This window comes from Phyllostomus hastatus, unplaced genomic scaffold (assembly GCF_019186645.2).
Source record: "Phyllostomus hastatus isolate PE091 unplaced genomic scaffold, TTU_PhHast_1.1 phas_scaffold_585, whole genome shotgun sequence".
Lineage (NCBI taxonomy): Eukaryota > Metazoa > Chordata > Mammalia > Chiroptera > Phyllostomidae > Phyllostomus > Phyllostomus hastatus.
The window spans coordinates 5,609,160-5,897,517 of NW_025334037.1; the positions used below are offsets into that span (position 1 = coordinate 5,609,160).

Below are 288,358 nucleotides of genomic sequence, written 5' to 3' on the forward strand. Positions count from 1 at the left end.
AAGCGAACAGAAAGATCATTTAAAAGCTAATGCCAGATGATAATGATTTTGAGGCCTCTCAATCACAGGATTGTGCAAGAACATAATATTTGTCCTAATGAAGACTAGAAGTGTGTGTGTGTCCTGGTATAGTTTTTCATTTTCCTGTACCAGCTCTTACAATGACCTATTTCAGACATGGATGAAAACTGTGAATGTATGTGTTACTTTTTTAAAATATAGAAACAGACATTTAGGTAATGGAAAAGGTCATTTTTGTGAGATGTCTAGTGAGCACAAATGCATTTATTCATTTTATTTCAAGATCATCTTTCATTTTATTATTAGTGAGAAGCATTTGGCAAGATTTCAACTTCAAGATTTCATGAAATTATCTTAAATATAGAAACATTAGTAATGAATTGGCATATAGTAACCACCATTTTTTCCTATTAGGTTAAATGTCTGTTTCTATAAGCAATTATTTCTTCCCAACTTTACAGTCATTTTTCTTTTGTGTTTCCCTTGGAAACCTGACACCCTCAGAAAAAATATTCCAAGCACTTTCACTTTAAAGGGCAACTCCCAATCTCTCACATTTCATTTAAAACTCTGGTCAAGGAGTTAGCCTAATGTCACATCTGTCTATCATATCTGATGGTTATTTATGACCTGGAAAAATAAAATTAATGAAATGGGTGTTTTTTAGGGAGCCAGAAAATGTTGTAAACACTTTACATTTAGTACCTCATTTAGTCCTCACAATATCCCTATGAGTTAGGGTCAGTTCATCTGAATCAATCTAAATAGGCAATCTTCCTGAGTATACCTAATTTATTAATTCATATATTATATATAAATTCATATTTATATATATTATAAAATATATAAAGAATGTCTGTTAACTCCTGGGTTCTGTCCAAGGTGCTCTAGATATAAACATATATAAGGCTAGGGACTCACCTTTTAGGAGTTCAGGGTCAAGCGGTTAGTATCCCTAATTGCAGCTGATTTGGTGGACATTATGTAATTGATAGAGCATACTAACAAGGCTTCAGGCATGTAGTATATGGCAATCTATATGGAGAATGCATTCCTTTCTATTTAATTAGAAGAGAGAGTCAGAAATAGTTCACACTCCAGTGGGACAGAAAATAATCATTTAAGCTTTTGCCTCTAGGCTATATTAAGTCTTCTGTTCTCTGTCATAATAAACTCTGAAGGGATCTGGATGGCCTGGACATCCCATTGAATGGCATTTGGACATTGAGGGATCTGGATGGCCTGGATGCTGGGGGCATCATGCTGATTGTTGAGGATGAATAAGAAGTGGCTAGTATGCCCAAGGTCTTGATAAGATACAGTGTTCCAGAGGGTTGGAGATATATGCTATAAAGATCCAGGGATTTGACACTTCAGTGAAGTTTTTTAGGGGTCCAGTGGTCAGAAGCATGACAAAATATCCCCTTCAAAGTAAAGAAAATTACTGTATCTTGCATTTGCTGCCACAAAGGAGGAAACAGTGCCTGTCAAGCTTCTTTGTGTTCCGGATGCAACACATACCAAACCTACAGATACTATTCCATACACTGACATAGAAAGCTGCCAGCTTTAAGTGATGAAGTCCACACTACAGTGTAAATAGCCTCACCACTTGGGCAATATGATCCAGCAGATCTTATGGTGTTGGAGATGTCAGTGGTGGGGAGACATGCAGTATCTTATGGCAAACCCACTGGGAGAATAATGATGTAAGACCCTGGGATTCGGGGGCAAGACCATGCCATTTGCAGCCTTGAATCATTTGCCTTTGGAAAAATAGCTCTTGGTGAGTTATTGGGCCTGGTGGAGGCAAAATGCTTCATGGGACACTGACCAGGGTTCCAGAGCTGCCTATGAGCTAGGTTCTGTCAGATGTATCACATCATAGGTTGGCGAGGCCCACCAGCAGTCCATGGTAATATGGAAATGATACATCTGCCCAAGCATTACAGGGAACACAGCAAACTGCGTGAGCAGATAGCCCAGAGCTACTTGTCACTCTCAATAGCACTGGTCCTCAGCTTGCTCCTGTGGCCACATTGAGGGTCCTGTATGACCAACTGAAGGAGAAGAAAAAGCCTAAGCTTAATTTATGGATGGGTCTGTTCTATATGTGGGTAAAAGCTGAAAGTGTACCATGGTTGCACTATAGCTACATTCAAGGATAGCCTTGAAAGACAGTAGAGAGGGAAAATCATCCTGATGGGTGGAGCTGTGAACAGTGTACCTAGTCATTTATTTTTTGTGGAACAAGAAGTGGCCCAGTATACACAGATATGGGAAGTGGCCTGGAAAGAAAAGGGTTGAAAAATTGGAGACGAGAAGGCATACAGATGAATGTGAAGAGTTTTGTATCATATATTATAACCCAGAAGAAAGCGTCTCCATGGAAGAGGCACTGAAATTACCAAGTAGATACAATAACTACACCAGTGGACACAAACCAATCTTTGTCATTGGCTACCCTGGAACTGCCAATGATGGACACATGGATGAAGTTGCCATGATGACAGAGACAGGCTATAGCATGCTATAGCATGGGTCCCATGCTATAGCATGGGTCCAATAGCATGGTTTTTCATCACCACAGCTGATCTAGCTTCTGCTGCTTTTGAATATTCAATCTATTAGCAACAGAGACCAATGCTGATATATCATTATTTCTTGATGAGACCAACAGGCCACTTGGTAGTAAGTCAACTACAAGAGCTAGTGGTTTGTCTTCACAGGGATAAATGCCTATTCTGAATGCAGTCTTGTATTTCATGATCTCAGTGCCACAGCCACCACAGTCTGGGGCCTTTAAATATGCCTAATTCATGGGTATGGAATCCCACACACACAAAAAACATCTGAACAGATGATCCACTTCACTGTGAAGGAGTGAAGTGGGATTAGACTCATGGCCATGGAGATGAACTAACCATATCGTGTGCTGCAATATTTAGAAGCATCCAACTCCACAGAACACTGAAATAGCCTTCTAAAGGCACAGGTCAGAAACAACACACCTTGAAAAGGATGCAATGCCATCCTTTTCAGAGAAGAGCTCAGGCTTTTTCCTCCTCCTTCAGCTAGTGATATGGGAACTTCCAAACCCCCTATAGTCATAGGTATGTTTCAACTGTGGTGAATAACATGAGGATTCAGGCTAAATTAGAGACAAATGGTGCCATGTCTTCAGTAGGAAGAACACAGTGGACACCAGGGGGTGGGATCAGGAATGGCCCCACTTACCATCACTTCCAACAACCCACTGGGTTTTGTGTGTGTGTGCTTCCTACACTTGCAATTATGAGCACTTAGGGCTGGTGGCTGTGGTCCCCAGGAGTGTACTCTTGTCAGGGGACAGAACAAGTGTCTCACTGAACTATAAGCTATGGCTACTTCCAAGGCACTTTGGGCTACTTGTGTTCAGAGACCAGCAAATGAGAAGGGTCATCACCATTTGGCAGGTATTCAACCTTGATCATTAGGAAGAGGTAGTGCTACTTTTAATAGAATTAGGTATGGAACTTAGGTGATTTACTTGGAAGCCTCCTGTTACTCCCTTGGCCAACTGTAACTGTGAATGGACAAGGACAGTAACCCTGACTTGAAAAAGGCCACATTGCCAAGGACTAACACTCGTCAGGAATGAAGGTTTGGGATACACCATGAGGGAAGCTACTAAGACTTGCCAAGGTGATCGCTGAGAGTGATGGGATTTAGAATGAGCAATAGAGGAGGGAGAGGATGAGTACCAGGTGCAGCCCCAAGACCAACAGCAACAATGGAGGCTCTGGTTCATCTCACTAACTTTCTGCTTCTAAGTTTTCTTTCAGGAGGAAAGGCCCTCAGGGACCACGGAGGATCTGTTTCCTAAATCAGCATGGAGAAGCAGATTTGTCCACAGCATGTGGTGGACTGGACAATCATGAAAATATTCTACTCAGATCTGCTCTGGGGAGCATAATTGACTGTTGTATCCAACCCCTACCCTCTGAATCCACCAGTTTTTATACTAAGCCAACACTTCCCCTGGCTTCTCATAGCCAATGATAGCATGGCAGGGGTATTAATATCAGTTCATTCCTAGGAGACAGAGATTTATTTAACATTTGACTTTGTCTCAAGTATTCCCCATTGGCCTGGTTGAAACTTCCTTAGAATTGTGCTGTAGTGTAAGGCACTTTCTACCTAATTTTCTTTCCTTCCCCCTCTCTTTCACTGATGTCAGACTTGCATCACAGTCTGAGGGCTCGTCCTGTGTTCTCTTGCTTTCTCACCTTTATCCTTCACAGGAATTTCCCCAGTAAATATAACGCATGTCTAATCCCATCTTGGCACATGTTTCTCTGAGGACACAAACTAACATAATGTCACTGGGGAAATGGAACTTTAACTAACAAGAAAATAGTAGGATATGAAAAAGTAAGTCTTAGAATCTACCTTCCTGTTCTCAATCTCTAGCAATTGCTCAGACAATCGTCACATTATTGTCTGGAAATACCAATCTACAATTTCTTTATTATTTTTGCTACCCAGAAAAGGAGGAAGTACTAGCAAAAGAAAATGAAGGTAAGGGAATTACTTCCTCCATCTTTAATGGCTCTTTCACTTTCTCTTTACAGTGTTTATTATTATTTAAGCTGTAGTCCATTGTACAGTGTGGCATTCTGCAAATTTATATCACTTGACATCTGTGCAAACCTATACCTATTACAAGAAAACCACTCAAGTGTGTGCTCTAACCCAAAGCATAATTTTAATCTATGTAAATGGGAGAATTTTGTTATTGCCCAGTCAGCTGTTCCCAGATATTATGAATCTTGTATAGTATTCTGATTTTATCTTTGCTATTAACATTTGGGAACATCTTTTGATTTCCTGAACCATATCTTACTTAAATAGAAAATAGGGGTAAAGGTATTTAGCTCTCTAGAGGTAAAGAAATACAGTTGCTCAGATGGGACTTTTATATAATAACTATATTTCATGGTGTGTGTGTTGTAGGAAAAATAAGCTTATGACTTGGGGTCAAAAGACATGAATTCAACTCTCCAACTTGTCAGAAACCTGGGCAGGTTGTGTTACCTATTGAGTCTTGTTTACCTCAGAGGTTGTTGCAAAGTCCACATGCAACAGAACATGTGAAAAGGCTTTGTAAATTGTGTCATATAGATGTGAGCTTTCATAATAATGATGACAACTAGGGAATTTCTTTGGCACAGCTTTTGACATACGACAGATATATGTAGCTTAAAAGAATCAGGAAGTTAATTTAACTCATTGTATGAGTCTATTAAAGACAACATAACAAAATACTGCAGATTGGGTAGCTTAAACACGTTCTAGGGGCTGGAAGTCCAAGATCAACGTGGAGCAGGGTTGTTTTCTCCTGAGGCCACTATCTGTGGCTTGCAGATAGCTACCGTCTTGTCATATCCTCTCATGGCCTTTTCTCTGTATAGGCACATCCCAGGTGTCTCTTCCTCTTCTTATAAGGACACCAGTCTTTTCAGATTAGGATCCCACCTGTATGGCCTCATTTAACCCTAATTACCTCTTTAAAAACTCTATCTCCAAACACAGGCATATTGGGAGTTAGGACTTTGACATATGAATTTTGGGAGGGTATAATTTAGTCTATAACACTAATCTTTATGTATGATCAAGGTCTAGATACTACCCAGTACTACCCTGGTCTACCTCTGGATAATGTGGTTCCTGGATCTCCCACATCAGGGTCACTTGAGGTGCTTGGTAGAAGTGCAGATTCCTCAGTCCCACCAGGGGTTTACTAAATCAGAGTGGGACTGTGGTTCAGCAATTTGCATTTTTACCATTGGGTAAAAGTTATCTAGGTGATTTTTGTGCACTGAAGTTTAATAATTGCTAATATGATTTAAAGCACATAGAAGCTTTGGAGTCTACCTGGGTGATTCTTGGCTCCACCAATTACTAGATGTATATTTTTCACCAAATTACTTAATATCTTTGTGCCCCAGTTTTCCCATATGTAAAGTGAGTATTGTTTACTACTTTCAGGTTATTGTCAGGAATAGACATAAAGATTAGAGAACCTAGATGCTGTAGGTTTGTTGGGAACTGCCCTGCCTGGTTGCAGAAGCTGTAACCCCCACCAAGGTTAAGGCTGAGAGAGCGACCTTGGACCATAAGCCACCAAGGAGACAAAAGCTTATCTCCCTGGCAGGAGCGCCACTTCTGCTCCTTTTACTTCATCCATAACTGGCCCCCAATGCTCGGTCGATTAGCCAATGACGGACAAGATTCCCCAAGGGGGGAATGACCTAAGACAGGCACAATCATGTGGGAGGTCCCCAAGGAAGGACTTCGGGGCTACAGCAAAAGGGGGTGATGGACCTTTGCCCCTTGGCTTTGACAAAGCCTAAGTCCTCATTGTCTGCGAGAAATCTCCTAATCTCTTGGCTACCTTACTTCCCTTGCTCCACCTAAACCTGAAACAATGACAGAGGGTGGTGCAGCCCTGTGCTGGAAAAGGGTAGGTTCCCTGGGCAATCAGGCCTAAGAAAGAATATGTAAAATCCTGTGAAACCTGCTTGGTTTAGAATGCTCTCAATTAACTGATAAGGGTCTAAGCAAGAAGTAAGTTTGTTCCTCAAAGTTTTGCATCTGTTTAGCTATCTGACCCTGACTCAAAATAGGCCCTCAGACTTCTTTGTTATTTATTGTTTGATCCTTACTTCCTGGCAATGATTAATGAGCTTTACCTGAATTCTTGTGTAAACTGAACCCAGTAAAAGCCCATTGAGGAACAGGCTCCTGGCCCTTCTCCTTTGAGAGATCGGCCATCTTTCCTCCTCAAGCAGATCATGTCTTAGTAGACTTATTCTCATCTGTGGTGGCCAGGGGGCCCTGTGGGTGGAGCCCCCCCCACCACATAGGTTCTTCATAATTTAAAATTTTTTATCATTTTTCATGTTCTGATAAAATAGTGGTTCCATGAACACTTTCTTCATTTTTATGCTTTTTCCTTCCTTTCAATGCCCTTCTCTATCATCTTTAAATCCTACCCATTCTTTAAGATCTACTTTAAATTTTACCTACTTCATGTCACCTTTTCTGATCCCCATTGCAATCTGGCTATCTCTTATATTTGCATTATAGTTATTTGGGAATGCCTTGTTCTCCACTGGGCTTTGACAACTGATCCGACCCCAAACACATACACATATGCAACATACATATGTGCAACACACATTCCTTGGGGGTACCTAGAACAGAGCTTAAGTAAATATTTGTCAAATTAAATCAAAGGGGAGCTATATTTTCAAGCTGAAGATCTGGCTTAATTCTTTACAAAATTCACTCTCTGAATGCTCATGATATTGAATATACTGCAAGAAGTATAGCTTGTAATTTAGGAGTTAGTAGTGTACAGGAAAATTTGAAACAATTCTGATAAATGTAAATGTTTGCAGGAAATGAAGGTAATATTTTTCTTGACTCTCATATCCCAGTAATCAAACAGAAGTGGATTGTTTAGTTCTTATTATGAATATGTGGCTAGAGAAACTGCTTGTGATATAGCTCTGGAAGAGTAAAAATCTTGAGAAGGAGGTTGATGAAGGATGAAGGAATTTTGATTGTTGGAGAAACTTGGAGCCTACAGTTTATTTTGAAATTATTTTTAGTAAAGATTTAGTCAGGTTCATTCCTATGAAGGTTTAGAAATGTCTGGTCTATTTTATAGCACAATAAAACTTCATGGTTTCCTGGTTGGCTGGTATTTGTTTAGAGAGAGTGGGTTGCTGGTCCAGACAACATTTGAGAGGCTATAATGAGAGGAAATCTGATGTAAACCTTTTCACCTGTGAAAATGAAGGGTCGCTAAGTAAGGAATAAAATCAGCCATACCCACCAGGTTTACTGTTTTAAAAAACATAGTTTTGATTTGTTTAAAGTCTTGCCCATATTAGAGTAGATGTTAGTCATCCTTTTAAACATGATTACACAGCCCTAAAAGACAGTATTAAAACCTTGAATTTATATAAGGGTTCTTGTTATTTTTCACAGTTTGCACTTACATTTAATATAGTTACCAAAGCACCAAACCAGGCTACAGAGTTGTCACTGGGAATAGTCCAAGCATAATTCTAGTGAAGACTGATGTTAGGTTAACTGCTGCACTGCAATGAATCCTGGTTATTTAGCAGGAAAAGGATGTTAAATACATTTGCTTTTGTCTGAAATCTGACCAGATATTTAAAAAATTCTCTAAATATATAAATCTACACCTTACTTTTCATTAAAACTAGTGAATTGTTTACTGTTTCCAGAGCTGGTGAAAATATTGTGATATTAAACAAAGAATGTTTAACAAGATCATTTACATGATCTTATCATCCAAGTTTTTTCCAAAATGATTTCTCACCAACTTCAAAGGGATACAAGAAAAAAAAAAAGAATCAGACTAAGATTGTACTACTTATTGAAGATGGATAACAACTGCTTAGTTAAAAAATCTCAGTGCTATATCAGATATTTGTTTCTTTATTATACAGAATCTGTAATCTCACTGTCTTTTTTTTTATTCCTTTATTTATAGGACACTACTATGAATACAAAATAAGTGCTAGTTTATACTTCCTACTTATTAAAATGTAGGGGAAACTATAGGTCTTCCATGAAAGAAAATCAGTTATTGTTAGGCTGGAGTCGCTCAAGAAGCTGGAGGGACACAGAGAGCTAAGGAGAGTAGGGTTTATTGGGGGGTGTGGTGAGGGGGGGAAGAGGGAAAATAGAGCCAACCGAGGGAGGTTAAGAGGAAAGTGGAGCCAACTAAGAGAGTTTGGGACTCGTTCGGTTGTCCTATGGTTGGGGTATTAGAGGCTGATTGGCTAGAGCTGGTTCCTGTTATGCCGGATAAGCCAACCCCAGACCCTAATCTTCTTGGGCAGGGTCTGCAGGCAGCTTCCCATGGTGCCATTTTCTCGCCTGATGATTTTCATTCCTCCTAGGCCTGCCTAGATCTAAGTTATTATTATTTTTTATACAGGAAAAAATGTATGTTTGTGTGTGTGGTCTTTATATTGTTACAGTAACCTATTTAAATTATTATTATTTTTTACCTAAAACAAAGATAATGATGAAACTAAATGTTAAGCTTTTTCTTGACTAGACTTTTTAGAATGAAACTTTTCTTAACGTTAACATAAATATTCATTCCTCAATCCACTGTAATCTGGCTTCTGCTTTCACCGTGGCAACTGTTCCACCTAAGGTTGACAATGGTGTAGATACTCTCCTGTCCTATCTTTTTAGAATGTAGTATTTTACGGTTTTTGTCCCCCTTGTTAAAACTTCGATATTTTGGTACATGACACCACTCTTGCCTGATTCTCTTTCTAACTTTGCCACTTTCTTTTCAGTCATCCTTTTGAGCAACTCTTTGTTCCCTGTCCTTTATATGTTGGTATTCCTCAGAGTTCAGACATTGATCCTCTTCTCATACTACATACTCTTCTGGGGCATGTCTCGTTTTCCTCCCAGGGTTCCACCCTAGGCTTCTAAACTCTCTGGTCTAGACTGCTCTCTGGAACTTCAGACTCATATATCCAAATGCCAAGAAACATCTCAACTTGGATTCAACCTGTTCAAAATGAAACGTCATAATCTTTACTGTCAATGACTTCTCTAGTACTTCTTATCCTGGTTAATGATTACAAGATATTCTAGCCAACTAAGCTAGACCTAGGCAACTCCCTTTGCATTCCTCCCCTTTTTCCCTCTATGGAATTGATCAGAGTTCTGTAGTTGCTATATATTAATTAAATCCTTCCTTTCCATATATACTATGCTTGCCTTACAGAACTCTATCTTCATTTGGCCTATTATTATGGTTTCTTAAATGATTTTCCTGGCTTTGGTTTCATATTCTTCCAAACTACTCTTCATGCAGTACCATCACTGAAATTTGAAATACACAATTAAAATTAGGCATGCCAAAAAGAAATTGGTCATGCCTGTTCCCTGATTAAAAGCCTTTAACCGTTCCTCATCATTCACAGAATAAATTCCTGGCTGCTCAGGAAGGCCTATAGGGCTCCTCATGATTTAACTTCCACCCATCCATCCAGCCTCATTTCCCCATACCCTTCTTCCCTCCATCCCAAGTCATATCAACCTGATTACAGTTTCAGAAATGTCCATTCTATTTCATGGCTCTGTGTCTTTGCAAATAGTACCCTTTGTGTGAAATGCTCTACCTTCTTGTCTACCTGGGAAACCTCTATTTATTTTTTAATACCCAGGCTAATATCTTTCTTCTGTGAACTTCTCTTTGTCTCACCACTGTACTTGGTCAGAGCTATATTTGAGCATTTCATACCACACTGCACTTGTTTACATATTTTCTCCTCTACCAAACTGAGGGCAGGGACTATATCTTATTCATATTTGTACTTTTAGTATCTAAGACAATGGTTGGCACATGCTGAATGAATGAATAAATTTTTTGCAAGGACAGATATTTTCTTGTCTTCACTATGTTTAATGCTACTATGCACAAAATTGGTTGTTAAGGTTTGATTTTTTCCCTGTTACTCCATGTTACCACATATAGGCACAAAAATCAACACCTTTTCAGCAGAATGAGATATAAGATATGTAAGCCCACAAAATTATGATACTGATATGCAGCCATTCCTTTAAAAATTAATGTATTAATTTTTTTACACTCAGTACACATTAAAATCTCTGTAGCATTTGCCTTGTGATGAAAGACAGCTGCTAATTTACCTATTTGATTACATAGATAAGAAGACAAAAACTTAGTTGAACAAAATAGCTTTGAAAGCAAGCCTTGAAACCAAGGTGAACAGATGATATAACCTTAGGGGTCTCCTTGGAAAAACTCATAATTGATAGGATCCTGGAAAGTCCTGAAAGGATGGGGAAGGATAAGAAAGAGGATTAGGGTGTAAGAATAAACTAAATTTGCATTCACTAAGTACCTAATCATTGTTAGTCATTTTACATATTAATTTCATAACAATAACCCTATGAGGTAGACATTGTTATCCCCATTTTGTAGGTGAGGTAGGTAACATGAGACATCAGTAACCTCAAGGTCATGCAGCTACAAAGGGTAACTAGATCTGACTGCTGCTAAAGTTTCTTTACAGTGTGCTGCCTGCCTTTCAAATACAGCTCTCAGAGCTGCCATGCTGCTGTGTACAGCATAGAAACACACACAAAGACACATTATTTGCTCCTATTTGCAATGATCATATGCAGATGGCTCACTAGTAGTTAACAGTAATATAACTATAATTTTATTTCTAATCCCAATGCTTATTTTAAAAAATTTTCCAATGAATACTTTCATATTTATTGATGATGCTAGATGAATTGGATGAATATTTTTGAGTTTCTCTTGTAGAACAATGTGAAACATCCTAACTAGGTTTAGTGGAGAAAGCACACTTCTAAATTTTTCTTTGGTGTTCCTTGCTTCTGGCTCCATTTGGAATCTAGAAATGACTGCTGTCTAGGGTAAAAGGCAGTTTAACTCCTGTATATTGCTTGGTCTGGCAGTTTGTCGTTCTCCTGGGCAAGAATCCAGCTTGTGGTAGTGAGGTGGTTTTGTGGCAGAACTCCACAATTAACCACAAGTTCAGTGTCAACGGTAGGCTGCCACCGTAGTGGCTGTGATCCTTCAGATCTGCTGGGATAGTCAGAGCTGAAGAAACTACTGCTTGTCTAAGGAGGGAGCAGGAAAACTTGGAAAGAGTTTGCATTGCTGTTTATTGTTCAAGGTTCAGGTTTTAGGTTTAATACAAAAAATCCAGGATTTTTCAGATTAGCAGTTATAGATGTAATACTTTTATCTGCTTTTAAAAAAAATATAGTGGATTTATGGCATAGATGCAACTGTTGTTCAGAAAACTAGAGATATTAAAGGAAAAATTCTTAAAGTAGTAGAATATACTCTTTCATAGCAAAAGAAATCCAGGTACCATCACTTGAATTAAAAATAAGTTCACCCACACACTCTCTTAAACATTTATTTTATGTATAATGTTTTCTTTAAACTTAAGAGAAAGGGTTCTTTTACTGATTTTGTGCAAATGGATGTTAAGAAAAATATTTTTCAATAATCTGGAAAATTTTTTTATTACATTATATGTTAGGTGTTTTTATTAAAATTCATGGCCTAAAGCAAAAAAATCAAAGGACATACAACTAAAAATTCTGATTTATTAAAAATGTTTTGAGAAATACAAACACTTAAAATTTTTTTTTAGTATTAACTAAAGATAATCTGCTAAGCATGGCATGGTGATTGAGCTGAGACTGAATAAGAATTCTTGTGTTCAAAGCATATATTGAAAAGGTAGTCATGTAAATAAAGAAAAATTCTAACAACATACATCTTTATCTAACAAATAGTAACAATAAACTCCAGTTCCATATTATGACCATACCATGTCTCCGACCTCCTCCTACCTTATACTTTTTTTCTTTGCTACTTCATACTTTATGCTCCAGCCACAAGACACTTGAAATTATCCAAATGCACCATAATTGCATTCCTCCAGATTTTTGTGCTTGCTTACTTCTTGTGCCCAGGTTATCTTTTCTCCCTACTTTATTTAGGTAACTTCTACTCAACTTTTAATTCCAAGCCCAAAAATCTTTCTCAACAGCCCAACTCCGTACCAGATACTCCCTCCCTGGTCCGAGTTAGGGGTCCCTCATCTGAGCTTCCAGAGTATGCTGAGTTTACTTGCATCTACATTATAGCTTCTATCACACTGGGTTGTAGCAATCTTTTCACTTTTCTAGCTTTTACTATAAACTCTGAAGGGCAGGAACCACACCTTTCATCATTGTTTCCTTGTCAGCTAGTACAGTGCCCAGCACAATACCAGGCACCTAATAAATACTGAATGAATGAACACATTCATTAAGGGAGAGAGATTAAATGTTGGTGGAGAGGAGTGCATAGGACAATTGAGGAAAAGAAATGAGGGAATTAAACATAGAAATGAAAGAGAGAAGGCAGGGAGAGGAGAGAGAGACAAGAAGACAGCTGTCCAGATGGACACAGGGGAGAGAACTGGAATTGGGAGAGAAGGAGAAACAAACTGTTGAGACAGCTGGACAGTGGGGAGATGGGAAAAGAACGATTCTCTTCTTTACTAGTCCTGAAGCACTGTTCCCCACAGTTTTTATCAAATAGTCTCTTGTGTGCATTGCCCTATCTCCCACATAAAGTTGCCCTTGAGGAAGATAGTTCTAAAGAACTTTACAGTTTTTTAATGTTCTAAGTAGCATCTAGCTCAGTGCTCTGCAGATAGTGAGCACTCAATAAATATTACTGAGATGAACTAAACAATGAGTCAAAGTGAGGTTCAAATTCTGAGATGAGTGTTAGTTGGAAGGGAAATAGCTATTGTTAATGCACTTAGGCAACGGAGTTGCCACTGCACACAGAAAATAGAAGGATCCTTTCTATACCAGAGAAAAGAAAGCCAGTCTGTTTTTATTTTCAAATGAGAGATTGTAAATGTTAATTCTTTCATTCTTTCAAAAGCTTTTCAGGTTTTCACTTATCTTAAGGAAAGTCTCTAGTCTTAAGAATTTGTAATCTCAACAAAACTATTGAATTTACTGGCTGTTCCTAAAACTTTGATATTTAAAATTTGTCAGACTGCTCTAAATCACTATCCCTGAGAAATTAAGGCTGAATTTGTTGAATTCCGAAAAATTTCTTTAGAAAGAGTACTCAGTTCTAAGCATTTTCCCAAATCCAATTCAAGTCTACTTTTTATGCTCCATTTCAGAAGTTTGAAATCTTTCTTTCTTTTCTTCTTCTTTTTTTTTTTTGCCCAAGGGTTCCAAAAAGAGGCTTTGGGTCAGAGAAGGAGATGCCAGAGACCTGCCTACTTTTAGGCCTGGGCCCAGGCACCTCTACTTCAATAGGAACAGTAATTTTAAAAAAGCTCTTAAAGAGCTGGTAACTATTATTCTCGGGCTTTTCAACTGCTCTGAGCAAATCTTTAGATGCTGTTGCATAAACCGTCCTGAGGAGTCATGGGCCTGATCGTGGATGGGACAGTGATAGTGGCTGGGTAGAGTCCTGTCCCTCATCCTACCTTCACTACCACCCATTCCTACTTGTATTCTGCAATAACTATAATAGAGTCACAAAACATGCAGCTTCTGATCCATTTAAAAATATTTAATTTTGGAAGGGAATTTCTGGGAATACTGTTCTAGAAATGGATTTTCTTTATGTTTGGATTTTACATGTAAGAAATAATACTATCTTCCTCTTCTTTTTAAAAAAGATTTTACTTATATACTTTTAGACAGAGAGGAAGGGAGGGAGAGAAACGTGAATGTGTGGTTGCCTCTCATGCACCTCCTACCAGGGAATCTGGTCTGCAATCCAAGCATGTGCCCTGACTGGGAATCAAACCAGCAACCCTTTGGTTCACAGGCTGGAGCTCAACCCACTCAGCCACACCAGCCAGGGTGAAATAATCCTATCCTCTTTAAAACAAAAGTTTGGAAACACAACTATAAGGATGAGGAGTTACACTTACCAGAAGTTAGGGCTAGTAGGGAAGAAGATCTGAGACCTATTATGAGGTGCATTTGTTATTTTGGCTTCTCTGTGGATGAAGGTTCAAGAAGAAAACAAGGGAATTCACAGAGAGGGCAATTTCCAATTTAGCAATGTTGAGCACCAGAGGTCTCAGATGAGGAAGCGAGTGTTCTAACAGTTGGGTTGAGCCCAGTAACAGGACCTCTCAATTGGCACTTGTAAGGTCAGACACATGGGAAGGGAGTGACATCTAGAATGTTTGTCAATGGGGCCCTTAGACTAGTATTTAGGGGCAGAGCTTTTGGCTCTAAGACTGGAAGGACCTAGGCAGGGTGTTAGTCCTACTACAATTAATGAGGGGCATTGCCAGTTTATTGGTAGTTACCTAAAATGGAGAACAAAACAAAATTTTCATGCTATTAACTGGAGCACATGGGAAAATAGGTCTTTGGAGCTTGAGGGCAAGGACTTCATTATTAGAACACAGGACTATGCAGGGGTTATATTGCACCAGAATCCTCGGGATCTGGGTGGTAAATTCTAGGTTTCCATGTCATGGATAATCACATTGGGAGAATGATTCCAGTGCAGAGATCATGGGTTAAAATGTGGGGGAAGGAAAAATCAGGTAAAAGGCTGGGTAGAAAGTACTGAGGAAAGTCAAATCTATGCTATGACTTTAGGTCTTTTTTTTTTCACGACAGACATTGGTAATATATTCTCAGACCTAAAGGCAAGAGCTAAGTAATTCTATTAGTTGTTTAACTCTGGCAAAAGAATAATTAAATAATCTGAACACTAAGAAATGCAGTCTACTAATAATCTTTGACAAAGACTATAAACAGAGAAGGGAGTTGCTATAAACATAGCTAGCTCATTCTTTTTGTGCATATTTTTAGTTAAGTAAACTGATGGCCTTTGGTCACGTCCTTACATTTTATTTTAGAATCCTCTCAGGTGCTGAAGTTGGTGTTCGCAGGATGTACTCCAAATATAGGTAATTTAAAAAGCTGGGGTTTCGCCTTACAGAGACATGGGAAGACAGCTGAAACAAGGGTAAGGGAGAACTGGGAAGTATAAAGAGAGCTTTGCATTTTATTTTCCAGACAACAGTCCTTTGATATAAACCCTTTTATTTTTATTTGTCAATATTGAGAGTTTGCTTTAGCTTGGTGGTGCAAACAATACAAAGGTTGCTCCTGGCAATCTGAAACATGGATCCGAAGGATGCCTACACACAGTGGTGGGCAAAACTAGTATACAGTTGTGAGTACATGAGAGTTTATTCTTTATTAATAAATAATTCTGTAATTATTTATTAATTATTGTATATTTATTAATATACTTTGCTCACCCCTATATTTTGGATATACAGGAACTATAGATTTTTTTGACATTCAATATTATTTCATATTAGTTTTAGGTGTACAGCATAGTGGTTAGACAATTACATAATTTACAAAACGGTCTCCCCAATAATATAAATATCTACCTGACACCATACATAGCTATTACAATATTATTGAGTATATTCTCTATGCTGTGCTATACATCTCCATGACTATTTTGCAGCCACCAATTTGTACTTTTTAATGCCTTCACCTTTTTTCCTCAGTCCTGCAACTCTTCTCCCCTCTGGCAACCATCATTTTGTTTTCTGCATCTATGAGTCTATTTCTGTTTTGTTTGTTCATTTATTTTGTTCTTTAGATTCCACATATAAGTGAAATCAAAAGGTATTTGTCTCTCTCTGACTTATTATACTTAGCATAATACCTTCCAGGTTCACTCATATTGTAGCAAATGGTAAGATTTAATTTTTTTAAAAGATTTTATTTATTTTTAGAGAGAGGAAAGAAGGGAGAAAAGAGACAAACATCAGTTGCTTCTTGTATGTGGCTCAACCAGGGATCAAATCTGTGACCTAGGAATGTGCCCTGACCAGGGATTGAACCTATGACCCTTTACTGTGCAGGATGGTGCCCAACCAACTGAGCCACATCAGCCAGGGCAAGATTTCATGTGTTTTTTTTTTATGACTGAGTAATATTCCACTGTGTATATATGTACCACAACTGTTTTTTTCAAATCCTCACCTGAAGGTATGTTTGTTGATTTTAGAGAGGAAGGAAAAGAGAGAGAAACATCGATCAATTGCCTCCTGTATGTGCTCCAAATGGGGATCAAACCTGCAACCTAGGTTATGTGCCATGATTGGGGATGAAACCTGCAACCTTTTGGTGTACAGGAGGATGCTCCAACAAACTGAGCCACCTGGCCAGGGCTGTATCACAACTGTTTTATCCATTCATCTATTGATGGGTACTTCAGTTGCTTCCATATCTTGGCTATTGTAAATAACGCTGCAATGAACATAGAGACTACACCAAACTAAGGTTTTGCACAGCAAATGAAACCATCAATAAAATGAAAAAACAACCTATTGACTAGAAGATATTTGCCAATGATACATTTTATAAGGGTTTAATATCCAAAGTTTATAAAGAACTCAGACAACACCAAAAAACCATACAATCCAATTAAAAAATGGGCAGATACTTCTCCAAAGAGAACATACAGATGACCAACAGATACATGAAAAGATGCTTGGCATAACTAATCATTAGAGAAATGCAAATTAAAACCACAGTGAGATGTCTCACACCTTTCAGAGTGGCTATCATCAACAAAGGCACAAAAAACAAGTGTTGGTGAGGGTGTGGAGAAAAGGGAATTCTCCTGCATTATTGGTAGGAATGCAGATTGGTGCAGCCACTATGGAAAATTGTATGGTTACACCTCAAAAAATTAAAATGGAACAGTCTTATGAACCAGCAATTCTGCTTCTGAGTATATATATATATATATATATATATGCACATATATATATTTGAAGAAAACCAAAACATTAATTTGAAAGGATATATGCACTGCTATGTTCATAAACCATAACTTTTTAAGACTAGAAGTGACTTTAAAGGTCATCAAAACTAAATTGTTTCATTTTACATCTGAGAAGAGTGAGGCCTGTAAAAGTTATGTGACTTGCTTAAGCAAGGCATGAATGGGTAGCTGGGCCAGGACTAGAACCTGTGAAATGGATTTCTAGCCCACTGTTATTTCTATTACTATGCCTATCCTACCTCAGATGACAATCCAGTGTTTTAAAAAAACAGCTTTATTCTGGACTTGTTCTAATTTTTTAAAAACATTCTTAAACTGATTTTTTAAAAGATTTTATTAATTTATTTTTAGAGAGGGAAGGGAGGGAGAAAGAGAGAGAGAGAAACATCAATGTGCAGTTGCTGGGGGTCATGGCCTGCAACCCAGGCATGTACCCTGACTGGGAATCGAACCTGGGACACTTTGGTTCACAGTCCACGCTTAATCCACTGAGCTACACCAGCCAGGGCGACTTGTTCTAATTTTCAAGTCAATTTCTTATTTCCTATGAGAATTTATGAGCAAATTCAGTAATGTTCATACTACACTTGTCATGCCCTTTTGTATAAGCTCAAGATGTATCCATTAAGTTTCCTACTTTAATCTTTCATTGGTAATGATGAGTTCTGCACATGTTTTAAGAATGTATTTGCTGAGTTCTGTTAAAATGAGATTTAAAAAAATTTTTTTAATTGTCATGGTGGAAAAAAACCCTTAGGATTTTTACCTTTTATGACAAGCATTTGAGTAATCAATTTGAAAATGTTATTAGATATGTTTTCCTTTATCTATGAGACAGAAAAGGAAAGGGAATTCTGGTCTTTTTCCATCTTGGTCAAATTCTTGTGCTAATTTCTCAGTGATTTCAGCCATGTACGTGAACTATGACCACGTACGAAAAAGGTCTGTTTTAGGTCATGGCTGTGGGCAGAGATTAATTGGTGAAAAATGGGCCTGTTCGTGGGATTTACCACACAGTAAGGTTTCTCATGTCCCTGGAAAAATGTGGAATTAGCTCTTTGAGCAATGCAACCCTGTCATGAAGTTGAAGGAGAGTTTTGGTAGAGGGAAACACAGTTCGCTCTCTAAGGCAGTTATGATTGGTTAGATTCCAGAGCAGTCCCTTTGGTTCAGCAAAGTTCTCCCCTCTTTCAGGTCAGTGTTTTCTACACGTTGCTAATTTCACTAGTAATTCACAGATCACGCCTTATTGGGCTTCTTTCTTGGCACCGATCCAAATTGGGCAATGGTCTTGGACATGCCTCCTAATTCTCCCATGTCCCATCTCTAGAACATGCTGTTACAGTGAAAAAATCTTCGATGTGGACATAATTTCGCGACAGCATAACTTTCCCATGCTTACTGAGTGGGATACGGCTGTAAACTACTGCGTATACAGGGCAAGGGTACGAAGAGGAAGGATGTTAGTTCCTCGCCTGTGAAGGTGGTTCTTGAGAAAGACAAGCTCGATAATATCTACTTGGATGCTCCCAGAGACCACTCCCTCTACGTGCACGGTCCTCCCTAACAGACACTGCAAGGGTCCTGGGCCTGCTGTGTGGCCCACGTTGCTGTTAAGGACAGACTCAGCCCCAGCGATGAGGGTTTCTTCTCCATGCACGTAGTGGTGGCTGCTGGCCCTATTAGGTCACAGCTCTGCGGCGGATGTCCAAGGGCCCGTCCTGAACCTGCGACTGCATCCTCTCCCCTCAACTTGGTTTACCTTCTAGGCACTCCCCTTTGGGACCACAAACACTCTTTACCTGACTCCAGCAGTGACCTGAGGGAGCTAGGCAGGGTGTCTGTGACTTACCCTCAAAGGGAACTTGCGTGCCGGGGGTTCCAGCATGGTGGGCCTGCCCCCTTCTATGCGAAGAGGACCCCACCCGTCTCCCCTAGCCCTGGCCGCTTCCCTGTTCCGGCACACTGAGGCGTTGGGGTCCCGGTGAGCGTCTGTGGCTGGCGGCCCGGCTGGCAGGCAGCAGCGGGACAAGGCTCGGGCGCGCGCGGGCGGCGGGCGGGGCGCGTGCCCGGCCAGGGCAGCCGCGGGGGAGGAGCGCCCGCCAGCCGCTCGCGCGCCCAACGGACCGGGCTGGGGCCGCGAGGTAACTGTTGCAGCCCGCGGGAGTTGGGAGGCAGCTACGAGTCTCCGGTCCCGAGAGGTGCCTGAGGGAAAAGGAAAAGCCCCTTCGGCCCTTTTCCACAGCCAGTATGTCGCGGATCCCGCTGCTCCTCCGCCCGCGCGGTGGGGACCCCGGGCCGCGGCGGCGGGCGCAGCCCTGACGCGTTACGGAGCCGGGGGGCGCCCGCAGCGCAGGGGCAGGGGGTGAGGGAGCGCCAGTGGCCGCTGAAGTCCGAGCAGGGCGTACTAGCCCCGCGGCCACCCCCGGTCCCGGCCATGAGGAGGGACGAGCGAGACTCCAAAGCCATGCGGTACCCGCAGCCGCCGGACGGGGCCGGCTTACCCCCTGAGAGTATGAGGAACGGCTACGTGAAGAGCTGCGTGAGCCCCTTGCGGCAGGACCCACCGCGCGGCTTCTTCTTCCACCTCTGCCGCTTCTGCAACGTGGAGCTGCTGCTGCCGCCAGCCTCCCCCCAGCAGCCGCGGCGCTCCCCCTTCACCGGGGCGCGCCTCGCGCTGGGCGCCCTAGCTGCCTTTGTCCTCGCCCTACTGCTCGGCTCGTGGACCGAGAGCTGGGCTGCCAGGGCTGCCAGGCTGTGGACCCTGCTGCGTGTCTGCTCCCTCAGCCTCAGCCCCCTCTTCAGCATCGCCTGTGCCTTCTTCTTCCTCACCTGCTTCCTGACCCGGACCAAGCGGGGCCCCAACGCCGGCTGGAGCAGCGCCGGCGGCTCCTGGTGGTTGCTGGCGCTGCCCGCATGCTGTTACCTGGGGGACTTCTTGGTGTGGCAGTGGTGGTCTTGGACTTGCGGGGACGAAGACATAGGGGCTCTGGCCCCGCACACGCCCCCGGCGGCGACGGGCAGGTTGTTTTTGGTGCTGAGCTGTGTGGGCTTGCTGACGCTCGCGCACCGGGTGAGGCTGCAGCACAGCATCCTGGTGCTGCTCTTCTCCAGCTCGGTCTGGTGGGTCTCGGCCACTAGCCTCGGGTCGCTGCCCTCAGCCCTGCGGCCCCTGCTGGCTTGCCTGGTCGGGGGCGCTGGCTGCCTCTTGGCCCTGGGGTTGGATAACTTTTTTCAAATCAGGGAAGCTCCTCATCATCCTCGGTTGTCCAGTACCGCGGAAGAAAAAGTGCCTGTGATTAGACCCCGCAGGAGGTCCAGCTGTGTTTCATTCGGAGAAACTTCGGCCAGTTACTATGGAAGTTGCAAAATGTTCAGGAGACCTTCGTTGCCTTGCATTTCCAGAGAACAGGTATGTTAGCAGAAAGCAAGGTTTGCTAAGGAAGTGAGTGCAGTTTTACCGCTTCAGTTCCTTAGTTGAACTCGCTTATTTGAAACCATGCTAACTTCCAGGGTGGGGAAAAAAGAGTTTTATTCTGGAAAGAATTCCTAAAATACAGGAAGCTTTTTAGAAATACAGAAGTACTTTTTGTGAAATAGCAGACTATATTGCAGTTTTTAAAGACTGTGTAATAGGTGAGTTCTCAGAAGAATGAGTTATGTGCGGTTTCATAGATTGACTATTCCCACTTTGGCATATTCTGATGTACATCTTTTTTGTGCCGTTCATCTGTTGCAATGGTGATATCTTCTCAAAGATAACATACAGCCATTAAAATGAGTGAATTTTAAGCAGTGTGGTCTTATTATTCTTGGTATTTGAGAGGAAGAATTTGAGATCTTGTAAATATGGATGAGCTTTGGAACTGAGTCTTGTTTGTTTAGATGGAAAGACTGTTGGAAGTAATTTTAAAGAACTCTTTACCCCAAATTCTAGCAGTATAGGCTAATATCTTTTACAGACTAACACATGGTAGTGTATATTTGTTGCATAATGAGGACAATGTTGTAACAATTTAACCTTTAAACTTATGTCTGGAAAGATGCCAAAAGCATTTCCAGTTTTTTTTTTTCTGTAGTTTTACATGGTTTTGTTTTTTAAAAGGAATTGAAACCATCATTAGGGAAGGAGCCTCTATCTTTACGTAGTCTTGGGAAATCTTACCTGTTCTGTATCACCAGGAAACTCATCAAGTGTGGCTACAGTTAACTGAGCATTTACTAAGTGCAAAGTACTTTACATATGTTTCCTTAAATCCTCACAAGAACCCTGTATGATGGGTGACATTAACTTAATTTAGAGATGAGCAATATGAGTTTTTTAGCAGTTATCCAACTTCACACATCTAGTAAGTGGCAGTGCTGGGATCTTAAACTAGATTTTTCAGTTTTCAATATTATGTTTTAAGCAACTAAAAGGATGTTTTAAGCAACTAAAAGGATGAGTGTAGAGGTTTTGTGTAAGAGAGGAGGAGTTTATACCATTGGTTTTCAGACTTTAGTGATAGGTTTTACACTGGGATCCAGTATATGTAAAAACTGTCTTATTCTTACTACATTTGATGCTCTCTTCTCTTCAAAATAATTGACAAACCACTACATTGATTTCATGACATGTTTAACACTAACCCTTGTGGTGTTCCAGTGAGACTATACTTTGCTTCTTGAACAGTGTTTTCAGAAGCCGCTTTTGTGGTCTGTAGTTATTTGGCTAAATACTTGAAAAAAATTGTTCAAAAAATGCTATGTCTTTTGTTTTCTCTTTTAACTGCCAGTGATAATAGACAGTGCTTAGGAAAGTGCGTATCAGAAGGAAAATTGTTATGAGGTTAAGTGTAAAGTAATTGTCAGCTGTTTTCTTAGGATGGCATAGCTTTTAACAGTTGATTGTAAATGAAGAGACTGCATTTTTTTAACACTGGAAAAAATGTTTTAGCATAGTCTCATCACATTTGTAGGTAATTTTCCTAATTTCACACCATTACATTTTAACATGTTTTAAATGTAATCTGTTGCTGTAGTCAACTGTGGCTGTTCTGTTGTAAATTGAAGATTCCTGGTTTTCTTAATCCTAGTGTGGTGCTTTTTCCATTATAGCAACCTTTTTCAACCTTTACCTTAGTTCACTGTTATTCCATTTATTATTTGTATTAGAAGAAAATACAATTTGCGCTTTTAAAAATGGAATATCATCTCTTTGCAGAAAACTCTTATATTCCACTATGAAATAGGACCTTTTTGGGGGTCTTACATATATACTAATAGTGTAAGTGTTCATACGTTGTTACTTAATCTTAAGTGTTATAAAGTAATACTATTTTTGCATTACCAAAAACTAGTACATATTTTTAACTTAACAAAGATTGTACTGAGATTTTTTACTTATGCTTATTTCTGTTGTTTAACAGTGGGTCTCTGGTTCTGTTTGCATGTATATTATATTAAAGAAATGAAGATGAAACCAGTGCTTTTATGGAAGTGGATCAAGAGACTTTCTCATTTTCAAAGTGCTAAATTTTGTATATGACAAGTGTAAAATCACTTCACTGTTTCAGAAAGTAAGGGGAGACAGAAAGATGTTGAGTAAAACCTGATAGAGGGGGAAATGCCCTGGATTCATAGGCAGAGGATAGAGAGTAAGGTCTTGGTTCTGCTGTGTAAGCCTGGAAAAATCAGTGAATTTCTGAGTCTCAGTATCCTGTGAAATCAGAGGTCCCAATGGATGAATTCTGCAATACCTTCCAATTTTAAATTCATTTCTTTTGGTTAGTTTATACTTTCTGTAATATATAAGTAAAAGTATAAACAAAATATCACAAATTACTAGTTTTTGAAGTTTTACTTAACTGTTGAATGTTGATACTGCTAACCGATATTTTCCAAGGTGTAGTAATGGTTGGAAAAGATGAGCCAATATTTTGTATTTTTTGAATAGAGAATTTTAGAAGTTATTTGTGGGTTCATTTTTTGATTAGTAACAAAATTATACTTTTATTTCCTTAAAAATTTTATAAACATCTTTGAAAAACAATTAAAACTCATGTCTGTGTAAATATTTTAAATTGAGAGTAGACTTAAAATACTTCTTTAACTTTTGGGATGTTGTGTTAGGTACTGGGTTGAAAAGTAATGGCATATGTTTGTAAAACATTTGATTTTCATAATTAGATTTATAGTAATATAAATGCTATATATATATATATGTCAGTTCTTAACTAAGTTTTTTTTTATATATTGTTGGTAAAAGCATTTAGAGATTTAAAGTTTAAATCTAGTTATTATTGACTGTGTTCTGCCTTGGTGGGTTAATGGAAAGAAGCACTTAAGTTTGTAGTATATTTGCCAAGAGTCAGCTGAAACTAATAGGAAGTTTAAAAAAAAAATCAATTGTCTACATAGATGGCTTTGACCAGAATTTAACAAGTTATACTTCTACGCCATTTTATTTGTATGTTCTATAATGAAGTATTCAGCCAGATCATTTTGTTTGTGATAGCCTAGCTAAATGAGAGGTTTTGAAAGTCTTAAGTTAGTATGTGAGATATTTTTCTATACCTAAAATGCTAAGTACTTTCTAAATGGTTAGGTAAATATTTTAAAATTCTGTGGCCTTTAAGCCCATAAAGATTATGTAAAGTGTTAATTTTATTTGAAAAAGGTATACACATGTAGTATGAAGGTGTCTAAAAATGATTTTTAAGTTTAAGTGATTATTTAGCCCCTTAAGGAATTTGTAAGACATACCTCACTATGAATTTAAGAACACTGTATTATTTGTGAAATTTATTTTGTGGGTTCAATGAGTGTTTCATTCTAATTACATGTTAATATTATGGTAAAATATCAGCCTTCATAATATTTTTAATGATGTTTTTGTAAATATTGTACGTACTCTGCCATTAGAAATATTGTTCAAAAACATAGATTTGATTAAATCACTTGCTCTGTTTTTAAAACCTCTTATGGTTTTTCATTGTCCATAGGATAAAGTGGACAATGATCTTGAAACGTGCTTGCAAAGTCTTTTATAACGTGCTCTTAGTATTTTTGTTTGTTTTGTTTTTTTAATAAGCTGTTTTGGACTTTTGGAACACTCTCTCCCAGCATCCATCCGTGGCTCTAGCTATTTGTGGACTGCTTATTGTTACTGACTTGATTTTTTTCTTTTGCTTTTACCGTTCACACTGTTTGAAATCTCCTTTAAGGAACAAATTAGATTAAGAAGTCTTTAGACAGTATGATGATACTCATATTAATATATAAACTGAGAGCAAAACTCCAATATAGCAGGATTGACCATATTTGAGAGTAAGTTGACAGATCATGTGATGTGTGATAGAAGATTTTCATTATATCTCATGAAATAGTAACATCTCCATAGTTTATGTTTTCTCGCACTGAGTAGAAAGTTAATAGGGCCAGTCATGAATAAAACTATACAGTTTACTTCCATTGCCCTCAGACTTTTTATCCTCCTCAGTGGCAGGCCTTTATCTGATTCTCTTTTTTCTTTTCTCTTGCAATTACCAAGTCAGCCTGTTTCCCTAGCACATTCCCCTTTCTTCCTATACCCCAACCAAAACAAGAAGAATCTGTATTTGCTGAACACATTTATTTTAACCTATGTTTGTATAGATACTGAAGAGAGGGATTTGGAGTTCATCTAGTTGAAATCTGCTCATTTTATAGATGGGAAAGAAATTAACTCCAGAGAGATAAAAATATTGTTTTTAGGTTATTCTGTGAGATATTTGGGATACAGGAACTAAAACCAAGTTAGGTCCTGACTATTAGTCCACCTATACTTTCCATAAGAACATAAGTACCTACAGCCATGGTTTTCCAATGCTGTAAATTAATTTTGCCAGTTGCCTGATAAATGACATCTCTGGTTAAAGGAATTGGTGGGTAAAAGTGTAATGGAGAGGGGAAAGTGAGAGAGGTAGGAGGGACTCATGGAATCACAAGTTTATAAATGACCTTGAAGATAAACTTGCTCCCTGATGTAGTTATTTCAGAGTGACTTGTCAGGATGCAGCTGGTGTCAAGCTTAAGTGCCTTCAGAGGCAAGCCACATCACATATTTATGTCATATGCTGAGGAAGAAGGGGAGGGTAGGAAGAATGAAAGTCATCTGACTATTGCCTTCTTTGCCTAAAAACATTCAATTTAAACAAAACAAACTGAACAACTGTGTTAGCCAAGCAAAACTTTAGGAGACTTGTGTTCTGTCTGTGGGTAGTTTCTGACAGTTTATAATATTGGGTTGGTGTATACTTTATTATTTAAAAGCTGATCCATATTTATTTCATTATTAAAAGTCTTAGAACTTGGGGCAGAGGAGTATATTCTCCACTGTCTTTTTCTTTTATGACCTAGAACTTTTATTCCTATATTGATTTACTCTAAGAAGTTTCTCATCTTTGTAGGTTTTCCCTCCTTCATCCGCTACAATACATTGCTTGGCTACTTCTTCCTTATATTTCATATAGCATACATTCAGCATATTTTAGATTTATTCAGTTAGCATTTAAATTTTAAGTGAGAAATTTCAAACATAAAAGACTGTACATATGTTTATTTTATATGGTTCAAGGAAGAAAATAAAGGAAAAAAGAGTCATGTACTCACCACCCATTTCCTTTGAAGTTCCATGTGTAACCCTATTTTACATCCCTTTCTCTCTGCCTCAGAGGGAACACATCTGTTCTGATTTGTTTTTTTTTTTGCTATTCATTTCTGTGCTTGTGTTTTTTTATAAATATAACCCCCCACAAATGTATTCCTAAATAATCTAAATAATTTGTTGTTAGTATTGCCTGCTTTGAACTTTCATAGAATCATAGTATACGAATTCTGTAATTTTTTTCTTGACTTTTCTGAGATTTATCCATGTTGATGTGGATAATTGTAGTTCATTTTCCATGGCTGTATAGTGTTTGATTGTATGACCGTAGTAAAATTTATCTATTCCACGGTTCATGGACCCTTGGGTGATTTGCTATTTTGTGAAATGGTGCTATGAAAATTCTTGTAAATGTCTTCCGGTGCATGTGTGCATCCAAAAGTAGAATTGCTGAGTTGCAAGGTATGTTCATATTTAACTTTACACTGTATATTGTCATCAGAATAATGTCTCTCCAAAGATGTCCCCGTTCTAATCCCAGGAATCTGTGAATGTTACCTAACTTGGCAAAGGGGACTTTGCATGTGAGATTTTTAAGGACCTTGAGATGGGGAGATTATCCAGAATTATCTGACTGGACCTAAAGTAATCATAAGGGTCCTTCAACAGTGGAAGAGGGAGACAGAAGAGGTCAGAGATGGAGATGTGACAGTGGAAGTAGGGTTGAAGTAACACAGTGTGAGGAAGACTCAGTCTACCTTTGGCTGTGACAGTGGAAGAAGAAGGCCAGGAACCAGGAAAAGCAGGCAGCCTCTGGACTCTAGAAAAGGCAAGGAAACTGATTTTGCTCTAGAGCTCTCAGAAATAATAAAGCCCTGCTAGCACCTTGATTTTAGTCCAGTGAGACCTATGAAGTCAGACTTCTGACCCACAGAACTGTCAGATAATAAATTTGTGTTGTTTTATGCCTCTGAGTTTGTGGTAATTTGTAACTGGAAAGTATTAATTTGCATTAACTGCTGTAATAATTTGCATGGACTACTGTAATGAAGTACCACAAAGTGGGTACCTTAAAAAAAAAAATTTATTGTCTCAAATTTCTGGAGCCTAAAAGTCCAAGATCAAGGTGTCCCCGAGTATGGTTCTTTCCGAGGGTTGTGATGGAGAATGTGTTTTATGCCTGTCTCCTAGCTTCTGTGGTTTGCTGGCAATTTCTGGCTTTTTTTTTTGGCCTATAGATGTGTCACCCCTATCTTTGCCTTCATCTTCACATGGCATTCTTAGTATGTCTCTTCACAGTTCTTCCCTCTTTCTGCTGGTCTTTGTGTCCTTAATAACTGAATTTTCATTTAATTACTTCTGTAAAGACCCTGTTTCCAAATAAAGTCACATTTCCAGTACGTATCTTTTTGGAGGACATAGTTCAACCCATACATGTAACAATAAAAACCAGGACACTATAGAAAGTTGAGTTGGTTTTCAAGATTGTTGTACCATTTATATTTTTGCTAGCAGTGAATAAGAGCGCCCTCCTTGATTATTGTTAACTGACTTTAATTTTTGTTAGTCTGTTTGATATTTATTTGTGAACTTAATTGGAATTTCTTAATTACTAATAAGTCAGTATTTTTTTATGTTATCGACTACATTTATTATTCAGGGACTACCTGTTCATGTCTTTTGCCCTTTTAATAATAATTCATGTGTTCTTTATATATTCTGGGTGTTAATCTTTTATTGGGTATTTGGGTTGCAAATACCTTCCAGTTTTTATGGTATCTTTTGATAACTGAAGTTCTTCATTTTAATGTCATATTTACTTTTCTTTTCCTTTATTTTTCCTTAAGACTCCTTGTGTCTTGTTTATACAGCCCTTCCCTATTAGAAGTCATAAAATATACTCCTATATTGTCTTTTCAAAGTTTAAAAATTTTTCCTTTCAAATGTTTTTTATTGACTTAGAATTCATTTATAGGTATGATGTGATGTAGAGATCTAATCTTTTTTTATCTATATGGATATCTACTAATGTCAACATAATTTATTGAAGAGTTTATTCTCCATTTATCAGCATACATCTGTCATATATCAAGTTTCAATATATGTATGAGTCTATATCTGGGCTCTCATGTTTCATTGGTTAGTTTATGTATCCTATGTTAATACAACACTATCTTAATTGTAATAGCTTTATAATAAGACTTAATATTAAGTAAGTCCCCCTCATCTTGTTATTGTTCTTCAATAGTGTGTTGGTTATTTTTGGACCTTTGCTTTTCTATATATATTGGAGAATAAGTTTGTCAATTTCCACAAGAAATCTGTTGGGATTTTGATTGCAATTGCATTAAATCTTTTGAACAATTTAGAGATGAATTTGCTTGATTGAAAACTTGAAGTTGTATTTTTCTAGACATTTAATGTAACTTTTCAAGTTTATTTCCTTAGTACATAATATCTTTTTATTATCTGTTTAATTGGTTTGGCATCTACATTTATGTCTACTTTTTCATTCCTAATATCTTTATACCTTTTTTCTTTGTTTTTTGATCAGCCTCACTAAAAGTTTGTTTTCAATCTTTTCAGAAAATTGGCTGTTTATATTGGTATTTGTTTTCTATTTTATATTGGCTTTTACCTTTGTTTTTTTTTCTTTCTCTGAGTTCATTTTCTTATTCTTTTTCTAACTTAGTGATTGGGATGTTAATTTATTTTGAGCTCTTTCACTTTAGCATTTAAAATTATATACTTATTTCTAAATATGGCTTTAATTGAACATCAACTTTTTATGTGTAGTATTGTTATTTTTCAGTCTTCAGCATTTTCTAATTTTTGTTTTGATTTTTCTTTTGATAATGAGTTGTTTAGGAAAATTTTTAAAAATTTATAATTATTTGCAGGTTTTCTAGTTATGTTATTGTTGTTGATTTCTGATTTAATTGCTTTGTGAGCAAGGAAGATGGCCTGACATATCAGTTTTCATAAATGTTTTTATGTTCTTGAAAATAATGTGTATTTCTAATTGTTAGGTAGAATATTTATTAGCTGTCTGGTAGATAAAGGTTGTTCTTGTCAGAGCTTCTGTGTCCTCACCGACTTATTTATCTTCTTGAGCCATCAGTGACTGGAGAGAGTATTAAAAATCTCACTTTGCTGGTGAATTTGTCAGTCTCCCACCCCTGTAGTTTGCAGTTTGCTTCTCTTGTTTGGAGGTAAGTGTATGGAGAATAGAACTTTTCAAATTGGATGGAATTATTTATCAAAGGAACAACAAAAAGAATATGTGAGAGATAGCACATTCCAAATATCTAAAAAGTTATTGTAGGCAAGTGATAAAAATTAGTTTGTCCGAGTTAACATGTATTCACAAATTCCCTTTTATATATTCCAGGCCCTGGAGATACTAAGACAAGTTCAGGGTCTGTATTGCAAGGAGATCACACACTAATGGAGAGAGAAAATGTAAATAAAGAATTACAATTCAGTGTGGAAGGTGATGTATAGTAGAGGTAAAAATAAAGTACCATTGGAGCATTTTGGAAGGAACAACTAACCCTTTCCAGAATGAGAGTCAGGAAAGCCTTCAAAAAGTAACATTTGAGCTTTAACCTTCAATGAAAGTTTTTTACTGATATAAAACAAAACATGAATTAAAAAATTTTACTTCTGTGACTTTAAAAAGAAATTTTCAAAGTTATCCTGACATAATTTTCACCTTACCTTAAATATGTATGTAGGTAATACTTCTTATCAACCAGCATATTGAAAAGTCTTGAAAAACATGGAGCCAAATCAAGCAAACTGTTCACCTTCAGTCACCAATCAATACTAACAAAAAAGATGCTTAAATTCTCTATCAGAAGGTAGGAGAATGTAAAGGGGGGGATAAGTGGTAGTGGAAGGAGATGTGGGGCGATGAACACACAATGTATTATACAGATGATGTATTACAGAAGTGTACCCTTGAAACCTATATAATTTTATTAACCAGTGTCACTCCAATAAATTTAATAAATAAATTAATAAGAAATGTCAGTATCAGTGGTTAAAAAAAGGCAATAAAGAAATGTAACCCAGGATCAGAAAGGAGGTATTATTATTGTAAGATGTAATAATTACCAAGTTCTCACTATGTGCTAGTCTCAACATCCCTGTGAAGTAAGTAATAGGATCCTGTTTTGGAGCTGGGAACTAAGGCAGAGGGGTGAATTAACTAGCTCCAGATCACTTACCTAGTACACAGAAAATACCATAATACATTAAGTGCCACTTCCATTATGTAACGAGCCCCTAAGAATACTTCCAATTGAAACAATTGAAAGGAGTCATTGAGTAAGGAAACTCTCTGATACTCAAAAAAAAAAAAAAAGAAAGAAAAAGAAAAGAAAAGAAAAAGAAAAAAATAATATAGGGGAGGAACATTTTTCCTTTGTCCTTTTTAGGTTTTTTGGCTGATCTAGTAGTTAAATTATGTAAAACAGATTAACAAGAGAAAACCAAATTTAATTTGTAGATATAGGAGCACCATGGAAATATGAGACTCAGAGAAGTGACCATATAGGAATCTTTTATACCTATGAGACAAAGGAATAATAAAGAATAATTGACAAGATAAAGGGGTTTGGGCTTGGGTTAATAAATTAGTGAAGAAGTAATAAGGTTTGTTTATACAGCCTTCTTGGCTCTAAATTCCCTAACTCTGGTGATAAGGTTGCCTTTTGCCCTCCTGGTACAGGGAAAGGTACTTGTCACATAGGAGATTTATCTCCTGTTTTCAGCAGGGGATGAAAGAGGGTCAGAGTGTCCTTGCATTGGCTATTTCTCAAATACCTTTAATTCAAAATAGTATGCCAAAGTGGCATATTTTGGGGTGGCATATTCTGTTCCCTTTCAGTAGGAATTCTAAGAGGTAAGCAAGTAAAATAAAAACAGATTTCACTTGAATAGTTTCTAACTATCCTTAGCGATCTTGAACATTTGTTTCTGTGAGGTATGGCTAGACTCAAGAGTTAAAAACCTAGGGTCTGTCCAAAGTCAGGAATCTAATAGGAAACCTCTGCATAAAGCTGAAGCCACAAAATGCTACTCCCTCAGTGTAAGGGTAAATGAGAAATAAAGATGGCCATGGAGATGGGATGCCCATCTTGACCTTGGCACAAGGGTGCTGGGGGAGGGATAAAATAAATTTCCCCTGGGAATGAACAACCACAAGAAGGCCCTCATATTGTTTTCTTTTTTATTGTAGTAAAATATACATAACATAAAACTTAACATTTCAACCACTTTTAGGTTACAGTTTGGCGGTGTTAACTATATTGATATTGTGCAACCATCACCACCATCTGTCTCTAGAAATTTATCTTCTTAAACTGAAACTCCACACCCATTAATTAATAATTCTTAATTCTCCCTTCCTCAACCCCTGGTAACCATCATTCTACTGTTTTTATGAATTTGACTATAAATACCTCATATAAGTGGAATTGTGCAGTATTTATTAATATCTTCTTGCACCTGAATTATTTCACTTAGTATAATCATTGTTGGAATTTTGATGGGAATTGCATTGAATCCATAGATTGCTTTGAGTAGTATTGACATCTTAGCAATAGTAAGCCTTCCAGTCTATTAACGTGGGATGTCTTAAGTTGTGTTTTAATTTTTTCAGAAACATTTTGTAGTTTTTACTGCAAGTGCACAAGTCTTTCACCTCTTTTGTTAAATTTATTCTTAAGCATTTTTTTAGAAATTTTTAAAAGTATTTATGTTTAGAGAGAGGGGAAAGGAGGGAGAAAAAGAGAGAGAGAAATATCTATGTGACCTGGAGTTGAGCCAGTAACTTAGGTTTGCAGGCCTGTGCTCAATCCACTGAGCCATACCAGCCAGGGCCCTAAGTATGCTTTTAATGAAATTGTAAATGGAGTTGTTTCTTAATTTCATTTTAATTGTTCATTGTTAATATGTAGAAATGTTACTGGTTGATGCGTTGATTTTATATTCTGAAGCTTTCCGGAATTTGTTTATTCTAACTTTTTGTGTGGAATCTTTAGAGTACTTAGTTAAAGGAGTTTTCTTTTTCTTTTTTTTATTGTATTTTTTCCATTACCATTTATCCCCCTATACTTTCTTCCACCTCCACCCACCTCCCTCTCCTCTGCAATCACCACACTGTTGTCCATGTCCATGACTCCCTTTTTTCTTGGTCCTTCCACCCCCTAGCCTCCCACTCCCGTGTCCAGAACTGTCAGCCTGTTCTCTATGAGTCTGTCTCTGTTTTGCTTGTTAGTTTAGTTTATTCATTAGATTCCACATATGAGTGAAATCCTGTGGTATTTGCCTTTTTCTGACTGGCTTATTTCACTTAGCATACTATTCTCCAATTCTCCAGGTCCATCCATGCTGTCATGATGGGGTAAAGGTTTGTTCTTTTTTATGGCCGAGTAGTGTTCCACTGTGTAAATGTCCCATCGTTGTTTAATTGGGCTGCTTCTAAATCTTGACTATTGTAAAAATTGTTTAAAAAGGTTTTATTAAGACTTTTTTAAAAGAACAGTTTAAAATGAAATTGAGAGGAAGTTACAGAGGTCTCCTATATATACTTTACTCCTACACTGGCATAGCTTCATCCATTGTCAGTATCTCCCACCAGAGTGTTACATTTGTTAAAATTGATTAAACTACACTGACATGTCATAATCTACCCAAAATCATAGTTTACATATATTTTTTTACTATTGGCATTATACATTATCTGGGTTTGGACAAAAATATGATGACGTATATCCACTGTTATGGAAAATACAAAGTATTTTTACTTCCCTAAAAATCCTCCTGGTTTTCATCCCTTCCTCCATCCCTATCACTGGCAACCACTAACAATTTCACTGTCTTCATAGTTTTGACTTTTCCATAGTGTCATAGATTAGGAATCATAAGAATACTCATTTAGTTTTGTTTAACTCTAAATTGATGTAATATTCTACATATGTGGACTGAGAAATCTTGAAAATGCAGATTGTTCCCAAGTGACTGTGAGAAGTAAATTCAAATATTCTAAGGCTTCATGTAATTTCCACAGATAAATTCTCAAGGAAAGTGAGCAGTGCATTGTCAGAAATGCATAAAATATGCAGGGAAACAAGGCATTAAAAGTAAGAATGTGCAGAAAAAGTATATAGAGACTTCCAGCCAATACACAGGTGTAGGTAGATATACTTTGTCTCCTCCCATAAGCAAAAGAAGGACAATAAATTTAAAAACAAAAAGTAACCAGGATAGCCAGAAAATCAAACTGTATGGCCGTCCAACAACCAAGGAGTTAAAGGAACACTCGTCCAGACTAGTTGGAGGGGTGGAGATAGGCACCCAGGGTGGAGAGGACTCACTGCAAGATGGCAGCTGGAGGACTGGGGTGGGTGAGGTGGCTAGCAGATGGGCAGTCCCACATTTGTGTGTGGATAAACTGGGAGGAACAACTGGGGGGCAAGACAAACCATGCAACGCAGGGTTCTAGTGTGGGGAAATAAAGCCTCAAAACCTGTGACTGAAAAAAACCTGTGAGGGTTGAGGCTGCAGGAGAAACTCCCAGCCTCATAGGAGAGTTTGTTGGAGAGACCCACAGGGTCCTAAAATGTACACAAACCCACCCAGAGGGAAATCAGCACCAAAAAGGCCCAATTTGCTTGTGGGTAGCAGAGGAAGTGACTGAAAGCCAGCCGAGAGCTGAGTAAGTGGCATTGTTCCCTCTCAGACCCCTCCTCCACATACAATGCAACAACACAGTGATGTGGGTAGCACTGCCCTGGCAAATACCTAAGGCTCTGCCCCTTACTTCATAACAGCTGTGCCAAGACAAAACATGGGCCAAATGAAAGAACAGATCAAAGCTCAAGAAAAAAATAGTACTAAGCAATAAAAAGATAGCCAACCTATCAGATGCAGAGTTAAAAAACACTGGTAATCAGCCCAGAGAAATGGTTGAGTATGGTTGAAAAATAGAGAAAAAAGTGAAAGCTATGAAAAATGAAGTAAAGGAAAATGTACAGAGAATCAACCAACAGTGAAGGAAGAGAAACCAGAAATCAGATCAGTGGTTTGGAGCAGAAGGAAGAAATAAACATTCAACCAGAATAGAATGAAGAAACAAGAATTCAAAAAAAAAAGAGGAGAGGCTTAGGAACCTTCAGGACAACTTTAAATATTCCAACATCTGAATAATAGGGGTGCCAGAAAGAGAAGAGGAGTAGCAAGAAATTGAAAACTTATTTGAAAAAATAATGAAGGAAAACTTCCCCTAATGTATAGCAAAGGAAATAAGACTTCCAGGAATTCCAGGAAACTCAGAGAATCCCAAAGAAGTTGGACCCAAGGGAGGACATACCAAGGCACACTATAATTACATTACCCAAGAGTAAAGATGAGAAAATCCTAAAAGCAGCAAGAGAAAAAGAGACAGTTAGCTACAAAGGAATTCCCATAAGACTGTCAGCTGATTTCTCAAAAGAAACCTTACAGGCAACAATGGGCTGGAAATAAGTATTCAAAGTCAAAGACAAGGACCTACATCCAAGATTACCCTATCCAGGAAGTCTATCATTTAGAATGGAAGGGCAGATAAAGTGCTTCCCAGATAAGGTCAAGTTAAAGCTGTTCATAATCACCAAGCCCTTATTATATGGAATGTTAAAGGGACTTAGAAAAAGAAGATAAAAAAAAGTATGAACACTAAAATGACAGCAAACTTACAACTATTAACAACCTAAAAAGTAAATAAAAAACAAAAACAAACTAAGCAAACAAACTAGAACAGGAACAGAACCACAGAAATAGAGATCACAGGAGGGTTATCTGTAGGGAGGGGATGGGGAGAGAATGGGGGAAAAGGTATATAGAATAAGAAGCGTAAATGGTAGGTACAAAACAGATGGGGAAGTTAAGAATAGTATAGGAAATGGAGAAGCCAAAGAATGAAATTATATGTATGACCCATGGACATGAACTAAGATCAAGGAATAATGGTAGAAGGGCGGGTTACAGGCAGAGGGGAATAAAGGGGAGAAAAAATGGAACAACAGCAATAGCATAATCAACAAAATATATTAAAAAATTAAAATGAGTAAAAATATTCTTACATAGTAAAGACAAAGTATATAGAAAACAAAACAAAGGGTTTAGAGGTTGGAACTATCGTATACCAGATGTAAAAAATTGTTTACTATGATTAAAGAAATAAAATAGAAACTTGGGAAAATGATTGGGGAACAGAAGAATAAAAGAACAAGCATGCAGATTTGAAAAATAGAACTTCTAAAGATGAAAAATACGACCACAAATTAAAAACTATGCATAGCCCTGCCCACATAGCTGTTTGTTGGGCTTGTCCCCACTTGGGACACCTGTGAGAGTCAACTGATTGATGTCTTTCGCATCAGCGTTCTCTCTCTTTTCCTCCTGTCCCCACTCTCTAAATATATATAAATAAAATCCTTTAAAAAGTTGTGTACATATTAAATAGCAGTTGAGAGAACTTGTGAACTAGAAGATAGATTCAAGGAAATTGTCCACAGTGTTTTGCAGACGAAAAACAAAAGATGGAAATCAAGAAAGACTAAAAACTTAGAAAATAAGAAGATGGAATGTCAATTAAACACAGATTTAATTAAAGTTCCAAAAGGAGATAATAAAATGGAGAACAGGTAATATATGAGTCGATAATGGCTGAAAAATAAAATTTTATAGAATTGATAAAAAACAACTGATCAGAAAGTCCATTGAATCCCAAGCAGAATAAATAAAAAGAAATCTACTCCTATACACATCATTGCAAAATGCAGAACTTGCACAAAAGTGCTAAGAGAAGTCAGAGAGAAAAGAGAAATTACCTACAAAAAATTAATGACAATTATACTGGAAGGTGACTTATTAATAGTAATAGTGGATGCCACAAAACAGCAGAATGTCATCCTTTGTGTGCTGAGGGCACTAGAAATCAGTGCCCTGTAAAACTATCTTTCTAAAAAGAAAACAAAAGTATTTCAGACCAGCAAAAATTGATTTTTTTACTACCAAAAGTGCATACACTTCAGGAAGAAGGAAGAACTGAATTTAAAAAGGAACACTAATAGTAAATATATAGGTAAAATTTAGCAACCATGATGTTATAAAACATGACTCATGGTGTTTAATTTGTGAGGGGAAACAAGCTAGAACTAAAATACTAGAAAACAGCATTCATGGTGGAAGGAAAAGTGGAAAGAGAGGTATGGAGATTTTCATATGAAGAAAGGTATGAAGATATTTCAGCTGTGGGTGTCTGAAAATTTAGTGTTGTCATTGGCTAATAAGGACTATGGGGAAAGGATCAAGTTAGGGAGAAATGATAAAAAGTTTGCTTTCCTTGATTAATGCATGTTATTTTCTCATGTGTGTTTGCTCTCTAAATGGGATGTAAGCTTCCTCAGACCAAGGATCAAACACTTCTGTTTTGTACTTCTCATAGTACATATTTTAGAATTCACAATGTGTACCTATTATTGTTATTTACTTTTGGGTTGTTACTCATAACAGTTCCATGTTAACCTTGAAAGAACAATAGTTGGAGATGAGTCTTAATTTCCTATCTTTGGTATTCTCATTGACAATAAGCTGTGTTGCACAACAATGAAACCAGACTGCATGAGTTTAAGTGTCACTTCGGCCACTTGTAGGATATTGGGCAAGTTCTTTAACTTCTCGGCATCTCAGTTTCCCCACGTGTAAACTGGGAGTAATAAGAGCATCTTTCTCCCTGTTGTGAGATGTTGTGAGGATTAAATTAGTTAATAACCTGTGAAATTCTTGAAACAGAGTCTGGCATTGTTCTCAAGCTCTTAATAGGTTGTTGGTATTATTGTTAACAGTTAAAATTTTCATTTTCAGATTACTTGGTAGTACATATACCAAGTTACTCTAAAATCAATAATAAGGTTAAAGGAAATTTAGATGTTTTAAACAAGGCCTTTTTATTGTTCCAGTACTTCTCTTACAACCTGTATTAGATTAAAAAAACTTCGCATGTGGGATTATATGAGGGAAATTCAGCAGTTGTCAGTATTGGGACAACAAAGAAAAGCTACAAGTGATGATTTTAAAAGTGATTGAAAGGCATTATTGGAATTTCTTATGTATTAACATTTCAGAGTTGAAAGTTAAGAACCTTTGGTCTGCCAGACAAAAATTTGTCAGCTACTACAACCATAGCTTACTGTTCCTTAAACTTTTTGTTCCATTTTGTCACTTTGGAGTGGAGTGGAGTGTAAACTGGAGCTTCCAACAAATGCCTGTAACCATAATTCTTGCTTCTTAGTTCACTGCTAAGCATGTTGACAGCTATGTGGCCCCACCCCAGGATGGTAAGAGGGAGACAAGAGATAAGGGAAAAGAAGGCAGAGAAATTGTATATAAAAAAGTGACTCTTTCATCTTTTTTTCTCACTTCAGTCAGCATTAGGCACCATACTGACTGCTCCTTCAGTTAAGGCTTCAATCCACTTTTTAAAGTTTTTCTGAAGAACTTCTACTGCTTAAATGGTAATGGTTTAAAGCAGACAAAAAATAATAATGGCTATGAATTTTTACAAATGTGTGAGGAAATGTTTTTCTTTAGGGGAACAACACCTACATACACATTAGTAAATGCCAATATTTATCATTATATGAGTCTTTGGAGTGTTTGCTTTTGTTATAAAAGTAAGCACCATATAGAATTAACTTTAATATCTGAAAATTTAATTGCTCAGCAAACATTGCTAAGATGTTCTTGGAGCTATGAGGGCGATGAAGAAGAATCATGGAAGACATTGCCTTTCAACCTGAAAATAGAAAAAGCTGTTTTTAATCCCAACACCTTTTACACAACAAGTATTTTAAGGTTTGCATGTTCTACAGTTTTGCAACTGTAGTTTTCTTTTTATTTTTTGCCAAGCTAAGAATTTATTGGCTTCCAAAGCTTATTTCTTGGAACACCCCTCATAGGATTTGTATAAAGTATACTGTGTAAAAACTTATTTTATTTGCAAGAATAACTCAGAGTTTGCAGCAGACCTGGCTGTAGGCATACACTTACAACATAGTAATCATTCGTTTAGTGCCTACTAAGGGCAAGCAATTAATGATTTGGGAGATCAAAACATACCATGCCATCAAGAAACTTGGAATCTAGTACAAAAAAAAAAGTGCCATAAAAGAGGTGTAAACAAAATACAGAGAAGGGTTAAGGAAAGACTGGTGCTGTGTCAGTGGGCCCTGCAGAAAATAGATGATGCAGTCAAATGGGTAAACTTGGAGAGTTTAGTGAAGGGGGAACTTCTAAGAGAGTGGGAACAATTTAGGGAAACCAACATGGGATGATAAAGTATCTGGTGAGCAACAATAGGTAGCAGACATATAAGGGCAGAGAGGGGAAGTTATTGTCAATAACCTATGCATCCCAATGTTCATAGCAGCACAATTTACAATAACCAAGTGCTGGAAGCAACCTAGGTGCCCATCAGTAAATGAATGGATCAAAAAATGATGGTGCATTTACACAGTGGAATTTCGTGCAGCAGAAAGAAAGAAGGAACTGCTACCCTTTGCAACAGCATGGATCGAACTGGAAAGCATTATGCTAAGTGAAATAAGCCAGGCGGTGAAACACAAAAATACCATATGATCTCACCTTTAACAGGAATCTAATCAACAAAACAAACAAACAAGCAAAATATAACCAAAGACAGTGAAATCGAGAACAGGCTGACAGTGACCAGAGGGGAAAGGGGAGGGAATTTCATGGCAAAAGAGGGAGGGTTTGCAGGAACAAGTATAAAGGACACATGGACAATAACAAGGGGCGTGGAAACAGGAGGGAGGTGGGGAGGGCTCGGGGGTTGGCTGTGATGGGGGTAAAAGGCAGAAAACTGTACTTGAACAACAATTAAAAGACTCAGAGGGTAGCTGTATAGAGATTTATTTGACAGAAGCATTGGCCTCCGGTAGAGGGACGTTGCTAAGAAGAGGTAACTTTAGGTGTGAGCTGGGAGATTAAATATCCCAGGCTTGCTCACTCTTCCTATCTTTAAAAGTCTGTCAGTGTCTTCCATTGGCTGAATCCACCTAGAAGAGTGGAGAAAAGAGAGTGTTGATGATATAGTCTATTCAGGACAGTCTCCTGGTGGGGCACAGTATAGAGTAGAGAAGAGTGGAAAATGGATCTGGAGGGGCAAGTAAAATATACCCAGCACAATTGGCTTTTTAAGGACACAGAAGATAGCAATTTCTGCAGAAGCAGAGGAATGGCTGTTTAGGAAGGGAAAAATCAAGTAAACAGAGATAGAGAAGTATTGAAATAATGTGCTCAGAAATGGAAATTATTTCTGTTTGGAGTATGTGCTGAACAAAGAAAAATAATAGGCCATAAAAACGAAAAGCTAGATTGGCATTTGCAGAGATGTGTTCATCATTACACTGCTTATCCTCTTATTTATTGTCTTGTATTATATCATGGCTTTATAAATGCATGAACATCAATATTGCCTTCATTGTTAGGTATAAGATACTGGGTCAAGTTCTTTGTGTTACCATGGCTTTCTGAGTGTTTTGCACATACAGAAAGAGAAGGAGTAATTTAGAGAGGCTTACAGTTAAGAATATAGGCTCTGGAATTGGACTGTTTTGTGTTTGAACTCACTTCCTAGCTTGATGACCTTGGCAAATTACCTAATCTGGACCTCAGTTTTCTTATTTATAAAACAGGCAGTCAAATTAGCTTTATCATAGTTGTGAGGAGTAAATTCATTGATACATATAAACTACTTAGCCCAGAGCCCAGCAGGCATGTCAGTAATGTTACCTATTTTCATAAAAACTGCAGTTAGGAGGATATAGCTGTCTTCCAATCCTCATCTGACAGCCTGCCACATGAAATAGGTATTAAAGTTCCTATTTTTGTGAGAACTTTTGGGGTCAGAACTAAGACTAATATTCATAAATAATAGGTTTTGGGTTAAAATGAAAAAGTCTTTTGATCACTTAAATTTGCTTGAATCAGAACTGGTTAGTTTGTGGGTGGAAGAGGGTATGCAGGGTGGAGGGGAGTGAGGGCGGGGGAATGGGAAATGGGACAGCATAATCAATAAAATATATTAAAAAAAAAAAGAACTGGTTAGTTTGTTAGAATGATTTCCATACCAAGGGAAGTGTTCAAGAAAAGACTAGGGATGTTTAAAAGTATATTCATGTATCAGATTAATAAAAACTAGATAAAATCTTCAGGATACCTTCCAACTATAACTTTTATTCTCTAAATCTGTGAAAATCGAAGCTCTGGATAGAACTTGTTTGATTTCTTTTCTGTTTGTTCCTCATGGTAAGATCAATTCCTCCCTTTCCCCCAATAATCCAATTTAAATGTCATCCCTCTTTATTTAACAATATTTATTGATCACAATCAAGTCTTGTGTTCAGGTTTTGTTCTAGGTATTATGATTAGTACTGTGAATAAGACATGTAAGATTCTTGATCTAATGGAGCTTTAAAAAATTCTAGCACATGTAAGCAGAAAATAAAAACAGTGAAATAAGTTCAGGTAGTTCTAAGTACTCTGATGCATGAAGAAAGTAAAACAATATGGGATGAAGGGATATTAGGGCCTGGGTGATGGAAGTAGTGCTTTTAGGGTGGCCAAGGAAAGCTTGGAAGAGGGGACTTTTTAACTGACAGGTGAATGTTGTGAAGGAGCTGGTCATGTAAGACCTGGGGGAAGAACATTCTAGGCAGAAGTACTAGCAAAGGCTAGTAAAGTCCTGTGGTGGGAAAGAACTTGGCATGCTTGGGAGTCAGAAAGCAAGCTGGGTGGCTGGAGAGTGGTAGGAGTGGTAGGAGAGGTAAGAAGAGCATGGATCGCACAGGGCCTGGTGGACCATGTTAACACATTTCATTCTTATGCATTTTGATGGGAAGCCATGAGGCATTTTCTTCCATTTTTTCCCTATGTATAGATTTTTTCTTCCATCATTTGTTGTAAAAACTCTCCTTCATTGAATGGTGTGAGAACCTTTGTCAAAAATCAATTTGCTATATGTATGTGGATCCATTTCTGATTCTTCTGTCCCATTAATCAGTATACCTTTCCCTTTGCCAATACAACAGTACCTTGATTACTATAAAATTGTATAATATGAGTGTTCCAACTTTTTCTTTTTTTTTCAAAATAGTTTTGTTCCTTTATCTTTCCATATAGATTTTAGAATCACTTGTTTAAATTTATAAAAATAGCCCTGGCTGGTGTGGCTCAGTGGTTGAGTGTCAGCCTTCGAACCAAAGGGTCTCCAGTTCGATTCCCAGTCAGGGCACGTTCCTGGGTTGCAGGCTAGGTCCCAGTAGCGGGTGCATGAGAGGCAACCACACATTAATGTTTCTCTCCCTGTCTTTGTCCCTTTCTTCCCCTCTGTAAAAATAGATAAATAAAATACTAAAAAAAATAAATTTTGCAAAAATATTTGGCTGGTAGTTTGATTATAATTGCATTAAACCTGTAGAATCAGGACTGTAAATTGGTGCAGCTACTGTGGAAAGCAATATGGAGTAATCTCAAAATAAAAATGGAAACTGCCTTATGATCCAGTTGTTCCACTCTGGGAATATATCCAAAGAAGCCCAAACCACTAATTCTAAAGAATATATGCACCCCTCTGTTCATTACAGCCTTATTTATGATAGTTAGGATTTGGAAGCAGCCCAAGTGCCCATCAGTAGATGAGTAGATAAAAAAGCTGTGGTACATTTACACAATGGAATAATACTTGGTCATAAGAAAGAAGGAAATCTTACCTTTTGTGACAGTATGGATAGTCATGGAGAGTATTATGCTAAGTAAAATAAGTCAGACAGAAAGAAAATACCATATGATTTCACTTATATGTGGAATCTAATGAACAAAATAAACAGAACACCCTATTGAATCAGTTTTGGTGGAATTGACATTTTTTATTATGTTAGTCTTCCAGTCCATGAGCCTGCAATATTTCTTCATTTACTTAGGTCTTCTCTGATTTTCTTCATCAGTGTTTTGCAATTTTCAGCATACAAATCCTGTATACCTTTTGTTAGATTTACATATATTTAATATTTTAGAACTATTACAAATGATATATTTTTTTAGATTTTGGTTTCTAATTTATCATTGCTAGTACATAGAAATATGATTGTTTTATCTGTGTGACCTTGTTAAATTTACTTATTATTATTTTCTTTTGTATGAGAGGCTTGGACAATCTGTGTTTTTAAAAATTCCTTACCCTCTTATAGAAAATGGAAAAAAGTTATGAAAAGTAGAAAGAATAAAAAACTCTCTCATAATTTTACCATCTGAGACAAGCTACATTTGACATATATATATATATATATGCCAAACATATATATTTGTTTTTAAGTATATTTTATTGATTATACTATTATAGTTGTCCCAATTTTTTTCTCCCTTTTATCCCACCTCCGCCCTGTACCCCCCACCCTCCAGCATTCACCCCTCTTAGTTCATGTCCATGGGTTGTACATATAAGTTCCTTGGCTTCTGTATTTCCTATACTGTTCTTAACCTATTCCTGTCTATTTTATGCCTCCCAGTTATGCTTCTTCTTCCCTGTACTTCCTGCCCTGATCATCCCCCTCGCCATTGATAATCCTCCATGTGATCTCCATTTCTGTGATTCTGTTCCTGTTCTAGTTGTTTGCTTAGTTTTTGTTTTTTAGGTTCAGCTGTTGATAGTTATGAGTTTGTTGTCATTTTATTGCTCATAGTTTTTGATCTTTTTATGTTTCTTAGGTAAGTCCCTTTAACATTCCATATATTAAGGGCTTGGTGATGATGAACTGCTTTAACTTGACCTTATCTGGGAAGCACTTTATCTGCCCTTCCATTCTAAAAGAAAGCTTTGGCCCTGGATGGCGTAGCTCAGTGGATTGAGCGCGGGCTGCGAACCAAAGTGTCGCAGGTTCGATTCCCAGCCAGTGCACATGCCTGGGTTGCAGGCCACGGCCCCCAGCAACCACACATTGATGTTTCTCTCTCTCTCTCTATCTCCTTCCGTTCCCTCTCTAAAAATAAATAAATAAAATCTTTAAAAAAATAAAGCTTTGCTGGATAGAGCAATCTGGGATGTAGGTCCTTGTCTTTCATGATTTCAAATACTTCTCTCTAGCCCCTTCTTGCCTGCAGGGTTTCTTTTGAGAAATCAGCTGATAGTCTTACAGGAACTCCTTTGTAGGCAACTCTCTCCTTTTCTCTTTCTGCTTTTAAGATTCTCTCCTTTTCTTTAATCTTGGGTAATGTAATTATGATGTGCCTTGGTGTGTTCCTCCTTGGATCTAATTTATTTGCGACTCGCTGGGCTTCCTGGGCTTCCTGGAAGTCTATTTCCTTCGGCAGATTGGGGAAGTTTTCCTTCATTATTTGTTCAAATAAGTTTTCAATTTCTTGCTATTCCTCTTCTCCTTCTGGCACACCTATGATTCAGTTGTTGGAATGCTTAAGGTTATCGTGAAGGTACCTAAGCCTTTCCTCATTTTTTTGAATTCTTGTTTCTTCATTGTGTTCTGGTTGGATGTTTATTTCTTCCTTTTGTTCCAAATTGTTGATTTTAGTCCCAGGTTCCTTCCCTTCACTGTTGGTTCCCTATGTATTTTGCTTTATTTCACTGTATGTAGCTTTCATTTCTTCATTTTGCAACTGAGTGCTTATATTTGTTAAATTATTTACATAATTGAGGTCATGTGGAACTGAACAGATGAATACGTTTTTGCTTTTTGGCTTAATATCTGACATAAGCACTTCCCATATTACCAAAAACTCTTCATAAACATTTAAAATAAGTTAATGACATTTTCTTTTGAATGCACCATAATTTGCTTATCCAGTCTCCTATTCTGAAACATTTCAGTTGTTGCCGACTTTTTTGTTATTGTAAATAGTACTGCATTTAGCATCTCTGCATGGTTCTTTTTTTGCTGTTTTTAGGTCAGGAGGCTTGACTGACATGAATATTTTTTAGCATTTCACATGCATTTCCAAAACACTTTTCAAAAAAAATATACCACTCACAAGTCCACCAGCAATGAGTTTCCTTTTATTCTACCTCATCAGCACTGCGTAATTCTGTTTTTAAGAAAATGACTAACTTTAGATTATTACTTAAATTGTTGCCTATTTTTATTTGCTTGCCATTTTGTTCACCATTGCAGCAGCAACAACAACAACAACAACAACAACAACAACAAACAAACAAAATAAGGTACCTAGAAATAAAGTTAACCAAGGAGGTAAAAGACTTCTACTTGGAAAACTGTAAGTCATTGAAAAAAGAAATAGAAGACCCAAACAAGTGGAAGTATACATATATACCATGTTCATGGATTGGAAGAATTAACATCACTAAAATATCCATACTATCCAAAACAATCTATAGATTCAGTGCAATTCTTATTAAAATACCAATGGCAGATTTCACATATCTAGAACAAATACTCCAAAAATTTATATGGAACCCAAAAGACCCCAAATAGCCTCAGCAATCTTGAAAAAGAACAAAGTTGGAGGTATCACAATACCAGATATTAAACTATATGAATATTTTCTATAGATTCCTTGAGATTTTCCTAGGTAAACAGTACTGTTATATATGAAGAGGGACAATTTTATTTCTTCCTTTGTTAGTACTTTGGTACCATGCTGAGTAGGAGTGGTGAGAGTCAACATTTTTTCCTTGTTCCCAATCTAGCAGAAAACACTAAGTCTTTTCACCATTAAATATGATGGTGGTTGTAGCTTTCATGTAGATGTTCTTTATGAGGTTAGGAAAGTTCCTCTCTAAGTTTGCTGAGAGTTCATTGTTGTCTAATGCTTTGTATCAAGTGATATGATCACATGTGTCTTTTCTTTAAACTATTAATGTGGTGGATTACATTGATTTTTGAATATTGAATGAGCTTTGCAGTGCTGGGATAAGTTGAAATTGGTTGTAGAAAGTACTCTTCTTACATGTTGTTGGATTTGATTTCTTAATATTTTGTTGAGGATTTTTTGCTTGTGTGTTAATGAGGGACATAGGTCTGTAGTTGCTGTACTGTTTTGTCTGACTTTAGTATCAGGGTAATGGTGGCCTCCAAATGAATTGGAAAGTGTTTGTTGTACTTTCAGAAGAGAATATGCAAAATTGGTTTTACTTATTCTTTAAATGTTTGATAGAATTTGCTAGTGATACCATCTGGGACTAGAAACATTTCTTTGTGGAAACTTTAAAATGATGATTTCAATTGATTTTTATTTATTTTTTAAAAGATTTTATTTATTTTTAGAGAGAGATGAAAGGACAGAGAAAGAGGGAGAGAAACATCGATGTGAGAAACAGTGATCGGCCACCTCTTACACACCCTGAACTGGGGACCTGGCCGATGCCCTGACTGGGAATCCAATCTGCAACCCCTCAGTTTGCAGGACAATGACCAATTCACTGAGCCATGCCAGTCAGGGCAATTTATTCAATAATTATAGGATTATTCAGGATATCTGTTTAGTCAGTCATTGGTGAGCTTTGGTAATTTGTAATTTTCAAAGAATTGGTCTATTTCATCTGAGTTGTCTAAATGTATATGTAAAGTGTTGTTTGTAGTATTCTTTTGTTATACTTTCAATATCTGTGGGGTCTATAGTGATATCTGTCTTTCAATACTGTTATTGATAAATTGTCATCTTTTTTTTTTCCCTTCAGTCTTATTAGAGGTTTATCAATTTTTTTTTTAAATCTTGGTGGTTTTTTTTTTTTAAGATTTTATTTATTTATTTTTTAGAGAGGGAAGGGAGGGAGAAAGAGAGAGAGAAACATCAATGTGTGGTTGCTGGGGGTCATGGCCTGCAACCCAGGCATGTACCCTGACTGGGAATCGAACCTGCGACACTTTGGTTCGCAGCCCATGCTCAATCCACTGAGCTACACCAGCCAGGGAGGTTTATCAATTTTTAAAAAATATTATCAAAGAACCAGCTTTGGTTTCATTAATTTTCTCTACTGTTTTTCTGTTTTCACTTTCACTGATGTCTGATGTTATCATTATTACTTTTTCTGCTTGGTTTAAATTTATTTTGTTCTTTTTCAAGTTTCTTAAGGTGGAAGCTTACATGATTGATTTTAGATTTTTCTTCTTTTATAAAATAAGCATTTAGTGTTTTACCTTTCCCTCTAAGCATATCCTATCTGCATGTTGGAAATTTTGATACATTGTATTTTAATTTTTATTTCGTCCCAACGATTTTCTAATTTCCCTTTAAACTTTTCCTTTGAACCATAGCTTAGTTAGAAGTTGTATAATTTGTGTGGAGTTTTTCTGTTATCTTTTTGTTATTGATTTCTATCTAATTTCATTCTGGTCAGAAAACATACTTTATAGATATGTTTTCAATTCTCTACGTATCTTTGCTGCACATATGTGATACTTTCTCTGCTGTATTTATCCTGGAGGAACTTGGTAGGTTGAAGGGTATGTCCGTCTTTAATTTTGTTAGATGATACCAAGTTGTCTTTCAAAGTTTGAAAATAATTAATCCATTAATCCATTACCACCCCACCCCACCTGAAACTGGATGTGATTGTACTAAAACCTATCCACACCTACTATATATATGTTTGATTTACTTGTTATCTTTTTATTTAACTATATTGACTTTAAACTTTTCTAGTCTTAGAAGATAGCTAACCACCAAGGGAACGTTTTTCTCATCTTTCAAGAATTGAGGTTGTATATATAATGCCTGGTAATTTAGGGTTATCATATTAAGCAAACTGAGCCTGAAATCTCAAATAGGTTTTGGTTACCATCCTAAATGACTTGAAGTTTCTCATTGGTCATGGATTTTTGACTGTGAAATAGGGCTTAGGCCTGCATGTAGCCAGAGTGATTCTGTGCTACAGGTGGACATGGTAAGCCCTTTTATAGTGCTGAGATAAGTTAGTACCCTAGGTATGAGATTAAATTTTCACCTGGCTTTTCTTCTAGCCTATGTGATTTAAATGATAAAATATTTTGATTTGATGAAGGTAGGAGAAATTCTGTACCCATACTAAGTTTGTATCTAAGGTCTTCCACAAATCTTTTCATTGCTATTTCAAATTGTTTCTTTTTTAAACATTCTTTCTATATGACAGGGATATAAGTCTTCCATTTGAATTCTGTAGACCTCTCAAACCTTTGTCTGATTCTGTATTCTCAACACTTAAGTGCCAATGACATATTTAATTCCATTTTTAACTTAAAGAAAGGCTGATTATGGGCACCTACTATATTTTATAACCTCCCTGCTGTATGGTATATCACTTAGTGCTGAAGCTATAAAGAAAATAATGTCAGTGATCAGTAGAAGTTGTTTAGGCCTGGAGTTAATTTGAGGTTATTGAAACAGTGGTCAATTTTTAAGATATAGAAGGAAGATTATCTGTCTTGGGAATGATTTCTTTTAAATGGAGACATTATTCTCACTTTTTGAAAAAATTCTCTTCTGAGGACATGTTTATTTCCTTTAAAATGTTTTTTATCCTCATCTGAGGATGTGCTTATTGATCTTAGAGAGAAAGGAAAGGAGAACGAGAGAGAGAGAAATATTGATCAGTTGCCTCCTACACATGCTGGGACTGGGGAATCTAACCTGCAACCTAAGTATGCACCCTGACTAGGAATCCAACCTGCAATTGGTGTATAGGAGCAACACTCCAACCAACTGAGGTACCTGGCCTGTTCTCACCTGTTCCCACTTTTATTCTTCTTTTTAAGGATTTTATTTATTTATTTTTAGAGAAAGGGAAGGGAGGGAGGAAGAGAGGGAGAGGAACGTCCATGTGTGGTTGCATCTTGCACGCCCCAAGCTGGGAACCTGGCCTGCAACCCAGGCATGTGCTCTGACTGGGAATTGAACTGGTGACCCTTTGGTTTGCAGGCCAGCACTCAGTCCACTGAGCTATATCAGCCAGGGCCTGTTCTCACTTTTAAATGACAGGAAACTATCTAGCCGCTTTTTAGTGATCATGGGTTAAAACTTAACAAGGAAGATAAAGACTCAATTGCTCTTATTACTGTTTTAAATTGTAAAATACCTTAATATTTATTTTTCTTAAAAAATAAGCCAGTTTTATGAAAGCATCATTTTTTAATTAAGATAGTTTTATAAATAGAATTACCCAGAATGCAAGCTTATTATTTGAAGTAAATTTGCTTATATTTGTTCCCTTTGGTAATATTTTGTTAAATTTGAAAATAGCTCCCAAATATCCCTGTATACTTATAAATATGAGAATAAAGAAGCCAGACACTAAGGGAAAAAATTAAGATAATGGCCATTTAAAATGCTTTTTACTAAAATGAAACTGATTTGTGAAGAATATTAATTGTCAGGTACTGAAGAAAATAAAATTTACAGCTAGAAAAATAAATAATTTGTGACTTCCTAAATGTTTATTTAAATAACAAATTTATAGTAAATATGTTATGTTGAATTGTTTTGAAATATTTGAATCTTGAAATATAGTGTGAAAGTTGTAACCTAAAATTTATAAAAGTCGAAAAATACTTAATTGTTTGAAAGTCAGTAGGGAATGTGAAGTTGTAACTGGGCAGCATGGGGTCTGGCTGCTTGACACTATATATGAACATAATACAAAGATTTGTGTGGGAGGAATAGGTTTTTATTAACAGGGTTTCCAATTTTGGGGGGCTGAGGGCATTTCTGCTCTGAACCCTTCTTCTCAGCAAGACATAGAACCTCCCTTGCTCCCCAAAAGATCTGAAACCAAAGCCACGCTCAGAAGTTCCCCATTATTGCTTATCTGCTCTTTTGGAGCTTAAACCAGCCATGCAAACAGGTTTTCATCCTCTCTAAGGTATGTACTAGTGGGTTTCAGAGTTGCCATTGTTTTGCTGCAGTAGCTCGCTCTTGCGCGCGCGCTCGCTCTCTCACTCTTACTCTCTCAGGGTCTGGGGTACACTGCTGTATCACTCCAGAAGGTCAGGCGTGGAAGCTCTACCCAAGAGGAACTTCCCAGCCAGTACCTCCATGTGCTGCTCTTAGTCTCTGTGCGCTGCTCTCAGGGTGAAGGAAAGGAAGCAGTCCAGGACCCATGTGCCATGCTATACTGGGTTGTAGTATCCCAAAGGCTGGAGCCCAGTGAAGCAGCATTCCAGCGTGGGACCCTGCCTCTGGGGAGCTGGCTTCCAACCGTGTAGTGCCTAAGCCTCAGGTGGGCCTGGTATCTGCCAGTCCCACCAACACTCCTCCCATTCATGTGGTCCAAAGCAAGAGCCCAAGAAGCCAAGAGCACAAAAGCCAAGAGCCAACAGAGTGAGCTTCTGCCTGCCTTCTGTTTAAAAGTCCTGTCCCAGAATCCCATGGGCTCTGGAAGCCAGTGGGAATGCCCAGCTTTTCAACCAGTGAAGGCCAGTGTTGTTCATATTTGCCTTTGCTTCTCTTCGGTCTTGCTGTATTTAGCAAGGGTGTAAAGTCTCCAGTTACATATGCTCTACAAGCTCCGTTCTGCTGAGTCACAGGTTGCTCAGTTGCCTCAGTCAGTGGATGTTGGCTTGTTTACAGTTGATAGTTGTCTTTGTTTACAGTTTGCCTCTAGTGGTCTTTCTGCTCCTGTGGCTCTTCCCTTAGGAGAAGGCAAGCTGCTTCAGTCTGCAATATGGCCAACTCTCCTTGCCTGTGCTTTCTACGGGTGGGAGAGGGAGCAGACTCTTATGCCTGAATTGGGGTCTCCCCTATTCTCCAGCAATTTGTGGTCCAACCTGTTCCATTACAAAGTGACATTTGTAAATGGTGTGTTCACTTTATGTTAAACACTGGACTAATTAAGGTTTCCCTGAAAATTTGGTTTAGCTGCCAACCAGGGGTATTTCAAGCCCATTGATATCATCATACCTGGGTTCTACCAAAAGCAGATGGAAGTTTCCTGGGTAAACTTTCTTACTGACCCATAATTTGAGATAGGATGATAGTTTATGGAGCAATGAAAAATAATCCTGGGGTTGCCACTGTTTCTGTTTTACTTGCCTAACAGATTTCTTGTTGCCTTTTCTCTCACAGAACAATTCAGTTTATTTCTTAATGTCTTATTGATTAAAATAATTTTAAGATTATAATTCTAAAGGCAAAGTGGGCAGTAATTAGAACAACTTTAGGAATGTACTCAGGTTGTCAACTAATTTCTTTTTTTTAATAATGCAAAATATGTATTTTTTAATTATACAGATCTAAAATTTTCTGAAACAGTAGATTTTTTTTAAACTGCACTAAAATTTTTTATTTCTCTGGTAGTAACTTGCAAGCATGCAGGTTGCTTTTTCATTTCAGTTTATTGAAATTGAGTTTTGTTGTTTTTGGTAAAGAAATAAAAGATTTCACTTATATTTGTTTTTTACCATAGGGAAAAACGAATGTTTTCAAGAATTTAGAGAATTGAATTTAAAATATATATATCCAGCCATTTGTCAATCTTGTTTAACTATAGAATTTTCATAATATAAGAGTTACATGTTTTAAAGCTTGGAGAAAAATGGACACACTGTATCCTAGCAACTGAACGCAAATAGACAGATACGTCAGTACCACGCTTATGTCAGCAGTTTGTTCTGTTTGCTTGGGAACTCTTTTGTTTTATTAGTGTGTTTACAATGAGGTCTTTCAGTGGAGCAAGACTATAATGACTGAATATGTACTCTGTATTGCCTGAGTACATTCCGTATATAAACTTTAAGGTATATGTATATAGGCATATTTATTTTTATTTAGCTATTGTTAATATTTAATTTTATTTATTGTACTTATTTTCTTCCTCAGAAGGATTTTATTCTTGTTTTGTAACTAGCAGTAGACTTTGCATTTCTGATTATGGTGTCTTTGTATAAGACACTGAGTATGTTTCCAGATAAGTTATTAAAATTATGTCTGTATGGCTAATGAGCCATATGGTTTGTTTTTAAGAGAGATGTTTAAGCTATTAGAAGTGGAATAATCTGGATTTTTCTTGGCCAAGGCCTGTAATTTTATTGTGCTTTAAATTTCTTTAAGGTCACAATTATTTTCTAAGAGTTTAAAATGTATTATTGAGTGTTAAAATTAAGTTCAGAATTCTTCAGATGCTATGGGATTTTATGTGTGTTTTCTGCGATGGAGGGGAGAGGCAGAAATTAAGTGGAAAAGGTCAGTAGGCAATTGAAGATTGCAGGTTTGGAGCTTAGAAAGACAGAATGAGGCCAGATACAAACTTTAGAAGTCTCTCAATGTATTTCATTGAAGGCCTTTTATACATACCCAGGAATTGAGACCCTGGAGTTCACACAGACTGTAGGACTGGCAACTCCCTTGCTGCAGATTTGGTAGTGTCTAGACAGTAAATTCTAGAAGGAGGGTCATTTTGCTTAGAATGTCTTAGTTGAAGGTTGGGAATGGATGACATTGGAGGAAAAAGGAGTGTAGACAGAATTAAATTAAGGACAAAGTGACTTTGGGAAGTACCTATATTGTTCAGGTTTTTACAAGAACAAGTATTATTGGAAGTACCTAAGTTTAGTGGTTAGCATGATAAAGAGGAGTCAGTGAAGAAAGCGGAGTCAGAGTGGTAAAATGTGGGGGATTTACCATTGAAGCTAATTGAACTTAAGCTCTAGGGTGAAAATTTCTTCCAAGACTTTGGAAGGAAGGTGTTTACATGGCACCATGTTTCTGTGGGATTTCCAAAAGTCAGGTATTTTAAGTTAAGATTGCTGTCTCTTTCCATTCTTGACTTAACCTCAGGGCATACAGCATTGGAGTAGCTGCAGGCATTTTTGCAATGCAGCTAAGGGAAAGTTGAATTGAGATTACATTAGTTTGGGTGGCATATGTGTATTTTTTTTTGTCACTTTGAATTACATTTAAGTTTTTCCCAGATGTTCTGGTATAGGAGTGATGCCTAAGAATACTCATTAGCCATGGTGCTGACTTAGGGTTATGGTACAGAGATGCAAGGCCAGATATCATAGGTTATATGAACATGTCCTACAGTGCTTGACATTAAAAGTATGTGGTGGTGGGCAGGGTAATTTAAAATATACAGAGCTAGAACCTCATCTGGGGAAAATTCTTCTGAGTTTGATAGCCTGTAAAGGAAAGAAATAAATAAGATTCCTAAAATTTTACAATAGAAAAGTTTTATAAGACATGACTAGTAAGTTTGTGAACCTAAAAGAATATTTTTCTAAAATGAAAATAATAATTTAGTAGTAAGAAAGCTTTTAAAATTCATCTCTTTATAAAGTCTTACATGAAATTATCATATAAAGAGGTAATTACAAAAGATATGTAATCAAAATATAGAAAAAGTATTCTAGAAATGTGCCATTGAGTTTATTGAAAGAATTATTATGTTATTTTTTTCTGGATTTTTATGATGCTTGTGATGCTGTGATTTTGTTCCCTCATTCTAAATAACTATTCACCTTTGCACCTAATTTTATATTAGTAATTATATTTTCTTTTCCTTAAAGAAGGATCCCTGAATTTTTTAAAGCTCAGGCCCTTATAAAACCTGGGAGAGATGGAACTGTGGAAGTCAGACGGAGACAATTTAAAGATGGGGAGGATGTGTTTGGTGTTAAGTGATGCATTGATGTAGCTAAGGAAGTGATTTGATTTGGTGATGGAGATCATTATTAGTGATCTTTAGGAATGAGTATGAATTTGGGAGTGGGAAGTGGAAGTTGTATGCTTTTGAAGAAGCGGTACTGGAGTCAAAGAGTGGTATTTTGAGGGGAAAGCAAGGACCAGGAAAGGGCTGTGTGTTTGTGTTTGTGTGTGTGTGCATACTTCAAAGATAGGTGTACATATAAATATGTTAAAGAAAGGGGAAAAGATACATATTGCTAAAAGATAACACATGTGAAACTAAAGATAATCACTAGAGAGGTTAAAGCAGAGCAGGGATAGAACAGGGAGATAAAAGGAAATGGGATCAAGACATAGGAGTACCCTAAACAGTAGAATTCAGTGAAGGGGTAAACATCCATCCTTAAATGTTTTGGTAGTTCTTTAGCCATCACTGTAGAGCCCTGTATTAATACTTGAGTATAGTAATTGGTTTTCATAATGCTAGTCCCAAGCCATTCTTCATAAAACTATGATATACTGTATGTTTAATTTGCTAAAAAATAATACAATTTTTAAAGATTTACATTTGGATGGTTACCGTATTTTTAGGAATATAAGACACACCGTACCATAAGACGCACCTAGGTTTTAGAGGAGGAAAAGAGGAAAAAAAATTTTGAAGGAAAAAATGTAAAATATTTAATAACTTGTGACCTCCACTGCCACCCCTCCCAGCCACAGCAAGCCAGGTAAGCTACATTCTGACTATAAGATGCACCCCATTCCCCGCCCCCCCCCAATTTAGGGGGAGTGCATCTTATAGTCCAAAAAATAGGGTTTATCTTTTATGATACAAATGGAAGATAAATATCTGCATTAGTTTAACATGTTAGACTCGCTCTTCCAAATTCCTTTTTAACTGTGTGAAGTGGTTGTCCAACATCAGTTTAAAAATACTGCAATATGTATTAAGTTCTTTTGCAGGTAAGGTTATGTAGATTATTTTAAAATATGAAGTAAAGTTATGTTCTCTTAGTTTTATAGATGTTATGGAAAAGCATACAGAATTGAGTATCAGGTTCGATACTTATTATTACTTTCTCTATTTCATTCACCAATATTTGTTAGGTGTCCATTATATGCCAGGCATGGGTCTAGATTCTGGGGATAGAGCAATAAATAACATGGACGGTTTCTGCATCCATAGGTCTTATATATTCTAGTGAGGAAGGTGGAAAATAAGGAAATAAACACACAAATAATGAAACATATTATCAGATAGTAATGTGTGTCATGAAGAAAAATAATGGAGAGTAATGTGACAGAGTAAGATATCTAAACAGGATGGTAGGAAGGCCAGATGGGATATTTACATATCCTTTTTTATTAGTATATTTAAAAAACTATTTTATGCAAACCAAATATGTTTAAGGTTAAATAATTTAAAGTGTAACAGAAGTAATACCTACTCACCATAATTTTCTCATTTCTAAAACTATTAATTAAAAAAGTACTGACTCAGTGGGGTTCAATTAAGATTGTGTGTGCGTGCATGCATGTGTAGGTATAGTCTTGGCATAGTGCTTGAGGTATTATCAACTCTTAATAAGTGTTGACTATTATTTTTATATTACTTTCTTTTTTAATTGCATATGCATTTATGTGAACCAAGATAAATTGTAAGAAAACCAACTCCTCTAATAAGTACCTTCAAATTCCAGACTGAAACTTCTTTTTTTAAATTTAGAGATCCAAAAATTTTAATTGAGGTATAATGTACATACTGTGAAGTATACTAGCCTTAAATATACTACTCAATGAATATTTTCATAGGCATATGCTTGTGCAACCACTACCCAGATTCAAACATACAATTTTCCCATAATACAGAAGAAATCTTTGTTTATCCTTGGAGTCATTACTCCCTCCATATCTAACCACTATTCTAACTTGTCTCCATCAGTTTTTTGACTTGTTTTTAAGTTTCATACAAATTGAATTACATGGTATGTTAACTTTTGTATATGTTTTCATTTGCCAAAAATAATGCCTGTAAGATTCATTCATGTTGCTACATGTGTTACTACTTTGTTCTTTTATAGTTTTGTGTAGTATTCCATAGTTTAAGTGTACCAAAACTTGCTTATTCATTCTCTAGTTTATGGATATTTGAGTTTATTTCCTTTGGGAGGCAGTTATGAATAAAGCTGTTGTGAACATTCTTACATATCTTTTGATATATTAATTATTATTGACCATATACCTAAGAGTGGGTTTACAGAGTCATAGGGTAGGTATATGTTTAACTTCAATAGAAACTATCAAGCAATTTTCCAAACTTGTACCAATTTACAGGCCCAATAGGAGTTGATGACAATTGCTTGTTTGTAGATTCCTTTGCATTTGCTGTGTATATAATTATGTTATCTGTGGATAAAGACAATTTTACTTCCTTATAATCTTTGTACTTTCCTGCCCTTTTATTGCATTATAATGGCTAGAACCATCAAAACAATATTGAATAGAAGTGATAATATTAGAAATCTCATTTCTCCCAAAATTCAGGGGAAAGTAGTCAATATTTTGCCATTAAGATCAGTATTAGCTGTAGGTGGTATATGTGTATGTATGTATTGTAGTAGTTACCTTTTGTCATATTAAGGAATTTCCCTTTTATTCCCAGAATGCTGAGAGGTTTTTAAAAATGATGAATGAGTGTTAAATTTTATCAAATATTTTTTCTGCATCTTTTGAGATGATCCTAGGATTTCTCTATTTTGTCAGTGTGGTGAATTACTTTGATTTATTTCTGAATGTTAAACCAATACTGTATTCTTGGAATAAAGCCCACCTGGTTATATATACTATCTTTATTATATGTTGTTGGATTTACCTTGATACATTATTATTTTAAAAATTTTTCATCTATGTTCATGAGAAGTGTTGGTTTGTAATTTTATTTTCTCATAATGCCCATGTCAGGTGTTGGTTTTAGGGTTATGCTGGCCTCAAAAGATGACTTAGTGTATTCTTTCTTTACTATTTGCTGAAAAAATTGTGTAAGATTGACTTCTGCTACTTTTAATATGTATGATCATCTCTTTTTCTCTCCCTTAAAGTTTAGGAAGTAGTCATAAAAATAGGATATGGTTGTCTTTTTTTGTCTTTTTTTTTTACAGTTGATAAAACTGAAGCTTAGAGAAGTGAAGAAGGATTAGGCAGCTGATAGTTACTGATCTAGTATTAAAACCAATCTGCCTTACTTCAGAGCCCATTCTGCATGATGCACTCAAAATGAAAGACCAAGTGGTTTCTGTAGGGCTTAAAAAATACTAGAAGTTGTTTTTTAAAAAACTTACAAAATTTTCTTTCTGCTAGTCTAAGAATCACACTTTAAAATAAAAATTTGTTTATGTTTTAGAGAGAGGGGAGGGAGGAAGAAAGAAGGGAGAGAAACATTGTACATGCCTTGACTGGGGACTGAACCTGCAGTCTAAGCACAAGCCCTGACCAGGAGACCTTTCACTTTGGGACAGTGGCCAACCAACTGAGGTCAGGGCTAAGAATCACACTCGTGATGACTGCCCCTTTGCTGCTTGTGAGTGTTGTAGTTTACAGTAGCTAAGCTTTATAAATTCTCTGTGAGCTCTGTCAAATGAAAAGTCCATCTATTCCAAAATTGAACAATTCAGTTTTATTTTTATGTGGGAATAAATGCTTATGTGGAATTTACTAGAATTCCTTTTTTTCCAAATCCACAGTTCTGGCAAAAATTTTTTGGCTTTGTAGAAGTCAAGCTATTTCACATCTTGACTTTTTTCCAGCATATGATAGGTTAAGAGTCAGCTCATCCTATGTTGAAATGTCTGAGGATATGGGAAAAAACTTCATACTAGGGAAATAGAAGGTGATTTTCAGAACTTGTCTAGTACTTTATTTTTCCCCATATTTTCTGATGAGATGTTCAATTCTCATCAGAAAGCCTTTCTTATAAAAAGAAAATTTAACTTTTACGTGCAAGCGTCTTTTCCTTCTGTTAAGTGATAAAAAATATATGAAAAGATGTATTGTTTGTTTAGTAAAGAGTTCAGGTTTTCAAACAATTATTTACTAATGACATCTCATTTTGTAGCTGTTTACATTTTAGTTTTAGGTTTGTATTGGCACTGTCTGACTCTTTTATGAGTTTTGAGCAAGTTATAATGTTGTTTCATCACTAAAATTCATATTGTGCCAATAATATTATTTTATTTCCTTCATATTAAAGCCCCAATAAGTTCTGGCTCCTTTTGAAACAGCTTCTCGTTTTTAAAGCATAAAACATTATTTAGTAAAACCTACGAAAGAATATTAGAGAAAGTAAGTTCTTTTTATGGGCAAAAGGCCCTGTGTTAATAAAATATCAGGATTTTAGAGTGGAAACTTTTACAAGAGATCATTTAATCTTTCAAGTACTTGTGACATTGCTGTGTCATTGGATCATTTTCTTGACAATTATCGTATTTATTGCTTTATAAAATCCTTTATTAATTATTGATGCCTCCAAGGAATAGATATTATTTTTAGCCTTGGTCACCTTAAAGTTGGAATTAAAGTACTGTCCTGCTCATCTTTTTCTCTCTTTTTAGTTCTGCTAATAATAGATCTTTATTCTCTTCTTAATCTATAAGTCTCATTGATTAATATGTGGTCTCTAATATTTAGTAAGGTTAATTATTAGTATGAGAATTAAGGGTTTATAAAAAGTTAAATATGAATGGACTTGGAAGTTTATTATTTATGCTGAATAATAAAGTTTAAGTTTTGAAATTTCATTATATTAAGGGAATTGGAAACACTTGCTATATAAGTTATATTAAAATTCTGAGATAGAAAAAGAGGAAGTTGATTGAGTTTATCATATTTCTGTGAAAGAGGAAAAGTAATGATACAAAGGTAAACTGTCAAATATAAGAATATTTTAATGTTGAATTACTTATGAGTATAGTGCTATAAAAATTGTCCTAGAAAATGGCTTTCTAGTTTTTCCCATTTTTAGGGTATTATTTCTTAAAATATTTGTGAATAAAAGCAAATACTAAAATTCCAAATGAAGTTTTCCGTTTTTTCCTAAGTTCTCACTTCTGATGTTTAAATGTTACTGTTGGTAAAATCTAGTAAGAGTGAATTTATACTCCTATTGTAGATGTTCTAATGTCATTATTTCCTTTTCTGCATTTTACCATGGTTCAGTTATTTTATGAGAATCTGACACAGTGAAAGGGCAAAAGGTTAGCTGGAAGAGAAAAGAGATTAAATTGAAACTCAAAGTGGTTTAATATATACTAGTTAGTTATCAGTTACTACTTGCCTATTTTTATCCATAGTAAACTTTAAATTTGTATTAGCTTTTCCTTGTTTTTTAGAAGCCCTGCTTAGTCTACTCTGGTCATTTAGTTAACAGATCTGAGTGTCTATTATGCATATGACATTTCTGTTAGCATCCAGCTCATTGTGCTAAAGTGATAGTAACCAATATTAATAGTAATTTGATAAAACATATAGAGCTTAATCTTTTCCACATAAAGAACTTAGTCTTCCCCACAAATTTTATTTTGTGTATTTTAATGGCAAAAATAAATGGATTTACTCATATTCTACCTCTCTTCCATCTGCATGAATAAGTAGGCTTCACTATATTTCCCGTTAGTCTTTTCTTAAGTTTTATTGAATAAGATGGCTAAAATGAGTAGTACATATGGTCTGTATTGTGGTTATCTTTGGATTCCAATTACTTAGACTATTTCCTTACAAATGATAATCAAAAATAGTTTTAAAAGTTTGAGGAAATTTAGCATAATGAGTTTAATTTTTATAATATGTTTTTATTTCTTCAAAGATAATAAATACATGCACATGGTAAAATCAAGAAATACTAAAAGAATATGTATGAATGGCTCATGGACATGGATAATGGTGTGGGGATGGACTGTGGGAGCGGGAGGCAAGCTGGGTGGAGCAGGGCAATGGGTAAAAATTGGGATAACTGTAATAGAATAAATAAGAATAAAAAAACTATCAAATAGTACAAAAGACTTAAAATGAAAAATTGTAGTCCCCTTTTTTGTAGTCCCCTTTTTAATTCTTCCCCATCTTCCAGTCCTGCTCCCTAGATAGAATCACTCTTATTTTCATTGTTTCCTATGGTATTTATCTATATAAGTTAAAATAAGAAAAAAAAGAAAATTTTACCCTTTGCAACAGTATGGATGAACCTGGAGAACATTATGCCACGTGAAATAAGCCAGTCAAAGAAAGACAAGTACCATATGATTTCACTCATATGTGGAATCTAATGAACAAACTGAACTAACAAGCAAAATAGAGACAGCCTCATAGATAGAGAACAGATGAGAATGCAAGCGGGGAGGTAAAGTGGGGTCGGATCAAGCAAAAAGGAAAAAGGACTCATGGACAAGGACAACAGTGAGGTGATTGCTGGGGGGAAGGGAGGTGTAAGGGGACTAAGTGATAATGGAAAAATGTAATAAAGATTAAATAAAAAAATAAAATAATGTGACATTTCTTCCAGTTTCTTGGTTTAAGCAATTCTTGTATGGTAATTGAATTAAGGTCTCTTAGAATGGTTCCCTCATACTCTTCTTCTATTCTCTTACTAAATAGCTATGTCACAGTTTTAAAATGTATTTTTGGTATTTGCATTCTTTGATTATGGAAATACTGTTTACTGTTGAACTAAGTAGTCCCACCACCTTACAACCCCCTTCTTAAAAAAGCATCAATGTTACTACTAAAAAGTCCAAAGCTATTTTCTTTGGAAGCTTTCAGGATTTTTTTTTACCCTGGTGTTCACAAATTTTGTGATGTTCTGCCTTGGTATATGTCTGTCTTTTAATCACGTGTTGATATTTTATTTAGGAAATTCATATCTTTTAATTTAGGGAAATTTTCCTGTGGCTTTGGTAATTTCCTCTTTTACTTTCAGTTCTTTCTTTATAGATTTTTTCTAGTTGGACATTGTACAATATCTCTTAGATTAATTGCCTAATTAAATTTTTTTCCAAAGTCCATCTCTTAGGTTTTTTATTTTATTTTTCTAGTTGCTCACATCATCTTTCTGTCCTTCTACTGAATTGTAACATTTTTGTTAATTATAGTTTTAATTTCTCAGAGGGCTTTCTTGTGGTCTGTTTTTATTTTAATATTATGGTTTTGTTTTGTGGCCATTATAGCTACTTTTATCTCTTTGAAATGATCAGTAACAGTATATTGATGTTTACTGTTTCTTTTTCTCCAAATTTTAATTTCTTATGGCTCATTTTGGTATTTTCCTTTCCATTTCTTAGTTCTCTCAAAAGCAGACTCTAGATACTCTATCTTTGATTAATTTGGGAGATGATTATAGGAATTATAATGTGAGAATAGGGAAGTGAGACAGGAAGAGAAGAAAACTAATAGTCTATTAATTGAGTGGTTTACCACTGTGGGCAGTTGAGGTTCAATATACCAGAGACCCCCTGACAGACTCTATAGAACTGTGCTCTCCAGTACTAACCACCAGCCACATCTGGTTATTCAAATTTAAGTTTAAATTAATTAAATTAAATTTAAAGCCCCATTTTTAGTCATATTAGCCACATTTTAAGTATTCAGTACCCACTTGTGGCTAGTGGCCACTGCATTGGACGGTACAAATACGGAACTTTTCCACATTGGGTTAGACCATACGTCAGGATTTTCTGTCCCACTGAGGTGTGAGGGAAAGGTAAGCTCTTTATCTACAAACACAGTTGAAGATTTCTCCCAGAGTTGTTAACTTCCTTTTACTTCTGGCCTGCCTCTGGCAGGGGCTGTGTCAGCCTGCTATGCCACCTCTTTTCTACTGGGTACCTGCTAACACCAAATGCAGAGTTTCTCTAGTCATTTTCTCCAGAGACCAAAATTATGGCGTGTCAGTCTGATGGGAGTAGTCACCTGACTGAGTGTGATGGAGGTAGTCCCTTATCAGTATAAATATGGGGATTTTTCAACTGAACTCCACAGATTTTAATGGGAAATCTTTCCTTAATAGTCCATGGCAATTGGTATCTTTACATTCTGAGTCTTTGGAGGGTTCTGTGAAATAAGTTGACTTCATTCTAATCCCCTGCTCTAGGAATGATTGTTTGGAGATTTCAGCCTTCTTTGATCTGCCAATTACAACCCCATAGAGCTTAACAAAGATTGTAATATATAGTGTTTGAGGTATATGGAAAAGCCTAAAGAAAACGCTACTTGGCTGTTGTTGTAATGCTGGGATAAACCCACTAGGCCCTTGATATTAATGTCTTTTTAAAAAAATTTCAAGACTCTTATTTGATTGAATTTTGGGAGACATGCCATCACTCATTGTTACCAAGGCTGTATTGTGATTGTATTGTTTTTTATTTTCCATTTTGCTGCTATTTTGCTAATATTTTATTGAAAATTTTGTATCTGTTTGCATAAGAGATACTGAGTATAATGTTCTTATAACATACATTCTTATCTGGTTTTGATGTCAAGGTAATACTAGACTTATGAAAAAAGTAGGTGTTACTCCTTTTACTGTTATTTTAAATAGTTTGTACAAAATTGGGATTAGTTGTTCCATAAATGCTTGGCTGAATTACCCAGTTTGGGCCTAGTTACATTTGTGTGAGTATGTGAGACACTCCTTTTTTCTGTTATAATAGTTTTCTTTCTAAAATGCACTTAAAAAAATTGTTCTTTCAGCTATGATCTTTTAGCAGTAAGCTGTTTTTGTTTGTCCAGAAGTTTGTTTTTAAAACTCTTCTAAATAATAGTTTAGCTAAGTATTTAATTCTAGATTGACAATTTTTCTCTTGAGTTTTTTTTTTATTTTAATCTTCTCCTGAGGATATGCTTATTGATTTTGGAGAGAACGAAAGGGAGAAAGAAAGAGAGACAGAGACATCAGTGTGAGAGAGAAGCATCAATTGGTTGCCTCCTGTACAACCCCCTACCTGAGATTGAACCCACAACCTTTTGCAGTACAGGATGATGTTCTAAGCAACTGAGCCACCTGGCCATGGCACTCCTGGTGTTATTTTTTCCTCCTTCAAACATCTTTGAAAAATTTCCAAACTTCTTCTTTTTAAAGTTTGGCATGAAGAACTGGGTGGCTTGATATTTAGCCTGACTCATTCTTAAATATTAGGTTTATAAAGCTAACAAGTGGAAACATTTTAAAAATGGACATCCCAGTTTCCAATTAGATACCAGCAATATTTATGACAAAAAGTACTTTATAATTCATATCTTTAATTTTAATGACAAGAGTTTTTTCAAAAGTTTGAATGAGCATTTCTGATTCTTGACTTTGTATTAAAACCTATCAATTGAATTGGTTTGGGATGGGGATCCAAGCCTGAATTATCTTTTATTGTCACCCCAGATAATTCTGATGTTTATACAGAGATTAAGAAATGCTGAATTAAATTGATCTGTATGTTCAGTAAAATTCTAATACAAATGCCATCAACATTTTACATTCCTTTTTTAAAGAAATTGATAACATAATTCTAAAATGTATGTGGAAAGACAAATAGTCAAAACAATTAAATTAAAAATATAGTTAGATTTAGACTACCTGATTTCAAAATTTACTTAAGTTCACTATGATCAGATAGACATTATGGATCAGTGGAATAGATTGAGTGTCCAGAAATGTTTAATAGATTTGCACTTATAATAAGGTCAGTTGGTTTTTGGCATAGGTGCCAAAGTAATTCAAAGTAGGAAGTTATAGTCTTTTTAGTAAATGTACTGGAATAACTCTTACCTCGTACCATGCACAAAAAATAGGTTACAAACCAAAATTTAAAAATAAAAACATAAAACATCTAGAAGGAAACAGTGAACATAAAAAATATAAACCATAAAATAAAAAAATTAATAAACTAACTTTATAAAAATTTAAAACTTTTTTTGAAAGATAGCTGTAGGAAAATGAACATGTAGCTTCTAGCATGGGAAAAATATTCATAATAAATATATCTGACAAATAACATATCCAGAACATTTAAAGAACTCTTTTCAACTCAATAAAAAGACATCAAATAATCCGGTTATATAATTAGGCAAAAGACTTGAACACTACTGTTAGGTATGTAAAATTTCATATTTTCTCAGAAAGTATTTTGACAGTTTAGCATATGATCTTGGAATCCTCAGGTATTCACCAAAGAGAATGAAAACACATATCCACAGAAAAGTTTGTTCATGCATGTTTATAGCACTTTAATTCATAATTAGTCTTAAATTAGAAATAACCCACATGTTTATCATATGTGAATGCATAAACAAATTATGGTCTATCCATCCCTATGTGGAATACTACTCAGTAACAAAAGGGAATGAACTTGAATACACACAGTAGACATGGATGAATCTCAAACATTAACAAAAAACATTATGCTAAGTGGAAAAAGCCATGTACAAAAGCATAAATACTGTATAAATTAATTTATATTAAATTTTAGAAAATAAAAACAAATTTATAGTGTTATAAAGCAGATCCGTGATTGACTGGGGCTAGTGGTAAGGCCGATTGACTGCAGAGGAGCAAGAGGGAACTTTTGTTGGGGATTGAAATGCTTTCTATCATAATTGTGGTGGCAGTTACACAGTTGTCAAAAATTATCAAACTACACATTTTAAGTGGCTGTATGTAAACTTATTTCAATAAATCTGATTTTAGCCCTGGCTGGTGTGACTCAGTGAATTAGATGTCAATCTGCAAACCAAAAGGTTACTAGCTCGATTCCCAGTTAGAGTACATGCCTGGGTTGTGGGCCAGGTCCTCAGTTGGGGGCATTCGAGAAGCAACCAATTTATGTATCTTTGATACATTGATGTTTCTCTCCCTCTCTTTCTTCCTCCCTTCCCCTCTCTTTAAAAATAAATACAATTAAAAATTAAAAAAATAAATGAATAAATTGGATTTTAGAAAAGGAACATTGGATTGGACGATCTCATGTTCTTGTCCAATTAGTATATAATTGTTTTTATAAGTTTTTAATTATTATCTTAATCTTTTAAGTATATATCTATGGATATATACTGAGAATTTAGTTTGTGTCATAATAAAATACCATTCTAGAGCCAAAATTACATTTCAGGAAAAATTGTAACTGTTCTTTTAACTCTGTGTGTGTGTGTGTGAGTGTGTGTAGTCTTTACCATAGGACAGCCACCCAAAAAACAACTGAGTAATTGTACCTTTATTTTATTTAATGTTATTTATTTATTTATTTATTTATTTTAAACTTTATTGTTCAATTACAGTTGTCTGCATTTTTCCCCACCCCTGCCCCCCACCCCAGCCTAATGTACCTTTATTTTACGTAACACAGAATAAAGCAGGCAAAAACATTTTTTGTTTTTGTGACTTCAAATCCATGTTAGTGGTCAAACTACAGTGTTTATGGTTGAATGTGGAGTGTTTACTATGGAGAAAGTATATATATCTGATCTTTGCTCATTTATATATAAAATATTTTAACCTTAAATGTTGATACAGCCTTAAATGTGTATTACAATTACATATCATGTGTATTACAGGGATGTCTTTCATTACTTATATATTAAGAAGGTTAGAAATCTGCATACAGTTTTTAAAAATGTGGGTAATAGCTATTCCCAAATTTTTAATGTGAACCAATTAAAGTGCCCCCCCAAAAAGGTTAGACATTGTTTTGTATGTGCTGAACTAACTGCTGAACAAAATAGGATGCAATGACCATGTTAGAGTGCTGGAGTGATTACAAGCATATGAGGAACTGCTGAATCAGGCACTCTAGGGCTTTAGCTGCTGCCCTAGAAACAGTTTGCATCAAACTTGCTAATAATAATCAACCTCTCCTTTTCTTCCTCTCTCTCTTCCCTTCTTGCTCCTCCCTCCTTTCCTTTTCGTTTTTAAAATATATATTTTATTGATTATGCTATTACAGTTGTCCCATTTTCCCCCTTCACTCCCTTCCACCCTGCATACTCTCTCCCACCCACATTCCTCCCCTTTAGTTCATATCCATGTGTCATAAGTTCTTTAGCTTCTACATTTCCCATACTATTCTTACCCTCCCCCTGTCTATTTTCTACCTACCATCTATGCTACCTGTTCTCTGTACCTTTTCTCCCTCTCCCCTCCTCCCACTCCCTTATTGCTAACCCTCCATGTGATCTCCATTTCTGTGGTTCTGTTCCTGTTCTAGTTGTTTGCTTAGTTTCTTTTTGTTTTTGTTTTAGTTTTAGGTGTGGTTGTTAATAATTGTGAGTTTGCTGTCATTTTACTGTACATGTTTTTGATCTTCTTTTTCTTAGAAAAGTCCCTTTAAGATTTCATATAATAAGGGCTTGGTGATGATGACCTCCTTTCACTTGACCTTATCTGGGAAGCACTTTATCTGCCCTTCCATTCTAAATGAAAGCTTTGCTGGATAGAGCAATCTTGGATGTAGGTCCTTGTCTTTCATGACTTGGAATACTTCTTTCCAGCCCCTTCTTGCCTGCAGGGTCTCTTTTGAAAAATCAGCTGACAGTCTTATGGGAACTCCTTTGTAGATAACTGCCGCCTTTTCTCCTGGTGCTTTTAAGATTCCTTATCTTTCATCTTGGGTAATGTAATTATGATGTGCCTTGGTGTGTTCCTCCTTGGGTCTAATTTATTTGCGACTCGCTGGGCTTCCTGGACTTCCTGGAAGTCTATTTCCTTTGCCAGAATGGGGAAGTTCTCCTTTATTATTTGTTCAAATATCTTTTCCACTTGTTGCTCTTCTTCCTCTCTTTCTGGTATCCCTATAATTCAGATGTTGGAAAGTTTAAAGATGTCCTGGAGGTTCCTAAGGCTCTCCTCCTTTTTTTGAATTCTTGTTTATTCATTCTTTTCTGATTGGATGTTTCTTCCTTCTGGTCCACACCATTGATTTGAGTTCCAGTTTCCTTCCCATCACTATTGGTTCCCTGTACATTTTCTTCATTTCACTTAGTGTAGCCTTCATTTTTTCATCTAATTTGTGACTAAATTCAACCAGTTCTGTGAGCATCCTGATTACCAGTGTTTTGAACTGTTCATCTGATCGGTTGGTTATTTCTTCATTGCTTAGTTGTATTTGTTCTGGAGCTTTGACCTGTTCTTTCATTTGGGCCATTTTTTGGGGGGTGTTTCAGCGCACCTGTTACGTAGTAAGGGGCAGAGCCTTAGGTGTTCACTAGGGTGGGTCACAACTCACTAGGTGGGTTGTGACTCTGTATGTGGGGAGGGGTCCAAGAGGGAACAATGGCACTTGCTCTGCTCTCTGCCGGATTTCAGTCACTTCCCCTACTTCCCACAAGCAAATTGGGCCCTTCTGGTGCTGATTCCCATGTGGGTGGGTTTGTGTATGTTCTAGGACCCTGTGGGTCTTTCCAATGAACTCTCCTGTGAGGCTGGGAGTTTCTCCTGGCACCTCAACTCCCACAGGTCTTTTCAGGCTTTATTTCCCTGTGCCTGGAGCCCTGGATTGTGCAGTCTGTCTCACTCCCCAGTTTTGCCTGGTTTATGTGCGTGCAAATCTGCGACTTCCCAGTCTGCCAGCCGCCTTGTGTGCTGCGCCCCTCCACAGTCCACTGCCTTGCTGGGTCCGTCTGCTGCTGCCTTGAGTGCCTGGGGTCTGCCAGCCACTGTTTTGCAGCGACCACTCTCCACCTGGCTGCCCGACTCCATCCCTCCTACTGGTCTGGATGAACATGTCTACTTTTACTCCTTGATTGTCGGACTTCCATACAGTTTAATTTTCTGTTGGTACTGGTTGTTTTTTGTTTCTAAGTCGTTGTTGTCCTTATTTTGGTTGTGCGAGGAGGCACAGTGTCTCTACCTATGCCTCCATTTTGGCCAGAAGTTCCCTTTCTTCTTTCTGATGAGGCAGTGCAAGTTGAATTTGTATACAGAGCTAGGCTCACAAAAATAAATTTTTTAAAAATTGAGTTGAATAAAGGAAACTATAATTAATCAAATTAAAACTATAGTTTTAGTTAAACAATATCACACAATACATGAAATTAAAAAGCTAAACTGATTTATTTTTAAGGTAGTATATTTTTCTTAGCATTTATAATTTAGTTAACAAGGTAGACTGAAATTTGCAATTTAGTGGGTGACATTGGGTAAATTACTTCAGTTCTCTTCCTCATTTTCTCATTTGTAAAATTGCAATGCTAAATAGTACCACAACTTTTAGTGGTGGTGTAAGAATCAGATTAGCTAATTTATTTCCAGTGCTGGCACATAGAGCCACTCAGTAAATGTTTGCTTACCATCATCATGACAATATTCAAAGTAAAATTTCTTCCATACCTGAATATGACTATTATAATATGTGCTATACACAATGTAATGTATTTTAAACAAAAACACTGGTAATATGCCAATTCCAAATAAACAAAGACATACGTATATTGTAAATTTTAGACTGTATATGTGATTGAATTTTTAAAAATTGTATTTATTGCCAATAATTAGAGTCATGTACTGTATTTTTAGGACTATAAGATACACCGGGCCATAAGGCATACCTAGGTTTTAGAGGAGGAAAATAGGGAAAAAATTTTTGAAGCAAAAAATGTAAAATATTTAATAACTTGTGACTCTGCTCCACTGCTGTGCCCCACACAGTGAGCCAGGCAAGCTGCATTGGGACTGTAGGACACATCCCCTTTCCCCCTCAAATTTGGGGGGAGTGTGTCTTATAGTCCAAAAAATACGGTAGTAATCATTTAGATAGGAACAATTCAAAATGACTGAGCGAGTGGAGCAATGAGTCTGCATTATATTTTGCATTAAGCTTGAATATTCCTTGTGGAAACTGTTTGGATGATTCAGAAGGCTACAGCTATGGGCAACTGGTGATTGGCAGCTTTATCATGACAACGTGCCTGGTCATGCATCACGTCTAGTGAAGCGTTTTTTTGTGAAACATGCAATCACACCCGGGTGATTCATCCTCCCTACAGCCCAGATTTAGTGCCCTGTGACTTCTTGCTTTTCCCAAAACTAAAATCACCTTTGAGAGGGAAGAGACTTCAGACCATCGAAGAGATTTGGAAAATACGATGGGGCATCTGATGGGGATTGGGAGAACTGTGTGAGGTCCCAAGTGCCTACTTTGAAGGGGACTGAGGCATCATCGCACTATGCACAATGTTTCTTGGGTCTTGTATCTTCAATAAATGCCTCTGTTTTTCATATTATATGGCTGAATACCTTCTAGTATATCTAGTTCTTCATCATGAGTTTAATAACTTCTGTCATGTTGGTAGGTGATGTTTCTCTTTCTATTGTGGGGCCACAGGCAACTATTATATTTTATCCTAACCAACCATCTGGGAAATTTTGTGCCACTGATAATTAGTAGACAGATAGATAATATATGGAAAAACGTTAGCTAAGTGCTTACTGTGTATGTATGCACAACAATTGCTAGGTTCTCTTTCCAGGTTGGAGAAGATAATTAGAATATGAAAAAATGTAGTTTATGCTATTTCTAGCAGGTGAGAATTCTTTTAATTTTGTTGTGATAATTAGTCCAACTCTGGTATTTAAAAATTTTTCACAAGTTATTCTTTTAAAGATTTTATTTATTTATTTGTAGAGAGAAGGGGAGAGAGGGAGAGGAACATCCATCAGCTGCCTCCCACATACCCCCAACTGGGGACCTAGCTTGGCCTGCAACCCAGGCATGTCTCCCTACCGGAACACAACTGGTGACCGCTCAGTCCACAGGGTGACACCCAACCCACTGAGCCAAACCAGTTGGCAAAATTGTCACCAGTTATTGAAATTGTAAGCAGTTAATGATTGTTGTTAGCAAGTTTAGCAGTAGAATATTTGAATGGGAAATGGAAAATAGAAGTTCCTGACCTCTGTAGTTTTATTTAAATTATTAACAGTTTCTTGTGTTTCCCTCTAGAAATTTTCTATGTAAGCATATGTAAGGGTGTGTTTGTTAGTGTGTATGGTGTATGAATTTACCTGTATCGTATATCCTCCCCTTCTTTCTCATTGTACAGTTGTGGGCTCTAAAATACTGTTGTACAACATTCTTATCACCGAATACATAAACATATACATGTATCTTTCATAGATCCCCTCTTGTTCTTTATAACAGCTGCATAGTAGTCTATTGTTGGAATAAAATGTAAGTTATTGTCTTGATTTCTGTTGGTAATCATGTAGTTTGTTTTCAGTTTTCTTGTAATTGTTTACTTGCCTTTTAAACAAGTTTATCTGTCAGTATATGTCTTTAAGAGTTTGAAAACAGTTGCCAAATTGTCTTTCAAAACAGCAGTGGTTTATGTGCCCAACAATTGTGTTTCAATACCTTTCCCTTCATATTCTGACTAATGTACAAAAAATAAAACAGTTGACAATAAATAGGCAAATTTTAGTGATGAATAGAAAGTATTTTTGGTTATAATAAAAGTGCCAATTGTTTTTATTATTTTCTTTTAGGAACTTGTTACATCTATATGGATGCTTAATTAACAGAAGTTGAATTTTACATTTATCCCAAAGATGGCAGTACAGCACTCATCATGGCTGTTAGAAAACTTAAATTCATGCTGGACATGAATGAGCTAAAGCAATTAAAAGTAATAATGTTTATTTTACTATTTAGTTATATCCATGCTAAAGTTTATAATAAAATAACATAGATTTTATCTGTCATTAAATAGTAGTTAATATAAATTTAAAATAAATGAAGTGGATTTAAATTTTATAGCCATCTTAGCACAGATTGGATCAGTCAAGAATTGTCAATTGTGCTAAATCCACGGGGAATTTTTAATGAGACAATATATTTGCATGATATTTAACGTATCTTCTTGCAGATTGCTTATTAGTTGTAAGGAAGAACATAGTAATTCTACAGAGGAGAAATCAGACAACACCTTGACGAGATAATTGGAATTAATATCAGCAGTAAGGGGACATTGTGTGTCTCCAGATTTGATTCTTTAAGCAGCATTATTATTTCCACCAGGAATGAATCTAATTATGAGAAAGCATCAGACAAACCTCAAATGAGAAACATATGTACTATTAAAAATAAGGGAGTATATTCTTTAAAAAGTCAGTGTCATAAAAAGCAAAGGAAGGCTTTAGGAATGTTTCAAATTAAAGGAGACATAGCTGCCCTGCCCTAATTTGATTCCCAGTCAGGGCACATGCCTGGGTTGCCGGCCAGGTCCCCAGCTGGGGGTGCGTGGGAGGCAACCGCACATTGATGTTTCTCTCCTTGTCTTTCTCCTTCCCTTCCTCTCTGTCTAAAAATAAATAAATTCTTTAAAAATAAAAAGGAGACATAGCTAAGTTAATATCCAGTTGTAGACTGGATCCTATTTTTAAAAACTCTAGGACATTACTGGATCAATTGACAAAATTGGAATAGGACAGTAGATTTGTACAAGTATTTAGCAATAAGTTTTTTCTTACATAGTAAGGAATTTAGGGAAAATGGGTATATATAATCAACTTCCAAAAAGTGCTGGGAAGGGGGGGAGAGGGAAAGAGAGAAAGAGAGAGTGAACTTAAGAGTGTATAAATTACAAATAGGACAAAATATTAACAATAGGATATGCAGGGCTTTAATGCACTAATTTTATTTTTACAACTCTTTAAGTTTGAACTTATGTTCTAATAAAATATTTAAAAATTGATTAAAGTATTTTTTAATAAAAATGACTTTTTTAAAAAGATTTATTTATTCATTTTTAGACAGAAGGAAAGGAAGGGAGAAAGAGGGAGAGAAACATCAATGTGTGGTTGCTTCTCACATGGCCCCCACTGGGCACCTGACCCACATCCCAGGCATGTGCCCTGACTGGGAATCGAACTAGCGACCCTTTGGTTCACAGCCCACGCTCAATCCACTGAGCTACACCAGCCAGGGCTTAAAAATGACTTTTAAGGGCTGTTTATAAAAGCAAAATTTCTGATCAGTGGTGTTTTATTGTGTCTTAACTAGAGAGAAAGAATTCCAAAATTTAGCTCCTCTCATTAAGTCAGAAATGCTACTAATTTTGTGTAGAGGAATTTCTCATGAAGAACAATAATGGCTACTGTAAGTAGCAGGTTTTACATATTGGGTTACAAACTAAATATTTTTAGAGTCTTGAGTTGGGAAAGGTTGGTGTGGGCTAGATGTTAGGACTGTGAAGAAAGTACAGAAATGAGTGTGGTAGAAGCAGTCATGAGGCGGGATGGAGAAATTGGAATGAATTGGCCAGAGGAGAATTCATAATTGGAGAAAGTGGATTTGGAAGTCACTCGTATAAGTGGTTCCACTGTAGAGCAGTGGTTTTCAATCTTTTCCTTCCTAAGGACATTTATGCAATCTCACAAATTTTACCATGCACTTTCCCCGCCATGTTTTAAAACCTCTGAAATCTGGATGTGCCTTACAATGAGTGGCATCTGACAATCATTGTCAATTTTACTTGAAGTCAGTTCTTCCTTAAAAGATTGGTCTTTGCTTCTGCCAGTGATGTCGGGGGGGTGGGGCGGGGGTGGGCCCTAGCAACTTGAGACCATTTTAAATTAAATTTTGAGATTGAGTATTTGGACCACACTAGTTATATGAAATCTGATTACAAATCTCAGTTAGTTGTGGCTAGTGGCTCAGATTTGGAAAGGAGATGATATCTGCCTTCTACTAGTGCCAAGGTTGAGAAGACAAGTTTCTGTGCTGTTGCTTTGCATACAATAGATTTTCCTTCTCTTATGCATTTTCTGACATAGCTTTGGTATGTAGTTTCCTGTTGGACTCCACATAATGCAATTTTTTTTTCACTTTTAGCTGTACATAAAAATAATGGTGATGAAATGCCTTTTTTTTCTTTCTTGGATAACTCACATCCTTGCTCTTTGGATACATGTTCTTAATTATACAGGGGCAGGCAAAAGTGGGAGTACAGTTGTATTAACTTTACAATAATTAATAAACAATAATACAAGAATAAACTTTCACATACTCAGAACTGCAAACCTCATTTTGTCAACCCTTGTACTATTCCTATTCGTGGTTTCACAGTATCTTTAATTTTGCCTGACCCAGAAGAATCCTTCTAAAGTATACATAGCAACCTACATATATAGTTCAGGCCCCCTTAAGCCCTTTGTCTTGGTGAGAGGCTGCAATGTAAAATAGTTTATGGTTTGGAGGACATGTGGGGTGACATTAGGTATTCCTTCATCTATTTTAAGTCATTCCTGCAACTTGTCTTTGAAGATATTGTAACCTTTCTAACCTTAGTTTCCTCATCAGGAGAATGGATATGATAACACAACTCAGATAATGTTATCTCGGCTTTAATGAGATAGAATATGTAAAGGTCTAGTGTGGCCTCTGGCACAGATGTGGTGATGAACAGATTAATTTTTTCGGTTGACTATGATAGCTGTTGTTTATGGTTACCCAGGATGTCCCTTCCACTTAATCCCTCTTCTTTTAGTAATATATTTTTCCCACCCAACCACCAAAGGCCTGGATGCATTGCTTATCCTGGCCAATACAGATTAATCCTTTAGATACAGTGGTAGGTTTAAGTCTGAGTGGTCATGTGACCCAAGTCCTATTTTTCAGCCAGAGATTGATAATAGGCTTTGAAAGAAGAAAACCTTTCTTTACACTGATATTATGAAGGTGAGATTTTATACTCCGAAGCTTTTGGCAGCCACCTTTTAATTTTATGTGGAGAAGATCTGCTTAAATAATACTAAGCTAAGAAGAAACATCTGGGATAAGAGATAACAGGTGGAGGAAGCTAATGCCAACTGAGAGACCCACTTCCATTTTTTGAGGCTCTCTTTCCTATAGCTCTTCTTTCATAACTATGCCAATTTCTTGCCCAGCTTTCTGAGCAAATAAATGCCTTTTTTTCTGGCTTAATGTAATTTGAATTGGCTTTCTACCAGTTGCAGTGCAGAGTTCTGACAGATATGATGGTGGTATAATTTGCCCAAAGAATTTTTCTTGCCTAAAGAAGTGCCTTTAGTGCTTCCATACTAAATAGTCAAAAGTTGCAGTGTAATAAATAGGGCATTAAATGGATGATAAATGTCAGGGAAACAAAATAAAAATTATGATTATTTTGGGAGGGAAGATACCTGATTTAAAGATGTACTTGGTTATGATTCTTCCTAGTGTTGCTACAGAGAATATTGAGAGTAAACTATTTAGGTGTGCAAAGGTAAAGTGCCGTATAATTTTAATTAGAAATTGTTAGTCATATTTAGGAGATCTAATTAAAGATACAATGGGTAAAGGTGGTAAAATTACATTTGCAGTTATTTGTGGACTGAATGTCTACTCTCTCAGCTTCTGAGGATTTCAGATAGTGTGAACAGGGCCTAAGTGGTCTGACATTTAAGGGGTGACCCAGAATGCAGGTTGAGAGTACTAGAAGGATCATGAATCAATGTCAGCATTCACAGCTGGTAAAAATGCTATTTGTGTTCTCAATTGGGAAAGTTAGTCTGGATAGGGGCCAAGGATCACAACATGGTCACATTCACATGAAAGTTTGCAATTTGATTAGGATTTGAGAACATGTTAGGGAAGGAAAATATTTCCTTTAAAATCATCTTGCACACTGAATACTCAGTGTGATTGAAGTGAATTTCATAAGCTGAGGAGTCAAGAAAAAATGTAGTAATTCTTCCACTTTCAAGGATATCTATATCTAGAGAATGGTACATGAACTCCTACCATTTGTACTTCTGTTTTCCTTTTTTAAAAAATGTGCATTAGTATTTCAATTTTATCCAAGATTGGAAAAGTGGTTTATGTGGGTGTCCAAGAGATGTGTTTTTAAAATAGATAATAATACTACAGGTTGACTGAACTAATTTTCTTTGTAAGTGCTTAATTGCCAAAAAAATTAAAGACCTCCTACTAATGTCAGACTTAATGCCTTAATATTATGTAATGTGTTAAATAACAAACTTTGGTTGCATTATAGATTACTTCATGATTTTCTTAATATCTTGTAAAGCTTCACAAAAGAATGAGATTGAGATCTTTTATAGTTAGGCACATAGAGTTATTTCCTTTAGCATTTTTCCCAATTTGAATACCAGTTATACCTAAGACACTATGATACATACAAATTATGCACAAACAATCTTTGCCTTAGGCCAATTACATTCTTAGAGTTAAAATATTTATACAAATATTTGTTATTCAAAGCATTGTATATTAAGTGCCTTGTGCTGAGTGTAAGCTAAATGTTTTAAGGTCTGAGAGTGTTATAGAAGTCCATTTGTGTTATCAAAGTCCATTTGGGGTGTGTAATGGTTAATTTGATGTGTCCCTTTGGGCCATGGAATGCCTAGATATCTGATCAAACATTATTCTTGTTGTTTCTATGAAAGTGTTTTGGGATGAGAGTAACTTTGAGTAAAGCAGATTACCTCACTAAAGTGGGTCTCATCCAGTCAGTTGAAGGCCTGGATAGAACAAAAAGGATTACCCTTCCCTGAGTAAGAGAGAATTCTTTTCTGTCTGAATGTCTTCAGATTGGGATGTCAGCTTTTTTCCTGTGGACTCAAACTGAAACATCGGCTCTTCCTTGGCTTTGAGCTTGCTGGTGTTCAGGCCAGAACTAAACGATCGGTTCTTTAGGTTTCTAGCTTGCTGACTCACCCTGAAGATCTTGGGACTTGCCATAATTGTATGAGCCAATTCCTTATAATAAATCTGTTTATATCTGTATATTTTCTATTAATTCTCTTTCTCTGGAGAACCTAGACTAATACAGGGTGACTCAGAAAGGTATCATGGAGGAGGTGGAATTTAAACCACATGCTAAACTATTGTATAAGAAGGATTTTACTAGGTAAAATGGTAAAAAGAAAAAACTGCAGGCCGAGGAAATAGTATATATGGTGACTGCAATCACAAGCAGTATAATTTGGCTGGGGTTTAGGGTGTTTTCTACTGCTCTTTTGCTTTCAAAATAATTGTGGGAGAACACCAGTTTTAACACAATCTGGCTAAGACTGGCTGGTGAGGGTGGTGAAGACAGTGGCAGTGGCTGACAGTTGGTTAAAAAGGAAGCCTACTTTCTCAGCATCCTAGTTAATCTAACCTGAGATAATTTTTCATTACTTTGCCGTGCGCTAGTTTAGGGGAAGGAATTGTTAGATTCAGGAAGAGAGACTGTGTAAATGTCTGTGCATGTGCGCGTGTGTGTATTGTTGTTTGTTTTGGTCTTGGCAGATTGCAAAGTGAACATGGTGCCATTCTTCCTTTGGCCTTTTTAAAAGCTTGCTTTTCTGTTTGTGGATACAAATTACAGAGGCAAAGGTTTATAAGTAGCTTTGAAATTCATGTTTATTATTCAGCCCTTGAAATATGGCTAGTGTGGCTGAGAAATGGCATTAACATTTTATTTAATTTTAATTAATTTAAATTTAAACAGTTACATATATGGCTACTGGCTAGTGTATGGGACAGCCCAGTTTGGACTTTAAGAAGCTTTTATTTCTTTTTAGATCTGTGGTGTTGAGAAGGTCTGACCAAGCAGTGTTTTCCCTCACTTATGGTAAACACATATTTAAAACAGAATATTATCTTAAATTTATTTATATGTTATTGGTGTTTACACAGTAAATGAATATTGATAGTCAGTTCTCTAGTAAAATCAGGTATTAATTGAATGATTATTTATACTCTGCCTAATACCAAATATTATCTGTGAATGTTAGGAAATGATATATTAATAATGTAAAATAGTGTTGAAAGGAAAAGAGCCATATAATACAAGAGGTGAAAATAAGGGCAAGAATGGGAGAAAAATCTAGGAAAGTCTAGGTAGAGATTAGTTTGGCAAGTTATCTGTACCAGCTCTCAGAATAAAAAGAGAAATGCAACTGAACAAAACCTTTGTAATATACTAAAAAGACACGTGCCATTTTGTTGAGAGAAACATTCCCCAAGGTGAAACATTAAGAGAAATTTATTGTATTTTGTAAGGGATGTTGAATAGCATGATGGAGGGCATTGTTTCATAGCAGTTATATAATTAATAGAGACATTTTTTTGAATTGAATGAGTAAGGGAAAAAATTTATTTCCCCATTAACACTAGCCATATTATTCAAAATGTGTCTCAAAATACTTATCCAGATTGCCAATCCCAGCCACTGCAACAGAAATCCATTGAGTCACCATCTAGAGAGAACAGCTACATTGGTATATATAATTCATTAATATATATAATTCATTATATATATATAATTCATTATATATATATAATTCATTAACTTACTAGTTTAGTTTCTCAATATATATAATTCATTAACTTACTAGTTATATATATATATATAATAACTAGTACATATAATTCATTGTATATATAATATAATTCATTATATTATATATATAATTCATTAACTTACTGAATTCATATATATATGAATATATATAATTCATTATATATATGAATTCATTATATAATTCATATACAATATAATAATTCATTATTATATAATTCATTAACTTACTAGTTTAGTTTCTCAATATTTAGGAAATTTGTATAAAAATTAATATTCCCATCGGTTTATAGTGTCATTAATATAAATATATAACTTCAAAGTCAACATTCCTTTCACTATAGCCATAAATTTCTTAAAAGATATTTGTGGTTTGTGGTAAAATAATGACTAGAATAGCACTGTTCCAAAATCAAATATACTGGTAGGCTTAGAAAGGTATAAGTATATATACATACTCTCAGTATGCTATTTCCTACATTTTTTCTGTATGTACTTGTCTCATTATATGATATAAAATATTTCCTCAAATTTGAAAAAAATCAAGATGAATACATTTGCATGTTTCTTTCAAAATAACCTTTTTAAAATGAAATGAGTTTTCCACATAGCCTTCTCCCTCACTGTATACTAACTTCTATTCAGGTGTGAGTGTTTAAGACAGGTTTTCCTTGACTATTCTATATAAGTAAGCCCCTCTTATGCCTGCTTATTATTCCACATTCCCTTAATCCACTTAATTTTTCTTCATTTCACTTATCAGCATGTTTATCTTTCTCTCTTTCTAGAATGCAGAACTTTGTTTTATTTATCTCTGTATACAAGTAGCCTAGAATGATGACTGGTGCATAATATGTGTCTTCGATAAATACTTGTTAATGAGCATATTAGTTTAGAACTCAGGAGAAAGTTCAGTGTTGAAATGTAAATTTAAACATCAGTAGATAGATGATTTTTAAAACTGTAAAATTGGATGAGATTATTAAGGGACATTGTGTAGCCATAACAGAAAGAGAGACCCAGATTTAAGTCTTCTTTTACTTTGCTAACTGTAAATTAGCCTAGGAGGAGCCAGCAAATTAGGCAGAATATTAGAAGAGATATATCACTGAAAAAAAGAGGAAATGTTTTAAGCATGCAACTGTGTTGAGTGATGCTGAGAGAATGCCCAAAATGAGGTTTTTGAACTAACCTTCGAATTTGGTAAGATGAAGGTGGTTTTGTGGCCTTCAGGAGTTATTTCAGTGGAGTGATTGGGACAGAAAGCAGATTTTAGTAGAGGAGTGAATGACAGATCAAGAAATAGAAAGAGCAAAGTAGAAAAATCCTTTGAGAAGTTTTGCTGTAAAGGGGAACAGAGAATTGGGTGATTACTGAAGGAGGAACTGGAGTAAAGGGAGGACTTAAGTATTTTCCAGAATTTTCTGAATTTGGGATCTGTTCATCTTGGTTATCTTCTCTTATATTTGGTCCTAGCTGTCATCACTGAACTAGAGGATGGGTTCCTTCTTTCTTTCTGCTGGATAGAATTCCCCTTTTTGCAAGTGGCAAAACCTGGCTCCCTCCCCAAACCTCTGTCTACCAAGGTGCCCTTTCTTTCTCCATTTCATTAGAGTCCTTCATAAGTGCTTCCTTTTTCTTTAAATGATAACTCTTTGACAAATTGAGCTTTTTCGGCTGTTTGCTTTTCTTGATGATTTTATTGTGTTGTATAACCATCATGGATAGTTTCAAGTGTCAATAGTGATAACTGTAATAAGATGTTAAAGTATGTTGACATTTACTGTGTACAAGGGACCATTTGAAGACATTTATATGTTTTTTTTTTAATTGTTCGAGTACAGTTGTCTCCATTTTCCTGCCACTACTTTCCCCCGTCCCACCCACCCCCACCTCCCACCCTCAGTCCTACCCACCTTTGGCTTTGTCCATAGGTCCTTTATACCGGTTCCTTGATGACCCTTCTCCTTCTTTCCCCTGTTATCTCCTGTCCCCCACCCCTGTGGTTACCGTCAGTTTGTTCTTTATTTCAATGTCTCTGGTTCTGTTTTGCTTGCTTATTTGTTTTGTTGATTAGGTTACACTTATGGGTAAGATCATATGGTATTTGTCTTTTACCACCTGGCTTATTTCACTTAGCATAATGCTTTCCAGTTCCATCCATGCTGTTGCGAAGGGTAGGAGCTCCATCTTTCTTTCTGCTGGATAGAATTCCCCTGTGTAAACATACCATAGTTTTTTTGATCCACTCATTTACTGATGTGCACTTAGGTTACTTCCAGCACTTGGCTATTGTAAATTGTGCTACTGTGAACATTGGGGTTTATATGTATTTATTGAGTTAATATTCAAAACAACCCTGGAAGACAGGTACTACTATTATTCTTAACAGAGGATATAGGGCTATAGGTACAGAGTTTTAATTAATTTCTTCAAGATTATACAGTTAGTAAGAGGTCGTCAGTGTGGTTGTCTTAGCCAAAATGCTGTTCTGTCTTTGCATGAACAAAGCAAATGTCACCTTTCAGTTATGTTAAATAAATATACTGTTGGTGAATCATTTTGGTTGTCAAGAATTCTGCACTTTTATATCTATTATATGAATGTATGTTTTGGACTGGGTTGTTGGTTATTTCCATTATTTTTTATAATAATCACATTTTAGAGCTAGATTGGACATTTAATTAAATAATGACTGGAGTAAAATTTGAGAATAGGATAGATGTGTTTCCTAAATTGCATTTTTTTCCTTATGTATTTTTTTTGGCTTACTGCTGTTGGCTGTGAACTTTGGTTTTATATTTATTTGTGCTTATAACAATAAGCACTGTTTATTCTGTGAGTAATTTTATTAACCTTCATGAGTTACCGTTTCCAGAATGACAGAGAAGGCATGATCAATTTACACTTAAATATATTCTTGGATTCATGACATTCCATTTTGACAGTGATACAAAGCATGCTCATAGGCCTCATTGAAAAGGAATGTCAGGACTGTTTCTACTAATTTCTTTCATTTATATAACATACAAAGGTCTATCAACCTGCTTGCTATGAAGTTTATGATATATGAGTACGTTTTTCTAAGGTTGGTTATTAGTAATATACTTGTAGCAAATAAAAGAGTACTAGGAGTTTAAGTTTCAGAGCTATTTTAGTTTATATAAATTTTTATGCTTCTGTGAAAGTTTATTAACAATAAAACTTAATGAAAATATTTTTACTGCTACAATTGTGAAGAAATTGCAAGAACCTACATTTAGTTGATACTTCTTATGCAAAGCTATAAAGAATGCCAGAAGCAATGGGGAGGAGCTGAGAGGATGAGAGAAAAGGAAGAGGAAGATAATTCTTTGAGTGCCTATGTATTCTAGACAACTCAGCTATAGGGCTTTTACTTATATTATCTCATTTAATTCTCATGGAAGTCTTGCCAGGTAGGTATTATTATTTTCCTTTTACAGAGAGGAAACTGATGTTGCAGAGGTTGTCTTGATCACAGAGTCAGAATTCAAATCTAAAGCTATTTGATACTCAAACCCAATCTATATACTTGCTTCATGGAGTTGTTCTTGGGCTTTTTTAAAGCAGAAAATTATTCTCTGTCATACTAGAATTTCCATATTTAAATTGTTATTTACTTAGCATATACACCAAGATACTATACTTTAAAAAAATTTTTTTTTTTAAATTTTTAAAAAAGGTTTTATTTACTTATTTTTAGAGAGGGGAAGGGAGGGAGAAAGAGAGAGAGAGAAACATCAATGTGTAGTTGCCTCTCATGTGGCCCCCACCGGGGACCCGGCCTGCAACCCAGGCATGTACCCTGACTGGGAATCGAACCTGTGATGCTTTGGTTCGCAGCCAGTGCTCAATCCACTGAGCTACGCCAGCCAGGGCTAAGATACTATACTTTTGTGTAAGGTTGCTGGTCATTTCAAATATAAATATGCTGACTCATTTATCAGAATGGTATAAAATAATTAAAGTAGAACTCTTGCAATGATTGATGTGTTTTTCAAAGCTCAGACAGCTTCTACAGCTTTGTACGAGATCATGCTTACTGCCACATTGAAGATATTAATGAACAACCTCATCTTCACCCTCACCCAGTTCCTTTATCTTTTGTGGAAGTCTCTGTGTTAGAGAACCTTCCCTTTTAACCTCGGAGATATTTTCAGATAAAGGCAAGATCAAACATTTCTTGGAGATATTTTCCCTGATATTTACCTTAGAATGACCAACAGTAAATGCATTATTGACTGATATGGATAAGTAAGAAAGCATCTCAGTCCTTTTATTGATCAGATTCATAGTTCAGTTTTTTTAGGAATTTTAAATAAAAATGATAGTAATGTATTAATCTGATGGCTCTTTTTGAAATTAATTTGAATATACTTTTATGTTTATTCTTTCTTGCATTTTACAGTATTGCAAAAGCTCATATTGTGTTTATTTTCTCAGTGACCTCTGACCAAAAGCAATAAAGTTATGTCCTTGGTGGAACGTGGCTAGTTGTAGTTTCTTAAATTTTTATAATGAGGGATTTCACTTTAGTGAAAATGTCATATTTTCCACTGCTACCTTCTCTTACTTTATTTGATCCCATCTTGGTTGCAGAAATTTAACTACTAGTGATAAAATACTAAGATTTTATAATTTTTAATATTTTAACTTACAAGCAAAAGGTTTGCTGAAACATTTGTTAAGATCACATGCTATGAGATAAATGATTCATATTAAAAAACTGATTGCTCTTTTAGAATTATACCCATTGTATAAAATATATCTCCATACATAAGTGCAGAAACAAATTTTGAGTATAAAATCATAATCTTACATTTTGTTTTGCACTAATGGAGTACTCAGATGCTTTGTAACACAAGCATAATACGTGATTAAAATGTTTAAATAAATTTTTAAATAGTGGTATATAAATTAAAATTCTTAGTTGCAAATAATAGAAATCAACTCTAGCTGTGTTCAGAATTGGAAAAAAATGTTGACAGAATATTGAGAAGCTCACAAAATCACTGGGAAGGCTGGAAAGTGAGTCTCAAAAAAGGCAGAAATAAGAGAAATTAGGCAGTAGGCAAAACCACAGCTAAAATAACAGCCCATCGTGAGTCTGTTGAGTACATGCATAGCTGCCACCAACACTGAATACTCATGTCTTACTGTAGCCCATGGACGCCGCCTCTGTCACTTCTGCCACTGTTACCTCAGAACCTTGATGGTGCTGCCATTAGTTTCACCTGTCCCCAGAATGGATTCTCTGATTGTTTTACTCTGTTCCCCATTATCCCCTTATTTAAGGCCTGGGTGAGTGTTTTTGAGTAATCTAAGACAATATGCTAATGCTGTAACTGCAAGAATGGTTGGGTAGTGAATTTCTCAAATGTAGGAAAGGAATTCAGATGTTGGGTGGCCAAAAATGGATAGGCACTATATTCTCTATTACTACATCTAATTTCTTTTCATTCTTTTATGAATTATTTTAACCTATGATTGCATAAGAGAAAAAGGCATATATGTGCTCTGATATTTTTTATTTCCTTTCTTCAGTTGAGTTTGGGCTGCTGTTGCTCTTTCCTAGTTCTTTAAGATGATGACAGTTGCAGGGCAGGTTAGGAAGTGAAGGGATCGAGGAAAAAAGACTGATGGACATGGACAACAATGTGGTGATTGCTGGAGGGAGAGGGTATAAGGGAACTAAATGGTAATGGAAAAAATACAATAAAGATTAAATTTTAAAAAGATGTAATGTTAGGTTATTTACTTGAGATATTTCTTGTTTCTTGAGATAAGCCTGTAATGATATAAATTTCCCTCATATTACTGCTTTCACTGCATCCCAGAAGTTTTGATATGTCATATTGTCATGCTTATTTGTCTATCTTTTGATCTCACCTTTTATTTATACTTCGACCCAGTCATTTTTTAGTAGTAGGTTGTTTAATCTCCACGTTTGTGAGTTTTTTTTACTTCGTTTTTGCAGTTGATTTCTAATTTCAAAGCATATGGTCAGAAAATATGCTTGGTATGATTTCAGTCTTCTTTAATTTGTTGAGGCTAGTTTTTTGACCTAGCATATGGTCTGTCCTTGAGGATGTTCGATGTACACTGGAGAAGAATGTATAATCTGATATTCTAGTACAAAAGGCTCTGTAAAATATCAATTATGTTCATTTGGTCTAATGTCTCATTTAAGGCTATTTCTTTATTGATATTCTGTTTGGATGATCTTTCTTGAGCTGTCAAAGGAGTATTTAGTCCCTTACTATGATTGTGTTTCTGTCAGTTTCTCCCTTTAGTTATTAGTTGCTTTATATATTTTGATGCTCCCTGATTGGGTACATATATTGAGAAATGTTATGTCTTCTTGACGTAATGTCCCCTTTTATCATTATGAAATGTCCATCTTTGTCTCTTGTTAACTTTGTTATCTTGAAATCAATTTTGTCAGATCATAAGCATGGCTACACTTGCTGTTCTGTGGATGTTACTTGTTTGGAGAATCATTTTCCACCTTTCACTTTGAGTCTGTCTTTACCTTTGTAGCTTACATGTGTCTCCTGAAGGAAGCATATGGTTGGGTTTTGTTTTTGATGCAGTCTACTACTATGTGCCCTTTTATTGGTAAATTCAATCCATTTATATTTAAGGTAATTATTATTTTTTTAAGATTTTATTTATTTCTAGAGAGGGAAGGGAGAGAGAGAGAGAGGGAGGGAGAGAGAGGAAGAGAGAGAGAGAAACATCAATATGTGGTTGCTGGGGGCCATGGCCTGCAACCCATGCATGTATCCTGACTGGGAATTGAACCTGCAACACTTTGGTTTGCAGCCTGCTCTCAATCCACTGAGCCAAGCCAGGGCTTATTTAAGGTAATTATTGATGTATGAGGGTTTCCTATAGCCATTTTATCTTTTGTGTTCTGGTACCTTTGTGCCTCCAATGGTTCTTTTCCTTTGTGTTTCTTGTTTTTTCTTTTAAAAGATGTTATTTATTTATTTTTAAGGAGAGGGGAAGGGAGGGAGAAAGAACAGGAGAGAGACATCATGTGCGGTTGCCTTGCGTGTGTTGCCCACTGGGGACCTGGCACTCAACCCAGGCCTGTGCCCTGACTAGCAATCCAACCAGTGAGCCTTTGGTTCGCAGGTGGATGCTCCATCCACTGAGCCACAACAGCCAGGGCTGGTTTTGAACTTTTTGTAGCAGAATAAAAAAATAACTTTATAAATATGGAAATGGTTTATAAAATCAATTTTAAAATTTCCTCATGTTCATTATTGTTTTTCTTTGCTGCAATGTTCAATCAGGTGTTAAAATATTTAATAAGCCCTGGCTAGCGTAGCTCAGCGGATTGAGCGTGGGCTGTGAACCAAAGTGTCGCAGCTTCAATTCCCAGTCAGAGTACATGCCTGGGTTGCAGGCCATGAGCCCCAGCAACTGCACATTGATGTTTCTCTCTGTATCTCCCTTCCTTCCTTCTCTAAAAATAAATAAATAAAATCTTAAAAAAAATGTACATAAAGCCTTAAATCATTACTTTTCTGGGAAAACTGAAGCAGGCACTGGAGATTTTTAAAATTCCATTCGATGTTAGATGGGTAAATGATGTTTTGCTTTGGAAGTTAGAAAACAAATATTATAAAAAGTTTATTCAACACAATAAAATCTTATTGGCTTATTTGTTTTTGAACAAGATAGATTGTTGAAAGCTTGTGTTTTAGTAACTTCCTATTTAGGTTGTGGTAAATAACATATAACTGTTGTTGTTTTTTTTACAACAGTTTTTATAAACAAAGACATAGACAAAGTAATATGGGCTGTGATGGGACTTGACTTAGGCAAAGATTTCAAAAAGCATTTTATGGCATAGAGGGATGGTTCATTTTTCATGAATTATTTGTTTCTTTCTGAGTTGCATGGGTATCTGTGAAAATTTTATTTTATTTTTTCCTTGATAATTTGATCATCTAATTTTATGGCTAGTTTCTTTGACACTTTAATTCTAATATTAACTATTCCTTAATTTTTTAAAAACAAACACAATTCAAGAGAACTCATTATTAACATCAATAATAAAAAATAATGCTTACATGTATATTATCTCATTTGATCTGAAAAGCCTGAGTATAAAGTACAATTATTATTAATATCTTTTTATAGAGGACATTACTTTAAGAACTCTGCAGTTAGTCCTTTGGAAAAATGGACAGTGTTTGGAATGTGAGAAGCCAGACCCCAACTTACATACTTTATACATACGGGTTTTTGTATATGACAGTATTCTTGATACATTTTCTATTTTTAGGTCTCCTCACTCTCAATCACTATTTTATTTAATAACATTATCTTTTGTGTCTGCTTAGACTCAAACTCGCTAGGCATCATTGACAATACACTTCTGTCCTTCCTTACTCCCTCCCAAGCCAGGACATTGCAGTCTAGAAAAGACAATGTCTGTAATATTTCTACTATTATCTGTTACTACTTTGAGCTCAGGGCTGAGATTTAAAATTTTCTGAATGAGAAGAACCACCCTTAACCATTACTATTAAATACTGAATGACTTTGGAAATTAGCTTATAATATTTCTTAATTCAACCCAAAATTACAAGGAATAATAATGCTTAAATGCAGAATTTATACTGTGGCTAAAGTCATTTTGATGGCAATGAATGTTATTTGAATCACAAATAATGTCAAGCTGCTTTACTTCACATGTTGTCAAAAGTTAAAACAGGAAGTGGTACCTCCTCCCTGGCTGGTGTGGCTCAGTGGATAGAACACTGGCCTGTGAACCAAAGAGGTTGCTGGTTTAATTCCCAGTCAGGGCCCATGTCTGGATTGCAAGCCAGGTCCCTAGTTGGAGGCATGTGAGAAGCAACTGATCACTGTATTTCTTACACATTGATGTTTCTCTCCTGTTCTTTCTCCCTCCCTTTCCCTCTCTCTAAAAGTAAATAAATAAAATCTTTTTAAAAAAGTCAGATCTCTTTTCTTACACAAATTTGTGGTAGGTATATAACCTAGATCAAGGAATAGTTTTAGTAGTGTTTTTTCAGAACTCAGTGCAAGTAAAGGATTTTCCACATTTCACATTCATTTAACTGCACTGTCAGTGTACTTCCAAGTAACCTTCAGTTGGAATGGGTTATCTGCAATATAATAATATGCTAATATGCAAATACCAAGAAAAGAATCTAATATAATTCTATAAATTCCTTTCAAATGATGGATATGCTCCGTTAAAATCAATGCTTGTGGACTGGTATCAATATTTGGTAATCTCATTACAAATGAGTATTAAAATGAATATTGAGTTTGATGATAGAGAACACCAACTTTGAATCCCAATTAAATGAAATGCCTCTCCTCCCAAAATAATTCAATTTTTCTCACTGGCAGATTTTATAAAAATTTATACTCACCATTATTATAGTTATACCCACTATTTATTTTGTTAACAGAACTGTGGAAATATATTTGTCTTTTGTTACAGAAATGCTGATATATAGAAGCCTTGATTTTGCTTCTTGGTCTACAAGATCTGAAATATTTACTGCCTGGCCCTTTACATAAAGTCTGCCAAGCCTGAGCTAAACAATTGTTCATTTGTTTTTGTAGATCCTATGCTTATCAAACACAAAGAAATACATTTTTTAAAAGATTTTATTTATTTATTTTTAGAGAGGGAAGGGAGGGAGAGAGAGAGAGAGAGAGAGAGGGAGGGAGGGGGAGAGAGAGAGAGAGAGAGAGAGAAAGAGAAAGAAAGAAACATCAATGTGCAGTTCCTGGGGGCCATGGCCTGCAATCTAGGTATGTGGCCTGACTGGGAATCGAACCTGCGACACTGGTTCGCAGCCCGCGCTCAATGCACTGAGCTACGCCAGCCAGGGCGAAATAAAAATTTTTTGATGGAGTTTCAATTATTAGCAGAGAAAAAATACTTCTACACGATTCCTTGAATAGACTTTAGGGTAACCATTTAATCCAACTTACTCTAATTCCTTATTTTACAATGAAGAATTCAGTTTAGTGGAAACTAGTCATTGGTAGAAATGAAAATAGAACTTTATTTGTATGCAAGTGTTTAGGCTGAATGCTAAGGATGATAAAGAAGAAATGTAAGAAACTGTCCATATCATCAAGGGAAATTATAATATAGTTGAGTAGTGTGTCAGTTAGGGTTCTAGCAAAAAATAAATGGCACACTAAAATGGAGTAACTGAAAATCAGTTGATAAAGGACTGCTTATAAAGTATGAAGAGAGTTAAGGTAAATAACCCTTATTACCACTTGAGGCCCAAAGAGACAAAGGGTATATGAAGAGGCTGTAGGAGAGGAAAGCTATATAGCTTTTCAGTAGAGGAATCCAACTGCTGTCAACCTGTGCTGTTTGGGAAGGAGTTGATACCCCCACCTATAAATACCTCATTCTGTTCTGCCCTCTCATCTCCTGCTGATGCCTCCTATCATCACCGCCCCCCCCAACCAAAAGCCAGCAATACATGGTAACATATTCAAAGTGTGAGCAATCTAGAAAATATATTTTGACAATAGCATAAAATGTATTTTAGACAATAGCATATCAACACATAAGATACCATTTTATGAGCATTTTTGCAGTGCTTGACATTGTTTTGAATACATTATTATTTTATATTTATGATAAACTTGATGATGGTGCATTCTCTCCTACACTGACATCTGGAACAAAGGTAGTTCAGCCATGGTATTGTAAATTGGTAGACCACTTACTTCTTCCACTGCATCAAGTTGTTCTACTCTCTAATAGGAGCAGATGCTGTTGTAAGTGGCTAAGAATGCAAATTCAGCAGGAGGCCACGTACTTAGAGCTAGGAAGGCAAATAGTGTATTGCAATTATTTGTCATTAGAAAATTCATTATTTTTATATTTTTGTAAACTATTTTTTCTGTAGGATGAAAGAGACTTATATGGTAGATTCTCAGCATAATAATTCATTGTGAAGATTTCCAATATTCACAATATTGTCATTAAAATTAACAAACTTTGTAGTTAGACCACAGTTTGAATTCTGGGTCTGCCACTCACTTGCCATGTAGACATGGGCAAGTTATTAATACTTAGTCTCTCTTAGCCATAGTTAACTATAAAAATAAAGACAACCACAGGTCTTAAGTGAGATAAAGGCATAGAGTATGCTGTCAATAAGTATTAGCTATTTTTGATAGTATTAGTAGACTCCATGAGTAAAATTTCAAATTTACAAAATAAGACAAGTACTAGTTATAGTTAATTCATTCTACAGGTGTTTATTGGCCAATTTTTATATGCTAGGCACTCACTTTGCTTCATGCTGGAATCATAAGGAACAAATCAGACCTTGTTCTCCTGGACGCTGAAGGTGCATAATTTGCATTTGATTTGTATTAATGATTTGTGAATTAGTAAATAGTCTCTGTACTGACTGACATGCATGTTGCCAAGCTAATTGCCTATTTATCTATCCTCATTCACCATCACCATGCCAAAACAGCTAGGTCAGTTTATTTTTTAATAGCTGTATAGTCAATATTTAGTACAACTTATCACTGTGCTAGACTCACTGATCTCAGCAAAACACTAGGTTGTGTGCATTTGTCCCATAATAAATTAGCAGCCATTCATTTTGGGGGCAGGTGGGAGGAGACTGAAGTTAAAAATAGAAGTATTTTTTAAATTCTACCAACATATTGACCATTGACAGACTTTTATGTAACCATCTGGTTTCCTTTTCTATACCGTTTGGAACTATTAATGGTAACTGTTTTTGTGCAGCACTGTCAGAAAGTGTACTGTTTGGGGACATAACTTATTCCACACTGAACAGTAGGTTACTTTTTTTAGTTTAGACATATTGACTCTAAACAGACAACCAAATATTTCTCTGGAAAAATAGGTTTATTTTATAAGAACAAAGAATCACAGTTCAGGTCATGTGGCCTAATGCACAAGTTCCTAGAAACAAAGAGAACTCATAAGAGGAAGTTGGGAGAACTAAACATTCTTCCTTTTGGTCTCTGTGGTGGATGTAGGGCATGAGAGCTCCCCCTTCTGGCTTACTGAGTTCATTTTAAACGAGGTTTCTGTTTATTTTTACAGACAGACTCTCCACAGGTTACTTGAGGCTTGCTTAATCCAGGTCACATTATAACAGTTAATTTATTTTAAAAAATTCCTACATTTTTACTGTTTTATACCTGGACTATTTTTACTATTTTATACATGGAAACACCTACATTGTAAAGATTTTCTTAAAATGTAAATTCATCTCTATATTTAAATTTTATTGAAAAAAGTAATTTTTCTTATGCAAAGCAGAAAACTTTTAGTACTCTTACCCCCTCTCCATAAGTTTAGAATACTATGATGATCCCTGGGAATCTGAATTTTTTTAATTGAGGTTCTTTTTTTTTTTTTCCATTTTCAAATCAAGTCACTTTGGGACTAGTATCTTATGTTTGCTTAATTTTAAGCTTAGATGCCATGACAAAACTTATTTACTCAACTAATACCTAGCAGTGTCAAACACATATTGCTGGCAACTTGAATTTCTGTCTGTCCAATAAATATCCTGAATAAAAAATGGTAAATTTTTATTTTGAAAGAAAAAAGAATAACTTTGTAAATGTACATTGATTTTGTAAGGTTTTTCTTGGTTAATTAAAATGTACCTTGATGCTTTTGTAATTTTTTAAATATTAGTATCTCTTAAATTTAATATTCAGTTCTAAAATAAAAGCAGGTAAGAGACTAGTAAATGTATCTCTCTTCAGATTATGAGACTGACATGCTGCCTACTGTGCTAAGAGGATGGACACCTTTGTATCTCTCTTAAATACTTAAAATTTTATCCATGGAAAGTTGTTTAACTTCACACAAAGTGATAAAATATTCTTAATATGCCAGTGCTACTTTCTTATATAGTCCTTTTTTGTATGAAATGTCTTTTATTATTTGGAGATATAGTCATTGGTAGAATCAGAGTTCTTTGTTTATGGTCCAGAATCTTTACCGTATTAGCAATGTGCTTCTTCCTATTGAATAAACTAATTTCTGCTTTTTTAAAATGAAAGTAACAGCTACTACAAAGAAAGTTGCAGTTCCTACTTTCAAAACTTTATTATTTAAATAATACTTTCTCTGTGGTCTTTAAGTATTTCTTCTGCTGTTTTTGTTGTTGTTTTGGGAGAGGGTAAGGAGAGAGAGAAGGAAACAGACTTGAGAGAGAAGCAATCTTTTGTTGCCTTTGGCACACACCCTCAGACACACCAGCCAGGGCTGTCTTCTGTTTTAAGAGGTCAGATACATTGACTGAGATTAAGTAAAAGGAAATAGAAAATAAGAACCAAGGGAAATAAAATAGTGTTTAAATCAGATATATAAACTGATAGTCAGCATTATTTTTTTTGATAGATGTTCCCCCCTCAAACCGTCCCCTGCTGTTTTGAGGGGGGCTTGATTAGGGAGATACTCAGATGTGACTTTGGAAAGATGAGTTGGTAGAATTATAAAAGGTAATCAGAGAAAGATGTTTATATTTTCTTTGAAGAGACTTGTTTCACTTAAAACAATTCCTTTGTTTTATGTGAATGTCTGCCTACAGGTAGCTTTTTAATTGAGTGGTTAGGTACACAGGGAAGAAAGAGCAGGAAAATCATATAATTACTAGGGTCCTTGTTTTCTTAATCAAATGAGAAGATTGGAATTGTGGACTTTTAAATTCCCTTCAGCTCAAATATAGTCTATTTGTCACAGAATAAGATGATACAAATGGCTCTGAAGATTGATTTTGTTGTATAAGGTAGATATAATTATTAGGAAAATTTATTGGAAGCTGTTGTTGAAAGTGATTCAGGCTTGATATGACAAAAATGTGAAAATATAGTAAGATAAAGTCAGAAATATCTAAATTGAATTAGATTGATATAGGGAATAGAGAGAAATTTTAAAAATGAGTCATTTATTCATTTAACAGGTAACCTAAAATTCATTGTATATAAAGGTAATCCTGATTTCACAGCATGACTGAAGATTGAGTGTAATAATATCGGGTAAATAAGTTTGCCAGAATTAAGGGAGCCTCCCCCTTTTAAAAGTAGGTTTTACTTTATTTATAGTTGCAATTGAGTCAGCTATTTGAGGACACCAAAAGACAGAGACTTAGAGTAAAGGGATCACACTCACCATTTGTTGTCTTTGAAATTCATGACCCAGACACTATTTAGATATTATCTACAGGGCTTTCCAGCCTTGTTCATAGGTGGATTGGACAGAACCTATGGTTGAAGATGGGTAACTTCAACCATTCAGAATAGTCCTGGGTACATTGCTGACACTGGCAGTGCTAATAATGATCAAAGGTCAGGTGTAGATGGGGGATAGAATGCAGAGGATTAGCAAAGCTAAAGCCTGGACCTGAGCCCTTTTAGGTTTTCCTAGAAGAGTATTCTTAACTCCCTTCAAGTACTCCTCTTGGGGCAGAGATTAAAAATTAATGATGAAATACACTTAAAATCTCTGCTCATGGTGAAATATTCTCTATTGTATTATTTAGGAATACAAAGGTCATGTGCCTTTGTAAATACATTAGAGAGACATAGAGATAACAAAACATCAGAATTTGTAAACAAAGGGATTTCCAGCAGAGAATTTTCATGTTCTTTTCACCTTCAATATATATACCTAAAGCTATTACACCAGTAAATCTGGCCTTGGTTGTCTCATTATTCTTAAACCTAAAGTGTAACTTATCTGCTCCCCCCAATAAATGAAAAAGTGCAATCAGGGAAGAAATATATGATGTATTTGCTTTGTTAGGTAGAAGGTATGGCCCCAGGACCAGCTAGTTCCTTTGTTTTACTTGAATGTCAGTGTGATTTGTGGATCTTTTAGTTGTGTGAACTTATTTTAGCATTTGGAAACCTGGGCTCTGGCATCAGTCTACCTGAGTTATTATTGTACATATGGATGGGGGGGTCTCAGGTTTTGTTCATAAGGCTGTAATTTTTTGTTAATCTCAAATCTCCCCAGAAGGACCCTGTCTTGTGATCTTCTGGTTTTCTTTCCAGACCTGGAGTCAAGTTTGTATCATGTTCCTGTTAGTGAAACGAGGCGGCTTTTTTTCTCTTTTGGTCTTGTTCATAAACCATGCTTAGAATTCTATATTTATCAGGATATTCCTCATGCAACCCTGAATTATTCAGGTGTTTCAGTGAGGTGTTTTAGATATTAGCTATTATAAATTTTATCTCTTGCTTAAATTATACTGAAAATTATATTGTAATTTAAGAGGAAAGCATTTTATTTGAGGTAGGAGAAAACTAGAAAAATATTTTTAAAAGTTTACAATCCCAATTTCTTGTTATTTTTGGCACTTTCATGTGAGAATATATATCTCTTGGTGAGAATGTAGAGTCTTCCACAGATGGAAGTAAAATTTAGCTCATCCATAGACCAGAGAAACTAGTTGAGGCCTGGGCCAAGATATATATCCAGAAAAACAAAGGAGATCTAGAAGAGATGTAGTAGGTAAAACTTGAAAACATCTCAAGACAGTAAGAAATTAAGTACACTAGTAAAATGAAGGCAATTTAATATACATAGAAAATGGTTCTCTGTGCTTGAATTCCCTTAGCACACTAATTAGACCATTTAAAATGGTTCTTAAACTATTAAGGTTTTTTAAAAAAATGTAGGTGTTTTGTGAAATTTTGCAACATAAAATGATAAAAATCTTGTAAGAGCTAATGGATGAAAACTTTCTTCAATACTTTTTTTTCAATTATAGTTGACATACAGTATTATATTAGTTTCAGCTGTACACTCCAGTGATTAAACATTATAAAACTAATTGAAAATCCCTATAAATCTCCCACCCATCTGACATCATAAAGAGTTATTAGGTTATTATTGATTATATTCCCTATGCTGTACTTTACATCCCCATGACTTTTCTACAACTACCAATTTGAACTTTAAATCCCTTCACCTTTTTCATCCATTCCCCCAACTCTTCTCTGGCAACCATTAAAATGTTCTATGAGTCTGTTTCTGTTCTGATTGTTTTTTTGTTTTTTTTTTTACATTCAATTGTTGACTTGCTATTTTATTGTTCATATTTTTTAATCTTTTAAAAAATATTTTTAAAGAGACCCTTTAGCATTTTCATGTAATCCTGGTTTGGTGATAATGAACTCCCGTAGCTTTTTCTTTACTGGGAAGCTCTTTGTATGTCCTTTGATTCTAAATGATAGCTTTGCTGGGAGGAATAATTGTGATTGTAAGTCCTTGCTTTTCATCACCTTGAATTATTTCTTGCCATTCCCTTCTGGCCAGAAAAGTTTCTGTGGACAAATCACCTGACAGTCTTATGGGAGGCTCCCTTTTAGGTAATAACTTCTTGCTCTCTCTCTTCTTTTGGCATCCACATAATGTGAATGTCGGTTCACTTGAGTGTTCCCAGAGGATCCTTACACTATTTTCATATTTTTGGATTATTTTTTCCTGTTCTAATGGTTTTTTTTTTTTTTTATTGTTTTGTTTTTGCTTCCTCATATACCACATCTCTGATTTGATTCTTGGCATCATTACTCTACTGTTTATTCCCTGAAAATAATTCATTTTAGTTAATATATCCTTCATTTTTGACTATTCCTTTTTATGCTGTTGAGGTTCTCACCAATTTTCTTGAGCATCCTTAAACCACTGTTTTGAACTATGTATCTGGTAGGTTGCCTACCTCCATTTTGGTAGGTAGTTCTTTCTCTGGAGATTTTTCCTATTTTTTCATTTGGGACATGTTTCTTTGTGTCTGCATTTTGGCCTCTTCCCTGTGTTTGTTTTTATGTATTAGGTATAGCTGCTGTGTCTCCAGGACTTGGTAGAGTGGCCTTATGTAGTGGGGTGTAAGGCCTTGTGACACAGCCTCCCTAGTAACCTGAGCTAGACACTCCAGGTGCCTCTCTGTCTGGGCTATATGAACTGTCCTGTTGTAGTTGAGCCTTGACTGCTATTGGTATCACTGGGAAGGATTGAACCCCCAGGCCATTTGGCCAAGGACCAGCTGTGACGGAGGTGATGCTGTGAAGCAGGAATTGCTTCATTGAGGCTTTGGTGCTCACCAAGTCTGCTCCTTGAGTGTTTCACTTGTGGAGGTGGGAGGATTGTAATACAGCATGGTTTAAAGTTGTCCACCAGATGCACTGGCTCTGGGGACTTCTGGGAGGTGCAAAGTCAGCCACTGCTTGTGCCCAGCCTGGGGCCACTTAGCAAGAGGTAGACAGTAGGCAGAGTCCAGATGCTGCTAGTTGGAGAGATTTTGGAAATTCCAAAGCATGAGGCAAGACAGACCATTCATATGGAAAAACTACTGGAAATGGCATGGATGGGCCTACAAGTTGTGTGGGAACTACCAAGACAAGGCAGACAGTGTGAGCCAGTTTGATTGAGACTCAGATATGGTGTCTGCCTGCTGGGTGTGTATGTGGGGAGGGCTCTCCCCCCAGTTCTCATTTTGTTACCAGGTAATTCAGTTTTTCCCCATATATCCCTAGTTTCTCTCAAGCTGTTGTGTTAGCACCGGAGCTCAGAGGGAGTAAGTCTGTGTGCAGGCCCTTTGAAAGCAACTACCTGGGACTCCAGGAGCCTCTATGTCTCCCTTAGCCTCAATCCCTGCTGAGTTTTACAGCCTGAAGTTATGGGGACTTGTCTTCTTGGCACTGAAATGCCAGGCTGGGTTTTTTGGTGTGGGACTGGGACTCTTGGCTTCTCAAGGCACACCTCTACAGCCAAGATAGCCCTCTTCATTTTAAATCACCACACTTGTGTGGGACCAGCTCCTTCAACATTTGCACCTCTCCTACCAGTCTCAATGTGGCTTCTTTACATCCCTAGTCGTAGGACTTCCATTCAGCTAGATTTCAGGAGGTTCTGACTGATGGTTGTTCTATAGTTCAGTTGTGTTTTTGATGTGGTTGTGGGAGAATTGAAGTCCCACATTTATCCATGCTGCCATCTTGACTAGAAGTCCTCTAACACATAAACATTGTAAATGCTTATTAGTCCATTGATAGGATATAAAGATTTAAGTAATTGGTACTTGTACAGGTTAAAGCTGTACCTATTCCACAGAATGTGTGACTTTAGTATTTCATATTTCATATTCAGTGTTTCAAATGCAAAAAGAAAGCATTTTTACATTGTCCCTTTTAAATACATTGGAACCTCAGCTCTCGAACTTAATTTGTTCCAGAAGGCTGTTTGAGAGGCAATTTGTTTGAAAACCATATTTGCTTTGTTTGTTGGCTGAGAAACACGTGACTGATCATACAGGTATCAGTATAAAAGATTGTTGTGTGGAGAACTAAAGTTTTGTTAGACAACCAAGACATTTTTGTCTGTGAACAACTTGGTTGAGAACCAAATTTGTTCGAGTTGTGAGATGTTCAAGAACTGAGATTTGACTGTATCTTGTTTCTGGTTTTGAACTCTTGATAGTAAAAACCCAAACTTATATATATATTTCAAGTGCTACTTTATAAAATCTGAATTACCAGTACAACTTTAGAAAATCACACCTGATGAGTTTATTTCCTCTTAAATTTATTAAGAGACAGGAAGGAGAAATGAATTTTATTGGACTTTGCCTGGCATGTTCAAGGACCACCAAATAAACCAGCATTGCTATATTAGTGTCACCTTAAGAAACAATTATAGGAGAGGAGTTGGAAAATTAGTAAATACCATTCTTTTGAGAAATTTTGCTTTAAAAGGGAGCAAAGAAATGAAACTGTGGTTGGATCTCGAGAAGATGTACTTGTGAGATTTGGGATATTGCAGCATGATTATAATGTAGTGGAAGTGACTTAGTAGAGAGAGAAAATGATGATGTAGGAGAGAGGGAGAGAATTGCCAAAGAAATATCCTAAGGTAGGCTGCAGGGGATTGGATCTAGTGCATTTATAGAAATTTGGCCATTGACTAGGGCTCAGAAGGTTCATCTGTAGTATCAGAATGAAATGTAGGGAATATGGAATCATTTTTTAAAGTATAATTTGGTGATTTGATAAATGAAAACAACATACTTTTCATTTTTGGAAAGGTCTTATAAAATGCATACCTAATTATCCTTTTAGCATAAGTAGAAGGGAATAAAATGGGAGGGAGATAAACCTGCATTTAAATTCTAGCTCTGCAATAGACTAGCTGACATGTGATTAACTGTTACAACATCCTTGTGTTATTTAGGGGCCCAGAAGGAAACAGAATTCACCCCCAGCTTGTTTAAATAAAAAGATTTTGAGAAGAGGAGCAGGATTGAGGATGGATAAGATATGATTAGTCAACCATGGGAATCTGTTACTGCACCTGGGGCTGAAGGAACAGGGTGGAAATGGTGTTTTTTGAGTACACAATGCTGTTTCCAGACTCATAGCTAAAGCTGTAAAGGGAAGACCATCTGTTAAGAGCTGTTGCCATGGAGGGGCATAGCTATTGCCAGAGACAATGATGTAGAGGCAGGGAAGCAGCAGAGAACTTGATCTCTCTCTTCCTAAAGTCCAATTTCCTGCTGTTGGCTTCCATCCTAAGGAGAAACCAACAGTATGAGAGCTCAGGGATACAGATTATAGGGGTCAGCCTCCCTAGGGTTGAGTAAAGGTCAAATAATAGAACTGGGAGGCAAATACAGAATTAACTACTTAATCACTAAGCTTCGACTTCCCTGTATATAAAAAGGGGTTACTTGCAAAGTTGCTGTGATTTTACATGGCTGTCGAGCAACTGACACATTGCTAGTGCATTGTGACTATGATGGGGTAGCATAACCGTTAGGAATCTTTAAAGCTTTGGAAGTAGGCAGATCTGAATTTTATTTTATTTTTCAGAGTTCGTCACACCCATTTGTCAGACGGGTAATGAATATGCTGATGTCCAAAGTTTGTGGGGGGGCACACGTCACACAAGAGCGTGAACACCCAGTCATCATGCTTTGAATTTCATTTTTGTCTCTGCCTCTTGTTAGTCATGTGACGTAGGGCAGGTCACTTCAACTCTCTTACTTGCAGTTGTGCCATCTGTAAAATGCAGAAATAAGGCTTGTCACAGAGAGACCTAGGATTAAAGGAGACAATATGTAGTGTCTACCATAGTGCCGGTACTTAGCATGCATTCTAGTCACAACCATCATCATATTATTTGATTAATAAAAATAGTAAATGATTACAATAATCCTCCCTTATCCATGTGGGATGTGTTCCAAGACCCCCAGTGGTTGCAGTGGATAGTACCAACCCCTGTATTTACTATGTTTTGTCCTATACAGACATACCTATGATAACGTTTAATTTATAAATTAGGCATATTGAAGTTAACAATAACAGTAGAATAGAAAAGCTAAACAATATATTGTCATAAGTCCTGTAACTGCGGTATTACGTGAAATAAGGGTTACTGGAACCCAAGCACTGCAGTACTGGGACAGTTGACATGACAGACAAGATGGCTACTAAGTGACTGAATGGCGGGAAGCGTTTATGTGTGCATAAGCTGAACAAAGGGGTGATTATATGTCTTCGGTGGACCAGCATGAGATTTCATCATGTTGTTTTAAAAAGTGTGCAATTTAAAACTTAATGAATTATTTCTAGAATTTTCTATTTAATATTCTCAGACAGTGATCGACCTCAGATGATTGAAACCATGGATAAAGGGACTACTGTAGCTTCTGGAGTAATACTAGTCTCCCAATCTCCCCCAATCCCCACCCCACTCCACCACTTTTTTTTGTTTCTCAGTTTTTGGCTGGAGCCCTCCTTTGCCATACAGAGGTCAGAATTACTATTTTTTGCACTTTGGGGTATTAGGAAGTACCATTTTATTTTAACTTTGTGGCTTTTGATTTATGCTTTTGGTTTATATTAAAAAAAAATCAAAGTTAAATGGTTTTTTTCATTGGACCTGAGTTGGAAGGCAAAGGAATACAAAAAGTTCAACATACTGAAATTCAGTATTTCATTAGCAAAGATTTGTACACAAAGCTCAAATAAAATGTCATCAAGAAATATGAGAACAGCTCTGTAAGTCTGATTTGAAGACACATATATGTTTTTCTTTTTGACTGCATAGGGAACAATGAAATAAAACCTCATTGACGTAATTGAACCTGATAACATCGCCTGGTTGTGCTGCTGATGTTTCACTGTGGTCTTGGTGGTTTTGTAGAGCTCTGTAAAGCATGTTGGACTTATAAACATTCAAACAGAAACTTTGATCATGATTCAACTTTTAACCACAAAGAAAAGCTGAATTTATATATAAAGGCTCAGTCTTGAGTTCACTTTATGAAATCAACTAAAAAATATTTTAATAGTGTGTATACCTCATGTGTTTCTTAAAGGAAATGCTGTTTTTAAAATTAGTTTTGAACAGATAACCAGTCTGTGCAAATTATATAAAAATTATATTTGAGATTATAAGCAAATAATGGAAGCTCCTAAAAACAAAGTTAAAATTTCATACTTTTGTGAATGTCTTGTAGTGTAACAGAACCATGTTTTGAGGATATAACATATCATTATAACCTTTATTTTTACTGTGATTCAAAATTCAGCTGTATTTAAATTATTTACATGTTGTACTTTAGTATTGGGGTTCAAGTTTAGATGCCTAAAACTTTGTTGACTTTGGAACAATGTATATACTTTATACTTGGAAGTAATATTTTAAAAGAGCTCTCAGATACTATTACATGGGGGAATGAATATCTTCTACTAGTGTTTCTTAAACTGTACAAATAGGTCGTGTAGGATAGGTTCATTCTATATCCAAATTCTTTTCTCTATTTCTCTTAATAAAAATTATGAATTTATGACAAAAGTCAGCAAGTGTTTTTTCACTGTTGGTAATGAATACTCACATTCAACACGGACCTGGAATTTTAAAGAGATTTCTCACTGAAGATTATTTTTAGGGCCGTGTCAATACTAAGTTAATGGACCTTGTCATACTTTAAAAGCTTGAGAAAGTTATTTGCATTTTATTGAAAATACTTCTATCGTATTTGCTATTTATGCTTTTATACTTTCTTTTTTTATATCTATATTTGCTCCATTTTTCCTTGGCACACTAAAAAGATATATACCCTGTGTTGGAAATTAAGTGTATTTACATTTGTGGAGTTTCTCTAACACTGTGTCATGCCCAGTGTGTGTGTGGTAACCACCAGCTTATTTTCTATGAGAAAGTCGCCTGTAGATTTGCAGTTAGGAAATACTCATTGTTTAGCAAGGCTCTTCTTGCTATACAGGGAACTGATTCTTTCAGAGCTGATTCCAACACATGTTTTCCAGTCTTGATCATAGTTTACAAAATAATCATTAAGTAGAGAAAAATCATCTTTTTTGGTAGAGGGTTTCTCAGTGGTAGATACATAAAAACTTGACTACTGTTCTCAGGAAGGACAGCAATAGTTATGTGTATTGCACAGACACCAAGAGTGGATTCATACTAGCACATGTATCCAGCAGTAAAGTAAAATATCTTCTGGGACAGTACTCTTTTACATTATATGCCTTTGTTCTGTGCTGTCTCAAGGTGCAACATGGTAAATATATTTTGATCTGCTCTCTTCCAGCATAATGTTTATCACCTGTCTGGCTAGTCTTACTGGTCTCTTGGCGAAATTTATCTTTTTTATAAGCTTTTGCTGTGAGGAGTACAGCACCCAAAGGGAACCTCTATAGGTTTTCTCTTGTTTTAGGAACAAAAATCTTCAGTTTCATACAGGAATGCATTTCGTGCTTAGTCTAGAGAAATGCTATTGGTTTACCAAAAAAGTTGTTTTGTTTGAATATATCATAAAAGTTTTCATGGGTTCCCATATTATTTGATAAACTTTCAATCCAGACAACATTCAGAAAAATATAGGATGAATGAATTGTAACTTTAAAAAAATTCAGCTTTTAGATAGACACTGTTGTATGTCCTGGTTATATTTTTGTTTTTATGAATTTGTGTAGTATTAGCACGTGCACAGATTTGTTTGTATTCTGTGTGCACTGGAGTCTTGTTCTTGATTTAGGCTCAGCGTTTATTCTGAGTTACTTATGTTACTATTTTAATAAATTTTTTAAGCTTTAATTTTTTGATCAGGGATATAATGTAACACATTGAAAAGAATACAAACTTAACAGACAAACAATAATATTCAAATGACACACAAATACTTTAGCTAAGATGATCTGTGCTCTTACAAAAGAATGCAATCCTAATGACACCAGCTTTTAAGGATATGAAGCTTATTAAGATGATTATATTTCTGTAAAAATTAATTTTCACCTTTCACAATTTTGTAATATATGTAAACAAACTCGATTTCTTTTTTTCCTCTCTAAATAGTTCAGACTCCTCAGGAACAAGAGTAATAATGGCTAATACTCCATTACTATTTCCTAGTTTAAACTTTTACCTAAGTGTTAATATTATTATGGACATTAGGCTATATTTTCATTAAGGGTTTTGCTCCTTGGGATCTCTCTCTTTATCCTGTATTACTAGATCTCTTACTTGGGATCTCTCTCTTTATCCTGTATTACTAGATCTCTTACTGTCCCGGACCATTCCTGTTAAGTACAGACAAGCTCTAGGACCTGTCCTGTTAATAACAAAAAAGTATTACCCCACATTCTTTTCCAATTATTGCTCCATTTCATTGTTGCTGTTTGCAGCACAATTTCTCAAAAGTTTTCTCTAGTCACTATCTCTACTTTTCTACCTTCATAAATTCTTAATTTATTAAAGCTGAGCACTTACAAAATGTAGAGACTAAGGACAGCGAACACCATCTACCCACAACTACCACTAACTTCGAACATTACTAATGACTTTGAAGATCCCTGTATGCCACTCTCAGATCCAATTTCCTTCTCTTCTCTCTTAAGATGTTCACCATGATGAATTTCTTTAGTTTCTCATGTATTTGTATTCCTAAAAATTACATTGAAATGTAGTTTTATGTTTCTAGGATTCTTCACTTATATGGTATAAAGCTGTACTTTGCATTCACTTTTACTAGATCTGTTCCACTGCATGAATATACTAGAATTTCTCCATTTTATTTTTTGGACAATTGGGTTGTATCTAGTTTTCTTGCTATTCCAAAGAGTGCAGTTACATGTACTTGTGGCTTGTCTCCTGGTCAAACTGTATAGCAAAGGATTAAGCTTTAGGGTTTCTCCCTTTATCTGTTGTGAATTGATGCTTTTATAAAATATACTAAAAATGTCTCAGCAATGTCAAATTTCTAACTATTTACTGTTAATTTCTGTATTTATCTTATGGTGGACAACACTTTGAATAACACTGTGTTAAGATATATTTAGTTGCAAAATTCTTGATCATACATCTGCTTATGCAGAAAATTTTGTGTCATCAAAGTCACTAATATTCTAGTTCAAATTTCACAGAAGGCAGTCTGCAACAATTTGTGGCTGGTACTCTATCTGTTTTCAGTTCCTAAGATGCAGGAGATTTCAGATACAGGCCTGCTGGTTTTGGTAAATGTATTTTTTATCCTAGAGAAAGTGAGTGCAATTAGGAATGAGCTGCTGCTTAAGAGTTCTTTCATAGCCAGCCTAGCAAGTACAAGTGAGAGAAAACCATGGTAATGGGCTGAAGAGCCAAGGATGAGTGAATTTATAAAGGGAGACGGTCTGCAATACAAAATTCTACAGTAGAGAAGTCTAAAAAGTAAGCATTGAGAAAAAAATTGTACGTAAGGTTTTTAGAAACTTCTAAGAGCACAATTAAAATTGAGTGTACAATACCTCTCATGTTAGCAGCAGGTCCTGAGTAGGCATCCTCAGAATGGTCTCAGTGCATCAGAATGCAAGCTAATGTTCTTATAAGCAAGAAACGGGACTACTTTATATCAGTGTTTTCAACCTTATTATTATTATCAACCCACTAAAGGAGCCTCTTTTAGACATTTTTTCCCTAATCATCACTACCCCCTGAGATTTTAATACCATAGACTTATAGTGTCTCTGTTGAGGTACTATGGATTTTCAAGGGCCACAACCATTGTAATATTTTTAAGATTTTTTTTTGTTCCCCAAGAACCAATTTTCACCTTCTTGGCAGTTATAGAACTTCTGTTAAGAATGCATACTATTCCCTGGCTGATGTGGCTCAGTGGACTGAGCGCCAGCCTGTGAACCAAAGGGTTGCCAGTTCGATTCCCAGTCAGGGCACATGCCTGGGTTGTAGGCCAGGTCCCCAATGGGAGTGCATGAGATGCAACCACACATTGATATTTCTCTCCCTCTGTCCTCCCTTCCCCTCTGTCCAAAAATAAATAAACAAATCTTTAAAAAAAAAATGACTGCTATGAATACAGATACGGCCTTTGGCATTAGAGTGCAAATATTGGAAACATAATAACTTAAGGGGCAAGGAAGATTCAATGTTAAGAATCTGTCCAAATGAAAATATGCTTGAGTTAGCAAAACATTAGCTTCTGTTTACACTAATTGGGGAAATGAGGTATAGGCATTTGTCACTTTGATGGTACCCCTGTGAAATTATGTGGATTGGATGATTGTACAGTCAGGCCAGTTTGTAGATTCAGAATGTAAATTAGTGAGTTGATGCTTATCTCATAATTTTCAGTGACCCATCATGTGGCTCTGTCTTTACTACTGCCTATTTTGTACTTTTATTAGTGAAGTTAAGAAAATAACAGATTTATAGATACCACAATGATGAGAAGAACTGTTGCTGAGCTGAACAGGAGTTAATCCACCAGCAAGCGCAAATGGAAAGAAATGTATGGGCAAGAGTTTGCAGTGGAGAAAAGAATTATTCTGACAGGTGAAGCTGTGTTCCACAAAGCTTAGCTCCCCCATGGCTTATAGACAGGCTTTATATAGAAAAACTAAGTATCATCATAAGTAAGGGGTTTGGGTAGTGGGTCTTGCTGATTGGCCAAGAGTGAGGTAAGGGCAATAAATTAATTATTTCAGGTCCTGAGGGCACCTTTGTGTCCTTTAGTCTGGTTTACTGAGGATGTGATGGGATCATTCTGCTCTAGGGGCTGGAACAAAGACACAATTTAGGCCACATTATCTTTAGCTTAATAGAGCCTGCACTTTGTGATCCTCAGTCAGAATATTGTCATTGTTTCTTGCTGCCTCAGGGGGTTAAAGATTAGTGAGTAGAAGGGCTGAATCTTAAAGGGCAAGCTGTGAAGAAACTGAATAGAGTGCTGGGATCACATATTAAATCAAAATTATACATTAAATAGGGCCCTTGGTTGTCCCCATTCTTTCATGCATTCCTCATTCTTGAGGTAAAACAGGCAATGTTCTGGCTGCTACCAGCTAATTAGGGCACTCATTAGAGAAAGAGGAATGGACTTGTCTTGCACTCAGTTGAAAGTATTTCGGAGTCCAGGTCTGAGATCTCTAGTTAGAATCACCATTAGATTACTAGCCTTGGTAACCCTTAGGCAGAAATTACAAAGACAACAGCAACAGATTAGCATCCCAATACCACTAATACAGATATTCTCCAAGGGCCAATCAGAGAAGTGAACCAGTAGGTGAATGAATCTGTAAAGGTCGTTGACCTGATCTGTGGCTTTGTTCATGTGAGTTAATAAGTCAGAAATATTAGAGTCATAAGCTGGAATGTAAGTACAACATTCCTGTCTAATAAAGGTGGATGTTCCTTCTTGAGCTGCACTTAGTATGTCTATTGCTATTAGGTTCTGTAAAACCACCTTTCTCATTGGGGCTGTTTGATTCAAAAGAATGCTTTGTCTAGGGTTATTAAGACCTGAGGATGTGAACTTTGCTGAGGCCTGTATTTCTAGTTTTGCTGAGATGCCTACCTATCAGGGCAAGGAAATGGAGACTGGCCATTTCTACCAGGCCATGGTCCTTGGGCATGTGGACCCCAGTCCTTGCAAACTGTTCTTTTTCAGGAAGGGTCTTACAGATCCATCCTGGCAAAGATGGGAACCCCAGAGTGCATTGCCAAATCCAGCCATTGGGGAGGTAAGGCCAAAATTAGTGCTGCAAATCCAAATTCCTTCTTTGGGTACAGAAAAGATCCCAGATGAGAAGGACTTATCTCTTCCTCCTTCGGCATCCAGAACTTTATGTGTGTGCTGACAGATATTCAGGGATACCCAGCCTACCTGATGAAGGGCCAGATTAGACTGGTTGGTTTGTCCTGTGTAGGAAGGGGCCATGATGGTGTGTGGAAGCCATATTCTGCACATAGCCATCCAAGGCCATCCCAGAGATGATATGTGAGAGAGACAGTAGGACAATAGTATGTTTTTAGACTAAGCCATAGATGTATGTTCTAGTTTTATCACAATCAAATGGGGGTTCCCCTGGAGGGTAGGGTATGAGAGAGAAGTCCTAGCTTATTTTCAGTAATTTGTTCCATCTTTCCCAGTCCATGATGTTGACTGGATATGTGATTGAAGGCATTACTTCTACACTCGACATGGGCAGCAACCCACAGACCCAGCAGTGAGATGGTTATATACTTCTGTGGAAGTGACAGCCCACCAAAAGAAGGCATTGCTTGTAACAGATAGAAATTGAAACAAGAGAAAGTTAGGGATTAGAAACGAACATCTTGGAATTCCTCTAGTGGGTGGTCTTTATTTTGGTGAGGATCAGCTTGTGTTTTCAGATGGTTTTCTTCTGGTATATATTCTATAGTACTCAAGGATGCTCAGGTTGAGTGGTGGTTCCTAATGGTGTCCTTGCTCGGGAGAAAGGATATGAATCTGGAACTGGCTTGACTCAGGAGTGATGGACCCAGGGCTTGATTCCTCTGACTTTAACAGAGGAATGAATTGTTAGTAAAATCTGATCAGTTCTCACCTATTGAGGTTTAAGCTGATCATCAAGACATTTATTTTTCCAGGATTTTAAAAATGCTCAATTTCCTGGAATAAAAGTGTGTAAGGGGACGTATGTGGAGTACCTCATCTTGTTAGAAGCAATCTTAAGAATAGCAGTTAAGCCCTGGCTGGCGTAGCTCAGTGGATTGAGCGCGGGCTGGGAACCAAAGTGTCCCAGGTTTGATTCCCAGCCAGGGTACATTCCTGGGTTGCAGGCCATAACCCCCAGCAACCGCACATTGATGTTTCTCTCTCTCTCTCTCTCTCTTCCCCCCCTTCCTTCCCTCCCTCCCTAAAAATAAATAAATAAAATCTTAAAAAAAAAAAAAGAATAGCAGTTAAGTCACAGAAGGACATCTGGTCACAATGGTGATGTAGGTAAACATGGCTTCCTAACTTGCACAACTACATCAAAATTACGACTAAACTGTAAAACAGCTGTCAGAAATTGAGCTGAATGGAAGTTCTATAACTATGAAATTAAAGAAGAAACCACAGCAAGACTGGCTATTGGTAGTGGAGACACAGAGCAGGCTGGTCTCACACCTGTGTGGCAGATGAAAATTGGGAGTGATATCTTAGGAGCAAGGGGTCTCAGCCCCTTACAGATCTCCCAGCCCAAGGTTCCAGTGCCAGGAAGATGAGTCTCTATAACTTCTGATTGTAAAAACCACCAGGGATTGAGGCTGTCATGGAAAAACTGCTAGAGGCCCAGGTAGTTCCTCTTAAAGAGTCTATGCACAGTCTTATTCTGACTCATTCTCTGAGCTCCAGCATCCAGGCAGCAGATTGAAAGGTGGACTGGAGGATCAGAGAGACACAGAGTGACTACATTAACAACTTAAGGAGTCAGCTGCAGGCAGTAGATCCCTGGCAAAGTGGGGGCAGAGAGGACTAGGGACTCTTAAGTAGAGACTGGGGATAAGGCTTTGGGGACAGAATTGAGAGAGACAGCAGCCACCAGGATCCTGGTACTGAGTCATCTCCCATACAGCAGCAGCCATCCCACTCAGGAAGACCACTTCCCTCTGAGTGGCAGCAGCCTGAGGGGACCAATAGCCCCAACCCCAGGAAGGATTCTGCCCCACTCTATGGTGCCTAAGCCTGACTGCTTAGTGCAAGAATGTCTAGATTAACAACTGAAGGAGTCAGCCACAGACAGCAGATCCCTGGAAGTCTTGAACAGGCTGCCCAAGATCAGATCAGGTCAACATCTGACATCAGATAGAGGTGGATCCAGAAAGAAAAAAACAGTGGTAAACAGTAGAAGCTACCAAGATGAAATCCTCTCTGATCTTCTCCATGATGATTTGTTCTATTTTCTTTCCTGAATAGCTTTTTAACATTCATTTTTTGTCCATCACATATGTGCAAATTAAGTCTCTAGATTTTATACTATAGTTTATTTTAATTCACATTTTTGCCCCTCCCCTCTTTTACACTTTACCACCTTCTTTCCTCTATCTTTGTTTTAAATTTTGTTTTCTCTCTTGCTACAGCTTGTTTCCATTCCACATTCTTACCATTTCTCCCTCATCCAGCCTCTCAAAACCTACTTTCCTGTCAATGGTCATGTGACATCCTTTTTCCCTGCTCTTAAAATACCTGTGTTCTCTCTCCACCTTTAGCAATCCTTCCTAATTTGTTGTGGACTGGGTACTTGTTGTTGTATTTTTTCAATTTTATCTCTAGATTTTCACTAATTTTATACTTAAAATCTTAAATCTTACTGGTCCCCTCCTCTTTTTTTGTCTCTAATTTTTAATTTTGCCATTTCATAGCCAGTTTTTTCTTTTTTTCTTCTTTTTCTTTTTCATCCTGCCCTTTTTTCCATTCTTCTCCTTCTGTTTTCTTTTTCTATTTTTCTCAGGTTTTAATTTTTCCTGTTTTAGTCTGGTTTTTGCTCCTTACTCTTAAAAACTGTCACTGTTTTCAGATGACATGATAGTGTACATAGAAAATGCTATAGACTCCACCAAAAAACTACTTGACCTGATAAATGAATTTGGTAAAGCAGTGGGATACAAAGTCAATATTCAGAAATTGAAGGCATTTTTGTACACTAACAGCAAAGTATCAGTAACAGAAATCATGAAAAAAAATCCCACTTGCTATAGCAACAAGAAAAATAAAGTACCTAGGTATAAACCTAGCCAAGAAGGTAAAGGACCTGTATTCAGAAATCTCCACAACACTGAGTTTTCTTTCAAGAAAGAAATTAAGACACAAATAAATAAGTGGAAGCATATACCATGTTCATGGATTGGAAGAATTAATGTCATCAAAATGTCCATACTACCCAAAGCAATTTATAGATTCAGTGTAATCCCTATTTAAAATACCAATGACATATTTCACAGATATAGAACATTTCAAAAATTTGTATGGAACCATAAACCACCCTGAATAGCCTCAGCAATTTTGAGAAGGAACAAAGTACTAGGGATCACAGTACCTGTATGATGTCTTCAACTTTGTTCTTTCTAAAAATTGCTGTGGCTGTTAGCAATCTTTTGTGGTTCTGTATACATTTTTGGATTGTTTCTAGTTCTACAAAAAAAAATCATTGGTGTTTTGATAGGATTTGCATTTAACCTGTGTAGATTGCTTTAAGTATTATGAACATTTTAATGATGGTATAGGCTTCCATGTATTTGTATTTTCTTCACTGTCTTACAATTTTCTGAGTACAGATCTTTTACCTTCTTGAATTTTTCTTTTTTAAAATATATTTTGTTAATTATGCTATTATATTTGTCCCATCCCCCCCTCCCCGCCTTTATTCCCCTCTGTCCTGCATGCTCCCTCTCACCTGCATTTACCCCCTTTAGTTCATGTCCATGGGTCATACATTTAAGTTCTTTGGCTTCTACATTTCCTATACTATCCTTAACCTCCCCGTCTGTTTTCTACCTACCATTTATGCTACTTATTCTCTATACCTTTTTTCTCCCTCTCCCCTTTCTACTCCCCCACTGATAACCCTCCATGTGATCTCCATTTCTGTGGTTCTATTCCTGTCCTAGTTGTTTGCTTAGTTTTTTTTTTTCTTTTTTAGGTTCAGTTAATAGCTATGAGTTTGTTGTCATTTTAGTGTTCATATTTTTTATCTTTTTCTTAGATAAGTCCCTTTAACATTTCATATCATAAAGGCTGGGTAATGATGAACTCTTTTAACTTGGCCTTATCTGAGAAGCACTTTATCTGCCCCTCTATTATAAATGATAGCTTTTCTGGATAGAGTGATCTTGGATGCAGGTCCTTGTCTTTCATGACTTGGAATACTTCTTTCCAGCCCATTCTTGCCTGTAAGGTCTCTTTTGAAAAATCAGCTGACAGTCTGATGGGAACTCCTTTGTAGGTGACTGTCTCCTTTTCTCTTGCTGGTTCTAGGATTCTCTCCTTCATTTTTATCTTGGCTAATGTAATTATGATGTGCCTTGGTGTGTTCCTCCTTGGGTCCAACTTCTTTGGGACTCTCTGAGCTTCCTGGACTTTCCAGAAGTCTGTTTCCTTCCCCTGATTGGGGAAGTTCTCCTTCATTATGTTTTCAAGTAAGTTTTCAATTTCTTGCTCTTCCCCTTCTCCTTCTGGCACACCTATGATTCAGATGTTGGAATGTTTAAAGATGTCCTGGAGGTTCCTAAGCCTCTTCTCATTTTTTTGAATTCTTGTTTCTTTATTCTGTTCTGATTGAATGGTTATTTCTTCCTTCTGCTCCAAACCATTGATTTGAGTCCTGGTTTCCTTCCCTTCACTGTTGGTTCCCTGTAAATTTTTCTTTCTTTCACATAATGCAACCTTCATTGCTACCTGGGTCTTTTTTATGCTGTTTAAGTACCCAGTGAGCTCCTGAAGCATCTTGATAACCAGTGTTTTGAACTGTGTATCTGATAGGTTGGCTACCTCTTTGTCGCTTAGTTGTATTTTTTTTGGAGTTTTGAACCATTCTTTCAGTTGGGCCTTTTTTTTTTGGTCCTGGTGTGCCTGTTATGTAGTAAGGGGCAGAGCTTTAGGTGTTCACCAGGGCAGGGCAACCCATGTTGCTGTGTTGTGACATTCTATGGGGGAGAAGAGTCCAAGAGCGAACAGTGGTGCTTGCTCCTCACTCTGCCAGATTTTAGTAACTTCTCCCACTACCCACAAGCTAATTGGACCCTTCTGGTGCTGATTCCCAGTGGGTGGGCTTGTGTACATTCTAGGACCCTTAGGACTCTCCATTGAACTCTTCTTTGATGTTGGGAGTCTCTCCTACTGCCATCTCAACTGAAAACAAGAGTTTTTCATCAGAAGCTTTGAGGCTTTATTTCCCTGTACTGGAACTCTGGTTTGTGAGGTCTGTCTCGATCCCTAGTTGTTCCTCTGGTTTGTCTGCACATGAATGTGGGACCACCTGGTACATAAGCCACTGCCTCACCAGACCCTCCACTCACCACCTTGCCGTGAGTCCTCTCCACCAGGCTGCTGTTCTCCAACCTTTCTACCAGTCTGGATGAATACTTCTTGTTGATCCCCTTGTTTGTTAGGCTTCCATACACTTTGATTTTCTGTCATTTCTGGTTTTTTTGTTTTTAAATTTGTTGTTGTACTTCTTTTGGTTGGTTGAGGAGGCACAGTGTATCTACCTACGCCTCCATCTTGGCCGGAGTCTGAATTTATTCTTACGTTTGTTTTTTTTTTTCTTGATGTAGTTGTAAATGGGATTGTTTTCTTAGTTTCCATTTCTGATAGTTCATTATTGGTATATGAAAATGCAACCAATTTCTGAATATTAATTTTGTACACTGCTATTTTACTGAATTCATTGATCAGTTTAGTATTTTTTGGTTGAATTTTCAGGGTTCTTTATGTACAGTATCAGGTCATCTGAAAATAGTGACAGTGTTACTTCTTCCTTTCCAGTTCGGATGCCTTTTATTTCTTCTTGTCTGATCACTGTGGCTAGGACTTCCAGTACTACATTGAAAAAGAGTGGGAAAAGTGGACACTTCTGTCTTGTTCCTGATCCTAAGGGAAATTCTTTTAGTTTTGCCTTGTTTAATGTGTTAGCTATAGCATGTTGACATATGTTCTCTCTTATTCCCACTTTGCTGAGAGTTTTTATCATAGGCAGGTGCTGTATTTTTTCAACGGCTCTCTGTCTTCTGATGGCCTGGGCAATGAATAACAGCAATACTCTGAGGTTCCATTACTGCTTTCAGGAGATTTAACATTACATTTCTTTGCTTTCTGATGTTAAAGAACCCTCGTTTCTTCCCCACAAGTAGCCTGGTGGATATGTACCATAGGTAAATACATATTTGGAGTCAGTGTAATGTTGACTCTTACCTTTTCCAAGTTTCAAAACTCCGGTCATGGTCCGTAATTCATCCTTCCAGGTTGAAGTACCTGTGGGCATACCTCAGCTTCCAGTGTTTCATGAAGAGTTAACTCAGCATATCCTGACTTTCAGTTTCCCATGTCTATCATACTGTTTCCATCAGTGAACATCTAGAGATCAGGATTTTTTTTAGTGGCGGGTCAGTTCGGATTGGTCAGCTGGAATTATTTTGATTCCTCTGATTTAGAGGGAAATAAGGTGGCTGGATTCAGGGTGGAGATAGCCAACAAGAGGTCAGCCAGTATCCTCCCTTTTGTTCTTGTCAGGGCAACACATAGTGGAGTGTGCACTGTGTTGGGCTGTCCCAGAGTGAACTTCTCAGCTTATTGTGCAAAGTCACAGGTGGCAATCTTGGTCCTTAGACAAACGTTCTATCACTAAGATAACATGTCTAGTAGCTTTGAAAAGTAGGCTACTGACCTCTTAACATTTTCCAGATTTCAAGGGTAATGTCCTTAGTCCTGTTCCTTGTTCATGCACAAGCAAGTCAAATGACTTTCTTAAGTCTGAGAGGTGAAGGCAGGGACTGTTAATAACGTTAATGTTTTAGAAGGCCTTTTGACATCCCCCAGTCCAAGTTAGAGGCATTTGATCTTTTCTTTAAATGCCTCATATAATGGTTTTGCAGTTAAGCCAAAATTTGGAATCCATATCTTACAAAAAAACAACCATTCCTAAAAATCCTCTTAACTGTCTGCAGGTAGTAGGCACTGCCACCCTAGCCAAGGCTTCTTTCCTATGGGAGAGCAAGTTCCTTTGCCACTGAAATAATTCAAATCCCAAGTACTTTACTGAAGGCCTGGGTATTTGAGATTTGTTCTGGGAGACTTTGTATCTCTGTTCAGCCAGGAAGTTTAGAGTTGTATTTAGAAGAGTGTTTAGTATTTAGAGGAGTATTTTTGTCTGAGGCTACTTTGCTGATGCTTGCAATGAAGACAGCATTTACCTAGTGCTCCACTGTCCATTTGAAGTTCCCTTAGATCTCTGGCTAAAAGCTTCTCTAAACAGTGGGGAGTTTTAGAACTCCTAGGAAGAACCGTTCAATAGTATATTAAATGTGATATCTCCTGTGATTCAGAGCTCAAGGGTATATAAAAGAAGGTGTCTTTTAAGTCCAGTACAGTAAGCCATCAAAATTTCCCAAACTAGTCAGCAAAGTATAAACATTACGGACTACCAAATGTCTTCCACTATTTGGTTGATGCCCTCAAGTCCTGGAAAAAGTGGTATTCCTCAGTACCTGACTTCCATACTGTTATCAATAAAATGGTAGTACTATAAGGGGAGTGAGTAAGCTGATGTTCTAGGAATGCCCTTGCTAATGGTTGGATACCCTTCCTTGCTTGTTAGTTTAGACGGTCGTGTTTTAGATGGAGAGGCGTTTGCTCCCGCATTTGTATTTGGATTGGGGTGGCTGTTTTAACCTTTATATTCCTGCCCTTTGCCCATACTTCCAGACTTATTCTTGTGGGATTTCTTTGGGTCACTCAGCCAGAATTTCTTTCTTGGCTGAAGCCAGCATGCTGCTTTTAAAGCACAAGCTTCTTCCAGAGGTACCTAATATCAGTCCAGCTGGGGGCAGAGGTGATCTTGGCATTTAGTTTAGTCAATAAATCCCATCTGAAAAGTTGGCATTTGGCATTCTGTCAATACAAGAAACTATTATGCTTAAGGCTTGTTTTTGCCATTTGGCAGTCTAATGGCTTCCATGGTGACTCTCCTGCCATTTCAGTCATGTGCCTTGTTTTAGAGGAGAGTTTATTTAACCTCATATTTAATACAAAATATATGGGCCCTGTGTCAATCAAAAAGTCAGTTAATTTCTTCCCCACCATCAGAGTAACATGGGCTTCCATGTGGGTGGTGCTGAAGGAGCCAATTGTGTTGATGCTCCTCATTCCTCTTTGTCCTGTTCTTTGTTTAAACTTGGGCATTTTCTCTCCAGTGACCATCTTGCTTGCAGTAAGCACATTGTTTAGGACCTAGCTTTAGGGCAGGGAAGAGCAGCCCTCTGTTCCCAGTGTCCTTACCTTGTTCATTTTTTTCTTAATACCCTCTGGGTTTCACAGCAGCGGTCAGCAAGTCAGCCTGTTGCTTCACTTTTGTTGTTCTTTTTCCCAGGCCTTGTCTCTGCTATTGAACACCTTAAACGTAGTCTCCACCACCACTTGTGACAGAGGCATTCCAAAGGATCTCAACCTTTTGAAGCTTTCTTCACCTATCAGGGGCACTCTGCTTCAAAATAGTCATGTTCACAACCTTTATCAGGGGCTTTTGGGTCCCAGTATTTTGGTGACAGGTTTCAAAAATACATTCTACTAAGTCCCTGGCTGCTGTGGTTCAATGGATTGAGTGCCAGTCTGTGAACCAAAAGGTTGCTGGTTTGATTCCTGGTCAGGGCACATCCCTGGGTTGGGAGCCAGGTCCACAGTTGTGGGGGGCATGCGAGAGGCAACCAAATGATGTTTCCCTTTCTCACACATCGAAATTTCTCTCCCTCTCTTTCTTCCTTCCCCTCTCTAAAAATAAATAAATAAAATCTTTACAAAAATGAATTCTAAGAATTCAGATGGGTTTTCATCTGGACACTGCTTTGGCTGCTGGACCTTCTTTGTTTGGGCACTCCCTTCCTTAACTCAGCCAGAATGCAATTCCTGTAATGTTCAAGTTCAGGCTGATCCCCATCGTTTATGTTCACATGTGGTTCAGCAGTAGGGACAGCAGTTGTGGCTTCAGCTCACACAGGGGCTTGGGGTATCTCATGGTGCAGGCGACTAGCTTCTTCCTTTGTCTTTTCTAAGATTGTTCTTTGGCAGTAAGCAGGGTATTCAGTAGATGTTGAATATCTGCTCAAGTCAGGTTATGAGTCTCAAAAATGGAAGAAAAGAGAGTTTCTTTCTAGGATTGTCCCTATAGGCAGGCATACTGTTTTTCCAGTGAAAGAGGTTAGAAGTTGTGAAGGAAGTATACATCCTGACCATGTCTGCCTCTTGTCTGTTAGCATCCATTCCTCCGGTTGGCCCGTGCCTCAATGGGAATTATTGGCACCACTCCTGTCTGGAGTGGACTCCTAACCAAATTGGGTACCCTGCTGGATGTGTGTGTGGTGGGAGAACCATTCCTGAGCCTGGCAGAGCACTTTCTGCAGTCAGATATAGTGGAGCAGGGGCTGCAGTGGTGTCATTGCCACATGACAGTGGAATGCCCACAGCTGCTGAAATATCAAGTTGGGGTAATAATAAGAAGTCACCTTCATTCTCCTGGGATTCTTGTAAGCCTTGTCTGGTTTCCCAGCCTGCTATATCATAATTTTGCTTTTCATTTAAAAAGGCTTATTCTGATACAAAAGCATAAATACTAGTACATAGGGGATTCCATCCGATTTTTCCTCTCTTTTACAGAGTAACTCAAGTTGCACCATAGTACTGTAGTTTAAGTACCCAATTGCTAGCTAGTGTTCTACAGACTTTAGAGCATATTGTGGCCATGTCAGGTTACAGACAATAAGCATTTTCTTTTATTGAGTGATTCACAGCCAAACATGGCCCAGTTTTGTAAGGTGCATACAGGGGGCTGCACTGAGGGACATATTAGCCATACAGTTCTCCAGGATCATCAGTAACAAACCAAGTCATTTTAAAGAGAAAAATCAACCTTTAGTTTTGTACTAGTTTAACTTTTGATGTTTTAAATTTACTTACTTGATTAGATTTCTTTCAGTCTTACTCAGTTTAACCACACAAAATTTCCTCTCAGGTTTTCACAAACCTACAACTTTTCTAATCCCTCTTGGTTTGTCTCTTCTCATTCATTCAGAACTAACCATCCTTGGTGTAGTACAAACTACTTTCCTCTAATTCCTTCAAAAATGTATTTCCATACCTTATACCTTCTTTTACACAGAAGGCAGCATACCAGCAATTTGTAGCATTCACTGTACCTGTTTTCAGTTCCTCATAATGCAGGGGATTTCAGACAAAGACCTGCTGCTGTTTGGTAAATGTATTTTTGATTTTAGAGAAAGTGACTGCCAAGTAGGAATGAAATTTAGGGTTTTTAGGTTATTGTAATCTTAATGTATGTGTTTTTAGGAAGTTATCAACACCTTAAACTACATTAATGTCTCTAGAATCTAGAATGTATGCTGGTTAAGTCACAACCTGAAATAATTTTATCAGAATAACACTTTGGGCCATATAAAATACTGCATAAATTTAAAGTCTACTAAACCATAGCCATTTTGGGGTACTGGGTCCATGAATTGTGTAAGTGGTTATACCATGTCTGGGTTTCTTTGGGAAACAATAGGTTCTCTTCACTGGTGAGAGATGACTTTCTACAAAAGTGTTGACAGAGAGATGGTGGTAATGATAACTGACAAATTTTGGGGTGATTGAGGGTCAGTATAGTAGAACAGAACTCAGGCAAGCTACAGCCCACAAACCAAATTCTTCCAGCCATCTGTTTTGTATAGTTCTAAAGCTAAGAACAGTTTTGCATTTTCAAGGGTTGTAAAATAAAAACAAGACAAAACAAAAAAATATGCCAGAGACCTTATGTGGCTTGCAAAGCCTTAAATATTTATGATCTCTCCTTCACAAAAAAAGAAGTCTGCCAACTCCTGATAAAATACTGGACTGATGATGGAGTAGATAACACTTTAAGGTCTTTTGCAACCAAGGAGGCCTAAGACCAAGTACAGGAAACAACACAAATCAGTATATGGAAAGTGTGTGATTATATCACATGTTAATTAGGCTTATGATAAACTATTTAGGCAAAAGAAGACCCATTTTTTAACTAAGTAAACTTAAAACACATTTAAGATTAATGACAGGTTAATAGTTATAGCTTGCTAAATTAAAGCCAATTTTATCTCCTTGAACATAGTGACTATTGGATGAAGAAGCAGCCAGAATGCCTTCTGGGAAAAGAGGGGCAGGAAAAAACTAGTCTGGGACTAAGAAGTTACCATTGTACAAAAAGACAAACAAGAAAACCACTAATTATCTGCATGTTAAAAAGGTTGTGTGTTGCTTTTTATGCTCCATTTCTTTGCATTTAATCTAACCACAATGACAAGCTTTTCATAGAAGTACCTTATTGGTAAGGAGATACTACTGCCATTGACACTTTTTTTTTCAAAGATTTTATTTATTTATTTTTAGAGAGGGAAGAGAGGGACATAGAGAGAAACATCAATGTGCGGTTGCTGGGGGTTATGGCCTACAACCCAGGCATGTACCCTGGCTGGGAATCGAACCTGCAACACTTTGGTTTGCAGCCCGCACTCAATACACTGAGCTACGCCAGCCAGGGACACTGGTTTTAAAATAATAAGTGATGATCATTTGTAGTAAGTTGGAAGGCAGGCTATGTGATGATTTATAGATTTTCTTGCATCTTTAGTGGCTGGATGTGATTTTCGATTCCTTTGTGTGACAGTAGATGTTTTGAAGGTTGCTATAGCTTATTTTTGTGACTGTTCTGACTTTTGATTTCTCAATCACAGATTGTATAATTAATAAAATATTCTGTCTCGAGATAGTTTTTATTCTCACCTTCCCTATTTCTCTCTCAGATTTAACCTATTTGAGGTGTAATTTAGATGCTCCATTTTGTCTTACACATATTTGTTTATTCAGGTTTGTAACTAAGTGAAATTTTTTTTTTCCAGATGATTCTTTGGGATTGGGACTTAAAGCAGTGGTATAAACCTCATTACCAGGTAAATATGTGATTATTACGAATAATATCTATAAGGAAACTTTTGACATTTAAAGTTACACTCACAAGGTTGCTATGATACAAGAGTTTCTTTACCTGAACTAAACCAGAACTTTCATTTAGGTAGGTTACATTTTAATTGTAAGGGAAAAATAAAAATGGTAAAACCAAGCGTAAAGTTATTTTTAAATGTTTCTAATATAATCTGGACTCAGAATAAACTAATAATTACATATTAAGGATGAGATTTTCTTTTTCCTGATTGCGGGCAAATGATCTACACAGGAAAAAGTAGATTAAAGGCCATATGTGGGAAAAGGCAAGGCAATTGGCAAAATATTTTATCAGGGAAGCAAAATATTTTTCCTTTCTGGTAAACTTTTTATTGAATTTATACATATAGAAAAGTGCACAGCTTGATGACTTTTTAATTAAATATTCCACGTTACTAGTACCCATGTCAAGAGAGAACACATTAGCAGCATCCAATCCCAGAAGCCTCACTTACATACCTTCTAGTTATTTCCCCAGAGATAATCCCTATCCTGATTTTAAACAATTAGTTTTGCTTATTTGTGAAATATATACATATATAATCATTTAATATGTACCATATGTAAAGATTTTGTTGATCACTTAAGTAATACACATGTCAGAAGAACTGAAAATAGAAGTATAGGAGAAGAGTCAATTGTAAACATCAAGCAATAACTATGTTATGTTAACCTTTGATGCTTATATTTATAAGCCTTTTTCCATTTTATTGAAATGTGTTTGTATATTCTGTTCTACAAAAATGGTATTAGGTTTAATACGCTTTTTTGAAATCTCATGATTTATACACATAGATGAACATTAATAAATGTTAAATGTCATTTGTTTTTATAAAAACGTTAACCCCTGTTTATGAGAGTTGCTATTAAGTACTTGTCCCAACATCAATTTTCGGAAAATTAATCTCCTTTTGAATGATTGATTTTTATTTTTAAAAAGTGTGAATGGAATAGTCACAACACCCTATAGGAATAAAATATCCCCTCGGATTTGCTGAGAAAATAACTATTGTAGTCAGATGAAATCAAGAAGATCACATCTGACCTAAAAGATGCTGGTTTCTTGACCTACAGAGTGGATTTTCTTATCAGTCGTATGTCATATCGAAGATCCTCAGTTTGTTAGAGTATCTAAATTATTGGTGAAATCTAAAGATAAATAAGGACCGGTGGTTCAGAGCATGGGCTTGTAGTCAGACCGATTTTGTGAGATCATGCCCCTCTGTCCCTTTTTTCTTCTTTTCCCATTCTTTATCTCTGTCTTCCTAATTCTTTTTAATAAATCCGAAGTGTAACATTCATATATAAAAGTGCACAAGTCGTAAGTGCACAACTTGATGAATTTTCTCCAAGTGAATACATACATGTGACCATCTTCTAGATGAAGGATTCAACACCTGAAAGCCCTCTTAGGTTTTTTTTCTCAGTCATCTACTTCTCCCAAGTGTTATAGTGTTCCTGGTTTGTCACCACAACTTAGTTTTACCTGCCTTTGAATTTTACATAAGTGGAATCAACCATGAAACTTCTTCTGTTTTGCTTCTTTGAGAATTTTATCTGTGAGATTAATTCATATTATCGCACATAATACTGTGACCTTACACAATATGGTCCCTAACTTTTCTCTCTTCTACTTCTCTGACTTCATCTTCTAGTACTTTCTCCTTCATTTACTCTGCTCCAGCACAAGCCAGGCAGTCTTCTGCATCTAGATTTTCACACTTGCCAGTCTCTGCCTGGAATGCTCTTTTCTCACACCTCTGTCAGGTCTTAACAAATTGCCACTTAATCCTCTAAAATTTCATTGCCTTCTATCATTTCCTCTTCCCTTTTCTTGCTTCATTCTTTCTCTTCTACCTGCTCAAAAACCCATGGTTCTCCATGTCCATACTTCTTAGCTGGGAATCCAGTGTTCTCAAAAATTTGGTTCCAGCATGTCCTCCAACCTTATTTTTTACTGTTTTTATTTTTAATATAGCCTGTATTTTTATAATTTTATGTTCTCTGCACCTTGCTATTTTATCACTTTTTACCTTTATCTGTGCTCCTTCTTGAAAAATGAGCTCCCCAAATACATATTTGTTTAGTTTTATTGTAAAACATTATTTCCCCAATTTATAAATGAAATCCTTCCAAATGCCACCTCTTCCATAAAGTTTCTGTTAACCCTTCAGATTAAAGTTATCTCTATGTCCTCTGAACTCTAATGCTGATATATCTGTGTTTATATCATCATTTTTATAACAATAATAGTAATATTTATTGTACTTTTCCTGTGTGGAAAAGTACAAAGAAGTCTCTCTGTTAACTACAACTGTAAACTCTGAAAATAATTGTATGTGTGGAAATAATGTGAGGCAACCAAAGGAGAACTCTGAAAAATGGAAAGAGGAGGGTGGACTGGTCAAGGACCTCCATAATGGAGAAACCACATAGTGACAGGGTTTCCTATGACCCCTACCCAACAGCAAAAGGTGACTCCAGTCCTGACCCTCAACCTAGCAACAGAGTTTGACGTAGGTAGGCTCATTTCTTCCTTGAGACTGAATGAGAGTCTTGCCAACAATACCAAGTGAGTCTGGTGGCTCTGGCAAGAGGGACTTGATCAGGAACCCCCTGACAATAAGTGGCCAAGGAAAGTATAGTCATGCACCACTTGACACATTAGGCAAGTCTGTCATTGTGCAAACATTATTGAGTATACTTACACAGACCCATATATAGTACATTCTGCTATACACTAGGCTATATGGTATAGCCATCATTGTATATGCGGTGCTTCATTGATAAAAATGCTGTGATGAGGCATATGACTGTATTCTCATTCCCCACTGGGCATGCGGTCCCCTTCCCCTGCGAGAGGCATGGTTGGCCAGGGTGCCTGGCACAAGGGATATTGCCACAACAAATGCCTAGCCCAGGAGGTGTTCTTTGTCCCTGTGGCCTGGAGTCTCCCTTCTCCCATCTGGAGGTACTAGGCAGCCAAACATGAGAAAGTTCCATTTTCTCTCCTCCCATAACCACCCCAGACAAAGGCACCATTAGGGACCAGTGGGAACCCTAGTGGCACCAGGGGAAAAAAAAGAGCAGACCGAAATACCAGTGTGAATGGCCTGAAAATTAAGTTGTCTTCAGAACCACTGCCTAAAAAAGTAGACCAGGATCTATGTGCAAAATCTAAACAAGACTATCTCCTAATATAAAAGAATTAAATAGGACTCAGTCGTCAAACAGTACGTTAAGCATTATTAGCCAAAATGTTGATGATAAAATAAAAAAATCACTTGTCATACCAAGAACCGGAAAAATCATAACTTGAGTGAGAAAAGACAATGCTTACCACCAAGATGAATCAGATTTGGAATTACCTGACAAGGAAATTTAAAGCAGCCATCATAAAAATGTTCTAACAAGCAATTACAATCTCTCTTGAAACAAAAAAAAACCCAGAAAAATGTCAGCAAAGAAGAAGTTATAAACTAGATACAAGTTATAAACTAGATACAAATGGAAATTCAAAACCTGCTGAACAGGCTCAATAGAGGACAGAATCCATAAGCTCGCGGACAGAACAATAGAATTTTCCCAATGTGAACAACATAGAGAAAGTAGATTCAGCATTTTCATCATTAGCATCTGAGAAGGGGGGGGGGGAAGAGTGGATTTAAAGGAGTATTTGAAGAAATAATGGCTAAAAGCTTCCCAAATTTTGCCAAATACATTATTCTACAAACTCAAGAAGCAGGGTAAATACTAAATAGGATCAATCGCAAAAACAAACAAGAAAGATCCAAGACATGTCATAATTAAACTTGTGAAACCTAAAGACAAAAATATTTTGAAAGCAGCCAGAGAGAAATCACACATTATCTGTAGGGGAACACCAGCTCAGATAACAGTACATGTCTCATTTGGGTGTAAGGAAAATAGATGCTATTATATATAATTTGTGGAACTATAGATTTGATAAACATGTGAGGACAGGTTTATAGTAATGATCAAATTTTTACATGTTAATTAACTTTGGCTTAGCAGTTCAAATTAGGGAAAGTCATTCATCAGAAGTATGCTTAATCATCTGTAGTGGTATATAGAGAGGTATTTGTTTATAAGACAGAAATAGCTGGGCTATGCCTCAGTAATGGGGGATGTTTTAAAATAAAAATTAATACAAAATAATGTTTCACAAGTAAAAGAAAAATAATTCCACAAAGAGCAAAGATGTTACTTAGTTAATTATTGGTCAAACTTTCATAACAATTTCTCTATTCTAAAATATGCTGAGGCTACTTAAACAGTTTCATGGTTTGAACAATTAAAATTAAAAAAATTGAAAGAAAAACCCAACAAAAACCAGTTTCATGGTGAAATCATTAAATATCTTAAATAGTTATGAATTCCAAGTACACTCAAATGCAAGTTCAAGGTACAATAAAACAAACAAAAGTAACATTTAATCACTGTTCTGATTATCAGTGTACTTATTTCTATGGATAATTGAATTGAAAAAAAGTAAAAATCATATATGTATACATTAATGAAATATGTTTTAAAGTTTAAAAGTATATTTTCTACCCATTTTTAGGGCCCAACCTGATGCTGTCCTTTCCATGAATTTTTTGTAAACCATTCACTTCAAAGTTATCACTATCTCCTTTGAACTGTGATACCATTTTTCTGAATATTTATCTCTTTATTTTCCATAACATTGATTTAAATATGTGTATAATTGCTTCATGTGCTTTGCATGTATGTTAACAGATTTAATTTCACATCAGCCCTTAATGAGGTGGATGCTATTATCTCCATTTTACAGTTAAGAAACTAAAAACTTCAGATGTTACATGACTTGCTCAAAATCACACAAGTTAGGTTGAAGTCTAGATTTCAAACTCATTTTTGCAACAAAGCTTTGCCACTGTGCAACACTGCCTCTCTTAAATAAGGTAAATGAAAGAAATGCTATATATGTGTAAAAGAAATTTTGACAAAAAAGGAAGGAAATCAATAAATAGAATGTTCAAATTATAGATTTTGAAATTAACACAAATTTAGTTTTATGCTACTTATGAAGTTATGAAATGTTTTATGCTACTTATAAAGTAATGAATACTGTTAAATGAAATATGCATGAAAAATATAGAAAAATTAAAATTCACATTATCTCCTATATACTTCAAAATCCAAATTTGACACTTGATCTTACCCAAAAGGCCCTGAAGCGATCAACATCCAAATTTTTAAAGTTAGAATTATACCATTTGTCATGTCATTTATTGTGGGGTGGCTCTGCCCACAGGGCCCCTCCAGCCAGCACAGATGAGAATAAGTCTATCAAGATATGATCTGCTTGGGGAGGAAAGGTGGCCATCTCTCAAAGGAGAAGGGCCAGGAGCCTGTTCCTCAATGGGCTTTTATTGGCTTCTTCGTTTACACAAAAATTCAGGTAAAGCTCATTAATCATTGCCAGGGAATAAGGATCAAACAATAACAAAGAAGTCTGAGGGCCTATTTTGAGTCAGGGTCAGATAGCTAAAGAGATGCAAAACTTTGAGGAACAAACTTAGTTCTTGTTTGGACCCTTATCATTTGATTGAGAGCATTCTAAACAAAGCAGGTTTCACAGGATTTTATATATTCTTTCTTAGGCCTGATTACCCCGGGAACCCACCCTTTCCAGCACGGGGCTACACCACCCTCTGTCATTGTTTCAGGCTTAGGTGGAGCAAGGGAAGTAAGGCAGCCAAGAGATTAGGAGATTTTTCTCGCAGACAATGAGGACTCAGGCTTGGTCAAAGCTGAGGGGCGAGGGTCCATCACCCCCTTTTGCTGTAGCCCCGAAGTCCTTCCTTGGGGGCCTCTCACATGATCGTGCCTGTCTTAGGTCATTCCCACCTCGGGGAATCTTATCCGTCATTGGCTAACCGACCGAGCTTTGAGGGCCAGTTATGAATGAAGAAAAAGGAGCAGAAGTGGTGCTCCTGCCAGGGAGATAAGCTTTTGTCTCCTTGGTGGCTTATGGTCCAAGGTCGATCCTTCAGCCTTAGCCTTGGCAGGGGTTATAGCTTCTGAAACCAGGCAGGGCAGTTGCCAACAATTTATGACATCTACAAATTAATGAATATTAATATTTAATAGAATTATCTTAAATGTTGAACTTTCTGTGTAATAAATGTATAATTTTACTTTTATTTTTGTTCTAGAATTCTGGAGGTGGAAGTGGAGTTGATCTTTCAGTGCTAAATGAGGCTCGCAATATGGTGTCAGATCTTCTAACTGATCCAACCCTCCCCCCACAAGTCATTTCTTCCCTGCGGAGTATCAGCAGTTTGATGGGTGCTTTCTCAGGTTCCTGCAGGCCAAAGATTAACCCTCTCACACCATTTCCTGGATTTTACCCCTGTTCTGAAATAGAAGACCCAGCTGACAGAGGAGATCGAAAACTTCACAAGGTCAAAATACAGTAATTACCCAGCCCTATTTATCACATTTGATTATATTTTGAAATTGTTCTTTAAATCTTAAATAAACTACAATTTCTTTGTCATGCATCAGCTTCTTTTCCAGTATAATGAGTTCTGGGGCTTTAGAGGTAGTCATCTCAAGTAATTTGAAACAAGTATTCAGTTTTTATCCTAAATAACATTGCAGTTGTAACTGGATCAGTAACAACTATTTATTGTTGTTTTTGTTTTTGTGTTTTAAGTAGTAGAGCAACAAGCAAATTTAATTCTGGGCTTGTATAACTAGTAATCAAATCATATCAGTAATCTATTTATTCTTTACAATCCAGGAATAGTTCTTGTTGAGCCAAATAATGATTATAATCTTCATTTTATGCATTACATAGCATTTTGTATTTTAAATTGATTTCCATGTTTTTAAAACTCTTCCTGGCCCCCTCCTCTTTACCTACTAGAGATTGTTATACCTCAATAGGCACTGATTTCTCTATCATCAGAAATGGGATTAATTTAAACGTCAATGCTTCAAAATATGATTTCCTTTAGAAAATAATACTGTTGTAAATAGGCATACATTATGCATGTCCAGAGTGCTTTTATTTATTTTATTTGACTATCAATATCTTTGCCAATTACTAAAATGATAAAACTAAAAATACAAACATTTTGGAGATTATTCTAGTTCAGCTACTTGGTTTTATAGGTAAAGAAACTAACCAAGAGAAGATAAAATTCAAATCAGTTTATTTTGTTCTTGTATAATAGTGTATAGAGCTTAGAAAAAGTCAAATACAGTTTTTGGAGGGATTTTGATTATCAGTTCATTTCATTTTGTTCTTAGCATTAGGGGATAGAAATGTTGGAAAACTAAGCAAGCCTGATTATTAGGGCAGAAATTTGATAATTATTGATCACAGATGTGAATCATAAGTAGTTATGTGGTGCCTTTATTTTTAAAAAGTATATATGGTATCACCTGCAGTAGTAAAATCCAATTAACAACGATACTTAGAGGTTAATCATAAGCATCAAAAAGAAATAGCAAGAAATTCATCAATAAAATAGCTAATATATTTTTGAGTTAGTTTTCACTTGACTTATTGCTCTTTCTTCATATTTTCCACTGACATTTGATGTTTATAACAGTAATTTTTAAAAATAGTTCTTAAAAATCTTGTTTGTAAAAATCATATTGATAGTATTATTTTTACTATGTTTACTCTGTAAAGTATACTGGTACATTTTGGAAACATTTAAGCAATATTAAACAGGATGCCTAAGTGCATAATTTCTTGAACATTCTAGTTAATCAGGCTTATTTCGGGTACTGGAATCTACTGGTAAAAGTCAGAGAAGAACCAAGAAGTAACCCTTATTTCTTTTCATAGTATTCTTTAAACTTCCTTGAATTTTATATCTAATTTGTCTCTGCTTTTGGAAAACAATGTAAGAAGGCTAATGTCACTTCAGAAAAGAACAGCAGCATTTATGAAAAAAATAATTAGTAAGGAAAGGGGAGTTAGAATAGATAATTTAATGTGAATGTCAAATACTATGTTAAGAAACAAGAGAGATTATATGGATCTAAATTACAGCTACAAAGGATTATGTTACACGAAGAGCTTTTTCACTCTAACCATGAGCCTTTACTAAATCAACGTCCTTGGGAAACTTTAAATATAAAAGATGTCTATCTCTCAGAGATAGTTTCAGTGTCTGCTGATAGGGGAAATTCGTAAGAAGCAGAAACTGTTTTCTGTACGTGTCAGCAAGACACCTGCTCACAGTGGTTAAAAAACAATATTTTCAAAAATCAGGGTAAGATTTTGTTAATGCTAAGGGTGTTCTGGATTTAATTTAATCATTAATTTAAAAAGCAGCTCAGAATCCTGCAGTTTCTTCAGATTAACCTTGGTAGATGTTATTAGCAGAGTATTGAAAATATACAGGTTTAGGAGACAAGGCTCACAGCCCCTGAGCCTAATCTTGTCCTCTTATGTTGCTTTTTAGGGTAAATTGTTCATATCTATTTTTTAAATGATCAATTATTTATTTCTCATGATACTAGGAATAAAATGTTCAAAAGGAAAAATAGAGTTAAATAAATTGTAGGGAGCTCAAAAATCATTTTTTCATAGGACAAAGACAACAGTATAGTAGGTGAAATTTGGAGTAAAATTGACATAGTTTCAGAATAAAACATCTGTAGATGTTTCCCCTGTAGATGTTAAAACTGCTTTGTATTTTAATGTGCCATCTTTAATAATACATATGCAGCATTATTATAGGGTGACAATTTTAACCACTGTCACATTTCAACAGGGACTGAACAGCAGGAACAGTTTGCCAACTCCGCAGCTGAGGAGGAGCTCAGGAACTTCAAGTCTGCCACCTATTGAAACTTCTGCTTCACGGTGGGAACGCAGTAATGGCAAAAGGCCTCACCAAGAATTTGGCATTTCAAGGTAAAATCCTGAGAGCCTATTAAAGAAACTTGAATTTGATACATTGACTTTGTTTCTGTGAAAAAAGTTTGATATAGCTCCGAAAGCAGAAACAAACAATTGAAGTATTTCAGGTATAGGACAGCATAAGTAGTAATATGACATAACAGTGAAAGTGATTCTTAAAAAGAAGCTAACATGTCTTATCCAAAAACTTAGGTAAACTGGATACAAAGCATGCTGGAGCCTTAAAGGAAGCTACGATCCATTTAGACAGGGTACTGAGAAAACTTATAAATTGGTAGAGGGGGCCACTACACAAGCAGTGGCCAACTCACATGCATAACATCCAAGGTAGGTCAACAGTTACTGCACTGTGAGAGGAGGAGCACTTTCTTAGGGCTCATCTCAGATGTTAAATATCTTTGAAAGGCATCAGTAACAACCAAAAGAAGCTGGTAAAAGGCAGGAGCTGAAATCTGCAAGGACCAGTGTCTATTTTCCCCAATAACAAAAGATTCAGTGCTTTGTCTTAAAACTCAGAAAGATAGTTATCTCCTGTATGAGTTATAAGCCTCTGTTTAGTCAATTATCTAAGAATATTAATGAAATTGGAATTAGTGTAAATTTCCTGTTAAACCAGTGTTATTACTGAGCATATTTTCCTTTTAGCTTGAGCTATGTAGCTTACAGACTTCAAACACTAGGTGGCAGGATTGGATCATAGCTATTTGTTAAAATCTGTTAATGCTTGTATGTGAAATATTATTAGATAATTATAATTTTTCAGGTTCTTTTTTGATTTATTAATTTGATCTTATACAGTATATTCAAATAGATGGACTCCTTGCTTATTAAAATTGTGCGAAATGATACAAAATACAGGAATGAAGTAGGAAAGATACAGTTAGGAAAATGAGCTTTGCTCCAAAGCTTTCTCAGAGCCTAAACATGATAGGTTTTTTAAAATTGGGAACAAGATATGGGGAGTGAATGATATTAGAAACTGAAAGTATGGCATATTTCTTAACCATTGGAAACATCATCTTGAGAATGTTGGGTTTAAGAAAGAAGGATGAAAATGGTTCAGTTTTTTTATTCCTTCTATCACACTGATAACAGCACTACATTTGCAATTAAAGAATTATTGATATTAAAGTAGAAACATGGTCCAAAGAAAACTAATCTTTAACTCTGAGAAGTGTTCATATAAAGGTATATGTACGCAGATTTGATGTACTGACTTAACTCTCATAAAGGTTTAGAAATTTGGAGAGAAAGTAATTGGCGGTATTATGTAACCACCAATATACTCAATGTACTTTAAAGAGATTAGGCTAAAAGTAATTTTTCTAGTGTGCTGAAGCTGGACCTTACCAGTAACAAATTTGTAAGTGCACTTTGAACATAGGTAACATAGGAATAAGTGAAGCATGTACAATCGTTACATCGTTTGAAATTCAAGTCTCTAGATCAGTGCTGTCCAACAGAAATTTTTGAAGTATTTTATATCGTTACTGTCCAGTATGGTAGTGTCTAGCTATTTGATTACTTGAAATGTGTTCTGGTATAACTAATAAATTAAATTTAAATCTAATTAATTAAAGAGCTGTCTGTAACTACTGTGTTGACATGTGTAGCAACCATATTTGACAGCACAGCTATATACCTTTAATGTATGAGGATGTTTGGGTTGACACAAAAGTAACAGATTTGTGACTGGGGAATCATGAGACACTCATTTGACTTCAGTAGAGGGCCCTAGAATGGGATGGTATAGCCTACATTTTCCAGTTTTGATTTGAATGCAGCTTTAGATTCTGATCATAGCATCTCTGACTGATCTTAAATGGCCCTGAGTATGCTTTAAACATTGTTGCAATACTGAACTTGTCATTTCCTAAAACTGTCTCAAACCAAGTATCTCACCCCTCCAGCATCTTTTTGGTTACTATTATTCTGGCCTTATTTCTTGGTACAATGCTACCCTCTAGTGGTTTCTTAGAAAGTTGATTTATCTAGAAAACTGTGTTCTTTGCATCTTTTTTAAAATATATTTTTATTGACTATGCTATTACAGTTATCCCACTTTTCTCCCCTTTATTCCTCTCCTCCCTTCACCGCCTTCCCACCAGCATTCTTCCCCTGCCCCTCCTTAGTTCATGTCCGTGGGTCATACAAAAAAGTTCTTTGGCTTCTCCATTTCCTATAATATTCTTAACCTCCCCCTGTCTATTTTCTACCTACAATTTATGCTTCTTATTCCCTGTACCTTTCTCCTCAATCTTCCCCTTCTCCCATACCCTGCTAATAATCCTCCCTGTAATCTCTGTTTCTACGATTCTCTTCCGGTTCTAGTTGTTTGCTTAGGTTTTTTGTTTATTTTTTTTTAGGTTGTTGATAGTTGTGCATTTGTCATTTTACAGTTTATATTTTTGATTATCTTCTTTTTCTTAGATTAAGTCTCTTTGACATTTCATGTAATAAGGGCTTGGTGATGGTGAACTCCTTTAACTTGACCTTATCAGGGAAGCACTTTATCTGCCCTTCTATTCTTTTTTTAAAATATATTTTATTGATTATGCTATTGCGATTGTTCTTCCCCCCCTTCACTCCCTTCCACTCTGCACACCCTCTCCCACCCACATTCCCGCCCTTTAGTTCATGTCCACGTGTCATAAGTTCTTTAACTTCTACATTTCCCATGATATTCTTGCCCTCTCCCTGTGTATTTTCTACCTACCATCTATGCTTATTCTCCATACCTTCCCCCCCTCTCCTCCTCCTACTCCCCTGTTGCTAACCCTCCATGTAATTTCTATTTCTGTGGTTCTGTTCCTGTTGTAGTTGTTTGCTTAGTTTCTTTTGGTTTTGTTTTAGGTGTGGTGGTTAATAATTGTGAGTTTGCTGTCATTTTATTATATATGCTTTTTTTATCTTCTTTTCCTTAGATAAGTCCCTTTAACATTTCATAAAATAAGGGCTTGGTGATGATGAACTCCTTTAACTTGACCTTATCTGAGAAGCACTTTATCTGCCCTTCCATTCTAAATGAAAGCTTTGCTGGATAGAGCAATCTTGGATGTAGGTCCTCACTTTTCATCACTTTGAATACTTCTTTCCAGCCCCTTCTTGCCTGTAAGGTCTCTTTTGAGAAATCAGCTGACAGTCTGATGGGAACTCCTTTGTAGGTGACTGTCTCCTTATCTCTTGCTGCTTTTAGGATTCTCTCCTTCATTTTTACTTTGGCTAATGTAATTATGATGTGACTTGGTGTGTTCCTTTTTGGGTCCGACTTCTTTGGGACTCTCTGAGCTTCCTGGACTTCCTAGAAGTCCATTTCCTTTCCCAGGATGGGGAAGTTCTCCTTTATTATTTGTTCAGATAACTTTTCCACTTGTTGCTTTTCCTCTTCCCCTTCTGGTACCCCTATAATTTGGATGTTGGAACATTTAAAGATGTCCTGGAGGTTCCTAAGCTTCTCCTCCTTTTTTTGAATTCTTATTTCTTCATTCCTTCCTGTTTGATTGTTTTTTTTTTTCTTCTTCTTTCTGGTCTACTCCATCGATGTGAGACCCAGCTTTCTTTCCATCACTATTGGTTCCCTGTGCATTTTTCTTCGTTTCACTTATTGTAGCCTTCATTTTTTAATCTAATTTGTGACCCAAATCAACCAATTCTGTGAGCTTTCTGATCACCAGTGTTTTGAACTGTGCATCTGATGGGTTGGCTATCTCTCGGTTGCTTAAAACTATGGGATCTGGGGGTTTCATTTGGTCTTCTGTTTGAGCCATCTCTTTTTCTTTGGCGGTGCGCGGGGGGGTGGTGGTTCTGGTCACGCCTGACACCGTGAGGGGCGAAGCCTTAGGTGTTCACTAGGGCTGGGCACCCCAGTTGCTGGGTTGTGACTTTGAATGTGGGGTGGGGCTGAGAGTGAACAATGGCACTTGCTCCGTTCTCTGTGGGACCTCAGTCCCTTCTGCTGCTTCCCTCGAGCAAAGTGGGCCCCTCTGGTGCCAGTTCCCGTGTGGGTGGGCTTGTGCATGCCAGGGACCCTCCAAGGACCTCTCCTGTGAGGCTGGGTGCCTCTCCGTGCACCTCAACTCCCACAGGTGTCCTTAGTCAGTGTCCTGAGGCTATATTTACCAGCGTTGGGATCCTGGGTTGCGCGCAGTGCCTTGCTTCACAATAGCCGCCTCACTGGGTCTGCCGGTTGCCATCCCCTGGCCCGGGTCTGCCAGCTGCCGCTTGCGCACTCAGGGTCCACCCGGTGTGGTCTTACGTACCCGGTCCCAACACTCTGCTCTCTGCGCCTCCACCCTCGCCTGGCTGCTTGACTCTGCCCCTCCTACCGGTCTGGAGGAAGGGTCTATTTCAACTTGTTGGTTATCCAATTTCCATTCAGATCGATTTTCTGTAAGTTCTGATTGCTATTCTGTTTCTAAATTGTTGCTGTCCCTATCTTAGTTGTGCAAGGAGGCACAGTGCATCCACCTATGCCTCCATCTTGGCTGGAAGTCCCTGCCCTTCCATTCTGAATGAAAGCTTTGCTGGATAGAGTAAACTTGGTTATAGGTCCTTGCCTTTGTGACCTGGAATACTTCTTTCTGGCCCCTTGTTGCCTGCAAGGTTTTTTTTGAGAAATCAGCTGATAGTCTGATGGGAACTCCTTTGTAGGTAACTGTCTCCTTTTCTCTTGATGGTATTAAGATTCTCTCCCTATCTTTAATCATGGCTATTGTAATTCTGATGTGCTTTGGTGTGTTCCTCCTTGGGTCCAACTTCTTTGGGACTCTTTGAGCTTCCTGGACTTCCTGAAAGTCTATTTCTTTTGCCAGATTGGGAAAATTTTCTTTTATTATCTACAAGTAAGTTTTCAATTTCTTGCTCTTCCTCTTCTCCTTCTGGATCCCCTATGATTCTGATGTTATACCATTTAAAGTTGTCCCATTGGTTCCTAAGCTTCTCATTTTTTTGAATTCTTGTTTTTCCATTCTTTTCTGGTTGAATGTTTATTTCTTTCTTCTGCCCTAAACGTTTGACTTGAGCCCTAGTTTCCTTCCCTTCACTCTTGGTTCCCTGTGCATTTTCCTTTATTTCACTTTTTATAGCCTTCACTTTTCCTCTATTTTGCGACCATACTCAACCATTTCTGTTAGCATCCTGATAACCAATATTTTGAACTGTGCATCTGATACGTTGGCTATCTCTTTATCACTTAGTTGTATTTTTTCTGGAGCTTTGATTTGTTTTTTCAATTGGAACATATTTTTTTTCTTGTCACGCCTGTTACATAGTAAGAGGCAGAGCCTTAGGTATTCACCAGGGTGGGCCAACCCCTATCACTTCACTGTGGTGCTATATGTGGGGGAGGGGTTGAGAAGCAACAATGCAAGTTGCTTGGCTCTTGAGTGGCTTTCAGTCATTTCCCCTGCTTCCCACAAGCAAATTGGGCCCTTCTGGTGCTGAGTCCTAGGTGTGGGCTTCTGTATGTTCTAGGACCCTGTGGGTTTCTCCAATGAACTCTCCTATGAGGCTGGGAGTTTTTCCCCCCAATGCCTCAATCCCCATAAGTTTATTCACTCAGAGGGTTTGAGGCTTTATTTCCCTGTGCTGGATCTCTGGGTTCCTCGGTCTCACTTCCCAGTTGTTCTTCCCAGTTTATCCGCATGCAAATGTGGGACTGTGTGCACCCCCAACTACCTGGACAGGTCCGCCAGCCACCACCTCGCTTGCTCCAGTTCTTTAGCTACTGCCTTGTCTCATGTCCTCTCTGGTTCAGCTGCCCGTCTCCACCTCTCCAACTGGTCTGGATGAATGTTTCTTCTTTAACTCCTTTGTTATCTGACTTCTATACCATTCGATTTTCTGGCATTTCTGGTATTTGTTTTTAAATTTGTTGTTGTCCTTTCTTATGTGAGGAGGCACAGTGTGTGTACCTATGCCTCCATCTTGGACAGAAGTCTCACAATTATGTTGATTATGGGTATTGTAGTCATTAAATTTCTGGACCTTTTACCAGTGCCTGAGAATCAAAACTCTGTTAATTCCTTCATGACAAAGCTGAACCCTTATTTGGAAAAGGCAAAGGGACAAAAAAAGATAAGCAGTCTTGCAAAGAATGAAAATATAAAAATGATTTGGAAAGCTTTCTCTATCTGAAACTCCTGTCAAAGCTTAACTTGTCCACTTCTGTAACTCTCTTTACTTGTTTTTTCTACCCTCATTTCTGTGTATCATTTTTAAAAACTGAGTTCTGATGTCACCTGTTAAGAGTAACATCCCAGCATCCTTTTCCTTTGATTTCCAACAAGGTAATGTAATGTTTCACCTCTGAATCCCCTTAATACCTTTTCTTGCCTCGTTTATGGCACTTTTCACATTCTACCTCGTGTGAGAAGGTATCACTAGTCTTCTGAGGTTTGCTTGGTTATTGTGAAGAGTTTGGGATTGCATTAAAATGGATCTTTGAAGATAAATAGCCGCTTACCAAGTGTCCTGCAGGGATATGGTATCCATACTGGGTTATGACAGTTGACACTGCCTTCTACTTAAGTTTTCGACCTCAGATGATGTTTCTTTGGTCAGGAAGTTCCAGGAAAGGTTGAATAATGCTTTTCTGAGTGACCTGATGATTGAACTACCCACCTCTGAGTTCCATTGTGAATACTTAGGGATACAGAATGGCTAAACTGATATTCTTAGACTGGCTGTGAAGACCTAGACCCTGCACATGGACAAATATTCAGATATTCAGGGCACATATTCAGAGCTCACAGCTCATAGCTCACTTCTTTTTAAAACCTTCTCTATGAAAAAAAAAATAGTCAACTTGTGTCCCAAAACTATGTGGGCTATCAACTATAGTTACTTCTATAGTAAAGAGAGTTAAGTTATTTTCAACCTACTCTGATTCACCATCATCTCCATAACTGCTCTGTAATTAAATCTAATAACTTGCTGACTAGCAAGTATATATCCCCTAAATAATGTACTTTGGAATCACCTTCTCAATTTTGTAATGCATAATTTGTTAGAGATTCATTCCAAGGCCTGGATCCTGTTTGACCTATAGTGATCAGGTGGGCTAATGATGTTATCTCACTCAATTTGTAATGAGAATCGTTTTATAAATGTAATCATATAGCCAAGTTTATACAACTGGTTCCAAAAAAAGAGGTGATATAAACTGTGTCAAGGTAATTTGCGTTTATTATCTAGAAATAAACTCTTAGCATATGGCTTAATTCTGTGACCATAACTTTTGATATCTTTTATAATGTATATGGCACTAGGATTTGAAGACTGGTTCCCAAGTCTGATTTTAGTTGCCTTCCTAACCACTATAAATAATCATCAGCACTTCTAGCCTCTCTTATCCTCTGCTTTGTTCAATGTTGTTTTATATAACCTCACTGGGGTGTATATTTGTCTGGTTCTAGACTAGGAATCAATGAGACAGTTCTGGAACTCAGATGAAAACTTGTAGTTTGACCTGTCTCTGTCAATTCTAACCAGCTAACTGAATGCTATGATGTATTTCAATTTTTAGAAGACCCTGGATCAAGGTAGAAGACTATGAAGCAGTGCTATGGGTTATTTCTGAAAAGGAGTGATCCCTGTCTTTCTTTTAGATATTAACCAAAGAGTAGACTTTTGGAGAATACAGATTTTTCTGTTTGAATATTGCCCTTCTTTCCCAGTCTCTCCCAATCCATATGCAGGCAAGGAATACTCAAATACAAAGAATTATTGAGCAACTTGTATGGAGAGGAGTTTATTGGATGGTATTATTTGCATGTTGTCTCTTCTTCTAAAACTATCAACACATTATTATTACTATTAGCTTCAAAAAAAAAATATAGAATCTAAAGGCTAGATGTTACCACAGAAGTCCTTAATTCTAAATCTCTGATTTTACATATTGAGAAACACACACAGAGATAGAATTGTTTTTGGGAAAGAGCATACACTTTGGAGTTTAAGCAATTGGTAGTTGTATTTTAGCTATGTGAATTTAGGGACATTACTTACCCTTTTGAAACCTCAGGTTCCTTATATGTAAAGTAGCAGAATAACTGAGATAAAGTAGGTAAAGTACCGAAAGCAATGGATAATACATGAGCAACACTCAAGATAGCACCTTATTATAATTTTTTTAATACTATAATTTTTTTTAATATTAATAAAGAAGTTTTAATGAATTGGTTGCCAACTGGTTTTATATGCCTTCTCTTTGTAATACAGAATTTTTTCTATCATCAGGATATAGAACAAACTAGATTTCTAGAAAAAGGCCCAAGGAGATCCTTAAAGTAGGAGTTAGCAAAGACAGTCTGTTCACTCAAAATTGGGGAGCAGAAAAGATATATTCTTTAGAAAAGTGAAAATAGAACCCTAAAGAGATCATTCATTTATTCCACAAACATCTGTTGAACACATTTTATCAGGTACTGTGCAATATCCACCATGAATACAGAGATGTGTTTTATGGCCCCTACAGGAATTTAAAAATTAGCAAGGGAAAATAATCTGTAAGCAATGGAATTATAATACACTGTGGATAAATGTTATCATAGAGAAAAAAAACCTTTTTTGGTCACAGAAAAATAGACCTTTCATGAGTAATGGGGTGTAGAAGTGGAGAAAAGATGAAGGAATTGGGGAAGAGCTTAAGAACCTAGCCTACACTAAAAAATGCTGAGTGAAAAAAAATAGAGAATCTAGGTGTGTCCTTGAGCCTGTGGCAAAGTACCCACATCAGGAGATAACTAGTAGAATAAAACAGGTTCATGAATAGCTAAGAAAGGAAGGTAACATTTATGTTGTACTTGCTTTATGTATGGCACTGGACCAGAGGTTTCAAATATATATAATCTTTGACTCATTTTATGTATCCCACTGGTATGATTGCCTCCTTATATTTAATTTTTTCATAAGAGCCCTAAAACTTACAATATTGCAGTTATAAGAAATGACTGACTTAATGGATAATCAATGTCTTTGCAGAGAAGGAACAGAAAATAGTGAAAAACTATATATTTTAGGCCAAAGATTCTCAGCGAAGCTCCTGGACCTGGTAACAACAGCATTTCCTCTAAGAACTTGTTAGAAATACAGATTATCTGGCCCTAACCCTGGTTTACAGAAGCAGAAATCCTGGGGGTGGGACTACAGTGTTGTAAGAAGCTGTCCAGGTGATACTGATAGCCTGCTTTATGCCAGGGTTCAGCCAACAGTGTGGCCTGTGGACCTCAACCTGTGGTCCACGACCTATTTTGTCAATAAAATTACACTGAAATACATTCATGCTTATTTGTTTATTACTGTTTACAGCTCCTTTTATTCTGCAATGGCAGAGTTGAGTAGTTGCAACAGCGACCTTATGGCCTACAAAGCCAGAATAAGTATTTACCATTTGGTCCTTTGCAGAAAAGTTTGTTGACTCCTGATTTAGGTTGTAGGCACTAAGACGGCTGTCTGGACTTTGCATATATAGCCAGATTATTTGCTAATTGAATTGAAGACGATGAAGAAGCATGATGAAATTTCCCACAGTTTTAAAATTCTAAACCTGTTATCTTTCCTTTTTAGTCAAGGATGCTATCTAAATGGGCCTTTTAGTTCAAATCTTCTGACAACCCCGAAGCAAAGGTCATCTTCTGTATCGCAAACTCACCATATAGGTCTAAGAAGAGCTGGTAAGATCATTTTTCATGATTTAAATGTGGGAGGTCTCAAAGTACATTGTAGTGCAATGTTTTTCCCTTACGCATTAATAGCTATTTTTGAATACTATTTTATGTGTTGTAAGTTAACATGACTAAGGAATTTGGGTTGGCTATTAGTTCACAATTTGCTCTTCATTCACTAAACACTTCTTGAACATTAGTATACAAGGAACTTTGTTAGGCACTAGAGATTCAGGGAAAAAATACAGAACTATTTAACTAACCTGAATTTTTGCAGATCCAATACCTGCATATCCAGAACAAGGGAAAATCCCCAGAAAATAGTATTCAGTAGCATGGAAATTATGAAGGAAAAAAAATCTTAGTATGAGAGTAGGAAAAAAACCATGACTGTATCCTAAGTCATCCTAATAGAGATTTTCTGTTTATTTAGTTGTTTGAGGTATAATCGACCTATAATATTTATTAGTTTCAGGTATACAACATAAGGTTTCATATATATCGTAAAACTATCACCACACTAAGTCTAATTAACACTCATCACCATTCATACAGTTTTTTTCCTAGTGATGAGAACTTGTAGCAACTTTCAAATATGCAATAGGATAGTATTAACCATTGTTGCCATGTTGTACATTATACCCCATGACTTATTTGTTTTGTGACTGGAAGTTTGTACTTTTTGACCCCCTCTACCTACTTGCTTTAAAACTTTTTGGATGAAATGTATTTTATAGATACAACAGAGTAATGAAAGAACAACACTGATGTTCTGCTTTCAAATTACATTATGTGTGGTTTAGGTCAATAGTGTATACAACCACAAAATTCTTTTATAAAAATGTTTGGCATACAATAAAAACTGAAATGTGAAGAACCAGAAAAATGTCATTGATAAGCAAGAAAAACAGATACTAGGTAATCTACATATACTAGGTAATCTACATATATCTATATTGGATGTAACAAAGTCCTTAAAATAACAATAATGTTTTAAAAGAAATAGAAGGAAAGATGAACAAAATGGATGGATAATTTTAACAGAGAACTGGAACACATGGAAAAGAAACAGTGGACATTTAGAAATGCATTTGATTAAATTAAAGTGTACAAGATAGTTTACGAATAGATTCGACACTGCAGAAAACAGAAATAGTAATCTTGAAGACAGAGAAATAGAAAATATTTAAACTGAAACAGAGAGGGGAAAAATATATAAATAAGACTTTTGGTTTACAGTTTCACAAGTAGGGAGCTGGAAGTCATCACTTAATCCTAATGAGTACAAACCTGAACAGGCTGCAAAATCGTCAACTGCACTAGGATCTATAAGAGAGGTGAAGGTGAGGACACAGGGCAAACTGCTGCTCTCATGCTGGAAGACACAGAAGGCAAATCAGGGAATGATGAGAGCCAGTGCTGGGAAAGGATAACCTGAATTGTAGCTGCCAAACTGCTGGAGGATGAGTGAAGACAACTCTGAGCTAAAGAGTTCAAGAGAGGAGAATCCAGCCATAGGGAGGCCCCCATAATTTTGTAATTTTTACAAGCTTCCTACAGTAAATACCAGAGAAAATGCTTCTGTCGGGGAGGGGGAAAGGAGCCATTTTTGAAATATACCAGAACACTCTGTTGTTTTTTTAATTTTATTTGTTTACATTTTTTTTTAGAAGAGAAGGGAGAGAGAAAGTGAAGGACAGAAACATGGATGGGCTACCTCTCATACAGGCCAGACTGGGATGAACCAGCAACCCAGGCTTGTACTCTGACTTGGAATTGAACTGGCAACCTTTTGCTTTGCAGGACTGTGCCCAACCAACTGACCCAACATTGGTCAGGGCAGAGCATTCTGTCTTTAGAGAAGCTAGTTAACTAGGGCCCAAGCTGCTGGGGTATTATTAGAGCCTAACTGATCTGGGGGAAGGTAAATAACCCAACTACAGTCAGCCCTAGCCAGTTTCTTGTGGAGTTTATAGTCTAGAGGCACAGGCTCACTAAAAGACAGAACAAATCATAGGACTATAGAACACTTACCCTTCCTCCACATTTCACCACCATATTACAAAAGGCCTATTTGTAGCAGTTCCTTTTACCAAGTACATCATTTTGAGCTATCAAGAAAAAATTACAAGGCATACCAAAAGGCAAAAAAACACAATATTTAGAGACAGAAAAAGCCATCAGAACCAGATATAGCAGGGATTTTGTAGTTATCATGCTATTAATTTAAAACAACTATGATTAATAGACAAAGGGTTTATTTATTTATTTTTAGAGGGAAGTGGGGGAGGGGGAGAGGGAGAGGGAGGGAGGGAGGGAGGGAGAGGGAGGGAGAGGGAGGGAGAGGGAGAGAGAGGGAGAGAGAGAGGGAGAGAGGGAGAGAAACATCAATGTGCCATTGCAGGGGGCTGTGGCCTGCAACCCAGGCATGTGCCCTGACTGGTAATCAAACCTGCAACACTTTGGTTCGCAGCCCGCACTCAATCCACTGAGCTACACCAGCCAGGGTAGACCAAGGGTTTTAATAGACAAATTTGACAACATGCAAGAACAGATTAGCAATTTAAGGAGATGGAAATTCTAAAAATAAATAAATGGTAGAGATCCAAAATGCTGTAACAAATGAAGAATGCTTTTCATGGGCTTATGAGTAGGTAAGACAGAGCTGAGGAAAGAATCTCTGAGCTAGAGGAAATGTCAATAGAAATCTTCAAAACTAAAAAATGAAGAATACTTAAAGACTGAATAAAAAGACAGAGTGGAACATCTAAAGACTGTGAGACAACTACAAAAGGAATACCAGATGAAGAAAGGAAGAAAAGAAATACTTGAAATATAATAAGTGAGAATTTTCTAAAATTAATGCCAGACACTAAAGCACAGATCCAGAAAATTCAAACAGGTATCAAACAGGTTAAATACCAATAAGTAATACCTAGGTATATCATTGTAAATTATAGAAAAATCAAAGATACACAAAAAATCCTTGAAGAACTCATGGGGTAAGAGGGAGGATCTGACCTCTAGAAGGAACAAAGATGAAAATTACTAAGACTTCTCCTCAGAAACAGTGCAAGCAAGAACAGAGTGGAGTGAAATATTTAAAGCATTGACAGAGAAACAAGCACCAACCTAAAATTTTATCCTCTGCAAAATTATCCTGTAAATGTGAAGGAGAGTCCTGGCCAGTATGGCTCAGTTGGTTGAAGCATCATTGTACTGTAACAAAAGGATAGCAGATTTCATTCCTGGTCAAGGCACATACCTAGGTTGTGGGTTCAATCTGTGTTCTGGGTGCAGGCATGAGTGTGTGCAACCCCTGGTCTGCACGCATAGGATCCCCAGTCTGGGTGTGAACAAGGGCAACCAATGATGCCCTTGGTTTGAAACAAATAACAAATTGAGGGAACTTATTGCCAAGTAGACCTAGTTACCAAGAAATGTTATTGTAAAAGAAGTTATTTAAAGAGAAGGAAGTAATATGTCAGAAACTCAGATCTATAGAGAAAAGAAGAGCATTGGAGAAAAAGTAAAGGCAAAATAAAAACTTATTTTTACTTGATCTAACATGACAAAAACCTACCCTTATTTGATTTGTTTAGAATAATGAGAGCAACAATGTATTTGAATTTGAGTGCTTATGTATATATTTTATGTAAGTACTTTTGTGCATGCTTATAGAAGTGAAATGAATGACAGCAATGATACATGGATGGAAGAATCAGCATTATTTATTATGAGGTTCTTATACTACCCATGAAGTGGTATAGTGTTATTTGAAACTGGATTTTAGTTATAAATCTATATTGCAAACTCTAGCACAACCATTAAAAAAAGTAGAAAACAATCTATTTTATGAGTCCAGGAGTGTCACTCAACAAATAATCAGAAACAAGAAAATAAACAAAACCAGCAATAAAACAAAACTTGGATGTACGGGGGGGGGGGGTCTGATAACAGAGTTGTTAAAGTATATAATCCAAATTGTTCAGTTTTCAACAAAAAGTTATGAAACATGCAAAGAATCAAGAAATTTTTGCCATGTATACAAGGAAAAACAGCCAACAAAAGATTTTTCTGAGGGGAAAATGGGATTTTTGACTTAGTGATGACTTTAAATTTGCTACTATACATATGTTTAAAGAACTAAAGGAAATCATATCTAAAGTATTTAAGAAGAATATGATAACCGTATCTAAATTTGTAGGGTAGGCTGCCAGCCGGGAAGTTCTAATAAGAGTTGATACTGCAGTCTTGTGTCCAAAGGCAGTCTGGAGGCAAAATTCCTTCCTCTTGGGAAGACCTCAGTCTCTTCTCTTAAGGCCTTCAACTGACTGGTTGAGGCCAACACAGATTATTACCCAGATTATGAAGGGTAATCTGCTATACTAAGTCTACTGATTAAAATGTTAACTGTACCTGAAAAGTAACTTCACAGCAACATGTAGACTGTTGTTTGACCAAAACAGCTGGGCACTGTAGCTTAGCCAAGTTGACACATAAGAGACTGTGTGATATGGTTAATTTTAAGTGTTTACCACTGTGCCTGAAAATATTGTAGACCCTTAATAACTGTTATTTGCTTTTCTCTTTGATTCATACCTTACCTGCATATTTATTTCCAAATAAAGTTTTAAGTCTGTCTCCTTCTTTTCAGATATAGCTATATTGCTTTAGCAAGGCACTTTGCCTCAGCAAATGCTGAAGTCAATAGGATTAGAGATGTATTTCTGAAGCACTGTTTTTTCCTTATTTACCATTTAGCACTCATTTGTATTTTCCACTATACTCTAGTTTGTTGAATTACAGAGATGGTATCTTTTTCCCCATTGTGAAATCCAGCACATTTTCCAACATATAATAGGCTCTCAAATCTTTATTGAATAAATAAATAAGCTGGAAATATGTGAATATTTTAAAGGGTATATTGTATTAACATAATTTTATTATATGTTCAACTTGCTGACTGCTATTAAGAAATTGGATTGGTCAAACAAAAGTGAATTTAATTGTATGGAAATATATTCAGTAAAATATGGTAAGGACACTCTGTTCATGTAGATTAGATAATCAAGCTGGTGGGGACACAAAATGTGAAAGTAAAGAATTAGGAAGATTTGTAACTTCCGGCCAAAACAGAAGCGTAGGTAGACATACTGTGCCTCCTTGCACAACCAAAGGAAGGACAACAATAAATTTAAAAAGAAAAAACAACTAGAACTGACAGGAAATCGAACTGTATGGAAGTCCGACAACCAAGGAGTTGAAGAAACGTTCATCCAGACCTGTAGGAGGGGTGGAGACTGGAAGCTGTGTGGAGTGGACTCATGACAAGGCAGTGGCTGGTGGACCCAGTGAAGTGGTGAATTGTCGACTGGGCGGTCCCACATTTGCGTGCAGATAAACCAGGAGGAACAACTGTGTAGCGACATAGATCTTGCAACCTAGCATTCTAGCACAGGGAAATAAATCCTCAAACTTCTGATTGAAAACACCTGTGGGGTTGAGATGGCAGTGGGAGAAACTCCCAGCCTCACAGGAGAGTTCCCTGGAGAGACCCACAGGGTCCTAGAACATACACGAGCCCATCCACCTTGGAATTAGCACCAGAAGGGCCTGATTTGATTGTAGGTATCAGGGGAGTGACTGAAAACTGGCAGAGTGGAGCAAGCAGCATTGTTCCCTCTTGAACCCCTCCCTGACATACAGCATCACAACGCAGCAATGTGGGTTGCCCTGCCCTGGTGAAATCTAAGACTCCACCCCTTACTATGTAACAGGTATACCGGGACCCCAAAAAAAAAAAAAAAGGCCCAAATGAAAGAACAGATCAAAGCTCCAGAAAAAATTCAATTAAGCGGCAAACAGATAGCCAACCTATCAGATGCACAGTTCAAAACACTGGTAATCAGGATGCTCACAGAATTGGTTGAATATGATTGCAAATTAGATGAAAAAATGAAGGCTATGCTAAGTGAAATAAAGGAAAATGTACAGGGAACCAACAGTGATGGGAAGGAAACAAGGGCTCAAATCAACAGTGTGGACCAGAAGGAAGAAAGAAACATTCAATGAGAACAGAATGAAGAATCAAGAATTCCAAAAAAAAAAAAATGAGAGGCTTAGGAACCTCCAGGACATCTTTAAATGTTCCAACATCCAAATCATAAGGGTGCCAGAAGGAGAAGCGGAAGAGCAAGAAATTGAAAACTTACTTGTAAACATAATGAAGGAGAATTTTCCCAATCTGGCAAATGAAATAGACTTTCAGGAAGTCCAGGAAGCTCAAAGAGTCCCAAAGAAGTTGGACCCAAGGAGAAACACACCAAAGCACATCATAATTACAATAGCCAAGATTAAAGATAGGGAGAGAATCTTAAAAGCAGCAAGAGAAAAGGAGACAGTTACCTACAAAGGAGTTCCCTTCAGACTATCAGCTGATTTTTCAAAAGAGACCTTACAGGCAAGAAGGGGCTGGAAAGAAGTATTCCAGGTCATGAAAGGCAGGGACCTACATCCAAGATTGCTCTATCCAGTAAAGCTTTCATTTAGAATGGAAGGGCAGATAAAATGCTTCCCAGATAAGGTCAAGTTAAAGGAGTTCTTCATTACCAAGCCCTTATTCTATGAAATGTTAAAGACACTGACACCTAAGAAAAAGAAGATAAAATATATCAATAGTAAAATGACAACAAACTTAGTTATTAACAACTTAACCTAAAATATAAACAAAAACAAACTAAGCAAACAACTAGAACAGGAACAGAACCACAGAAATGGAGATCACATGGAGGGTTATGAGCGGGAGAGGGGAAAGTGGGGGGAAGGTACAGGGAATAAGTAGCATAAATGGTAGGTAGAAAACAGATAGGAGGAGGTTAAGAATAGCATAGGAAATATAGAAGCCAAAGAACTTATATCTATGACCCATGGACATGAACTAAGGGGGGAATACATGTGGAAGGGGGTGTGCAGGGAGGAGGGGAATAAAGGGGGTAAAATGGGACAATCCTGTAATAGCAAAATCAATGAGATATTTAAAAATTTTTTTAAATAATTAGGAAGATTTGTGCCACATAATATGTACATTTTAGTTATACTCAGTATTCATCTATAATGTGCTATCCTGCTGCAACGTATTTCACAGTCACAGACGATGACAAATATGGCTTATATTTATGTTCTGCTTCAATTCCTAGAATGTCTTCAAGATAACTTCATCTAGAAATTTGTTCTATCACTTAATTGTAAATACTTTGCCTTCTTTAAATGAAAATGCTCCTTATAAATACACATATAAATAAACATACATAATTGATTTATATATCTCTTTCCTCTCTTTTAACTTTTAAGGTGTTTTACCCAGCCTGAGTCCTGTGAATTCTCCTGGCCATGGACCAGTGTCTGCTGGCTCTTTAGCTAATCGATCACCTATAGAATTTCCTGGTACCGCTGATTTTCTTGCTAAGCCAAGTGTTATTTTACACAGATCTCTGGGCAATGCACCCACCTCACCAGATTTTTATCAGCAACTTAAAAATTCTGGTAGTAATTTATGTAACAGGTAAGTTTTCCAAATGTTTATTTTTGTTTTACAATATAGGTTACTTAAAGTATTACTAATATTCTAGTTCTATTTAATAACTAGATGATGAAATAAGACTATATCCTCTTACTCATCTAGAAGTGTTTATTCCAACTGTTGTTCATTTCAGTGCTATCACTCATTTTCCAATTAAATGATATCCATCTGAAGTAAAATACAGTGGTACTCTATGCATCATATCACATCCTATCAGTAAATGTGTGAGAATAATTTTAGTGTATACTACATTAGTGTCTGTTTGTAACACTCAGTTCATATGGTGTTCACTCTCGTTTCTGCTTAGATACTAAGTGTTTATCTTAGACGTCAGTGTTGACTTTCAAAATAGATTCCTTCCTTCAGGATCACACAGTTGCTTTCTAGGGTAAAGCCTATTGAAGCCATAGAGAGATCGGACTTTTAGAATGTGATGCACTTGGGACCTTGGTTAAAAATTAAGATTTGCCTGGGATGATGTGCCTCAGTTGGTTAGAGTGTTGTTCTGTAACTGAAGGGTTGCAGGTTTCATTCCTAGTCAAGGGCATGTACCTAGGTTGGGGGTTTGATCCCTGGTACAGGCATGTATGGGAGTCACACAGTCGATGTTTCTCTCTCACATCTCTCTACAAGCAATGAAAAAAATGTCAAGGGAGGAAAAAATTAAGCAGATTTTCTAATTGTATTTAGATTTTAAAATTTTGCCCCATTTATTATATGTACATGTTTATTTATGTGTGTATATATGTTTTATTCTATAAGCTGCGGACATCAAATACTGAAATATGTTTCAACGTCTGAATCAGTGTCTGGTACAGACTGCCACAATGGAAAATCAGGTGAGATATAAGAGTAGTCATATGTGTTTAAGAGCAGTTTTTTACATTATTTTTTAGGATGAATAAATAAGTTTAACTTCAATTTATCCATCTTAAAATGGAAGATTATAGTGTTTTTACTTCAGAGCAGTGTTATTAGGAACAAAGTATACATAATAGATGATAAAAGTTTTTTAAAAATTACATTTATTGATTGCTTTTAGAGAGAGAGGGGAAGTATAGGGGAGGGAAGGAAGGAGACACAGAGAAATTGATTTGTTTTCTCGCTAATATGCATTCATTGGTTGATTTCTTGTATGTGCCCTGACTGGGGTTCCAATCCACAACCTTGGCATATGGGGACAATGCTCTAACCAATTGAGCTACCCTGCCAGGGTGTGAAATTTTTTTGAAGAGTAAAAATGTACTGTAGAAATGAATATAATATGCGGTTATTGCTTTGGCTCACAAATAGTGAACTTAAATGTATTAATGTTGAAATTTATATTATACAATCTAAGGCTAAAAGGTTTGCGTAATTTTTTTATGGCGCAGAGAAGAATTGTTTTAAAATTTATATCATTCTGAAACATTGTATATGATCAAATAAGAATATTGTTGGTGATAAAATGATAGTAGTTTTATAACTTTAAACAATTGATGACCAAGCTTCCAGTAGTAAATGGTTAACTAGCACCAACATTCCTCCTGAAGGTAGGTAGAAAAACTGTACAAATTATTAACCAAAAGATCTGCTTGATGCCATTGAAGAACTAATAAGCTTCTCAGAAACACCACTAGAAGATCTGGAGGAGGATAGATATCTAAGAAAGTTAGGAGTTAGGGGCTACCAAATGGGCATTTGCCAGAGGAGCCAGTGATGGACAAAATGAGCAGTCCTTTTAGTAGCTTCATGGGACTAGAGAGAGAGATTGAAGTTGAAGGCTTGCCATGGTAGGGAAAACTTGGCAAATTCTGCAGCACTGCACCCTGGGAAAATAAAAGTAAGCTAGAAATAGGTAGGCTCTTTAGGGATTATAGGCTCATAGGAATCCCTTTACATACCACAAAATTCATCCTTTTAAAGCATGCAATTTAATAGTTTTTGGTTTTTACACTTTAAAGAGGGGTGATTGCAGCAGGGACAGAGGTGAGTGGAGGTGGAAGAGGGTGTAGGGGGAATAAATAGTAGTGGAAAAAATAAAATAAAGGTGACTTAGACTGAAAATAAACCTAATTCTTCAAAATTTTTTTTCAAAAAGCCTTCCAAAAAAAATAGAGAAAAAATTTCCAGTTTATTCTGTAAGACCAGTAATACCTGGATACTGTAACCAAAGGCATTGTGGGAAGCCTACAGACATTATCTCTTATGTGTACACATGAAAATCCTTAACAAAATACTAGCAGACTGAGTCCAGCAACATATAAAAGTCACACCATGATGAAGATATCTTTATCCTAGAAACACAAGGTAGTTTAATATCAGAAAATAAATCAATGTAATATACCACATTAATAGAATAAAGGGAAAAAAACACATGATCTCAACTGATGGATAAAAACTATAGCAAAAATCAGCACTATTTCATGATAAAAACACTCAAAATAGTAATAACAGTAAGATGAAGGGCATCTTTGAAAAACACACTGCTAATATCATCCTTAATGGAGAAAGACTCCCTAGCCACAGATCACATGATCTTTAAGTAGAAAATCACAAATATACACACACTACTAGAACCAATAAACAAGTTAAGCAAAGTCACAAGATCAGTGTACAAAATAATTTGTATTTCTGTATACTAGCAATGAACAGTTGTACATTGAAATTAAGAAAAACATTTTTATTCAAGTAGTATCAAAGAGAATAAAGTAGAATTTAACAGAAGTGAGAGATTTATAAATTTACATGAAAATATAAATGACCTATATGCCAGTCACTTTGGAAAAAGAACAAATTTGCAAGACTGATATTACCTGAATTTGAAATTTATTATAAAGCCACAGTAATTAAGACAGTGTGATACTGGCATAAAGATGAGCCTGTATGTAGGTCAATGGAACAAAGAAGTATGAGTTCAAAAATAAATTCTTGCATTTAAGGTGAATTGATTTTGGACATGGATGCCAATACAATTCAAAAGAAAAAGGATAGCTTTTCATTTCATTTCAACAAATGGGGCCAGGAGAATTGGATAACTACTTGTCAAAAAAATTTTTTTTGAATGTTTACTTTACCATATACACAAAAATTAACACAAAAAGATTATAGACCTAAATGTAAGAGTTAGAATCATGTAACTTCTGGAAGAAAATATAGGACAGTCTTTGTGACCTTGGGTTGAGTAAAGCATTCCTAGATACAATACCAAAAAGCACAATCCATGAAAGAAAAAAATGACAATTCGGGTTTTAGCAAAATTAAAACCTTTTGCACTTTGAAAGACATCATTAAGAAAATGAGATGACAAACCAGAGATGGGAGAAAATATTTGCAAATTATATGTCAGAAAAATGTCTTATATCCATGATACATAAAGGACTCGTACAACTCAAGAAGTCAAACAACTCAATTAAAAATTGGGCTCGACCCCGGCTGGCGTAGCTCAGTGGATTGAGCACGGGCTGCGAACCCAAGTGTCGCAGGTTCGATTCCTAGATGGTACATGCCTGGGTTATAGGCCATGACCCCCAGCAACTGCACGTTGATGTTTCTCTCTCTCTCTATCTCCCTCCCTTCCCTCTCTAAAAATAAATAAATAAAATTAAACAACAACAATAAAAACAAAACCCCCTTTAAAAAAAATTGGGCTTGATTGGAGCATCATCCAAAAGGTTACAGGTTTGATTCCCAGCTGGGGCATGTTCAGGAGGCAACCATTGATGTTTCCTCACATTGATGTCTGTCCCCACCCGCCTCCCTCTCACACACACACACACACACACACACCCAATAAACATATCCTCTGGTGAGGATTACAAAAATTTTGGCAAAAGAGGAAGGACAAATGGTGGTAGAAGGAGACTTGACTTGGGTGGTGAACACTCAGTACAAATTCAGATGATATAGAATTGTACACCTGAAACTTATGGTTTTAACCAGTGTCACCCTCATAAAATCAGTTTTAAAAATGGGGAAAAATGGGCAAAAGATTTTAGATAATTTGGTGAAAACCATTTGGTGAAAGATATAAACAAATGGATATGAAATACATAAAAAGATCATTAGTCATTAGGTAAATGCAAATTAACACATTGTTTGCGGGTAGTTTTTATCACGCGCAATAGTACCAGTTAACGTAAAATGTATAAATACGTTTCCCGCATACAATGTGTTAACACTACCATGATATACCAGTACACTCAAACTAGAATAGTTACAATAAAGACAGACAATGCCGAGTATTGGCAAGGATGCAGAGAAATTGGAACCCCTGTGTATTGCTGATGGGAATGTAAAATGATATAGCCACTTTGGAAAACATTTTCAGTTTTGTAAATGGTACATATGAATTTATCATTATCACCCAGCAATACCACAGCTAAGAATTTATCCAAGAGAAAAACATGAGCCCTCAAAGACAGGATTGTGAATGCTTATGACATCATTATTCATAATAATGGAAAACTGGAAATTTTCCAAATGTCCATGAGCATGTAAATGGCAAAATATCATGAGGTGTATACTTACAATGGAATTTTATTTAGCAATTAAGTGAACTTCTAATACATGCTGCTCTAGGGAAGACTCTTAGAAAAGGCATATTTATAGAAAAAATCATAACAGTTATTGCCTAGGGTGAAGTAGCCACTAACTATAGACATGTAGGTCCTTTTTGGAGGAGATGAGAATATTTTAAAATGGAATTGTCATAATGGTCACACAACTGTTAAGTTTACTGAATTAAGTATACATTTACAATGGGGAATCAATAAAGTTTTTAAAAATAATGTATTCTCATATTTTGGATGGACTCTTATTGACTCTTCTCAGCTGGGAGATTCTCACTTGCAGGCTGTCATGTGATTACAGATATTGGCAAGTGACAGTCATCTGAAGGATTGATTGGGCCGAATTTCCAAGGTGAATTAGTTAGTCATGTTTCTGTTGGCTCTTGACCAGTCCATCTAACTATGACCTCTTGATGGGCTTCTTCCAACATGTTGGCTGGATCCCAAGAGAGGAGGAAGTGGAAACTGCCAATTTAGTGAATGGTTCCACCCAGAACACACCCAGTGTCACTTCTGCTGTATTTCTGTTAACCAGAGCAGTCATGCAGCCTGTCCACTTTGAGGGGGTTGGGAAATAAATGCTCTCTCGATGGAAGAGTGACAAGAAAACATTTCTAAAGAGTACATGTGGGACAAGAGATAGCGTTGTGGACTTCTTTGGAAAAGAAATTGCTACCTTTATTTCAACTGCTTTTATTGTCTGTAAGATATGGTTATTAGAAGTTTAAGTCATTAAAAAGTACCTCAAATATCAACAATTTTTAAATTGATGGCTGTTTTAGAATATTATTGTAGTTACTACCTTAACTAAGAAGACTTGAATCTTCTGTATTTCGTTTCTTAAAATAAATGTCTTTCATTTGGAAAAAATATTTTCCAAAGGATAGTATTTTCCAATTGTCATCAGTTTATGACATTTTAGTATATTTAGTATGTTAGGTTCAGATTTGACTAACATTTACTGATCAACTAGTAAGACAGGTGTTATTATTTATATTTAATAAAGGAAAAAACTTGCCATTGTTAAGTACAAAAATCAGTATTTGAATCTAGTTCTTCTGAAACTCAACTCCCGTGAATACACAACTTAACACACCTGGGCAATCAGCACATAGATCAATATATACTACCAGCACCTCAGAACTCCCCGCAAACACCTTTCCAGGTTTATCCCCCAAAGACAGTATTCTTCCCATCTTTCAGTATTCATTCATCTATATGAGTTTTGATATTTTTTGAACTTTTCATAAAGAATTATATAGTATTTATGTTGTAACTGATTTCCTTACTCAACATTGTATTTTTAAGAATCATACATATTATATTGTTGCATGTGATTATAGTTCTTTTTGTTCTCTATTGTTCAATTGTATGAGTACAACAGTTTATTCTGCTGTTAAGTTTTGGGTTTCTTGTTCAGAATATTATAAATAGAATGAGTAGGAATATTTTTTCTTACATTTGAATGACTATTATTTAGCCACCAATGCTGCTTTCTTTTTCCATGTAATTTGGGGAAATATTATTAATTAATCACATTGGTAGAAAAGTAATTTATATTCATGAGACTGTTTTAATTTTTTTTTTTACCTAGATGTTATACTCTTTTGTAACTTGCTTCAAATGGCATATTTTTTAATTTTTTCAATTAGTTTAAAATCAGTATTTTTTTAATCCTCACCTGGGGATATATGTACTGATGAGAGACAGAGAGACCAGACATACATCAATGTGAGAGAAGCATCAATGGGTTGCTTTCCCTATGTGCCTGGACCGGAGTTTGAATCCGCAACCATTTAGTGGGACAACGCTCCAACCAGCTGAGCCACTTGCCAGGGCTGGATATGGGTTTTGAGTTTTAGATGTGCCTTAATCTCATTTTCATATCCAATATTCAAACAATTTCAGATGGTGGAAATTGTTTACATTAAATTAGTAAAAAGAAAGTTTCTATCAAGAGACTTTTTCTGTTCTCACTTTTATAAAGAATATCCACTCATCTTTTTTCATCCATGAGTTGATATCAGGTGAAATGTCTGTACTACCCATGTGCAAGGTACGTGGGCCATGTAGTCCAGCAAGATAAAAATAATGGTGTAATTAATTTTTTGGTGTCATTAATTTAGATTGAATGCCAGTATGGTTTACTTTATCTGAATATTTTTGCAAATGATTTTTCTTATAAAACTGTCCATATAGGGCAAGTTTTATTCTTATTTGTTTATTATTATTTTTTTGAAAGGTGATGAAGACAATACCATTTTCTCAAAAGAATCACTCAACCTTACAGAAGCTCAACAAGAAGTGGAAACAGAGAAAAGAGACTCCAGAAAATTATTTTTGGAAGGTGATAATCACCTCACAGAAGAGGCACAGAATGAACAGCAATCAAATGTAAAGGATAAACTTATAATATGATTATGTTAAGATGAAATATAATATTAGTTAGTGCTTAGTTAAGTTTCATTATTTTTGCCCAGAACAGGGTTTTTAATATAACGATATTTAAAATTTTTTTTACTGAGAAGTCTCTATACCACACTATAGAAAACCTTGGGTAAAAAATAAATAATTACTTCTAAATTCATTATCCTAAAACAAGAAAGTGCATTCATTTTACAATGAACACATTTTTACTTTTATAGTAGATATTCCTTTCCATGCTGATAATTTCTTTATATGTTAAGGTCCAAGGAACATGTGTATAGTCATTAAAAACAATGAAAATAATCTACTTAAACTAGAAAATTTCTTATTCTTAAAGTTCAGAGCTTTTGGGGGGAAAAACTCCCATTTCTCTTGGGAAGTTAAGCTAATACTAAATGCCATATATGGATTGGAGTTTCTATTATTCTTGATACCTGTAGCTTCTAATATGAAAATGCATTTTCTATTTGTTTAGTGTTTTAGAAATATTTTTATATATAAAAGCTATGTAAAGATTTAAGAAATCTTCTGATGCTTAGAAGACATTTATATTTATAAAAAGATAGCATTTACAAAGAAATAGTAAATGCTGATTATATCTGAGAAAACCATTGTAGAAAATAGCACTGTCCACCTTTTAATGTTCAATTTTAAGTGTTCTCATTTAGATATGGATTTAACAGTATTTATACGGGAAAAGGTTAAGTTGGTGTGGATTTTCCCCCTTGTATCTACAGATTGAACAGGCAGCATCACAGGACCTGATTTTAATAGAAGACTATGATTCATTAATAGAAAAGATGAGCAACTGGAATTTTCAAATTTTTGAACTTGTAGAAGAGATGGGAGAGAAATCAGGAAAGATCCTTAGTCAGGTTTGTTTCAAGTCTCCACTTTTTAAATTATAAATGCTTTTTTTAAAAAAATCTTTATGAAAAGCAAAATCTAAAATTGTTTAATACTGGTTTGGGCAGACATTCAGTATTTTTAATTGAATTAGTTTTCACAAACGAAGTTTTCAGTAGAAAATTTGAAAATATATGTTACAAATGAAAAGTAGTTTAATAGCTCATAATGATAGGATTTAATTTTACCAAAGTAATAAAGTTTTACTTTATATTGAATCTTCAGGTTGAAAAGGAAAAAGGTGATCTAGTTCTAACCACTGAAACTTGTGCTTATTTTTTCACCTGCCCTCTCTGTCTTTTACTCAAAGCCAAATAGTTCATTTCTTGCTACAGCCATGGAAAAATACTTTCATTTTGCAACCCAGACTCGGGGTTGTCCCTGATGGGTTTACACAACAGCATCAGATTAACCTTCCCAAAGTATCACTCCCATTAACTCCAAAGTATCTTATTTATGAAATACAAGAACATATGGATAAATTGTGTGGAAGGTATCTAATTCATCTCATTGAAGCCTTTAGGCACAAAAACGTGTTAAATACATTTTTCTGACTTCTTTTAACACCTAGGACTAGAACAGATTAGAATTCATATGCCCTTCAATAAAGTATGAATAAAGCGCTAAAGGGAAGAATGGAAAGAAATTTAAACTAGTACATGATATAGTAATCTTTGATTTTCATGGGCTTTAGGGTGATGTCTTCCTTTTTCATGTTTTGAAAAGAATTTATTGTAGGGAAGTTTTTAATAAATTAACTTAAAGAAATATGCATGGTTAATATTCCTAAATGTAAATCACAAAAACATATTATAATCAACTACAAATGGAAATTCTGATTTTTAAAGTGAACTTTCTTTTAATTGACATTTAGGTTATGTATACCTTATTTCAAGATACTGGTTTATTGGAAGTATTTAAAATTCCCACTCTACAATTCATGAACTATTTTTGTGCATTAGAAAATGGCTATCGAGATATTCCTTGTAAGTATTAACATGCCTTATTATTTAAGTGCAAGTAAATAATACTGGTTTTAAAACTCTATTATTTTTCTCTTTAGATAGTTCCTAAACACTTTTAATTTACATGTTTGGAACAGTTTTAAATGGAGATTTAAAAAGAAAATCTGTATCCTACTACCTGAAGTTAACTGACTACTATTAACATTTTGATATATATTCTTGAAAGCTTTTTTCTTCTATATATATTTTTATGAAGTAAATCATAATACAGACACCTATTTATAATCTTTTATTTATTACATGATACACATCTTTCTAGGTTAATATTAACTAAATATCTAATCTTTTAAAATATTTAGTAGTTAGTATTAAATCAAGTGTTTCAAGAAATTCTGGACTTTAAAATGTTCAAAATTTACCCATAGAATTTATGTTTTTAATGGTATCCCAATTTATGAATAATTTTTAATTGCTTTTAGATTTTATGGTAAAATGTCATTTGAATTTCATGGTACAAAAAGATAGTTTTCTTTATGTGTTGATACATTCTACACTTTCCCTTCATTTGACATATTTTGGGGAAATCAATTACATAGAGAGCAAATTATTAAATGGGCATAACTCAATAATGAGGATACTTAATAATTTAATGTGAGTTATATATAATTTCCACTTATAAAGTTTACATTTTAAAAAGTGACTAAATTTTATAAATGGAATAAAGAACTACTTTCTGGAAAGGGGAATGGAAAGAAAGAGGTAGTAGGGAGTATGCACTGTCGGCTCCAGTTAGGATATATTGGTTTAGAAAAGAGTATTTGGATCTAACTTTTAGTTTCCAAGTTTGTAAATGGGAATAACAATAGTACTTGCCCTATAGGTAGTGATAAGATAATCTTTGTAAGGCATATATTGGAATCTATGGGAGATAGTACATGGTCAATAAAAGGTGATGATTATTTATGATAATTAAGCCCCTAGTACATTGAATCATGTTCTGTAGCCTTAACACAGTATTGTATCATCTGCCCATTCTACACAGTAGCTACTTATTAAAGTAATGGCTGAAGCATTGAATTTTTATTGAATGTCAGCTATTGCTACAATCATTAGATTAACAAAGGTTATCTCATATAATCTTTGTGGGAAAGGTTGTATTATTTTCTGTTCACAAGTGAGAAGTTAAAATTCAGAAGGATCTTTTCCAAAGTCAAAATTATGAATAGCAAAGCTGGGTTTTACTTACAGGTCTTGCCTTTTCACATAGTGACATTTCAGTAAACCAGCGTTTTTGTTGATCATGTACTATGTATCAGACACTTATGAATCTGTTCATATACCATTTAACATTTAATCCTTATAGTAGGTCTGAGGAATAAGTAGCATTTTGTTTATTTGTGTGTGTGTGTGTGTGTGTGTGTGTGTGTGTGTGTGTGTGTGTGGTAGTCAGAGCAGAAGATGGTCAAGTATCCAGAATTTTAACTGTTCTAGGTGTCCATGTGCAAAAAATTTTGTGTTCAAACATAGATCTCCATAATTCAGACACTATTTACAAAATATTTTTTAAAGCTACAACCTTAAATATATTTTCCAATGCTTTTCAATTAGCCCTGGTTATCATGCCCTCTCTTTGACCCCTTTATTATGTTTTCATAGTATCAGCTTTTAAAAGAACTTTTTAACACATCAAGAGGCTTTAAAAAATGGTACCTCCACCCCTTAGCCACACTTCTATGAGTCTTCTCTATTTTGCTTGTTAGTTCAGTTTGTTCATTAGATTCCACACAGGAGTGAAATTGGGATCAAGCAAGAAGGAAAAAGGACTCACGGACATGGACAACAGTGTGGTGATTGTGGAGGAGAGAGGAGTATAAGGGGGATAAATGGTCATGGAAAAATACAATTAAAAACTGCATACAAGGAACATAAGGAAAAAACAAAAAACTTTGAGTGTAATAATAAATAACTATTGTCAGAGAAAATAAGAAAACAAAAATATAATTGTGGGAAATTAATCTAAGCCATACACTTTATATATGAGGATGACTAAATATTATTATACTTCTTAAAATGTCTTTGGTAAATATAAAACGATGGTCATTTTTGTAAACCATTTCTGGTGACTTTAGATCACAATCGTATACATGCCACTGATGTCCTGCATGCAGTTTGGTATCTGACGACACGGCCGATTCCTGGCTTGCAGCAGATCCACAGTAATCACGGAACAGGAAGTGAAACAGGTACTTCTTCTACAAATCTTTTTAATTAATAGGAATAATAAATCAAGTTATCTCATTTCGTTACCTCTCCTTTAAAAATTTTCATTAGGTAACCATTGGTACATACAAAGGACTATGTAAATTTGGATGCGTAAAAATGACATGCAAATTAGGAAACCTACTACCCATTTTGAGAGCTGGGTTAAGAGTACCACTAGATCTACCAAGTCTCTTTTCTGTGTCCCACCCTGCTGATATCCCCATTGAGGTCACCATTATCCTGAATGTTATGATAATTATTTCTTTGCTTTCTTCTTTCAATTCTTGTTTTTTTGTTTTAGGTGGATCATATAAATTTAAAATATGTGATATTCCCATTGAAATGGGACATGTTTACAAGCCTCACATAAGTATTTAAGTGAATTTTAAAACTTTTAACTTTCAAATTTTGCTCCCAAAATTTGGAGTTGTTCTGTTCTTCCTAATAAGTATAGTTATTTGTATGAATATAATGAATTGTAACATGTCTGATTCTTTTATCCTAATTTACAAAAGAAAGGAGAAATACTTCAATAATATGGAGACAGACAGACACACACATACTGACGGAATTTGCTCAGTTACCAATGCCTGAGAAATATTACCATACTAGTCAGTATGAATGCTACAGACTCAGTCACTGCTTTACATTCTTTGCACTTGAGTCTAAGTACTGCCATTACTTGTTTGATGGAATTGCCTTATGTTCATTTTTGCCTGCTATTTGTATTTTACTCTTTCCTAGTGCTCTTCATTCCTTCCAGTAGTTCTGTGCTTTCGTTAGAGACCATTTTCTTTATTTAGCTCCTTTGTTTGTAGATGTCTTTATTTTGTCTTGGATGAATATTTTCATAATTCAGTAGCTGTGATGATACCATTCCATTCTGACTTCTGTAGTTTCTGTTGACATATTGGGTATAAGTCTTATTGCCCCTTAAAACTAATGTGTTCCTTTTCTCTTTGCTATTGATATGTGTCATTTTGACATGGACTCAGGTGATTTTCTTTGTATTCATCCTGCTTGGTGTTCAGTAACTTACTGAATATGCGTGGTGTTTATTATGCTCTCAGTTCCAAATTTTAGGGATTTGTTACAGCAATACCCCACTTCCAGTACCAAAATCTGTGTTAGGTTCCCTATTGACTCTGTAACAAATCACTAGACTTATCTAGTGGCTTAAAATAATACAAATTTATTATCTTACAGTTTTAGAAGTCAAAAAGTCCAAAATAAGTCCAGTTGGGCTAAGATCAGTGTGTCAACAAGATTGTTTTCCTCCTAGAGTCTCTAATGGAGAATTCATTTCTTTGCCTCCTCCATCTGCCAGAAGCCACCTGCATCACATGGTGCAGGGCCCCCTTCTTCAAAGAAAGCAGCAGCTTAATATTCTCAAGACTCTCTCTGACCCTACCTTTTCACCCTTCTGAGACATTAGCAACATTTGGGCCAGTCACAACCTTGGCTTTCTATCCAGAGTACATCTTGGTGACAGTTAATCTCCTACTGCTAGGATCTTTTGCAATGTAGGTAGGTTGAGAATTTCCCAAATTATCAAAGCCTGGTTCTTTTGGCTGAACAGTTCTCCCTCAATCTCTCTTTCCTCTTACATTTCACTACAAATAGTAAGAAACCAGGATATACATCACATACACACACACACACACACACACACACACACACACACTCACTCACTCTCTCTCTCTCTCTCTCTCTCTCTCTCACTCTCACTCACTCAACACTTTGCTTGGAAATCTCCTCAGCTAAATGAGTTCTCAAGTTTTGTATTCCAAATAACTGCAGCATAGAATTCGGATAAGCTTTCTGCTACAGTATTAACAATGATCACTTTTCTCCCAGTTTCCAATAATATGTTTCTCACTTCTGTCTGGGCCCTCATGTGTTCGTAAGAACAGTTTTCTCCCACCAGTTTGTGCACAATATTTAGTTATTCCCTAGTGCAATATCTGTTTCCTCTCCCATGCACCTCACTTCCTTTAGAGTTCTTACTGGCAGTGTTTTAAGTCATCATGCACAGTGTTATGGAATCTAGTGTCTGAAGAAGACAAGGCCTTGGGAAACCAAGTAGCTGGTGAAATGGAAAATTACAGTGAAAACAGACTATACTAAGACTGGAGGTGTGTTGCCTTATTCTCATTGCACTGGAGAAGCAATAGAAATGATTATGACACCAAAAGCCCAAGCAATAGAAACAAATCAATTAAGTGGGACTATATCAAACTAAAAAAGCTTCTGTACATCATAGGAAACAATGAAAAATAAAGGCAACATACAGAACAGGGGAAAGTATTTGCTAACTATGTATTAGATAATATCCAAAATACATAAAGAACTCACAATTCCATAACAAAAAATTTGATTAAAAAATGGGCAGACATTTTTTAAAGACTAAAAGTAGACATTTTTCTAAAGAAGACATGTAAATTGCCATCAGGAACACAAAAAGATACTGACATTGCTAATCATCAGGGAAATGCAAATCAAAACTGCAGTGACCTGGCTGGTATGGCTCAGTGGATTGAGTGCTGACCTGTGAACCAAAAGGTCACTGGTTCGATTCCCAGTCAGGGCACATGCCTGGGTTGTGGGCCAGGTCCCAGGTAGGAGGCACACAAAAGGCAACCACACATTGATGTTTCTTTCCCCCTCTCTCTCCCTCCCTCCATTCCTCTCTCTCTAAAAATAAATGAAATAAAACCTTAAAAAAAAACTGCAATGAGATATCCCCTAACACTTGTTAGGATGGTCAATATACTGTTTTCAATCCATGTGTATAGAGTACATTTCTTAGTAAGTAAATGTAGCATCCAGCAAACGCGAGAACAAATATCGGAGACTTTCAGGGTATCAAAGATGTTACTTTATTGGCCAAGTTTAACCTGCGCAGGGGCGAACTCTCAAAGTGTCCAGCGACACAGTGCCCACAAGGAGCTGCAAACAAGAGCCGCGCCGAGCGCTTACAACTACGTTCTTATATAAGGGCGGGCAAGCAAGCCTTATACAGAAGCAGACGTGGCAGTTAGTAATTCGCTTACAAAGACCGCGTGCAGGGAATTTCAAACCAAGTATTCTTGCATAAGGCGGGAAGGCAGGATGTTTGTTCATTAACCTAGTAATCTCCTGGCTCTAGCTAGCTAGGTTCTTATTTTCTGATTAAAACTACAAAGCATTGCTTATCTAGCCTACCCAGGAGAGAGCATCTGCTAGACACAGGATGTTTGCTTAACTGTACTCTGGCTCTTTTATCATTTCTTTTTAGCTACAATGTGGTTCTTGTCTATTAAGGTTAAATTTAGTTCTTAATTTCCTTGTTCCCAACAGTAAACAAATAAATAATCATATTACCTATGGGGATTCCCCTCCTTAGCTTCATTGTGAGGAGGTTATATGTATAATGCTGGTTTTACTTTGCTTGTTCCTCAGAGTCTGATGGTAGAATTAACCCTGGGCAAATTGCTTACATTTCTTCGAGGAGCTGCTCAATCCCAGATGAGAGCTATGGATGCCTGTCTTCAAACATTCCTGCTTTGGAATTGATGGCTTTATATGTGGCAGCTGCTATGCATGATTATGATCACCCAGGGCGGACAAATGCATTTCTGGTGGCTACAAATGCCCCTCAGGTAGGAAGTACTTTTCCAGAAAGTTTAAAGAGTGATTCTGAAATTTTACAACTATGCTGTTTATCTTTTTGTAAATTATTCTTCAGTCGAATCATATGGCCATCCCATCAACATTGAATTGGATATTAACATATGGCATCGATATGATGTGTGCTAAAGAATTAGGGAAAACACCTCCAGCTAGAAAACAAAATGTTCATGAAAGTGACTCATTGTTTTATGAAATTCTGGAGATCTTCCTTTCAGTAGACTAGATGTAAAACTTACTCTCCTAATGGCAAGGTCCTTTATCTGACTAAAAATTTGCAGTGATGAACAGCTGTTATTTTTGTTGTTTTCCTTTTCCTCTAAGACATGTGTTAATAACCAGGCTCTAAATCTCTTAATTCTGAATATATTAGTATGTGTAAAAATTCTTCTAATACCACCTTATTTTTGAATCTAGTACCACCAATAAGGTGCAAGATTCCTTTATGGTCACAATCTGCATAAGAGGTGGGAATTCCCAACAAATGGAAACAGTAATTCTAATGGTTTTCAGCACTAGGACTTGGAACCAAGTACTTATTTTAAGTAGAATTTAGTGTGGGTGTTTGTTTAGGCTGGTGATTCCTTTATAATTTTTATATTTTTAACTGTGTGGCTTACAGGGTGAGTAGTAAATGACTGCTGAATTCATCTTTTTCACTTTATCATTCTATATGTAAACCTCTGTTCTGATCCTTTCATCATCTGTAGCCATTCTGTGTTCTTTTTCTCACTTTTATCCCTTTCCCACATCCTCACTTTAAAATATGTGGGATAGATTCTTTGTCATGAACAAGAGCAGGGTTCTTGGAGGTGTCAGGAGAATGTTAAAAGTGCTATGTGATTCATTTTCCCCCATGAGACTTTATTAATGACTCATGATTTCCACAGGTAACTAATAATAAAAAAATAAATTTCACCCTAGATATTAGTATTTGTTCTCTTTCAAAGAATTGCTTTGGGAGAAATTACCCATTAAGAAGCACATATTTCCTCATTTGCAGTACCATTCTGCAAGAATCATGCCCATTCTCTCTAGCCTAATACTTCATCACCTTTGCAAATCCTCTCATGAATCATAGAACTGGGCAGTAGTGGCACAATGGGAAAAGCACTGGTCTTGGGATTGATGATTTCTGGTTTCCTATTTGTTAGTTCTATGACCTTAAGCAAATTACCCTTATCTTTCTGAACCTCAGAATATGTACCTGATACAATTAAGGGTGAAGGAGATAACACATGGAAAGTTTTCTACCATTTTATGTATTTGAGAACCTCCTGAAGTCAATAATCATGTAGACAGAAATTACTCACTCTTCTTTTCCACTCTACTTTTAGTAACTTTGAGTGGAAGTGAGTCAGACTTGTTTATTACTTTTCCTTCAAGGATATTAAAACTGAGTGAATTCTAGTGTTAACTCTCATGTGCGGAGAATTTAAAAACACTGATACATGAATAGAATTTATAAAAATATATACTCAAAACTGTTGCTCTAATCAAAATACAACATTGAAGTCTGGACACAATATCAATAATCATATGTTATTTCTAACTTCTCCTTGTTGAGAACTGTCAATACATGAAGGAGTGGGAAGCTGTGGAATGGACAGGAAGTTGATTAGAGAGTTCAGCTATTGAAAAAGTGTAGCCTTTACCTTGTCTCCTTGCTTACTTCCTGCTCCCTTTCAGTCTGTTCTCAGCACACAGCAGCCAATGTCACTGTTTAAATCTGAGTTACTTCATTTTCTGGTCTGAACCCTCAAGTGGCATTTACCACATTCTAGTAAGTCGTTCGAGTAGCTCAGAAAAATGCTATGTGAATTAGACCTTGGTAATTCTCCTTTTTCTTACTCAGCATTAGCCTCCCTGGCCTCCTTGCTGTTCTCTTCTGTATCCTAGGCACACTCCCTGAGAGCCTTTTCATTTTCAGTCTTGCCTGCCCAGATCCCCCAGATGTCAGTGTAGCTCATTTTGGCATCTCCTTCCATCTGAAATTTCAGAAGCCCCTTCCTGCCACTCATTATGTTCCTTCCATGCTTTATTTTTTTGACAGCAATGATCATTTAGTATAGTCTGCATTTTGTTCATTTATTATACATCTCTCCTCAGTGGAATATAAGTTTCTGTGAGGTCAGGGAGTTTTGTCTTTTTTACTCCCTAATATGTACATTAGTAGTACCTCACACACTAAAGGCATTCAGTAAGTATTTGTTGAATGCTGAAGGATGCCTGCCTTGTTTGTTCTGCAAGACTGCTAGCTTGTCTGAAATGTACTCAGTTCCTCCCAAAAGTAATGAAATTCTTAACACCTTCTGCAGTTAGCACCTGTGAGATGAGGACTCTCTTGTGAAAGCCTGAGGCTCAATGTGTTTATTAGGCAATAAAGTAGGCTCTTTCATCTTAGGAAGCTCCCTGGGTCTAATCAGGCCACAATTATTTCTCCAGTGTTTTATAAAAAGTGATAGTAGCATATAATACCACAAACTAAATCAAGTATTCCTCTTCATTCTCATGGTAAAGAAAGTATGCTGGGAAGACACAGGGGGATTATTTTGAATTCTTGCCATGAAAGAAGGTAGAATAGTTAGTCAAATTTAAACTTGGAGGGATGTCAGTATTGGAATTCTGAGATTTCTAAGCTATTTCCAAATGAAAAGTTGGCTGAAAGATGGAGATTAGTGCTTGAGGCATTAGTGTATAGACAATTTTTATGAGACTTGGGGTAAAAGGAAACCAAACTTCAAGCTGAGATTTGTAAATCTGAGACAGTCATAAAAATGTTTTGTCCATCAAAATATGGATCAAGATGGTGACTAACAACATGCATTTGTCTCCCCTGGCTCCTGATAAAATGGCAGTAAGGGATGAAGCTCATGGCAAGAGAGAGGAATAGTTGGGAGGGTATTATCACCAGTAGATTAAAGAATTTGATACTATTTCTAGAAAATTAAAAACAGATGGATGAATATTGAGACATAAAAATATACTAGAAGGTGCTGCAAACTAAGTGCAACCCTAGAGGGACTCTAGATGTCTTTGCCCCTGCCTGCATGCGCAATGCACGCAGCCCCCCTACACATGCACATCCCCTAGGATGTGTACCTCAGAACTTGAAGCAAAGCTACTACAACCCTGCTTTTACCTCCAGGCAGAAAAACTCATCTTTTAGATATTGAAGGAAACTGTCAAGAGAGAAGTACTGGTGTGGGTATTATTATTACACAGTAAATTCTCATTCTAGAAACTGAAGAGCTGGCACCCAGTCTGCTAATTCTAAAGGACAACCTAGTAAGTAACAAGCCCTGTTCACATTCACAGAGTTCCTACTCATCCTTCCCAAGTAAAGAATAGACTCAGCAATAAAACATACAGAAGAGCAAAAGAAAGTCATACTTGCAATCTAGAATTCACTTCTTTTTATATCAATGGATAACCAAGGATCTCAAGACATATGAAAGCTAAAATGCACAGAATTAACTGAACACAGGGAGAAAATGATAATCTAGGGAATAGAAAACCACTGAATGTTTTGTAAAGTTCTCAAAGAGAATTGGAAAAAAACCCTGCATCCATAAGAAGATAAAACTTTGAAAAAGAAAACATCACAGAATCAATTAACTCTCTTAGAAACTAGAAATATTATTGCAGAAATTAAAAAAATCAATATAAGCATTGGGAGTAAAGTTGGGCTATTTCTCCTAGAATCTAGACTAAAATGATAAAGAGATGGAAAGTATAGGGAAGGAAAAAGTAAGGCATAGGGGACTAGGTCAGGATCTGACTATTGGAGGTTCCTGAAAGAGTTGAGTCTTTGGATTGAAGGGACTCATCAAATGCCAGAGAAGTTGAATGGGTTGGGGGGGGAAGAAAATCCCCAGAAGCCTACACACAGGATGTCATAGTAAAATTTCAGAACTGAGACCTTAAAAAAAAAAAAAAAGAATTCTTTCTGGGAGGATGAAAACAACACACTTAAAAAAGAATGAATATCCAACTGGCATCATATTTTAGCAACAATTGATGCTAGATGGTACTGGAATAAAGTCTTTAAAATTCCAAAGGAATTCATTTACTTGTTTGTTTGTTTTTTTATTCCTTTAACAATACTGCATACTGTGGAAGAGGTATTATTCTAGGCATTATTATTGAACAAAACCAAAAAATTTCTGTCCCCATGGAACTTAACATTCTAATAAAACAAGAAGAATAAATTGTGTGTATAAAAGACAGGGAGGAGATGATGATCACATAAGCGAAAGGAAAGTGAAAAGGAGGAAAGAGTTTGGGAGTGTTGGTGTAGAGAGATTATTTTTAAGTTCGATTCCTGTATCCATTTGAGCTACAGTGGAAGTTTAAGAGCAAAATAAAAGAGAAACTCAGATATGCAAAGATTTTAAAAACCATGTCCCCCCCACCCTAAGAAAGTTACCTTAAAAATTTGTTTTAGCAAAACAAAGGTGTAACTAAGACAAAGGATTTTAAAGACATAGGAATGCCCTGGCTGGCGTAGCTCAGTGGATTGAGTGCGGGCTGGGAACTAAAGTGTCCCAGGTTCGATTCCCAGCCAGGGTACATTCCTGGGTTGCAGGCCATAACCCCCAGCAACCGTACATTGATGTTTCTCTCTCCCTCTCTCTCTCTTCCCCCCTTCCCTCCCTAAAAATGGATGAATAAAAAAAAAAAAGACATAGGATTACCAGAATTTTAGAACAGATGCAGCACTTCAGGGTAAAGGAATCACAAGATGACAGCTGTTCATCGAAACTGTCTATTTGTTTTCTGTAGTATCTGATTTGTTTACTAACTGTTGGATATTTTTAAGTCAGGAACATTATTTCTTTTAATGAAAGCAATCTTTTTTAATCCAAGACTTTTCACTCTTCAAAAGTATTCTTTTTAACCTTATGACTCTGATCTAGAGAATTTTAAATGTTTCCTTCTGTTTCTTGTGTTTCAAAAAGAGGACATGAGTTCAGGTTTTTTGACTTTCCCTTTGGTAAGTCTTTTGAATGTCTGGTGGGTTTTCTCTTTTTGCTCAATATTTATTGAAAAGTATTATTTAAGATTGATTCTATCACAGGGTATATTAAACTCCTCTTCAAATCTGACTCAAAAAGAGGGTGAAAACTAAAGTTCATAAGCTCATCTGCTTTGCCAAACTAGAGATAGCAGGCACTGCCACTATAAATTAGGCTGGGGCATGCTTTCCTTCTCTAGTTGTCACAGAGCCCTCAGGGAAAGCCAGGTGAGGCTTCATCATCGGTTCTACCTGGAATGTTACCCCCCCCCCCCCACTAAGTTTAACCTTGCCTCATTTCTGTCTGTGTGAAATAATCCACTATCTTCCTAAAGGAGACATGACATTGGCCTCCTGCTTTTACTGCTCCTTGATTGTTTTGGGGTTTTTTTGCCTCCACTCAGCTATAAGAGTCCCACTGGGGAACTCCTTCCACTTATTCTCCTGGTGGGTTTTCCTTCTTATGTATGGCGTAGTTGGCTTTTTCTTGGTCCATCCCCACTTTTACAGTGTCTTTGAAATTTTCAGTGTGGTGATTATATATGGATTTAATATTGACTCATACTTTTCACCCTTATTTTATATTCCTCTGATAAATTCAAAGGGTAATTTGGATGGTGAAGAAAGTCTGAATTTACTCATTTCTTTTACTGATCTTGCTAGGTGAGAGTTTACTAAGACAGCTAGCTCTACAGGACACACATTATACATTGTACTTTATTGTGCTGGGAGTTTGATTACTCCTTCCTGAGCAGACTAAGCTATTCTCAAAGTGTATCAATCCTCATCAGATTTGAGCATGCATGTGTCAAGTGACTATTAAATGTAAGTTGACTCCATAGAGGGGTCACTGAAACTTATTCTTTCCTTTTAGGGTTATGAGGTTTGGAAGTTGAAATAAGGTTAGCTCAAAATGCCTTTTTTAGATATAATTGACATACAACTTTGTATAAGTTTAAGGTGTTGATTTGATACACATATATTATAATATGGTTACCACCATAGCAATAGCTAACACCTCTATCATGTCACATAATGTGTGTGTGTGTGTGTGTGTGTGGTGAGAACATTTTAGATCCAGTCTCTTAGCAACTTTCAAGTACATAATACAGTATTGTTAACTATAATCTAATACTGTACATTAGGTCCCCAGAACTTATGCATCCTATAACTAGAAGTTTGTACCCTTTAACCAACTTCTCCCCAGTTCCCCTACCTTCTGGCCCCAGGCAACCAGCCATTCTATTTTGTTTCTTTGAGTTCAGCTTATTTAGATTCCACATATAAGGGGTATCATACAGTATATCTGTCTTTCTCTGTCTGTCTGACTTAACTCACTTGGCATAATGCTCTCAAGGTCCATCCCTGTTGTTGCAATGGCAGGATTTCTTTCTTATGGCTGGGTAATGTTTTTTTGTCTAAGATATACACATCTTCTCTATCCACTCATTTGTTGATGAGCAATTAAATTGTTTCCAGCCTTTATATAGCCTATTGCAAAGTTTAAATCATATCATTGTTTACACAAAATCAAACAGTGTAAAAAACGATCAAATAGTGTTAAGTTGCACAAATCTAGACTATAGCTATTTTTCACAAATAATACATAAAAGTTTTCAGAATATGTATTTCATCAGAGATTGTATTCTATTTTTATCTGTCCTTTTTTCCCATTAGACAGGAAGCCCTATGAAGAGAGGGATGGGGTTTTTATTTTTATCCCCAGCCTTTACCACTAGCTGTGGAAGTTTTTTTAATAATTACTATGCTTATTGAAATTGGTACCTAGTAGGGGAAAAAAATCTTACTCTTTTTATGTTTAAAGCACAGATATCCTGTAGTACATAGGCAAATAGGTTATATCTATAGTATCAAAATTTAAAGGGAGAATGATTAGTGAAAATTGTCTAAGAATTCTTGTTAGGGGGGCAATAATGAAAAAAAGGCTGATTTAACACTATGAAAACTTTGATATTAAAATCTGAAAAAGATAATACAAAAAAGAAAAATCACAGGGTAGTCTCACTCAAACATAAATGTAAAAACCTTAAATAAAAAATGTATCAAACCTAATCTAGTAATATTTTAAAAGGATAACCATGAACCAGGAGTGCAATATAGATTTAACAGAAAAAAAATCAATGAAATTCTCACCTTAACAGGTTAAAGTTTTAAATTATTACATCTCAATGACTTTAGAAAAAAACATTTTATAAAACTCAACATTGATTCCTAATAAAAGCACTTAGCAAACTAGGAATAAAAGAGAACTTTTTTTCTTTTAATTTTTATTTATTAATAAAGAGGTAGGAGGGAGAGAGAATGAATCATAGAAACATTGATTTGTTGTTTTCCTTATTTATGCATTCATTGATTGATTCTTGTATGTGCCCTGATGGGGGATTGAACCCACAATCTTGGCATTTTGGAATGATGCTCTAACCAACTGAGCTACCTTGGCCAGGACTAAAAGAGAACTTTCTTGATCTGATAAAGGGTATCATTAAAAAAATCCATCAGTAAATCATCATATACTTAGTAATGAATTACTGAATACATTCTCTTTGATAACAAAAACAAGACAAGTATGTCTGCTATTCAAGACAATGCTAGAGATTCTAGCCGCTCTAGTAAGGCAAGAAGAAGAATTAAAAAGAACAAGGACTCATAACTATCATTACTCTCAGATAATGATTGAACACACTGGAAAAATTTTAAATCTTCAAGTAAATTATTAAAATGAGAAATTTCAGCAAGGTTGCTAGATATAAGGATCAATATGTAAAAGTAATTATACTTTTAAATACCAGCTGCTGCTGCTTAGAAAATTAAATTCTTTTTTAAAAGATAGCAAAGTACCTAGGAATCTAACAAAAATGTACAAGATTTTATGGGGAAATTATAAAACCTTAGTTATGTACATTAAAAAATAAATGAAGAGCCAGAACAGGTATGGCTCAGTTGGTTGGGCATTGTCCTGCAAAGCAAAGGGTCACTGATTGATTCCCAGTCAGGGCACATGCTTGGGTAGTGGGTTCTGTCCCAGTTGGGGCACATATGAGAGTCAACTGATTGATATTTCTTTCCCTCTCTTTTTCCCTCCCTTCCCCCCTCTAAAAATAAATAAATAAATAAATGAAAATATAGTCCATGGTTACAGATTGCATCAATATTTTAAGATAGTCAATTCCTCTTAAATTGATTTATAAATTCAGTGCAACCAACAATTAAAATCCCAAAGGCAAGGATTTCTTAAACAGGAAAGAAAAATACTAACCATAAAAGAAACTATTGATGAATTGAACTACATTAAATTTAAGAACTTCCCAGCCAAGATGGAGGTGTAGGTAGATGCAGTTTGCCTCCTCACACAACCAAAAGTAGGACAACAACAAATTTAAAAACAAAAAACAACCAGAACTGTCAGAAAATTGAACTGTATGGAAGTCTGATGACCAAGGAGTTAAAAAAAAGAAACATTTATTCAGTCCGGTAGGAAGGACAGAGATGGGCAGCTGTGGCTGGTAGACTAGGTGGTCCTACATTTGTATGCCGATAATCCGGGAGGAACAACTGGGGAGAGAGACAGACCATGCAACCCATGGTTTCAGTGCAGGGATATAAAACCTGTGGGGGTTGCCATAGCAGGAAAAATTTCCAGCCTCACAGGAGAGTTTGTTGAGAGGTCCACAGGGTTCTAGAATGTACACAAACCCACCCAGGAATCAGCACTAGAAGGGCCCAATTTGGTTGTGGGTAGTGAGGGAAGTGACTGAAAGCCATCTGAGAGCTGAGCAAGTAGCATTGTTCCCTCTCTGACCCCTCCCCCACATATAGCACTACAACTGAATACTGATGGCTCCACCCCTTACTGCATAATAGGCACACTGAAACAAAAAAATATGGCCCAAATGAAAGAACAGACCATCAAAACATCAAAAACAGAACTAAGCGATGAAGAGATAACCGACCTATCAGATGCACAGTTCAAAACACCGGTAATTAGGATGCTCACAGAGTTGGTCAAGTATGTTCATAAAGTAGACGAAGAAGTGAAGGCTATGCAGAGTGAAATAAAGGAAAATGTATAGGGAACCAACAGTGAAGGGAAGGAAACCAGGACTCAAATCAATGGTTTGGAGCAGAAGGAATAAACATTCAACCAGAACAGAATGAAGAAATAAGAATTTAAAAAAATGAGGACAAGCTTAGGAACCTCCAGGACATCTTTAAACATTCCAACATCCAAATTATAGGGGTGCCAGCCAGAAGAAGAGCAAGAGCAAGAAATTGAAAACTTACTTGAAAACATAATGAAGGAGAACTTCCCCAATCAGGGGAAGGAAACAGACTTATGGGAAGTCCAGGAAGCTCAGAGAGTCCCAAAGAAGTTGGACCCAAGGAGGAACACACCAAGGCACATCATAATTATGTGTACATGAGAAAAGGAGACAGTTACCTACCAAGAAGTTCTGATGAGACTATCAAGCTGACTCTCAAGAAGAAAACTTGCACGTAAGAAAGGGCTGAAAAGAAGTATTCAAAGTGATGAAAGGCTAAGTCCTACATCCAAGACTATTCTATCCAGCAAAGCTATCATTTAGAATGGATGGGCAGATAAAGTGCTTCTCAGATAAGGTCAAGTTAAAGGAGTTCATCATCATCAAGCCCTTATTATATGAAATGTTAAAAGGACTTACCTAAGAAAAAGATGATAAAAATATGAACAGTAAAATGACAACAAATACAACTATCAACAACTGAACTTAAAAAAATGAATCAAACAAACTAAGCAAGCAACTAGAACAGAACAGAATCACAGGAATGGAGATCACATGGAGAGTTATCAGTGGGAGAGGGGGAAATGGGGGAGAAAGGTACAGAGAATAAGAAGCATAAATGGTAGGTAGAAAGTAGACAGGGGAAGGTTTAATATAGGAAATAGAGAAGCCAAAGAATTTATATGTATGACCCATAGACATGAACTAAGGTGGGAGAATGCTGGTGGAAGGGGGTGTTACAGGGAAAAGGGAACTAAAGGGGAGAAAAAAATGGGACAACTATAATAGTATTATCAATAAAATATATTAAAAAAATGCTTCAGCCACTGAGGATAGTACTGTATTTCAGGATAGCACAATAGCACATTTTTATAATTAGAACTTTGGATCAGTTAATGTGCATTATTTAAAACAGGTGTCCCCAACCTCTGGGCTACAGACTGGTACCTGTCCAGCCTGTTAGGAACCAGCTCACACAGGAGAAGGTGAGCTTGAATGTGATGCTCTTGAATCATCCTGAAACCATGTCACACCACCCACCCCTGGTCCATGGAAAAATAGCCTTCCACGAAACTAGTCGCTGGTGCCAAAAAAGGTTGGGGACTGCTGATTTAAAAGACAGTATTAAGTAATGTATTGTAGGAAGATCTTTCGCTAAACTAGTAATTCTTTTTAGTTTTAGGGCTTCAGTTATTTGGAAAATGAACTTATTCGAAACAAAAAAAATAAATTTAAGAACTTCCATAAATACATTATTAAGAATGTTAAGAAGGTGCCCTGGCTAGTGTGGCTCAGTTGGAGTGTCGTCTTATAAACTGAAAGGTCACGGGTTCTATTCCTGGTCAGGACATATGCCTGGGTTGCGGGTTCCATCCTCACATTGATTGTGGCCAATCAATGTTTCTCTTTCACATCACTGTTTCTCTACCTCCCTTCCTTTCTCTCTAAAATCAGTTATGTCCTCAGGTGAGGATTAAACACACACACACACACACACACACCAAAAATAAAAACAAAAACAAAAAAACGTTAAGAAGGCTAGAGTAAGGGAGAAAAATATATGCAATGCACATAACCAACAAAAGACTCAAAACCAGAATATATACAGCATTCATAAAAATCAATTAGAAAAAGATATCAGTTTAAAATGGACAAGACTTGAACAGGTACAAACAACATAGGAAATTCAAACAACCAGTAACCATTCTGTCATCATCAGTAATCAGGAAAATGCTAATTAAAACCAACACGAGATACCATTATGCACCCAACAATTTAGCAGAAATTTAAGTCAGAGAATATCAAGTGTTGATGAGCAAAGAGACTCTCCCACTACTTAAGACAGTTTGACATTATCCAATCAAGTTGAAGATCTACATGCTCCATAATTCCCTAAATCTACTCCTGTGTATATATGTATCCTGTGCATACAAATGCATGTACCAAAATACATAGACAAGATTATTCATAGTAGTATAATGATAGATTATATGTCCATAATAGATATAAATCAAAAACAACCCAGATCAACATGCAGCATCATGGATAGTATTGTGCCATATAACCAGACTGAATACACAGCAATGACAAGGTATAATGGGTGAAAGGGGTCAAAAGGTACCAACTTCCAGTTATAAAATAAGTCCTGGAGCATAAAGTATAGCATTGTGACTATAGTTAATAATACCATATAGCATATTTGAAAGTTTTAAGAGTGTATCTTAAAAGTTCGCATCACAAGAAGAAAAATCTGTAACTATGTAAGGAAATGGATGTTATCTAGACTTATTCTGGTGATTTCTTAATATATATAAATGTTGAATGTTGTACATCTGAAACATAATGTTATATGCCAATTACACATAAAAAAATGGGAAAAAACAATGTTTCACTAAAAAAGCAATTCCCAAAGTTGATTCCTTGTGTATAATGTCCAAAAATAGGCAAAACTAAACTACTGAATGTATTATTTAGTGACACATACTTTCATGAGAAGGAGGTTGTAATCAGAAAGGCGTACAAAGAAAGTTTCTAATGAGTCAGCAATGTTGTATTTTTTCACAGTACCTTGGTTACATGGGTATTTGCTCTGCAAATATTTATTAAACTGTATGTGCTATTCATGTTTTATTTTATGCATACATGTTATATTCTATCATAAAATATTTTAAAATATTTTTTAAAAATTACTGTACTTAATTACTTTAAAAAAGATTTTAATTTATTTTTAGAGAGGAAGGGAGGGAGAAAGAGAGGAAGAGAAACATCAGTGTGTGGTTATCTCTCTCGTGCCTCACACTGGGGAACCTGGCCCTCAACTCAGGCACATGCCCTGACTGGGAATTGAACCAGCAGCCCTTTGGTTTGAAGTCTGGTGCTCAATCCACTAAGCCACACTCACCAGGGCTGTACTTAATTACTTTTAAAATTGCTTAATTTTTAGAGGTGGGAGAGGCTTTAAAAATTCTGTAATCCAGTGATTTAAAAACATCTGTATCCCCAATCCTAGAGTCCTAGGGCATCTTCCACTGGAATCAGGTAGAGAACAAGTGAATAGTTCCATCCCACTTGGAACCCAGAGGATTTATGCGTTGACCTGTTTCATACCTCTTACTCCTGGGCACTGTGTCAAAATGCAAGTGTAGTATGTGTCCTTCTCAGACACGTGGGTGGGTCTGACTCAGCCTAGACTATATCCCTGCCTCTTTTCAGTCACCACCACCCTTGATCCCATGCTAGCTAATAAAGAAGAGAAATGTGTCCCTGAGGACTTTATCAACATAATCTGAGAATGTTTATTTAATGAAGTAGTCCTCAGATAACCACTTTTCATCTCATGGTAGGCAGCATGGTGTCTACAAAGATGCCCTTGCATTGACTAGTTAGTTGTCAGGCTGGAAAGGTGTACCTTGGCTTGCACCTTGGTCTGCTTAAAAATTATCACAACCCTTCACAAAATTAAAATACAAGAACTGGCATATAGTAGTTATTCACTATTTGTATTCTTACAACCTGATCGTAATTTTATTATTAAGTTTAATATTGTGGAGATGTCTATGTAATTTTTCTTATTCCTTTCTAGGCAGTTTTATACAACGACAGATCTGTTCTGGAAAATCATCATGCTGCATCGGCTTGGAATCTGTATCTTTCCAGCCCAGATTACAACTTCCTTCTTAATCTTGATCATATGGAATTCAAGCGTTTTCGTTTTTTAGTCATTGAAGCAATCCTTGCCACGGATCTTAAAAAGCATTTTGATTTCCTTGCCGAATTCAATGCCAAGGTTTGTTACACAAATTAATGACTTATCAAAAAATGTAATTTTTTGCCGGTGTTACTAATATAATAAATATTATAGAAAGTTAGAATTAATCCTACTTGTGGAGTCATAATACCTAATGTAAGGAATGCATGTCAATATTTAAAAAAATATTGCTATTATAACAACATATCCTAAATACTATTGCTCTACATTTCCTCTCTGACATAGACTTGTATTGTTGTACCCTTCACACAGCGACAAAGTCAATTATGTCAAAAGCTTTGAAGGGCTGATTTGAGTGCCAGTGAAGGCATTCAATGAAGTTAAAGATGTTCTTTTAAGAAACCAGTTATGCCTACACTTCGCCACACCTATCACATCTTCTTTATATGAGTGTTTGGCTGGTGTGGGAGAGATGTACTTTCTCTTCCACTTGAGAATATGCACTCTTTCAACAATTATTTTGGGGGTTGCCTACTGTGTGCTAACAAAGAATAAGGAAAGAACTGGTAGGAGTCTCTGTCCTCATGTGATAGTGGTATTAATCAGAGTATGTTCTATGTCTCAGACATTTGCATGAAAAAATGCTTTACATTCCTGAAGGAAGGATGCCCCCTCTTTTGCTGGCAGGAATCTGTGGTTTTCTTGATGAGTTTGTAACATAAAGGAAGGTATACCTTCAGCGTAGAGGAGCTGGTAACAAAGGTATACTAGGTTTAACCTCCTGGAAGTAGACACATATATCCTGAATACCATATATATATATATATGAATATGATATTAATGAAATACTTCTAAAATTCAGTGAGATATCACTGTGCCTTTAAAATTACTTCGTACTTGTGTAGCTCTAACTTAAGTGCACAATTAAGTATAATAGCAGTTTTTACAGGCAAAAGATTATCTAACCCAATAGTACTTTTAAATCTGTGTTCCTCAGACACATCTATTCTGCTGTCTCTCAGGAAAGTGCCACATGAGTGGAGCTCTAGACCACTACACAGTTTTAATCAGAAGAGCTCTCCTTCTAAGTGTTTTCTGTAGTGGTGGTCTGTATAAACATTCCTTTTACAAAAGGGTTTGGTGCTAAAAAAACTACCACCACACTAAAAGGTTCAAAACCCATTCACTTCATTTTTTACAAAAAGAAATTTGAGTTCTTTACAAAGGCATAGTGATTTGCCTAATAATCACCATTTATGTAGACAACAATGTTAGCATTTATTTAGCATTTACTGTTAACTAAGGATTTTCATTGTTAATCTTCGGGGCATTACAGCTAGGTTGGTATTACTTTTTCTGTCTTATAGAGGAAGAAATTTAGATTCATGGAGATTAAGCAATTTTTCCAGTGTCACACAAATTAGTAAGTCATTCTGAGTCAGGATTTAAAACCATAGGGGTCAGCTTCCAAAACTAGTGTTCTTTCAACTCTATTGTGCTTACCTTTCAGAGGTAGAAAGTTAGTAGTCTTACAGGATTTATTGATGTTTTGCATATACATATACTTATACATTTCTTGTATGTTAATAGCATATATACATATATGTGCTGCTGATGGAGGTGGAGCCCAGGTTTTTGGTGATCACGAACAGTGAATTGAATGGACTACACAAACAGGGTTAAGAGAAGCAAGGAAGATTTACTAAGAAAAGTACATTTTTCACGATACAGGAGATGGCCATCTGTGTTAGCAGAGGAATGGCCCCCCCCTTCCCCTCAGAGGGTGCAGGCTTTATAGGAGGCTGTTTTTTTCTATTCATTTTCTTTGGCAGGCTTTTACAGCACACGAGCAAATGGTTACTCTGCCATGTATAATATATATTTTTCCCCCAAATTTTTGAGGGAAAAATAAGGATGCAGATTATATATGGGGATTGGTACTAAAATATGGGTGTGAGTTATACAGAGAATCGCATTATACATGGCAAAATACAGCATATTACCTTTAAGTTTCTGCTCGTGATTTCTCACAGTCCTCCTTGATTATTAAGGGGGGGGGTGTCAAACTGCAACGCTAATTTATTATAATAACATGATAATGAACTGAGATGAAACAGCAGTCAGCTACTGCTAGGGTGCCACAAGGCATTTCTTGGTAAACCAGGGTGCTGGACACTGGCTGGCAGCAGGGTGGTGTCTCAGTGCTTCCTCATCCCTATTCTGTCCCCTGCCTCATACACAAATAACAGTTCTGTGTGGTAATCACAAACACTGAGACCCATAGTTTGTTATGTTTTTATAGTGTCTGCTTCCGTCGAAACAAAATTATAACAACATTTCAAACTTAAGGGAAAGTTAACTATAGAGGTCCATGTTATGGCCTAAACCAATTAAAAGGAGCATTTATTGAAATTCCTTCTTGTCATTTGGATGGGAAAGTTTAAGATAATTTGATAGAAACAGAACTCTTGTGCCCTCAGAACCTAAAATAACTATTTTTCCAAAACAGGCCAATGATGTAAATAGTAATGGTATAGAATGGAGCAATGAAAATGATCGCCTCTTAGTATGCCAGGTGTGCATCAAACTGGCAGATATAAATGGCCCAGCAAAAGTTCGGAACTTGCATTTGAAATGGACAGAAGGCATTGTAAATGAATTTTATGAGCAGGTAAGTTGAAATATGAGATTGGTGGGATTTTTAAGAGCTGCCATCTGAAAACACTACTCTTTGGGGATTTGGACAGTTCCATTAAATGTTTGAAATACGAGTTTGCTTTGACCAAAACTGTTTAGAAATTGTTTTATTTGCTCTGGTCTTAGTATATTTTGTTATTTTTGCCTTCGCTGCTAAAATTTAAATTATAGCCAATGTGGAGTGGGTTGAATGTACTCTTGAGTCTAGAGACAAGGCTAGATTATATTATTATTCCAAGGTTCCTTTCAACCCTGATGGCCTATAGCCTATGGTAATTTATTTATGAGCAAAGTTGTTTTCAATTAATTCAGGTTATACTTAGATTCTAGTTAAAGAATATCAACCCATTTTCAACTCTGTATAAAAAGAATGCCTTAGAAACATCAACTGCGTAAAAGTCCTGGCAGAGGATAAGGAATTATTAGAGGGCTAGAAATGGACAAACTAGGTACTTACTCATTTTCAAGGATTCAAAGATATGAACATGCTGTTTCCTCATGCTTTAAAAATAATCCTACCATTTTTTCAATGTTTACCATTTTTTGAGGATCTACAGTGTAGAAGTACACTGATTTCCCCACAAACCTAACATTTCATCATCTTCAGAATATCAAACACATCTTGACTATAATCCTTATAGACCCTAATAATCACAAAAGGTCAATATGTCTGCCATGTGAGGCCTCCATGACAGGGCTTTCTTACCATGAGTTTGCAACTCCAATAGGAGTGATGATGGGTGTGTAAATCATGCACACTTACTCGTCATACCTTTCACATCCAAATTGTATTAAATGACCAGTAAATATGCTGTGCCTTCCACCCACCCCAGCTAAAGGTCTGGACACAATGATGCATACTCTGCTGTTAGTAAGTCACAAAATTCCATACTGTGTAATCATGGAAGCAGGTATCTCAAGATTAATATTTTACTATTCTGATACATTAGAATGAAATTATTTGTAATTTTGGGTAATATGTGTTTATAAATATTTACCTAATTTATAGATTGCAATAATCTGTTTGTATAGTTCCAGCCTCATTCTCAAAGATATGAAGTCTGCCTCTGGCTTTAATTTGTATTCACAAAAGAAGAATTTTGTGCTAAGGAAAATACCATCTTTATATTATTTGTACAGCAGTAATTAAAAAGTATTAAAATATGCCAAGTTTAGAAAACTCACTAAGTGAAAAAACACTTGAAAAGGTCAGTTAGACGCAGTTTATCATATAATTATTTTTAAAGTAGACAGAATTAATTCTTACTGAGCAAATGGAAGCCATGCCTGAGGCTGGATCCTGGCTCCTCTTTACCAGTAGTGTGGCCTTGGGTAGCTTATTTAACCTCTGTGCCTCAGTTTCCCATTGATAAAACAGGATTGTTGATGGACCTACCACATAATCTATTTAATCCTCACAGCAGCCTTAATATGTAAAGTCTTAGAAAAGTTCCTGGCACATAAGTGCTTCATAACTGTTAGCTCTTATAATTGCTGATCTATCACTAAAAGTCATATTTTTTCTGACAGTTTCACTTAATCTTTCTAGGTTTCATTATTCACATGTCAAAGGAGAAAAATGACATGTTACCATAAAGATTAAATGTACTGATCTATATGAAAGTCTTAGTTAACCCTCATCAAAACTATTACATTTCCTCTCCATCTATTAAACATCTTTCAGATATGGAAGCAAAATTCTCATCTTGCCCATCTTTTTATCATTGTAATTATACCAGCTTTATATTCCTATATCTTGCTGAGTGCCGTGGGCTTAGAAAAGCCAAACTTCTATCAAAAAAAAGAAGAAAAGTGTCAAAGCTATGAAACTAAGCTATGAAGCTAAGAATGCTGTGTGCAAACCCAGCTGGCTTAGCAAAAGACAAAAAAACCCTCAATACTTTTCTTCCTCATAGAAGATAAAGTCATATAAGATTTTACATCATGGGACAATTAATCACTAGGAGAGTGTCTGCTGGTTTCCTCAGGGGTAGGTGGCTTATCTTGACTGCAGAATTTGTGCATTGTGAAAAGTATTCATTTCCTACCAGTTCAGACACCAGGAACCAAAATGTTAATAGTACCATTTGGAGAATACTCAACACAGCACTAAACATTTCATATGATACTGTTCTTTATCCTCATAGCAACCCTGGAAAGTAGATTCTCATTAAAATTTTACACTGAATTGGGCATATAACTTACCCAACACCCTGTAGGTGGTAAAAACAAGTTCTATAGCCACATGTGTCTGATCTCAAATTGCTGTCCCCAGAACCCTAGAGACCACAGTGAGAGGGTACCTCAGGGCAGGCAGTTGGAGCTCTGGGCCCAAATCCATACCTCAACCACAGTAGCTCTATTTCTGTCTTACATACTAGTTTGTTTTTTTTTTTTAATTTAGATTCATGAAATGGTTCTGCTGTTACAAAAGTGGGGAGAGGTTAAAAATCATTTGCAAAACTCACTCTGTACATTTGAGGTACCACTACAACAAAAACACTTCCATTCTACAGCCTGCCCCCAGGACAAAGAGAATCTATATTTGACATTAAGGAATTCTAAAGGTTGTTAGTAAATTTGCTAATACTTAAAGATGTATGTTTTTTCTTGTTAACTGAGTATCGGCCATACTAGTTGAATGGTGGTGTGTGAGAATAAAGTCTTGTTTAAGATTTTTCAAATATTAGAGAAATTCTTATAGTTGAAATAATGGAGTTATAATTAGATTCACTGATGCTTTTTGTAAAAATTAATTTAATACAAGCTATGCTTATTTTTAAAAACCTCAAGAAAATTTAACAGCAAAACTTAGTGGTTGCTCTCTCAACAGTTAAACATGTACTTTATTTTTTTTTAAAATGATCAGGGAGATGAAGAAGCAAATCTTGGTTTGCCCATCAGTCCCTTCATGGATCGTTCTTCTCCTCAACTAGCAAAGCTCCAAGAGTCTTTTATCACCCACATAGTGGGTCCCCTCTGTAACTCCTATGATGCTGCTGGTCTGCTCCCCGGTCAGTGGATAGAAGCAGAAGAGGATGATGATACTGAAAGCTGTTACGATGAAGATGGTGAAGAATTAGATACAGACGATGAAGAAATAGAAGACAATCTAAATCTTAGTAAGAATATAGGAATGTTTTTGATTTAATGTTATTAACTGAAAATGTCCATTAAATTTGGACTTGGATCTTTGTTTTTAAGATACAAATTCAGTAATTTTAAATAACTACTGCATAAATGTTCAGATTGAATAGTCTCATTTTGAATAATACTGTGGACTGGGTACTAATGCCAGTGTTGCATTCTTTTTAAAGGAGCATCTCTGGAGGTGTTGTCCTCCAACCACTGCTCTATAGCAGGCGGTACCTGTGTATGCGGCGTGATAGGGCTGTCACCATGCCTGAACGTGTATGGGGTGCGTGGGACCTGGCTGGTTCTCCTTCACCTCACTCCACCCTTCCTCACCTGTTAATCTGTTCTTCCTGTAGACTTCGGAAATGGGTCAAAAAAGTTGGGAATACCGACTGTAAAAGGAGAACCAAATTTTGTGACATTATGGATTTTAATTATGAAACTTTAGGGATATAGTTTTTTATATAAGGCAATGTGTATAAATGGGAAATGAAAAAGAAACCTTTGTCATCTTTGTAATTGTAAATGAAATCAATGATTTGCTCTTTAAAGTATAATTTAAATACCGGATTCCTTTTTTTGTTTTCCAAGCATGCTAGGCATCAGAACAATTACAAAGAACTCCATTCCTCTACCCCGCCTCCCCCAAATTGTATTCAAGATTAGCACAGTGAAGAGTAATCTTACACCATTACTATCTGAGTATCATCTTGGGAAAGTTGATTGGCTTCTAAAAATTTATGCTCACCAAAATGTTGATGTGTTTAATGTAATACATAAAAATTCTAAAAAGGTTGGTTTTACCTTTAATCATTTGAAATTTCAGTACCATCTCCCCCGCACCCCAGACTTTTCCCTAATCTTCTCTGCTTTATTTTTCTCCATAATATTGAATACTTAACACCATCTGACATGCTTATATTTTGCTTCTTTATTTGTTATCTAGGTTCCATAGTGCAGTGATTATTTTTATCCTGTTGTTTATTGCTATAACCGCAAGTGCTTAGACAAGTGCCTAGAAATGATAGGCACTCAGATATTTATTCAATGAATGAATCATATTGCTCTGATTAGAATATATATTTTTTTAATTTCACAGAACCACAGAGAAGGAAAGGCAGACGGCAAATATTTTGTCAGCTAATGCACCACCTCACTGAAAACCACAAGATATGGAAGGAAATCATAGAGGAAGAAGAGAAATGTAAAACTGATGGGAATAAAGTGCAGGTGGAGAACTCTTCCTTACCTCAAGCAGATGAGATTCAGGTCATTGAAGAAGCAGATGAAGAGGAAGAGAGACAGTTTGAATAAAACGAAGGACATTGAAGGGCTGTGCCCAGTGTCAGAAATCAATTCCTAGTGTTCACTGTGCTGACTTTCAGCCGACCATTCTCGTGTGGACAGGCCGTCATACTGTGAGAGGATCCCGCTGTGCCGGGTCATTTCCCACTCTTACGCACTTTCACCACAGAACTAGAAAATTATTCCTAGCTTGGCTTCACTTGACTGATGTCACAAAGCCCTTACTTAAAGCCTTCACTGGTATATACTTTGTCATGATACTGCTTTGCTGGGTAGAAAGCACTAATTTTTCATGAGGGGTAGCTTTAACTAAAAGCTCAAGTGACTGACTTCACTTTCTAAAGTGGCCAGAATTTTTTTTGCTTTCATGAAAATATGATTCATATTGTATTACCAAATGTGTCCTTTTTATCTTTGAGTGTCTTGAAAAAACAAAACAAAACTGCCTCTCTAAAAAGGAACCCAGTGTCTGCTTTCCGGGGGATGTGTTCAGTGCAGTACACTGTTGAGTGCTGTTCTCCCAGCTAGATTTAGCCATGAAGGACTGAGTGACCTTTGTTATATTTAACAAAATCCAAGCGCATCAATTTCTGATGCTTTTTACAGTTGTTTATTATTTACTAAGTGTGTTTTATTTCTGCTCAGAGTATTCAGATTTGTCCTGGATGTCAAAAGTCTGAATGCCAGTCTTTTTGACTTCATGTTCTATAGTCAAATTTTTAAGCTGTTTAGGTTTAACAGTGAAGGAATTTTATTCTTTAGTCAAAACTGTTCTTATTTTTACTGTTGCTCAGGATTAGTATTTTTAAACATTCAATTAATATAATCATAGCACAGATTTTCAAAAGAAAACAACTTTTTCCTAGTATTGTTATTAGCCTTTTATGAAATGAAGCATTATTTTCTCTTTTCTTAGACAATATAAGGCTAACTAAAGCCAAGGAAAAGATGTGTCTTTTGCCTTAATGTAAAAATAAAATGAAACTAATCCTATTAAAGATAAAGAACAAAAGAAATAGTGTGAGCTCTAAAGGAGATGTGAATTCAATAAATAATTGGAATATGTACTTACCTTTAGATCTGTCTTAGGTGTCATGTGTTTAGTAACTAAAACTGATGTTCATCTTTGTATGAATGTCCTTTTGCCTCAAGACTACATGACAGAAATAATCTAACTAAAAAAGTTCTAGAGCACATGCAAAGTCTAATTTCTGAGCTAAAGTAAATGGTGGGAATACTTATTTAATTTTTATATAACAAGTCTAAATATTTTAATAAACCATTTTGTGCAAAAGCACATTGTTAAGGTAACTGCAAAGAAAGGGAACATATTTACAATGTATAAATTTGTTAGTTTCTGTTAGGGTACAGATATATATTCTGGTTGTGAAAAAATTTTGAAGATCTAGAGAACAGCCAAAATGATAGCAAGATGGTAGACTATTGTTACTAGTGGAAAGCATATTATATTTTGGATCCGTTGAGCTTTTGTAGACATTGGAATTATTAGTTTTCCAAGGCAATTCCTTTAAAATTGATGTCTGCAGGCCATTTCTTACCTACCTAGAACAGAATAGTTGGCTTATCTAAAAGCTATCAATTAAACATCTATGGAACTGTTGAATGTTTTGATGTAGAGTATAACTTTTAATGAATCACTAAGCTTTATTTATTAGACATGGTGAGTGCCAAGTTCCTTCCTGCCACTCTTGCTACCATCGCCACCTCATCTGTAAACTGGTCCCCCATTACTACGTAATAAAATTTTAACTAATTTATTGAGTTTGCACTTATAATGTATATATCTTGTGCTTTATTTCTTTAGAGTGCATTTTGCACCTTGCATATTTCTGCTATTGCAAAATACATATATGTGTATAAATTCACACGTGTATGTATGCATAATGAGACAATCAAAGTTCCTTACTTCTTACTATTTTATTAAAATTTTTATTGGGGTTATTTAGTGTATATTTGTATTTTCTTAAAATAAGCATGTTTTTGTACTAAAATGCTATTATTGGAAACTCATTTTCAAATAATTTTTTAAATTATTTAAATCTTTGCTAAATAACTGACACATTAAAATAGCCCAAAGAAACACTAAAAAGTATCCTTGCTGTGAAAGTTAAACTCAAATTGTAAGTAATGGATATAAGAGTTTATTAAGTATATACAGTGCTCTTAGATGGAATGTTGAGAAATTGCTCTCTAAGCCATACTGTAGATCTTATTTTGGTTACTACTCAATCAGATTTTTATTATAATAATTTTCATCATTAGTCTGCTATTTTAAGTCACTGCTCTTAGAAATAATCTTGTAGTACTATACATTATCTGTGTGCATACTGACATTTTCTTTTTCAAAAAAAACCTACTTTTTAAAGTTACTTCATGATTTGAAGGCTGTTTCCTGCCATTCTCATTTATTTTGCTGGTAGTATTGGTTTTTCTATTTCTTTTTTACAAGAATCCTGTAAATTCTGGCATTGCTTGGTCAGAAATTTCCCTTTCTCTAGACTGCATTACTTCAGTGAAATAAACTTTACAGAAGAGAGGAATGTCTTTATTATAGTTGCCAGACTAACCTGAGCAGTGTTAGAAGGTGTGGAGGAATGGGAATTGGTATGTGGAACAAGGATGAACAGCTTCCCAGAGGCAAGTGACTTTTATGCTGAGAACTGAAGAATTGAATTATCCTGGAGATGATAGCTTGTGGAAAGAGAATAACAGCATGTGGAGAGGCCAGAAGAGAAAGCATCCCCACACTGGAGGAGCCAAAAGAGATTGAGGGTGGCTGGGACACAGAATGCAAGAGGGGGAGTGGTAAAGAGGGTGGTTAATGAACGGCCTTGTAAAGCATGGCATGTCCTTTAACCTCCAAAAGGAAATCGGGAACAACTGAGTTTTTAGTCTGGAAAAGTCACATTAGATTCACATTTTATGAGGATCATTTAAATAACATACTTTTGTACTGTGCTGAATAGAAGAGTAAGATTAAACATGGAGAGATCTGTGATCTGGACTAGGATAGACTGTAGGACTCCATATATGTTGACATTGCCAGTCTGTTAACCACATGCAGCAAGGCTCCAACACAAATGCTTTAGGAAGAAGAAAAATGACCCCAGAGGGGAGATCTGAGATGCATGATGGAAAAGAGCAAAGAAATTAATAAACTATAGGAAAATTGAACAATCATTATTTATATGAACTAAAAATATTTTGTGGGGCTTAAAAAAAGACAACAAAAGTAAAATCCTGGATTAACTAGCACATAAATCAAGAAGAAGTAATTAAAATTGCTTAAGGGTCTTGAATAGTTTAGTTTAAGAAAGAGATTAAAATACTTACTTGAAAATTTGTTGAATTAGCCCTGCTTGGTGTGGCTCAGTGGACTGGGTACCATCCTGTAGATGGAAAGGTTACAGGTTTGCTTTCCAGTCAGGACACATGCCTGGGTTGCAGGCTAGGTGCCCAGTAGGGGGTGTGCAAGAGGCGACCACACATTGATGTTTCACTCCCTTGTTCTCCCTCCTTTGCCCTTTCTCTAAAACTAAATCTTAAAAAATAAATAAAATTTGTTAAATTATATACATATTTTATAGCATATTATATAACATATAATTAATGTTGTAAGTTATAAAAATAAAGTATATAACTTCTACCCTAATAAGGGGGATAACAAAAAACTAATTAAGATGCAATAAATGAGAAAAAAATCCATAGGACAAATGGGAAAAACAAGGTAGAAAGATTTTAAAATACCAACATCCACAAAAAATGTACATAAGAGTAGATTTGCCAGTCCAAAAACAGTGACTATCAGATTTTTTTAAAACCAACATTTATGTAATACTTAAAACGTGTTAATCACTGTTCTTAAGTAGTAATCTGTGATTTGTATATGTTAATTCATATTTTATCATCATAACCCTTATAAGGTGGATATTTTATTATCTGGTTTACAGAGGAGGAAGTCTGAGCCCATAATATAAATGTCCTTATTTAAAAGATTCATAAATCAAAAGTTGATAGAACTATAGAGAAAACTTGAAAAATCCACAAATTGAGTGGGAGATTTAACACAGTAAGTTAAACAAACCAAGAGGTAGTAAAAATGTAAGTAAACAGCACAATGAACAGTCTTGATTCATTGAATATATACAGAACTGAAACCCAACAATTAGAGAATATTTCTTCCTTAAACATCCACAGAACAAGTTTATAAAAGTTGACTGTGTACTTGTCTATAAACCAAGTCTCAGATTTCAAAGAATATGTATCATGCAGGCCATGTTCTCTGACCACAAGGCAATTTAAATTAATAAAAATACTTGAAAACAGTGAAATAATGTATGCCTCATAGATTTAAGAAATAGCTCCTAAATAATGCCAGGGTCAAAAAAGAAGTTATAATAGGAATTTAAACATAAGTAGAAATGATAATTAAAACATCTGTACTACCTTCCAAAATTTGAGATGCGGTGAAAATGACACTTGAAGGGAAACTTATGGCATTAAATGTTTATATTAGGGAAAAAAAGCTAACAAATTAACAAGCTAAATGTCCAACTTGTTAATAAAAGAACAGAATGTAGATACACCACATTAACAAAATGAAGGATAAAATCATGATAATCTCAATAGATACAGAAGAGGCATTTGACAAAATTCAACGTCCATTTATGGTTAAAATTATCAACAAAGTGGGTATAGAGGGAACATACCTCAACAAGGGCCATATGACAACTTCATAGCTTAAATTGTATTCAACAGTGAAAAATTAAAGCTTTCTAAGATCAGGAACAAGACACAGATGCCCACTCTAACCACTTTCATTCAACATAGTATTAAAGTGCTGGTAAGAGCAACTAGACAAGAAGTAAATGGAAGTCAAATCAGAAAGGAAGTAAAACTGTCACTGTTTGCAGATGACATATATAAAAACCAAAAACAAAACCAGAATAAATGAATTCAGTAATGTTGACATATTAAATCTGTTGTTTCTTCACACTAATAATTAACCAGCAGAAAGACAAATTGAGAAAACAATCCCATTTTAATTTGCATCAATGAGAATAAAATACCTAGAAATAAATTTTTAACAGTCCAATAAATCAAGACTGTTCATTGTGCTGTTTGTTTATATTTTAATCTGTTCAACCAAGGAGATCGAAGACCTATAAACTGTAAGGCATTGATAAAAGAAATTGAAGAAGATACAAGTAAAGCAAAGATATCCCATGCTCAGGGATTGGAAGAATACTGTTAAAAATTTTGTACTACCCGAAGCAATCTACAGAGGCAATGCAATTCTTATCAAAATTCCACTGGCATTTTTTTCCACAAAATTAGAACGAACAATCCTAAATTCTTTATGGAACCACATAAGATCCCAAATAGCCAAAGCAATCTTGACAATGAAGAACAAAGCTAGAGGTATCACGTCTCCTGAATTTGACCTACATTATAAAGTTACAGTAATCAAAACAGTATGACTGACAAAAAAAAAACAGAGACATAGATCAATGGAACAGAATAGAAAGCTGAGAAATAAATCCATGCGTATATGGTCAATTAATCTATGATAAAAATAAACAATGAATATACAATGGGGAAAAAACAGCCCTTAATAAATGGTGCAGTGAGAAGCAGGCAGCCACATGAGGAAGAAAACTAAATGACCCCATCTTATACTGTACACAAAAATTATCTCAGATTAAAGACTTGAATGTAAGACAGACCTGAAACTGTAAACCTTCTAGAAGAAAAAGGCAGTAAATAAGCTTGACATTGATCTTGGCAATGATTTTTTGGATCTGACACCAAAAGCAAAGGTGACAAAAGAAAACTAAAATAGTGAGATTGCATGCAAATAAAAAGCTGCTGAACTGCAAAAGACATTAACAAAATGAAAAGCAACCTATCAAATGGGATAAAATATTTGCAAGTTATCTATCTGCTAAGGGGTTAATGTCCAAAATACATAAAGAACTCACACAACTCAATAGCAAAAAAAAAAAAAAAAATCCATTTTAAAATGGGCAGAGAATCTGAACATATTTTTCCAAGGAAAATGTACAAGTGGCCAACAGGTACCCATCACTAATCAGGGAAATGCAAATTAAAACCATGAGATATCACCTCATACCTGTTAGAACTGCTATTATCACCCTGACCAGTGTGGCTCAGTTGGTTGGTTGTCATCCTGTAAAGTGAAAGGTCACCAGTTGATTTCCAACCAGGCACATGCCTGGGTTGTGGGTGTAATGAGAAGCTGTTTTCTCTCCCACAGATGTTTCTCTCCCTCTTTCTCCCTCCCATGCCCTGCCTCTAAAATAAATAAAATCTTTAAAAAAAAATCCAGCATGGTATTGGCATCAAAACAGACACATCAGTAGAATAGAATAGAGAGCTCAGAAATAATGCCCTGGCCTGGTGGCTCGCTTGGTTGGAGCATTGTCCTGATGTACCAAGTTGTGGGTTTGATCCTTGGTCAGGGCACATACAAGAAACAACCAATGAATGCATAAATGGGAGGAGCAACAAACAGATCGATGTTTTCTCTCCTTTTCTCTAAAATCAATAAATTTAAAAAAAATTTAAAGAAATAACCCATGTCTATATGGTCGATTAATCTAGGACAAGGGAAGCAAGAACGTACAATGGGGTAAAGACAGTCTATTCAATAGATAGTGTTTGTTAAACTGGATAAATACATTAAAAAATTAGACTGAATTCATATACCACATACATGAATAAATTAAAAATGATTGAAGACTTAAATGTAAGACTCAAAACCAGAAAACTCCTAGAAGAAAACATAGGCAGTAAACTCGGGTATTTATCTTAGCAATATTTTTTCCTGATATATCTCCGGGCAAAAGAAACCAAAAAAAAAAAAGCAAATGGGATTATATCAATCTAAGAACTTTTGCACAGCAAAGGAAACCATTAACAAAATGAAAAGACAACCTACTGAATGGGTATACATATTTGCCACTGATATATCTGATAAGGGGTTAATACCCAAAATTTATAAAGAACTCATACATCTTAACACCAGAAAACCCCCAAACGATCCAATTTAAAAATGGGCAGAGGACCTGACTAGACAGTTCTCCAAAGAGGACATACAGATGGCCAGTAGACATATGAAAAGATGCTCAACATCACTAAATCAGAAACATGCAAATTAAAACCACATTGAGATGTGACTTCACACCTGTCAGAAGGGCTCTCGTCCATAAACCAAGAAACAACAAGCGTTGGCAAGGATGTGAAGAGAAGAGAACCCTAGTGCACTGTTGGTGGGATTATAAATTGGTGCAGCGACTGTGGAAAAGAGTATGGAGTTTCCTCAAAAAGTTAAAAGTAGAACTTACCCGATGACCCAGCAATTCCACTTCTGTGTATTTATCCAAAGAAATTCAAAACATAATTTGAAAAGAGATGCTATGCCTTTGTTTATTGCAGTGCTGTTTGATATAGCCAAGATATGGGAGCAACCTAAGTGCCCATGAATAGACAATTGGATAAAAAATGTGATACATATATACAATGGAATATTACTTGGCCAAAGATGAAATCTTACCATTTGTGATAGCATGAATGGACCTAGAAGATATTATATGCCAAGTGAAATAAGTCAGAGAAAAACAAATACCACATGATTTCACTTATATGTAGAATAAAAAAAAACAAGTAAACAGACTTATAGATACTGTGAACAAACTGATGGAGGCCAGATGGGAGGGAGGTTGGGGGCTGGGTGAAAAGGTGAAAAAATTAAGAAGTACAAATTAGCAGTTACCAAATAGTCCAGGGGATGAGCACAGCATGGGAGAATGTAAAGAGACTAATCAATGAATAACATTGTACTATGTCGTTCCAGGTGGGTACTAGACTTAGGTGAGGGATCACTTTGTAAATTACACGAATGTCTATGCACACACCTGAAACTAATATAAAATAATATAGAATGCCAACTGTAATTTAAAAATACAAAAATTTTTAAAGTCACCCTTTCATCATTTAAGATATATAAAGTAAAGAGGAATGAAAGAAGGGAGGGGAGAAGGGGTGGGAGGGAGAGAGGTGAGAAAAAAAAGATAAACCCAGATTAGAAGGGAACTTAAGTTTCAGGGGTATAAACAAAGGAAATTGCTGTAAATGTCATATTTGATGTTACAATGTTAGTCATTCCTTTACACAGGCAAGAATTCTCACCATCATTAATTTTCATCAACACTGTATTGGAAGTCCCAACCATAGTAAAAAATAAAAGCCATAGTAACCCAAAGGAAATAAATAAAACTGTCATTATTAGTAGACAATATGATTGTCTAATAGAAGTATCCCAAAGAATTTTGAAAGCATTAGAATTTTTTAAATTAATGGTAAATTTAGCATTGTTACATACAATCAATATACAAATCTCTACTGCATTTTTTATCAGTGTCAGATTCTACTGTTATCAGTTTTACTTTGAAAATAGTCCCCAAGTTCAGAGTCCCGGGCTCACTTTAATTCTCTTACAGAGGCTTCACATATACTCAAAATTCCCCACTGCGGGTTCCCTGGTTTAAGGAAAGTTTGTAAAGAGAATAATCAGTTAATTTCATCAGGAAGTTGGTTAAGTGGAGATTTGGCAGCTAAAGCTTTGTCTTGGTCTGTTTTCCCTTAACAGCTGTTACAATATTATCAGCCTGCATGAAGACACAGAAGCTCCACAGAGATATGAAAATATCTACCATTAAGAAAATGAAATTCAAGAATAGTAATTATGATTCCTTGTATTTAAGTTCAAACAACTGCTTTCAGTAAAGGATAAATAGGGAAGGACTTGTTTAATACGACTTCTGATGATAAAGCCCTGGGAGCTGTTGTCAATTACCATTAAGTAGGTTTCTCAAGTTTGTTTTTTAAGGCAAAGCATATCTTAAATTGCATTCCTCAAAATATACTGTCTGTATCCACCCCATTTTGTAAGAGCTAGATGATGTTTTAAAAGGAACACTGGTAAATTAGCAGAGTCCAGAGAACAATGGTAAGAACTAAATTACATCAAGGACCTAGGATATTTAACCTGTGGAAGCAAAGATTCACAAGGGAACCCAAGTGTAAGTTTTTCTTTCTAATGTTTAAAGTGGGGGGGAGTGCATATTTAAATACCCACCTGAGCAGACAGAAACTATAAATCAATGATGTGGACTTGGCCTAGTGCATATATGTATACCACATACAAAGCCACAACTGAGTTCCAATTGTTTGCCATTCAAAAACGCCAGCCCAGCATTAATAGAACTTCACATTTCTTTAAAGAAAATACAGCTTTCTCAACTCTCAATTTTAAAATGTTAGGTTTTAGTTCCATGTGTGGGTGTGTAGTTTCCCCACGCCAGCAACAAGCTTCTCTGACACCAGCTGGGGGTCCTACATTGCAACTCAAATCTGATACCATTTACCGAAGACAGCATCAGATTCCACAGGTTAGGTGTTCAGTCCTACAAGACTGCCCTGTACTTCAGAGACCAATCATTGACCCACTGGCTACAGACTGGAGGTTCCCATGACCCCCTCCTTGAACTTCAGATGCCAATTGCAAATCCCAGCTGTTACCTGTACTTCCAAGCTAACTAAGACTTAGCTATAAATCAGAGATATCCACAACCCCTTCCCAGGGTTTGACTAATTTGCTAAAGCAACTCACAAAATCCGCTTACACACTAGGTCACCGGTTTATTACAGAGATATTAAAGGGCACGAACCGATAGCCAGATGAAGAGGCATGGGGCAGTGTCCTGAACAAAGGTGTGTCTGTCTTCGTGGAGTTGGAGGCCTGGCTCGGGGGCACTTGGAAGCACTTAGTCCACCAAGCTGGGACCTCCCCCAACTCCCTCCTTTTTGTTTTTTGTTTTTTTTTGTGCAGACTTCATTACTCAGGCATCTCTAATTAACTCGTTGGCTCTTGATGATTGGTTCAACCTCTAGCCCATTTCCCCTCCCTGGAAAGCAGGGTGGGGCTGAAAGTTCCAACCCTCTACTCTTGGTTGGTTCCTCAGACAGCCCCATCCTCAGGTGCTTTCCAAAAGTCATTCATTAACATAAACCCAGCTGTGGTGGAAAGGGACTTGTTTTGAATAACAAGACACCCATTTCAACTTTATGGGTTGTTTTTGTTTTTTTCAGGAATTAAGAACAAGAGACCAAATATTGTAACAAAAGATGTTCCCATTGCTCATATCATTTAGGAAATTCCCAAGGATATGGGTATTGTGAGCCAGGAACTGTGGATGAAGACCAAATATATATGAGAAATATAATTTGGTCATCTGAATGAGCAAATATATATTTATTACAAATCACAATACTGCAAACCTTTTATTAATCATCACTACATACAATACTTGAAAAATAATGACTATTTTTTAGTATAGAGATTCATCTGCTTTAGAAAATAATTTATAAGTGGAATATTTTTACATTAAAAATGAGTACTGCCCTGGTTTGTGTGGCTCAGTGATTTAGCACCAGCATGTGACCCAAAAGGTCACTGATTCAATTCCCCCTCAGGGCACATTCCTCAGTTGTGGCCAGGTCCCCAGTTGGAGGCGTTAGCAACTGATTGATGTTTCTCTCCCTCTTTCTCCCTCCCTTCCTCTCTCTCTAAAAATGAGTAAAAAATTTTAAAAAATGAGTACAGTAGATAAAATATTAATGTCTTTGTGAAATATACAGAATAGACAAAAATATATACAGCAAAATAAAACATTATAAATACCATTACACAGCAAACATTACTTTCCCTCCAGAAGCCCTCAGATGCCTCTTCCCAATCACAATCCCTTTCCTCTCCGCTAAAGACATCCATTCACCTGACTTCTGCTTGTCTGAAATGTCTTTCACCTCCTGAAGTGAAGGTTATCAAAGCTGCATGTAATATTCTACATTAACTATTTTCTTTCAGCATTTAAAGATATGCTGTCTACTGGCTCACCACTGTCTCTATTGTAAAGTTAGCTAGCTATTAGTCTTACTGTTACTTTGAAGTGATTTTCTTCCCATATACCCTGTATGACATTCATAGGGCTTCCTGTATCTGACTTAATGTCTTTCATCGGTTTTGGAACATTTTCAGCCATCAGATTTTCAAATATTCCACCCAATTCTTTCTCTTCTCCTGCTCTGGGTTTTCAAGTACACAAATATTAAATATTAACAGTATATGCCCTATGTCTTTTACACTTTTTTCCCCATCCTTTTCTTTCTCTGAGCTTAATTCTAGGCAGTTTCTTCATGACATTGCGGCTCTGTCCATCTGCTATAAAATCCATCCACTAAGTTCTTAAATTTAGTGTTCAGTTTTACAACTTTCATTTTACTTTCTTTTACAGTTTTCAATTTTCTCAGTCTTAAACATGTTAGGTTTCCTAGAGGCAGAGCCAGAGCTTGGAATTCTTGTCCAGTGGTATTATTGAGGAAATGCTCTTAGATGAAACTTGTAAGGAAAGCAGGATGGGGCATGGGAAGAAGCTCAAGAGGTTTATGTGACTGAAGTCCTTACCTTCATCCCATAGGCTGGAGCTCTGGAGCACCAATAGCCTCACACAGTTGTCCTCCTGGAGGCAAGGCAGTGGGAGAGGGGAGCCTGTGACTTAAATAGTCTGAGATTAGTCAGTTACTGCATTCCAGAGAGGGTGTGGGGGTAGTTCATGCTGACCTCAGGGAATTCCAGGAGAGATGACCCCATCACCTGAAGTCAATTCTCAGAACAATGGGATGAGTTGTTAACACTGGGAGATGGGCGTTGGGGTAGAGTTGGAGTGAGCGAATCCACCTGGTACATAGAATCATGGTAGAGTACTACCAACATATTAAGCATGTTTATGATAAAGTTTGCACTTGATTATATCTGGATCTGCTGACAGTCTCTTTCTGTTTATTGTTTGTTTTGGTTTCGATCAATATTTTTGTCTCCTTGTATACTGGTTATTGTTGATAGCCAACATTATATGTAAAAAAAATCACGAAATATTTGAGGCCTAGGATTTTTGTATTTCTCCAGAGAGGATTTGACTGCCTCTGACAGGCTGCTGAGCATTCATACTAGTATTCTTGAATCACCTTAATCCAGTCAGGGAATGAGGCGATTCAGAGCTGGGCTTCAATTTCACTGAAGCCTATTTTTTCACTCTTACTCTGAGAGTAAAGCTTTTTAGAGTCCTTGGTAGGCCATTGTGAACTGGTTTGAAACCGGAAAAGTGAGAGTTTGTGCTGCCTGTCACTATCAGGACCAATAAGCAGAGACAGGGATTGAATCTTTATGGGCGCTTTATTCAGATGGCTGGGAATCCGAGAAGACAGTGGGTTGTGTACTCTAAGAAATCATCTTACATTTCCTTTCAAGCCAGCCTTTTAATAAGGAGCAAGAAATGTAGGAAAGGGATTTGGAATTCAGGAAAGAGGTTAATCAGATAAAAGCTGCAGTCTGGCAATTTCCCCAACATCCTTTCATCTGCTGACTGGGATTTTCTACCTGGGTCCTATGTCCTGGAGGATTTTGTCTGTGTCCGGGGCCATGGGATGTCTCTCCCAGAAACACAATGGTTCAGATAACATCTCGATTGCTTAGGGTCTCTTTGGAGTACAAAGGTGGACTTGCTTGTGGTCTCCTGGCATCAGGGTGCGCAGTACCTTCAGTTCTGAAACAGTAGCTTTTTACACGCATTGACTACTAATCTTATTAACTATCGCCTAAAACTAGAATTTTCCAACTCTTGAGCTCTCCCATCAGGTTCACCACTCTAGAAGAAAGTACGACATTCCAAGATCATTTCTGCCAGTCTCCTCCTCTGTTGAGATCTTGGCCCTGTAATTCTTCATTACCTCGTTGTCATGCGCTTATCCCCCAAATTCATGTTTAACTCCTAACCCCCAGTACCTCAGATTGTGACTACATTGGAAGACAGAGTCTTTAAAGTGGTAATTAAGTTAAAATAGGGCCATTGCAAGGGCCCTAATCAAATGATTGGTACCCTTATAAAAAGAGGCAATTTGGTAGGCATGTTATATAATTTCTTTGCATCTCTGTGCATGAATGAGATTGACATATATTTTCCTTTCTTTATATAGATACGCATTTGGTACCAAAATTATCCTAGCATAAAAATTCAGTTGGGCAGGTCTCATTTCCTATTCTCTAGAAGTGTTTGTATACGACTGCTATTAGAATTCACTGGTGAATTCATTTAGACCTAGAATGTTCTTTGTAGACATTTTTAAAAAGAATTATGAATTAAATTCCTTTGTTAGTTATAGGACTATTTAGATTTTCTATTACTGCATGTGCCAGTTTTAGAAAGTTGGAGAAGAGCTTCTCTTGAGACAGTATTTTATAGAAGCTGCACATTAAAATCATTTGGGACCTATCCTCAGAGGTTCCAATATAATCTGGGTATTAGTACTTTGTAAAAAAGCCTTTTGTTAATTAAAAAAATATGTCTTTGATTGTTTTGGTTTTAATTTATGTATTATATATTTACTACATATTTTATTATATATTATATTAAATGAATACAATTACTGGTATGTAATCAAAATTTTAATGAATGAAAGACAGAGTAAGTTATCTCACTTTCACCCCATCCTCATCTGTACTTTTCTGTCTCTTAGAAATCACCATTTTCATTAGTTTCCCATTAATCTAGCTAGTGCTTTTTATTCAAATACAAGTTTATAATATACATTTCTACACACACATTCTTATTCTCCCGTCATACAAAAAAGGGAACATATTTTATATATTGTTCTTTGTATTCATTATCTAATGCTAAGAAATCACCCTAAAATATCCTGGTAGTAATCATTTATTGTGGTTTTTGTCACTGAGGAATTTAGAAGTGGTTTGGCTGAGCAGTCCTTGCTCAGGATGTCTCACGAGATCACAACCCAGTGCTAGCTGGGTCTGTAATCATCTGAAGGCTTGAGGAAAATCCACTTTCAATGTGGCTCATTACATGGTTGGCAAGTTGACTGTGGCAGTTTGTGGGAGGCCTTGATTTCTCTCTATGTGGGCCTCTCCACAGGACTGCTTGAGTGTCATCAGGGCCTGGTGACTGGTGACTATGCAGAATGATTACTCAGACCAAGGTGAAAGCTGCAATGCCTTTGCCAGGCCTTACGAGTCTCACGGCATCACTTCCACCACATTTGCCTGGTCACACAAACCAGTCCTGACTCACAAGGTTGTACATACCAGATGAAGATCATTGTGGGTGTTTTTGGAGGCTGGCTAACACATTCTGTATGTTGGTTTTTCTTTTTCTGTTTTAACATGATTTATCCTGGAGATCTCTCCATATCACTACATAGAAAACTTCCTCGTTCTTTACATAGCTGTATAATATTCTATTGCAGGATATACCATAGTTTATTCTACCATTCCTCTGTTGTCACAGTAGCTTTTTTGTTTTGTTGTGCTATTATAAATGCATCAGTGAATAATGCACTTACATCCCTTCATTATGTATTCCAGTTTATCTGCAGGGTGTATTCCTAATAATTAAAATTGTTCAGTCAAAAGATGAATATGTCTATTGTATTTTTTTGGATAGATATTGCCAAACTCCCTTTCATAGGAATGTGTGACTTTGCACTTTCATCAGCCATGTATAAAAGTTCATGTTTTATGTAGCATAACCTTGCCAATTCCAGGATGTTTGCCAATATGATGGATGAGATATGTTATCTCAATAAAGTTTACATTTGCATTTCTTTTATTACAAAAAAGGTTTAGTTATCTTTTTAGATGTTTGCAATGTGACATATGTGTATGTGAATTGTCCATGTCCATTGGCCAATGTTTTCTAATGTAGTGTAAAACTTTTTCTTCTGTATTCTTATGAATTAAGGAAATTAGCCCTTTGTGATAAAATTTACATATTTCTTTCCAGTTTGTTTCACTTATGGTGTTGTTTGCCTTGCAGAAGATTTATGTTGTTGTTTTTTGTTGTGTGTTATGTCCTGTGATAGTACACAGCTATATAAAGAATGAGGAAGTTTTCTGTGTAGTAATATAGCAAGATCCCATGATAAATCATATTAAACAAACAAACAAAAAAAGTAGGAAAACTACCATACAGAATGTGGAGTCAGCTTCCAAAAGTGTGCCAATTTTCTTTTATGACTCCTGGATTTGAGTTACAGTTGGAAAGGCTTCCTCATTCCAAAGTTAAAAAAGGAATTCACTCATGTTTCTAGCACTTTTATGGCTTTGTTTTATATAAACTTTTGAGCCATTTGTAGTAGATTAAGGCATATGCTGTGAGAGATACATTCACATTTTTAACTGTTTTCCAAGTAACTACAGAGTAGTCCCAATGCCAATACCATTCGTTAAAAAGTCCATCTTTACTCCACTGACTTGATATTCTTCTACATATTTTATTATTTGACTTTGTTTTCTATCCCATTTTTCTATGTATTCATGCCATTATTACACTATTTTAATTTTCAAGCTTTAAAGTACACATATTTTAATACCTGATGGTGCTAAAACTCCCACACTGCTTTCCTTTTAGTGGCTATTCATTTACCTCTCCATGTAAATTTTAGAAACAGCTGAAACACCCAAAACCCTAATCATATTAAACATTAAGACCTATGGGACACAAAGGACAGTTTTGGGGGGCACATCTGGAAATTTCCCTTGGTCTCCCAGAAATAGTCCAAGCTTACTCCTCTACAAGGAAGTAGGAAAAACACATGTACTTCCATGAGCCAGCCTTTAGATAAAACAGACACCACCTGGAAGGCAAAACTGAGGGATTAAAGGAACAGAATCTGTGATTACAGCAGGGACCATCTAGGTCCTGTGGCCCTAAAACTGCCACAGTATCTCTACATTTCTCCTTTATTATTTAAAAAATTTGCACAGGATTTTCCCCCCTTGCAACTAGAAACATCCTAATATGTCAGAGATGCAAAATCTCTGTATTTACCACACAGAAACTTGACAATTTTCAACAGATGAGGTCAAGCTAAGGTTAAATTCACAATTTTAATGGAGGTCATGTTATGTGCATTTACTCCAGTTGGAGGCAGTAACTATTCATGAGCCAAGTTACAAGATCATAAATTTTTACTGTACAACTTCAGAAAAATGATATTTAAAAAAAAGCTATCGCTGGAATATACGTTCCAGTTTGATCAACATAGGCACAGTTTATACTTATTTACCTGGTATAATTATTAACAGAAATCCCTCACTCTCAAGTTATCCTGGCTCTAAAGCATATTTTTTGGATCTGAATAGTTTTATCTTTAGAAAAATGACAGTAATCTGAGGAGACGCCTAAAGATCTTTAAAAGTCAAAAGAATCCAATCTTTAAGCCCTGTGACTGGTTATGGAAAATAGTGTAACTAGGGAAGTTGTGCCTACAAAGAATTGTTAGAGTTATTTTTATTATAAATGCATTATTGTAATTTCCTATCTATTGAACTGCTGCTTTGGGGATGTATATTCAGGGGTTACAGAGACCCTCCTCATTGGAAGAAAGAATAATGCGATTCTTTTTTTTAAATTTTTTATCCTCACCAGAGGACATTTTTTCATAGCTTTTAGATAGAGAAGAAGGGAGAGAGAGAAACATTGGTGGGAGAGAGAAGCATCAATTGGTTGCCTCCCGTATGCATCCAGAGGGGGATCATATGAGCAGGGATGAGATCAAACTGCAACCTAGGTATGTGCCCTGACAGGGAATTGAACCCACAACCTTTCAGTCATGGGACGATGCTCCAACCAACTGAGCCACACTGGCCAGGGCAGAATGATGTAATTCTTTTTTTTTCCATTTTTAAAAATATATTTTATTGATTATGCTATAGAATGATGTAATTCTTATGAAGACATAGTAGGGAGCAAGGTTGGAAAGCATTGGTAGGGTCTGCATTAAATATATAGATATTTCTTCTATCATCTGCCACCACGTCTAAAATATCTCTGTAATCCAAACTCATCTGAGTCTTAATTTCTTCTTTAGTTCTTCATTAAACTGAAGTAGCACTACACACACTATTAATAACAATACCTGATTAGAAGGAAGCTGGCATTGGCACTTGGCAGCAAATCCCCCCGGACAGGAGCAAGATGGAGTCAAGGACGGATGAGGGCACCTGGTGCTCAACAAGAGGCTGAAAAGCCAGGCTCTGCCTAAAGAATCCGTGGCAAATCCTGGTATGTTATGTAACACCTGTCGTGTGTACCTTTGTCTTCCTCAACGGGTAATTCTATCTCCGTAGTCATAAAAGCTTGAAAAACATCAGAGCTTGTGCTTATTATTGCCTGGTGTTGTTTTTAAAGTGGCATCCATGTTAAATGGCTTTATGCCTTTGTCCAAACACACACACTGATTAAACGAGGTTCAGCGGTGAGGTGAACATATAACCTGTTCCACATGACATCCATGTGCTTTCAGCGTCTCTCCACACAGATGAGGTAGGGCTGGGGCTGCAATGTCATGCCTAACCTGGGCTTCAGATCTGGAACCAGTTCGTCTGGAAAATGCAAGTGAAACCGCTGAAGCAAAGCTGTGAAAAACAGGAACATTTCCATCCGAGCCAGCTGTTCTCCAAGACAATGTCTTCTTCCTAAACAGAAAAATTACACATCATAATTCTTTAAGAATCCACAATATTTTCCAAAATTTATGTCTTATATATGGGTGCCACTCAGGAAATCTGGAATTTAAAAAAGTTAGAAGAGGTTATTCTTTTTAAAGAATTTTCCTGAACTCCAAAGAATAGAAGTTGGCTTTTCATCTCCCAGAACCCATTTCTTTACTTTCTTTTGTTAAATCGTGGACTTGTGGAAACTTAGTAGTCTGTCCCCCACTTCCCTTACATGTTGCAACAGAGCCTAAGATATGCCATGAAAGCTCTAATTAGAAGTGTAACATTTTGTTCTATAGATTCAAGAGAAGATAATTTCATTTCAAATGACTAAAGGTGTACCCTTCCCAAATAAAAGAGCTGCCAGTCCATCTTCCATGGGTCTTGTGATCTGTGTACTCTTTGGCCACAGAAGCAGTGTTTTTGGAGGTGAGGTACAACAAACTGGGAACCAAGAGTATTGGATTCTAGCTTCACTTCAAATTATGAGTCATTCCCCTCGCAGGGTCTCAGTTTCTCAAGTTACTCATTACTGACTTATAGCTCTTGCAGTTGTGATTACAAGCCAAAAGTCCACACGCAAAAAGGTTTCAGAAGCCAGAGGTCTCAACAGTTTCTCTCTAGATACTAAATTCAGGCTTATTTTGAGTAGAAATAGTTGTTAATGATCTCTAGTTAAACTATACTCTCCTGTGAGAATCAATGCTGTTTTCAGAGTTGGAATATGTAATTCTACAACAGAATGCTTCAGATTAAGATGTTACAGTAATGAACCATTATTTTACTTTGTACTAAAGTTATGCCCCATGTGAAAGTTCTCTTACCTAGAGAAAATGGAACCAAAGCTTCCTTCTTGGAAAAATATCCATTGCTGTCCAGAAATCGCTCAGGATAGAATATTTCTGGGTCTTTCCAGTACTTTTCATCAAAGTGTACAGAATAAAGATTTGTAATTACTGTTGTACCTTTAGGAATGGAATAACCACGTACAACTGCATCTTCAGAGGTTGCATGGAAAATCCCTAGCGGTACTATATTGCAGAATCTTAAAACTTCATGCAAAACTGCCTCAGTATAAGGCATTTTGCATTTGTCATCCCAAGAAGGCTTCCCACTGGGTCCCATAATTAAATCAATCTCTTTCTGAACTTGTCCTGTCAGAGAAAAAAGAGTTCAATTTATTATGCAGTGCTTAAAAAGTAATATCTAAAATAATTTCCCTTTGGGATAAAACAAGCGATAACCTATAATAATAAGTCAGCAGGGTATGGGCACACCCAGATTCAGATTTTTCATGATCTGGGAGTCCTATTTAAATATATATACCATGTATCTGGTACTATCAGTAACCAATGCTCTGATTAACTTTGTTCTGAAAACCACATTAAAAGTAATAAAAATCAAACAAATCTAAAATTGGAATAGCACCTTACTCTCAGCAAGGAAAACAGTGAAGCATGAAACTTGAATTAAAACAACCAGGTTTCAGGCCCCAGCTCTGCTGCTCCCAGTGAATGAGGCTGGACACGGCAGCCACTCGTCCTTTTCCCTGTCTATAAAATAGGCATAATAAAACCTACCTCTGAGGTTTTTACATGAATTGAGACAGTAGATTTGAAAACTCTTTGTAACTATTACCACATTTTCAGACCATAAGACGGCCCCCCCCCCACAATTTGGGAGAAATAATGGTTGTTAATGCTGCTGTTGAGTTCTGTTTACATTTACATTGGTGATATATTATGTTATTTATGCTATTAAGCATTTTACCACATTTTTTGCTTCAAAAATTTTTTTTCCTTATTTCTTCCTCTAAAACCTAGGTGCATCTTATGATCTGAAAAAACACGGGTAAATATTTTTCTTCTTGGCTCTCACAGCAGGAGTACCTATCTAAAATGCTCTGTACATGGCCAAAGACTCTAAAGCACGTGTGAGTCCTAAAGGTAAGTTTGGACCTTGGCATCAAGAGAATCCTCACCTTGAATGTTCGGATAAAGGGCCATGAAAAGAATCGCCCACCGTAACACATTGGTTGTAGTTTCGGTTCCAGCAATGATGAGTTCGCCCACGGAGAAAATTAGGTTCTCTTTGGAGAAAGTAGATGACGGGTCATTTTTACTTTGGTCCATCTCATCTAAATAAGCATCAATAAAATGCTGGGGTAACTGAGGCTTTCTGTTGATGGCAGCTTTTTCAATAAGTCTGGAGAGAAAATCATAGACCACAGCGGCATTTCTGAACAGCTGCTGGTGTTTTCCAAAAGGCAAGATGCCAATCCATGGGAAGGCATTATACAGGAAGACTGAGGCGCTGGCAGCGAGTTCCACGTTTTCACTAAATAGCTCGATCATGTGCTGAAAATCAGTGTCTTCATAGGTGAATCGGTCTCCAAAAATGATCAGATTGGTTATGTTTGAAACAGCATTTGTTATCAACTGTTTAAAGTCAAAAGGTCTGCCTTTGTAAGTTTCAACAGCGCCAATGAAAAATTTGGTTTCTTCTAAAATTTTCGATTCAAAAGACTTTTGACCATATCCAAAATAGCGAAAGCTGTTTACAGCTAATCTTCTGTGATCAACCCATCCTCGGCCATATTTTGAATTGAGTAAGCCTAAAAAAAAATTTAAAAAATTTATCATTCCTACATCCCTGTATCTAATAGCTAAAGAGGCTATGGAGTGGGGGGAAAAAAGATGATTAGTCATTCCTTTCCAAATTATGTTTCCATAAAACTAAAACTGGACCCAGTAGATAAGCCCTGTTTTCTACTACTCATTAGCCATAAAATATTATAAACATAAAAAAGCTTGTCTACCATCATCTGGGGGCAGGCAGAACAGACCTATAATTCTCCCACCACAAGACATTGGACAGTCATGTGTAATTCAACCTGGGTGAACTAGGCCCAGGTGACTTTATTATCCAACTTTTACTATAAGCCTAATTTACAAAAAAAAAAATGACTGCATGTTCTATGAGCAAAATTATATTTTGGACTAAATAAATACCTGAGATCATATTTCTAAAATTAGAAATTTTAGGAGACTAAATTTCAGCATACAAATTTCCTCCTGTTAAAGGCACAGGTTGCCTAAAATAACTCTGGCAGAGGCAAGGGTGGGCTGAATGAGGTGTTAATGTAGTGAAAATACACAAGCAAAAAAGAGAATACTATGGCTGAGTGTTTGTGTCTCCACAAAATTCCTATGTTGAAGCCTAACCCCCAATGTAATGAGGACGGGGGGCCTTTGGGAGGTAATTAGGACATGAGGGTAGAGCCCTACTGAATGGGATCAGTGCCCTTATAAGCAGGGAGAGAGCAGAGGTGCTTGCTCTGGACCATGTGAGGATACAGGAAGAAGGTAGCTGTGGACAAGCCAGGAAGCAGGCTCTTTTCAGACACCGGGTCTGAGAGTGCCCTGATTTTGACTTCCCAGCCTCCAGCTCTGTGAGAATAAATGTCTGTTGTTAAGCCACTCAGTCTATGATATTTTTGTTATAGCAGTGGAACTAAGACAGAAGGCAAACATGAAACTCCAGCTTCTAATGTTCATATTTCTTGCCTTATAATTTCTGACTCTCCATAAAATACTGTGCTGTTCTGATGTGGCTGCTATGGAATAGTTTCCCTTTAAATTAGTTATCAAGAAAAAAAAATCTTTAGCACATATATTTATGTAGCATGTACTTTATTCAAAATTCCATTCATAACTGGTATGTAAGTACACCTATAATGAAAAATGTCATGTTCTCTTTTCTATACGAGGTACCTATGTAATCTATATTCCAATAATGTTTGTACAACAATATTTTAATTTAGAGCTGTGCGGAAATCTTATATTCCTATATTTCATTCTCTTTCCACACTCCCAGACAACTGTTCATTCAACAAATACTAAGTTGGTCTGAAGGTTGTGGGTTATCATTAAGCTGATTAACAAGTACTCATTCCACACATACTTATGACACACCTACTATGTTCCAGGCAGCTTTTTATGTGTCACAGATATCCCAGTGAACAAAAGTGGCAAAAGATCCCTACTGTCATGGACCTTACATACTAGAGAGGAGAGGCAAGTGAATAAATAAATGATACAGCAAGGAAGCAGATATAGGGTGGTCAGGGAAAGCTTCAATGAGAAGGTGACATAAGCGAAGACACAGATGACAAAGCAAGTCCAGCAGCTCTCTGGGGAAAGATCACTGCTGGCAGGGGGCGCAGCTAACTTAAGGGAAAGGCACTGAGATGAAAGCAGGCCCTGTGGAAACATATGCGTATGTGACACATGTACAAGAAGGTACAGATGGGCCTTGTAACAACCCTACACTGGCCAAGTTGTATGCTTGGCCAACTCTTCCCCCAGGAGTAGGCTAATGGTAACTCTGGTTTCTCAGTTCCAAGTTCAATGCACATGTATCTTAAAATAACACACAGTTTTCTACCTATTTTTCTTTTACTGGTTTTTGAAAACCTTAAGTTCAATGCTTATTTTATCTTTATTTATAATAAAATAGTCCAAATATAAATTTATAGCTTTGAAAAAGATATAATATATATTTTACCACAAATATTACTCTGATCATACCACCTTTTATTTTCATAATTTCTTTAAAGGTCTTCTACTTTAATTGTGGTATAATTTCTTCTTTTGCCTAATTATTATTTAGAAAATTATTTCAGAGTCTGGAAATTTGAATTGTATTTATACTACTGCTTTCAAGTATCATTATTCTCTGTCCTAAGAATTTGGCATTAAAAAACTAGTGTTCCCTTTGCATTAGTTGATTTGCTTTTTGAAATAATATATGGTTAATTTTTATGTTTTTCTTTTCAATCAGTATCTTTTTAGTCTATCTAATCAAGGTATTATTAATTTTTTTTAAAAAGTAAGTGTGAAGTGCCCTGGCTAATGTGGCTCAGTGGACTGAATGCTGGCTTCCAAAACAAGAGGCTGCCTGACAGTTCCTAGTCAGGGCACATGCCTGGGTTGCAGGCCAGGTCCCCAGCAGGGGGCGTGTGAGAGGCAACCACACATTGATGTTTCTCTCCCTCTCTTTCTCCCTCCCTTCCCTTCTCTCTAAAAATAAATAAATAAAAATCTTAAAAAAATAAAAAAGAAAGGCTGCTTCAGGTTCTATAATCATATAAGTACTCTCACAAAGTACCCAAGGCTGGCTTCAAAAAGCACTTTTGATTCAAGTGTGCATACACATGTATACATTCCTAACTTGTCTCACAAAACCTGCACATATTAGTAAGTGCTAATTCTTTAAGACATTATTTACACTATTTATTAGAACTCGATTACAACAGTAAAATTCACAGGTACAGGTCTAAAATATTGTGGTGGGCAAAAGTAGATTTACAGTTGTTCATATGGAAAACAATATACTAATCAATAAATAATAAATAATACACGAACAAACTGTGTTTGACGTTTGTCTCACAACTGTAAATCTATTTTTGCCCACCCCTGTATGACTGTAATGTAGCCTGAAAGTCCTCAAACACTAAGGTGTGTAGCTTAAATTGATTAATACTTCCCTGTTAATCCATACAATAGAATCCAAACTCTATGTGCTAAATTTACATAAGAAATGTGATTCAAAATAGTACAGCAATCACTAAAAAAGGTGAAAATGAACATACCTCCCATTTTTGTCATCTTCACGAATAAAGGAAGGCATGGTCTATCTGCAAAAATTTCACTCTGATGAACAAGGCACTCTTTTACTACATCATAGCCATTTAGAACCACAGTTGATATACCTCCAAGATCTAAACTGAAGATCTTTGAGAAGAAAAGAAAAACAACATTTAAATGGCAAAGTATATGGAGAAATATAACCATGACAATAAACATGTACTAAGCCAGTTCTCCCAGATTTGTTACTTCCCTGAAAACATAGGCATTTATTACTCAATAGACAATGTTTGGAATGCCTTCTCTCTACAAGGCATATGGATTCAATACCCGAAGACAATCTTTTCAATGGTATTAATGGAAGGAGTACCAGACTCCGAAGGTCTGGGTTCTAATTTAAGCTTTGCCATCAAACAGATATAGGATCCTGTGCAGAACCCGTAATACTTTGGGGTATCAGGGTTGTCGCAGAAAATATGGTACTTGATTTAGATGCTCTTTTAAGATTCACTCCAACTCAAAACATTCAATGATATTGAGGAATTTCTTTTTATTACCAAGACAAGTGGAGAGACAGCACCGTCTACATAGTCTTTATTACTCCAGACTTAGGTAGGGAAGGGGATTGCCAAAGGCATAAAAGACAACTTTGAAGTGTAAACATATTGTAACTAGGCCCATTTGTATTCAGGTCCCTGAATTCCATGCAGTTGACAAAGCAGGCCCTAAGGGAATATGACCTGGGAAGAAAGGCATTGTCAAAATCACAAAAATTCAACTGAGTAAATTCGAAGATCTAATTTACTTCATTGGATGATTCATGAATTGAACAGTATCCCATCTAGCAAGCAGAAAGGAGCTCCAAAGACCTGTGGAAAAGGAAAGGATTTTAAAGGCAGAGAAGAGATAAGAAAAGGAAATCATTGTTTCAGGCAAAGTCACTCTCCTAAGCGGAACAAAGAAGTCTACCCAGTACCTTATCTAACTAGTGCTGAAATGGTAATTTCACGTTGATTAGTCAAAGGTTACATTCCTGGTGGAGGTTGAAACTGAGTTAACTTAGATACTAAGTCCTGCTTTGCTGACATGGGGTTTTTTAGCAGAAGTGACTCCATTTTGGGCCTGTGGTCTCCTTTTAATAGTATTTGCCATATAGGCACAGGTGGCTACCCCTCATTTAAGGGGAAGGCCCAGACAGAATACCCATGCTATGCCTTGTAAGAGCTTCTCACGTGCTTTAGCTCAGGTTCACCCTCAATGTCACACCTCTTACAGTCATTCTAACTAGGCCCATTAAGGGACTAGTCCAGTGAGAGAAGAGTGCTACCTTATCAGTGGGATGCAAAGAATGCTTATCCCCATCCTCTGAGGATTTGGCTGAGAGTTTTTTGGAGACAAAACACTGAGTAAAGCCTCATCTCTGCAAACAAAACAAAAGGCTTGGCAGAGAACAGAAGTTCAGCAGAAGTAGTTACAGCAGCAATAGTGATGAAAACTCCACGTAGGAACAGAATCAACCATCTGAGCAATGGAGTCTTTGGCCCAAAAATAGGCCCTGCCAACTGAGCAGCAGGTACACCTGGAACCTTGGGGGAGGAGCATGGACTGCCTGCCACAAGCAGTGGTATCAGTCAAAAGCAGCGGTGCTAAGAGTTTCAGCTGAGCAAAGGTGGGACTTTTTCAGTTCCCAAAGCAGAAATGAAATGGTCTGAAAATGAAGCATTTACCCAGAAGTGTAATTTTAGTAGATATAAAGGAAAACTTCCTCCTCCTGTGTGTCTCCTCTACTCCCAATACTCTACTACAGGGGTCCCCAACCTCTGGGCTGCAGACCAGTCAGGGTCTGGGCTTGTTAGGAACCAAAGCTGTACAGCAGGATGAGTTCAAATGTAAAGTGTTTGAATCATCCTGAAACCATCTCCAAGCCCAGTCCATGGAAAAATTGTCTTCCATGAAACTGGTCCCTGGTGCCAAAAGGGCTACACTTCTTCTTCTTCTTCTTTTTTTTAACATTTTACTTATTTTTAGAGAGGGTAAAGGAGGGAGAAAGAAAGGAAGAGAAACATCAATGTGTGGTTGCCTCTTGTGCACCCCTCACTTGGGGACCTGTCCCACAACCTAGGCATGTGCCCTGACTGGGAATTGAACCAGTAACCCTTTGGTTTGCAGGGCGGCACACAATCCACTGAGCCACACCAGCCAGGGCTCTTCTACACTTCTGACACCAGATGTGTAGGTTTTCCACACATCAAGCAATTCTGGGACAATAGCTGGGTGTCCTACAATTCAACTCAATTCTGATAGATCTACCTGGAGACAGTGCCAGGTTCCACAAATTAAGAGATCAGTGCCACCCTGGTTGGTGTGGCTCAGTGGATTGAGCACCAGCCTATGAACTAAAAGTTGCCGGTTCAATTCCCAGTCAGGGCTCTTGCCTGGGTTGTGGGCCTGGTCCCCATTTGGGGGGGTGTGAGAGGAAACCTATCAATGTTTCTCACATTGATGTTTTTCTCCCTCTTCTTCTGCCCCATCTTCTGCTCTCTCTAAAAAAATTAATAAAATCTTAAAAAAAAAAAGATCAGTGCCACAAGAGTTCTCCCCTACTTCAGATGCCAATCACAAGTCCAGGTTGTTACCTGTGCTTCTGACTAACAGGCTATAAATCAGGGGTTTGCATGACCTTCTCCTCAGGTTCAATTAACTGGCTAGAGTGGCTCACGGAACTCAGGAAGATATTTTACTTGCTAGATTTTAGCTTTATTATAAAAGGCTATAACTCAGGAGCAGCCATGTGGAAGAGATGCTCAGGGCAAGGTATGGGGAAGGGGTGGGAAGCTTCCACGCCCTTCCAGCCATGCTACCCTCTGCTCACGTCCATGTGCTCACCAACATGGAAGCTCTGCAAACGCTGTAATTTGAGAATTTTTGTGGATAGTTTATTACCTACACGTGATCAATTAAATCACTGACTACTGGTGACTGATTCAACTTCCAGCCCCTCTCCCCTCTTCAGAGGTAAGGGGAAGGGATCAGACTGAAAGTTCAACCCTCTAATCCTGATTGGGTCTCCCAACAACAAGCTCTCATTCTTTAAGCTTTCTAAAAGTTACCTCATTAACATAAACTCAGGTGTGGTTGAAAGGCAATTGTTAGAATTTTAAAAAAATAGACACCTTTACCCTTTATCACTCTTAAGACAGGAAATTCCAAGGGCTTTATGTGCCAATTAATAGACAAAGACCAAAATATGTATTTCTTACTATAAATCACAATACCACAGCAGAGATAATAAAAGGGTGCCATTAGTGAATAGCCAATGGTCCTGATGTAGGAAACAGACTGATGATTTCACAAGGATGATAAAAGATCCTGGGATTGAAAACTGTTAATATGAAGGGAGAACAAACGGGTGTCAATTTTAGGGTAAACTGTCAGGCTGTGGGCACCAGGGATTACAAAAACCAAGGAGGATCCATGCTTGAGAATGCTGTTCTACAATCCACTTTTACTCAAAAATTCAAAATGTCCCTGTACTTGATGATAAAACTGGGGAAACTATTACTACAACTAGCATCTATTCTGTATTTCACTGTTTTTCAGGTGTTTTGGTAAAAGTTTTGTGTATAAAACTGAAAACTTATCCTTAAGCTACTTTGATTATGAAATGATCCAAATGAAGTTTGTGTGTTCTCTGACTTATTCAGTAGTTTTTAGTATTATTATGGGCTAGTTATGATGCAGGCAGAGATGGAAAACAGGAACACACGAATTACTTTCTTTGTTTTCTAGAAGTTAGTCTATGATCTTCAAGCCTCTTTCCTTCCCTCAAACCAGCTCTACCTACAATTTTTCACTATCGCAGTTAATGACTACTCCATCTATCCTTCAAGCTACTCAGGTCCTAAACTACCCATGAGCTTCCCGTGTTGACTCAATTTTCTCTGCCTAATTCCACATCACTGCTCAGTAGTCATGTTGTTTCCGCTTTCACTCAGAGGGTGTCCAACCTGCAGCCCATGGGCTGCATGCAGCCCAGGATGGCTGTGAATTCAGCCCAATACAAAACCATAAATTTACTTAAAACAATGAGATTTTTATGTGATTATGTGTCATAATGTATTTAATGTGTGGCCTAAGACAATTCTTCTTCCATGGTGGCCCAGAGACACCAAAAGCTTGGACACCCCTAAACGGAGGACAATTTCTTCCCACTTCTACCACTGACACTCTAATCCAAGCCACCTGCATGTGTCCCCTATGCTATCACCACAGTGTCTTGTCTCTTTACAGATGGTTTTCAACATGGCATGCTCCAGCTTCATGCCCTTTGTACTTGTTCTCTTGGCCTGGAATGCTCTTTCCCTAGATACTCCTATAGCTTGCTCATTCATTTTCTTTAAGTCTTTGTTCAGATGTCTTCTTTGCAGCGAGGCCTGCTCTGACTAGCCCATTTAAAACTTCACCCCTTAGTATTTTCCATCTCCCTTGCCCTAATTTAGTTTACTTCATACTCTGTACTTTAACATATTGTATAATTATTATGTTTATATTGTCTGTCTTACTACCTTCCTCCCATCCCCACCTGGTGAGAATGTAAGCGACACGATTTGTTTTGTTCACTGCTCTGTCTGCATACCTAGAATAGTACAAAACATAAGGTGACAACTGATAAATATATGTTGAATTAGTAAAGAGTGGTGGAGGCATACATTTAAGCAGATTATTAGCCCTGGCTGGTGTGGCTCAGTAGACTGAGTGCCAGCTTGCCAACCAAAGGGTCATTGGTTTGATTCCCAGTCAGGGCACATGCCTGGGTTGCGGGCGGGTCCTCAGTGAGGGGCATGCGAGAGGCAACCACACATTGATGTTTCTCTTCCTCTTTCTCTTTCCCTTCTCCTCTCTCTAAAAGTAAATAAATAAAATCTTTAAAAAATAAAAAGCCAGGTTATTATGTGCTAATTACTACGTACATGGGTTAAGTGCTAGTAACAGAGGAATGCGAAAAATGCTATTGATAAAAACTGATAAGTAATTGCCACACACTTTTTCACCTTCACTTGTCTTGTTTTCTCATTTAGAATGCCTCCCTCAACTGCCATACTATCCAAACCATTCCACGTCTCTAGGGACCATCCTCCATGAAGCCTGTCTTGGAGCACTCTCTCCCTCTCCTTTGACCCACCACAGCATATGCTTAGAAGCTCCCAGGGAACATATTTAATACTCCCTTGTCACAAACATTCACATTCTTTTTTTTCAAAGCCTTTATTTATTTTTAGAGAGAGGGGAAGGGCGGGCAAAAGAGGAGAGAAACACCTATGTATGAGAGCTACATGGATCGGTTGCCTCTTGCACACCCCCAAATGAGGACCTGGCCCCGGCAACCCAGGAAGGAGCCCTGACTAGCAGGCCGATGCTCAATTCACTGCGCCACACCATCCAGGGCCAGAAACATTCATATTCTTGTCTTCTCTTTGCCTGCTAAGTTATAAATGCCTTAGAATAAATGATTCCAAGTCTTTCATCTTTGAACCTTCCATAGAATCCTGTTCAGTGCCTTACATAAAAGTCTCAATAAATGGTTACTATATATTGTAAATGATAAGTTGTCAACTCCACTTGCCTTGAAGTAATTACTTTATTGTCCTATGTGTACTATCTGAAAATAATCTGTAAAAAATATTTGTTTACCACTTTACTAGTTAGGGAATGTTTCTCAAAATTTGAATTAAGATTAAAGTCACTGTAGAAGCTGACACATTCAGAATGAATCTCCAAGGAAATGGTAATTCTTGGCAGGGTATATTTCTATTTCAGACTGCCTTTAAAAAGAATGCATAAGATCTGAAGACTGGTTGTCTTCAATTATAAAGGAGAACTGAATTCACAGACTTCATAAAGTAGACGTCACTTGAAGTGACTGTCATTTCTCATAAGCAATTTTCAAGTCCAGGTTTTTTATATGAGCCCACATCTCCAAATTATAAAGTCAGATAGTGCAAAAATAAGATTACATTTACAAATAAGCCCTATAAACAACTTTCTACAATCTTCCAGTAGTACTCCTCCCACTTCCAAAAAAGGTATAGTACTAATATTATACCTGTATAGTGTACTAACAACTTATTCTAACCTTGAGACTTCGTCAGATTGGGGAACACCTCTAAGATAATGGGAGACCTTTAAGGATATTTCACAACTAAGATAAAGATAAAATGCTGCTATAGATTTACAGAGTTAATGTTAGGTGGTATTTAACTTAAGTCTAAGGTGGAGTCAGACAGTGTCTACATCTTTCTTGTTACTTTCTCCTTTTCCTCTACTCCTTTTGCCTATTAAAAAAGTTTGATTTTACCACTTCCAGTAAAGAGCCCTCTTTGTAAAGAACCGTGGCGACCTAAAATAGCTGGACCAGCAAAACACACACACACACACACACACACACACACACACACACAAAGAAGGTTCAGTCATGCCAAATTCTTAAATCCGTTGAACCAAATCTACCTATCCCAAGATAAATTTTGCAGCATGTTTCTAATTTAATTTGTAATGTTATGATAGGATACTTGGATTACCACCTTCCAGAAAAGAATGTTCATGTAAAAACTGCATTCATGTCAGTTCAAATATTTATATATAAAAACCACATTCCTCTTCTGCAAGACACCATTTCACAAAATTGGTTTCACAAAATTGGTTCACCTTTGAACTTGTAGGTCTAATAAGTTGTTCTGTAATTAATCACCAAGAACATCAGAGTAGCACTTAACTGTTCTTAGTTACTATTATTCTCATTACATACACGAGGAAATATTAAGATGCAAAGACGGAAAGGTCAAATTTTTCTGACGAAAGAGGATCAACCTCTAGTCTCATACTCTCATATCCAATAATTTTTCTCTAGAATATTATGATGCTTTGTGCTGACACAGCAGAAATAAACTATATCAAATGGAAACACACTCAAATCTCGGAGAACTTGAGGGTGAAAAAAATCTTATGTTTGTTTTTCCTAAAGTCAGCTACCCTTTAGAGATACAAAACATTAGTGAGCTGCAGAAAATTAGACTAATTCTTGTAAAACCGGGTTTAGATAAAGATTTAAGCCCCAACCTGAAACACAGTTGCCAAACAACCCTGCTGTACTGTTCCTTCAAAGCACTCACCACAGTTTGTGGTCCACAATTTGATCGATTTTCTCACTTGCACTAGACTGTAACTCCCTGAAGCCAGGCTGTGTTGGCCTCCTTTTTCTCTCCATCCCTAGCACCCAACAAGTTTCTGCTGTGTTGCTTCCCATAAATGAATGGACTCAGAACAAAGCAGGTGAGCTCAGTCGGGGCCAGTGCTGTGAAACTGCTGCCTCTTTCTGGGGTCCGGCACCCTTCCAAACATGAGCTTGTGTTCCGGCCCTTTCCCCTACTATTCAGCAGTGGCGAGGCTGTCTGCTGGCCACCGGGCATTTCCGGTTGCAGTCTCCTTCTCCGTAACAGGGAAGACCAGCGGTCGTTTTCCCGGGCACTGAGTTTAAAGGAATCCACGTTGGAAGGGAGGCTGGCCCGCAGCAGGTGCAGGGTTAGGGTTTGCTGTGAGGATGCTGCTGACCTGTCACAATGACACTGCTCACCCTGCGCTGTAGGACTCCGCACCCATTTGTCATTATTCATTTATTCATTCTTTCACAATTCTTTACCGGAGCCCACCTCTCTCTCTGACCAGGGCCTTCCCGGATCCTTGCTAATCCTCACTGCAAAGGCCTAGACCAGCCATGCTCAAAAGCAAACACTCCAGAACCTCCTATTACGTATTCACTCGGTCCTAGAATTTGGGGGCCTACTTTGCAGGGAGACCTGGGGCTGGAACCCCAGCTGGAACTCATTCCTCGAGGGCAGAGCCTGTAGGCCCACTGCGCAGACGCGGGAGCACCACCTCCGCAGTTTAGCTGGCTGAAAGAGCCAGTGCAGCGTCAGGCGGGTGGGAGTCCCGCCTGGGCGGGGCTCCCCGGGCCGGGGCGTGGCTTCGAGGACTACTCCTCCCGACCCAGGAAGTGGGTTTCTCTCCAAACACCGGCTACCAGGAGAGGGGCAGCAACAGATCCCGGCCAGGAGCGGCTGTCGGCCCACCCGGGAGGAAGGCCCGGGCCCTCCCTGCCCACGGCCCGTCGGGCTGTACCTCGCCGTACACCTGGCTCTGCTTTTTCATGTAGACATGGGGGAGCTCAGCTGAGGCGGCCAGCGAGTAGATGTTGCCGATGAATGGCAGCCCCGACGGACCCGGGGGGAACCCCGACGGCCGCCTCTGTTTCAACAGCTGGCGGACCCCCAGCGCGAAAAGCAGCAGGAAGAGCGCGCAGCCCACGGCCGCCGCGCATGCCTCAGCTCCGCGAGGTTCCCACATGGTTGGGGCCTAGGGCCTGTGAACCCGCCGCGGGACTTGGCTCGCCCCATACTCCGCCGTATCCCATTGGCCCGCTACTCTGAGGTCCCGCCCCAGTCTAAGGGCCATTGGCCTCTCGGGTCGGTTACCTCTGTCTGTCTTGGCTCTGAGTTTGCTGTGTGGAGGTGGGTGCCGCCAGCTGGCTGTGGCTGTGGGCGAGCAGCAGCCCCGCTGGCACTGAGTCCGGAGGCCCTTTGCAGGGTGTTGACATCAGGGAGTTGACTACTAGTCAGTTCAGCCTCTCTCACTCGGCAGAACCTGTCTGCTTTGCAACTAGCCCGTACTGAGGGTCTTTTTAGGAATCAGGTCTGCGTATTTCAAACTAGAAACACTGAAGAGCTTATCAACACAGATCTTTAGCTGAACCTGATAATCTTTAGAATCTCCATTAGAGAATTGATAAAGCAATATAAAATATATTATCTTACTACTCATCTGCTCGTTCCTCCTATTTCGAGGCATTTTTGTGTATGATCCCTTGAAAACTGTGATTATGCAATATTTAGATAACCTGAATTAAATACACATCTTTTCACCCCTTCTTGGTCTTCCCCAACTGGTTACTTCCTGCCAATTACAGAGGATTCTCGGTCTAGAGTTGCCCAGGGATAGTACTTACTATTCAACCTTTCTACCTCCACTACCTAAAATTAAGTAACTGACTGCCTATTTGCTATTTCTGTAGCTATTCCTGTTTTCTGTTGAGCAGTTCCTTGCAACACAGGACCTTCTCAGCATGGGACTCTTCTAACCGCTCCTCCCAATTGTGATTCAGCAGTGGCAAGACTTACCGTCCTCATCAGTTTATTAAAGCTCATTCAAACAACAAGTATTTATTGAATGCCTCCTACCATGTGGTATCCTAAACAATGGAGGCACATAGGTGAAAAGAGCAACAAAGTCCCCACCCTCCTAAAATTTACATTCTTGTGAGAGGGAAGAGGAATAAGTACATAAATAATTTTAAATAATCACATGCAAATGAAAATAAAAGTGTGTTATACAGAATGCCTGAGCATGGTGAGATCATTTAGCAGGTAAGGGATGTCAGAAAATGCCTGCTACAGAAGATGACATTTGAGCGACCAAATAAGGAAGTGTATTCGTTTTCCACTGCTGTTGTAACAAGTTACCATGAATAGTGGCTTAAAACAACACAAATCTATTATCTTATGTTTCTTGAGCTCACAAGCCCAAAGTGGATCATCCTGGGCGAAAGTGAGGTGTCGATATGGCTGTGTTCCTTCTAGAGGCTCTAGGGGAGCATCAGTTTTCTTGCCTTTCCCAGCGAGGCTGTCCACGTTCCCCGACTTGGGTCTCCTCCTTTCCTCTTCCTTCAACATCAGCAATGTTAGGTAGAGTCTTTTCACATTGGCTCTCTCCAACTTTCCTGCCTCTCTCTTCCACTTAGAAGCATCCCTGTCATTCCATTAGGCCCACCTGGATAATTCAGGACACACTGTTCAGCCACTTTAATTCCATCTGACACTTTGTTTCCCCTTGCCATGAAACCTAACATGTTCATAGGTTTTAGGTATTAGAACTTGGGCATATGTGGGCTGAAAGAGGGCATTATTCTCCCTACTGGAGGAGGGAAACCTGAGGAACATCTGGAGGGTAATATTCCAAAGAGAGCAAAGGCTTCCATATATAAGGAAGCCCTTTCTTCTGAGAGTGTTTCCAGCCTCTCACTTGATGTAAGAAATGTCTAAACCTGTAAGAATATCTATGAGTTTATTTGAGCAAAACTGATGACACTTGCTGAGAAGCAAAATCTTAACAGATTGAGAAAATGCTCCAGAGAATGGCAGTTTTGCACCTTATTTTATTCATTAGAATAAAAGGAGAAGACATAAGAGGGTCATACAAAATCCAGTGGTGGTAGATTAGGTTGCTGGGAGAAAGCAAAGTGGAGAAATCTGTGGGATTTGATAAAAAGTAAAACAGACACATGCTTCTTTTACATTGATGGGTACAAGATAGTTAACAATACTTAGAGCACACAGAAATGGTATTTGGGAAGCAAGATAACAATGAGGTGTTCTGTGGTTTATCGGTCTGGTAAAGGGATTGCTGTGACATTCCAAAGGCATGTTATCGAAGATGCCAAAAGACAATAGACAGACTCAGTTAAGGTAAACACTGACCTGTATTAAGAAAGATACCAGCCTAGGACGACTACCTACCATGACTCCCTTTTTGTTAGGAAGTTTTAATCATCCTGTGTGGTTACTTTCAGTCTCTGAGTTTGTAAGCCTACCATGTAGGGTCTCCCCTGAGCTTGTCAGGTTTAGTATGTGGCCCTGTTTTACTCCACACTCTGTATATTTCTGACACAAATACACTGAAAATGAGGACAGCCCTTTAGTTAACCTTAGCATTTTGCTTCCTAACTGTTTTGAGCTCACTATCTAGTATGTGGACATCCCCCCAAATCTGAAGGTATGCATCAAAGGATCTCCCAAGTATGGAATATCAACCTATTGAAACAGGGTATGTTTCACAGGATTTTCAGCCATGAAATATCTGCCTACTGCCTAGATACGTATTATCTTTAAAGATACCTTAAATTTCTTTCTTTCTTTTCTTTTTTAGGATGGAGTAATCTTTTATTTTAGACACTTTCACAAAGAGGTTGTCAGTACATGAACTTTCCAGTAGAGATGAACAAACATGAAAATTAGCCTCCAGCCATGGGCAGCTGCTCTGCTCAGGGCCTAGGATCCTCCTTGCCCAAGTGGTGAGGTGGAGGCATGCACTGCCCTTCTTTTATTAGCTTATCCTGCTGCCTCATGATGGTACTCAGTCATTCCATCATTTTCTGCCAAAGCAGACATTCTACAAAATCTGCATATTCTGACTTGCACTCTTTCTCTGCAGATACCACTGGTTCCATGTGCACATTCTATCCACTCTTTTTCAAAAGCATGGCACGAGATGGAATCTTGTGAGGCTGCTCAGCACTTTGGATTGTCATCCAGGGGTCTAAGTCAATGCCCCGCCTTTTCTGTATGTCAGAGAAATGCGTGGCATCCTGCCATGGTGCCCTTGTCCATTCACTGGTTGTGAGTACTGCATGATCTAAATTTCTTAGTCAAGAATCTTCTAGTGAAATGGAAAAAAATGTGAGAAAGTGAGGGCTAAACTTATTCCTCAATGACTTACCTGAGGCCAGTGGGGATGACCAAAGGTGGAAATTGGGACTGCAGGTGGGACACAATGACACTGAGGCACCAGGAGCAGAAGAATGTCACCCATGGGAAGCCGGGGGTCAGCCCTGCCTGCCTTCCCCAATATCATCAGGCTTGCGGTATCTGGTCTGGTCACAACTGTTAAATGGTGCTGGTTTTCTGTTCAAGAGTGGCCCCCTCCCATCATTTATATTCACAAAAATTTATTTCCTTTTCAAAAATATGCTGCCACTCATTTAAATTAAGGACCATTCCTTCTTTGGCATTCTCCTCCTGGCTGCAGCAGCTGAGGAGAGCTGGAATCCTGACAGTAGGCTAACTGTATAGAAATCAGAGGCCTCCTCCCCTCCCCAATGCCCTTTGGGGGATGGTGGGAGGAGGGTCCTCAGAAATCACTAAAAGTTTCTCAGAACATGGGTCCTTCCCTGTCATCATTTATCATGGTTCTAGGTGCTCATCAGAGAGAAATAGCTCACTGCATTTGCTGCTAGCATTAGAGTGAAAACTAATATTTGCCTATGGAGTTTAACATGACAGGCTTGTTTGGTGGAACAGGAAGGGAAGGATGGATATTAATTAATTGACAAAGATTGAACACCAGGCAAGGTGGGGACTCCACAGTGGTCAAAGGAAGACTTTCATAAGGCTGCTGAAATTCTACCCAGAGGTCCCACGGCTCTGCCAGTCCTACCTCAGAGTGCCTGGCTCTTAGGAGATCCAAGGAAATCAAAGTGAAACAGTGATGTTTCATGACAGGGACCCTGTCTTCAGTATGCAGGGTGGAATGGGTCCCTGGAGAAATGTGAAAACCCTGTATGTACCTATAACATTTCTGCATGCAGGTAGTAACAGAGGACAGCGTTGCTGGACTGGATCAAAAACCTTTTCCTTTGCCTTTGGGACCTGTCCCTGCAGGGTTCATTCTGAAGGCCAGCATCAGATGAGAGTGTCTCCAAGGCTCCCTGCCAGTTCATGGATGGCTGTGACCTGAAAGCCTGGCCTGAGTCTTGGGTGCTGGCCAGACAGTCCTTCCCTAGCACACAAGAATGCAATGAGCAGAAGTGTGTCTCCTTTGCACATTCCATTAAGGAAACTCACGGTTGTATTTCATCAAAATGAAAGGATGTGAGAGTCAGAGAAAGTACCCTGCCAAGCCATACTGGACTCTGAGGTTAAAGAAAAAAAAAATCAACCATATTGATCTTGGCTCATCCAAAATGCGATATCTTATTTATCATGGATTTTTGCAATAATTTTGATGTTAAAGTGTTACATTAGCATATTATCTTCATTATTGAGCTTTTTAGTGTCCCCTTAAACTTTGCTCCTGAGGTAAGGTGAATGCCTCACCTGCTTCACCTTAGTCCCATCCCTGGGACTAAGGGTATCAGGATAATGATTTTGATGATGAAGTGGTATACAGGAACTGGGATGGCACACTTTGATTTTCCTGGATCTCCTAAGAGCCAGGCACCAAGAGGTAGGACTGGCAGAGCCGTGGGACCTCTGGGTAGAATTTCAGCGGCCTTATGAAAGTCTTCCTTTGACCACTGTGGAGGTCCCCAACTTGCCTGGTGTTCAATCTTTGTCAATTAATAGCAATTAAACATTCCCCCAAATAGACTGAGTTGAAAAATGCAGACCCTCATGGCAAAAAGTACAATGATAGGAAGTCCCTAAAACTGCATTTATATGTGAATGAGTTTATTTCAACGTGTTCTTAGTTGGAATCAGGACACATGGGAGGCATGATGCTTGAATTTTTGGAGGTGGCGGTGTGGTGAAGATGATGGTGGTGGGTAGGAGGTTTCAAGAAAATAATGCAGAAAGGAAAAGGACAGTTTCAATGAGAAACTTCTTTCCTTTCACAGTTTTCCCAAAGTCTGGATGGCCTTGGAGAGATCACATTTCTCCCAGGATTCATTCTTGACCTTTCCTGGGGATGCTCAGCTGACCACCCCAGGCACTGTCTCTCCTCCAGCTCACGCTGGACCATCCTTTAATGGCATCTCCTATTCTTGCCTTGAATTTAATATTAGACATCTAAAGTGGAAGAACACTTTGTGACCATCTTGTTGAAGACCCTCTTCCAAATATAGTATCTGAGACTCAGAGGAGGTCCAAGATCACACAAGACAGGACTAGTGGAACCAGATATTTGGGCTCTGGACTTGTCACATATGTTCTTTCAGTCATTCATCATAAAATTGTTGAGTACTGGTGGTGTAGTGGTGAGCAAACCAGTCGTGGTTCCCACTTTCCTGAGATTTCTAGTCTATTGGGGGATGCAAACATCAATCAATCACAAATGGATATATTGTTATAAACATTTTAGTTTTCTGAAGTAAAGGACAGTTCTACAAGCATGTATATAACCCAGGTATCTGGTCAGGGTTGAGGGTCAAAAAGAGCTTGCAGTCTGGGCCATAGAACCAGCTTATACCTGGGAAGTTATCTTCCTTAGAGTCATGTTCACTGTGAGTTTTACTGAAATTTTTTTCAAGTTACTGGTCTTATATGGGACATTGAGTGCCAAGTAGTAAGGAAAAGGAAAGTGGATATAAAAATAAATCCATTTAAAGTTTTTGAATAATACACACAGAGTCACTTCACTCTCAGTCAGAAGCATTCTTACTCCTGCTGTGCAAATGATTTTGATAAACATTCTTATATTGTGCTTCTAAAGGCAATAACATTGTAGAAGCAAAGTAAATATAGATTAAATTGAACATGCTCATCAACTAAGATTAAAATTATTTTAAGGACATTTTCACTTAAGAGTGCAGGGAAAGTGTGTAGTATATTTTTGGAAGATATGGCTAAATTTCTGTAACACATAGAAGACTTTCAGAACTTAAAAGATTAACTCCATTTATCTAGAAAATGTGCTTCAGGAGCTCTAATTCCCCGATGGGGTTGATGAAGGACAATGATAGTGACATGAAGCCTCATCGCAATAGCTTGTTAGTGCAGTGGGTATGTGTGGCCTTTCTCTTCCTGATTTTATAGTACTCTCAGGTGACACAAATAAGAGAGAGTCGTCTGCTTTTACCTCTGAGCCAAAAAATAATTTTAATCATCATGGAACATAATCTGAGCAAGTCTTTGATGTCATTTGTAGAACCTGTCCACCTCTTGGAGTGACCCGCTAGGCTCATCACACTGCATCTTGGGCTGTCATGTTCAGCTCATTTTCTTCCAACAACTTTGAAAATGTCCTCTCTCCTTCAGGAGACACTGGCAGGTACCTAGTGGCACAGAAGATTTATTTTTCTCTGATGGTTTGAAGACCAGCATTTTGAATGTGAGATAGGGAGTGGATAATATTCTGGGCCTGCAGGAGATGGAGGGCCAATACGACTTCCCACAGAAACACCTGGCTTTCTACTTCCTGCCTGTCCCCAAATCAATTCACCCCAGGACTGCTCCTGACTGCCTTCTCTGAGGAGCCTTATGCAAATGCTCTGGACCCTAATGGCCTCCACACTTGAGATGCTCCACCCTTTATGCTCCTTATCACTTGGATCACCTTTTACGTTTCAGTGCCTTCTCTTTTTCATTAATGATGTAATAAGAATTACTCTGTAGTTCTGGAAGGTAGGGTCCCTGTTTTATTCTTCTCCTGAATTCTAACATCTTAATGCACTGTCAGCCACACCATGGGCCCTAAATCCGTGCTGAATGATTGACTGGATATACCTGGGGCAGTCTTCTCTGTCAGGATTCCTCCCTTCAGGGCCCTTTTGGGAGAGTGTTTTATGCCAGTCTGCAGGCTCCAGAAGAAGATGTATTTTGCCTCTAGGTTTATTCATCAGGCAATCAGATGGAAAGCTTGTCTATAGCAAGGCATTGTGCCAGCAGCAGAAAACTTATACTGACAGAAGCATGGGCCCAGACACAAATGTGGGTCTGTTTCAAATAAGCAGGAATAAGCCTTACTGATATCTGGTGAAGGGCATAGTAGTGCTTCTTCCTCTTCCTCCTGTTTCTTCTGGGAATCACTCACTCATGCAGGATGGAGCAAGAATTTTTTTTATTATGTTTCACACTGTATGACATAACCTTGTACCTCCTGGCTACACTTTGGGAAGGTGTAAAGTGACCTGGCATTACAGAAAGGTAGGGTAGGGTTAACGTGGCACAAAGTTTACAGTAACTTTAGAGGACTTCAGAATTGGAAAGAACATTAGGAAGTAATTCAGTCCAATTCAAGCTACATTTTACGGATGTGGGAGCTGAAGCCCTGAGTGGACAAATGACTTACTCAAGGTCACACACTGAGTTGGTCGCAGGAACAAGAACACAATGTGCTGGTTGCTGGGGCTCAGTTGCCTCAACTGAGTCAGAGTAAGTTAAACCTAAGATTTGATAAGAGGAGGTACTTCAATGCAAAGTCAGTTCACACATGTCTGAGTTCCAATTTGAGCAAAATGGGGTGTTTTGTATAAGCAGATTTATCAACACAGAATAAATTGAGTTGAGAAATTTTCTGCTGGTATGAAATGTTTGTCTCTTACTTTGATCTAGTTAATTGTTTAAGAAAATATAGGACTTACTCTGAAATCAGTGGGTAAATACAGAATGTTCACTACAAAACTGGAAGTTTCTCACACATTAGTGTCTTTGGGAAATTTATATACTGTAATTATATGTTTTGTCACAGTCAGTTTGGCCCTGAAGGACATGATTATGTTTTTTTTTTAGCACAACCATTGTCCCAGAGAACCAGATGTCTTGGCAAATATGGTACACAATGGAGAAGTCTGTTGATTAATGTATTTTAGTAAAAAGTCTATGGTGGAATTGCCTAAATGTTTATTTTATTTTGATTTAGACAAGTTGGGAATATTATTCCTGAATTTAAGTTTAACAGTTTGTAGAACATAAGTATATAATTTTTGGTCTCGAGGTTTAGTTTGGGGACATTATATTTACATGTTGATATCTATGTAATATAATCTTATAATTAGCCAAACTTTTATATATGTTTATAGTCAAACTTTCAAAATTGCCTTGGTCTAAAGCTGTATAAAAAGTGTTATAATAAACATCTTTTTTTCATATGGGATTTTCTATGTTTGAGATAGTTTTCTTGGTATAGATTTCCAAATGTAGAATTATTAAATTTATTATTCAGGTTTCTGCAGAGAAACATAACCAATAGGATATAGATACAGATACATAAAAGGAGTTTATTATAGCAATTGACTCATGATTATGGAGGCCAAGAAGACCTATGATTTGCTATCTGCAAAGTGGGGAAACAGGAAAGCTGGTGATGTAATATAGTCTTAAGTCCTGAAAAACAGGAGAGGTATAAATCTGTGTCCAGAATCCCAAGAACCAGGAGTGCTGGAGAAGATGGTACAGCAAAAGCAATTGGAGTCACCACTGGTTAAGCTTACCATAATCCACCGTCATTCTCCAAGATCCATCTGTCTTCTGCACAGTCCAAACAGGGAGGTTGAGTACAGATGTGTGGGAATCATCTCTATTCAACTGCATTGTTCCTGCATTGTTCAAGTTCTTCTTGATGGTGGCATTAGTCTCTGCAGTCCCTGCAAGGATACAGTATTGCTTTTGGTTTACCATTTTTTTGTTTGTTTGTTTGTTTGTTTTTAAGATAGAGGCCATTCTAATGGCTTTCACTTGGCCTTTCCCACCATAACAGCCCTTGTTCCAAAGTTTAGGGAACCAATGTGGAGATTCTGCAAGCTGCTAAGTATGTCTGTTTTAATTGTAAATTCTGGAAATGAGGAAATAACCACAGGATGGGTTCAGGGACCCACTAGACCCACTGTAAGGTGGACCTGAGCTAAAACCCCACAGATCACCTGACCTCAATCTGCCCGCATTCTGATTGGAGGGCCATGGTGAGGTTTCAGGTTCCCTGGAATTTGTGTTGGTTCATTGGTTTCTGGAAGATCTGATTATTTACATTTCCCCAGTGTACAGCTGTGCTGGTAAAAGGCCATAGGTCCCTTTGGGGAAGGTGTTGAGAAAGATTAGCAGTATATAAATTTTGGTAGTATACTATGGCCCTTCATCAAGGGGACCTCTTCTTTATTCAAAGGGTTCTGAGTCTCTAAATGAGCTCAAGTCCGGGAATTGACTGAGGATCCGTGTTTTTATGATTCATATCAGATTTTTGTTCACTTGACATAGAACTTTTCTGCTTATACAGGTCAAGTAAGAATCTAGTAGGCTTCTTATCTAATATTCACTTCTAGGAATCCCATGATTGACTAAGCAATACTGCAGGTCTGTGTGAGTCAGACTGTTCTGATTGCTGCTTTGTCATGGCTGTCCATACAGTAACCATGCCCCCCTTGCTCTTGGCAGTAATAACCATCACTTGGTAATTACCACCACCCTGGGATCCAATTACTCCCATTGCATTTAGATTTTCCAGGTGAGTAGCTGCAGTTCCCACCAAGAGGTCTGGCCTACAGAAAAGGGTGATCACGGAGTTTTTCAGGAATGCTAGGGCTCCTCTCACAACTTGCTCACAATGTCGGTGAGAGGTATGTCATCTAGACTTACCCAGTGTCTGTGAGTATGCCTTAAGAGAAGAATTCAACATTCCAAATGCCTTAAGCCTCTGGATCCCCTTCCTCTACATTCAACAAAAGAAGGTAGAGCATTTCCAGTTTGCTCATGGTGGGTCACCTTTTTGGTTCATGTTTCAGCCAACTAAACAAACCATTAGAACATTTTCTAACTACCTAAACTGCAACATTAAATGCAGAATCTCTCCTAGTGAGCTTATATCAATAAATTTGGCCTTTTTCAACCTTATTCCACACCTTCAGTATCCATTCCCAGGCACAGTCCTCACTTCTGCTTATGTAAATTGGAAAATGCAAGTAGTCCTTTATACCTTATCGTTAAGGACATGCTGAGACTTGAGTGTAGTTACAGGTCTAAAAGAAAGGAGGGGTGGTGGGGCTAGGTCCTGAGGAGAATGAGCATTTGTCTTGCATGGCAACTGCCTCCAGGGAGGCCATTACGGTTTTTTTGCCCTATTAAACTCTTTGTCAGGCTGTTCATCTTTTATCATACCTTTTAATAAACTGGTAAATTTGTTTTCCCGAGTTCCTTGAACCACTTTAGCCAATTAATTAAAACTGAGCAGTGGGAAAATGATTTGTTGCCAAGATTTGTCAGATTGGGGATGTACTTTGTGATTGGTATCTGAAGAGGGGTAGGAGCAGTCTTGTACAATTGAACCCTTAACCTGTGGAATCTGACACGGTCTCCAGGTAAATAGTATCAGAATTGAGTTAAATTGTAGAACACTCAGCCCATGTCTCAGAGTAATGTTTGGCAGAGGAAACCCCACACATCTGGTATTAGTAATGTTGTGGGTGTGGTGGTAATGTGAGAGTAAAGGAGACACAAAGAACTGAATTTTTTTTCTAGTACACTGCCAGATAACTGAGCAGAACTTCCATTTGGCTGTTCTGCTGCCTGGATTAGTTGGCTCCTCAAAAGCAAATGCCATACTTTCCTCTGGCAATACCCAAATGTACAGCAGGCTAGCAACCATTTTATTTTCTTTCCACTTTCTCTTTCAAAGGCCCCTTGATAGAAGGCTTTTGGCTCTCTCTTTCAAAAACCATAATCTCTGTATAGTTGGGAACACTCCAGTTAATTGGAGATATTCAAATCCTGCCAAGATAGAGGAAGGACCAGGTTTATTAAAATATTGTCTTGCTCATACATGGATTGATCCAAAAACAGTATTTTAATCTTAGCACTGAAATACAAATTTACAGTAACTATTATCCAAGGGGAAATGGAAACTTTGAAAAAAATGCATTTTGGCTACTTGATATATTACTCAATTTTAGGACTTCATAATAAGCTCATAGCTATGAATCTAGTGATTGCTTAGAACTTACACATGGGCTTAAAATCAAAGTTAAACCACTTATTTTGTCTCTCTAAAGTTTGTGTGGTAGTGGTATTAAGTTTCCAAAGAGGAAAAAAAATCATTTAAAATATATATAGTTAATCCCCTCAGATTATTTTAGAGTATATTATAAAACTGAATGTCTACTTTCTAAATTTTGAGAATTAAATAACTAAATTTTTATAACTAAATTTTGAGAATTGGCCATCACTGCCCAAATAAAGTTATAAAAACAGTGAAATACCAAAGCGCAGGTAAGATAGTTATGGACGTAATATCTTTACTATTAGAACAAGCTCTTAAAAATGTTTGAAATTATAAGAAATTATTAAAATACATGTGTAAATAGATAACTCATTAAAGAGTAATTACAACTGTTTAACAAAGATAATGAAAATACATGGTCTTAGCCATTATAATAAATGCAAAATAAAATACTTCTGAAATTCTTAGTGGCTTTATTCAGAAAGACAAAAACAAGACACAGAGCAGGTATCCCTCCACAGGAGAATCAATAAATACCTGTGGTACATGGAATACAGCTCAGCAATAACAAGGGAGAAGAAAACCTGCTAGTATGTGAAGCATGATGGACGAATCTCCAAAACATTGTGCTGTGTGAAAGAATCCTGATCCCACAGCATACAGAGTGTATAATTTCATTGACATGCAGTTCTGGAACTGGCTCGAGTAAACTATGATTTAAAACTCTGGAAACAGTGGTTGTCTCTGGGAGAAGGGCAGGTACTGGGGACAGGGTTTAATGAAGAGACATGAAGCAGCTTTTTGGCATAATGGTAATGTCCTGTATCTTGATAGAGGTTTGTGTCACACAGATGAATATGTTCACCAAAACTCATCAAATGGTACATTAAGATGTATGCATTTCACTGTATTTAAATTTTATCTAAAAAAAAGACCAGTCAAAACATATTGTTCTCTAATGATATGCAGACTAAAATCTGAGAGGGAAAGAATACTGTTCAGTACTTTGAAATGCATTAAAAATAATATGTATTGATGGGTAGACAGGGCTAGATAGATATTTACATATGTCTTAAAACAAATAGAGCAACATTTTTCTTATAAAGTCAAGCTATTGGGTTACATGGACATACACTTTAATTCTTTCAATGCTTTTGTAGGTTTTACATTTTTCTTAGAAAATTTTTGACTAAAAGAACTCAGAAGTTCTATTTTGCTATTATATAATAAAAAATTAATAATATTTTAAAAAATATGAGCAAACATTTTTTAAAACAATGCACAATAATGGCCCTGATCCTATGAAACTGTAACTCTGCCTGTGGGTGTTTAGTTGATGTAATTGTTTTGGAAGGCACTTTGGCAATTTGAGTCAAAGGCCATACACTTTGAAGACATAGTTATTATCTGTGCCTTTGGTGTTATATCAAGAAATAACTGCTAAATCCATTGTCATGGAGATTTGGTGCTATGTTCTCCTATGTTATATTGTTTCAGGTGTTATATTTAGGTCTTTCATCCATTTTAAGATAATTGTGTGAATGGTGTAAAATATGGGTCCAATATCATTTTTCTGTATGTGGTTATCCAGTTGCTTCCAGCACCATTTGTTGAAGAGACTATTATTTCCCTATTACATGTCTTTGGCTCCCTTATGGTTTGATTCTGGGCTCTGTATTCTGGTGCTGTGGGATAAAATGTTCTATTGACATTTGTTAGGTCCGTTTGATCTAACGTTTAGTTCAAGCCCATCATTTCTTTGTTGATTTTCTGTCTCGATGATCCATCCATTGTTGAAGGTGGGGTATTGAAGTCCCCTACTATTGTATTGTAGTCTATTTTCCATTTCATCTTTTTAAAAAATTTTTATTTTAATCAGCCCTGGCTGGCGTAGCTCAGTGGATTGAGCGTGGGCTGTGAACCAAAGCATCGCAGGTTCAATTCCCAGGGCACATGTCAGGGCACATGCCTGGGTTGCAGGCCACGGCCCCCAGCAACTGCACATTGATGTCTCTCTCTCTCTCTCTCTCTTTCTCCCTCCCTTCCCTCCCTAAAAATAAATAAATAAAATCTTAAAAAAAAATCTTTAAAAAATTTATTTTAATCATTGTTCAAGTACAGTTTTCTGTCCTTTACTCCCATCCCAGCCCACCCACCCATCCCTCCCCACCTCCCTTCCATTTCCACCCCCCCTAGTTTTTGTCCATGTGTCCTTTATATTTGTTCCTATAAACCCTTCTGATTCACATCTGTTAGTACTTGCTTAATATATCTTGTGCTCCAATGTTGGGTACATTCATGTATATTCATGATTGTTATATTTTCTTGATGAACTGACTCCTTTATCATGATCTAATGACTTTCCTTGTTGCTTGCTACCATTTTTGCTTACATTCTGTTTTGGCTGATATAAACATAGCTAACTCCACTTTCTTTTGGTTTCCACTTGCACGAAGTATTCTTTTTCATTCCTTCACTTTGATTTGATGTGTCATTAAGGTTCAAGTGGGTCTCTTGTAGGCAGCATACAGTTGGATCTTGCCTTTTTAAAATCTATTTACCACTCTCTGCCTTTTGATTGGTGGATTCAGTCTCTTTAATTTATAGTAATTACTGATATTAAGGACTTACTCTTGCCATCTTATCAATTTCTTTCTACTTGTTTTGTACTTCCATTGTTTTTCTCTCTGTTTCTGCTTACCTTTGTAAATTGGATATTTTCAGTGATGATATGCTGTGTTCCACTCCCCTTTTGTGGCTCTGCTCTAGGTTTTTGCTTTGTTGTTTCCACAAGGCTTACACAATATGAAGCCTTGTTTATTTGTCTTATCAATAAAACAGTTCATTTTGGCTGATAACAACTTAGAGAGGGAAGGGAGTCATCTTTTGTCATCTATAACAGCTCCAGCTTCTTGGTCCTTTTTCTTCTTCCTTTTAAATTATTGATGTCACAATTTACCTCTTTTTATGTTGTTTATTTGTTAAAAATTTATAGTGCTATAAGTTATTTATACTACTCTTTTGTTTTAAACGTTTTTACTATAGTTGAGTAGTTAAAACAGTCTCCTTAGTCTGACTGTATATTTTTCACTCTTACCAATGTGCTCTGTACTTTCATACTTTTTCAAGTCACTGATCATTGCCTTTTCATTTCAGCTTTGAGAACTCCTTTCAGCATTTCTTGCGAGGCCAGTCTAGCAGTGATGAACTCCTTCAGCTTATGTTTTTCAGGGAAAGTCTTCATTTTGCCTTCAAATCCGAAGAATAGCTACCAGATGAAGTATTCTTGCTTGTCACTTTTATCTTTGAACACTTAGAAAATGTCATTCCACTCTCTTTCTAGCCTGTAGACTTTTGTTGAGAAATCCGGTGATAGCCTAATGGGGTTCCTTTGTAGGTCACATTCTTATTTTCCCTGGCTGCCTTGAAGATTCTTAAAAAACAAAAAACAAAACAAAAAAACCCCACAAACTATTGGAAACCAGTGATGTCATTTCTATAGCTGGCCAAGATGGATGAGCATCAATAATAAGTAAGAAAGTGAGGGGGACAAAATGCTGAAGGAGACCACATTGTAGCAAGGCATTCTCATTCAAGCTGGGTCTCTTCAGATCTTCTCACGGTCTCTCTCTGTTCAACACTCTACAGGCCTTTGTTGTGTGTGTTTCAGCAAAAATGTTCCCACTTCACCGCATTTTCCCTTTAGTTGGGTGGAGTTTTCCTCTTTCTCTTCTTAATCATGTATATGAAATTCTCCAAGAATTTCTAAGATTTTTTCTTCATCATTTATGTTTGTCTTTTTCATTACAACATGTCTTGGGGAGCCTTTTTGCATTGAGATAACAGGGTGATTTATTAGCTTCATGGACTTGTATGTCCAAGTCTTTCCCCAGGTTTTGGAAGTTCAGCTATTATTTCTTTAAATAAACTTTCTGCCCCCTTCTCCCTTACTTTTCCCTCTGGAACCTTAATTATTCTGATATTTGTCTTTTTGACTGACCCATAGGTCATTTGGCTTTCTTTGTTCTTTTTAGATCTCTGTTCTTTCATCTCTCCTTTTAAAAAAGATTTTGAGAGAGCCCTGGCTGGTGTAGTTCAGTGGACTGAGCATGGGCCTGTGAACCAAAGGGTCACTGGTTTGATTCCCAGGCAGGTATATGCCTGGGTTGTGGGCCAGGTCCCCAGTGTGGGGGGCATGTGAGAGACAACCAAACATTGATGTTTCTTTCCCTTTCTTTCTCCTCCCATCCCTTCTATCTAGAAATAAATAAAATCTTTAAAGAAAAGATTTTTAGAAAGTGGGGAAGGGAGGGAGAAAGAGAGGGAGAGAAACATTTATGTGTGAGATCAGTTGTCTTTTACCTGCCCCCAACTGGGGACCTGGCCCACAACCCAGGCACATGCCCTGATTGTGAATTGAACCAGTGATCTTTTGGTTCACAGACCAGTGCTCAATTCACTGAGCCATACCTACTATGGCTGTTCTTTCATCTCCTAAGTGTCATTTCAAACTTCCTACCCGCCAAGTCCCTTATCTTCCTATCATCCCCTTTGCCCTCTTATCTTTCTACCATCTCTTGCCCTGCTACAGATGGTCTCTATGCATTCTTTATCTCATTGATCGAATCTTTCACTTCCAGAATTTGTTTTTTAGTATAATATTAATCTCTTTAAAAAATAACTCATTCTGTTCATATCTTTTTTTCCTGATTTCACTGAATTATCTTTCTGAGTTTTCTTGTAACTCACTGAATTTCTTCACAACTGCTCTTTTGAACTCTTTATCAGTTAGTTTGAAATATTCTGGTGCCTTTGAGCTTGATCGCTGAACAAGTGCCATTTTCTTTTTGTGATGCTGTATTTACATGATTTTTCATATTCCTTTTAGTTATGAGCTGGTGCTTTCACATTTGAAGAAGCAGATACATTTGTAACTTTGTGCTCATTTGTCTTTAGCAGATGGAGTGCTACATTTTATGGTATTGTTATTCCCTTTTTCCTCTGTTGTGGAGGCGAATCTACCCTACTGTTTTGTGGGCAAATTTTATAGCTTTTCTGTTTTCTCTGGTTCTTACAATTCACCAGGCTGGCTCCTGGAAAATTCTCTTGTTTCTCAGAAGGTGGTGCTATAGCTCAAGTTTGTGGTTTCCTCCCGCCCACCCACCACTGACTGTTTTCTGAGGGTGCCTTCTTTCTACCAGAGCTTGATGAAGCAGAGCAAGGGCGCATTTACAGGGAGCCAACAGCAAGTGGGGGAGAAGTGTGGGTTTAGCATTCAGTGTGTTGATGGTGCCCAAGGACCCAGTAGGAAAAAATCTTTGGTGGTACTCCCAGAGCCTTTGGGTGGACTTCCTGCTCAGCACAATCCCTTTCATACTGTTTGAAATTCTTACCTGACTTCCCCCCAAAGTCCTCCTTTCCCCTCGTTGTAGAGCTCTTATCTTAGTACTTCAGAAGCTAGCAGAGACAAATGGGTTTCTCTAGTCACATACCATTTGTTGGGACATCCAGGGAATCACTCACCACTCTTCTTTGTCCTAGTGGGGAGGAAATCACTGCCTGATACATCAGTTCTGCTCAGCTTCCTGGGGGACAGGCAGCAATGGGAAAGCTTATCTTACTGTCTCTGCCGCACCCCAAATTGTAATTTTCTTATTTTCCTCCAGTAGTGTGCTTGAGTCTTCCTTTGGGAAGCCTGGACTCCTACAACTTCTGTCTCACGTGTGAGTGCCTTCGGGGGTAGGTACTCACCCAATTTTTGGCTGACAGCAGCCACAGGGCTCTGGGCAGTTTTTCTGCCTCTGCCTATTCCGCAGCCTGTATGGAGGTGTGTCTGTCTCTTACCAGCTGCACTGGTGGGCGAGATTCCTTCTGGGTCCTTTGGAGTAAGGCCCTGGGGCACAAAAAACCAACCACGGCAATTTTGTTTATGTATAGACGACGCATTCATCGATTATAAGGGGGATAAAGAAGAGAAACGTCTAGTGCCGCCGTCTTGCTGACGCCACTCCAAAGCTGCTTTTGGTTGTCAGGTCTCCGTAGTTTCTTCTGATTCTTGAACAGCTTCTCTGTCTTTCCAAGTTTATTCATGATCTTGACCCTTTTAATACGCTGGTCAGATGTGTCTTACACTTCCTCCCAGTTTAGGTTATCTGACGTTTGCCCATGATTAGACAGGGGTTATGGATCTCGGGGAACAATTTCCCAGCAGAGGGCTGCCTTTCTTACTGCAGGGGGTCCACGTCAGGGAGTCCATAATGCCAGTATGTGTTACTGGTGGTGTTAACCTTAATCACTTGGTGAAGGTAGTATCTGCCAGGTTCCTCCTGTTACTCAAGTTACTATCTTTCTTTTTGCATATTTTGTCTGTTAGGTGAGAGTCCCAAAGTCCATCCACACCCTGGACACTTGAGACTTCCTTAATTTTTAGCTGTACAACATGCTGAAGACTCATCTTGTATTTTCCCTGCCCTAGCCCTAGACTTGGCTGTTTCTTCAAATATTCCTGCTTCATTTTATTGGAGGCAGTTGTGTATAAATATGTAAAAAGTAGCCACTCTGTGGTGTTTACAATGCTATGTGATGGGGATGGGGAAATAAACAAGAAGGGCATGGCTCTGCCCTCAAACACCTTTGTTCCAGTGTGGTGAGTATTGCAGAAGGGAGGTGCATAAAGCTATAGGGATTATAGTGAGGGCATTTAACCACCTTGGGGGTCAGGAAAGCTTCCTAGAGGAAGTGGCATGAATGCTGAAGTCGGAAGGAAGTAGTGAAGAGAAGAAACCAAGACCTGAATGCAAAATGTGCTACATCTTGTGATCAGCTTAAACCTCAAAGAATTCATCCATTATCATAGTTTTGTGATTAGTTTCCTAATCACTTTACTACTCTTAATCTTTCCCCTGTGTAGGATCCTACACTGACTCTCTCTAATGTCCTCTCAGTCATTCATTCAACATCTTTTGAGAAAAGAGGAAGGAAAAAACATTCCAGGTGGAGAGAACAGCCTGTGGGAAGAGCGGGTATGAAACAGTGCGTGTTCAGGTAAGTGAAGGAAATGGATTATGCCTACAGAGAGAAGAACAAGAGAAAGAGTGGCAAGAAATAAGGCTGAAGGAATGGGAATGAACCAGGTCCGATAAATGCTTAATGTCCAAGGACGATGGAAAGTGACAGAAGGTTGGGTGCAGTGGGGGGATGGGTTAGAAAGAAGAGGGGCTTAACCTCTGGAAGGCTTAGTGTCCTTCATGCCTCACAGGGCTGGGGTAAGGATTAAACAAGGGAGCACATATGAATTCCCTGGAGGGATATTTGGCATGTGACAAGCTATGAGGAAATGCTGGTGTCTTGTTCTCCAACAATTCCGATTCTTTTTCCTCTTTTTTCCCTTGACTGTACTTCAGGTAGAACATTACCTTTTGAACATTTTTTTTTTCTGCAATCAAAATTGATTACTGTGCAAGACACAGTAATCAAATATGAGCAAGACCTGGATCCTATCTTAAAATGTATTTTAATAAGCTACAACATGATGTAATATGAACTATACTCATGACAAGAGCCAAAGCTCTCAGAGAACAAGAACAGCATCCTTTGTCACTCTGTCCTTAATATGTGGAACAGTAGCTTCAACACAGACTTCTTAGAAAATGATGTGTGCTCTGGGAATCCAGAGGATTGAACAGGAGGCTTGGATGCACTAAAAATTCAATCTTAGGATCTGATACAGGCTCAGTGAGGACTGTGTCTTTTTTTCTGGTATATTTTGTTGGGATTATCTACCAGTGTGCTTTTTGTTTTATTTTCTATGAAAGTTTTATCAGAGTCATTGTTAATCACATTTTCAAATAAAAAAATTTTCTACCATGAAACATACACTATAATAACATGAAAACCTTCCCACCCAACTTTCCTTTAAATATTATAGTATATTACCACCAAACTACACTAGTAGTTACTGGCTAAACATTCCTTTCACTAAAGAAATGACTGACTCATAGATAAACCTTATTTCAGTGTTTGCCACAACTTTGAAAACTGGATGAGAATTCCAGTGACTTACCAAAAGGATGATTCCCCCAAGGAGTGAACTGTTACTATTTGGTATTTGTCTGAACTTCCTAGAAGCATCTAGAAGTCTTTTAGTCTCTTCTTTATTTAATCTTACAGTGCACTAAGGAGGTTTCCTACAACTGTATTAAAGATTTTTATATTGGGCCTCTTATATTCTTCAATCTCAGTAGGATATTCATTCAGTCAATACTTTTTTGAGCATATAGTATATTCTGGGCACTAGAAATACAAGGGAAAACAAGACAGACACCATTCCTGTTTTAATGATGCTGATAGTCTCATGTCAAAGAAAAAAGATAATTATGTAATGCGGTGTAGTGATTGTATTAGTCAGTGTTACACAAGAGAAATAGGGAGAGTAGGATACACACACACACACACCCTACTGGTTATATACACACATATGTATGTATGCATATAAGTACATACATACATGTACACACATATATTTAGAATGTACATATATATCTAAATGTGTGTATGTATGTGTATGTGGATATATAAAACATTCAGAGAGAGAGAGAAAGATGAGCCATTCATTGCAAGGGAGTGGCTCACACGATTGTGGGGGCTGGCTAGTCAAGTCCAAAATTCCTGAGGCAGGCAGTCAGGAAAGGAAGGCTGGAAACTCTCAAGCAGAAGGTGACACTGCAGTTCACAAGAGAAATTTCTGATTTTCTGGGAAAGTTTTGTTCTGCTCTTAAGCCCTTTAAATCACTTGGAACAGGCCCACCTTGATTGTGGATAATAAGACAGGTGATTGTAGATGCTAACGGCATCTATAAACTACCTTTACAGCTACGCCTCAATTAGGGCGATTGAATAACTTAGCACTATAACCTAGCCAAGGTGACATAAAAGTGGCCATCACTACACTGTTTGTAAAAGGCTGTGGTAGAGAAAGAAGTCATACAATGCCAATGACAGACATAGCAGGGGCATTTATCTTAGACTAAAGGGAGTCAGATGTTTTCCTGAAAGAGATGATAAATAAGGTGAGAGCTGAGAGATGAGTAGAAATTAGCTAGATAAAGGGATATATAGAGAATATTTTGGGATGTGTGAAGTTTAAGCAAGGCCAGAGAGACCAGAGAAAGCTCTAGAGCTGTAATTGTCTCTTAATCAGATTTTTCTTTCTTTTTTTAAAAAAGATTTTATTTATTTATTTTAGACAGAGGGGAAGGGAGGAAGATAGAGAGGGAGAGAAACATCAATGTGTGGTTGCCTCTCCTGACCCCTACTCAGGACTTGACCTGGCCTGCAACCCAGGCACATGCCCTTGACTGGGAATCTACCCTTTGGTTTCAGTCCACTGAGTCACACCAGCCATGGCAGATTTTTCTTTGGGCTCTCTCTTTTTTCAGAATATCAGAAAGGCGATGGTTGTTCTTTTGCAGAAGGCAAGATTTGATTTATGATTTTGGTAATTATTATATTGCTTATTGTAATGTTCTTAGTACTGAACAGATGCAACTCTATTTTCAAGTTTTAATTAGCATTTCCAATTACCTGTGAGATGATGCACATTTTCATATGAGTCTCTTTTCATGTGTTTATTTGACATTCAGGTTTCCTCCTTTATAGATTGCCTGCTTGTAACATTATTCTGTTGAGCAGTTTTTGCTTTCTTGTTGATTATATATGATTTGCATATTAATAGAAATCCTTGGTCTTAATATTCATCACAGACATATTCTCCAGACAAGATCAGCCCAAACTGGGAGTAACATTGTAGACTAGGGATTTGCTGATGAGTGCAAGGGGCCTTGTTAAGTGAGACAGTGCTGGAGTGATCTCGATTCGGGGCTCCAGCTTTACAGCTAGGACAAAACTCCCATATTGAGTGGGAATGAAAGGAGCAGAGGAAAGAAATCTGGAGAGGAGACCACATCTTATAAAGCACAGAATTTTCTATCAATTCAAATAAATGACAGTAGAGGGAGCTTTAGAACCTTGAAGCTGGGAAAGCTACACGGGCTGTCCTTTCTCACACAGGCAAATTCATCTTGCTGAAATATAAACACCTGGTGGGGGGCAGGGGGGAGTAGTGAAACCCATTCAAAGTTATCATCAGATAAAAAAAGAAAAATTAGGAGCAGAATATCATTTTTTCAAGCAACAAAAACGAGCCAGAAAGACAGGCCCACAAACAAGCAGAAAGAAATTAAAGATATCATAGAAGTTCTAAAAGAATGATTTAAAAAAGAATTAAAATAAATCAGAAATACTATTATTTGGGGAAAAATAACACGAAGAATTGAAAATGCAGCTTACAAAGCCAAGGAAAAGTATTAGAAATAAAAGGACCAATATTTTAAAAGTGGAGACTAAACTAATAGTGATATATTAGTTAATAAATACCATGAGCCGTGCATAAATGGAAACAGAAAATGGAAAAGAGGAACATTTTAAAATAAAATGTAATTTTATTACTTTTTTAATGTAAAAGAAATGAAAAGAGAATTGAAGAGAAAGTGATATAGAATACCAGCAAAGTGCATCTGTGTGTATGTGTGTAAATTCCTGAAGAAAACCAAAGCAACAGAACATAACAAACACTAAAGTTGAATAACCATTGAAGAAAATCATTCTGAACTAAAATACAACTTGAAATCTTATATAAAGAATATACTGTGTACCCTGGAAAATCAACTCAGAATGCCTGACACCAAAGCATATTCTAATAAAATAGTTAGAACATAATAGGGGAAAAAAAAGAATTAAAAAGGGATATTCAGTTACAAAAATTTTAAGAGTGTCTTTCAGCTAGAAATTTTAAACTATCACGATCCAGGACTCATTCTGGGTGGGCGAGAGCGTCTCGTGGCTCCTCTGTTCTTGGACAGCTGCAGCCCTGGCCTGGGCCCTGGCTGCTCAGTCACAGAGTTCTCCCCGTGCAGAAGAATGCAACCAGCTCAAAGCTGTCCCCTTCTGCACATGCCATTTTGTACACTCATGAGTGTGTTTTCATCAGAATGAGGGCCTGAGATAAGGCTACCTTACTCATAATCTCAATGACGATGTTATAAAAGAGAATATATTGCATTCCTGGGCAGTAAGAAATGGACTATTAAGTGAAGGCTTTGTCTTCTATTGGATAATCATAACTCTAAGGCACCAGAGGGTCAAAGGTAAAGTTGGTAGAAGTCATTTATGTGTTAAGATCTAAAGTGACCTCCCAACATTAAGAGTTCCTCTTAGTGATGGATGAAGTTTCACTATTAGACATTCATTCCTTTGGTTTAAGCCTTATCCTTGGCACATTGGAAATATTTAAAGCCCTTGGTTGTTGTGGTGGGAATGGTAGGAGCACACTCAGGATCCTTTCAACCCTCCTAGTTAGCTGGGAAACTAAAGCTTAACCATTCTCACACTTCCTTAAACCTACTGTCTGGGGCAAATCTTGTCCAATTAGATGGCTCATGTGAGAACTGGAAGACAGAGTGAGACAGTTCTATCTTTATGCTCTTCTGTTTTCTGCTGGTGAGCACAGTCAAGAAACCAGGGATTCTACCGCAGCATTGCAGGGCCCTGCATCCCATGGGTGTTGAAAGGTTGTTGCTGCAGCTCGAGGGGCAGGTCACAGCCTCCATGGGATTACCTTGATGCCTACATGTCAAGTGTGTGGACATCCTTAGTCCCCACCTTTGTGATTATGATAAATGTAGTCTCTTCCAGAACTATAAATATTATTTTTCAACATCTAGTTCACTGTATGAAGTTTCATTCTACTTAAAAAGCCCAGAGTAGCTCCTATTTCTAAAAGTGAACAGAGACTGTTACAGATGTAAATCAGCATGCCTACTGGAGAGAAGGAATGAAGCAATGTGGAAGAATAAGTTTTCTGCCCTGGCTGGTGTGGCTCAATGGACTGAGTGCCAGCCTGTGAACCAAAGGGTTGCTGGTTCAATTCTCAGTCAGGGCACATGCCTGAGTTGCTGGCTGGGTCCCCAGTGTGGGGTGTGCGAGAGGCAACCACACAGTTATGTTTTTCTCCCTTTCTTTCTTTTTCTTCCTCTGTCTCTAGGAATGAGAAATAAAATCTTTAAAAAAAATTTCTCATGAGGGCATGGCATGAGATCTAAAACATGAAGAGAAAACAAAACTCACAAGAAAACCAGTTTCAATTTATAGTCGTCCAAAAGATGGCTCCTTGAAAATTGCTTCTTCTAGAGAACTAACCATCAGATCAGGCTTGTCTTTTCCACAAAAATAAAATAAAATAATCATTATCATGTCTTCCAGCAAACCTCCAAGAAAATCTCATTGCCGTCATGCTATGTCCTTCATGTAATCTTTGTTATTCTATGCATACCTCCTTCCTTCCTCTCCCCATTTCAATAAAATAAAAGCATGACACTGGAGTGGGCCTCACAGGTATTTCAGTTAAATGTTACTATTTTCTAGACATATAACAGGCCAAATTAGTAGAACAACTTTCCTAACATGATCCCTCCATGACCTAACAACTACATATAATCTAAATTTACCTCAACCCTAGAAGAACTGCAGTGAAGAAATATAAATAGTGCAGGGCGAAAGTAGATATTTAATGCTCAACATACGTGACAGAGTTGGAATAAAAATTTTAAACAATCTCTCTCTGTCCTGCCTTATCATCTACAGGACCTGATCTCTATATTCTTACAGGGAGAACAAAAAGGACTTTGTATTTTGACCAGTGAAAACTTCCAAGGCCAAAGGAACAAGTCAACCCAGGTTGACCATAAAGCAAAGCAGGAAAAGGAGAAACCAACCATCTCTAACCTGTGGTGCCTAGTTAACCCTCCAACTCCCTGTAGAGCCCAATCATTCACATTCTCATTTTAACTGAAGATTTTCTGTGGATTGTCCTCATTGGTGCTGAAGAGAAGTTAGGAATTCATTGCTTAAGTATGTTTGCTACTTAGATGTGTTTGTCTACTGCTTAAAGGTATGCTGAGGATCCGTGGCCCAGACTGAGGGGTCTCCAAGGGCCTTTAGGATCCTCTGGGTCTTTGATGCCAAACAGTGACCTTGTAGTATAGAAATCAGTACAAGATCTGACATCTGAAAGTTAATTAATCTTTCACAAGCTTCAAGGATATTTGCCTGGAAATAGACACATGATTTCTCATCTCCTCAAAGCCCTGTTATTCAGAGACACACGCTTCCCAAGAACAGAGCCTGGATGGTGGGGCCCTGCCCACATCATGCACTTTGTCTTTACCATGACTGTGTCTCTTGAAAGAAGCTACAGAAACACCCACCCACCAGGTGTCCTTGCCTGCAGACCTCCTTCCAATCAGACAATGCTGAGAAGAAAAGACCAAGAAAATAGCCTTTGGAAAACTGAAACAGGTGTCAACACCACTCATTACAGCCCATTGTGACTATTACCAAGTTCTCACTCAAAACCTAGAGGCTCTTTTCTGTTTGTTTTCCAAGCTGTTATTACAAAAGAACACAGAGGAGGATTCTGGGAAGATGGCAGAGTAAAAAGTACCAAGTATCTCTCGCTCCCCAGTTAGCCAACAACTGCACTGGTCAGCTTCCCTAATGCAATTATTTTTGAATTGGAGTGTATTGAAGGCTTGTAACTTCCAAGAAAAGATTTGGACTGAAAATTACAGCTAATTTTGGCCAATTCTACCTCCTAGTGCTACAGTCCCTATAAATTCCCCACTTCAGCCATGTGTGAATTAGCTGTGCATGTGTTCCTGGGGCAGCTTGCAAACAGCTTGTGGGAGCTGGGGTGGATTTGAGGGACCCTGTCCTCTGAATATCAGGGATGTGTGTGTCCTGACTGCTAATGGCTGCTTTTATCACAGCCTAGGGGGAGGGTCTGATGGCTGTTGTTGCACATCCCTCCACTGCTATAAGCCCTTCCCTCTACAAGATGTGACTACCAGGGTATTCCCAGGGCCAGTGCTCATTCTCTCCCTCTCATTTTTCTCTTCTTCCCATGGGGGGAAAAAGCACATTAAAGACTAGGACATTAAAAAACAACTGTATATACAGGGAAAATTAGAAAGTACCTTACATGTACTAGGAAAGCCTCAGAAAAGACCTGAGAAGACCTTCAGTTTACACCTCAGACAGATCCTCAGTATAAAGAAAATCCTGAAGGGCAGGAATCAGGTTTGGCATATATCTAGGGACCTATGTGCTTCCAGTGAATATAAACCATGGTCATTATCTTTGTGCTGCCCCTCTGCCTTGCTCACCCGTATCTCACAGAAAGGAGCTTATACACTGGTCTGCAGCCCCAGTTTTGTGACTGCTGCCCTGGGCCACAGCCAGGCCTGGTCTGGTGGCTGGTAGGGCTTATGTTTGTGGCCCCACAGGACTGTGTATGTTTGCCTGTTTTAAAAGCCACCACCTGAGAGTTTGGCTTCAAATTAGCTTGAATCTGGATGCTGACTGAAAACTTATTTGAAGAAATAATGACTAAAAACTTCCCTAGCCTGTAGAAGAAAACAGACAACTCACTCCAGGAAGCCCAAAGATTTCCAAATATGATAAACCCAAAAGACCCACAAGACACATTATGATTAAATGTCAAAAGTTAAAGACAAGGAGATAACCTTAAAAGCAGCAAGAATGGAATTGGGCCACTATATTATACCACACAAACAATTTATTCAAAATGAATTGAAGACTTAAATGTAAGATCTCAAACCATAAAAATCCCAGAATAACACAGGTGGTAGGCTCTTGACTTCAGCTGTGGGAATAGTTTTTTGGATCTGACACCAACACATAGGCAACCAGAGCAAAAATAAACAAGTGAGAATACATCAAACTGAAAAGATTTTGCACTGAAAAAGAAAGCATTACCAAAATGTAAAGGGAACTTACTGAATGGGAAAAAATATCTGCACATCATATATTTGATAAGGGGTTAATATCCAAATATATATAAAACCCATACAACTCAATAGCAAAAATAAACAATTCAATTAAAAATGATCAGAAGATCCAAATAGACATTTTTCTAAAAAATAAATACATAAAGAGTGCCAACAGGTACATGAAAAAGTACTCAATATCACTAATCATGAGAGAAATGCAAATTAAAACCATAGTGAGATATCACCTAACACCTGTTAAATGGCTATTACTTAACAGATAAGATATATCAAGTGTTGTTGAGGATGATGAGAATGTAAAGACAATTTACATCCCCATCACTTTTGGTGGGGATGTAAATTGGTACAGCCACAATGGAAAAGAGTATGGAATTTCTCAAAAAAAATAGAACAGCTATAAAATTTATCAGTTTAACTTGTGGGTGTTTATCCAAGGAAAACAAAAGCACTATCTCAAAAAGATATCTATACCCTTAAGTTCATTGCGCCATTATTTACGATAACCAAGACATGGAAACAACCTAAGTATCCATTGATGGATGAATGGTTAAAGAAAATGTCATCTGTATGATGAAGTATTATTCAGCCATAAAAAGAAATGAAACCTTGTCATTTGTGACAACATGGATGATTCTTGAAGGCATTATGCTAAATGGAATAAATCAGGCGGTGCAGATGTAGAAGACAGATTGGTGGTTGCCAGAGGTGTGGGAGCTGGAGATGGGCAAAGCAGGCAACAGGGTCAAAAGGTACAAACTTCCAGTTATGAAACAAAGAATCATGGGGATGGAATGTATAGCATGGTGACTATAGTTAATAATACTGCATTACATATTTGAAAGCCACTTAAGAGAGTAGATCTTAAAAATTCTCACACAAAAAACTTGTATTTTATTGATATTAAGTAGAATTATGTGGTGATTATTTTTTACTGTATACAAATATTGAAATAATTATGTTCCACACCTGAAACTAATCCAATATTATGTCAATTATATCTCAATAAAAAGCTTTAAAATATCACTAACAAAATTTAATCAAAGCTACAGTAATAAAAACTGGTACTAACAGCTCTGGCTGGTGTGGCTCAGTGGATTGAGTGTTGGCCTGTGAACCAAAAGTTCACTGGTTCGATTCCCAGTCAGGGCACATGCCTGGGTTGTAGACTAGGTCCCCAGTTAGGGGCATGCAGGAGGCAACCAGTTGACATTTTTCTTACACATTGATATTTCCCTTCCTCTCTTTCTCTCTCCCCTCTATCTAAAAATAAATAAATAAAATCTTAAAAAAAAACCCTGGTACTAACATATGGACAAATAGACCAATGGTTTATAAAAGAGAGATCAGAAATATATCCATGCATATTTATGATCAAATGACTTTTGACAAGGGTGTGAAGACCATCCAAAGACCAGTACAGTTTTCAGCAAATGGTACTGGGAAAATGTCCCTGTGCAAGTTGTACCTTTGTGTAATGCTATAGACAAAAATAAACTCAAAATGGATCAAAGACCTAAGTGTAAGACCTAAAGCAATGTAACTCTTAAAAGAAAACAGGAGGAAAGCTCTGAAGCATTGGATTTTGTGATTACTTCTTGCATGTGACACCAAAGGCATAGGTAAAAAAGATGGACAAATTTGACTTAATGAAAAATTTTAAAATTTGTACATCAATAGTAACTATCAACAGAGTAAAATAGCAATCCACAGCATTGGAGAAGATACTTGTAAATCACAACTATTATAAACTTCTAAACCTGAATATCAAAATAACCAAATGTTTTTATTTAATAATGGCTGAAAGATTTAAATAAACTCTTCTCCAAAGAAGACAAATGACCAATAAGCACATTAAAATATGCTCAACATCAATAATCATTAGGGAAATGCAAATAAAAAATACAATGCCCTGGCTGGTGTGGCTCAGTGGATTGAGTGTCGGCCTGTGAACAGAAATGTCATCAGTTCGATTCCCAGTCAGGGCACATGCCTGGGTTGCAGGCCATGTCCTCAAATGAGGGCATGCAAGAGGCAACTGATCAATCAATGTATCTCACACGTTGTTTTTTCTTTCTCTTTCTTTCTCCCTCCATTCCCCTCACTCTAAATGTAAATAAATAACATCTTAAAAAAATACAATGAGATACTACCTAACACTTGTTAGGATGACTACTATAAAAAAGTAAATAATAAATGTTTGCAAGAAGGTGGAGAAATTGGAACCCTTGTGCACGGTTGGTGTGCAATGTCAAATGTAAATAAAAGTACAGCTGCTGTACATGTATAGCTAGAGTGTAAAAAGGTACAGCCTTGTGGAAAATAATATGATAGCTCCTCAAAAAAATTAAAAAGAGGATTACCATATGGTCCAGCAATCCTGAGTATATACACAAAAGTTTTGAAAACAGGGTCTCAGTGAAATATATGTGTACTCATGTATATAACAGTATTATTGTTGACAATAGCCAAAACAAGGAGCAACTCTTGTGTCCATCTTTGGTTCATGGCTAAGCAAAACATTGTTTATACACACAGTGAAATATTATTCAACCTGAAAAAGGAGGTAAATTTTGACATTTGCTTCAGCATGGATGAGTCTGGAGGACATTGTGCTAAGTGAAAAAAGCCACTAAAAAGAGACAAATACCATAAGACTCCACTTATGTGAAGTGCTGTAAGTACTCAAAGTCATAGAGACAAAAAGTATTATGGTGGTTGTCAGGAGGAATGGTGAGTTATTGTTTAATGTGTATGAAGTTCCAGCTATATAAGACAAAAAGAGTTCTGGAGATGGGGGGGTACAGTTGCACAATATTACAAATGTATTGTATACCACTGACTGTAAACTTAAAAGGGATCAAGATGGTAAATGTTATGTTCTGTGCATTTTACCACACACACACTTACACAATAATTGTAGAAAAACCCTAGTCAAACTGTAATAGATAGAGAGAATCATGAATTATCAGGGTGCTCACTTCATAAGGTATATAAATGGTAACTGCTATTTTGTACACCAGAAATTAGTATAGTATTGTATATCAACTATAATTGAAAAGTAAATTTTAAAAAATTAAGAAACCAAACAAAATAAAACAAAAATACATAAAAAAGATAATGAAGTTCCTGACCATTTCCCAAGTGCTTACCCAGGGTCTGTTTGCTCTGTTTTTACATATCATTCTAACAAGTGGTGTTGTTGTTCTCTTGAGAACAGCTTAATTGTGAGGAGGACTACAAAGACCCTTCTTATAGTTTCTTACCAGTATTTACAAGTTCTCATTTAATACCTATAGGATCTTTGTTTCCATACCATTATTCTAAGTTTGTTTTTCTGTTGTTTTTGTTCTGTTGTTTGTTTCACTGTATACCAAATAAAAATGGTGAGTGGATTGTTGCTAAATAGAATTAAAAATGACACTATCAAGAAGTGACAGTTGACAACCTGATGGGAAGAAATGAAATAGAATAAGCATAAAATTATATATCTATTAAACATCAATAAGAACTGACAGGGTGATATCTACTTTCAAGCTATTAGGCTTATATATTTTATACCCCTGAGAGCAGCACTGTATATATGCCAACACATCAAATGACGTTTTTATGATACAGTCAATGAATCTGCAATCAAACCAAAGTTTTGGTGTCTGATGCACTGTGAAACCAATCACTAAAGCATTGAGTAGAGGCAGCCAAAGCAGGAGGCAGGAAGAACCATAAACCTTATCTACAGCTAATAACTAAGTTTCTACATTTCTATTCTTAACTTTATTTTTAACACTTAAGCTAAGCTATGGCTTCAGCCCCCACTGTCTTTTGTTCATTTCTCATTTTTGAGGGGTATGGGGTGGTGATTGTTCTAGCTACTTCTTGTTGGAAAGGGGCAAAGCTCCAGATTAGAGGAATGAAACTGTTTGGCACTCATTTGAAAATATTCCTTAGTTCCAGGTTGAAACCCAACACTTTCCGTTACTAAAATTTTAGTTCCTTGGTCAAGATTCTTAGGCGCACTTGCAAGGTTTCAAAAGAGGACATTTTTTTTTTTTGTCCTAGGAGACAAGCATGTCTTACCTTGGGGGAATCTTTTCCTCATGGAGGATGTGGATTTGGTCTCAAATCTCCTCAGTTTAAAGAAGCTACCAGTAGAGCAGCCTGCTGCTTTATTTTCCATGTTCATCTTTCTTTTGAACTCGATACCTGGCATTGAAGATTTTAAAAGCAATTTCAACCAACTGTGACATAGGCATGCCTACAGCACCTTCTGTAATTTTTTTTGTATGTCAGTTGTGTTCAGCCCAGTGAGTGTCATATTAATTGTTTTTAAATTTTCTGGAGCTTCCAGCCTGGCTGGTGTGGCTCAATGGGTTGACCACAGGCTTGCAAACCCACACATGCCTGTGTTGTGGGCCAGCTTCCCAGTTGGGGGCATGGGAGAGGCAACTAACTGATGTTTCTCTCCTCCTTCTTCTCCCCCTCTTTAAAAAATAAAAAATAAAATATTTAAATTTTCTGGTGCTTTCTGATTAATATCAGTATATGTTTATAGAGCTGTGAGGGGTCTACATTAGATTTTTGTTTTACCTCTTGAACTTTAAGAAGACTCTTCTGTTTTGGTATTCTTCTTTGATGTTCAAACCAACCTCTCTCTCTGTTGTTGACATTCCAATTAGGGCACACTGTAGACACTGCCCAGACAGTGTCCACTCTTACCTGAATCCTGAAGGCCTTTGCATGCTGTTAGTTTCTTCTCTAGCCTTTTCCAACACCATCTGACTCTCCTTGGAAGGAAGAAGAAAAAGTTAAGAAAAATCTGCACATCAATCCAAGTTGGGTTATAAAGAACAAATTTAGAAGAAAATAATTTTTCCATATCTGGGATCATCCTAATAGGTAGGCATATTATTTGTCCAATTAAATAAATCTGAAGTTAAAAACCTAAATCATGCCTGCTGGTTGTCCACCAGCCCTAAGCCTCCAATGGCATTTGCTTTAATGAAAATTGCCCTGCTGGGATTTGGGTGTCTCCCTGGACAAATTAAGCACTCTGCCAGGGGTGGCAAGGGGCTACCATTCTTACCTCTTTTCCCCTGGCATTTGGGGACCTTGTGGATCTGGGGGGGTTCAGCAGGATCTCAAACTCCTAAAGTTGTGAATGCTGCTCTGGTGGACTATTTGCGACATGTCTGCCACATAAGGTGGTAGAGGTACTGTTAAGAAATTTAATTCTATAATTAACAAGTTACCTGACTTCCGGCAAGAGAGAGGCATAGGTGGACGCACCATACCTCCACGCACAACCAAGATTAGAACAACAACAATTTAGAGGCAGAATAACACCCAGAACTGATAGAGAATTTATCTGAATGGAAGTTGGACAGCCAAGAAGTTGAAGTAGACCCATTCATCCAGACTGGTAGGAGGGGTGGAGAGGAGCAGCCGAGCGCGGGTCACGGCATGTGACGCGGGTACAGGGAGAACTGGGAGAGCTGGGCACATAAGGCAACCGGGAGCGCGTAAGGCATCTGGGGTGCACAAGATCGCAGCGCGTAGACCCTGAGTACGCAGGCAGCAGCTGGCAGACCCAGTGAGGTGGCGATTGTGGACCAGGGCAGAGCACGCAACCCAGGATCCCAGGGAAGGGACTGAGGTCCCAGGAGAATGGAGCTACTGCCATTGTTCCCGCCCCTGCCCCTGCCCCCCGCATACAATGTCACAATCTAGAGACTAGGGTGCCCAGCCCCAGTGAACACCTAAGGCTTCACCCCCTCACCGTAACAGGAGCGACCAGACCAAGAAAAAAAAAAAGAGAGAGAGAGAGACAGGTCTCAAACAGAAAAACAGAGCAATGCCCCAGGGCTCATCCTTTTGAGCGACCAAGAGATAGCCAATCTATCAGATGCACAGTTCAAAACACTAGTGATCAGGAAGCTCACAGAATTGGTTGATTTTGGGCACAAATTACATGAAAAAATTGCAGGTTACCATAAAAGAGATGAAGGAAGATGCATGGAGAACCAATAGGGATGGGAAGGAAACTGGGACTCAAAACAACAGAGTGGACCAGAAGGAAGAATCAAACAACCAAACAGGAAAGAATGGAGAAATGAGAATTCAAAAAAATGAGGAGAAGCTTAGGAACCTCCAGGACATCTTTAAACATTCCAACATCTGAATTATAGGGGCACCAGAAGGGGAAGAGGAAAAGCAACAGATTGAACACGTATTTGAACAAATAATAAAGGAGAACTTCCCCATTCTGGCAAAGGAAATAGACTTCCTGGAAATCCAGGAAGCTCAGAGAGCCCCAAAGAAGTTGGACCCAAGAAGAAACACACCAAGGCACATCATAATTACATTAGCCAAGGTAAAAATGAAGGAGAGAACCCTAGAAGCAGCAAGAGATAAGGGGACAGTCACCTACAAAGGAGTTCCCATCAGACTGTCAGCTGATTTCTCAAAAGAGACCTTACAGACAAGAAGGGGCTGGAAAGAAGTATTCCAAGTCATGAAAGACAAGGACCTATATCCCACATTACTCTATCCAGCAAAGCTTTCATTTAGAATGGAAGGGCAGATCAAGTGCTTCTCAGATAAGGTCAAGTTAAAGGAGTTCATCATCACCAAGCCCTTATTTTATGAAATGTTAAAGGGACTTATCTAAGAAAAGAAGATAAAGAAAAAAACATGTATAGTAAAAGGACAGCAAACTCACAATTATTAACAACCACACCTAAAGCAAAACCAAAAGAAACTAAGCAAACAACTAGAACAGGAACAGAACCACAGAAATGGAGATCACATGGAGGGTTAGCAACAGGGTAGTGGGAGGAAGAGAGAGGGGGAAAAGGTACAGAGAATAAGTAGCATAGATAATAGGTAGAAAATAGACAGGGGGAGGGTAAGAATAGTATGGGAAATATAGAAGCTAAAGAATTTATAATTATGTGTCCATGACACATGGACATGACTAAAGGGGGGGATATGGGTGGGAGAGGGTGTACAGGGTGGAGGGGAGTGAAGGGGGGAAAATGGGACAACTGTAATAGCATAATCAATAAAATATATTTAACCCCCCCCCCCCAAAAAAAAAAACAAGTTATCCTTTTCCCTGTGACCTGAATCAGGGAATTGAGGTCTCTGACAGTTAAAGCAAAATCGAGGTCTCTGATAGTTGATAGGTCTCTGTCTATTGAAGCAAAATTTTACATCTTTCCTGAATTGACTCAATTTGGTATAACAACATAGGACATTGTACATAAGGTATTTCATTACATTTACCTTCCCTTTTACAAAGTAAATCCAACTGCAAAAACATTTTCATAATTTACATATTTGTTCTTAAACCACTGTTCTTCTGAGCCCAAAGAATATTGTGGCTATGTAGTATTAAGTAGAAAAAAATCATTTTATTCCTTTCCATGAGCTTTTAACTAAGGACTGCCCAATTCTGAAGTATCCAAACTAAAAGACCACATACAAAAATTGAACTAGAATTGTCCATTATTGCCAATTAGTCAATTGGTCAACTTCAAGTAACCAAAAGCTGCATCAAAATCCAAACAAATGAGGCCTAGAAGTGCCTCTGCGTGTAAAAGTCCCTAACTTCTCCTTTCCAACTTGGAGCTTCACCATTTAGAACTAATGGCCTTTTGAGTCTGTTGTCCCTGAAAGTAGAGAAGGTGGAGCATAAAAAGATCCACGAAATGCTGTCCTTTAAGAGGCAACTGGGTGGAAGAAAGAAATAATAATTCAGTCACTTGTACAATGTGCTCATTCATAAGAACATCCGTGCAAACCAAAAGTAGAACCATTTTCTTGTTCAAAGAAATAGAAGCACCAGAGGTGATGGCACCCAGCTGAGGGAGAGTCCTGGGGATGTTCCCTAGGATGAGAGGCCTAGGCAGCTGCTTGGATACCTCACTAGATTCATGGCCTAGGGCCTATGAGACACAGGCAAAAAGCCCTGGCTGGCACACCAAATTTTGTAACCAAACTTAAGTTTGTGCGCCTGATGTACCATGAAACCAATCACTAAAGCATCCGTGATGCTACAAGGAGTGAGTTCATTTCAAGAGGCAGCCAAACGAAGAGATGGGGAGAAAACCCCAACCCCATTCCTGAGTTGGAAAAGACATGGTTTTCAAGAGTTTGAAGGGAAACTTTATGTGCAAAGGGAGAGGAACTAAATAATCTAAAATCTGATCAAGGAAGTTGATGATTTGGTGTGGAGGACAGTTTTTGCAGGACCCTTAAGTCAATTCTTCTGAATTGCCATGGCGTCTGAGGGGTCCTCTCCTATTTGTGTAGATTTCTTGGAGTCTGTAGGTTTTTCCTCCATGTTGTCTTTAGATTCAGTCTTCTGATCAGTGTAACAGAAATGAAGTGACATAACTCTGACATCAGCAAATCATTATCTTTAAATCACTCTAGTATAGCTTTGTCATCTATTCTTACATTCTTGGGAACTGTCTGTTGCTTGCAAAAGCAGATTTTTTACTGAGAGCACATTTTATAGAACTATAAAGCTTACCCACAGCTAATAAATAAGTTTCTACATTTCTATGCTTGACTTTAAAATTTAACCCCTTAGCTAAGGTATAGCTTCAAATCCTCAAAAAAGGATTTAAATTATATTCAGTTTATTCTTTTCAAGAAGGTAGAGAAGTATGCAATGCACTTTATGTAGTTCTTCATACAAATTGATATAATTTGGCATTTGAAAAGGTAAGCTTTTGTTATAATGATGATAATAGCCACCACTCTTGCGCCAACTCAATGCCAGGCAATATGCCAAGTGCCTAACATAAATTGTCATTAATTCTGCTGAGCAATAATGTTGCAACATGGCCATACATGGATATCAGAGGTTTGTGAAGGCAGATTCCTCCTGCTGTGGATTTGGAAATTGGTTTTATGGTGAGAGTTAAAGACTTACAGAGAGCTAAAGATTTGCCCACACCTTCAGAAGGCAGAGGAATATGCATTGAGTTCATTTAATTTATTACATTGAGCTGATGTAGTTGGATAAGTTTTTGTTATAATAATAATAGCCACCACTCTTACACATCTGTTCCATGCCAACCAAGAGAAGATATATATAAGTGTCCGTTTGGTCTTTAACATAAAATGTGTATCTGTTCTATAACATAAAATATTTTTACTCCCACCAGGTAGTTTTTATTTTTCCCATTTTATATGTTGACAAACTGGCTCAAAGAGATCATTATATACTCACAGAGAATAAGTGGGTGGTACAGGTAGTACTAATTCAGTTGTATAAGACCTCAAACACAATGAACTAAACAAAATGAAGGCAAACAATCTACCAGATACAGAGTTCAAAGCACTGGGTATAAGGATGCTCAGGGAATATAGTGAGAACTTCAACAAAGAGATAGTAAGTATAAAAAAGGATATAGAAACCATTTAAAAAAGAAACAATCAGAAATGAAGAATACAATAACTAAAACTAGGACTATACTAGAAAGAATCAACAGATTATATGAAGCAAAAGATCAAATCAGTGATTTGGAATACAAGGTAGCAGAAAACATCCAATTGGAAAGGCAAAAAGAAAAACAAATTTTAAGAAATGAGGGTAGTTTAAGGGACTTTTGTGAAACTATCAAGCTTAACAACATTTGTATCATTGGAGTACCAGAAAGAGAAGAGAGAGAGAGAAAGGTTTTGAGAACATATTTGAAGAAATAATGACTGAAAACTTCCCTAACTTGATAAGGGAAATAGATATACAAGTCAAGGACATGCAAAGTGTCCCAAAGAAGATAAACCCAAAGAGTCCCATACCAAGAGATGTAATTATTAAAATGTCAATGCTTAAACACAAAGAGAGAATCTTAAAAGCAGCAAGAGAAAGGTGGTTAGTTACCAACAAGGGAACTCCCATAAGACTGTCAAATGATTTCTCATAAACTTTGAAGGCCAGAAAGGATTGGCTAGAAATACTCAAAGCAAGGGCCTACAACCAAGCTACTCTACCCAGAAATGATGTCATTTAAAATTTAACAGTGTATAAAGAGCTTTGCAGACAAGGAAAAGCTAAAGGAGTCCATCGTCACCAAACCAGTATCATCAAACCAGTATTACAAGAAATGTTAAAGGGATTTCTTTAAGAAAAAGAAGGGAGGAAAAGAAAATAAATATGAATAATAAAATGGCAATAACTATGTACCCATTAAAATCACTTTATTTTTTTTTAAATATTTTATTTATTTATTTTTAGAGAGAGGAGAAGGGAGAAAAAGAGGGAGAGAAACATCGATCAGTTGCCTCTCACACCCCTCCAACCAGGGACCTCGTCCACAACCAGGGATGCCCTAGCCAGGAACTGAACTGGCAACCTATTGGTTTACAGGACAATGCCTGGCCCACTAAGCTACCCCAGTCAGGGCAAAAATCACTTTAAATATATATAGATTAAATGTTCCAATCAAAAGACATAGGGTAGCTGAATAGGAAAATAGATCCGTATATATGTTGTCTATAAGAGTCTCATTTCAGATCAAAAGACAAACATAGACTGAAAGTAAAGGGATAGAAAAAGATATTTATGCAAATGGAAACAAAAATAAATCTGGAGTAGTAATACTTATACTAGACAAAATAGACTTTAAAGTATAAGCTATAATAAAGGACAAAAAGGACACCTCATAATGATAAAAGGATCAATCCAATAAGGGGATATAACCCTTGTAAACATATATGTACCCAACATAGGAACATCTAAATATGTAAAACAAATATTGATGAACATAAAGGGAGAGATCAATAGTAATATAGTCATTGACATCAGTGGACAGATTCATATAGTGACCTTAAATGACACATTAGATCTGATAGATTTTCTCTGATGCAGTCAAATGAAACTAGAAATCAAACATAAGAAAATAAAAACGATACAAAAATGGGGACTAAAAACATAATACTAAACAACAAATGGGTTAGCAATGAGATCAAGAAAGAAATCAAAAGATACTTTGCGAAAAATGAAAATGACAACACAATGACTCAAAATCTATGGTACATTGTGAAAATAATCCTAAGAGAGAAATTTAGAGCAATACAAGCTTACCTCAAGAAAAAGAGAAATCTTGACCTAGCAGGGTAGCTCAGTTGGTTAGAGCATTGGTCCAATACACCAAGGTTTCAGGTTTGATCCCTGGTCAGGGCACATACAAGAATCAACTAATGAATGCATAAGTAAGTGAAACAACAAGTTGATCTCTCTCTCTCTCTCTCTCTCTCTCTCTCTCTGTCTCTGTCTCTGTCTCTGTCTCTCTCTCTCTCTCTCTCTCTCTCTCTCTTTCCTCTTTCTCTATACAAATCAATAAATAGGAATGAAATAATAAAGATCAGTGCAGAAATAAATGAAATAGAGTCAATATAAACCAACATGAAAGATCAATGTAACCAAGAGCTGGATCTTTGAAAAGATAAAAAAATTGATAAACCTTTAACTAAACTCATCAAGAAAAATAGAGGAAGGACCCAAAGAAATAAAATCAGAAATAGAAGCAGTAACAACTGACACTACAGAAATATAAGTGATTATGAGAAAATATTATGAAAAATTATATTCCAAAAAATTGGACAATCCAGAGGAAATGGAGAAGTCCTTAGAAACATACACTCTCCAAAAGTGAATCAAGAACACACTGAGAAGAATTCCAGTCAATGTGGCAGCATAGGTTCTCACATCCTCCCACAACCACATCAAAATGAAAACTAAACTAATGAACAATCATCATTTAGGAGCTGCTGAAACTAGCTGAATAGAAGTGCTACAATTAGGGATTTAAAAAAGAAGCCACATTGAGACTGGTAGGAGGGGTGGAGACATGGAATGGGCTGATCGCATGGCCGCAGGTGGTAGATAACAAATTAGGAGAAATTAAAAAAATATATATCAGAACTGCTATCTCAACCCAGGCTGGTAAGTCTCAGTGATTTAAGTGCTGGCCTATAAACCAAAAGTTGGCTGGTTCAGTTCCTAGTTAGGGCACATGCCTGGGTTGTGTGCCAGGTCCCTAGTTGGTGGCATTCAAGAGGCAACTGATCAGTGTTTCTCTTCCTCTCTTTCTCCCTCCCTTCCACTCTCTCTAAAAATAAACAAATACGAATTTTTTTTTAAGAAGTGATATCTCAGCCACAGAGATTTCCCCTGAAGAGCAAGGGTTCCCAGCCCCACACCAGGCTCTCCAGCCTAGGGTTCCAGTACCAGGGAGAGAAGTCCCCATAACTTCTGCCTATAAAACCAACAGGGATTGTGGCTGCATAAGACTGAGGGCAGCTGGAGTTCCAGGAAGTTACTCTTAAAGGGCCCACGCATGAACTTACTCTGACTCATTTCCTCTGAGTTCCAGAGCAGCTTGAAAGACATCATGGACATATGGGGATGAACTGAATTGTCTGGCATCAGGATGAGAACTGGGAGGGTAGTTTTCCCCCAGACAAAAGCACTGGCTAAGGCCAGTTTTCATTTTCTGAGCCCTCCCCCAACAAAGCTGACAGGTGGGTACCATATCTAAGTCTTCATCAACCAGTCTAACACTGTTTGCCGCATGCTGGTGATTCCCTGAGACCAACTTGCAGGCCTACCCAAGCTATTTCTAGTGGTTTTTCCATAAAAGTGGCTTGTCTTGGCTCACACTTCAGGCTTTACTAACATCTCTCAAACAAGCAACATCTGGCCTCTGTGTACCTCTTGCTAAGTGATCCCAGGTCTAACACTAGTGGCAGCCAGCCTGGCTTTATAGCTTGGCTTAGCCTGGGCACTCCCTAGTCCAGCACAAATAGCAGCCATCTGCAGATCACTTTGTAGCTCATGTTGGGTGGTCCCAGGAATAACACAGGCAGTGGCTGAACTTGGTCTGTACCTCCTGAGATGCCCCAAAGACAGCACACCTGGTAGACATCTTTAGGCAGGTACACATGCAAGTGCCATCTAAGTACCTCCACAAGCAACACAATCATAGGGAAGACTCAGCAGGCACCAGAGTCCTGCTGAAGTAAGTCTTGTTCTGTGGGATAGGCCCCTGCACAACTGATCCTCTGTGGTCACTGGTGGTCACAGCTAGTCCTTGCAGCTGATTGGACTGGAAGTAAATCCTTCCCACTGAAGTGCCAACAGCAACTGAGGCTCAACTACAACAAGTGCGTGTACACTGCCACATGGGGAGGCCCACCTGGAGTGTCCAGCATGGGTAATAGGGGAAGTTATGCCTGGATGCTACAGAACACCTACTACATTAGGCTATTCTACCAAGCCTGGGAGATGTAGCAGCTCTACCTAATTCATAGAAACAAACACATAGAGGCTGCCAAAATAGGAGACAAAGAAACATGTCCCAAATGAAAGAACAGAACAGAACTCCAGAAAAAGAACTAAATAAAATGGGGAAAATCTACTAAATGCGGAGTCCAAAACTCAGTTATCAGGATGCTCAATGATCCTTGTAAGAAGCATGGCAGCATGAAAAAGTACATGGAAACTGTAAAAAAGAACCAATCAAATGAAGAATACACTAACTGAAATAAAGACTAATTTGTAGAAAATCAACAGTGGGATATATGAAGCTGAGAATCAAATCAGTGATTTAGAATATAATGAAGCAAAAGCACCCAATCAGCACAGAAAAAAAAGAGTCCAAAAAATGAAGATAGTGTAAGAAGCTCTGGGACAAACACAAGTGTACCAACATTGACATCATAGGGGTGCTGGAAGGATGAGAGAGAGAGTAAGGAATTGGAAAAAAAAAACCTCTTTGAAAATATAGTGGCAGAAAAAAGTTTCTTAACCTAGTGAAGGAAATACACATACAAGTCCAGGAAGCACAGAGAGTCCCACACAAGATAAGCCTAAAGAAAACTACACCAAGACACATCATAATTAAAATGCAAAAGGTTAAATATAAAGAGAGACTCTTAAAAGCAGCAAGAGAAAAGCAGTTGGTTATCTACAAGGGAGCTCCCATAAGACTGTCAGTTGATTTCTCAACAGGAACTTTGCAGGCCAGAAGGGAGTGGCAAGAAATACTCAAAGTGAGGAAAAGCAAGAACCTACAAACAAGATTATCCAGCAAAGCTGTCATTTAGAATCAAAGGACATATAAGGAGCTTCCTAGACCAGAAAAAGCTAAAGGAGTTCATTACCATCAAGCCAGTATTACATGAAATGTTATAGAATCTTCTTTAAGAAGAAGAATAAAAAAGATAAGAAATATGAATAATAAAATGGAAATAAATACTTGATTGAATCTAAAAAGCAACAACAAAAACCAAACAAGCAGAACAACAATAGACTCATAGATACAGAGAACATTTTGATGATGGTTGCCAGATGGTTGGCAGGGAGGAGAAGGGGAGGGTGAAAGAGTTGAATGGATTAAGAAGTACAAAGTGATTGTTACAGAATAGTCATGGAAATGTAAAGTTCAGCACTGGATATACAGTCAATAATATTCTAGTAACTATGTATGGTGTCAGATGAGTGCCAGATTTATCAGAATGACCACTAAGAAAGTTATGTAATGTCTAGTGACTGGGGTGTATACTTGAAACTAATATAATGATGTATATCAACTATAAGTGAAAAGTAACAATATTTTAAATGTAGAAACAAAAAAGAACATAGAAAATCTGAATAGCCCAATTATTACTAATGAAATCAAATCAGTAATCAAAACTCCCAACAGAATAAAGTCCTGGACCAGATGGCTTCACAGTTGATTTTACCAAACATTCAAAGAATTAATACTTATCTTACTTTTTTTAAAGGTTTTTAAAAAAGATTTTATTTATTTATTTTTTGACAGAGGTCAAGGGAGGCAAAAAGAGAGGGAGAGAAAAATCAATGTGTGCTTGCCTCTCCTTGGTCCTGCACCAGGGAATCTGGCCTGCAACCCAAGCATATACCCTGACTGGGAATGGAACCAGTGACTCTTCAGTTCACAGGCCGGTGCTCAATCCACTGAGCTACACCAGCCAGGGCAACACTTATCTTTCTTAAGCTATTCTAAAAAATTTAAAAGGAAGCAAGGCTCCCAAGCTAATTTTCAAAGGCTATATTCACCCTAATTCCAAAAACTGACAAACACATTATAAAAAAGAAATTGTAGGTCAATATCTTAAATGAATACAGATGTAAAAATCCTCAATAAATATTAACAAACAAATTGAGAAATACATTAAAAATATCATACTCTATGATTAAGTGGGATTTATTCATGGGATGTAAAGTTTGTTCAATATCCTTGAATCAATTAATGTGATATACTACATAAACAAAATGAAGGATAAAAATCCTATGATTATATCAATAGATATAGTAAAAGCATTTAACATAATCCAGTACCCTTTTATGATAAAAATTCTCAGAAAGTTGGAATAGAGGGAACATACCTCAACATAATAAAGGCTGCGTATGACACACCCACAGCTAACATCATACTCAATGGGAAAAAGGTAAAAGCATTTCCTTTAAGATAAGGAACAAGACAAGAATATCCACTTTTACTACTTTTACTCAGCATAATATTTGAAGTCCTGGCAACAGCAATCACACAAGAAGAAGAAATAAAAGGTATCCAAATTGGAAGTAAAACTGTCATTATTTGAAGATGACATGATACTATAGAGAGAGAACCCTAAAGATTCCACCAAAAACTATTTGAACTGATAAAAGAATTTAGTAAAGTAGCAGGACACTAAATTAATATTTGGAAATAGGTTGCATTTTTATAAGCCACTAACAAAATACCAGAAAAAGAAACAATCCCACTGGGATTAAGAAAACAATCCATTAACAATTGCATAATAAAACAAAACACCATTGGAATAAATTAATCAAGGACATAGAAGATCTGTACTCAGAAAATTATAATACATTGAAGAAAGAAATTGAAGAAGTTACAGATAAATGAAAGCATACACTGTGCTTATGCATAGAAAGAATTAATATTGTTAAAATGTCCACACCACCCAAAGCAATCTATAGGTTTAATGCAATCCCTATCAAAATACCAATGGCATTTTTCACAGAACTATGAAAAATATTCCAAAAATTTATATGGAACCACAAAAGACCCTGAAAAGCTACAGCAATCTTGAGAAAAGAAGAACAAAGTTGGCATGATCATACTACCTGTATTAAACTATACTACACAGCTGTTGTAATCAAAACAGCATGGTACAGGCATAAAAAGAGACACATAGATCCATGGAACAGAATAGAGAGCCCTGAGATAAACCCACACCTATGTGATCAATTAATCTATTACCACAAAAGCAAGAATATACAATGAGTAAAGAGAATCTACTCAATAAACAGTGCTGGGAATACTGAACAGATACATGCAAAAAAGTGAAACTAGACCACATTCTAACACTGTACATAAGAATAAACTTGATCCATCACTCAAAACTGTTAGAGATTGAGTTGAATAGAAGCCTGACTATTACAGAATTAAAGACACCACATCCATCTAGACTGGTAGGAGGGGCAGAGGTATGGAACTGACTGGTCCCTCATCCACGTGTGGTGGATAAAAATTTGGGAGGGATATCTCAGGAGCAAAGAGTCCCAGCCCCACACCAGACCCTCCAACCCAGGGTTCCAGTGCCAGGAAGGTAAATTCCCATAACTTCTGGCCACAAATACCTGTGGGGACTGAGTTAGCGGAAGAAACTTCTAGCATCCCAGCCAGTTCCTCTTAAAGAACCCACATGTGGACTTAATCAGACTCACTCCCTCTGAGCTCCAGCACTGGGGTAGCAGCTTGAAAGGCACCAGGGAGGAACTGAAGTGTCTGGCATCAAGGCAGGAGCTGGGGGACAGCTTTTTCCAATATAGGAAATGGAGTGGCCAAGAACTTGCATGCACGACCCATGGACATGAACAATGGTGTGAGGATTGCCTAAAGGAGCAGGGGTGCTTGGTGGATGGGGGAACAAAAGGAGAAAAAAGGGACAACTGTAATAGCATAATCAATAAAATATAATTAAAAATAAATAAAATATAAATAAATTACAAAAAATAAATTCAAAATGGATTAAACTTAAATATAAGACCTGAAACCATGACATTCCTAGAAGAAAACATAGTCAGTAAACTCTCTGATATTACTCTTAGTAAAATTTTGTTCTGACAAATCTCATCAGGTAAGGGAAACAAAAAACCAAATAGTACTAATCAAACTAAAGTTTTACATAGCAAAGGAAACCATCAACGAAACAAAAAGATAACCCACTGAATGGGAAAAGTTATTCTTCAATGATACATCCGATAATGATTTAACATTCAAAATGTATAAAGAATTCATACAACTTAACACCAAATTTAAAAAAAAACCCAAACCTAAAGAATTCAATTAAAAAATGGGCAGAGGACCTGAATAGACATTTATCCAAATAGGATTTATGGATGTCCAGTAGACTTATACATGTGAAAAGGTGCTCACCATCGCTAATCACCAGAGAGATGCAAATTAGAACCATGCTGAGCTACCACCTGACATTTGTCAGAATGGCTGTCATTAATGAATTAACAAACAACAAGCGTTAATAATGATGCGGAGAAAAGGGAACTCTCATGCACTGCTGTTGGGATTGAAAATTGGTGCAATCACTGTGGAAAACAGTATACAGGTTCCTCAAATAATTAAAGATAATATTGCTTATGACTCAGCAATTCCACTTCTGAGTATTTATCCAAAGAATTGACAAGATATATGCATCCTATGTTCATTGTGGCATTATTTACAACAGCCATGATATGGAAGCATCCTAAGTTCCCATCAATAGACAGCTGGGGAAAGAAGTGGTACATATGTACAATGGAATATTAGCTGGCCATAAAAAAGAATGAAATCTTACCATTTGCTACAACGTGGATGGACCTAGAGGGTATTATAGTAAGTGAAGTAAGTCAGATAGAGAAAGACAAATACCACATGATTTCACTAATGTGTGGAATCTAAAGAACAAAATAAATAAATAAACAAAACAGAAATACTTTCCTAGGTATATAGAACAAACTGATGGTGGCCAGATGGGAGGGGATTTGGGAGCCTGGGTGAAAAGGTGAGGATTCAGGAGTACAAATTGGTAGTTACAAAATAATGATGGGTTCTGGGAGAACCTTTGTCTGAGAGCACAGTCCCCTTGCTGTTCCTCTCCCCTCCCCACTGCTCCGTCATTGGCATTAATCTGGGCACCAGCTAGTTAGTCCCAGAGCAGTGACTACCTCACCACTCATCTCTTGGCCTTGCCTTTTCTTCCTGACACTGTTGACTCTCCTCTCAGGAGACAATGACCAGAGCCTCCATGGCCACCTGGCAGGAGGCTGGCTAGGCCAGCAGGGCCAAGAGCCTCTGCCCTCCATTGGGTGGGGGGACAAATAGGCCAAGTGACTCCCAGCTTGCTAACCTCCATGGCCAGTGTGGGAGTGGCTGGTTATGGGCACTTGGCTGGTGGTGGCTGCTGCATCCCTTAATTTATTTCTCTGCTGTTTCTGTTCTTGAGAAATTGGGGGAGAGGGTCCTGCCCCTACCCTCACCTGAGTTGTACATTTTCTTGTGATGGATTTTATTTTTTATTTTATTATTATTTTTTTTTCTTGACTTATGATGACTCCACCCCTTCTCATCACCGTTACCCTACCCCCCCACCCCCCGGCTAGGCTCCATGGCAAGTCAAGCCCTTGGGGTCCCAGGAAGGGGCCTTGTCAACCTCAGTCCTCCTGCCCCCAAGCCCAACTTTGCCTCGGCTCCAACCAAGGGCTCCCCGTCCTTTCTCCCCTCCCTCTTCCTGCCCTGTGGAACAGCCCTGGTGCTCTGAGGGGCTGGGAGGGCATGCCTTGGCTCCCAAAGTGGGGGTGGCCAGGGGGCTCCCAGGCAAGGTGGCCCCTCCCCATCTAGTCCCCTGCTCCTGCACTTAAGTTTCTCCTTTGGATCAAACATGAAAGAAAGAGAATGTTTGAATTCTGAAAAAAAAATAGTTATGGGATGTAAGGAACAGCATATAGAATATAGTCAATAATATTGTAGCAACTATGCATTGTACTGGGTGGTTACTAGACTTATCAGGTGGACATTACTCATAAATTATATAAATATCTAACCACTATGCTGTACACCTGAAAAAAGAGACCCCAAGTCCATACTATTCCCAATCCCAGGCAGACTCCAGTTGTAGAGGATATCCCTTTAAATGTACCTTATGTTTCCAGAACAGTGTCTGTAAAAGAGTTACTTCTGTAAGGAGCTTTCTACTGCAATGGGTAGGTCCCTATTTCTTTCCCTTTTCTCCATGGAACACTGTTCTCCAGGGAGAGAGAGAGGCATTCTGGGTCCTGTGGGTCTGAGCCAATGGAGAACATCAGTCATCTAAGAGGAACCCACCCAGAGGATGTCCTTGCCACTACACGCTGAGTCCATCCACCTCTCCGAGTGACCAGCGTGGCCCACCTCCACCACACTAGTTTATTCCCTGGCAGCTGGAGACACCCTAGGAATAAATAGCCTCTGGACTTGGGGGGAACGTCCCCTGGTACCCACAGCAGAGCAGGTGCCTGTGGGGTAGGAAGAGCAGGCCTTCGGGCCAGTCGACTCCACTCTGAGGGAGATCAGCCAGGTCCTCTCATTTCTCCAAGGAGAGGCCAGGAAAACCCATGTCCCCATAACCCATTCCTTCCTTCTGCCATAAATGTCCTTTTCATTTCTTGTCTACCTTAAAATCCTCTGATGTCATGTCTTGGGTCCTAGGCTTAAACGGCAGTTAGAAGGCTAGACCTGACCACAGTCATGTGTTTTTCTCCTCCCTGGTCAGTCAGGCCATGATGGTGCCCCTGTCGGATAGGCTCTGGTTGGCTGGTTTCTCACGAGACTGTCTCAAGAAGAACGCAGTGCTCTGCTGTGTTTCACAATGGTTCCTGTCCTCTCTCCCTGCAGAAGCTTTTCTGTTACTCACTGTGAAAAGCAGGTGTAGGTCCTGTAGTCAAACCCCACTAGGGGATTTCCCCCAGTGAGATTTTCCCCATTGGAAAATACTGTGAGATCCTGGTTGAGTTCCTAGAGTAAAAACTCACACAGTTCAGGGGGGCACTCTGTGACTGAGTAACCCTGTTTTTAACTGTCCTCACAGAGCACTTTGTCATTCGCAGTGTAGGTGGTCTTACCCTGGCGCTGGTTCCCACTGGGGTTTCCCACCTGAGTCTCTGCTCCAGGAAATCACCACTCCCTGTAAATGCCTGTCTGTCTCTCTGATCTTGGGGCCCAAGGTTTGCCCTGTGATCACCTCTCTTATGATTGATCCTACAAGAGTTTTCTTTCTTCATTTTTCAGTTTCTTCAGCTTTTTGTATGTTGTTAGGACAGAGTGCTGACTTCTAAGCTCCTGACACAGAGAACTCAGCACAATGAATTTTCAGCTGTAACTGTCCACTTAATTTGACAGCTCTGAATTTCCCCCAAGCTGGAGAGAATGGATGTGTGCTGTCATTGTTACAGTTGCTGTAGGGTGGTTATTGTTGTGGTTTTGTTGTTGCTGTTGAGCCTATTTGGTACATAAATTGTACAGAATTAAAAGGAAGACTTTAGGTATGCGGTGGAGGGACACACTTTCCTCTACCCTGAAGTTTCTTTTGTCTGGTCTAATAGCCAAATAGACATGACACAGAGTGGCAAGACAACATTACTAAACTGAATACATATGTATGGAACCCCACATACGTGAGAGAGTCAGAGACCCCACATACGCAAGAGGTTCAGAGGCAGGAAGGGAACTTGGGTATATAAGATGTTCTGAGCCAGGGATGAGGTAAGTTGCCCGGGGGTGGCAAAAAGTCACTGCAGAATGATGATGGGGCAGATGTTCAATAAATAGAAATTCTACCATTACGGGCAAGGGCCCTAATTTGAGTTCTTTCAGGTAGTGAAGGGAAGGGCAGGCGTTTGTCTTGAGCCCACAGGTGAAGTTCCCCTTAGCTCAAAACAATCTGCAGACTGCAGAAGCCCATCCTGGGATGACTGGTTCTGAATCCCCACCAGTGTAACTCTTTTAATTGCATGGAAACTCACATAAGAATTTTCATCCAGATACGAGACTCTGGCACACCCTGCTAAATCATCTTTAAAATATTTTTTTAAATCAAAAAGCACAGGAATCTAATGTAAAAGAGTGGAAATAAACATTACAGATAGAATTCATCGATGTTATATATTTTTTTTCTCCAGACTAGGTTGTTTCCAACTGATCTTGATTTCTAGGTTTAAAACTTATGAAATAAGATTATAAAATCAAGGGCTAAATAGTCAAGTGATGAATAGTCAAGTGAATTGGTATTTCTCTTGGTGACTTTCGATAGACTATGCAATGTTTAGTGCTGAAGTTTGGAGAAGTTTCAGGGATAGCTGGAAGCAATCTAAAGAATCCACACATTTCAAGGTCTCAACTTCCTTGAGTTCACTCAGTAAGTTAGGATGGGCTCATAAAAGAATGGTTTTGTATTTCATGCTAGGAGACCTGAGTCTTCGGAAGAAAAATACAAACAAACCCACATTTCTCTGTCTCATTCCTGAAAATGTCTATCAGGAAATCTACTCTGCAATGCCAACTAAAATGGGAGGGGGCGTGAGGGGAGGTTATCTCACTGAAATATGCTAGCTTTTACAATTTCTCAATCTGTGCAGAATGCTACTCTCTCTACCTAACTAGGTCCAGACTTCCTGCATGCTAGGAATCGAGCTTTTAAATAGCAGGGAGACTGACTGGTGAATTTGCCACAATGAATTAATTTTCATTCATTCAACAGCGGTTAGTGGCTACTTGTTTGGGAGATAGAGTTCTAAGTGCCAAAGAAAATAACTCTTTTTTTTTTTAACCTGGGTCCCCATCCGAGCTCAGCAGGAGTTACTTCTTACAAATTCAAAGTGTGCCTGAGGAAGGAGTTAACTTCAGTCTCTCCCTATTTAGAAAGTAAAGCTTGAAATAGCATCTTCTGGGTGCGGACCCTGATTCTCATGCTCCACATCCCTAATTGTGGTTTGTAACTATCAAAGGTTTCAGAGTGGGAAATAAATGTTGGCTTTGAAGGTAAAAGGTGCACCTGGCTGCCAGGGTTGAGGTTCTGAGCCCAGAAAGTGACCTGGCCAAGAAATCAGCTTCCAGAGTTGTTTCACTGTTTTGCACTCGCCGCTGCCCTGGTGAAAGCTGTGGTTCATTCCTCAGGGAAATGAAATTCACAGACACACATACTTACAAATGATTTCAGAAGATTCATATGTTAGAAAACTCAGGTTTTGGAATGGAAGATATTTTCGCAAAAGTATTTGGCACCTATGAGCAAAGACTCACAACAGCCTCAAGTGGCAGAGCCCAATTTCCACATCACACAGTATCTACTATCCACTATGCCTGTCGCCTTTGCCAATCTGGCCCTGCAACTCTGCATGGAAAGCTCGGCCAGGGCTGGGGACTCAAACTGCTGAGCCCCCAAAGCCCGAGTCTGGGTCTCAGCACCGGCCATCTGCTTCTAGGCTCCAGGAGGCACTGAGCCCAGGATCCGATATTGTGATCCTTGCCTCTCCTTTGCTTCATTCGCCTTCCCTGCCTCTGTACCTGACGGTGCTCTTGCGTTTTACAGAACAGTTTTTCCATTCCCTGGTCCCCTGCCACCCTGCCGGTGCGCCTGGAGGGCGAGTTTCACACACCCAGCTCCCGTGTCCAAGCTTTTATTCCCTCATGGCAGTGGCGCCACATCAGTTAAGAAGGAGTAAAGTTTAATAAGTGAATCTTGGAAGTTAGGTGTCCCGGAGCAAGGAGGTAACCAGCCCGGAAGTGGTACGGGGTACGTGTGTCCTGGGAAATGCTAAGGCTTCTGGAGACTGAGCACAGGGGCGCTGCCCCGCGGGTCAGGTCACTCACCGCGCAGGTGGGGCTCGATTCTCTCTGCCTGGGAACCACTTTGTTGGACTCCTCGCCTGCGGCCCACAGCCCCGACGCTTCTGCTGTGCTCCCCCGCCCTGGGAGACTCTGTAGAAGCTGTTGCGGAGCGCGCGCTGCGCGCTCAAACCTGGAGGTCTTGAAGACAGTGAGAAAAGCGTGTTTTTCTCCCGCACTGTGCAGTCTGAGAGCAGCAAGTCACGAGCAGGGACTTTCCAGGAGGGCTTGGAGCGGGAAGCTCAAGGGCAAGGGATCCTGCACCGGTTGTACCGGGTGTGAGAGGGTCGAAGTTGGGTGTTACAGAGCACCCTTACTCTTGAGAGTTGGGGTAGGTGTGATGCGAACCGTCAAGCCGGGAAGTAGAAATGACCGCACCAGAGGCTGAGAGGAGGGCTTGGGACAAGATTGAATGAACCCCTCAAATGCCCCTGCGCACCAGTGTCTGCTCGCAAGTGCCTGTGCCTTGGGGGGTGGGCGTGTGTTTGGAGACAGTAATGAGTTTGTGCGTGTGGAAGAGGATGACTGGAAATGACAGGGAGCAATAGTCTGCAGGGACGGACTCCTGTCAAGCCTGCTCTGCTCTCTATTGGAGAACTGAAGTGCGGGGGATACGGGTGCAGGTCCGGAACTACAGCCAATGGGGCATCTGGGCAAACAGCTGCCGGAAGCAGGGGCAGCTGGGCAAATGGTTCCAGCTGCCAGGTGAGCAATAGGTGATGGATGGCGGGGAAAATAGGAGATTGGTAGGGCTGCTTGGAAGCTGGGAAAGCCTCTGTCCCTTGCACCTCCCTGCTGTGGCCCAGTGGGACATTGGTCCCCTTCTATCCACTTGAAGAACCACCCAGGGCAAATCCAGGCTGCCCAGAAGGTGGGGAACCTTATAGTATGGATCACGATCTTAAGGGATCCCATATAGGGGCCTTGAAGTTCTTCCAGATCCCTACCTAACTGGGGGCAGGGCGAGGCAAATTGCTAATTATAACACTCCTTCAAGACTTGGGGTCCCATATTAAAGATGAGTGCACTGAGGCCCTGAGAAGTTACTTGTCCATGATTCTACAGCCTGGAATTTGCTCAGCCAGAATTGAGTTCGGTCTGGCAAAGTTCTTGCTCCCATCTCCATCTCTTGTTCCCACAAGCTGCGCTCCTGTGTGGGTGATTTCTGATGCCTGAATTAAACATGTCCCGCTGGGACCCAGAAAACCGTGGTAAGCATTAACCCTCTCACCCTCACTTGGGTGGGGGTTGAAGTTCAGACCTGGGGGAGCCAGGAGTCCCTGCGATCCCGGACCCTGCCCCACAAGACCGCACAGCTGGGGGTGGAGTGGGATGCACAGTCAAAATCGGATGAAACTAAACAGGTGAAATTTGCAATGACGTCAAACTGTCTTCAACACCCTGCTCACTTCGTGGGTGTTTTTCTTGGTCCCCTCCGCTCTATTCCATCAATGGAATAGATGCCCTCCCCTTTCCATCAATGACCTCAATGCAAATACAAGTGGGATGATCCTGAGGGATGCTACAGGTTCTGGACGCAAGTGGGTGATACGAATACGTCGGAGGCACAGGATCCTTCTCATTGGTTGCGCGGAGCTCCTGGACCACCCCAGACCCGGAGCAGCGGGAATAAGAGGAGCTGCCAGTGCTGGGAGGCATCAGAGCGACTTTCCACTTGGAGTGTCACTGCCACTTCCACAGTGCAGTCGCCTAACACGAACGCCACCACCGCCGCCGCCGCCGCTACCTGCTGCAGGTGAGCCCCGAGACTTCGGGTTAGCTGTGTGGTTCTCGCTATCTCTCCTGTTCCCTTTCCTCTCTCTCCACTGCTCTATCTCTTGGTCGATCTCCTTCCCGGTCTCAAAGTCTCTCTCCACTTCTGTCTGTTAGTCCTCTATTCATCCCATACTCCTACCCGGGCTGACACTGGACAATCTCAGTCCGGGGACTTTCTGCTCCACTCTTCCCGCGCAGAGTCGGGCTTCAGTCTCCCTGTCTTGAGCAGCACGCGTGCTTAGACCGATCTCTGCCGCTGGAGTTCCCAGGTACCCTGAGCAAAGCAGGGTGCAGGAGTAACTTTCTGCAGGCTGCGTGCTCACGGGTCTGGTCTCGCGCCTGTAGGTCCCAGGGAACTCGATTCGGAACATGGGTCAGCGCTAGTGGGGAGCAAATAGGCTCAACGACCGAGGTCAGGCAGCCGTTAAAATCCCAGTTGCGGGTTGTGGGTGCGTTTTTCCCAGTTTAAGTCCTCATAATTTAACACTCTGCTAAGCTTGGTTCTTAGAGGGGACACTTTGCCAAAGTGCGGGGCGGCTAAGCAGTAGAATGTGGTCTTGAGTTTCTCAGAGATTCCAACTACCGATATTCTTTCTCTACCTACCTGCACATACACCCCTAGGAGTGAGCAAAAGCGCCACGCAGGGAATACAGCTCTAGGTCGGGTTACAAGAGCAGCTGTGACCACAGAGTGTTCAGAGACTGCCCTCAGGTCTTGGCCAACAGGTGCATGTGAGAATGGGTGGGGTGGGATTGCAGGGAGGGCGCTGTGGCCTGAGACCTCTTCACCTAGCTGTCCTCATAGAATTGTTCCTCCAGCTTTCCTAAACCACGCATGCTGCAGGCTCACCGGACCTTCCAGCAGTCTACTTTGCTGATATGGAAACAATGGTGAAGTGACCAGCCTGAAGCTCTGGACCAGGGCCACTGACCAGGGAGTTAGTTGCAGAAACAGGACGAATCCAGGTCTGTGGGCTCATAAAACTTTGAACTGGTGCAGATGTTGACCCGATTGTTCCCTTGCAGAGAGGCATCATGGGCTTCTTGAAGTTCTCCCTCTTCTTGGCTCTTGGCATCTTTGTCCTGTACCAGGTGGGCAAGCTCCAGGCAGCACCATCCAGGTAGGATGCCCTGAGAGTAACACACTCCCCTCCCACTGCCTCTGGGGTTAAACAGTTCTGTGGTCTGAATTGCCGTGTATTGAATGTTTAACATTGACTGTGGCTGGGGGTGGGAGGGGTGGGAGGGGAAGGCAAAAGGAGTTTGTTTTTCTGATATAAATAGGGGTAGCACAAATTGCCAAACAGTAATGATGTGATATTCTCCATTGTAAATTTAATAAAGCTCATTTAGTCTCATAGAGTATTTTTTTTGTTGATTTTTACCAAAATTTTCTATCTTTCTCTAGCCCATTTTTCTAATTCAACCATGATCTCAGAAATGAATTGCCTGGATGCTTATCCTGGGGAGGGGATAAGAAGGACTCAGAACTTATATTGAGTTTGTTACCTTCTTTAGGTTCTCTGTGGAGAACAATCCACCCCCTGCTTCGCTCAATGAGGAGGAAGGAGACCTCCTTCTGGCTCTCCTGGTGAGGGAGTTCATGAAGAAGATGGCCAACGAGAAGGAGCGCCTGGCAGGGGGCTCCAGGTAAGGCCTCACCCCTGCCCAGCACAGGGTATGGAGGATGGTCCTTGTGGAGATTATCTGCTGTGATAATTGTGTTCGGTAGGAGAAACACTGAAGGTTCACTGGCACCTTTCAGAACAGTAGTTTTACAATGATTGTCCCACAGGGCAGGCTCTGACCACAGCAACCTCTTACTGACAGGTATTCTCTTTTTTTTTTCCATTGTGTCAATCAGCATCACTGCCCAGAAGAGAGCTTGCAACACTGGCACCTGCCTGACCCAAAAGCTGGCAGGCTTGCTGAGCAGATCTGGAAGTGTGGCACACACCAAAATGCTGCCCCCTGACATGGTTGCCAACGACTCTGGCCGGAAAGGCAGGGACCTTGATGCTTAAGCACCTGACAGACCCCAGGAAGAAGGTGACTGCCTTTGTACTGTTGGGTGGGTGGGTGGATGAGTGGGTAAAAAATCCACATGGGAGAGTGTTGGGAGAAAAACAAGAGTCCCAATAGATCTTGTTTATTTAAAACATTTTTCCCTGCACTTATAATAGTGATTAGTCTAGTATTTGAGTTTGAAAGGCAGTGACCCTATTCTTTTGGACTGCACACTACAATGTTGTGTACATCTGAATGCACAGCATACACTTGGAGTCAAGAACTGCATTTGCCCACCACTCCTGATATGACCTTGGGCCAGACACTCTCTCTGAGCCTCAGTGTCCCCATCTGTAAATTGAGGGCAACCATAGCAGCCACTTGCTACTATTAACATAAAGAGAAAATAAGATAATAGATGTCAGTAGCCTCACAATTAATAAATAACTAAATTCTAGCTGTTGTTCTCTTTCTCCTAGATCGCCCGGAAGCTGAACCCCACTTCTCTAAATTCACCATGAAATCAGCTGGGAGGAATGCATGGAAAACACACCCTTCCGCATGCTACTTGACATTAAAACACCCTGTCTTACCTAAAATAAAATAAATATAACTGCATACTACCTGGTGTGCATCTTTTCATATTTCATTCTATATTCAATACATATGACAGCATATCTCATTGGCTTACCTGGTAGCAAATTGGGGCTGGGCCCAGGCAGCCAACCTGGTGATGGCGGCCATTCTGCCCAACCTTCAGGGGACATGCAATTGCCGTGTCCTGGGTGTCTGGGGGCACATAGTGATGCTGTGCCTCAACAGAAATCTTTCTTTAAAGAAAGCTTGTCTTTTGAGAACCTCACAAAGAAAAAAAAAGTAATTTGATACACTGGAAAGGAGTCTCTCCTGCAGTTTGTGCTGTTTTTCCCAGAGAGTCTCAGGGACCTGTGAACACTTAGTTGACCAGGCTGACTCAAAAGAGGCAAAGGCAAAATGCAAAAGGCAGAATGCTCCGAATCCTAGACCCTCAGTTTTCAGTAAAATATCCCTTGTTGGGTCCAAATGGTGTGGCCCAGTGGGTTGGGTGTCATCCCTCAAAGTGAAAGGTCACCAGTTTGATTGCTATTCGGGGTGTGTGTGTGAGGCAATCATTCAATATTGCTCTCTTGCATCAATGTTTCGCTCTCTTTCTTTCCCCCTCCCTTCCCATCTCTCTGAAAACAAACAAACAAATAAATAAAATTAAAGTAAATAAAAATTGAAATATCCCTTGTTGGTATTAGAACGCTGTGCATTTCAAAGAGACAATTCACATTTATTTTCAGAGAGTGCCCTGGTCCCCAGCTTCAAAGGGCATCTGTTCCCTACTCCTTAATTCAGGTTACGCATCCCGCCTTTCCTCCCCATGAGCATCGCCCCCTTGAACACCCCATAGCCAGCAAAGCCTTTTAGCCACACTAGCATGGAGTTTGATATGGAATCACAGACTGCCAGACCCAGAAAGGTCACCAGAGGCTATCTAACCCAACTTTTCATTTTCTGACATGCAGAGAAGTACACCGCTTCAGTTCCTGTGGTAAGTCTAACTGAGACATTCATACATTTAACAAATACTAATTGAGGACTTGCTATATTTTTGACACAATTCGAGCCACCATGAATAGAGCAATCAACAGAAGAGACAAAACCCTTACATTTATGGAGTTCTATTCTAAAGTGGGGGAGACTGAGGTGATGCATGTTATAAATCAGACACTCCACAGTGGAAGGAATCTGGGATGTCATAGGGTGTAATGCCTTCTCCAAGGCAGAGATCAACATCCCTGCATTGACACCCCTGGCATCTGCTGGGACTGCTGGTGATAAGCTGCTCACTGTGACTCCCAGGGTGACTGGGCAGCCAGTTTCACTCATGGACAGTCAATTAACTGTGGTTATTTAGTTACAGAAATCAGCTGCTTCCATCTGTTGGATCTAATTATTTCCTCAGAAGCACATAGAATTGTGACCCTTGTTCCTGTTTGGTCTGTCATCCACACTGTAGCCCAACCTTTGCCTACAAGGTCCAAGCTGACCTGCTCTTCCTTTCCTTTCACCACCTGCCTGGCCTCATCTCTTACTTCTCCCCCACGTACTGGCCTTCTTACTATTCCTCATCACCCATCCCCTAGCACCAACCCCAACCCCCACCCTAAGTGTTAGCACTCACTGGTTCTGGACTCTGTGCAGAATGCTCCTACCCTTGTCCCTGTCTCCTTCAGATCTTTACTCAAATGTCGCACACACTGGACCTCCTTTGTGAAATGGTACCCAGCCCTACCCACACACTATAACACTCTTCTCCTTGCTTTGTTTTCTCTTTACCACTTATTACCCTCTATCACAGCATATATTTCTAATTATTTAGTTTATCATTTGTACCCCACCCTATAAACTATGTAAGCTCCACATGGACAAGGATATGGCTATTTAGTTCATTGCTGAATCCCCTACACACAGAGCAGTATGCCTGGCAAGAGGTAGCACTCAAAAAATATTTATTGAATGAGTGGAATTCAGTCCTTTTCTCTTTTATGTTTATGGTCAACTTTCAGGTTCCCTCTTGGCCTGATTTTCATCAGGTGAAACTGTCTGAGGGCTTGCATCGTCAGTACTTACATCAACTGGAGAGTGATCCCCTAAATGCCTGAAAACTTGTGCCATGGCTGCCACTTTTTAGTGACTCTTGTTTCTTGGCTCAAGGCCTCCACAAGCAGTATTTTTTCACTTTGACCACTCTTCTCACCCTCCATTTCTCCTCCCCTGGACCAGTATGACTTGCTTTCATCCTTCCCATGTTGTAAATGCAGCAGGCTGGTAGGGTGTTTTCTAGGAGCGATGCCTATGACTAGGTAGGTAAGTTGAAATCAGGAAGGGAGAAAGCAGAAAGACCAGGTTAGTCTGGCACCCAAGAAAGCTTCTCCAGTAATAATAGAGCTCATATTGTATTTACTTCCCACCAGAAGTCTGGGTAGTTCTTGACTCAAAGAGCAAGAGAGTGTGATTAGTTTGAACCCTCAAAACCGAAGTAGAGTGCAGTGCTTCAGAACCCTAAGGACAGATGAAGGATCACATTAAGGCACTGAAAGACAACATGGAGAGACAAAACTTTTGGTGTGACTGTAGACCAGTCTTTATTCCTCATAAGCTACAGGGTCATTATAGCAAAAGAATGTCTTTTAAGGTCAGTTAAGACCAAAGCCTCAGAGCTCGAGAATATATGCTGTAACTGATTGAATAGTTGCTCCCAATTCTTCACTATGCCATGGTAATATTTTACACGCATGCCCTCACCATAGCTCATGGTGGTGAAATTGACATCCCTGCTCCTCTGTTTATGGGATTTGCAAGTGACTGGATTTGGCCCATGGGACATTGGTAAATGTGGTATAAGATGAGGCTTGAAATGCACTTACGTGGTTGGGTTTTGTGTTCTTGTAATTCTTTCATTGCCCTGAAAAGAGCATGCCTTAAGGTATCTGTTGATATGTTAGCCTGGGCTCCAAAATGAGACCTGTGGAACTACACATGATCTTAGCCTGAATGTATATGCAGCCAGCACCAGCTGGAGATCATCTTCAACCTTACCACACACATGTGAGCAAAAAGATAAATATTTGTGTTTGAGATTTAGAGTTTGTTTTTACATAACTTTGTTGTGGCACTTGTTAAGTGGTACATATGAATCGGGAATGATATAAAGTGAATGTGACTTCCCCAAATTCATATATTGAAGCCTTAACTCCTGATCTGATTATATTTGGAGATAGGACCCTTAAGGTAGGTAATTAAGGTTAAATGAGGCTATAAGGGAGGGACACTAATCTGATAGGACTGGTGTCCTAATAAAAAGAGGAAGAAGAGAGTGTTACTTCTGGAGAAGATGAGGCGTAGGTAGATATACTGCACCTCCTTACACAACCAAAAGGACAACAACAAATTTAAATACAAAAAACAACCAGAACTGCCAGAAAATTGAAGCTTATAGATGTCTGACAACCAAGGAGTTAAAGAAGAAACATTCATCCAGGCTGGTAGGAGGGGTGGAGATGGATAGCTGGGGTGGGGAGGACTTGTGGCAAGGTGGCAGCTGGTGGACCAGTGGTCCCACATTTACCTGCCGATAAACTGGGAGGAACAACTGGGAAATGAGACAGACCATGCAACCCAGCATTCCAGTGTAGGGAAATAAAGCCTCAAAACCTCTGACTGAAAAAACCTGTGGGGTTTGAGGCATCAGAAGAAACTCCCAGCCTTACAGGACAGTTCTTTGGAGAGACCCACAGGGTCCTAGAAAGTACACAAACCTACCTACCCAGGAATCAGCACCAAAGGGCCCAATTTGCTTGTGGGTAGTGGAGGAAGTAAATGAAAGCTGGCCCAGAGCCTAGCAAACAGCATTGTTCCCTATCAGAACCCCCCTTCCCCCAAATACAGTGCCACAATGGCAGCGACGTGGGTTGTCTCATCCTGGAGAATACCTAAGGCTCTGCCCCTTACTATGTAACAGGTGTGCTGGGACAAAAAAATGGCCCAAATGAAAGAACAAATCAAAGCTCCAGAAAAAATACAACTAAGTGATGAAGACATAGTCAATCTATCAGATGCAGAGTTCAAAACACTGGTAATCAGGATGCTCACAGAAATGCTTGAGTATGGTCACAAAATAGAGGAAAGAGTGAATGCTATGCAAAGTGAAGTAAAGGAAAATGCATAGGTGATGGGAAGGAACCTGGGACTCACACAATGGCTTGGACCAGAAGGAAGAAGTAAATATTCAACCAGAACAGAGTGAAGAAAGAAGAATTCAAGAAAGCGAGGAGAGGCTTAGGAACCTCTGGGACAACTTTAAAAGTTCCAAAATCTGAATCACAGAGGTGCCAGAAGGAGAAAAAGAAGAAGAACAAGAAATCAAAAACTTATTTGAAAACGTAATGAACTTCCCTAATCTGGTGAAGGAAATAGATTTCCAGGAAGTCCAGGATGCTCAGAAAGCCCCAAAGAAGTTGGGCCCAATAAAGCACACAGCAAGGGACATCATCATTAAGCTACCCAATATTAAAGATAAGGAGAGAATCTTAAAAGCAGCAAGGGAAAAAGAGACAGTTACCTACCAAGGAGTTCCCATAAGACTATCAGCTGATTTCTCAAAAGAAATCTTGCAGGCAAGAAGGGGCTGGAAAGAAATATTTGAAGTCATGAAAGGCAAGGACCTACATACAAAATTACTTTATGCAGCAAAGCTGTCATCTTGAATGGGAGGGTAGATAAAGTGCTTCCCAGATAAGGTAAAGTTAAAGGAGTTCATCATCACCAAGCTCATATTATATGAAACAATAAAGGGACTTATCTAAGAAAAAGAAGATAAAAAATATGAACTGTAAAATGAGAGCAAAGTCACAATTATCAACAACTGAACCTAAAAATCAAACAAACAAACAAACAAAAGAAACTAAGCAAACAGCTAGAACAGGAACAAAATCACAGAAATGGAGATCACATGGAGGGTTATCAGTAGGGAGAGGACAGGGGCAGAATGGGGGAAAAAGTACAGGGAATAAGAAGCATAATTGGTAGGTACAAAATGGACAGGGGGAAGTTAAGAATAGTATAGGAAATATAGAAGCCAAAGAACTTATATGTATGACCCATGGACGTAAACTAAGGAGGAAGGGAATGTGGGTGGGAGGGGGTATACAGGGTAGAGGGGAATAAAGGGGGGGAAATGAAACAATTGTAATAGCATAATCAACAAAATATTAAAAATATAAATAAATAAAAAGAGGAAGAGATAAGGGATCTCTCTCTTTCTCTTTCCATGCTCACAGAGAGGAGAGGCCAGGTGTGAACACAGTGAGTAGATGGCCATTTGTAAGACAGGAAGAGAGATCTTCCCACACACCAACACTGATGGGGCTTGGATCTTGTACTTCCATTATCCAGAACTGAAAGGAAATGAATTCTGTTGTTTAAGCCATCCAACCTGTGGTATTCTGTTAATGGTATCCAGAGCAGACTAATACAGGGGGCATTAGTTGATAAAATTATTTTTGCTACCAGAGCTTGTTTTTCCTCTTATTCAGATTTTGGGTTCCAAATCAATTTTCTCAATGGCTAATTTATCAAATTCACTTTTTTCTCATTATAAATTCATTTTCATTTTGTCTTCTTAAAATCCTCTTAAAGAATGTTAACTCTGTTTTAGTTCTAGTCTTCTGCTGCTCAACCTGGTTAACATACCTAGGGTAAATTAATTGTGTTTTATATTTATAATGAATATGTACAATATATTATACTATAGTGAATATAAATATATGTACATATCAACCTGGATAAATCTCACTTATAATGTTCAGTTAAAAATAAGCAAGTTGCAGGGTACATATATATACTAGATGGCACCATTTGGTGTTAAACTTAAAACACACATAACAATACTATACACATCTTAGGGATACATACATATGTAGTAAAAGATACAGTCATATGCAGGGAGTATAAACATCACACTCAAATAGTAATTAACTTAGGGGGTAGGAAAAAGATTCCATGAAGAAGAGTATATAGGCAGAATCTACAAAGCTTTTGTTGCCTTTGGTGTCACTTTCTTTTCTTTAAAATAATTAAAGATTTTTTCAATTACAGTTGATAGATAATATTATATTAGTTGCAGGTGTATAACCTTGTGATCAGACATCTACATAGCTCAGAAAGCAGTTGCCTCTGCAAATCCAGTGCCCATCTGACACCAGACATAGTCACTTCAACATTATTGACTTCATTCCCTGTGCTGCACTTTACATCCCTGTGATCATTCTGTAATTACCAATTTATACTTCTTAATCCCTTCACCTTTTTCATCCAGCACCGCCACCCCCCACCAATCTGGCAACTGTCAAAAGTTTTCCGTGTCATTGAGTCTGTTTCTGTTCTGTTGGTTCTTTTATTTTGATTTTTTAGATTCCACATATAAGTGAAGTCATCTGGCATTTGTCTTTCTCTGTCTAACTCACTTCACTTGGCATAGTACACTCTAGGTCCATTCGTGTTGTTGCAGATGACAAGATTTTATTTTTTTTATGGCTGAGTCATATTCCATTGTATATATACACCACTTCTTCCTTATTAATTCGTCTATTGATGGATGCTTCAGCTGCTTCCATATGTTGGCTAGTGTAAAATAATGCTGCAGTGAACAAAGGGATATCTTTTTGATTTTGTGTTTTGGGTTTCTTCAGATAAATACCCAGAAGTGAAATTGCTGCGTCCTTCTTTGTCTCTTGATATAGACTTTGTTTTAATGTCTATTTTATCTGGTATAAGCATTACTACCCCAGCTTTTTGTTTATTTTGTTTTCATTTTCATGAAACACATTTCCCATCCCTTTACTTTCAGTTTGTGTATGTCTTTGTTCTGAAGTGATTTTCTTCTAAACAGCAAATGTAAAGGTCTCATTTTTGTTGTCCATTCAGCCACCATATGTCTTATGATGGAAGCATTTAATCCATTTGCATTTAAAGTAGCTGTTGATAGATATGTATCTATTGCCATTTTCATATTCATCTTTTAAATCTTTTTTTTTCTCCTTTTTAAAGAAGACCCTTTAACATTTCTGTGAAGCTCTTTATCTGTTCTGTGCTTTTAAATGATAACTTTGCTGATTAGAGTAGTGTTTGTTATAGGTCCTTGCTTTCATCACTTTGGATATTTTTTGCCAATCTCTTCTGGCCTGAAAAGTTTCTGTTGAGAAATCAGTTGAGTCTTAGGGGAGTTCCTCTGTAGGTAACTAACTGCCTTTTTCTTCCTGCTTTTAAAATTTCCTCTTTGTCTTTAACCTTTTGCATTTTAATTATGATGTGTCTTGGTGTAGGCCTCTTTGGGTTTATCTCCTTTGGGACTATGTGCTTTCTGGACTTGTATGTCTATTTCATTCACCAGGTTAGAGAAGTTTTAGTTGCTATTTTTTTTAATAGATTATCAATTTCTTTCTCTTTTTCTTGTCCTTCCAGCACCCCCAAGATATAAATGTTGGTATGCTTGAAGCTGTCCCAGAGGCTCTTTAAACTATCCTAACGCTTTTGAATTTTTTTTCTTTATACTGTTCTAATTGGATGTTTTCTGCTTCCCTTTCTTCCAAACTGCTGATCATACCCTTTGCTTCATCTGCTCTACTGTTGATTTTCTGTAATGTATTCTTCATTTCAGTTATTATATTTTTTATTTCTGACTGTTCTTTTTAAATGTTTTCTCCCTCCATTTTTGTTTCCTATTTGTTGAACTTCTCAGTAAGTTCCTCTACTCTTCCCCTAAGTTTATTGAGTATCCTTATAACCAGTGCTTTAAACTCTGCATCTGGTAAATTGCTTGTCTCCATTTTGCTTAGTTCTTTTTCTGAAGTTTTGTTCTGTTCTTTCATCTGGGCCATATTTCTTTGTCTCCTCATTTTGGCATCCTCCCTGTGTTTGTTTCTACATATTAGGTAGAGCTACTATATCTCCCAGTCTTGGTAGAGTGGCCTTATATAGTAGATATTCTGCAGGGCCCAATGGCACAGCTTGCCCTGTCACTGGAGCTGGATGTTCTACATGTGCTCCCTGTGTGGGCTATGTGCACTCTCCTGTTGTAGTTGAGCTTTGATTGCTGCTGGCACCTTAATCTACTTCCAGGCTGATAGGCTTCAAGGACTGACTGGCCATCTTGAAGGATCTGCTATGCAGGTGTTGACCCCACAGAATAGGAATCACTTAAGCAGGGCTCTGCTGCTGAGTCCACCCATTAATTGTGTCAGTCATGGCTGGGTGGTGCTTCAGCATGGTCTGAAGCTGTCCAGTAGGTGTACTGGCTCTGAGTCCAGGCCAAGATCTGCTGTCATCTCTGCCTTTCCCAGGCCACCAACATGAGCTACGAAGTGATCTGCAGATGCCTATTACTTGTGATGGGCTTGGAGGTGGCTGTGAGAGGCAAAGCTATGAACCAAGGCAGGTTGCTGGTAGGACTGGGCCTGGGACAACTTAGCAAGAGGTATGGGGCATGTCAAAGCCAGATGGTACTTGCTTGAAAAGTTTTAGAAAAGGCCACAGCGTGAGCCAGGACAGACCATTTGTAAGGAAAAGCCACTGGAGATGGCTTGAATGGGCTGGCAATTTGGGTGGGGCAGCATCTCAGGGAACAGTGATAGGCAGGTTGATGGAGACTCAGAAATGGCACCTGCCTACTGCCTTTGTTGGGTAAAGGCTCTACGAGGGAACATTGACCTCTTACCAGCACTTCTATGTGGGAGAAAACTGCCCCTCCAGCTTTTACCCTGAAGCTAAACAATTCAGTTCCTCCCCTTAAGACCCTGACACCTTTTGAGCTGCTGCCCTAGCACTGGAGCTTGGAGTGTGTGAGTCTGAGTAAATTCACGCACAGGCCCTTTAAGAGGAACACCTCGACCTCCAGGAGCCCTCAGTCTTACACAGCCATAATCTCCACTGTTTATCACAGCCAGAAGTTATGGGGACTTTTCTTCCCAGCACGAGAAACCTGGGCTGGAAGGCCTGGTGTGGGGCTGAAATACCTTGCTTGCTTTTCAGGAGGGACCTTGGAAGCTGAGATATACCTCCCAATTTTTAACTTCCAAATGCAGGCATGGGACCAGCCTGTTCCTTGTCTGCCAGGGTCCAGCCTTGGAGGGCTCTCAGGGTCCCCGAAGGATGCACGGCTAAGGCAAAATGACTGAAGCAAGACACCCAATGAGTTGCCGGAGGACAGCTAGGCTTTTTAGGCCCAACTGACTCACCAAGAAAAATCAATCTTTATTTTTATAGGGGAGGTTATACAACATTCAATGCATAGTGTGATTATTAAAACAGAAACAGTTGCCACAGAAATAATTTCTAAAAACACAAGAGGTTTTACAGATCAATCATGTTAAACAAAGAAATAACCGAAAAGTACAGGAGGTCCCACAGATCAACCATATTAAACAAAAGTTATTTTGACCAAGAGGGTCATTAATCAGATAGCCAACGAAGCTATATGGACACAAACTTTCAGGTGCCAATTAGTAACTCGGTGTCTATTAAGATTCTAGGAATTGATCTAAATTAAAAGGATACAAGGGGTGATTTATAGATATATAGAAATCAACTATTAACCATAAGGTTAAATTTATCTCGATTAGATAACTGATTTTTTGCCTAGGTTTTTTTGATTTATACATCTTGGGGAGGCATGTTTTGTGTTCATTTCTATGTATTGAGATTATTATTTTCAACTAGAACTCCTTGCTTCTATACACTCCTGTCCAGGGTATGGGAGGGGTAGTGGCTCTAATAAATCTTAAGCTTTTGAGTGGTGACTCCTTAAGCAACGTTCCTAGCAACAGTTTCCTTCAGCGTTCTGGCAGTTGGTCTGCCCATAGTTTAATTTTTGTCCTTAACTTCCCAGGTGGGGGAAGCAGGCAGCATTAGGGTTGCTGGGGTCTCTGTTCTGTGGTCAGCAAGTCATTTTGCGCAGAATCAGAGGCATCATGCAGATTTTTTTGTTACAATGCACAGGTATCCCAAAATCCCACCACCTATTGCTAGCAGGGACAGGCATACAGGAGGAGATAGACAGGAGACCCGACCACAGTCGCCTCTGCTGTGCAGATGCGTCTCACCCGACCTGACTGTGTCAAAGGTCAACTGTTGGTCGGCTCCCGACACTTGTCTCCATCCCTCCTACCAGTCTCAATGTGACTTCTTTATATCCTTTGTTACAGGACTTCTGCTCAGTAAGATTTCAGGTGGTTCTGAATGATGGTTGTTTTGTGGTTTAGTTGTAATTGTGACATGGTTATGGGAAGTTGCAAGTACAGCATTTACCTATGCTGCCATCTTGACTGGAATTATTTGGAAAATCTTTAGGTATCATTTTCTAAGCTTAGTAGTTAGTACACATGGATGGTAATTATATTTATCTTTAGTATAAATAAATTTAATAAGTATGGGTATTTTATGTTCAGGAATCTTCCATAAAATTAAAAATGGATGCATAAATTTTAGATGCCTAAGAGAATTTGTTCTAATGAAAAGTAGAAAAAAATACCCCCAAAATACCTGAGAAAAGATGACAGGAATAAATACTTATATAGCTTTAAAATAATTGTAAATTAGTTAAAGTCACTAATGAAAAGACTAAGATGATCAGGTTGCATTTTTTAAAAAGGATCCAGAAATGCTTTTTTCTACAAGAGAAAGCTTTAGAATAAAAAAATTCAGAATTGATTAAAATAAATGGGTAGTAAAAGATATATTGTATAAGACAAATATGAACAAAATAAGTTGAGGTAACTTCATAATATATGATCAAAATAGAATTCAAGGCACAAAAAAAAGAGAAAAAGAAATCAAATTGAAAAGGGACTGGTATAACATAGTGGGAAAGGAACCAAATGGAGAGGAGATATACTTATCATAGATGTACATGCATCACAAAACATGGCCTTGAATTACATAAAACAAGAATTGACAGAACTGCAGAAAGAAATATGTGTACCAAGAATTCTTATTATAGAATTAGTGTATCCTTCTCAAGAAGCCATTCATTGGCTTCTGGAATTACCTCAAAAATGCATGGTTCAAAGTTGGCTCAACAAATACTCCCTAACAAATGATGTATTTCAGAAAATATACAGTGTTTATGCCCACAAAGGGGTGATAGATTTTGTCAACAATCAGATCATATCTACTTTTCCCCAAACCACTTATTAATTAATCAACAAGTCCCACATTCACTTGAAACACCACTCTTATGATATGCTGATCTTCTGGCCTTTCTTTTCTCTTCTATGGATATGTGTATGCACCAGTAATACAGTTTATTTAGAAATATACAAAAAGACATTTGATACTTATCTTTTTCAAAAAGCTCTTGGCAATTTTCACAAATTTATACTTCAAGAAGAATATTAGAACAATTGTCAATTTAAAAAAATGCTGTTAGTCATTAGATTTTCCAACCAGACCACTGTATCATATATAAATATTAGTTAATATTATTTCATATTTTTGTCTTTTTTATCATTTTTTATCATTTTATCATTTTTATCATTTTTTTATCATTTTATCTTTTTTTATCATTCTTCTTGACAATGTTGAACCATATGGTGATAATGGGCATCCTTGACAATGAAGGCTATAAATTTAGACAAAGCTTCTTATCATCTTAAGAAATTATCTTTCTTCTTATCGTGTAGTAAGATATTTTAAAATCATAAATGGATATTTTTTGATATTGAGCTGTATGAATTTTTAACATATTTTGGATATGAACCCCTTAAACAGTATATCATTTGTGAATATTGTCTCCCATTCAGTACAGTGTGTCTTGTTATTGTTGTTGAAGTTTCCTTTGCTGTATAGAACTGTTTCAGTTTGATGTAGTCCCATTTGTTTATTTTTGCTTTTGTTTTCCTTGCTCCAGGAGACATATCCAAAAAGATTATACTATGACTGATATCAAAGAGTTTACTACCTATGTTTTCTTCTAGGAGTGTCATGGTTTCAGGTCCTACATTTAAGTCTTTAATCCAATTTTGAGTTTATTTTTGTATATGGTATAAGAGAGTGGTTGAATTTCTTTTCTTTTTTTTCTTTTCTTTTCCTTTTCCTTTTCTTTTCTTTCCCATGTATCTGTCCAGTTTTACTAACACCATTTACTGAAGAGACTGTCTATCTCCAGGGTATATTCCTGCCTTCTTTGTTGTAGATTAATTGACTATATGAATGAGAATTTATTTCTACACTCTCTATTTTGTTCTATTGATCTATGTGTCTGTGCTAGTACCATACTGTTTTGATTATTATAGACTTGCAATATAGTTTGATATCAGGAAGTGTAATACCTTCACCTTCAACTTTGTTCTTTTCTCTGAAGATTGCTTTGTCTATTCAGGGTCTTTTATGGTTCCATATAAATGTTAGGATTTTTTGTTTTAATTCTGAGAAGAATGCCATTGATACTTTGATAGGAATTGCATTGAATCTATATATTGCTTTGGATAGTATGGACATCTTAATAATATAAATCCTTCCAGTCCATGAGCTTGGTATACCCTTTGATTTATTTATATCCTCTTTAACTTCTTTCTTCAACATATAATAGTTTTCAGAGTACAGGTCTTTCACCTACTTAGTTAAGTTTATTTCTAGGTATTATATTCTTTTTGATGTAAGTATAAATATAATTGTTTTTCTTAATTTGTTGTCCTTCTGATTGTCATTATTACTGTATAGAAATGTGACAGATATCTGTAGGTTAATTTTGTGTTTGGCAATTTCTGAATTTATTAATTAATTCTAATAGTTTTAAATTACTGAATTAATATATTACTTATTTATTGATGTTATTTATCAATTCCAGTATCTATTCCTGACTTACATATATTTTTATGAAAGTTGCTAACTTTAATTTTTCTGCATGTACTGGAAGATTGTACTTTTTCATTATGATGTAAAATATTCATATTTGAGATTATATGTTTTCATAATGGATATGATATATCTGTATTTTTCCTTTTCATTACCCATTTTACCAGAATTTTCTATTTTATTGGACCTTTCAAAGAACTTTAATATTTAAGTCACTGTTTTTTTTTTCTTTTCTTTTCTTTTAAGATTTTATTTATTTATTTTTAGAGAGGGAAGGGAGGGAGAAATAGAAAGAGAGAGAAACATCAATGTGCGGTTGCTGAGGGCCATGCCCTGCAACCCAGGCATGTGCCCTGACTGGGAATTGAACCTGCGATGCTTTGGTTTGCAGCCCACGCTCAATCCATTGAGCTACGCCAGCCAGGGCAAACTTTAATATTTATTTTACAATTCCATTATGTTTCTAGTTTGTAATGTCTTTTCTGCTCACTTAATTCCCTTCACCCGTATGATTTCTGAAAAGTTTGTTTACCTGGTCTTTGAAATTCCTTAGTGGAATTATTAAAACAAATTTCTTATATTCTCTTTTTCTTGATTACTTGAGTCCAACCACATCTCCCCTGTCTCCACTGATAACATCCTGATCCAGATCTTCATCATGTTTTACCCAGAGTATTACACCACCAACCTTCCAATTGATCCTCTTGTTTCTATCCTTTGTGCTCTAGAGACAATCCTGAAGCGACCCTTTTAAAACACAAGTCATGTTGTATCTGTCCTCTGCTTCAAATCTTCCATAGGTTCTCTACTGGCTCAGAATAAAAGTTAAAGTCCTCATGATAGCCTAAAAGGTACTATATAATCTGACCCTGTATCATTTCTCTGATCTACCTTCCAACCAAGTACCCCATTGCTTGCTCAGGGTCTTTACACACTTTTTTTTTTTTTTTTGCCTAGAATGCTGTTCCCTCAAAGTCTGTTGAACCACCTTCCTCCTTTTCTTCAGAAGTCTGCTAAAATGTCACCTTCTCAGAGAAGACTACCCTGACCATTGCATACAAAACAGCATCCCTTCTCTGATCACTTTCTACCCTATTTGGCTTTATTTTTATTCATATATATTATATATTTATAATTTTGTCTCTGAGTTCATCTTTAACCATATAACATGTTATGGGGTGTAAAGATCTTTCTTTAAAAACAGCCTATAATTTTTATTTTGATTTTCACTTTGACTCAAAAGTTACATAGAATAGTATTTTTAAATTTAAAATAGCTTTTAAAATTATACTTTAATTATTCAGTTCCAGGTTTTTGCACTGAAGTTTGATAAAGTGATCTGTGTAATTTTTTTACTTGGTAAATTTTCTATTAGGTGTGTTATAAGATCCTTTCCCCAAAATGATTAAAAAATATTAGAAAAAGCAATTTCCCCGAGGTATAAAATATGTCTACATTTACCCACCTATATATCTATGTTGTGTATATATGTAATTAAAATAAGTAATTATGTTATTTATATACAGTATTTTTGCCTGCATAGAGGGCAATAAATTTTCCAAGAATTATTTTGTTTCTGTAAATTATTTATAAAAATTTTTAGTTTACTTATATTTACCTCTTTTCTTACTTTTTAGAATCAACTTTCCTAAGGTATAAATTACATAATAAAAATTATGTACTTTAAGTTATATTTCCATGAGTGTATCAAATGTATATTATATAACTCATATAGTCATCACCACAAAAAATATATGGAATATTTCCTTCATCCCAGGATGTTCTTTGTGCCACTCTGAAGTCACTGTCGTCCAAACCCCTACTCCACACAGCCATTAACCTGATCTAACACTGGGGGTTCCTTTTCCTGGAAATGAATAGATAGATAGATGGTGTGTACTATCTTTTCTCTGGGATCTTTCATTCGACATATTGACTTTGAAATATACTTATAATTAAGTAAATCTCAGTATATAACTATTTGGGGGGAGGAAGGGTTAACAAGTATTCCATTGTATGCACAATTTGTTGGATGGACACATGAGCACTGTGTCCAGAGTTGGCTATTATGAAAGACACCCATGAACTCTCATGTACAAATCTTTCTGTGAAACACTGAAGTCATTTTTCTGAGATAAATAGCTAGAAATGGTATGATAAGTGTGCATATTACTACTCTATTTTTTAAGTAGGTCTGCTATTTTACACTACCAGAGAAGTGTATTGTGATCATTCAGCTTGCTCTTGTCTTCTTCTTATTGAATTGTAGGAGATCTTTTATATTCTTGAAACAGCCCTGCTTCTTTTTGAGGCACTGTTTCATGTACTCATTGACATTGCTCTTCCTCTTGGGTCACTTCCTCTGTGGGAAGCCAGATGCTGGGTCATGAGGCCATTCAAGCAGGCTATGGGGCCGGGGGTGGGGGTGGGGGTGGGGTGGGAGGAGTGTCGGTGTCCATGTGTCAAAGAATAGAAGTCTCTGCCTGAGAGCCAGTGAAGAATGGAGGTCTGGCAACAACAAAATGAATGAGCTTAAAATTGTATTCTCCAGCCCCAGGTGAGTCTGGATAGGACTATAGACCTAGTTGAGACCTGGACTGCAATCTCAAGAGAGACCCAGAGCCTGAAGCACTCATCTGCGCATCTCCCAGATAGTCTGCACTCAGAGGCTCTGTGAGAGAATATTTGTTCTTTTAAGCTTCTAAGCTTTGAGATAATTTGCTACAAAGCAATAGATAACTAATATCCATACAAACCAACATTACTCCACTTCAGCCTGCAAACCTGGAAATCACATTAAGTGCAGTTGCCTAGATGTACAACCTGAGTTAAAATTGGAAGCCACAGTTCCCAGGAAGGATGTATTGTCACCTCTCTTTACCTTGGTTTGCAAGCCCAGATCAGATTAGGTGCAATGCCATCAACTGCTTCCATTCCAGTCAAAATTAAGTCCTTCTCTTCTTCCTCATTATTGCTTTTTTTTTTTTAAACAGCATTCTCTTTCTCTCTTTGTGTTTTCAATGCTCTCCATCCAACAGCTACTCTTTCACATCATTCTTTCTGCCTCCATGATTCTCATTTGGGAGGAAATTGTTAAGACTATATACATTAACCCTCACATTTTAATCTCTCTGTAACATCCTCCAAGTGGTCTTCTAGCTCATTTTTTAAATGTTGATGTCACTCTCTCCTTAGGAAGCGCATTCTGTCTTTGGGGTCATTCTGACAGTTAGAAAAGTCCTCTGATACTGAGCAGAATTCACTTTCTCTTCTCATCTGCTTCACTTGGTTCTCAAGATATTCATTCTTTGGAAGACCAGGGAGAAGTGGCTGTGGCTAAGACACACCTTTAAATCAAGGACTGGGTATTAATTGTTGGGGTTTTAAAGCAAACTGTGTTTTCTTTACTATGAAGTCCCTAGCTGAATTTGATTTTCTAGGATACATCTCATTAGCTGACTCCATCCTAGACAATTATCTATTCATTCACAACAGTGTATTTGGGATAGGGGAAAGGGCTCTTCAATTATGGATCATAGGCTATTTTTGCACTTATTAAAACTTTTCTGGGTTTTCCTGTAGCAGCTGTTTCATAACACTGATTGTTAGAGCTAACAAATGTCTTGCCCTTGTCTCTGTTGGGGCCATGAGCCAAGCACCATAAATCTGGGCATCATCTTTCTGACTCAGGCTTGCCAGGACAATGATAAAATTAATTGTTTCTATAAAGAGGGGTACTCTAGAGACTTCCTGGAGAGCTTGGCTCATCTGCAGATCTAGGAAGGTTAGATGAGTGGTTTCTTGTGTACTTAAATGTAGCCGACAATGGCTAAGTCTTGTACAAAATCTTTAACAGAGTCAACAAAGCTATTTATTTTATATTATTTTATTATTAAATACTTTTGAATTTTATTGTTGTTCAAGTACAGTTTTCTGCCTTTTCCCTCCTCCTCTCCCCTCCCCTCCCCATCACCCCAGTCCTCCCCACCTCCCTCTCCTCTTTCCACCCCCCTTTGTTTTTGTCCATGTGTCCTTTATAGTTGTTCCTATAAACCTTTCACCCTTCCCCCCCTCAATTATCCCCTCCCCTCTCCCCTCTGGTTTCTGTCAGTCAGCTATTTATGATGTGGCAACTGACTACGGTTCTAGTCTCATTTCTTACCATGCTCTCCTTCCAAATCTGAACTCCAGTTACACTGGCATTCTTTTGGTCAATCAGAATCTGTGTGTTCTTCTAGCCACAGTGCCTTTTCATTGGTCTGTTTTCCCCTTATTCTCTACTCTCAGTTAACTCTCCTTACTCATCTTTAGATTTTCCCAGGTTACCACACCCAAGCCTACGTTATATTCCTTCTTATTTGACTTCAAAGAGTGGTTGTAACTTTTAGCTCACAATTGGAGTTTTACTTTATATATTTATCTCTATCTATGTATCTATCTATATTGATTAGTGTGATTAGTTGATTAATGTTTACTCTCCTTATACTGAAAGTGCCATTCACACTGGGGCTGAGTCCATTTTGCCCCCTATTTTAACAGTTAACATAGTGCCAAGTATAGTAGGTGCTCAATAAGTATTGAGGCATGAATGATGGAGGCAATTAGAGCCCAATGTGGTAAATGGTACTATCAAGGTAAGCACAGGAAGCTGTATTCTAACCTAATCCAGGTGGAAAAGATTTCCTGAGCAAGTGATATCCTTTCAAATATATTTATGCATGTATTTATCTCAAGGGTTGGTTCATGGAATGTGGTGGCTTGTAAATCCCAAATCTGTAGGGTAGGTGGATAGGCTGGAAACTCTCCAGCAGGATTTGATGCTGTTGTCCTTTACCCCCCTTCTCTCACATACAAGATCTATACATTATGTTGTACATAAATTGTACTTTGCTAACAAAAAATATTCAATTTTATAAGGTTACATATAACCAAAGGATAATACTTTTCTGTTTCTTCCAGTTTTATTAAGATATAATTTACATATAGACGGTACAAGTTTAGGTGTAGAGCATAATCTGTATATGTTGTGAAATGATTGCCACAGTAAGTCTAGAAAACATCCATCATGTCGGGAGCTGACCAACAGTTGACCTTTGACACAGTCAGGTTGGGTGAGACGCATCTGCACAGCAGAGGCAACTATGGTCAGGTCTTCTGCCTATCTCCTCCTGTATGCCTGTCCCTGCTAGCAATAGGTGGTGGGATTTTGGGATACCTGTGCATTGTAACAAAAAAATCTGCATGATGCCTCTGATTCTGCGCAAAATGACTTGCTGACCACAGAACAGAGACCCCAGCAACCCTAATGCTGCCTGCTTCCCCCACCTGGGAAGTTAAGGACAAAAATTAAACTATGGGCAGACCAACTGTCAGAATGCTGAAGGAAACTGTTGCTAGGAACGTTGCTTAAGGAGTCACCACTCAAAAGCTTAAGATTTATTAGAGCTACTACCCCTCCCATACCCTGGACAGGAGTGTATAGAAGCAAGGAGTTCTAGTTGAAAATAATAATCTCAATACATAGAAATGAACACAAAACATGCCTCCCCAAGATGTATAAATCAAAAAACCTAGGCAAAAAAATCAGTTATTTAATTGAGATAAATTTAACCTTAATGGTTAATAGTTGATTTCTATATATCTATAAATCACCCCTCATACCCTTTTAATTTAGATCAATTCCTAGAATTTTAATAGATATCTAGTTACTAATTGGCACCTGAAAGTTTGTGCCTGTATAGCTTCATTGGCTGATTAATGACCCTCTTGGTCAAAATAACTTTTTTAAAGTTATTTATTTTTTTATTTTTTAAATATATTTTATTGATTATGCTATTACAGTTGTCCCATTTTCCCCCCTTCACTCCCCTCCACCCTGTATGCCCTCTCCCACCCACATCCCCCCTTTAGTCATGTCCATGTGTCATACTTGTAAGTTCTTTAGCTTCTACATTTCCCATTCTATTCTTGCCCTCCCCCTATCTATTTTCAACCTACAATCTATGCTACTTATTCTCTGTACCTTTCCCCCTCTCTCCTCCTCCCACTCCCTTGTTGCTAACCCTCTACGTGATCTCCATTTCTGTGGTTCTGTTCCTGTTCTAGTTGTTTGCTTAGTATCTTTTGGTTTTGCTTTAGGCCGGGTTGTTAATAATTGTGAGTTTGCTGTCCTTTTACTGTACATGTTTTTTCTTTATCTTCTTTTCTTAGATAAGTCCCTTTAACATTTCATAAAATAAGGGCTTGGTGATGATGAACTCCTTTAATTTGACCTTATCTGAGAAGCACTTGATCTGCCCTTCCATTCTAAATGAAAGCTTTGCTGGATAGAGTAATCTGGGATATAGGTCCTTGTCTTTCATGACTTGGAATATTTCTTTCCAGCCCCTTCTTGCCTGGAAGGTCTCTTGAGAAATCAGCTGACAGTCTGATGGGAACTCCTTTGTAGGTGACTGTCCCCTTATCTCTTGCTGCTTCTAGGATTCTCTCCTTCGTTTTTACCTTGGCTAATGTAATTATGATGTGCCTTGGTGTGTTTCTTCTTGGGTCCAACTTCTTTGGGGCTCTCTGAGCTTCCTGGACTTCCTTTATTATTTGTTCAAATACGTGTTCAATCTGTTGCTTTTCCTCTTCCCTTTCTGGTACCCCTATAATTCGGATGTTGGAACGTTTAAAGATGTTCTGGAGGTTCCTAAGCTTCTCCTCATTTTTTTTTTTTTTAATTCTTATTTCTCCATTCTTTCCTGTTTGGTTGTTTTTTTCTTCCTTCTGGTCCACTCTATTGTTTTGAGTCCCAGTTTCCTTCCCATCACTATTGGTTCTTCATGCATCTTCCTTCATCTCTTTTATGGTAACCTGCATTTTTTTCATGTAATTTGCACCCAAAATCAACCAATTCTGTGAGCTTCCTGATCACCAGTGTTTTGAACTGTGCATCTGATAGATTGGCTATCTCTTTGTTGCTCAAAAGAATGAGCCCTGGGGCATCGCTCTGTTTTTCTGTTTGAGACATGTCTCTCTCTCTCTCTTTTTTTTTTTGGTCTTGTCGCTCCTGTTACCGTAAGGGGCGGAGCCTTAGGTGTTCACCAGGGCTGGGCACCCCAGTCGCTAGATTGTGACGTTGTATGTGGGGGCGGGGGCGGGGAGGAACAATGGTGGTAGTTCCATTATCCTGGGACCTCAGTCCCTTCTCTGGGATCTTGGGTTGCGCGCTCTGCCCAGGTCCACAATCGCTGCCTCACTGGGTCTGCCAGCTGCTGCTTGCGTGCTCAGGGTCCACCCGCTGCGATCTTGTGTGCCCCAGATGCCTTACGCACTCCTGGTTGCCTTATGTGCCCAGTTCTCCCAGTTCTCCAGGAGCCACGACCCGCGCCCGGCTGTTCCTCTCCGCCCCTCCTACCGGTCTGGATGAATGCGTGTACTTCAACTTCTTGGCTATCCGACTTTCATTCAGATAAATTCTCTGTCAGTTCTGGGTGTTATTCTGCCTCTAAATTGTTATTGTTCCAGTCTTGGTTGTGCGTGGAGGTACGGTGCATCCACCTATGCCTTCATCTTGCTGGAAGCCAAAATAACTTTTCTTTAATATGGTTGATCTGTGGGACCTCCTGTACTTTTCTTTATTTAGTTATTTCTTTGTGTAACATGATTAATCTGTAAAACCTCTTGTGTTTTTAGAAATTATTTCTGTGGTAACCGTTTCTGTTTTAATAATCACACTATGCATTGAATGTCGTATAACCTCCTCTATAAAAATAAAGATCGATTTTTCTCAGTGAGTCAATCAGGCCCAAAAAGCCTGGCTGTGGTCTGGCATGCCACCAGGTGTCTCGCTTCAGTCACTTCGCCTTAGTCGTGCATCGTTCGGGGACCCTGAGACCCTGCTGAGGCTGGACCCTGGCACCATAATCTAATATAGATACAAAAAAAGAAAAGAAAAGTTTTATTTCCTTGTGAACTCTTAGGATTTACTCTCTTCACAACTTTTTAATATATTGTACAGCCGTGTTAGTTATAATCACGTTGTACATTGCATCCCTAGTACTTATTTATGTTATAACTGGAAGTTGGCATTTTTTGACCACCTTCCTCCTCTGGTAACCACACATCTAATCTTTTTTTTCAGAGTCATAGAGGTTTTACCTCAGTAATCTAGGTGCTGCTGGAGAGAAATGGATTTCTTCAGTCATGACCCATAAAACTGAGATAGCCAGAAACTCACCTATTTTTACTTCCTGCATGTGAGAAGGCACTGTGGGTGAACAGTGTATCCCCGTGCAGTGTCACCCTGGGTTGAGAGTTGGGGGGATTGGTTCTGGCTGAGCTTCTCCCTCTCCACCTTGGCCAAATTTGTATTCTTCCTGGTCCAGTGGTGGTCTGGGATCTCCCTTCAAGCAAGCTGGACTTCCACAAATTCTCTCTTGCCTGTGGGTATCATCTGCCCAGGTTAGCAATTCCTAGGTTTTTTTCCCCTGGCCACAGTGAGAGGAGAGACAGATTTGCTGACTCCAAAACCTTTACCGAGATCTGAGAACTGTCTGCCTATTTTTGGATGCGCCAGTGGGAAGTCATCCTGAGTCCATTGGGGAGTGGAGCTGGGCCTCACACCTCCCACTGAGGTGCTTTTGCTTTGCTTTGAGGTGCTTTTGGATAAAAGTCAATTTGTTGTTTAAAAAGGGAGAAAGGGAAGAATGTCTTATACCACCATGATACTAACATCATTCTCTTCTAGTTTTTATTTTTTTTTAAGATTTTATTTATTTATTTTTAGAGTGGGGTGAGGGAGAGAAACATCAATGTGTGGTTGTTTCTCATGCATTCCCTACAGGGTACCTGGCCTGCAACCCAGGCATGTGCCCTGACTGGGAATTGAACCAGCAACTTTTTGGTTCAAAGGTCAGCACTTGATCCACTGAGCCACACCAGCCAGGGCCTCTTTCTAGTTTTTAAATGAAAGCATTTACAGCTATAAATTGAGCACTGCTTTCACTGCATCCAATAAGTGTTGGTTTCTTATGTTCTTGTTTTTATTTATCTCTAAGTACTTTCTTATTTTCATTTTGATTTATATTTTGATACATTGGTTAGGAGTGTGTTGTTTAATTTCAATACAGTTGTGAACTTTCCAGTTTTTCTTCTGTTACTGATTTCTAACTTTATAGCAATGTGACTGGAGATAATACTTTTGTATCACACCTATCTTGTTAAATCTATTGAGATTTAATTGGTGTCCTAACATATGGTCTATCCTAAAAAATATTCCATGTGTACTTGAGAAGAAAGTTTATGCTGTTCATGGGTAGAGTGTTCTGTAGATGTGGTTTTAGATCTAGTTAATTCTGTTGATTAGGTTTTCTAATTTTTTACTTTTCTTCTGTATGATTGTTCTCATCCATATTGAGAGTGGGGTAATAAAGTCTCTAACTATTATTATAAACTATATTCCAACCATCAATTCTGTCAGTTTTTGCTTCATATATTTTTATTGGTCTGTCATTAGGCATGAAAACATGTATAATTGTTATATCTTTTTGCTGTATTGAGTTTTTTATTAACATATAATATCTTTGTATCTATTAAGCCTGTAAAGTTTAAAGTCTTTTTTATCTGATATTAGTATGGCCATCCCTGCTTTTTTTGAATAATATTTATATATTATATTTTTCCATCCTTTTACTTTTAATCTGTGTTTTTGGCTCTAAAGCAAATCTCTTTTAGAAAAAATATACATTGTTGGGTCATGTGTTTTTACCCATTTGGCTAATCTTTATCTTTTGATTGGAGAGTTTAGTTCATTCACATTTACAGCAATTACCAATAAAGGACTGATTTTATCATTTTGCTGTTGTTTTCTAAATGTTTTATAGGTTTTTGTTATTCCCTGCATTATTGTCTTCTTTTAGAAAAAATATACATTGTTGGGTCATGTGTTTTTACCCATTTGGCTAATCTTTATCTTTTGATTGGAGAGTTTAGTTCATTCACATTTACAGCAATTACCAATAAAGGACTGATTTTATCATTTTGCTGTTGTTTTCTAAATGTTTTATAGGTTTTTGTTATTCCCTGCATTATTGTCTTCTTTTGTGATTAGCTGATATTTTTAGTGAAATGTTTAATTTCTTGTTTTTCCACTTCTTTTCGTATATAGTCTATAGCTATTTTCTTTGCAGTTACCATGTGAATTACATTTAACATTCCGAAGTTATAATCTAGTTTGAATTTATACCAGCTCAACCTCAACAACATAGAAAAGCTCTGTTCCTTCATAGCTCCATCGCCTCCCATTTTGGCCGTTAATGATGCAAACTTATATTCTTATATATTATGAGTCCAAAAGCATAAACTTAATAATTCTTTTAAATGTATTTTGTCTGTGAAATTATATAGAAAACCAAATGTGGAGTTAAACACCAAAGCTACAATAATGCTAGCTTTTAGACTAAGTGTTTTTAAATATGTATTAGTCTACAAAACATGTAGAAAACAAAAACTACAGTTGTAAAGTGTTATTACAATAATATTAGCTTTTTATAACTGCCTATGTAATTATACTTATCGAGCTCTTTATTTTTCCATATGGTGTTTAGTTACTGTCTAGTGTCCTTTCATTTCACCCTACAGGACAGTCTTGATCACTCCTTGGAGGGTAGGTCTTGTGGTAACAAACTCCCTTAGCTTTTGTTTATCTGGAAAGGTTTTAATTATCCCTCATACCTGAATGACAGTTTTGCCACATATAGGATGTTGACAGATGTCCTTTTCCTTTCGGTGCTTTTTATATACTGTTCCACTGCCCTCTGGCCCCCGAAGGTTCTGATACCTGCTCATAATGTTTTTGAAGATCTTTTGTGACTAGTTGCTTCTCTCTTACCGTTTGCAAGGTTTTCTCTTTGTCTTTTGAAATTTGATTATCATGTATATCAGTGTGATTTCTTTGAATTCATCTTATTTGGAGTTCGTTTAGCTTATTGGCTGTGTAGATGAATGTTTTTCTTCAAGTTTGTGAAGTTTTTAGTAATTATTTCTACAAATATTCTCTCTGACCCCTTCAGTGACTCCTGCAATGCGTGTATTGGCCCACTTGATGGTTTCCTGCAGGACCCTTGGGTTGTGCTTATTTTTGTTCAGTCTTTTAATTTTTTGTTTCTCAGATTCTATAATTTCCATTGTCATAGCTTTATGTAAACTTATTTTTTTGGTCTGGTCCAATCTGCCTTTGAATCTTTCTAGTGAATTTTAGTTACCCACTTTTCAACTCCAGAATTTCTGTGCAATTTCTTTTTAGGTTCTCTATCTCTTTATTCATATTTCCATTATGGTCATATATTGTTTTATTGACTTTTTCCACATATTTCTTTACTCTTTTGAACATACCTAAGATAGTTGTTTTTCAATCTTTGTCAAGTTATTTACCATCAGGGTTTTTTCAGGGATCATTTTTGATAATTCACTTTTTTCTCTTAATGAGCCACACTTTCCTACTTCTTTGTGTGCCTTGTGCCTTTTTGTTGAACACTGGACATTTATATGTAATAATGTGGTGTTTCTGGAAATCAGATTCTCTCCTTTCCCCAGAATTTGCTGAGGTTTTTTTGGTTCTTGTTTTTTGTTTGTTTGTTTATATATTTGTGTATTTAGTAAGTTAGCAGTCTATCTCTGTGCAAATATCAACTGAGTTGTAAACTTAAGGTATTTCAGGTCTTTTATGATCCTGTGTTTTTCCTGAGCATGCACTCATTTGCTAATTTTCCCTATATATGTATCTTTTTGAATATTGCAGGTTTTCTGGCTTCCAAAAGGGGAAAAACAGAAAAGAGAGAGAGGTACATTGAAAGGGATACAGTTCTGTAAATTCCATGAAAGTCACTTCAGCCAGAGGGCAAGGGACGTGCAACATTTGGGGGGATGTGCAATAACAATGGCTGTCAGTCTGCCTGTGTGTGGTCTGTGGTCAAAGCAGCAGTCAGCAATCAGAACACAGATCCCTCGTATTTTGAGGAGAGGGCCGCCTGGCACCTGGAAGTGCTGTGCGCATTGCTCCAGGAACGAGTGTACAGTTGCCTGTCATGGGAGTGAGGTAGGGGGAAGGGTAGCTGCAAATGTGGTAAGAGCTAAATTGACCAAATTAACTATAATGTAACCATCCAAGACTCCTGGAATTTTCAAGCTGTTAAGTAGGTTCCAGAATTCAACAGCAGTTACATCAGACAGATTCTGCCAGTGCAATTATTGGCTAGGTGGGGAGACTGATTCCTAGTGCTTCCTGTTCTGCCATACTCTCACGAATCATCTTAGGTGGCGAAACCTGGAGGCAGATGGATGTCCCTAGAGAGGAACATGAGATTCCAGACTCCAAAGTTTCTTCTGGAGCAAGAATGAGAAGGCTCCTTTTAGGGAAATGCTAGCATGCTTGCTAGAGCAAACTTCTGAGGATCCCTCTAGCTGGGATCTAGGCATCACTATGCCTCTATACCCTAGCTACTCAAACGGCCTGGCACTAGCTTCTAAGTCACTAAGTCCACAGGGCACAATAACAGAGACTGCAGCGTGTATCCCTTCTGTGTCTCCTCTGACACCATGCTGTCTTTGGAAATAGACCTTGGGAACAGGTGGCCCTACTGTGGCTCAGCATGCCCAATCTTTGCTCAGATTCCTGAAGGCTTCAGGACAGTGGGACTGAGAAGCCTGAACAGACATGTGTGAACAGCCAGCCACAGCCCACAGGGAGCATACCTAAGCTCTGACGGCCTTTCTTTCCTGAGCTGAACAGCCATTGCATCTTCATTAAACAAACCACCAGAATATGTGGCAGTGTAATATATGGAAAAAGGGCTGAAGTCGGGTTGGAGTTTTGGGGTCCGGGATCCTGACCTCTCATACCAGTTTTGCTTTGGTCTTCCTGTGTGGTCTTTGCCAGGCAATCCTTACTAGGCCTCAGCTTTCCCTGCTGTGAAATGGGAAAATTGGAACCATGTGACGATCTGTTAGTTCCCTTTTAGCTTATATTCCATAGGGATGGTGGTAGGATATAGAGTAAACTTGGTGGGTTTTGGCTTTTAACTTATCTCTCTTATCTTTGGACACATCAGACACTATGATGCTGATCTGTTATTTCTATCACAGGGTCTAGGGCTTTTATGATCACAGGATCATCGGTGCTTTTTATGCTGGTCTCTTACTTGGTATCCTTCCCTGTGAAGTGCTGACAGAAAAGATGATGCTGTCCTAATCTTGAAGCTGTGCTGAAACAGAGGGAGCCATCACAGGGCCCCCAAAAGGTCCACCAAGAGGCCACAAACCTGACTCTCAAGCTAAAAAGACTGAGGTTAGACAAAGAAAGGACAGGTCACTTATTGGAATCAAAAGATTTCTTTCCCTAGAGAGTTTTCAGGAGACAATCATTCAAAACCTGGAGTTACACTGGAAACTTAGTTGTGGACAGAAATGACTTCATACTTTAAGAGATTTAGTTATAAGCAACTCTCTCATTTTCTGGCAAAGGTACAAGTCTCCCCAGGTTCCCTACTGATCCTTCTCTCTGTCACTAGGTTCCCACTGACCTTTCTTTGGGGAACTAGAGGCATAGGAGACAGTGGGAGTCTCACCTGTGGATGCTTCTGAGTCTCAAAGTGGGGAGCAATAGAGTGGAGATCTCAGTCTGAGGCACAATTCCCCACTCATAAGCCTTCTAGGTATCTGTGGATGTAGGCATCTGTGGATCCACAGCTGCAGCTGAAGAAGGCCTCACTCTCACTCAGTGTCCTTGGCTAGGCCCACAACTCAATCTGGGTGGATAAATAAAGCTTCTGGAAGCCTGAGAACAGAAAATAATCAAGCCTGGGCCTGGATGCTAGTTGTGAGTATGTCTGACTGAACATATGTGTGTGGCTGTGTAACAGGATACAGCCAAGAGGGGGGCCTCAAATAGGGATTTGGAATGGGGTCCAGAACTTAAGGTGTCCAGGAAATATTAGGATGTCCTCACCCCCTCTCCCCAGGTGTGGGTTGGGGGAAGGGAC

The 288,358-nt window shown here is 37.6% G+C and overlaps 3 protein-coding genes, 1 non-coding gene and 1 pseudogene across 4 annotated transcripts; 2 read left to right on the forward strand and 3 right to left on the reverse strand.

Moving 5' to 3' along the window:
* The first annotated feature begins 19,084 nt into the window (after positions 1-19,084).
* On the forward strand, positions 19,085-178,938 carry PDE3B (phosphodiesterase 3B). Its single transcript, XM_045825337.1, has 16 exons — positions 19,085-20,918; positions 115,177-115,227; positions 121,483-121,731; positions 124,066-124,208; positions 133,782-133,888; positions 141,233-141,443; positions 142,224-142,300; positions 148,254-148,405; positions 149,176-149,313; positions 150,219-150,330; positions 152,439-152,552; positions 156,013-156,212; positions 169,121-169,324; positions 171,756-171,917; positions 174,813-175,065; positions 176,178-178,938. The coding sequence occupies exons 1-16, from the start codon at positions 19,944-19,946 to the stop codon at positions 176,390-176,392; spliced, it is 3,363 nt and encodes a 1,120-aa protein (XP_045681293.1). The 5' UTR covers positions 19,085-19,943; the 3' UTR covers positions 176,393-178,938.
* On the reverse strand, positions 96,101-96,204 carry LOC123810267. Its single transcript, XR_006784229.1, has one exon. It is a non-coding gene; the product is annotated as a small nucleolar RNA U13 (small nucleolar RNA).
* Positions 178,939-192,471: 13,533 nt separating the features above from the next.
* Positions 192,472-208,105, reverse strand: LOC123810105 (vitamin D 25-hydroxylase). Its single transcript, XM_045825564.1, has 5 exons — positions 207,881-208,105; positions 199,711-199,852; positions 196,039-196,671; positions 194,882-195,211; positions 192,472-194,036 (listed from the first exon to the last, which is right to left on the reverse strand). Exons 1-5 carry the CDS (start codon positions 208,103-208,105, stop codon positions 193,861-193,863), a joined length of 1,506 nt encoding a protein of 501 aa, XP_045681520.1. The 3' UTR covers positions 192,472-193,860.
* Positions 208,106-210,854: 2,749 nt separating this feature from the next.
* On the reverse strand, positions 210,855-216,927 carry LOC123809907 (annotated as a pseudogene).
* Positions 216,928-258,742: 41,815 nt separating this feature from the next.
* LOC123810186 (calcitonin gene-related peptide 1-like) lies at positions 258,743-261,507 on the forward strand. The gene is made up of 5 exons (XM_045825747.1): positions 258,743-258,873; positions 259,920-260,014; positions 260,412-260,543; positions 260,758-260,942; positions 261,380-261,507. Exons 2-4 carry the CDS (start codon positions 259,929-259,931, stop codon positions 260,915-260,917), a joined length of 378 nt encoding a protein of 125 aa, XP_045681703.1. The 5' UTR covers positions 258,743-258,873; positions 259,920-259,928; the 3' UTR covers positions 260,918-260,942; positions 261,380-261,507.
* The last annotated feature ends 26,851 nt before the right edge of the window (positions 261,508-288,358 follow it).

Excerpts from the sequence above, each read along its gene's own strand:
- PDE3B (XM_045825337.1), top strand. The coding sequence starts at position 19,944 with ATGAGGAGGGACGAGCGAGACTCCAAAGCCATGCGGTACCCGCAGCCG. Across the intron at positions 121,732-124,065 it reads GAGATCGAAAACTTCACAAG|GGACTGAACAGCAGGAACAG; the intron begins GTCAAAATACAG and ends ACATTTCAACAG. Across the intron at positions 149,314-150,218 it reads CAGGAAAGATCCTTAGTCAG|GTTATGTATACCTTATTTCA; the intron begins GTTTGTTTCAAG and ends ATTGACATTTAG.
- LOC123810105 (XM_045825564.1), bottom strand. The coding sequence starts at position 208,105 with ATGTGGGAACCTCGCGGAGCTGAGGCATGCGCGGCGGCCGTGGGCTGC. Across the intron at positions 199,853-207,880 it reads AGAGCCAGGTGTACGGCGAG|ATCTTCAGTTTAGATCTTGG; the intron begins GTACAGCCCGAC and ends TTCTTCTCAAAG. Across the intron at positions 195,212-196,038 it reads CCTTTATCCGAACATTCAAG|GACAAGTTCAGAAAGAGATT; the intron begins GTGAGGATTCTC and ends TTTCTCTGACAG.
- LOC123810186 (XM_045825747.1), top strand. The coding sequence starts at position 259,929 with ATGGGCTTCTTGAAGTTCTCCCTCTTCTTGGCTCTTGGCATCTTTGTC. Across the intron at positions 260,015-260,411 it reads CTCCAGGCAGCACCATCCAG|GTTCTCTGTGGAGAACAATC; the intron begins GTAGGATGCCCT and ends TACCTTCTTTAG. Across the intron at positions 260,544-260,757 it reads CGCCTGGCAGGGGGCTCCAG|CATCACTGCCCAGAAGAGAG; the intron begins GTAAGGCCTCAC and ends TGTGTCAATCAG.